Source organism: Macaca mulatta, chromosome 4 (genome assembly GCF_049350105.2).
Source record: "Macaca mulatta isolate MMU2019108-1 chromosome 4, T2T-MMU8v2.0, whole genome shotgun sequence".
Lineage (NCBI taxonomy): Eukaryota > Metazoa > Chordata > Mammalia > Primates > Cercopithecidae > Macaca > Macaca mulatta.
In genome coordinates, this window is record NC_133409.1 from 43,866,583 (window position 1) to 44,154,940 (window position 288,358).

A 288,358-nucleotide genomic window follows, 5' to 3' on the forward strand; every position below is an offset into this window, starting at 1 on the left:
TAAAATTCAGAGTGGTAGCAGTTTGGGTTTTAAATAAACACTTTAAAATAGAGATATAAACGAAGTGTTATGGAAACCTTTCCTTTGCTTCTCTTCCTCCTTCCCTCTCTTTCTTCTCCTTCTTCTTTCTCGCCTTCCTTCCTTCCTCTTCCTCTGCTATATTGTAAGCTATCTCTACACATATTTCTTAGCAGTCTTGTGGTTCTCCATGATAATACTGCTGAATTTGGACTAAAATTCAAGAAAAAGAGATAAAACTGAAGGAAGGGTTGTAACGCACTACAGCCAGTTTGCTGACCCATATCCTTTGCTTTCTGGTTAAGTCTGTAACACAAACCTTCTAAAGCTGGAGTGTTCCTATGACAAGAACCAAGAACCTATCTTGCTGATAACCGTCCCCTAATCCTGTTTACTCTTGGCCTTAAAAAGGAAGTCTGAACTTGAAACTGGATTAAAAGTAAATTTTATAGAATCATAACCTGAAACCATCCCAAATATTAAGGTTTTTTTTTAAAGAACCAATCAGTCAATGATTCCCCTAAGCTTTAGGATGGGTTCCTTCTTCAAACCACTTGGCAGAAAGGCTGGTATAGCTAGAACTGCTCTGCTAAGAAAAAAAGAGCACTTGCCTGGGCAGTAGTGATGCCATCTGATTAGCATTATGACTGGGCCTACTTTGGTTTAAAGAGGGGTTGCTGGAATCATTTTACTTTTAGAAATAAAATTAGGAAGTTTCATTCATTCCTACCTCATTTATTGAGCACCACTTTATGTCACGTTCTTTGCAATGTGCTTAGGATACAAAAATAAAATAAACATATTTGCCCTCAAGGAAGTTATAGCCTAATGATGAAAGCAAGTTTATAAAAAACCATATATATATGTAGGAATCTTGTAAATGTCTGTCCATGTAACTTTTTTTTTTTTTTTTTTTTTTTTTTGGGACGGAGTCTCGCTCTGTCACCAGGCTGGAGTGCAGTGGTGCAATCTTGGCTCACTGCAACCTCCGCCTCCCAAAGCGATCTCCTGCCTCAGCCTCCTGAGTAGCCAGGACTACAGGCACGTGCCACCACGCCCAGCTAATTTTTGTATTTTTAGTAGAGACAAGGTTTCACCATGTTGGCCAGGATGGTCTCAATCTCTTGACCTCGTGATCCGCCTGCCTCGGCCTCCCAAAGTGCTGCAATTACAGGCATGAGCCACTGCACCTGGCCCATATAACTTTTAAGGTCTGTTTTTGCCCCTTGTTTTTCCAAAGCCATTAACAACAACAACAACAACAAAATACTTAAAATGGTAAGAGCCTCGGCCGGGCGCAATGGCTCACACCTGTAATCCCAACACTTTGGGAGGCTAAGGTGGGCAGAACAGCTGAGGTCAGGAGTTCAAGACCAGCCTGGCCAACATGGTGAAACTCCATCTCTACTAAAAATACAAAATTAGCCAGGCATGGTGGCACATGCCTATAATCCCAGCTACTCAGGCGGCTGAGGCAGGAGAATCACTTGAATCCAGGAGGCAGAGGTTGCAGTGAGTCAAGATCGAGCCATTGCACTCCAGCCTGGGCAACAAGAATGAAATTCCATCTCAAAAAAAAAAAAAAAAAAAAAGCCTCTGTGTTCATGTTTGGGCCTCTCACTAATGCTTAAGATGTACAACCTAGAGGCTGGGCATGGTGGTTCATGCCTGAAATCCCAGCACTTTGGGAGGCCGAGGCAGGTGGATCACAAGGTCAGGAGATCAAGACCTTCCTGGCCAACATGGTAAAACCCCATCTCTACTAAAAATACAAAAGTTAGCTGGGTTTGGTGGCGCCTGCCTGTAATCCCACCTACTCAGGAGGCTGAGGCACGAGAATCACTTGAACCCGGGAGGTGGAGGTTGTAGTGAGCCAAGATCCTGCCACTCCACTCCAGCCTGGCAATAGGGTGAGACTCTGTCTCACAACAAAACAAAACAAAACAAAACAAAACAACAAAACAAAACAAAAAAAGTGTACAGCCTAGAGTAGACCAGAAACTGGGTTTCCCACAACTCCTGGTCTGGTGCACTTTCCATGACACCATACCACGCTCCTCCAGAAATGGTGGCTCACAGCTCTTCACTAAGTGGTTCTTCCTTTCACTATTAACAGTTCCCAAAAGGCTCGCTCATCTACAATAGCATAGCTCTCTGAAGGCCGTCAGTGCTGGACAGTTCAGATCCAATCTCTTGGCACCTTTTTTAGAGGGTGCCTCAAAGAAGGAACCTTACCAAGTTTTATAATAGTAGTCATAGTACAGCATGGCTTTTGAAATAACTTATCTTTTCAGGTTTGAGTTGTAAAGCAAGCCTATATAATACCACACTGTGGGCTATTTCTCTTAACTGGCCTTCCTGTTTCCATTCTTCTATAGAATAATCTTTTAAAAATGTAACTTAGACCATGTCATGCCTTAAAACTCTCCAATGCCTATTGCTGTGCTTAGGGAAAAAACCAGAGATTTCTTATATTGGTTTAAAAAACCCTTCCTGACCTGACCTTCTGGCAACCTTGGGGACTTCATTTCATACTACCTCTCCTTGTCCCCCTGCACTCCAGACACTACGCTGGCATTCTTTCAGTTCCGTGAACATGCCAAGCTCGTTTCTGCTTTATGACTTCTTATCTTTTTTTTCTTAGCTGTTTCCTGAGCCAGACATGCAAAGAGGCATTAAGCAGTGACTATCTTGGCCAAGACATTCTGGCATCAGGGGAAATGGAGGTGGAGACACACTTAGAAAATGATGGAATGGCTTCCGGGTAAAAACAAACAAAAACAAGAAACAAACAAAAAACACATCTGTTCCCTTTAAGAACCACAAAGGACAACACAGGAATGATTGTGCTTTAGGCACTGAGGTAGAGTATCCATTTGCTTTGCGATACCTGCCTTCCCCTTTAGAGCAGCGGTCCCCAACCATTTTGGCACCAGGGATGGGCTTTGTGGAAGACAATTTTTTCATGGATTGGGTGGGGGTGGTCTGGGGATGAAACTGAAACTGTTTCACCTGAGATCATCAGGCTTTAGTTAGATTCTCATAAGGAGCGCCGCCCACCTACATGCGCAGTTCACTTTAGGGCTCCGGCTCCTGTGAGAATCTCATGCCACCGCTGATCTGACAGTAGGTGGGAGCTCAGGTTATGGTAATGCTCACTCACTGGCCACTCACCTCCTGCTGTGTGGCCCAGTTCCTAACAGGCCACGGACTAGTCCCAGTCTACAGCTGGAGGTTGGGGACTCCTGCTTTCACAGCACCCTAACTTTCTGAAGGGAAAGGACAATGCATGTTTGTAGCTCAACAAATGAGGCTGTACCAGAGAGGCTTCCAAACCCTTTCATCACCTGAGGACCTTACAGAAAGAGAGGTTCTTGACTCAAGTAAAATGTGAAAAAAGTTATCACACTTCTGATTCGAATGGAAATTTGAATACTTACTGAATATTTAATCACATTAATCATTTGCTGCTGCTTAGGAATCATAAAGGCATTGTGGTGAAGTCTTTAAAAGTTTTAATTTTTAGCAATCTATATTAAAATATTAGGGATTAAATTATATCTGAGATTTACTTCAACATAATACTAGAGACTGAAAAATGTCAGAAGAGGTGCATTTTTTTTTACAGGTTTCATCTGAATACATATTTATCAGATCAATATTACAGGTTATCACATTATCTACTACATACAGCTTTGCAAGACAGAAATCACAGTTTTCTAGCCAAAGTATGAAATGATTGCATTGTATATACAATGTACAAGGACAATGATAGTTTCTGGGTGATTTACTTCTAGCTGCACTTGTGGGTGTGTTTATGTGTGTCCATGTGAATCACCTGAGATGATACCAAAAATTAGTAAGTATAAATTCAGTTATAATTTTCTTTTGAAATCCCTGTTTCTTTTCTTATCTTCATAGCACCCTAAAAAAAAGTAACAAAAATTTCATTCCACAAAGGGTCAGAGTCAACATCACTGATAACAAGTATGATTGATATCACTGACCAGGGGTTAATGGCTGGATGAGGGATTCATTATATTTTTCTGTCTTCCTCAGTATATATGTTTCAAATTTTCCATAACACAAATATTTTTTTAAAATAGAGATTTCTGGGGCCCCAGCAGATTTTTCTCTCAATGGCTCTCCACTGCTAGTACTAGGAAATTCGCCAGCAGTACTCCTCCTTACCTACCTATACTATACAATGTATGAGTACTGGGAGGCAGGGGAAAGGTCTTGTTAATCAAAGCTCCTATCCTCTAAACATAATCCTCAGGAAGAAAGTATCTGATTGGAGTAATTTATTCAAGGTATACATTTAACAGTTAATCCAAAGAAGGGATGTTTACAGTTTAATGGAATTAAAGGAAAATATAGAAAACCTGAAAGATCATTTCTTTCAGGGAGGAACTCTAGATAAAAGAAATCACACTTGAAATTGTACCTCTACAACAACTCTATCTTGCGTCACTCGGTCCCTAGCTCAGTACATGTCACCACACTAACCCTCTGCTTTCTCAAACATGTTAAAGTTCATTTTGCCTAATGGCCTGCATTTTAGCCGTATGTTTTATTCAAGGATGCTCTTCTTCTTCTTTTTTTTTTTTGAGACAGGGTCTCATTTTGTAACCCAGGCTGGAGCACAGTGACATGATCATAGCTCACTGCAGCCTTGACCTCCTGGGTTCAGGTGATCCTCCCACCTCAGCCTCCCAAGTAGCTGGGACTACAGGCCTGTATCACCATGCCCAGCTAATTTTTGTATTTCTTGTAAAGATGGGGTTTTGCTATGTTGCCCAGGCTGGTCTCCAACTCCTGGGTTCAAGCTATTTGTCTGCCTCAGCCTCCCAAAGTGCTGGATTACAGGCAAAAGCCACCGTGCCTGGCACTCAAGGACTCCTTTCCCTCAGATCACTCCACGGCTGGCTCATGCACTTCATTCATATCTCTACCTCAAAGTTGCATTTTTGGGAAGGCCTTCCCTGATACTTCTACTGCAGTACACACTACTTTTGAACTTAAGCTGTTATTTCGGACTGTTATCTGACTAAATGAAACTATTTTATTTGCATACTAATTTGTCAGTCTCTCATATCAGGAATATAACATCTCTGACTATAAAGCTCTTACACCTTTTGTTGATAGATGCATCCTGACCTCCTATCACAGGGTGTGGCTAAAATAGGGACTTCAAATAGGTATTCAAAACCTGAATACCTATTTCTGAATACCTGAAATATGTACATTTAGAAGGGTGCTTTCCTGTGTCCCTACATAATGTTGCAGGTTGTAAACACAAATGCTACAGGGCTCAGATGGGTACTAAAGATAAAGAAAAACTAGATATTACTTGAACTGATGTAAAGGAGGCAGATGCTTTTCAGCTTGAACCATTGTTGCCAGGCTACAACACAGATCTAATGTAGTCAGATCTTCCCATTAATTCATGGGATGCCACAGATCCTTTTTTTTTTTTTTTTTTTTTTTTAAATTCTTTCAATTTTAGCCATTAGCAACCAATTTGAAAAAAAAAGTAGTGCCGGGCGCGGTGGCTCACGCCTGTAATCCCAGCACTTTGGGAGGCCGAGGCGGGCGGATCACAAGGTCAGGAGATCGAGACCATGGTGAAACCCCGTCTCTACTAAAAATACAAAAAATGAGCCGGGCGTGGTGGCGGGCGCCTGTAGTTCCAGCTACTCGGGAGGCTGAGGCAGGAGAATGGCGTGAACCCAGGAGGCAGAGCTTGCAGTGAGCCAGGATCGTGCCACTGCACTCCAGCTTGGGCGACAGAGCGAGACTCCGTCTCAAAAAAAAAGAAAAAGAAAAAAAAAGTAGCATGTGAATCACCAGTTGCAAGCTCTGTTCATACAAATAAGACAATTTGAGATTAATTAAAAGGAGAAACTGGGAAAAGATATTGAGAAGACTGTACAGTAGTGTTTGTAACGGTGAAAAATGGGAATCAACCTAAACATCCATCACTATTGGAATTCCCAAATAATTTGTGGCAAATCTATTTCATAAAGTCTAGCTATATTTATCAATGTGGACAGCTCTCAAAAACATATAATTTGGTGAAATAATCAAGTTGCAGATCAATACACAAAATATAATAGCATTCATATAAAACTTAAAATACCCCAAACCATTCTACATATTGTTTATAATACATAGTAATAGTTTAAGTATAGAAACCTAGATTGGCAAGATACATATCAAATTCATGATCCTGGTTGCCTCCCTGAGGGTGGCAGTAGAGTGGAACTGAGAATAGGGGACATCTGCTTTATCTGTAATGCTCTGTTTCTTTCATTCATAAATCTGTTCGTTCTGGATAGTGGGTGCGTTAAGTGTTTACTCTGTGCTTTTCTTTTAAAAACATTTCAGAATTTTTTTTTTTTTTTAAATGGCGGGTGGTGGAAGAACATCCTATCCTAGAAGCCAGGAGACTGGGGTTGTCTTTGCTCCGCCTTTTCTGGCATGGATACAATCTCTAGATATGGTTTCCCCATTAGCTAATGCGGCGGTGGTATGTGGTGTTCCTCCAGAGTCCCTTCAATCTAAGGACCTGTGAATCTAAAACCTTCCCACCTCCCACTCCCACACCGGAAAGGCTACCCAGACCAGGCAATGAAACGTGCATTTCTTCCCTCATTTAAGATAGATCTCTTTCTCTCAGCCTGCAAGTCGTTCTCCAGAAGCTTTAAGTATAGTGGAAGTAGAACTGTCGTTGGCGACAGAGAGACACCTGCAACAATTAGCCTTTCTGAGCCTCAAATTCCCCATTTGTAAAACGGAGATTATAACTCGTACCCATAAAACTGTAGAGAGGTTTAGATATAACGTTATGTGTAGGGCCCGAACAGAATAGCTATTAATAGTGGTAACAGACTCTCGTTTACGGGCTCAGCATCATGGTCGCTGAACAGAATCACCCTCTTCACACCGCCTTCCAGCCAAAGTTAGTTTAGCCGCGAGAAGTCCGGGCAACCAATCCGAAACAACCAAGGAACAGTTGCACTGCGACACTCTGGTTCCGCCTTCGGGCGTGCTCGAACAGCATTCTGGGAATTGTAGTTCTTAGGGATCTGACACTCACCAAAGCGCTGAGTAGCTTCCGGGAAAGGTACTGCATTGCCCGTTTCTACTTCCACTGCACCTGCTTATTGCGTCTTGCTCCTGGGTCACAGAGCCTAAAGCGACACGCCCAACCGTGGGTCTTCCTTTCCACGCCCGCTGGAGTTACAGCTAAAGGCAGGACACGCGAAACAATGAAATGCCGAGGGCGGAGACAAGAGTGACACTGGGGGAGCAGGAAAAGGCGGGGCTTCCGCTTGGGGCATGGAGGCCGTGCCTCACGTCACTTCCGTAAACAAAGGCAGCTGCCGAGGCGCGGGTCCCGGGATGTGACCGGGGCTGTGTTTGTGGCTGCGGCGGTGGCTTCTGAGGCTGTCGGGTCTTTGCGGGTTGCGGAAGGGGGCCCCAATACCCTTCTTCAGGTATGTAGTGGAAGCAGAGGAACCTCCGCAACCTGCCCCTTTAGGCCTTTCCCACCACTCTGGTCACTGCTGGGTACTGGGCGGTGAAGGGTCATCGCTTCGGCAGATTGGGGAAGGGGAGTGAGGTGATGTCAAGAGGGACCTCCAGGGATACTGCTTGGAGGCAAGACTTGGCAATTAAAACCACTGTGTGAATAACTATGAGCAGTTTACTTATGCGTTCTCTAAAACATTCGTTGCTGTTTGATATACAAGAAGGGTTTCAGTGCTCTTGTGACAGATGTGACTTTCCAAAAACGAGGAAATCGCGAGTGCTGGCTCCCAGAATATTGTGGTTTAGACCACCATTGGTTTATTTGCATTGCTTTACTTCCTAGATTTTTTTTTCTCTTGTACCACCAAATGCGTATTAGCATCGTGAAATTTCAGGCCAGCGTGTTTATGCGTATCATAAATTTTTACAGATTCTTGCCTCTTCAGAGAACTAATATCCCATCGTCTCTATTCAGTCATCTTTCAGACTTTCATTTGTGTTGCATGTTGAAACAACACCAGAATTACTATTGTTACCAAAATTATTCTTAAAAGAAAAATTGTTAGCCAAGGTTTAAGTGGATTGATACCCAATGGTATCTGGGATTAGAGACTGGGCACTGGAGCCTTTCCCAGAAAGCCTCTTCTTTGGAAGTATTGTAGCTCCAGTTGTGATTGTCTAGCGTCAGCCAATTTAAGCTGAGTGGTTTAAATTCCAGTGCCAGTGGCACTAAGTCCAGGCAAAAGAAAAAAAAATTTCATTGAATTTCTCAAATAATTATTTTAAGCGACAGCAATGGGTTCGAATCTTTTCGAATGGTCATGGCATGCTTAAACACAACATGCAAAAAACGGCCTAATGTTTCTAGAAGGCAATTTACAACCTGATGAGGTAGATAGCCATATAAATTCTTTATCTTACGTTACATGAAATAATGACGTTAAGAAAAATTTAACACTATGCGCAAATAAAATATGGAAAGGTTTTCTTGTTTTTTTATTGTTTTGTTTTGAGACGGAGTCTCGCTCTGTCGCAGTGGCGTGATCTCGGCTCACTGCAAGCTCCGCCCGCCGGGTTCACGCCATTCTCCTGCCTTAGCCTCCTGAGTGGCTGGGACTACAGGCCTCAGCCACCACGCCGGGCTAATTTTTTTGTGTTTTTAGTGGAGACGGGGTTTCACCGTGTTAGCCAGGATGGTCTCGATCTCTTGACCTTGTCATTCACCCGCCTTGGCCTCCCAAAGTGTTGGGATTACAGGCAGGAGCCACCGCGCCCGGCCGGAAGGGTATTTTTAAATAGATAGATGTTAGAAAATAGAGCGGATTAATACATAAAGTAAGGGGATTGTGTAGGGATAACTAGGAGGCCTTACACATATTCCCCATGGAAGGGCCCTCTTTAACTTCACATTGTTAACTTTTTTTGATACGGGTAAAACCAAATATATATCATAAAATTCATGTTTGTTTGGAAATGGTTAGAGAAAGTATATTCAAAATAGGCAACAAACAAGTTTGATTTTCTAGAACTTGCCTTGATCACCATGCTAGAATCATTATTAGCCCTAGCTAGAAACTGATTTCTGTTTAGTAGTTTGAAGTAAGGCTTCTATTTGATTTTTTAAATGCTGATTAAAATCCCCCTGACAATTATACATCTGTTTGAATCTAGTTGGTTCTTCTTGAGCATACATTTTGGAAGAGAGACCTAAAGGCCACCTGAAGCTTGAATCAGGCTGGGAATATTATGTGGATCATTTGTTTATTGTTTATATATTGTTCCCCTTGTAAAATGTAGGCTTCTTGAGGGCAAACATCTTGTTTTGTTCAGTGCCGTCTCCCCAGTGCCCACAATAGTGTCTGGCTTGTGGAAGAGAATCAGTAAATATTTGTAGGATGAGGGAATAAAGAAAATGGTAAAAAAACAAAACAACAACAACAAAACTGTCTACCAGACAATTTTGCTAGGGGCTTATGGGTACATAGTAGAGTAGATTAAACTTAAGAGACCCATTTTCTAACTTTCTCTTATGCCCTCTGGAATTCTTGATCCTCCTTTGACCTGTGAAATGGGTCTTTGAATTTCTTTCATGTTTGCATATTATAGCATACATATATAATGGTATTATTTCCTTATTTAGGTCTTAAGAAGCTGGCCGTGGTGCAATAAGGAACTTAAAACAATGGAAGAGCGGAAAGTGAAGAGGAGGAGTCCTAAGTCTTTTAGTGCCCACTGTACTCAGGTTGTCAATGCCAAAAAAAATGCCATTCCAGTGAGTAAAAGCACAGGGTTTTCAAATCCTGCATCACAGTCAACTTCACAGCGACCAAAGTTAAAAAGGTGAATTCTTTTATTTTACATGTTCACAGTAAAATGCCATTGAAGTAAGTCCTGATGCAACTTCTTCTTAAAACACTTTTTTAGTCTTGAGGGGCTGTGACTGCAGGTGTGTGCCACCACACCCAGCTTGCAGTTTTTATTTCTAAAAAATAATGATGTCATTGTTTTTGTATAAATAATTTGTGTTTTTTATAAAAATTCAAACACAGGAAGAATTCAAAGAAGAAATTCAAAATGCGAAAATTCTACCACCTAGAAAGTCATTATTAATATTTGGTGAACATCATTTGCATTCAGGATATTTAAAGGAAACAAGTGACAAGTTTAACTATGTTATATGTTACTATTACATGTATGTGAGTATTTTACAGTATTAGATATTTGGAAGGGAAGATTATAGCTTTAGAGAAAAAAAGTGTTGTGTAATGTCAATCTTCTTTCTAATTATTAAATAAATTTACACTCACATCCAGTCTCACCCTGGCAAGTTAGCTAAGGAAATGCCTGTTGCATTCTGTAGCCACTGGGTTTACACGTAATAAGAGATGAGATTACTGCCTTGATGAAGATCTCTCTTTATGGAAACAAAAGGGACATAGCCAAAGACAAGAGAACATTTGAAAGAAGTATTCCAATGAGTACCAAATGATAAACAGGAGTTTTGAGTTTTGAGGATTTCCTTCAAATAAATTATCAGAATGGGGTTTTTGTCGTGGAGGAGTTTAATTAGGGTCAGATTTTGAATAACTTTACAGTTGGTGGAAAAAGAAAACCAAGAGATTTTAAAAGTAATCAGTCCTTTTGCTATATTTTTAAAAGCAGTTTGTTTGTATCATTGTCATATTTACTGGTAGTTTTATTTCCATACGCTCTTGTAGATGTCGGCTTCTGAGAGCCGGGACTATCTGGATCGTCATTGTGTGCCTGACAGTACTTACAGTGCGCCTTTGCACATAGTATTATTTCACTGTGTGCTTTCTTTATTGTTGAATTATGTTAACATAAAGTGAGAGTGTGAAATAACATTGAAGCAGGAATAAACAGGTTTTTGTTTTATCTTTTGTGTTTGTTTTCTGAGAGGGTTATTAATTGATGATGTGAAACTTTACTTGGAGAAAACTTCTAAATTTGAGAGAAAAAAATACGTTTGTCATGCTGAAACCTTGTGCTCTGTAATAGTTTATCTCAGATTTAAAATGTGAATATGGATCTTTTAGGGATTTTTTTAGAATACAGATTCTGCATCAGTGTGGGCTGGGGGGCTTCAGATGAGCATTTCTAAGAAGGTCACAAGTGAAATTGATTCTGTGGGCCATGGGCAGCACTTTGAGTAACAAAGCTATTACATAATGTATATAATATATAAAACGCAGCTCTTGCTTTGGGAAGAACTGTTATTGACCTACTGTCCACAATGTATCTATTCTAAACTTCTTTCATATGATAGTCTGTTTCTTTTTTCCCCCCTCCCCTACCTTCCCTGGTATACCCTATTTATCTTATCGTTATTGTGGTGAGGACAGCTGTGTTGAAGGTGTCTTCATTCAACATTATGTAAAAATTGAGTACTGAATATACTTCCATATCGGGATTTGTTGTGTGCATTGGGTTATAAAGATAAATTACTCTTTCTCCCATTTTGCCTATTTAGCCGCTACTTGTTCTTTAAGTCTTTGCTCACTTATCACTTTTAGGAAGCCTTCTCTGGTTGGCCCCAGGCTGAACGAACTGCTTCTCTCTCTTCCTGTATCACAGTGTGCATAACATCATCACTCAAGCATTTGAGAGCCTGGTATATGCCAGACATGTATAATAAGGACTGATTTAGTCTAGGGGTTCCAAAAAGGCCCTCCTGAGGAAATAGCATTTAAACTGAGACTTGAAGATGTGTGGGAGGTAGTGTGCCAAAGATGGCAGTAAGTGGAAGGATGCTAATGTAGGCAGAGGATTAGCACGTAAGAAGATAAGAGAATGGATTTCTAGGAAACTAAAGAGATTCAGTGTCTAGAGCATAGACAAGGGAGGATAGGGTTTCTTAGGGATATTAGATTATATTCAGCAGGCAATGCAAAGCTACTAAAGTTTTGTTTTGTTTTTTTTGGACGCGGAGTCTCGCTCTGTCACCTAGGCTGAAGTGCAGGGGTACAATCTCAGCTCACTGCAACCTCCACATCCTGGGTTCAAGGGATTCTCCTGCCTCACCCTCCTGAGTAGCTGGGACTACAGGTGTGCGCCATCACACCAGGCTAATTTTTATATTTTTAGTAGAGACAGGGTTTCGCCATGTTGGCCAGGTTGGTCTTGAACTCCTGACCTCAGGTCATCCTCCTGCCTGGGCTGCCCAAACTGTTGGGATTACAGGCATGAGCCACCGTGCCTGGCCTACTGAAGCATTTTTAATTAAGCAAATTATATGATCTGATTTTACTTTTTAGAAATGGACTTGGCTGCCCAGTGGGGAGAGAAGGGAGATCAGGGATCACACACACAGATAGGGAGACTGGTTGGGAAGCGCTTTGGTTAAGAGATGGGATGGCGGCAGGGGAGAGAGAGAACTGGAGAGATTAGATATTTTGTGGGTATAATTGATAGGACTTCACGACTGCATGTAGGAGCCTTGGGAAGTTGGAGGAGTCAAGGATGATAACAAGTTTTTAGTATTCCATTACATGGTGATTATGAATGTAAATATCTTCCCTTCTCCTTAGACTGGGTGTTTGTGGATAACGTCGGCTACAGAGTAGGGACCCCATAACCACTTGTAGAACTACTGAGAGTTCAAGGAACAAATAAAGTTTAGAAGGGAAAGGTGTAATATGTTTTACTGAGAAATGAAATGTAAAACATAGGATAATAGAGACAAGTTTTCTTTTCTGCAGTCCAAATAATTAGCATATTATATAAATGCTTTAATCAAACTTTTTATATGCCTTTGTAGTTATATTTTATACATTTGTTTGGGGTTTTTCACAACCTGTTTTTTCTTTTGGTTTCTGGCTTGGAGTTTCTGGTTTTATTTAGTATTGACTATTTGATTTCTGGCTTTTAAGGGAAATTCCATTTACTTCACTAAAAAATTCAGCAGAAGCTTAATCTAGAATAGCCTAAAAAGATAGAATTAAAGTTAATTGCATCGTCTTCACAGAGTGATGAAAGAAAAGACCAAACCTCAGGGCGGAGAGGGAAAAGGCGCTCAGTCAACTCCGATTCAGCACTCCTTCCTCACTGATGTCTCAGATGTTCAGGAGATGGAGAGAGGGCTGCTCAGTCTTTTGAATGATTTCCACTCTGGAAAACTTCAAGCATTTGGTAAGCAGTAGATGTTTCTCTACTATTTTTTTCTCTAAGATGTTTGCATCCTATTTTCTTTGTGTATTTTACTCTCCTTTTCAAAGTGCCAGTTTCTTTTAAGAAAAAAACAACCCACAGGCATAAAGGCAATCATACTAGATTTTGTCTTAGAATATAATTTGCCTTCTAAAACTTCTAGGAAAAAGTTTTCTTTTTTTTTTAAAGAGGGAGGGTTAGTTGAAATGTTAAAGTAGGATTGCTATTATGGAATAAGTATCTTGCAGGTTTAACAAATAAGAGGGACAGTCTTGGTCAGTTAAAATATTTTAGACTTAGTGTCTTCATTTTGAAAGTATCAAGATCATTTTCCCTTACCCTCCTAAGCTTAAACTTGTTTCTTTCCCAGGATTCCTGATTTAAAGTTAGGAATTAAAAGAATCCAGTTTTCTTGTTTTTTTTCATGAGGATATAAGAATAGTTAACTGATTGTTCCATTAAAAATTCTGAATAGGGCCGGGCGCGGTGGCTCAAGCCTGTAATCCCAGCACTTTGGGAGGCCGAGGCGGGCGGATCACGAGGTCAGGAGATCGAGACCATCCTGGCTGACACGGTGAAACCCCGTCTCTACTAAAAAATACAAAAAACTAGCCGGGCGAGGTGGCGGGCTCCTGTAGTCCCAGCTACTGGGGAGGCTGAGGCAGGAGAATGGCGTGAACCCGGGAGGCGGAGCTTGCAGTGAGCTGAGATCCGGCCACTGCACTCCAGCCTGGGCGGCAGAGCGAGACTCTGTCTCAAAAAAAAAAAAAAAAAAAAATTCTGAATAGGTATTTTTTGATAGTCACAGAGTTCCCAAAAGATAGATTTTTCATGTGCAGTTTGGAACTTATTTGTAAGCTTTTTCTAATGATAAGATTATTTCCCAATTTTTTTTTTTTGAGACAGAGTCTGGCTCTATCGCCCAAGTTAGAGTGCCATGGCGCGATCTCAGCTCACTGCAACCTCCGCCTCTCAGGTTCAAGTTATTCTACTGCCTCAGCCTCCCAAGTAGCTGAGACTTCAGCCGTGTGCCACCACGGCTGGCTAATTTTTTGTATTTTTACTAGAGATGGGGTTTCACCATGTTAGCCAGGATGATCTCCATCTCCTGACCTCCTGATCTGCCCGCCTCAGCCTCCCAAGGTGCTGGGATTACAGGCATGAACCACCACACCTGGCCTATTTCTCAATATTTTAAAAGGCAATTTCAATAATATGCATAATCTTTAAAAACTTTTTTTAACTTCCCCCCAGTTTTTTAGAAGATGCATAATCTTATACAAATGCATAAATGTCCACATACGTATTGATTTTTTAAAGTATTCTTTCCCTTCCCCATGTTTTTATTACTTGACTTCCCTATTCCCTCCCTTATCCCTTCTGCTACTTCCACTTCCCCTCATCCCAACCATTTGTTAACAATCCAGGTATATATCTTTTCATATTTTTATTTTCATTATTTAATACAAATGGTATCTTATGTAAGATATTCTGTATCTTGCTTTCCTGCACTAAAGAATATCTGATGGAAATCTCTCTAATGCACCTAGGATGGCTCTAGTTCATTCTTTTTTAATGACAACATAATATTCCAAGTTGTGAATATACTCTAGTTTATTCAACCGTGTCCCTATTGAGAGGCATTACTTTGTTTCTTATTTTGAGCCACCAAACACAATGGCGTAGTGAACATCTTTTTACATAGATCTTTAGGCTGGTGCTTCTATTCTTCTGGGATTGATTCTCATGAGTGGGATTGCTGGGTCAAAGTATATATGTAATTTTAACTTTAATAGAAGTATGCAGATTGCTTTGCAAAGAAAAACAATACTGCACTTCTAGGTTCCATAAACAATTTATGAAAGAATGCTTTTTCTTGAATTCCCACCAAGCAGTAGGTATTATTCGTCTTTTAATTTTTGCCTGTCTCTTGGTGTTAAGTTAGATGTCTTTTATTGCAATTGAGTTTGAAGATCCATGTGTGTTTGGTAGATTGTTTGATAGATCCTTTTCAGGACCTTCCGTCAGTTTTCTACTTGGTTATTTATCCTTTTGTTGTCACTTGTAAAGAGCCCTTTATGTTTTAGATACTAACCCTCTGACCTCTATTATGTATTTATTTTTGTTTACCAAATTTGTTGTGTCTGTGCACTTTGTTTATGGTATATTTAACTTTGTGAAAATTTTTACTTTTTGCATTCTCAACATGTCTGTATCTTTTTTTTCATAGTTTCTGGGTTTCCAGTCTTGGTTATGCTAATATTTGAAAAGAAGACATTAAAAGCACATTATTTATTTCACCAAAATACTTTATTGTACCCCTACCTCCTTGCTTCAGCCCATCCCAGTAAGGCGGTATCTTCAGAGTATTTTCACTTCCCCTCTCTTCCATTCTTCCCTCCTACCCTTGAGATGTAATCTCTGGACCACTTCCATGTCTTTGCTTTTTCCCAGTACCTTTCCTCCCCTACTCTATGTTGCCTCTGTGTTTTTGGATTGAAGTCCTTTCTTGTCTTTGTCTGTTATCCTACTGATTACTCTTCATAATAAGTGTTGCAGATGAGAATTCCATTGCCAGTCAGATTCTTTCTTAGCAGGTAATTTATATTTTTCTGTCTCGATGATTAAAAGATGTTTTTCTTTTATCTTTAAAGGTTAGGCATTTTCCAGGATATGCTTAGGACTGTGTCTTTTCTCATCAATCTGCCTGGGAATCAGTGAGCCCTTCATATCTGCTGACTCATCTTTCATCTCACGTAACATATTTTCTATTGTTTATTATTTTTCTTCCATCTCTTTTTAGCCTCTGAAGCTTCTATTGTTCTCATGGTGGGTCACCCTGATCCGTCCTCCGACTCTGATCTTTTCCCGTATGATTTCTACCTCTTTATATTTTTACTGTACATTTACATACATATACACAAACATACATACACACAAACACATGTCTTGAGATATTTCTGTTTCTTCCACTTGACCTTCCAGGTTACTAATGTTGAAAATCGTGACTAAAATAGAGGAAATATGACATATTTTACTGTGAAGAAAGGACGATTTTGAGAGAGCCATAACTAGCTTCAACATTAGTTGTCCTTAACATAATATAGTATAGTCCATTTATGAAGATGTTATAAAGCTGGCTAGAGGAAACTAGTATAATTTACATTAATTCATATTTATTCAGGATTTGTACTTCAACTTTAGCTGAGGTATATTTTACCTGTATAGTACCTTTAGGAAAAATAGAAAGATTTTTTTTGAAAAAATTATACTGTCAAGGGATTGCAGAGTCTGTACTTAAACTGAATGAAAAGATAATATGTTATGTGTATAAATTAGTTGCTCTGGGCAGATAATGTCACTTCAGAGGACTCTTGGTCAATACATAATGTAAGACCTATCCTTTAGCAATTAAGTTGTCTTGACAACTGTATATACAATTAAAAATATTACATAGTGTTGCTCATGCTTCATAACATTTTGCATGCTTCATAAATATTTTTATTAATATTTCTTGAAGAATACATAATTGGTTGGCAAAATGATTCACATTTGAAGTCGTTATTGAACTTTTTTTTTTTTTTTTTGAGATAGAGTCTCTCTCTGTCACCCAGGCTGGAGTGCAGTGGTACGATCACAGCTCACTGCAGCCTCAGCCTCCTTGGGCTCAAGCCATCCTCCCACCTCAGCCTCCCAAGTAGCTGGTGCTACAGGCATACAGCACCACACCCAGCTAATTTTTGTATTTTTTATAGAGATGAGGTTTTGCCATGTTTCATAGACTCGTCTTCAACTGCTGGACTCAAGCAGTTCTCACACCTTGGCCTCTCAAAGTGTATTAAAATTACAGGTGTGAGCCACCGTGCCCAGCCAGAACTCTATTTTTTTTTTCCTTTTTTTTTGAGACAGGGTGTCGCTCTGTTACTCAGGCTGGAGTGTAGTGGTGTGATCATGGTTCACTGCAGCCTCAACCTCCCCAGGCTTATGTGATCCTCCCACCTCGGCCTCCCAAGTAGCTGGGATTACAGGCACATGCCACCACGCCTGGCTAATTGGCTGATTTTTTGTATTTTTAGTAGAGACGAGGTTTCACCATGTTGCCCAGGGTGATGTCGAACTCCTGGGTTCAAGGGATCCGTTAGCCTTGGCCTCCCAAAGTGCTAGGATTACAGGCATGAGCCACTTGGGCCTAGAACTCTTAATTTCACTCAAATTATTATAAAATGTTGGGTCACTCAGTTAAAATGGTAGTTGTCAAATGACATGATTAGATGGTTCTGTTTTGCTTCTACATATTATGTTACTGTTGAAGAAAACATATTTTCTCTACTTAAGGGATGATTTGCTTTCTCTTTTTTTTTTTTTTTTTTTTTTGAGACAGGGTCTTACTCTGTTACCTAGGCTTGAGTACAGTGGCTTGAACATAGCTCACTGCAACCTTCACCTGCTGGGCTCAAGCAGTCCTCCTGCCTCAGTCTCCTGAGTAGCTGGGACCAGAGGCATGCACCACCATGCCTACCTAATGTGTTTTTCTAAAAATATTTTTGTAGGGGTAGGGTCTTGCCATGTTGCCAGGCTGGTCTTGAACTCCTGGGCTCAAGCAGTCCTACTGCCTCAACCTCCCAAAGTGTGGGGATTATAGGCATGAGCCACCATACCCAGCCTGATTTTGCTTTTTAAAAAGAAATGTTTCCTATATGCTTTTCTTTCTTTCTTTCTTTCTTCTTTGAGACCGAGTCTCGCTCTATTGCCAGGGTGGAGTGCAGGGGCGCGATCTCAGCTCACTGCAACCTCTGCCTCCTGGGTTCAAGCGATTCTCCTGTCTCAGCCTCCCGAATAGCTGGGACTACAGGCATGCGCCACCATGCCCAGCTAACTTTTGTGTTTTTAGTAGAGACTAGGTTTCACCATGTTGGCCAGGATGGTGTCGATCTCCTGACCTCATGATCCACCTGCTTCAGCCTCCCAAAGTACTGGGATTACAGGCGTGAGCCTGTAATATTTCACGCCTGGCCTGAAATATTTCCTATATGATTTTCTTTAGTACCCAAGGTCATTTCTTAGGTTGGTCATTGTTTTCCTGGTCAGAAATTTGATTTGTTATTAAACACAGAAAATATTAATAATTATCTAATTTACAGAAGAAAGAAAACCTGTTTCTTTTAGAGCACCTAGAGTTTAAGTGTTTTTACTCAATGCTGTTCGTTTGAACTGTCCTAATCATTATTAATGTTCTGGAATGTTCCCAAGGAAATGAATGTTCCATTGAACAGATGGAACATGTTCGGGGAATGCAGGAGAAATTAGCTCGCTTGAATTTGGAGCTCTATGGGGAGTTAGAGGAACTTCCTGAGGATAAGAGAAAAACAGCCAGTGACTCCAATCTGGATAGGCTTCTCTCAGATGTAAGTGTAATTCTTTTTCTTTGTTCTTTAAAATAAAATTTTATTGCAAAAAAATTTACCTTTTGAACTATTTTAATTTATACAATCACGCGGTTTTTAGCATATTCACAGTGTTGTGCAGATCGCTGTTGAATTGCGGGACATGTTCACCATCCCAAAAAGAAACCCTGTACCTGTCAATTCTCTCTTCTTCTCATCCCCTAGCAACCCCTACTCTACTTTCTGCCTTTATGGATTTGCCTATTGTGGACATTTCATATCACTGGAATTATACAGTATGTGGCCTAAGTGGATTATTTTACTTAATGTTCAAGTTTCATCCATGTTGTAAAAACTTTCCTCTTTCTTTTTTCAAGAAATATATTCCAAGGAAGTTATCATATTTACATCTAAGCATGTATTCTCAGAATACAGATGCTGGCAAATCTGAAAGCAAAATATTTGCTTCTGTACAGAAATAATAAAATCTTAAGATACAGAAGATAGTAGTCAAAAAGACCTTTCCTGATGTGATTAATACATTTTGTGTTATTTACTCAGGTGGTGGTTACTTGTTTTTAAATACAGAGCTACATTTGGTATTTCTGCTAATTTAGTACATTGCCATATGTATTACTTTGCTAGGGCTGCCAAAACAAAGTACCACAGACTGGGTGGCTTTAACAACAGACATTTATTTTCTCACAATTCCGGAGGCTAAAGTTGGAGCCCAGGGTGGCAGGGTTGCGTTTTTTCTGAGGCCTCTCAGTTTGTAGTAGCCGTCATGTTCACATGGCTTCTTCCTCTATGCCAAGTGCCCAACTTTGCTCTTCCTGCCAGTCACATTGGATGAGTGCCTACCCTAATAACCTCATTGTGACTTAATTACCTCTTTAAAACCCCTGTCTTCAAATCTACTCACATTCTGAGATACTGGGGGTGAGGACTGAAACATGAATTTTGGAGGGTACACAGTTTAGCACATAACACGAGGTATGATTATTACACTGAGAAATGTTAATTAAATTTGCTTCTTTAAATCCTTTTTGGAACAAAAATAAATAAAAATTGAATTTAACACGTTAGTTTTAGATTCCCTATTAACCGTTGACAAAAAGGGTTAATTTCTACTGTTTTTCTCTCTTTTGAATAAGTAAATGTGAGGGAACTTGTATGCCAATACTTTCACTATTTCGAGTCTATAATCTTTTTATTTCATGTCTGTCATATTCAGTCTTGCAAGTATTTCCATTTGCAGTTCATGGTTTGTTTGTTTTTTGAGAAAGTGTCTCACTTTGTCACCCAGGCTGGAGTGCAGTGATGCCATCTCAGCTCACTGCAGCCTCAACTTCCTGAACTTGAGGCATCCTCCTGCCTCAGCACCCCCAAGTAGCTGGGACTATAGGCACGCACCACCACGCCTGCTAATTTTTGTGTTTTTAGGAGAGGTGGGGTTTCACCATGTTGTACAGGCTGGTCTTGAACTCCTGGACTCAAGTGATCTGCTCACTCTGGCCTCCCCAAGTGCTGGGATTACAAGTGTGAGCCACGGTGCCCAGCCTTACCAGTTCATGTTTTACATTTTTTTCCTCTTAACAGATAATAAGTATAATTTGCTATACATTTAGCAGAATAACAGTGGTATAGTGAAAAGAACACTGAATTTGAAACCAGAAAGCCTTCGTTTAGTTCAGTGTTTGCATTTGGGTTATAACTGAACAACATTGAGCCATTTAGTTAATGTTTTTATAATTCAGATTTTTCCTTCTGTAAGATAAAAATGCTGTGGTCTGAATGTTTATGTCCTCCCCAGAAAGCATATGTCGAAATCTTAACTTAGAAAGTGATGGTAGGAGGAGTTGGGGCCTTTGGTAGGTGATTCGGGCAAGAATGTGATTAATGTCCTTATAAAAGAGGCCCAAGAGAAACCTGCTGCCTCTTCTACCAAGTGAGGACACGGGGAGAAAGCCCTCCTATTGCATGAGCCAGGAAGTGGTTCATGCCCTCCCGAGACAGCAGATCTGCTGACTTCTTAATTTTGAACTTTCCTACCTGTAGAACTATGAGAGGTAAATTTCTATTGTTTATAAGCCACCAGTTTATGGTGTTTGTTATAGCAACCCAAACAGACTAAGACAAGGGGTGATGAATTCTACCTCATATAGAAAATTGAGTGACATGAAATCTTTTTGTAATCTATGATGGTTTTAAATATTTTGATCATTAAAATCGCAATTTTTTTCTTTTAAAAACTGTTATTAGAGATGATGATTATGATGCCTGGTTTTAGGAATACTTATAAAACTCCAGTTTTTATAATCTGGTTTCATTCTGTGCTCATATTCTTTTTATTTTTCTGTAGAGACAGGGTCTTGTTATGTTGCTCAGGCTGGTCTTAAATTCCTGGGCTCAAGCAGTCCTCTCCCCTCAGCCTTCCATCGTGCTGGGATTACAGGCAAGAGCATGCCTGGCCTCTCTCCTCATATTCTTGTTTCATAAACATGTTAATGCTACTTTATAATTCTTTTTGCAAAAAGGAATTTTTTAGCCTGAAAATTTTTTGAAAGTTTTTTTCTTTAGTACTTTGCCTTTTCATTTACAGAAAACTTTTTTTTTTTTTTTTTTCCGACACAGTATCTCATTCTGTCACCCAGGCTGGAGTGCAGTGGCACTAACAGAGCTCGCTGCAGCCTTAAACTCCTGGGCCCAAACAATCCTCCCACCTCAGCCTCCTAAGTAGCTGGACCTCAGGTGTGCATCACCACACTTATCTAATTTTTTTATTGTTTGTAGAGATGAGGTCTTACCGTGTTGCCCAGGCTAGTCTGGAGCTCCTGGGCTCAAGCAATTCTCCCGTCTTGGCCTCCCAAAGTGCCAGGATTATAAGCATGAGTCACCGTGACCAGCACAAGAAAGCTTAAATGAAAAATAATTTATTTAAAAACAAATAGTTAACAATTATTTATATTGATCTTATAAAAATTAAAAATAATTTTTTTTATTTGTTTTGCAGTTAGAAGAATTGAATTCTTCCATGTATCCTTTGCCTACTATCAACAGTGAAAAGTTTACAACTTACAATTTCTGATGAATAGTCTCAATCAAGTTTTTGAAAGATGTGTTATTTAGATATGGTGAAAAGACACATAGTATTATTCCCTAGGGCCATCACTCTTCCTCTTTGGTCTTCTTTTCTTTTCTTTCTCTTTTTTGTTTCTTTTTCAGAGACAGGGTCTCACTCAGTGGCCCAGGCTGGAGTGCAGTGCCATGATCACGGCTCACCACAGTCTCAACCTCCCAGGCTCAAGCGATCTTCCCACTTGAACCTCCCAAAGTGCTGGGATTACAGTCCTGAGGCACCATTCCCTACCCGCTTTGGGTTCCAAATGGAATTTTCTTGTTGTTTTTTACACTGAAATTTTGCTTCTGGTTTGTTCTACTTTGCTTTGTACTGTTGTTGAATTTTTAAGACAAATTGTTGTTTTTTATCATGAGAACTAAGGATTAGGTTAGTTGCTATGTAAATTATTTTGAAGCTTAGATTCTGAGGCTAACCAGCAGTGAGATGTTCAGACATATATACTATACTTAATTTAATATCATCACATAGGATATTTTAGGTGCATTAAATTGAAAACTAGACATTATTAAAATGCAGGCTTCAAGGGATGCTTACATAGCTTGTGAAATGACATTTCATAATTAAATGTACTTAGTGTTTTATAGGATTAACTTAAAGGAGATCACCAAGACACATGTAGAATATTCAGGTTTTGACATCTAAATTGAGAGCAATTATTTTAAGAACTTTTCAAAATGTACTTTTGAACATAACAGGCACAATGGTAAGGTACAAAAGAACAATGAGAAATGATCCTGCCTATAAAATAATTTGAGAGGTAAGACATTCCCTTTGAACCAGTTATTGACATAGAAAGGATACTGGTTGTAGAGATTTAATTTTTGAAGTTTGGTTCTACATTTTGATCATGTAACCTTGGGCAAATTGTTTAGCATCTCAGAGTGTTCTCTGTAATACAGGGTAATTGCTACATGTGATGATGCATATGTGAAAATTTCCAAAATATATGTATAAAAATTACTATTATTGCTATAAGATTATATTCATACTGTTATTAACTGCTGAATTGTGCAGTAACAACAATTAAGAAATTGGGGCCAGGCATGGTGGCTCATGTCTGTAACCATTATTAACTGCTGAATTGTGCAGTAACAACAATTAAGAAATTGGGGCCAGGCACAGTGGCTCATGCCTGTAATCCCAGCACTGTGGGAAGCTGAGGTGGGTGGATCACTTGAGGTCAGGAGTTCAAGACCAGCCTGGCCAACATCTTGAACCCCTGTCTCTGCTAAAAATACAAAAATTAGCCAGGTGTGGTGGAGGGCGCCTGTAATCCCAGCTACTTGGGAGGCTGAAGCAGAAGAATTGCTTGAACCTGGGAGGCGGAGGTTGCAGTGAGTAGGGATTGTGCCACTGCACTCCAGCCTGGGCAAAAGAAATCGGGAAGTATATAGAAGTCCTGTAATGGCAATGAATAGCTAATCTTCATGAATACTTACTATTTTCCCAGTACTGTATAAAGGGTATGTGCATTATCTTATTTGGCCCTACTTGGAAGTAGGTAGTGTTATGCCCTCCATTTTGCAGATGAAGAAAATAAGGTGCTACATAAACTGTGGGGAGAGATTAATGGAAGATTATTGTCAAGAAAGAGTTAAAGAAGGGGGTAAGATTTGAGTTAATCAAGGAGCTTTTCCTGCAAGAAGTTCTTTTTACTATATTCCTTCAATGCTTTATATTCTTTCTCTGCCATGACACTTAAGTATTTCCTATCCTTTTGTGTGGTTTTTTCATTTGTCTGTTTTGAGACGGGTCTTGCCCAGTTGCCCAGGCTGAAACAGTAGCATAATCTCTGCTCACTGCAACCTCCACCTCCCAGGTTCAAGCAATTCTCCTGCCTCAACCTTTTGAGTAGCTGGGATTACAGGTGCCTGCCACCATGCCCAGCTAATTTTTGTATTTTTAGTACAGATGGGGTTTCACCATGTTGGCCAGGCTGGTCTTGAACTCCCGACTCAGGTGATCTGCCCGCCTCGGCCTCCCAAAGTGTTGGGATTACAGGCGTGAGCCACCACGCCCAGCCCTTTTTTGTGAGTTTTTGTTAAACATTTAGAATTTTTTGTTTTGTTTTGTTTTACCACTTTCTGTGACTCAACCTGTGGTGGAATTTAGCCACCACAAACGTGGCAGCATAATACCCTATATAATACAACAGTGTAGGCTTTGGAATGCTTGGTAGGCAGCCATGTGACCTTGAACAAAATCTGGCAACCATAGTTTCCTCACCTGTAATAGGTGTTCTCTCAGTACTTAAACTTTCCCCTCATAATTTCCCTCTCTGTCATGACTGCCTCTGTTAATTCAGTCTCCAAGAATATTTTAAAATGCCTTCGAGGACCATGGCAGACATTGCTAATCAGACATGGCATTCTCTGCCACTGAGCCTGGATCTGGATATGAAGTCTGTTTGCCATCTCTTTATTACAGTTGTCAGGCATCATCAGTATCATCAGTTCTGCTTTTATTCTTCCTTCACTCTCTACATGATAATCCAGGACCTCATCGTCTGAGTCCATACTTTTTCAATTTTCTGTTCCAGGTCTAGAGTTGCACTGTTCAATATAGTAGCCACTAAGCCATTTCAAAGACTTAATAGCCTTAAAAGAACATAAAATATCTCAATTTTTATAATGATTACATGTTGAAATAGTTCTTAAAATATTATATATATATATTTTTGAGACAGGGCCTTGCTCTGTCACCAGGCTGGAGTGCAGTGACATGATATGGCTCACTGCAGCCTCGACTCCCTGGGCTCAGTTGATCTCCCACCTCAGCCTCCTGAGTAGCTGGGACTACAGGTGTATGTTATGCCCAGCTGTTTTTTTGGTTTTGTTTGTTTGTTTGTTTCTTTTTTAAGAGATGGGTTCTTGCTATGTTGCCCAGATTGGTTTCAAACTCCTGGGCTCAAGTAGTCTTCCCACCTCAGCCTCCCAAAGTGCTGGGATTCCAAGTGTGATTCCAGTATTTCTATTGGACAGTGTTGCTCTAAACTTTAGGCATTGCTACAAAATTAATATTCTTGAAACATCACTTTCTTCCTGCCATTTCTATTTTTTACTAATTTATTTAAACCATGTCAACTATTTTAAAGGTTCTTAATAATTTGGTCACAACCTGTACATGCTGTTGTATTTTTCGTTCTTTTTCATTCCCCTCAGGCTGGTTTTCTGGATGCCCAAGAAACACATCATGTTCATTCTCATCATAATGCCTTTGCTCAGGTTGTACCTCCTACCTAAATTTGCTCTCACCTTCTTGTTCTCCTTATCACATTACATTCAAGCTGACCACTTCCATAAAGGATTTCATTTGTACCTTAACCTAGCATTCTGCCCTATATTATTATCTGTTGATTTTTACATGTGTTAAATCTCAGCCTTCCAACTGGACGAGAATGTCTTTGATGGCAATGCTTATGTCTGTACATTTTTGCAACCTCTGCCATACATGTACTGCAAGCATTTAGTTGCCTTCAGAGTATTCATATCATTGAATTGGGTCTTGAAAAATAAGTAACAGGTGGATAAATACAGGTCAGTGAGAAAAATGAAAGACAGTGATCGTAAGAAAGGATGAGTAATCCATGCAAGATTCCTGTCCTATTTCCAGTCTTCTTGAGGAACAATTAAGAGAATTATAGAAAAGATTTTAGAGCTGTAATGATTTTATTTTTGGACTTTTAAACAAAATTGTTTTCCCAAAGATGATAAAGTGGTGTCTTCTCAAAAGGTTTTTTTAATCTAGTGTCTTGTCATATTTGTCTCTAATCAGCTCCTTACTATGAAAATGATTATTGACACATTAAAAATAATTCTGGGCCAGGTGTGGCTCACACCTGTAATCCCAGCACTTTGGGAGGTCGAGGCAGGAAGGTTGCTTCAGGCCAGGAGTTCAAGACCAGCCTGGGCAACATAGCAAGACTCCTCCCCCATCTCTAACAAAGAATAATTAGCCAGGTGTGTTGGCATGTGCCTTTGGGAGGCTGAGGTGGGAAGGTTGCTTGAGCCCAGGAGTTTGAGGCTGCAGTGAAGTATGATCGTACTACTGCATTCCGGCCAGAGCAACAAAGTGAGTCCTTATCTCTAAAATTAAAAAAAAAAAAAAAAGTCTTCAAATTCTGTCTATAATTTACTACGTTTAAAAGTTGTCTTACCCCATCTGAGTGTCTCAGTAGCAACACAAGAGCTTTTCCTTTGAGCATATCTCTTTTTTAAACACCTCTTTCTCTTTGCTCCTGAATGTAATTTTCAGAAATGTAAAAGAAGTACCCCTTATAGAATGAAAATCTTCTTAACTGATGAATTCAGACAAAAACTCCATTTGGCAGATGCACAAGATGTTCCAAATACTTCTGCTAGCTAAAATGAATGTAGTTTGCTCTCTGTGGTTTGAAGAGAAGCAGCAGTCTTTACTTTTCCAGCCAAATCCAGTAGCAGAATCATCTTCCACAACAAGGAATTAAAGTAATTAAAGTGCAAGTGCAATGATCGTTTTCACATTCTGCTTTTAGTAAATGTGACTCGCCGTAATTCGCCATAACTGGAGGCCTAGGCCTTGTTGAAGGCTTAATCAGGAAATGTGATGCAGAGATTGTGCTGCTATGCTTCATATTGTTGCCTTATGGGATTATACTTGAAATGCATTGTGCTAATGTTCTTGACGGGGTTGAGGGATTTCTCTTTCCCAAGCTCACCAAACTTATTCCAGTGTTGATCGCAAGCTGATGATGCACAGGCGTCTTGTGGCAGCCCAGCTTCAGTTTACGTTAGACAATCCGTATACACGTTGGTGTGTTTTCCAATGGCCAGTGATAAGAAATTAAATAAGTATTTGTGAGATTTGCTATTTTTTAATAAAGTAGTTGTTTTAAATTAATCTCTGTTGTCTGTTTTGAAGAAACCCATGTAGTCTTCAATCTGGGCGATACAAGGGTTCAGTCCTTACAAGTAAACTGTTTATAAAATTTGAGGTTCTAGAACTTCCTTGCAAATTCTGTACCTTGTGTACATTTAAATACTGGTGTGATGAAAGAATGTGAGCTTTAAAGTTACTTAGACCTTAATTTGAATCCCCGTTATGCCCCCGCTTAGCTTTGTGTTCATGCACGTTTACTCAGGTTGGGTTTTTTTTTTTTTTTGTAATCTAGAAAATGAGGTCAGTAACCAAGTTGGTAGTGGTTATATGGGGAGTAAGTGAAAAAGGTGTATAGGATGCTTAGCACAGGCCGGGCACGGTGGCTCACGCCTGTAATACCAACACTTTGGGAGGCTGTGGCAGGTGGATCACTTGAGGTCAGGGGTTCAAGACCCAGCCTGGCCAACATGGTGAAACCCCACCTCTACTAAAAACACCTACACACAAATTAGCTGGACGTGGTGGTAGGCTCCTGTAATCCCAGCTACCAGGGAGCCTGAGACACAAGACTTGCTTGAACCCAGGAGGCAGAGGTTGCAGTGAGTCGAAATTGCGCTACTGCACTCTAGCCTGGGCAACAGAGCAACACTCTGTCTCAAAAAAAAAGAGAGCGAGAGATGTCTATCACAATAGCTGACACCAGCAATGCTCAGTAAACATTCATTTCATCACCTTTTAAAAACAGCTTTATTGAAACAATAATTCATGTCATAAAATATACCCCTTTAAAGTGTACAATTCAGTGATTGTTAGTAGATTCATAGAGTTATATACCTATCACTGTGATCTATCTAATTCTAGAACATTTTCATCACCCTAAAAAGAATCCCATTAACAGTCACTCCTTGTCCCCCAAGCCCCTCAGCGTTTGGCAGCCACTAACCTCCTTTCCAGCTCTCTGGATTTTCTATTCTAAACATTTTATATAAATGGAATCATACAATACGTGGCCTCTTGTGACTGGTTTCATTTACTTAGCATGATGTTTTCAAGGATTTAAGCTTCATCCATGTGATTGCATGTAGTTCATTTCTTTTTTTGGCTGAATCATACTCCATGGTATGGATAGAACACATTTTGCTTATTTATAGCTCGGTTACCTTTGTGTTGCAGAAGATGCTCATGCTTCTGTCTCCTTGTTTCCAGGCCACAGAAATAAGCACCTAATTGGGGGAGGGGAGGAGACAGACTTAATATTTTTCAAATTTTGATTTTAATAATTTTTGGCTTTCTGAATTCAGAGTATTTTGATCAGTTTATTTAATTGGTCTTTTTAATACCCCTTTTAAAAATTACAGCGTCACAGAGGAAACTTCATTTGGGTTGTGAGAATAGGGATTTAAGGGGAAAAAGTAGTACTCTACGGTCTGACAGGGCGAAAGGATACTTTGTCATGTGAAATTTTTCTTGGATTGGTCCTGAGATAGAGTAAAGCAAAAAGCTGGTTCCTGTGGGTTGTGACAGAGCAGTGGATTGACCTTGTTTATTCACTTGGTTCATTTGCCCTTTGTGTCACAGGGCCCCAGATGGGTCCCAGGTAGTGAAATATTAGCTTATCTAATTTGTATCCTTTCACACTCCTTAAACACATATCCAAGGCAACAGGAAAAAATGCGGTGCCTGTATTAGAATAAAATTTAGGGCCTGGTTTGGGGACAGGCACCAGTACTTTCAGCTATTCTGGCGGCTGAGGCAGGAGGATTGCTTGAGCCTAGGAGTTCTAGGCTATAGTGCATGATGATGATTTTACTGGCATACAGATGAAAAAGAAAAATGTATTTGAAATAAAAATAAAAATATAGTGCACAATGATGTTGCTATGCTGCCTAGGCTATAGTGCACTCCAGCCTAGGCAGCATAGCAAGATCCCATCTCTCATAAGAAACTTAACTAGAATGAAATTTTTTTTATTACATAGATGTTGCTTATTCATTGTAGAAAAAATCGAATTACAGATGATTTTTAAAACTACCAGAGCAAACCATTTAACCTATTTGTGTACATACTCCCAGATTTCTTAAACATGTTGCAAAAAAAAAATAGATCGTACCATTCTGGTGGTTTTCTAAGCTGCTTTTTATACGTAATGTATTGTGAGCATCTTTTCATGGCCATAACTATTACATACAAAAGAAAAAAAAAACAGGCTTCACAATAAATACTTAAAAGACATTTTGACCAGAAACTAATGAGGAAGGGTTTTTTGGTTTTGTTTTTGCGATTTTGTTTTTGTACCTCCTGTATAATGCTGAACTTGGTAATTCTGCAGTAAATATTAACATTTTCTGAGAATCTGCTGAAGATGAACATAACAAAAAATAAGAAACTCCACTTTCCTCATCACACAGCCTTAATTAACATCGCTGGCTTTGTTTGAAATCAAGCAAACATTGGCTTCAGTGTCCGAGTCTCTTCTTGGGGTCCCACGGCCTTGGGTCTAGCACCTCTGCTGGACACCTCGTAGGGTTTCCGAGACGTGCCGCGACCCACGGGACCCCACGAAAGCTTTTTCCCACGGCAAGCTCCCTGGGGACGGGGAAAGGAGCCGGGACCCGAACCTAGCTGGCCTTGCGCTGCGACTGCGGAGAGAAGGGCGGGCGGCTCTGCACACTGCAGCTGGGGAGGTCCAGGTCGGCCGCTGGGGCGGGGTGGCGGCTCAGTGTTGTTGGGTCCCTATGGAGATGACCCTGTCCCTGCCCCACCCCTCTCCAGAGCTGCGGGCCGGAGAGGGCGCACTCGATTTTCACTGCACGGTTTCAAGAGGACACAGCCGCCACCATGCCGGGCCTCATGGCCACTTCCCAGAGGTAAAGCCCGTGGCTTCTGAGCCGCTCCTCTTTTTCTTGGGGCCGCCCGGGGCACATCGCCTGGGCCGGCTTAGTTTCCCAGTGCAGCCGCCCAGGAAGACCCTAAGCAGCGCTGAGGGGCGCAGGGCCCTCCCTCCGGGACCCTGGAGTCCCTTAGCAGCTTTGGAATTAACCAAGACTCTCAGGAGGCTCTGGGGAGGAACAGAATCCGCGCGTAGGGTAGGGTTTGCATGGGTCCATCGCAAATAAACTCTTACCTCCTCCAGAGAACTGATTTGGGATCGAAGTAAAGTTCTTGAGCACTTTGGAAAACGCTGATTTTCATAGGCCTTCTTCCTTCTGACAGTTCTTGCCCCCTTTCCTCCTATGGGGTCCAAAAATGTAGGCAGTAGGGTGGGGGCTGGGTTGGGGGAATGAAGGAGAAATACAAAAAATCTACTGTGAATACAGGTCGTGGTTATAAGGATAGCTCTCAGAGTTAATATGCTAAGATTTGACGAACAGGACAAATAAAACAGTGGTACTTTAAAATATTTACCGATTTAAAAATACCGATGCTGTGCTTATTAATAAACTTTGCATATGTATCAGAACAGAATATCCTGACATCATCAGTATTAAAGTTCACTGCAACCCATGCAATTGTATGCAAGCCCGCTACAGTCTGTTCTGCAGGAACTGACATTTGTGCTCCACAGAAACCTCAAAAATCATGCTCTAAAAACAATTATTTCAGTGGGAGGAAGAAGGGTTAAGGACTTGGAAGTTTTATAGCAACAGTTGCATCTTGTTTGTTACAGCGTGCTTTAATTTTATAGCTTTAAACTTATAAATCAGTGAGCACATCTACCATTTCAAAATACCAGCACAAGTATGGTATTTTCTGTCACCACCTGTACTATCAATAGCCCAAGTTTCCTCAAAACACGCCATTATTTTCATTATTCATTGCTTAGTGTGTACTTAATAAAAATTATATACTGGCATGTATCTTTACATGCCCTAAATGTGGAACATTTAACTCAACTGGAATTGTCTTTCATTTCTGCTTTTTCACCAATCACACTTTTCTTCTACTCCCGTTTTTTTTGTGCAATCTTTAGAACCAGATAACCTTTTTGGAGGCATATTTAAGGAAGTAAATTTTTGATAATCAAATAAAGGAATCATTGCACAATTTGTATGTGTGAATTGCAGAAGTACGCGAATGTAGGTACATACCTCTGCCAAGGAGCAATGTTTTAATTTCTAAGCCACTCTGTCTACTGTAGTGGAGAAGGACCAGACTAACTTGCATTTCTCCACCTGTGTAACGGATCACCTGTGGAAACACAGTTAATTGACATCATGTGTGATCCCAGTGAGGATTTAGCTCTCTATATGGGCTGGCAATTGTTCAGCCGTTTCATCTTTTAATTGGGCTTTGATTTTTCTGAGAGGGGAAAAAAAAAACAACAAAATCTCTCTTTTCTCTTTACTCTCACACACTCCATACTGCCCTTCACCTCGTGTCACCAAAATGTGTGGGAATTTCTTCCCACCGACAACTAATTCTCCAGTGGCCACCAACTCTATGTCCTATAATTTAACCCAGCTCTGTCACTGTTTACCTGGAGTTAGTGTCACATCCCACAGGTTAAGGGCTCAGTCCCAAAAGACTGTCCCCCACTTCAAATGCCAATCACAAGTCCCAGGTTGTGACTATATGTTGTTTATGATTAACCAACCAGTTACAAATCTGGGTTCCCACAAGCCCCTCCTCCGGTTTGATTACTTTGCTAGAGTGACTCACGGAATTCAAGGAAACACTTTACTTACTTATGTTTGCCCATTTACTATAGAGGATATTACAAAGGACACAGATGAATAGCCAGATGGAAGAGATGCCCAGAGAAAGGTATGTGGGCAAGGGTGTGGAACTTCCATGCCTTCTCAGCCCCTCCATATGTTCAGCTATCTCAAACATCCCTGAATCTTGATTTTAATGGAGGATTCATTCATAGGCACAATTGATGATATCATTGGCCATTTGGTCATCACTCAACTTGAGCCCTTTTCCCCTCCCCAGAGATCACAGGATGGAGCTGAAAGTTCCAGCTGCATAATCACATGGTTGGTTTCCCTGGTAACCAGCCCTCATCCTAAAGCTATCTAGGGGTTCACCAAGATTCACTTCATCTGAACAAAAGATGTTCCTATCACCCAGGAAATTCCAAGGGATTTTGGAGCTCTGTGTCAGGAACTGGGGTCAAAAACCAAATATTAGAACAAAAGATTATCCTAGCATCCATATCGACAAGAGTTTTAGGAGCTCTATGTCAGGAACCAGGGACGAAGACCAATATATATATTTTTTATTATTCTACCATATCACAGGTTGTCACACAAAAAGCCCCATCCTTCTTTTGACTAAGCATAGAAGTGCCAATGTCAATTTCTGAGTTCCTCATCAATATACCTGTTGTAAAGGATAGTCAGCCACGACATAGAAATGTATTTCCAAATACATCCGTAGCAGTTGTTAAAGCAAACTAAATATGGCCTGAGATGGACTCTGTACTTTTATATTTGAATCCTTGTGGATGAATTGCCACCTAATTTAATAGGTAGACAGGAATGAAAACCTAACTTAGGAGTACGTGCTTGTAACAATCGCTGAGTCTTGGCCAATCCCAGGAGCCATACTTCAACCACTCATACACGGCTGAGTGTTCAAACTGTGTTCAAATAAGGCAACTGCTGAGCTATAACCAATCCGGCTGTTCCTGTACCTCATTTCTGATTTCTGTATATCACTTCACTTTTTTGTCTATAAATTTGTTCTGACCGCAAGGCACCGCTGGAGTCTCTCTGAATCTGCTGTGATTCTGGGAGCTGCCTGGTTTGCGAATCGTTCATTGCTCAATTAAACACCTTTGGGCCGGGCACGGTGGCTCAAGCCTGTAATCCCAGCACTTTGGGAGGCCGAGGCGGGCGGATCACAAGGTCAGGAGATCGAGACCACAGTGAAACCCCGTCTCTACTAAAAATACAAAAAATTAGCCGGGCGCAGTGGCGGGCGCCTGTAGTCCCAGCTACTCAGGAGGCTGAGGCAGGAGAATGGCAGGAACCCAGGAGGTGGAGCTTGCAGTGAGCCGAGATCGCGCCACTGCACTCCAGCCTGGGCAAGAGCATGAGACTCCGTCTCAAAAAAAAAAAAAAAAAAAAAAAAAACACCTTTAAATTTAATTCAGCTGAAGTTTTTCTTTTAATACCATTTTATATTCAAGTTAAACTTACACTTCAGAACAAAAATCTAGTATAATTTTGAAACTTGATAGCCAATTACCACCTGTGTAACCTTGGATGATTTTCTGATTTTCTTTTATTTTTTCTGAGTCAGGGTCTCACTGTATTGCCCAGGCTGGAGTGCAGTGGCACAATCTTGGACCTTGGTTCACTGTAACCTCTGCCTCCTGGGCTCAAGCAGTCCTCCCACTCCAGCCTCCCAACTAGCTAGGACTACAGGCGAATTCCACCACACCTGGTTAATTTTTGTAGAGATGGGGCTTTGCCATATTGGCCAGGCTGATCTGGAACTCCTGAGCTCAAACAATCCACCCACTTTGGCCTCCCAAAATGCCTGGATTACAAGTGTGAGCCACTGCATGCCGACTGGATGATTTTCTCTACCATGTTCTTCTCTTCTATAATCTAACTCCCAGTGTGAATCTGAGGATTCAATGAGCCAGTGTACGGGGGAAGAGATTTTCTAGTGCTGTGCCAGTCAGTGTAGACACTCAAACAAAAATTAAGATGTTAAATACAATATTTACTACACATCCCCCTCCTCATTTTGATCTTGTTACTTAGCACGTTTGTTGGATCCAGTTACAAATGAGGAAAGACACAGATTGGGGTCTTCTGTTGTATTCCCTTCTTGCAACAGACTTTAGAATCATTTAGGCCCTTGCTTTACAGAGTGACGTAACAAAGGGGCCTCCAGTTTTGCATCACCCACACTGGAGTTTCAATTCGAAGTCAAAAGCTGGGCTGTGAGATGGCAGCCACAACATTCACTTTTCCAGTAGAGACATGCCACTTTGTAGAAGAAAAAGATCATTCTTAAATGATCAAGGAGGCTGGGTGCAGTGGCTCACGCTTGTGATCCCTTGGAGGCCGAGGCCAGCAGATCATGAGGTCAGGAGATCGAGACCATCCTGGCTAACACAGTGAAACCCCGTCTCTACTAAAAATACAAAAAATTAGCCAGGCGTGGTGGTGGGTCCCTGTAATCCCATCTACTTGGGAGGCTGAGGCAGGAGAATGGTGTGAACCCGGGAGGCGGAACTTGCAGTGAGCCGAGATCACGCCACTGCACTCCAACCTGGGTGACAGAGCGAGACTCTTGTCTCAAAAAAAAAAAAAAAAAAAAATCAAGAAAGAACTTCATGGCACAGTATTTTCACTTCTGTAGAAAAGACACACAAAAAGGATGAAAAAATGGTTGAGAGTTTGGTTTTATACACTAAGGTTTTGAACCTCCCTTGTATATAGAAGATACTGGTGACTGCTGTATTGTAAACAGAATGCACAATAAGTATTCTTGCCCCAGAATGAATTCTCACCTCAAATGAGTCCCTTAAAATGCTTCCATTTTTTCTAATTTGCTGATGTCATGGAAGAATAATCTGTCAAATCTATATTTAATTCAATTCTGAGCTTATTTTACCATATGACTTGTTAAACATAATGATGGAAATTGCTAGTAAGATCACAGACTTGATAAATTGTCACAGTTGTGACACAGTTGTCAAATCCTAATAGTGAAGGAATTTGTTTTTTTCTTACTAATAACTTGCTTTTTTATCCCCTGAATTTGGAAAATTAGCAGATGCATGTCTCTGTTTCTGCTGCTATAATAAAACCTGAGACTGGGTAATTTATAAGCAATAGGAATGTATTTCTCACAGTTCTGGAGGCTGCTAAATCCAAGGTCAAGGTGCTGTCAGGTCTGGTTGGCTGGTGAGGGCTGCTCTCTGCTTCCAAGAGGATGCCTTGTTGTTGCATTCTCCGCAGGGGAGGAATGTCTGCCCTCACATGGCAGAAGGTGGAAGGGCAAGTGAGGTGAACGCTGTGTGAAGCCTTATAAGGATCTGAATTCCAGCTCACAAGGGAAGGAGCCCTCATGACCTAGCTCGTAAAGGCCCACCCTTTTAATGTCATTACATTGGCCATTAAGGTTCAAAACCTGATATTTGGAGGTGACACATTCAAACCATAGCAGTTATGGTTTGAACTGCAATTATAGAACAATTATCCATTTATTCTTTCAGCAAATACTTGCCAAATACCTATTCTATGGCAGACACTATGGGGAGGAAGCTTCTAAAATGGCTCCCAATGACCTCAGCTTCCTGGTCTTTATGCCTTATGTGAATCCCCTTCCCTTAGATGTGGGCTAGATGCCTATAATGCAGGAGTTGACAAACGTTTTCAGTAAAGGCCCAGGTAATAAATATTTTTTGCTTTCTGAGGCATATGGTCTTTCTCCCGATTACTTAATTTCATTGTAGCCAAAAAGGCAGCCACAGAGGCCAGGTGTGGTGGCTCACATCTGTAATCCCAGCACTTTGGGAAGCTGAAGTGGGCAGACTGCCTGAGGTCAGGAGTTTGAGACCAGTCTGGCCAACATGGTGAAACCCTGTCTCTACTAAAAATACAAAAAACATTAGCCAGGCACGGTGGCAGGCACCTGTAATCCTAGCTACTCGGGAGGCTGAGGCAGGGGAATTGCTTGAACCAGGGAGGTGGAGGTTGCAGTGAGCCAAGATATGCCACTGCACTCCAGCCTGGGTGACAGAGCGAGACTCCGTCTTAAAAAAGAAAAAAAAAGTTATCCAGTAAGTAGATGAAGAAAAATACTGAATAAATATGGAAACAATAAGAAAACAAGAGACTCATAAGTGAAATTTACTAAAGAAAAGCAACCACAGACAATACATAAATAAATGAGATTGTCTGTATCCCAGTTACACTTTATAAAATCTGGTGGTGGGCCAGATGTGGACTGCTGACTGTGGTTGCTAAACCCCTGTTCTGATGAATCAAAAAGTGATGGTGTGTTACTTGTCACTTCTGAGGTTACGCCACGCAAGGGCTCTGGCTTCCATCTTGCCTGCCCGCTCTTACTCTCTTGCTCGCTCACTTGGGTGGAAGTGAGCTGCCATTTTGTGAGCTAAACTATAAAGAGGCCCACATGGGAGGGGAGCCTCTGGCCAACAACCAGCGAATAACTGAGTCTCTCATTCCAACAGTTTAGGAGGAACTGTATCCCACCAACAACCACTTATGTGAGCTTGGAAGTTAATTCTTCCCCAGTCCAGCTGTGGCATCCTCAGCTGACAATTGGATGGTGAGAGACCCTAAGCTGGGGGACCCAGCTAAACTATGTCTACACTCATCACTCATGGAAACCGTGAGATAATAAGTGTTTGTTATTTTAAGCCACCGAGTTTTGGGACAATTTGTTACGCAGCATTAAATAAACAGTATGATAACCCCATTAGATAATCAATACACACTATGATAGTCTCCATATAACAATGAACAAAGGAAAATGCTGGATATTATTTTCCCCTCTTGGAGATTCAGTGTGAACATTAAGCATATTAAAACATCCAAAACATCCTACAAAAAAGAAATAAGTTTAATATCTCAATCATTTAATCACAGATCCTGTTTTCTGGGGAAATAGTTATTAATATCTTATGGCACTACTATTTGGAGCAATGTAAAATGCTAGAATAAGAAAAGAAATTATTCCATTAAAGAAGTAGTAATTGTCAGCCTGCCATTTCTCCCTGGGTTGACTAGCTAGTCAACAAAATTAGTATCTTCACATAATCAAAATAATCTGAGGCAGGCAGTGCACGGTGGCTCACACCTGTAATCCCAGCACTTTGGGAGGCCGAGGTGGGTGGATCACTTGAGGCCAGGAGCTGGAGACCAGCCTGGCCAACATGGTGAAACCCCATCTCTACTGAAAATACAAAAATTAGCCAGGCATGGTGGTGTGCATCTGTAATCCCAGCTACTCAGGAAGCTGAGGCAGGAAAATCGCTTGAACCCAGAAGGCGGACCTTACAGTGAGGCGAGATTGTACCACTGTACTCCAGCCTGGGCAACACAGAGAGACTCTGTCTCAAAATAAATAAATAAATAATAATGATAATAATCCTGAGCCAGGAGCAGTTGTCATGCCTGTAGCCCCAGCTACCCGGGAGGCTGAGGCCAGAGAATCCCTTGAGGCAGAAATTTGAGGCTGCAGTAAGCCATGATTGTGCCAAAGCACTCCAGTCTAAACAATACAGTGAAATCCCAACTGTAAAAAAACTAAAGGAAAGAGAAAAGGAAAATAATCCTGTCCAAAGTTGTACATATATGCATGTACACACACACACACAATATACTATACTATGCTCACATATTTAAGCCCACCAGCAGAGACAGCGACTATTCTTTCTGTAATGTTCAGCTCATTATATAACTCTAATCCCTTAACACAGAGTGTAATAACAATTTTGAGAACTTGCTAAATAAAAATCCCATATGTTGGCTCTTGGAAGGATTTCATGTAACAACAGCTGGGCATCTTATGAAACTAAGAATTTGTTTTCATTTAGTGTTGATTCAGAAGGAGGTATTTAATTTCCCACATTGCCAAGAGGTTTTTATCTGAACAACACATTATAATATAGTTTACCAAGACACATCACTGTCTTGCTTTACACATGAGGAAACTGAGGCCCAAATAGTAAATCACTTGTAAAGCCTTAATTTTGGGGAATCAGAGCAGAGATCCAAATCTAGTGCTCTCTCTGCCATGCTGCTCGTCTGTAACATTTCTAAAATTGTTCCTAATATGATGCCTGCCTAATATATTCATTGAAAAAAATGTGCTTCTTTTCATGAAATGTAATAAGAGCAGAGGCACTGCAAATGTCTTATTCTAGAATTATTTTGACTCTTCAATAAAGTTTCTTCAGCTACACCAAGCCACGTTGTACTCTCTCTTCTTGGAATTTATAGCAACAGAGGGTTGCTTAGAAACTTAGAAGTTTGTGATGCTTGAATCCCAGCTAGAAAATCACTGACAAGTGGTTGTCCACCTTGAGTTTTACCAACTCCAGTAATGGACATAATCTCTGGAGACAGCTAGAGCTGTGGAGTGATTTTCTTCCCACTTAGATTGAGCCAAAATCTTCTTCTCTGACATCATCCACTGTTCCTAATTTTGTCTTCTGTCATCCAGTATCCCAGCCCAGGCTTATTTACATGGCAGCTGGATTCCAAGAATGCAAAAATAGAAGCTGCAAGTCTTCTTAAGGTCCATGCCCAGAAGTCACACATCATCACTTCCACAATATCCATTGGTTAAAAGAAGCCAGTGCTAGTGCAGATTGATTCAAGGAGAGGGAGAAGAATAGACTCCACCTTTTGATAGAGAACTGGTATGTGGGTACAGGGATGGGAGCAATTGTTCCTGGCCATGGGCACAGACAATATACCATGTTCCTCCTTCTGGCCACAATTCTTACTTGCAGCACACAAAATATATTTATTTCACACCAAGACACCACCATAGTGTCTTCCAATTATGGTATGAAGCTTGAAGCCCAGTCTCTTGTGATCTCCATCAGGTCCAGTTGCAAATGAGGCTCCTTGTTCATCACTCCTCTCAATCTGGAGATCTGTGAGCTCAAAAGACACGTTATGTGTTTCCCTAGACACCCAGCTTAAAATGGTGGCTTAAAATGGTGGCTTAGACTTTTTATTTCAAAATTTCCTGATCCTTCTTATTTCAAGCTGGCCATGCTTTCATGAGAGCAAGCCTCTTGACAATTCTGTGGGCTTTGTATATATGTAATTGTAATTTATTCTATTAGACAAAAGCTATATCCACAAGTCTCTTTGAGATAGGTCCTTTTCTGCTTTGGGCTATGGATTGGGGTGCTATGGGACAAAGACTTTAAGATTCTTTAAAACTCTTTTATAGTTGACTCTTGACCAATGTGGGAGTTAGAGGCACATATCCCCTGTGCAGCTGAAAATTCACGCTTTTTTTTTTTTTTTTTTTTTTGAGATGGAGCCACGCTCTGTCCCCCAGGCTAGAGTGCAGTGGTGAAATCTCAATTCACTGCCACCTCCACCTCCTGGGTTCAAGCGATTCTCCTGTCTTGGCCTCTCGAGTAGCTAGGATTACAGGTGCCCACCACCACGCCCAGCTAATTTTTATATTTTTAGTAGAGATGGGGTTTTGCCATGTTGGCCAGGCTGGTCTCAAACTCCTAACCTCAGGTGATCTGCCCACCTCAGCCTCCCAAAGTGCTGGGATTACAGTCGTGAGCCACTGCACCTGGCCATGCGTAACTTTTGACTCCCCCAAAACTTAACTAGTAATAGCCTACTGTTGACTGGAAGCCTTACTGATAACGCAGCCGATTAACGTATAATGTATGTTATGCATATTATATACTGTATTCTCTCAATGAAGTAAACTAGAGAAAAGAAAATGTTATTAAGAAAGTCATAAGGAAGAGAGAATATATTCACTGTTCATTAAGTGGAAGTGGATCATCACAAAGGTCTTCATCCCCATCATCTTCATGTTGAGTAGGCTGAGGAGAAAGAGAGAGAAGAAGGGTTGGTCTTGCTGTCCCAGGGGTAATTTTTGCTTTCTTTTACCCTACTAATGGTTGTATTTATTTTTTTTTAGAGACAGGGTTTTGCCATGTTGCCCAAGCTTGTCTCAAACTCCTGAGCTCAAGCAATTTGCCTGTCTGAGCCTCCCAAAGTGCTAGGATTATAGGCATGAGCCACTGGACCCGGCCTAGATGTTCTTTATCATTAAAATTTGCCCCAAGACTAAACAGATTTTTTAGGTTAATTCATATCTCTCACCTTGGACAGCTAAAGGAGCCAATCAGCACTTTCCACATCCTGCTCAGAATTTCTTTAGCCAGGTCTATAAATTCATTGACACATTTTCTATCCTCCACATTAGTGCAGGTAACAGTGTTACTAAACTTTCCACTGCTACATAATGCCAGTCATCTTCTGACTAGCCTTTCTCTACACTCCACTACACCATCTCCTTCACACCCTTTTAATTTTCACTTGCTTCCCAGTCCCAACGCCAGTATCATATGTTTTAAGTTATATTATAGCAATACTCTACTGCCAGGTACCAATTTTTTTTGTTATTGCTGGATATCAAACCATCCCAAAATTTAGTGGTTTCAAACAATAATCATTTATTATTTCTCATAGTTCTGAGGGTGAGCTGGGTCCAGCTGGGCAGTTGTTCTACCACGTGTGTTACTGACTGGAGCCATCCTATCCCACTGCTCTGCAGTGCCATCCTTGTCATAGGTCAAGTGTCCATATGTATGTGGGTCTGTTTCTGGAATAATTGCTCTGTTCCATTGGTTTATTTGTTTATTCTTGCGCCAATATCTCATGCTGTTATTTACACTAGCTTTATAATAAGTCCTGATATCAAGTAGAGTAAGTCCAACCACTTTGTTCTTTTTAAAGTTGTCTTTGCTAGTCTTGACCCTTTGCATTTTCATACACATTTTATAATCAGTTTGTCACACACACACCCCCCATACTTGCTGGGTTTTCATGAGACTGTATTGAGTAATAGATTAATTTAGAAGAATCAATATCTTCACTGATGTATACTCTTCTTTAGGTCTTGAAAAATTTTGTCTGGATAAAATTTTTAGTATTCTATGTGGAATACTTGTCCCACCTTGATTTATATTGGATTTTGTTTTTGTTTTTGTTTTGGAGACAGGGTCTCATTCAGTTGCCCAGGCTGGAGTGCAGGGATAAGATAACAGCTCAGTAAAACTTCAACCTCCCAGGACTCAAGCGATCCTCCCATCTTAGCCTCCAGAGTAGGTGGGACTACAGGCATGCACCACCATTCCTGGCTAATTTTCTTTAAAAAATTGTGTAGACACATGGTCTTGCTATGTTGCACAGGCTAGTCTCAAACACTCAGACTCAAGCAATCCTCCTGCCTCTGCCTATATTGGATTTTTAAATGCTGTTATAAATGATATGTTGTTGCTTATTAAATGTTGTTAGCATACAGAAAAACAATTGATTTCTGTATGTAAGCCTAGTGTGCAGCAACCTTGCCAAGCTTGTGAATTTATCTGTAGATTCTTTAATATTTTCTACATATAATTATGAATAATTATGTTTGTAATACATAACGACAATTTAATTTTTTCCTTTCTTTTTTTTTTTTTTGAGACAGTGTCTCACCTCATCACACAGGCTGGAGTGCAGTGGTGCAATCTCAATTCACTGCAACCTCTGCCTCCCAGGTTAAAGCAATTCTCCTGCCTCAGCCTCCCGAGTAGCTGGACTACAGGCATGCACCACCACGCCCAGCTACTTTTTGTATTTTTAGTAGAGATGGTGTTTTGCTATGTTGGCCAGGCTGGTCTCAAACTCCTGGCCTCAAGTGATCCACTGCCTTGGCCTCCCAAAGTGCTGGGATTACAGGCGTGAGCCACCGCGCCTGGCCTATTTTTTCCTTTTAAATGATTAAACATTTTATTTTTTTTATTTTATTGGTTTATCACATTGGAAAGACCCTCCAGAATAATGTTAAATAAAGACAGTGGCAGTGAACAGAGAGAAAGTTTTATCATTTTACCATTAGTGTCATGTCTGCTATAGGTTATTGTATTTGCCCTTATTCAGATTAGGAAATTCCCTTCTAGTCCTGGTTTGCTGAGATCTTTTTGTCATGAACGGGTATTGAGGTTTATCAGAAACACTTTTTGGGCCAGCTGGGGGGCTCATACCTGTAATCCCAGCACTTTGGGAGGCCAAGGCATGGTGGTACGTGCCTGTGGTCCCAGCTGAGGCTGAGGTGGGAGGCTTGCATGAGTCTGGGAGGTTAAGGCCACAATGAGCTAAGATCAAGCTACTGCACTCCAGCCTGGGCAACAGAGCAAGACCCTTTCCAAACAAACAAAAAGAAAACTTTTTTTATATACTGAGATTATCATATAATCTTCTCTCTTTTTTTCTTTTGTTCATAATGAGAAGTACATTGATTTTGTAATGTCAAACAAAATTTACATAAATCCAACGTGCTGGTGATATATGATCTTTTTTATATACTACTGAGTTTGGTGTTCTAATTTTTGGTAGGATTTATGCATCTATATTTATGGTAATATGCTTGTAATACTTCTTTCTTGTAAAGTCCTTGGGTTTTGGTGTTAAGATTATATAAAGGTTATACCAACTTCATAAAAGAACTTGGGAATCATTCCCACTTTTTCTGTTCTCCGGAAGATTTTGTGTAACTGTAATTTCTTCCTTGAATGTTTGGTAGATACAAAAATTGGTTCCAGGAGTAGGATGTTGCCGTAACAACAGCAACACATTCTATATTATGTGGCATTCTAGTCTGACAGCATGAAATTGTTGTGGAAGACCTGAAAAGATGGCAATCCATGTGATGCAGTGGGAAAAAGTTGTAAAACTATAGCCTGGAATAGATTAAAGGGCATATTATATACTTAATAAGTTTGTACTGTATGCAAAGAGGTAGAAAATGAATGCTATTAGAATGAGTTTATTACTATAGGCCACATTTGCCAAAGTACTAGAAGAGATAGAGGAGCTCAGAAAATATTTGGCTGGTTTGCAAGCAGGAATATAAAAGAATTCAGAGAGAGTCTCAGAACTCAGGGATTTGCACAGTTGGAAGGAATAACTGATTCACATCTTCAACTAGTAAAGAAAAAACTGAGAAGACCTTTGAGCAATAAATGATGCTGAAAACTATGCCTATTGGTAAGGACCAGTCAAAAGTATGGTTGTCACACCATTGTTAGGATCTCTGAATGGAACAAGGTGGTACCCAGCCAATACTTTGAGTTGGAAAAACATCTCAAGGAAGGAAGACGTAGGGTTTGGCTTTTTCTAAGGAAGCCTGATAGGCTCAAAATATCTACAGTGAGAGAGAAAAAAACATGTCTCTAAATAATTGTGGCACATAGCACTGCTTAGAATCAAATACATAATTTGGGATAATTTTGAGAAGTTGACATTGTCAAGGGAATCACTGGCATGGTCTAAAAGAGAATGTGATTGTTGGAGACAAAATGATCACTGGGCCCCAGTCTTCTGTAGCTGCATTTCAGGATTGCTATGAATCCTTTCATATGTTATCCTTCTTTAAGAATGGGACTATCTATTGCAGTTATCCTTTCCTTGTTCTACCATGATATATATTATTTACAGAGGCAAGGACCAGATAACTTACCTTTTTAGTTCAAAGGTATTTAGATCAAAGGGTGCTATACCTGTATCTATAGAGAGACCCTTGTGAATCATTCTTAGCTCATGAGCTCTGTGCTAAAAATATTGATGAGATGGAACTTTGGGGTTGTTTTCCTTAAAAATGTGTGTTCTGCATATGGGAAAGGAAAGGAACTGACCCAAAGGGTAAACTATGATAGGCTGTATTACTATTCATGCTGTCATCTAATCCTCTCCCCTTGAGTGTGGCCTGGACCTGGTGACTTGCTTTTAACCAATAGTATATAGTGAAAGTGATGGGATATCCCTTCTGAGGTTAGGTTACAAAGAGACTGTGGCTTCCCTCTGGTGTGCCCTCTCTTGCTTTCTCATTTGCTCACTGTGATGGAAGCCTGCTACCATGGGAGATGCCCTATGGAGAGAACCATGTAGCAAGGAAGGCAAGGGAGGCCTCCAGCCAACAGCTGGTGAGCACTGCAGTCGTCAGTCCAACAGAGCATGAGGAATGGAATCCTACCAACAACCACATGAATGAGCTTCAGGGCCTTCAGTGATACTGCAGTCCCTGCAAACACCTCGACTGTAGCCTTATAAGAGCCCTTCACACAGAGGTACTGGTTATGAACTGAAATGTATCCCCTTTCCCCACAAATTCATATGTTGAAGTCTTCACCCCAATCATTATTGTATTTGCAGATAGTGCCTATAAGGAATAAAGGTTAAACAAGGTCATGGGGCTTTAATCTGACAGGACTGATGTCCTTATAAGAAGAGACCAGGTGCAGCTCGCATCTGTAATCCCAGTGTTTAGGGAAGCTGAGGTGGGAAGAACCCTTGAGCCCAAAAGTTTAAAGTTACAGAAAGCTATGATTTTTATTTTTTATTTTTTATTTTTGAGATGGAGTCTCACTGTCACCCAGGGCTGGAGTGCAGCGGTGCGATCATGGCTCACAGCAACCGCTGCCTCCAGGTTCAAGTGATTCTCCTGCCTCAACCTCCCAAGTAGCTGGGATTAGCTGGGATTACAGGTGTGTGCCACTATGCCTGGCTAATTTTTGTATTTTTAGTGGAGACGGGGTTTCATCATGTTGGCCAGGCTGGTCTCATACTCCTGGCCTCGAGTGATCCACCCACCTCAGCCTCCCAAAGAGCTGGGATTACAGGCGTGAACCACCGCGCCCAGCTCAGTGAGCTATGATTGCACCACTGCACTCCAGTCTGAGCAACAGAAGCAAGACACTGTCTCAAAAGAAGGAAAAGGAGAAGCAGAAAGGAGAAGCAGAAGAAGGAGGAAGGAGGAGGAGGGGGAGGGGGAGGGGGAGGGGGAAGAGGAGGAGGAGGAGGAGGAGAAGAAGGAGGAAGAAGGAGGAAGAAGGAGGAAGAAGGAAGAAGGAAGAAAGAAGAAGAGGAAGAGGAAGAGGAAGAGGAAGAAGAAGAAGAAGAAGAAGAAGACGACGACGACGACGACGACGACGACGACGACGGAGATCTCTGTTTCTGCATGTACATGGAAGAAAGGCCACGTGTGGACACGGTGAGAAGACAGCTGCCTACAAGCCAAGAAGAGAAGCCTCCTCAAACCAACTCTACTGGCATCTTAATCTTGGAATTATAGCCCCTAGAACTATGAGAAAATAAATTTCTGTTGTGCAAGTCACCCAGTCTATGGCAGGTTGTTGTGGGATCCCTGTTAGACAGTACCCTGCTAAACTGTGCCTGGATTCTTGAACCACAGAAGCTTTGAAATAAGTGTTTGTTGTTTTAAGCTGAAAATTTTGGGAGTAATTTGCTATGCAGCAATAAATAATACAATAGCCTATTTTGTTTTTCTTTATATTCTCTTTGACCTCTGTCCTGAAAAATGGGCAGGTGGAATATCATCTTCTAGTACTTCAAATTCTTACTTTTGGATAGATGCAGTGGCTCACGCCTGTAATCCCAGCACTTTGAGGGGCCAAGGCGGGCAGATCATTTGAGGTCCGTGAGTTCGAGACCAGCCTGGCCAACATGGTGAAACCTTGTCTCTATTAAAAATACAAAAATTAGCCAGGCATGGTGGTGCGCACCTGTAATCCCAGCTACTCCGGAGGCCGAGCCAGGAGAATGGATTGAACCCGGGAGGCGGAGGTTGTAGTGAGCCAAGATCGCTCCACTGCACTCCAGCCTGGACAACAGAGCGAGACTCTATCTAAAAAAAAAAAAAAAAAAAAAATTAACAAAATAACAAATTCTTATTTTCCAGGTAAAGAAAAAGTCAACCTCCTTGGCTGATGAATCATGTCAGTTTCTAAGTATCATTTCCTGAAACCTTTCCAGTGCTTCCCATTTTCCCAGCAAAGTAAAAAACAACTTTTGTTTAAATTCAGATTTGGGTGAAAGTAGGTAAGAATAGAATAATTGCAATGATTTGAAGTTCATGGGATTTTTGTGTATATTTGTATGGCTTATCGTATACACAGATGAATTGTATATATACACATGTATACACATGAATTGTTATAATTCTGTCTATATGTTATATGTGAATTTCGATAATTATATAGTTCCTATAAGGACACTAACATATTGGATATTTCTAGGTGATCTTAATTGCACACCTATTGAAATAAACCTGTAGTTTCCAGAAGTGGAAGAAAATTTGCTGAGATGTCAGCTGAGGATTCTTCCTGGAGAACTCCGGAAATGGAGAGCTTCCACACAAGATTTAGTGCCTGGACACCTTTTAGCAACAAGTCATTAAATAGACAGGTAAGTTACATACTTTAAAGTAGAACAAGTTTAATTCATAGGGTTAATTTTATGGTGATATATTGGGTCTCATGTTGTCATATTTTTAAAGAAAAACTCTCTAAAGAGTTTAGCTTTTGATTCAGTTTAAACAAAAATAAACTTAGCTTTGTCCCAAAGACAGTCTCTTCTCACGCCAGTCCCCATCTCCTACCTCAAGGGAGGCTCCAGATGGCCTCCCTTTCCACTCAGTACCTCCAGGGACAAAATAGAGACCTCCAGGACACACAGTTGCTGGAGACAGGGGAGGATATGAGAAGGTGCTTTTGGTGGTGGAGGCTGGGAGTGTTCATGCATGTGTTCCTGTGTATTTCTGTAATCCTCTCTCCCCTCCTGTGCCAATTGGATGGTTCCACGTGGCCTGGGGATGCCTCTCCTATTTTAAGGTAATTCAGGAAGTCGTGATTTAATGGCTTATGGTGGCTCTGGCAATAGAGAAGGCGAACTGAGTGCTCAGAGCTCTCACGGGTGCTCTTGTGAGTTCAGCCTCATTCACCGGGAAAGGAGACTAGACCAGGCTGGGGCTAAAGCCTGACCTATGATAAGAACAATGAGTGTGTTATCTCTATCTGAGCAAAGCTGGACCGAAACCCAGGTTTGGGGGATTCTGGTCCTTAATGTATATCTTCCCTAGAGACATGTCTCTGTTGGCTATTAAGTGATACTTACTTTCATCTTGGTGGGTGCTATGAAGATCCAGGGTTGTAGTTAGTGAAGTTATACCTACCTCAAATGGTCCTGTTCTCACAATTAAATGAGTGTAGCCCGTATATGTGTTCAAGATGAAATGTATGGACTCTGTTTCCCTAGGCCACATTAGCCTAGGTAGAAACAAGATCTAGGAATCATTACCTCTTTGTTTTCCAGAGGCCCTTCTTGGGCCCCTCTATAATTACATCCCTGCCAGTCCTTCCCATCAGCCCACCCAACAAGTCTGGGCCTGTCAGTATCCCTGGGTAAAAAGTTTAACCTGAAAGGAGAGACCTTTCTCTCTATATGTGAAAGCGCTGTGTGAACTGTAATGCACTCTGCAAATATTAGCAGTGAGGTTGCTGGTAGATTGTCTAAAGATTGCTTAGCAATTAAAAACATTGAACTGTACAGCAAAATGCCACTTCCTCCCCTCCCCCTTATAGCTCTTTCAGGAAAGAGTGGCTCTTATAAGTCATTGGTTTGACCTCTGGACTAACAAGCAACGTCAAGAATTCTTATTCGCGATTTTTTTAAGATGCACTAAACCACAGTTAAGGTAAGTGTAGCCTAATGATGTAATTAACATTGATTCTTAAAGAAAACCATATATAAATGTTTATATAACCTTTAAGAGATGTTTTGTTCCTAGGGGAAAAAAAAACCAGGCAATTGATATTTTAAGGTTTATAAACAGACTCTTCCAGTGCCTGCTTTCTCCTTTTCTCCTTGAGGCTAAAGTGGAGCCGTGGGGGGATTTAACGCTTTCATACTATGGTGGGACTGTTTCATGTTGGCAAAAACACAATGGCTTCAGTCAGTGAATTTTTAACATTCTCTTAGCATATTAAATTTTCCTTGGAACCATCAGACAGACAATATATTGCAAGTGGATGTCTGGGACATAGGTAGGCAAAATCATTAAATGAATGGATGGATCTAAAAAATATACGACAAGTGACAGTGGTTGAAACATTTAGGAATCTGGGCAAGACTTATACAGCCCTAGTCAAGAATTGCCAAGAGGGTTCTCTTTCTTTTTCTTCCCCTTCCCTCATGTTATGTCTGTAATTTACTTTAAAACACTCAGCACAGACAGTGTGACATCTGTGAGTTGAAGTTATGCCCAGGGTCAGCTCATGTTCTGGTCAGGAATGAATACCCTAGGAGTCATTAGCCAGCTCTAGTTTGGAAGGTCAAAATACCTGAGTTATCAGATACTTTACTAATTAGCATAGCAAACATCAGGCATTATTCTCAAAACAACCTGTGGCTTGTTAACTAGCCAGACGAATGTTAGAAATGGATTCTCTTTTGTGAAGTTAAAGGTATTCAAGATATGTGTGGACTGACCGAAATATTCTAGAGAGCCCTCCAGCTTGCCTGGATGTGGCTGAAGAATCCAGCCAGGCTGGTAGCAGGTGTGTGGCAGGATGCTTTTCCAGCCTTCAATGCCAAATAAATGGCCTTATGTTAGTCTGGAGGATTTCTGGTAGCCCGAGGCCAACAATGAGGGTAAAAATAATAGAATACTGTTTCTGAAACATTGTCCTTTCGAATGAACCTTTTACCCAGAGGAGAGAGAGCTGGGACTTCATCAGGCCTACAGAGGAGACTGTGTGAAGTTGTTTGGGCTTATTTACTAATGTTTGTTTAGAAAAACTCTAAGTATGGCATCATTTGATGTTAGGTACTTTCACTAGAACTTGGTGGTGAGGCTGCAGGAGAGGGTAACCTTCGGATGTCTTAGATAGCCCGCAAAAGTATCTGAGAGTTGTGCATGACCAAATTGGCGTATTTTAGGTGGAGCACTTGCCTCTTGTTCTTTCTTACATGTTTTCCTGCCAGTCTCTTTTGATCAGTCATTTTTTCTCTCCTCCTCACGTGTCGGCTACTCCTGCATCTGTGGGTGCAAAGCAGATTGTTAATGGACTCTCTCAGTGGAGTCACTGGAAGGAGACAGGCATCTTTCTGGCTCTGTTGAAAGAGGCTGCAAAGACAGGGCACGGATAAACGGGCCCTTCGGTCAATGTTGAAATATCAGGGGGAAGAGACATTTTATGATAGTCATTGGCTATGTTTCCTTTTACTCCAACTTTGCAGCTTTCAAGATAAGAAAATAACAGACCAGATGTCACATTTATAACCACTTTGTGCGTCGTGTTCTAGGCTCAGGTATCATAAACCAGGCAATTTTAGTCGTGACCACTGGAGGTCATTAGAGATCTTGTGGTATATTTTGAAGCAGCTTAATTTAGGCCTGGCATTTTGTCACTGGAAATTGCATCCTTTGTCTGGTAACTGAATTCTTTTTTCTGAGACAAAAATATAAAACTAACCTGTTCAGTGAAAGCGTTTTTTTTTTTGTTTGTTTGTTTTTTTGGTTTTTTTTGGATAGCAGTAGCATTTCTTCAGAGAGCAGACTGTATTTCACAGTTCCATGAAATTCCATGATCATAACCACATGTTTAGACCATTTCATCGCCCCACAAAGAACCCCCCTACCCATTAACAGTAACTTCTCATCTCCATCCCTCTAGATCTGGGCAAACAAGAATCTACTTTCTGTCTCTATAAATTTGCCTATTCTGGACTTTTCGTATAAATGGAATTAGACAGTATGTGGTCTTTTGTGACTGGCTTCTTTCACATATTATAGTGTTCTCAAGGTTCATTCATTTTGTAGTACGTATCAGTACTTCTTTCCTTTTTATTGCCAAATATTATCCCATTGTATGGATATGCCATATTTTATTTATCCACTCATCAGTTGATGGACATATGGACTGTTTCCCATCTTTATTTACAATAATTATTATAAATAATGCTGCTATGAACATCTGTGTCCAAGTTTTTGCATAGGGATGTTTTTATTTCTCTTAGCTATACATATAGGAATGGAATTGCTAGGTCCAATGGTAGTACAATCACTTTTTAATTATTAAGCATTTCTTTTGAATCATTTATTCCTGTAGTCTTGCCTACCCAATAACTGTAAATAAGCTTGTTAATAAATGAAATACATTAGCATAATTTGAATGCTTGAAATCTTTATATGTAAGCTAGGCTATATTTGTGCAATACCTTTCTTTCAAGGTAGAGAGACCATTGTTTTAGATGTTTTGTTTTATAATTTCCAAATAATTTTTGTTTTAATTCAGTTATAAACAGGGTATTGCAATATTGGTGGGAACTGTTATCACAACTGTCTTTAAAAAAATTCTTAATCTCTATGAGATATATTCAAATATCTTAGAGTTTTCTTTCCTGTCCTAATAAATATTCCCTATTGTTAAGTTTTAAGATGATTTCCTAAGTGGAATTTTATTATATTTAAGACATTTATTTAAAGGTTCAGCTTCTTAAACCATCCTTCTGGCAAATTCTCCTTGCCACAACTAAAATGTCCCTTCTCCTGGGAAGCCTTCTCTGCTTGTCTTTCATGCCCAGCAACTTTATATCTCAATTGTGGCTTTTCCTCAGTACGGTATGGCCCCGTGTCATCCACATGACTAATGGTTTCCAGTGATGTCTTTCCCCTACCACTTGACTAGGTTGACCTTTCCTGTGACTCCTTAAAGGAAACTGGGTTGCTTGTGTCTGTTACACTTGGAGAAACCTATGAGGAGTCTGAATCAGTCTCCTTGCCACACTGGTTTAACCGGTTTTGAATTGCCTCTGCTTAGTGCCTGGTAATTCCTTAAACAAAAGCCTTTGGTTCCAGAGCCGGAGCTGCTCAAACTTGCAGCTTTCCTCGGTGGGTGGGGCAGCATCCATGCAACTGCATTCCCTAGAGGGGGAATGCATTGATCCAGGTGTGTATGTGCGTGTTTGTGTGTGTGTGTGTGAGATAACAAACAGCCCATGAAGGATTCGCTCTCGTCACTTTTCTCCATCAGAGCAGACTCGAAATGGGGTTGGAGGGCAGAAAAATGTATCTACCAAGGTGTATTAAGAGAGAACAGCCCCGACTCCCACTTCCATTCTTCCTATGCAGCCTGCGAGGGCTCACTTGAGGACGTCTGTCTCAGCCGTGATCTGTGAGGCAATCTGGTGCGCAGTTTTTCAGAGACAACATACTCCTAGGTTAATTTTAAATATAGAACAGCCACATCACTCTCAGTTACTGAATGTCCATTTAAAAGGAGAATATTTCTGTGTGGAGATGGTGAAGATATTAAAGAAAAAAAAGTGGAATGAAACTTGATGAAGACAGTAAAGCAGACGTTATTGAGAACCATGGAGATAGTAGATAGCTATAGGGACTGCCGCATGGGGTCAGGGGAGAGAGATTGGGCTCAATTTCAGATGCAGCATGGACAAGTGGGAACGGATAGCCAAGGAGCAGGCTGGGGCCAGTGGATGGAAAATTACTCAAGGAAACATCAGGGGTAAGTGGGGATCTGAATACACTGACCCAACAGGACTCTTGCTGAAGACAGGCCGGGATGCTCAGAGAACACCTGGGGGAGGGTGGAGGATGAGGAACCTGATAAGATATCCAGGGTGGGGGTTCTTCCTAAACTGACTTAACAGGGCTCTTTACTAAAACAGAATTTTATAAGGAAGTGCACAGGTGGGTCAAAGGGAAGTTTCAGAAGCTTGACTAAAGTTTGGTCAAGCAGAGAATCTTTGTCAGAGAGGAGAGGGGAGTACTCAAAGTGTAAGTGTACACTTGTATCTAAAACGACTGTTTTCTAAATATCCAAGGCAAGTCTGGAAATTCAAGTCATCTTGACTTCCTTCCCCTTCGCCGAGTATTCTGCATATGTTCCTGCCCTTCTACACACGTGGGCTGGTTAAGGACAACCGCATGAAATATTAGCATTTGCAATTGGGATGGTTTTTAGAGGTGAATGATGCTTAAAAAAAAAAAAAGAAAAGAAAAAGAAAATCATTGAGTTTTAAAAGGAAAAAGCAAAAAGCGAAGCTCTTTGATTGGATGGATGGAGGGAAGGTTATTGGCCTATATTAGACAACATCCACTGGCTTGAAGTTCTCACTCCCATTTTGTGAGTGTGTGGAGCTGCTCTCTCTCCCTTTCTCATGTTGAGCTTCTCTGTCTACCGCTTGACACCACCTGACACTATGTGACATGCAGGACTTGTTTCTTTGCTGTCTGCCTACCCCACTAGAATGAGGGCTCCATGACAGCAAAGACTTTGGTGACTCTTTTCCTCTCTAGCACTTAGAGCCATACCAGGCACATAGCAGCCACTCAATAAATGCTTGTTGAATGAATTCAGATATCTAAAGCACTCCTAATTCCAAAAATGACAAAAAGCTAATCAGAAAAAAATTTTCATTTGGTAGCTCTCTAGGAGGAAGGAGTTTTTCAAAATATTCCAAGTTTTAATTAAAAAAAAATTAGCTGGGTGTGGTGGCGGGCACCTCTAATCCCAGCTACTCGGGAGGCTGAGGCAGGAGAATTGCTTGAATCTGGGAGGTGGAGGTTACAGTGAACTGAGATGGCACCATTGCACTCCAGCCTGGGCTACAGAGCAAGACTTCATGAAAAAAAAAAAAAATCCAAGCATTAGAATATAGGACATTACTAATACTTTGCATCATTCAAGTTTTCATTATTTAATTCAAGGTGGCTGGAGAAATCTTTCCCCTTGTCTTTCTTCAATTCCTGTTTACAGGGTTAGACACTGTTGACTACTGGCCCAGCCAAGTCATTCCACATTCCTCTCCTTCTTCCTGACAGAAACTCTGATTTTTCCCCCCAGGCATTCTATGCTTCAGGGGTGGCTGGTAAGTAACCCCACCCTGCCAAGGGTGGGTCAGGGTTGGACTAAATTTATCATGATCACTGCCTCCCCTGGTTGGTGTCTGCTTTAGGAAAGGGTGTGCAGATATTAATTCTGCCCAAGGAGACGTAAGGGTGGACGGTCTTCTTGCTGAAAGAAACTTAAACAAGATTTGAGGATGAACATCTTCTCTTCCATCCTGCTAGCTGTGGTCACTGTTGTGTGAAGACCAATGCTCACCGCAGTTAGTTATTTGAGAACTATTTTTGGGACAAGCCTAAGGACCAAAGAAAACGGTTGAAGATGGCAAAGTGAAAATATAAGAAATCCTTGATGACATCATTGATTCCTTGAATTTGCTAAATCTGAAGCTGCCATTGTTTATAGTGAAAGGAAGAAAAATAGGTTGAGAATGGTCCATAACAGTCCATTTATCTAGTAGTCACTTCTCTGGTCATCTCAACTCTCTAAATTTTATCTGAGAACCATGAAGGGAAAAACAAAAACCTTTTAGCAGTGAAATAGATTCCTTTTACACACAGGAGAAAGGCCTTCAGACTCTCATGCATAGTTTAAGTATTTAATTAATTTGGGACTTCAATAAAGTGATTCAGAAATGAGTTATACATACTTCTAAGACCACGATACATACGTTCAGTGCTTTGAATTTGACGTCGACATTAGCATTAGGATCTGCTATGATGCTTCCTTCTACCAATGGGAAGTTCATAGCTGTTGAGAAGGGATGGTCCCTCAGAATCACTTGGAGTTTGTAAAACAGATAATGAGCCTCACCCCTAGAGATTCTGGCTCAACACAATGGAATGGGGTGGAGGAAGCTGTTTTTACAAAGTTCCTCAGGTGATCTGGTGTAGCCAAGGGTCAGACACAGGGGTGGGTGACCTGAAAGCCCCAAGGCTTCTTCCATCTCTTGATTCTACTCCTCCTTGGAGTCAGGAACACAGATCACATGAACTGTCTCGACCCTTCTAGTCTCAGTGCAATGAAACAAAATGATTTGTTCCAGTTCTGTGGGTGCCTTTTTCATTTTGCACTTGTGATGCTACTTACTGGCTTTAGAATGTGTTTCACTGTAGGCAGCCCAAAACTTGACATCAATAATGAAGGACATATTTTATTCTCACATCATTGAAAACTCCAGATATGGGTCTTCCTGCAGCTGAAGCTTCTTGCAGTGCTTCCATAGTGAAGCCAATGGCTTGTTTCTTCCTGTGCCTGTTCTGCCTCTGTAGCCACGGCTTTCTCCTTCCATTCCCTCAGATGTGTCCAGAAGAAAAAAACCATTGTTTGGGCTTTACTCTGATCAGACTCGTTTAGGCCCATGCCCATTTCTGGCCACTTGCTGTGGCCAGGGGATTGGCCTATACGTTGATCATATGCTTTTCAGAGCTGTGGTGTCAGCTTCTTTAGAATTATGTGCACTGCCGAATAGAAATTGGGGTTATTTCACCAACAGAAGGGTAAGTAAATGAAGCATGACAAAAGCTAGTTTCTTCATTTAGCATTGAACAAATATTGACTGAGTAGCTACCACGGAGCAAGCACAGTTCTGAGTGCATGGGACTCAACAGTGAGCAGAGTGGAAAAGGGCCTGCCCACTGCAGTTTATATTCAGTAGAATAAAACTAAGATAGAAAAAGGGTGAACCCTGGAAGCAGCCAGACATCAAAGCTTCTAGCCCTTTGATGGGGAAGCCGAAAAGGCTCCACTGCTGGTTTTGAAGATGGAGGAAAAGGCCATGAGACAAGGAAGGCAGGCAGCTGCCAGGAGCAGAAAAAGGCACTGGGACTGACTGTAGCCCAGAGAAAGTGACTTGAGACGTCTGACCTCCAGAACCCTAAGATCAGTCTGTTGCTTTAAGCCACTACATTTGTGGTAGCTTTGTTTACAAATTTGTTAGAGCAGCAACAGGAAACTATTATAAGCAGTGATTTTCTTTTTCTATTTTTCAACGTTTATTCTTTTTTCAATTCTTATTTTAATTTATACACATTTATTTAGCCCCAGCCATGCTGCAAGCACTCTGCCAGTTGCCAGGGACAGAGCAGTGAACAAGACAGTAGTGGAGACAGACATTACATGGTGAGGGAGGCCGGGTGCAATGGCTCACATCTGTTATCTTAGCACTTAGGGACGGAGGCCAGTGGATCACTTGAGCTTAGGAGTTCGAGACCAGCCTGGGCAACATGGTAAAAACCTGTCTCTACTAAAAAATACAAAAATTAGCTGGGTGCTATGGTGTGTGCCTGTAGTCCCAGCTACTTAGAAGGCTGATGCAGGGGAATTGCTTGAGCCTGGGAGGTGGAGGTTGCAGTGAACTGAGAATATACCATTACACTCCAGCCTGCGCAACAGAGTCCCTGTCTTAAAAATAAATAAATAAATGGTGGAGTCTGAAAAAGGACTGGGTCAGCAAGAATAAAAACATAAAACAGCGCTTAGATTACACGGTAATGCACATCAAGTGTAAAGAACACAAGTTTCAGCAAAGGTTGTGAGATGGCATTAAGCAGGAGTGCTCAATGAGTGTCAGTCAGCCTCCTAAAGGGACGTGTTTGGGCAGCAGGAATGATTGTTGAGGAGATGGGGAGATCCTGGCTGTACCCCAGACATGTCACTCTAAAACTCCACTATCATCACCTGATCTGGTTGCCTGCGTTGTTGCCAAAATAGTTTTCACCAGCCACAGGACTCTAACCCACTCTACTGGTTTCAGTATTTCTGGCTCCACCCCCCAGAACCACATCACCTCGTTGGCCCTAAATTATTATGAACACATAGGAAGTCAAACTGCAATTACATAACAACAATATGTCTGTGTGCATGCATTATGCGACATTTCCCATGATCCAAGACCAGCCTGGCCAGCCTGACATAACAAAGAAGTAGCTATGACTGTGAGAAGTGACAAAGGAAAAGTAATGGGACCTCACCTAGGCCAGAGGGTCAGGGAAAGCTGCCCTGAGGACGGGATATTTACACTGGAGTCTGAAGGACGAGTAGGAGTCAGACAAGCAAAGACTTAGAGAGTGACTGTTCTATCTAGAGGGGACAGGATGTGTGAGAGCCTTGGTTCTTCTTTGCCTGCTCAACACCAATACCAGGCTTTTGTAGAAGCATTAGAAAATACAGATAGTGCCGGGCACAGTGGCTCACGCCTGTAACCCCAACACTTTGGGAGGCTGAGGCAGGTGGATCACTTGAGGTCAGGAGTTCGAGACCAGCCTGGCCAACATGGTGAAACCCTGTTTCTACTAAAAATACAAAAATATTAGCCAGGTGTGGTGGGGGACACTTGTCATCCTAGCTGCTAGGGAGGCTGAGGCAGGAGAATCGCTTGAACCCATAAGGCAGAGGTCACAGTGAGCTGAGATCATGCCACTGCACTCCAGCCTGGGCGACAGAGCAGGACTCCATCTAAACAAAAAAAAAAAAAAAAAAAAAAAAAAAGAAAAAAGAAAAAAAGAAAAGAAAAGAAAATGTAGATAAGTAAAAAGAGGGAAATAGCCATCACCAATAATCCAATGATCCACCACCATATACAGCCTTCTTTTTACACTCCTGTGCATTCGTATGACTATATATGGATCCGATTAGACCAATTATCCAGAATTTTTTTTCCAAAGAAACTTCAATCACTCTCCTTATTGCTTTAGCCATATCCAGTTTTGCTCTCCCGTCCTCTGAAGACTTCAGCACATGGTTCTTCATTTCGTTTATATCCCAAACCCAGTCATTAGTATGTGTGACACTGGCATTCATGAGGAAAACCCACTTCACACTCTGGACACCCAGTTGGTCTTATCACCCAAAATGAATTTTTCTCCCCCAGCCTTAATCAACGACTCCCACAATAAATGCATTACAGTTAATCCAAAGTCACTGATGGAAGCATTCCCTCTTCTCCCAGTTTGCCTGTTCAGCTATCCCCATCTTGATCGCTGTTCTACTCACTGACCTTCCAGTCCACGGGCTCCTCTGCTCTCTGTCAATCAGCCCTTTCCTTGGTACTTAACTTGCCTGATCACCCCATTTAGGGGCCATGGCCTGCCATGTTAGTAATTCACATTCCAATTCTCTCAGCTCCCTTACTCAAGATTTTTATCACATTCATCTTCCAAAATCCTAGTCTGAAGACCTGAACCTTTAAATTTCTCCCCTACATACATACCAGCCACTAAGAATTACTAGAGAAAACCAACAGCAAGGTAGATTGTTTGCTAGAAATTATTTTTTATTTTGGGAAAATTGAAGTTTAATTAAAACTATAATGATATAGGCCAGGCACGATGGCTCATACCTGAAATCCCAGCGCTTTGGGAGGCCGAGGCAGGAGGATCACTTGAGGTCAAGAGTTGAAGACCAGCCTGGCCAACATGGTGAAACCCTGACTCTACTAAAAATATAAAACACAGCTGGGTGTGGTGGCAGTTGTCTGTAATTTGGGAGGCTGAGGCAGGAGAACCTCTTGAACCTGGGAGGCAGAGGTTGCAGTGAGCTAAGATCACATCATTGCACTCCAGCTCAGGCAACAGACACTCCATCTCAAAAAAAAGAAAACCAAACTATACTGATCGAGTTTGGGTATTAGTTCCCACCCAAATCTCATAATGAATTGTAATCCCCAATACTGAAGGTGAGATCTGGAGGGAGGTGTTTGGGTCATGAGGGCAGATCCCTCATGGTTTGGTGCTGTCTTCATGATAGTGAGCGTCTGAGAGATCTGGTCATTTAAAAGTGTATGGCACCCTCCCCCAACTCCCCCACTGTCTCACTCTCTTGCTCCTGCTTTCTTCATGTGACGTGCCTGCTTTCCCTTCACCTTCCACCATGATTGGAAGCTTCCTGAGGCCTCCTAAGAAACCAAGCAGATGCCAGCACCATGCTTCCTGTAAAGCCTGCAGAACCATGAGCCAATTAAAGCTCTCCTCTTTATAAACTACCCAGTCCCAGCCAGGTGCAGTGGCTCACACCTGTAATCCCAGCACTTTGGGAGGCTGAGGTGGGCGGATCACAAGGTCAGGAGTTCAAGACCAGCCTGGCCACCATGGTTAAACCCCGTCTCTACTAAAGAAACAAAAAATCAGCCAGGTGTGGTGGCGCATGCCTGAAATCCCAGCTACTGTGAAGGCTGAGGCAGGAGAATCCTTGAATCTGGGAGGCGGAGGTTGTAGTGAGCTGAGATCACACCATTGTACTCTAGCCTGGGCAACAGGGTGAGACTGTCTCAAACCAAACAGAAAAAAAAAAAAAATACCCAGTCTGGGGTATTTCTTTATAGCAACACAAGAAGGGCCTAACACATATACAAACAATATAAGGGACCCTGGTATAGTCAGGACCCATTTTTAATAATTATCAGCTCATGGTTCATATTATTTCATCTATTTTCTCGAAGTTGTAACCACCCTATATACCCTGGGTTATTATTATTTGTTTTGTTGTTTTTTAGACGGAGTCTCGCTCTGTCCCCCAGGCTGAAGTGCAGCAGCACAATCTCAGCTCACCGCAACCTCCGCCACCCAGATTCAAGAGGTCCTCCTGCCTCTGAGCCTCCTAAGTAGTTGGGATTACAGGTGTGTGCCACCAGACCCAGCTAATTTTTGTATTTTTAGTAGAGATGGGGTTTCACCATGTTGGCCAGACTGGTTTCAAACTCCTGACTTCAGTGATCCACCCTCATCGGCCTCCCAAAAGTGCTAGGATTACAGGCATAAGCCACCACGCCCAGCCCCCTGGTTTATTTTAAAGCAAACTGTAGACATCATGTCATTTCATACTTTAATATTCCAGTACATAACTTTTTTATAAAGGACTATTTTTTAAAATCTAATCACAATTGCATTATCGGCCTGAAAAAAATAATTTCTTTTTTTTTTTTTTTTTTTTTGAGACGGAGTCTCGCTCTGCCGCCCAGGCTGGAGTGCAGTGGCCGGATCTCGGCTCACTGCAAGCTCCGCCTCCCGGGTTTACGCCATTCTCCTGCCTCAGCCTCCCGAGTAGCTGGGACTGCAGGCGCCCGCCACCTCGCCCGGCTAGTTTTTTGTATTTTTTTAGTAGAGACGGGGTTTCACCGTGTTAGCCAGGATGGTCTCGATCTCCTGACCTCGTGATCCGCCCGTCTCGGCCTCCCAAAGTGCTGGGATTACAGGCTTGAGCCACCGCGCCCGGCCAATAATTTCTTAGTATAATCAAATGTCTAGTCAGTAATCAATTTTCCTCAATGATCTCATAACTTACTTTAAAAATAATTGCTTTAACTCAGGACCCAGTAAGGTTCACAAATTGCAACTGATTAATATGACTTCTAGATCTCTTTTAATGTATAGGTTTTCTCCCCTCTTTTTCTTTTCTTCCTTGTCCTGTAGAATTTCCCACAGTCTATATTTTGCTGATTGTAACCTTCTGCCTCCCCTTTTCCTGAAAACTGGTAGTTTGAGGCCTGATGAAAGTCACATTTGATTTTTTGATAAGAATACTTTAAAGGTGGTGTTTTGTTCTTCCTTCAGAAGCTGGCGAGTTCCAGTGGTTTTTCTGTGTGCTGTTAGATGCCATTGACAATCTTGGCATGGGTCCACTGTTTCATTAGGGGTTGCAAAATGTCGACATACTACCTCGTCATTCCTTTTCTGTTTACTAGTTAGCATACTTCTATAAAGAGAAACTTTCCCTCTTTAATGAGGTGCTTTCCCCTGAGGTAGAGTTCATACAGGAAAGACACATGTTGATTTTATTTACCAATTTTCTAACCAATAGCTTGGTTTTATGTCTTCCTCCAAAATTGATCACTGAGTTCTTCGTAGTATTATAAACTCATGAACTTAAGTATCTTATGTTTTAATCCATTTCGTTATTTTCTTATTGGTATTGAAATTGTGTTGTTCCTGGCCAGGGGAGCCTCCTCAAGATAATGCTTGAGTTCTTTTGACATGTTAATTTCTCTTCTTCTTTTTTTGTTTTGAGACAGGGTCTCACTCTGTCACTCAGGCTAGGGTGCTGGCTAAGTTTAAAAAAATTTTTTTTTGTAGAGATGGGAGTCTCACTATGTTGCCCAGGCTGGTCTTGAACTCTTGCCCTCAAATTATCCTCCCACCTTGGCCTACCAAAGTGCTAGGATTACAGGGCATGAGCCACCACACCTGTTTGTTTCTAGTAGTTTCTTTTCTTTCTGGTGTGATAAAATCTTCTGGGCTCGTCTTGTCCTTTTTCTGCCTCAGACTTGGGATCACCATTTCTCCAAGGAGCCCTGTTTCCTTTTGGTGGGGAATAATATTTGGTATTAGGTATTGCCCTAATAGGGCACTCTTGTAAGTATCTTATAAGGTTGTTCAAGTTTCTAGGAATTTTTAGTACACAGAACTAGAAAATAACTTTAAAAAAAAGTTACAATGCATCAAGAGTTCAGATCCATACTCTCAATTCAAATTCAAGTCAACAGGATTTGTATTGAACCTTTCTGTATTGCATCCATATCTCCTTTCTTTCACATAGGAAATCTTGGTTCCCAATGACATTAACGTAATTACTCATTTTGTTTGTTCCATAATACATGCACAACATTCCCAAAACAACAAAACCATCACTACCACTCCCTATGTCATTACTGAAATCAGTTAAAAATAATTTTTGCAGTTCTTATTGTCCTTAAGGTATGCCACATTTAGGGACATAGAGTCAAATTTCTGTGTTTTAAAATGGAATAATCCCAATCTGTATGGTTATTCAACTAACTCGATACACAATTAGGTTGGTTTCATTTTGCTTTTGAATTTTAGGGATTGCTTTTATCAAATCCAATTTTGTTTGATAATTTAATATTAAAAGACATGTGGTTACAGAAGTCACATCTAGAAAACAAGGTGTATTCAGAAAAGTCTAGCTTCTACCACTGTGTTCTGTTCCTTCCTTCCAAATCACTCTATGACAGGGGTGGACAAGCTTTTTCTAAAGGGCCAGATCGCAACCATCTTAGGCCTCGTGGGCCCTGTGATCCCTGCTCCAACTACTTAGCTTTACCAATGCAGTACGAAGCCCACCATAGGCAGTATGTAAGTAAATGGGTATGGTTGTGTTCCAGTAACATTTTGCAAAAAGGGATGTCAAAAACAAATGGATACAGTCCACGGGCCATACATCTGCTCTAGAGTCATCTGCAGGGACTGTCCCCAGATCCCCAGTTTCAACTCACTACTCACCCCATCCTAAACTGGTTTCTGCCCTTTTAAGTCCATATGGCTGAATCCAGAGGACTCTTGGATTTTTTTCAGTTATCTTGCTTGTCCTCTCTGCAGTTTTCAGTACAATCAAGTACTCACTCCTCGAAATGACAATCTTCCTGTGGATGCCATGATAGAAGATTCACCCGGCTTCCTCCTACCTCTCGGTCCTGTCCTTTCCATGTTGTTTAATGACAAATCCTCTATGTGTTGTTAAATGCGGGCATTCCTCCAGCCTGTGGGAACTCTGCTTCTCTTTTTACTCTGTGCTGTCTGTGTAGAGCACTTAATCCATACCCAGGCTTTTATTGAATATTTCTATAACAGTGATCAGGCAATTTTTATCTTTGGCCCAGACACTGCCTTTGAGTTCCTAATTATATATCCAACTGCTTACTTGATATTTAATTTGGAATGTCTTGAAAACACCCCAAAACAACACGTCCAAGTGTGTACAATCGTCATAGGCAAAATGTGACTATATTCTCTATTTTAATAATGGTACCACCAGCCATCCAGTTCTAAAAGTTAGAAACCCAAGAGTCATCTAATCATCACTTATCAATTTACCCCCAATATCTCTCATGTGTTCAATTTTCTACATCTCTATCAATACCACCTTAGGCCAACCCACCATTATATCTGGCCTGGGCTATGGCTATGGCCGTGGTCTTCTAATTGGTCTCCCCATCATTCTGGACTCTCCCACCCCTCCCTGTGCAGTCAGTGTTGGCTTCTCAAATGGCACTGAGACCATGTCATCATGCCCCTGTTTAACAGTTTTAGTTTAAAAAATTGTAAACATTAACATGGCATCTAAGGCCCTGCAGGGATATGGCTCTGACCCCCGCTTCAGCTTCCCCTCTTCCCTCTTCCTCCATAGTTCCTGGTGCTTCAGCCCAACTCACCTTCTTCCAGCTCTTCAGGGATGCCATGCTGTCTTTGCCCTTGACATTGCCCTCTACCTAGGAGGCTCTTCTACCTCCACTGCCCTCTTCTCCAAGTTGCCTTTAACCGACTTAGCTCCTGCAGGGAAGCCTTTCCACACATGCACTTTTTCTTCAGAAGATTAACTACAGTTGTAATTTCACTGTATTAGATTTTTTAAAAAATTGGTGCTGTCTTCCTAACCACACTGTAGGCTCCATAAAGGCAGGAATTGTGTCATTTTGTTTGTTTGTTTTTTGTCTCATTAAAACCCCAGAATATAAGAAGGGATTCAAAATAATGTTGATTTAATAAGCGAATCAGTGAACTGTACAACCACAGTAAACATGCACATACCAATTTAATGAAACAATTTTAGATCATGTATTCCTTTGAGAAGAGGTATTCAAACTGCACCCAAAAACTATAAATCTTCCCCCCAGAAAACACACATAGGTGCATAGATACAAAATTTGCCAGACATTTCAGGAACTTTGTATGCTGCATGAAACTCTCATATGGATAATAGTGCATGAAACTAAGTGAAATGTCTTCAATTTTTTTTATCATTTTTAATGACTTTATAGTATTCAATGGTCCAGATTTTGCTTAAGATTCTCTAGTTTTCCCTCCTTTGGTTTCAAGTTTATTATCCAACTTATTCAGTTTTCTCTTAATTTCAAAAACTATGTATTTTTTACTTCAAATGTCTGTTGTTTCTTTTCCAAATGAACATTTCAAACATTCACTCCTACTATTACCTTGACTTCTCTTTGAATATTTTCAGCATGTTTATGTTAAAATCTCTTGGATAATTTCATTACCTTTAGTTCTTGAGGTGACAGATCCCTTGTTTGTTTCATTTGCTGGCCTTCCCTCATAGTGTTTTAGTCTGAGGTTATTTTCCACGGGGAGGATAACTGCCCTGGGTTGTGGAGGCACATGGGGTGGTTCACATGTGTATCTTCCTCTCTGGGAACCCCTTGGGTTTCTTATTTTCTCACCAGCATTTATGTTTCTATGGTAGCTCAGGGTCTCTAATGTGCCAGGAGATTTAATATGGACTTAAGCCCATGCAAGGTACAGGCCTGTTCTGATTTCCCCCAGGTCTCCCTTTCCTGTAGCAGCCCAGGAGACAGTGTGCTTCCTTGCTTCTTCCCTACAAGGTGTGGACTCCTGTCAGTAGGAAAGCCTAGCACTACTCATCAAGACTGGGCCCAATTCTTCTGTGAATTTCTCAATTTCCGCTCCCACTTGGTGTCCTTGTGTTTTTTTTTTTTTTTTAATTTTGTAACTTGCTGATTTCTTTTTTCATTACTTTTCCATTTGAAGAGATTATGCTTTATAATCCCAAGCTTTTAGCTGTTTGAAATTAGTTCATAGTATAATAGTCCATTTCACACTGCTATAAAGAACTGCCTGAGACTGGGTAATTTATAAAGATAAAAGAATTAATTGACTCAGAGTTCTGCATGGGTGGGGAGGCCTCAGGAAACTTACATCATGGTGGAAGGGGAAGCAGGCACATCTTACGTGGTGGCAGGTGACAGAGACAGAGACAGAGACAGAGAGACAGAGAGAGAGAGAGAGAGAGAGAGATTGAGAGAGGGAGAGAGAACGAGAGAGAGGAGGAGGAACTGTCAAACACCAGTAAAACATCGGATCTCATGAGAACTCACTATCACAAGAACAGCATGGGGGAAACCACCTCCATGATCTACTCACCCACCACCAGGTCCCTCCCTTGACATATGGGGATTGTGGAGATTAAAATTCGAGATGAGATTTGAGTGGGGACATAAAGCCAAAGCATATCACATAGATTCCTCTTTCAGCTCAGTCTACTGATTTCTAGGAAGATTAGATTTTATAGATATGCCATAACTTATCTCAGACATTTAGCTTGTTTTCCCCAGCTTTTGCTACTATAAACAACACTTAGAGGAACATCCTTTAGCTAAATCCTTAGACATATCTTTAATCACTGTTTTAGGAAAAAACCCTAGAAGATGAATTGCTGGATCCAAAAGCATATTTGTATGGCCGTTGATATTTGTCACTTGTCAACTTGTCTTCCTTTTCATGCAACTCAGGAGTTGCACAAATGCCTATGGTTCCCCTTGCCCTTGTGTCATCTCCTTTTGGCCCCATTAAAATATGCACCAGAGGACCACCTGAGGTCGGGAGTTCGAGACCAGCCTGGCCAACATGGTGAAACCCCGTCTCTACTAAAAATACAAAAATTAGCCAGGCTTGGTGGCACGGACCTATAATTCTAGCTGCTCAGGAGGCTGGGACAGGAGAATCGCTTGAACCCAGGAGGTGGAGGTTGCAGTGAGCAGAGATCATGCCACAGTACTCCAGCCTGGGTGAGATGGCAAGATGCCATCTCAAAAATAAATAAATAAATAATTAAAAAAAAAAACAAAAAAAAAAACCATGCACCAGGGACTGAAACTGGGGTATGAACAGCATCCCAGACCCTGACCAAGCCATAAAACTGTTTGTAAAGAAGCCACCAGACAAGGCTTAGAGGTGCTGCCTAGGCAACCAGAAAACAGGGACCTCTGCCAAATCCACTCTCCCCTCCACAGGCCTCTCTCCAAGCTGTTCTCCTAGTCATTTTCATCACAATTTTGGCAGCTTCTTTCTACTTATCAGAAATTTAAGAGCAGAGAATTAAATTCAAGTCCCGCATTACTAAGCTTTGTTATTTTTGCAAAGTACACGTTGTACATTCAGTGGCACACTGCAAAGCATTATCATGAATTATTTAAATGAAACCATCCTTGTCACAATAAATGAGCAAAACACATTTTTTCACTTTCTTCTTACATGTTGTTATTTCTCTTCACGGATTTCTTACTTTGCAACATTAACTAAAATATGATGAGCCCCGCAATGTCATTACTACAAACTACCCTACCTTAGTTCTGCTGATCATGTATTTTTTTTAATGTGACAGAAGCATTTTTCTTTCTTCTTAAGATTCATTATACTCAAATGTGTCCTTGTAGCAGCATAGAATAGGAACAAATATGAAATATGTATAACCAAGGTTTACTTTTGGAAGTAATTCATATTCAATTCTCATTTGCTTTGCTGGGATGGAACAATAGATGCTGTGAGGTGGGAAGGTAGTAGACATGAAAATCTAAAGATACTGAGACCCTTCTTTGGAAAGGAGGCCAGAAACATTTCTGTTTTGCCTCATATTTTATTAATCTATTTTATAATTCCAAGTAAATGAGAATAAAACTTATCTCAAAGGCTAGCAAAATGATCCTAAAGTCTCAGGCAATGAGGACAGTAATTCATTAGAGATTAGCTGTTCTTGGCATTGCCACAGTCTTGTTCAGCTTGAATGTTAATCTCTAAGGAAATTACAGTTATTACCTGTGCTTTATTGTTGATACTGACAAGATCCTCAAGTGACACTTCTGTCTGTGGATACTACATGCTACCAGTACAGGCCCGACTCCATTCTTTGCCCCTGTTTACACACACACACACACACACACACACACACACACACACACACTCTCCTTACAACGGCATGCAAACAGGTTCATTTTATGCCACTCTGTTTCATCTCAGGATGTGACAAGGCTACCTGGACAGGGATTAAAAAAACAGCAGTGACTTAAGGCCAGGGGAGGAGGAACACAGAAAATAAATCAGCAATCATTAAAACTTGGAACTGAAGCAAACTTTAAAAAAAAATATTTTGGCCACTTAAAAAAAACTTTTCATTTTGCAATAATTTTTAACTCACAGAAAAGTTGCAAGAATAGTACAGATAATGTCTTTATCCCTTTTACCTGGACTTCCTCATTTAGTTAACATTTTAATAGTTAGAGCTGGGCACTGTGGCTCACGCCTATAATCCCAGCACTTTGGGAGGCCAAGGCAGGCGGATCACTTGAGCTGAAGAGTTCGAGACCAGCCTGGGCAACATAATCAAACCACATCTCCACTAAAAATACAAAAAAATTAGCCAGGTGTGTGGTGCATGCCTGGAGCCCCAGCAATTTGGGAGGCTGAGGTGGGAGGACTGCTTGAGGCTGGGAAGCACAGGTTGCAGTGAGCTGAGATCGTGCCAATGCCCTCCAGCCTGGGTGACAGAACCAGGCCCTGTCTCAAAAAAAAAAAAAAAGTTAACAGTTTAATAGCTAACATTTTACCATTTTTGCCTTATTACTTAGAATCACTTGAGAGTAAATTACAAACATGATGCACATTACCTTAAGGTTGTCAATGTGTTTCCTAAAACACAAGGTGTATACACTGCTGAAAAATCAAAGTACATCCAGCATTACCAGGAAATCAGCACTGATACAACACTACATCCACCCCGCAGACTCCATTCCCATACTCCTGATTGCTGCAGCAATGTCCATTATAATCACACTTTTCCTTTTGGTCCAGAATCCAGCCCAGGGTTATCTACTGTATTTAGTTTCCATGTCTCTAGATCCGCCTTCAATGTGGAGCAAATGCTCAGGTTTTCCTTGTCTCTTATGACTTGATACTTTTGAAGAGTACAGGCCTGCTGCTTTGTCAAATAACCCTCGATTTCTGGTTGGGTGATGGTTCCTCAAGATGACGTTCAGTTTATACCTTCTTGGCAGGAACAGCGTGGAAATGATGCTGTGTTCTCTGTGGATTGCATCGGGGGGCATAGCATGTCAATTTGTCCCACAGCTGGTGATTATATCCCTTGGTTAAGATAGTTAATTATTAAGTATTTTGTACTTAATTTATATTTAATAAATAATTTTAAAGTATTTGATTAATTTTAAAGTAATCAAAAACTATTTTAATCTATGTAAATATCCTGTTTCTTATCAAGCTTCACCCACTAGTTTTGGCATTCATTAATCATTCTTTTTTTTTTTTTTTTTTTGAGATGGAGTTTTGCTCTTGTCACCCAGGCTGGAGTGCAGTGGCGCGATCTCTGCAACCTCTGCCTCCCGTGTTCGAGCAAATCTCCTGCCTCAGCCTTCTGAGTAGCTGGGCTTACAAGCATACACCACCATGCCTGGCTAACTTTCATATTTTTAGTAGAGACAGGGTTTCACCACATTGGCCAGGCTGGTCTCAAACTCCTGACCTCAGGTGATCCACCCGCCTCGGTCTCCCAAAGTGCTGGGATTATAGGCATGAGTCACTCATTAATGATTCCTATTTGAAGCAATTAATATGATGGCCTCCAAGAGGTGATTTCCTAATTTCTTAATTCCCTCTGCATGTATTAATTGGTGTTCTGTTATGAGGTAGTTTTCCTTCTCCCCTATTTATTCATTCATTCATGGGTATATTTATATCAGTATGGACTCAGGAATGCCTATTTTATTCAATAGGCTATATTACATTAATTATTTGCTTTGAAACTCAAATTATTCCATATTTTGCCGGTGGGAGTGACTTTATTAATAAATTGGCTTCTGTATTCTTTGGGTTAAGTACTTCCTTATTTTCTGGTGTCAAGATATTCCAGACCTATCTTATACTTTCCTTGTCCCTACCCTGGTATCAGCCATTTCTCCAGTAAATTCTGGTTTATTTTATTAGGAAATGGAATTGAGAAACCAATATCTGAGTTTATGGTGTGTTCATTGCTTTTGGGATGTCATTGCTTTTAGGTGCTCTAAGATGAAATATATGTACACACGTGTACATATACAGCCATCTGTCTCTATTTGTGTATCATTCATTTATATACATATTTTAAAACATGAGATTTTACAGTGATATCTCCAATTTCTCTCCAACTCCATATAGATTAGTCTAGCTTTCCTCCTTTACGTATTTGTAGATCCTTTTTCCAAAAGTGAGAAACCTAGCTCCCATAATCTTCAAATCTTTCCCAACCCCCTGTAAACAACCGATCTTCCAGCCATTCAGAAGCCATCGTCTCCTTCTGCCCTTCTGCACATGGCTATTGCCCCACCGAGTCTCTCCGCACTCTTCCCGTAGCCACGCCAGGCTGAGCAAACCCTCTTACTGACCCGTAATAGCACATTATTCTTTTCTATACCTGCTACCCATTCGGGACAAATGATTGGCATTTCAGAATATGGCCAGCTTTGTGTCAAAAGAAGGATTAAATACATCACATAATATAATGTGTCAGCTCCAGTGGGGAAGAGAATTTGGTCTTATAATAGAGGCAGCCACTCAAAGGGAAAAAGAAATTTCTTCTAGAAGCACTGGTCTAAAAAAGCAAAAAAGTCCACACACAAGAAAATCTCAGTGAATATATCTTTGCTTTGAATTTCAACTCCATTAAAAATCTTGGGTTCAGTTTTAAATTGATAGTGAAAAGGTTTTATAGTCTTTTTCTGTTGAAAATCACACCAAACTAGGTTTACTCGAAGACTGTTTTCTTCCTGTAAATTTTAGATATTCTTGTTATTTGTCTTCCTTTTTAGAATGGATAATTCAAAGCGAATACTTTTTTTTTTTTTTTTTTTGAGACAGAGTCTCACTCTGTTGCCCAGGCTGGAGTGCAGTAGCATGATCTCAGCTCACTGCAAACTCAGCCTCCTGGGTTCAAGTGATTCTCCTGCCTCAGCCTCCCGAGTAGCTGGTATTACAGGCACGTACCACCATACTCAGCTAATTGTTCATATTTTTAGTAGAGACAGAGTTGTGCTGTGTTGGCCATGCTGGTCTTGAACCCCTAACCTCAAGTGATCCGCTCACCTTGGCCTCCCAAAGTGCTGGGATTACAGGCTTGAGCCATCACACCCGGCCTGAATGTTTTTTAAATCTAGATTTATGTTTTGTTAGGATTTTTTTATAGGTAGAACACTGGAGGAAGATCAATGACCAATATTTATGCTTTTTAGTCAATTTTAGACATTAATGTTCTAAACTAAATTTCTCTTTCTTTTTAGGTTTGTCCAAGACTGGTTTTCAGAAAGGATGCAAGTGGCCAAAGTGGATTTCTCTACAGTGTTACCACGCTTCATTTCTCTATATATCTTTTCCTTTCTGAGTCCGAAAGATTTGTGTGCAGCTGCCCAAGTCAGCTGGCCCTGGAAGTTTTTAACTGAACAGGTTTACTATTTGTCACTTCCTAGTAATAGGGCACAAGTACAGCTGTAATCTTAAATGAGGCTACTAGGGTAGCTCCCTTCCCTGAAGACAATAGCTGAGGGTACCTGATCCATCCCTTACCCTTGAGAGAAAAAATAGGGATAAGTGAAATAATGTATTTCTATAAATAAATAAGGCATATAGACTAGTCCAATAATTCCTGTTACTTAAAAAATCTTTAAATACTCCATATAATTATTTAGAAAACATTTTATCTTGGTTAAAGAAGTTCACTTTCTTTTGAGACAGAGTCTCGCTTTGTCACCCAGGCTGGAGTGCAGTGGCGCGATCTCGGCTCACTACAACCTCCACCTCCTGGGTTCTAGCGATTCTCCTGCCTCAGCCTTCTGAGTAAGTGGGATTACAGGCGCCTGCCACCACAGCTGGCTAATTTTTGTATTTTTGGTAGGGACGGGGTTTCACCATGTTGGTCAGGCTGGTCTCAAACTCCTGACCTTGGGTTCCGCTTGCCTCGGCCTCCCAAAGTACTGGGATTACAAGCATGAGCCACCGCGCCCTGCCAAGAAGTTCACTTTTCTTCATGAAAAATGATATATGCTTTAGATTTTGTATATTATCTCCAATAACTCAGCTCTAGAAACTGCTACACAACCACAGCCTCAACTGATCCCTTATTGTCTAACATCTGTTAAAGAACATACATTAAGATCTTAACAGCAGTTGAAAGCAGTTAAAAGCAGCAGCTGTTTAAAATTAACATCTTTTGCCATTAATTCTGCCTCTGGGCTGTCCCTTTTCTTGTAAAATATTTAATAAAATGTAACAATATACATACTTTTTTTTCAGAGACAGGATCTCATTTTATCACCCAGGCTGGAATGCAGTGGTGCCATCTGGCTCACTGCAACTTCTGCCTCCCAGGCTCAAGTGGTCCTCCCATCTCAGCCTCTGGAGTACCTGGGACTATAGACATGCACCACCACGCCCAGCAAATTTTTGTAGTTTTAGTAGAGATGAGGTTTCGCCATGTTGGCCAGGCTGGTCTGGAACTCCTAGGCTCAAGAGATCCACCCACCTCGGCCTCCCAAAGTGCTGGGATTACAGGCGTGAGCCACTGTGCCTGGCTTAGTCTGTTTATATTTCTGTCAACACTTACATATTTGTGTTTAATCTATCATTTTACTATTTTTTGTTTGTCGCATTTAGTTTTTTCCCTCTCCCTGTCTTCCTTTGCGTTAATTAAAATTTTTTTTTCAGGGCGGGCACGGTGGCTCACGCCTGTAATCCCAGCACTTTGGGAGGCCGAGGCGGGCAGATCACGAGGTCAGGAGATCAAGACCATCCTGGCTAACACGGTGAAACCCCGTCTCTACTAAAAATACAAAACAAAAAAAAAATTAGCCAGGTGTGGTGGCGGGCGCCTGTAGTCCCAGCTACTTGGGAGGCTGAGGCAGGAGAATAGCGTGAACCCAGAGGCAGAGCTTGCAGTGAGCAGCGATCGGGCCACTGCACTCCAGCTTGGGCGACAGAGCAAGACTCTGTCTCAAAAAAAAAAAAAATTTGTTTTTTCAATTGTTAGATTCTTTAACAGTTATTTCATGGTTACCATAGAGATTATAACATATAACCTTGTATTATCTTACCATTTCTAAGACAATGCAAGGAGCTTAGAACCCTTTAACTTCATTTACCCTCCTCTCAGTTTCCATGCTTTTTTGTTAAAGATTTTTATTTTATATATACTAATAACTAAGAGCCTACTGTTGACCAGAAGACTTACTGATAACGCTAACAGTCAATTAACACACGTTTTGTATGTGTATTATATACTGTATTCTTCAATATGGCAAGCAAGAGAAAAGAGATTGTTATTTAAACATTCATGAGAAAATATATTTACTATTTGTTAAGTGGAAATGGATCATCATAAAGATCTTCATCCTCATGTTGAGTAGGCTGAGGAAGCTGAGGAAGAGGAGGAAAAGGAGGAGGAAGAGGAAGGGTTGGTTTTGCTGTCTTGGGGGCGGCAGAGGTGGAAGAAAGCGTGTATAAATGCACCCATGCAGTTCAAACCCGTTGTTCAAGGGTTAAGTGTGTAAAATAAACATATATAACACATAAACACTTATCTCACAAATCTTTATTACTATTGTTTTATGTAGTCAATATTTATTCATATATGACCATATTTTTTTCTGTAGCTCATTTTTTTCTGTTCCGCATCTCCTAGTTTCCATTTGGGATCATTTTCCTTTTACGTTCTATTTAATATTACCTCTAGTACAGGCGTGCTGCTGATAAATTCTCTTAGTTTTTGTGTGTCTGAAAATATCTATTTCATCTTCATACTTAGAAGATATTTCAGTAAGAAATCTGAATTCTAGGTTGGCAGCTAATTTTTTTATAGAACTCTGAAATATTTCATTTTTTTTTTTTTTTCTTGAGAAGTCAAGTTTTATTGTTGATCCTTTAAAGGTAACATTTATATCATCTCTAGCTGCTTTTCAGACTTTTTCGTTCATTTTCAGTAACGTTATTGTGATATACCTAGGTGTGAGTGTTTATGTACCTTGTTTTTGTGTTTGGCTGTGATTTTTGAGTCTGAGACTTAATGTCTTTCATCAGTTTTGAAACATGCTCAGAGGTTATTTCTTCATATTGATTCCGCCCCATTCTCTCCCTTTTTCTCCTAGTATTCCAATACTTATAGGTTGGAAAGATTCACCATGTCTCATAACTTTCATATTCTTTTATACATTTTCCATTTCTGTGACCTTCAGTATTTCAGTCTGGATTTTCTTCAGACCCATCTTTCAGTTTACTAATTATTTCTTTAGCTAGATTCTAATCTGATCTTAAACCCGTCCATTGAGTTCTAAATTTCAGTTATTATATATTTTCAGTTCTAGAATACTGACTTCTTTTGCCAAAATTTTCCACCTAGTCATTTATTTTAGATATATTAATTATAGAGTATTTATTTCCCCAAAGTTCATGTCTGATGATTACAGTATTTGGATTGCCTGAGGATCTCTCTATAGTTACTAAAAACCAAAAAGAAGACCGAATTCTTGTCTATTGTATGTTCTAGTTAATTTTGATTGAGTACCGCATACTGAGTATACAAAATTGATGTGATCCTTTGAGTCTCTGGGTGATGTTATCTTCCTCCAGAGAGAATTTACTTTTGCTTCTGGCATATCTAGTGCTAGGAACAAATCATACAAATCCAGTCAAGGAATGAGATATTTCAAAGCTGGCTTCAGTCTTTGTGAGTTTGTCTAATTCAGTATCGTCCTTCCTGAAAAGAATCTTAACTGAAAGCTGGTGTGATTACCAAGGCTCTTCCTCTCAGTGGGCCCTAAATTTCCATTTGTGTCCTCTCTTCCCTGTGAGAATGCTTAAGATTCTTTTCTACATCTAAGTCTTTTAGTCATAACTTTCTGTTCGGATTCTCAGCCTAACAAGCTTTACTTTGGAACTGACAAATGCCTTGAAGTAAAAAGTGATGCCAAATATCAGGCTTACCTCTCTGGGTTTCCCTTCTTTCTGGGGTCTCGGTTGAACAAGTCCTTATTGCATTGATAGCTCTATAATATAGCCTTCAAATAATTGTATAATATTTGGTCTAGATATTTCATTAGATCAAACCACATGAAATTTTCTTTTTCTTATGTCAAAATGGCTGCATATTGGCAATATCATATGCTTCAGTCAAAATTATTCTCAATGAGAGGGTTAATCTGAAAGAAACTATTCCATTATTGCTAGAAGCTGAATTTTCAGAATCTAGGGTTAATGTAACCAAATGCTATTGGAACACTAGATAAGTATCACAAAGAGGTCTAATACATACATTCACATATAATGTATATATTCATCAAATACTATTTTTCCTGTGGAACAAGATATGCTTCTTATTTCCAAGTCAAGTTCAGATAGTAAGTCAATAGTAGCATTTAAAAACCTTATATCTGGCCAGGTGCAGTGGCTCACACCTGTAATCCCAGCACTTTGGGAGGCTGAAGCGGGTGGATCACCTGAAGTCAGGAGTTCCAGACTAGCCTGGCCAACAGGGTGAAACCCCGTCTCTAGCAAAAATACAAAAAAACTAGCTGAGTATGGTGGCATGCACCTGTAATCCCAGCTACTCAGGAGGCTGAGGCAAGAGAATTGCTTGAACCCAGGAGGCAGAGGTTGTAGTGAGCTGAGATCGCACCACTGCACTCCAGCCTGGGTGACAGAGCAGGACTCTGTCTTAAAAAAAAGAAAAAGAAAAAGAAAAGGCCACGCGCAGTGGCTCACACCTGTAATCCCAGCACTTTGGGAGGCCGAGGCGGGCGGATCACAAGGTCAGGAGATCAAGACCATACTGGCTAACACAGTGAAACCTTGTCTCTACTAAAAATACAAAAAAATTAGTCAAGTGTGGTGGCGGGTGCCTGTAGTCCCAGCTACTCGGGAGGCTGAGGCAGGAGAATGGCATGAACCCGGGAGGCGGAGCATGCAGTGAGCTGAGATCACGCCACTACACTCCAGTCTGGGTGACACAGCGAGACTCCGTCTCAAAATATATAAAATAAAATATTTTTAGCTGGGCGCGGTGGCTCACGCCTGTAATCCCAGCACTTTGGGAGGCCGAGACGGGCGGATCACGAGGTCAGGAGATCGAGACCATCCTGGCTAACACGGTGAAACCCCGTCTCTACTAAAAAAGTACAAAAAACTAGCCGGGCGAGATGGCGGGCGCCTGTAGTCCCAGCTACTCGGGAGGCTGAGGCAGGAGAATGGCGTGAACCCGGGAGGCGGAGCTTACAGTGAGCTGAGATCCGGCCACTGCACTCCAGCCTGGGCGACAGAGTCAGACTCTGTCTCAAAACAAAACAAAACAAAACAAAACAAATTTTTTTTAACCTTATATTTTATGTAAACATTGTAGAACAAATGTATTTGCATATAAATTCTCAGATTTTTGTACCAGAAATGTCAGTGTAATGAAAAAGTATCTGTGTACCTGAAAATATTATTGCTAGAAAACTGTCTGAAAACAATTTGTGACTCATCTTCCTCTTGTTTCTGAAGGATTGCTTATGGATGCCCAAATGCGTTAAGTTCGGGTGGTTTCTGCCCTATACTCCAACAGATAATGAGTATGGTGCTTGGAAGCGCCATTACGTTGCCTGTGTGTCCCACTTAGACTGGCTGACACCTAGGGAGGCTGCTGCTATTTATGGGACGCTGAATGAACCCAAAACAGAAGATGAGGAACTACTGGAGAGACAAAGAGAAAAGTGCTTGAGGAAAAGAATTTGGGAGGAAATTGCACTACGTAACAGTAAGTAGCATTTTAAACCTTTATATCTTATGTAAATATTGTAGAAACAAATGGATCACATACAAATTCCCACAGAGGACGGCCCTGTCTTTCGCAGTACTCTGTCTTTATTTTCCAGAAGAGCTTTTTTCTTTATTGTATATTTCAAGTTAATTGATGAGAAAAACAAAGATTTCAGACAAAATATGTAAGGTTAAATATCAGTGTCTCCATTGCTGTTCTGGCTCCTTTCAGGCTTATAAGACCAAAAACAAAAAGCAGAAAGATGTTTGAACACGGATAAGAAGCAAATAAATAGGTTCAAAACAGAGGAACTGGGAGTGATGAAAAAAGGAGGAGAAATGAAAGTGAGAATGGAAGCAGGGAAAATGCCATTTAAAAAAGGAGAAAGAGGACATCTTTTTCCTCTCTTTTTAAAGCCTCTTTCAGTTACGCGCCCTATTTATTTAATTTATTTATATATTTTTGAGACAGGGTCTCACTCTGTCACCCAGGCTGTGCAGTGGTGCGATCTCTGGCTCACTACAGCCTCAACTTCTGAGGCTCAAGTGATCCTCCCACCTCAGCCTCCCAAGTAGCTGGGACCACAGGTGCACACAACCATGCCCTGCTAATTTTTTCTATTTTTGTAGAGACGGGGTTTATCCATGTTGGCCAGCCTGGTCCCGAATTCCTGGGCTCAAGTGACCCACCCACCCTGGCCTCCCAAGGTGCTGGGATTCCAGGCGTGAGCCACGGTGTCCAGCCTCAGCTAGGCCTTATGCTTTACGCAGTGTGTAAAAGAAAACAGCAAAACTGATTTGAGTTCTCCCATGCTTTCTTCCCACTAACTCACCCTCCGGTGAGATTGTGACAAATAAGAAATTGCTTGAAGGCAAGAAGAAGGGCACAAATGAATGTGACACATATCAATTGATTAACTGGTCTCCTCAAGAAAAGGGTTGCTTGTTCTCTGAGCTGTGTTTCTTGACCTGAAATGACTGGTAGCTCACAGCCACAGTGCCGAGAGGATGAGAAATCCAAACAGAGTACATGAAAATGGCTGTAATTATTGTCATTTGGAATCTTGCCCTGGTACAGCTTTATTTTTGATGCCTTTATCTGTGTGGACTTGGCTGGGAGAAGTATGAAGTAATCAGCCCCGCCTGCTGCTTTTTGTTTTTCAGAGGAGTTATTCAAAGTTAGACCCCCTTGGGTTAGTGGAACTTGCTGCTCTAGCGTGCTAAAGCCCAGACGCCAACCACGCCTCTCCCAGACTGTAAGGGAGCGAGTGGGTTCACATGAAGCTTTGGAGAAACAGCTTGTTTTGACATCTTTAGAAATCTTGCCCAAGCGGTAAGCAAAATTCCATCTACTGACGGCTCAACACCATCCCAATACCAAACATTCATTCTAGAATAAATTTAGCTATCATGCAGAAATCTTGTGTAATTCTGTGGCTCATATCCTCTGAAATATCAGTAAAGATAATTAATTTTCTAGAACAGTGGTCAAACATGCCTTCTGAAGAGGTAAACATATAACATCCAAAACTTACATTTTAAATATTCTTTTTTTTTTTTTTTTTTTTTTGAGATGAGGTCTTGCCACATTGCCCAGGCTGGTGTCAAACTTGTGGGCTCAAGCGTTCCTCCCACTCTCCTCCCAAATAGCTGCGATTACAGGCATGTGCCACTGAGCCCAGCTTGACATATTCTCAACTCTGCATTGAAGCTATATTGTGGATGTAGTATATTTTCTGTATAAAGTTATTGAGCAAAAATAACATTTTTTCCACAAGTGTTTTCTATGAAGTAAGAGTATCCAAATATAACTTCCACTTATATTTTTATGTACAAATATAATTCTTTTATTACCCAAAATAGAGAAACATCAGCTGCATTCAGTTACCAAATCATACTATAGACTGAAATTACCAGAAATTAAATTCTATCTGACATTCATAACCATTACCATTGTGCATCTGCTTAGAATTTCTTTTTAAACTTTTTTTTTTTTTTTTGAGATGAAGTCTCATTCTGTCACCTAGGCTAGAGTGCAGTGGCACGATCTCAGCTTATTGCAACCTCTGCCTCCTGGGTTCAAGCGATTCTTCTGCCTCAGGCTCCTGAGTAGCTGGGACTACAGGCGTGCACTACCATGCCCGGCTAATTTTTGTATTTTTAGTACAGACGGGGTTTCACCATGTTGGCCAGGCTGGTCTCGAACTCCTGACCTCAGGTGATCCACCGGTCTCAGCCTCCAAAAGTGCTGGGATTACAAGTGTGAGCCACCATGCCCAGCCAACTTTGGATTCTTGAGATCATATAATCTCACTCACCTGTTTCAAATGAGGAAACTGAGGCCTAGGAAGGTGACGTGATTTACCCACATGTCAAAGTGTCAAACACTAGAACCTAAAACTCTAAGATTCCAACACTTTTTCAACTTCACCCACTGACGCTACATATGGATCTCTGTGTGTCTGAACATTTGTGAATGTGTGCATTCACTTGTTCAAGGCACATAAAGAATTTTAAGAGGCCAGGCATGGTGGCTCACGCCTATAATCCCAGCACTTTGGGAGGCCAAGGTGCGAGGATCACTTGAATTCAGGAGTTGGAGACCAGCCTAGGCAACGTAGCGAGACCCCATCTGCTGGTTGTGATGGCATACACCTGTGGTCCCACTTACTCAGGAGGCTGAGGTGGGAGGATTGCTTGAGCCTGGGAAGTTGAGGCTGCAGTGAACTGTGAGGACACAACTGCACTCCTGCCTGGGTGACAGAGCAAGACCCTGTCACTTAAAAAAAAAAAAATAAAACAAACAAACAAACAAACAAAAATATATATATATATATGGAATTTTAAGAAGCACAGGGAAGCCCCTGCTGCTGGTATTGCTGGAGGTGAGGGTGGCTGTGGAGAGAATGAAGATATTATTCAGGAACAACTGAGGCCTAGAAGGAAATTCACAATCTCTCAGCTACTTCTTTTTAAATATCTTTTTGAACTCCCAAATACGTCATTACATTCATTTACGAGCTAAGTAAGTTCTGAGAGACTGTTCCAGCATCCCACATGTGGCGGAGGAGAGGCTCAGAGAACAGATTTGGCCTCACCCCACCCAGGAGCTCCATTTGCTACTGTCCCCACAAAACACAGGGAGAGGCTAAGGCACGGAGGCCACGTGCCTTGTAGAATAGAGCTGATGCCCAGAGACATATGCTGCTTACTTACCAAAACTCAAGGTAAGAGAACATGAAAACTTCTCATATTTCCTTTTTCTCCATAGAAGCAATATTTCTGGAAGCCATTCCTACCCTTTATTATCAAAGAAATATTGGCATGGAGTTCATAAAAATGATGACAGCTCTTCGTATGCTCTCCGGCCACACTTCATATTAATATCATCCCGGATTCCTGCGTATGAGGTAGAGTATGTTATGAGGCCAGTCCTGTCCTGATAGTTTTTTTTTTTTTTTTCATCTAGACTAGAGGGTGTGTGACAATCTTTTGGCCACCATGTTTATGAAAAATGATTCAACTTCTAAAAGGAAAATCAAGCCAGGTGTGGTGGCACATACCTGTAGTCCCAGCTACTCAGAAGGCTGAGGTGGGAGGATCACTGGAACCCAGGAGGTTGAGGCTGCAGCGAACTGTGATCACAACACTGCACTCCAGCCTGGGCAACAAAGTGAGACTCTGTTTCTATAAAAAAAAATAAAAGGCCAGGTGCAGTGGCTTACACCTGTAATCCCAGCACTTTGGGAGGTCAAGGTAGGTGGATCACCTGAGGTCAGGAGTTCAAGACCAGCCTGGCCAACATGGCAAAACCCCATCTCTACTAAAAGTACAAAAAAAATAGCCGGGTGTGGTGGTGTGCACCTGTAGTCCCAGCTACTCAGGAGGGTGAGGCATGAGAATCGCTTGAACTCAGGAGGTGGAGGTTGTAGTGATCAGGATACTGCACTCCAGCCCGGGTGACAGAGTAAGTCTGTCTCAAAACAAACAAACAAAAAAAAACAGAAGCGATAAAGGTAATCATACATCAAAATTATTTTGAAAAAGCATTAAAGGCCCAAACTTTTAACTGAGGCCTTTTAACTGAGAGGTGACAACTTACTCAAGTGTCAAAGTTTCAAACACTAGAACCTAAATTCTGAATTCTAAATCCTAAAATTCCAGCACTCTTTTAGCTTCACCCATTGATGCTACGTGTAGATCTCTGTGTCTGAACATTTGTGAGAGTGTGTGTGTGTGTGTATTAGTCCATTCTCACTGCTATGAAGAAATACCCAAGACTGGGTAATTCATAAAGGAAAGAGGTTTAACTGACTCACAGTTTGACATGGCGAGGAGGCCTCAGGAAACTTACAGTCATGGCAGAAGGCTAAGGGAAAGCAAGGACCTTCTTCACATGCCAGCAGGAGAGAGAGCAATGAGCAGGGGAAATGCCACTTATGAAACCATCAGATCTCATGAAAACTCAGTGTCACGAGAACAGCATGCAGGAAACCGACGCCATGATCCAGTCACCTCCCACCAGGTCCCTCCCTCGACACACGGGGATTATGGGGATTACAATTCAAGATGAGATTTGGGTGGGGACACAGAGCCAAACCATATCAGTGTGCATGTCCAATAAATTTCTGTTGAATTTAATTTGTTGCACTTAATCCAAAAAAGGAGCATGCTGATTAAGAATTACTTTGAAACTTCTGAAATTCCCAAATAGTATTATGTAACCACCATCTCACAAAAGAACAATGTCAGAAATCCTGTTTGATTTCTCTATAATGAAGTTATATATTTTAATTTTAATCTGAATAATATAAAAATAAAGGAAGCACAAAGACAATCTTTGTATCTATATATGTGAGTATATTTGTATGTATATATGTGTATGTGTGTGAATATGCACACATAGGCACATATACTTAGAAAAGTTTCTATTTGTAACAAAATGGCTCCTTTTAAGATACGAACTCACTTCTTCTGGGCATCTAGGAGTCAGCTCTAATCACTGATAACCAGTGAGCTCAGTGGATCCACATGAAAGCAAGATCAGAGCCTTGATCTCCATGTGGGCCATAGATAGTTTCCACAGTGTTTAACAATGCATCATGCTGGCCGGGCATGGTGGCTCACACCTATAATCCCAACACTTTGAGGCCAAGGCAGGAGGATTGCTGGGACTACAGGCACATGCCACCACACCTGCCTAATTTTTTATTTTTTGTAGAGACAGGGGTTTCACCATGTTGCCCAGGCTGGTCTCGAACTCCTGAGCTCAAGTTATCCAGCAGCCTCAGTCTCCCAGAGTGCTGGGGTTACAAGTGTGAGCCACTGTGCTTGGCCACTATTACTTTTTAAAAGTTATTTATATGTCTTTGTGCATGTTGTGCACAAAGATAAAAAGGCTGGAAGAAAATAATCTAAATTGTTAATAGTATTTATCTCTGAGTGGAGTTACATGTATACTTAATTTTCTCCTCTTATAATTAGAAATAAACTAATTTTAATAGAAACCAATGAAGGAGGAAGCTTATCTTCTTCCATAATCTCTGAAAATTCTTTAGAAATCACGGCATATTTTGTATCCATTCTATTTCTTTCATTAATAAATATTCTAAAATAGTGGGTCTCGGCTCCTGCAACTTTGGTTTCATTCTCCAGATGGTAGTGGAGAGCGTGAAGGCTGGTGTCGTTTCTGTGGTATATGAACACAGCGTAACCCTGGAGAGCCTGCTGTATCTGATAGAAAAAGCTCTGGACGGGAGGAAGGCACAGAGCATGGGAATATTTAGCGATGGAGATAGCAGAGAAATCAATTTACTCCAAGGTAGGCCTGGGGATTGACGATGAACAACCATGCAACTTCGTGCTGTGCGGTTTGTCCACAGTATGACTTTCGGAGGACTATTTCAGTTCCAAGTTGCTAAGATGTATTGATTTTTTGGCTTTATGAAAAAAGTGAAGCTTTTTTTTTTTTTTTTTCCTTGATTCAGGGTCTCTTTCTGTCACCCAAGCTGGAGTGCAGTGGTGTGATCACTGCTCCCTGCAGCCTGGACTTCCCAGGCTCAAGTGATCTACCCACCTCAGCCTACTAAGCAGCTGGGACCACAGGTGTGTGCCGCCACGCCCAGCTAATTTTTGTATTTTTTGTAGAGATGGGCTTTCTCCATGTTGCCCATGCTGGTCCCAAACTCCTGGGCTCAAGTGATTCTCCTGCCTTAGCCTCTTGAAGTGCTGGGATTACAGGGGTGAGCCACCACACCCTGACTTGAAGCAATTTTTTTGATGACCGTTTTTTCAAATTTTGATTCAAGAAACAGGTTACTGTCTTAACCATTTTGAAGTGTGCAGTTCAGTATTGTTGGTTCACACTGTTGTGAAACAGATCTCCAAAAATTTTCCATCTTGCAAAACTGAAACGCTGTGCCCACTGAAAACAAACTTCTCTCTTCTCCTTTCCACAGGCCCGGCAACCACCATTCCACCTTGTTTCTGTGAATTTGACTATTTTAGATACCTCTTATAGGGGAACCACACAGTATCTGTCTTGTCTTCTTGTGAATTGCTTTTTTTTTTTTTGAGACAGAGTCTCGCTCTTGTCGCCCAGGCTGGAGTGCAGCGGCACAATCTCAGCTCACTGCAACCTCTCTCTGCCTCCGGGATTCAAGTGATTCTCCTGCCTCAGCCTCCCAAGTAGCTGTGATTACAGGTGTCCACCACCATGCCTGGCTAATTTTTACATTTTTAGTAGAGATGGGGTTCCAGCATGGTGGCCAGGCTGGTCTTGAACTCCTAACCTCCAGTGATCCACCTGCCTCAGCCTCCCAAAGTGCTGGGATTACAGGCATGAGCCACTTTGCCTGGCCGTGACTGGCTTATGTCACTTAGTATAACGTCCTGAAAGGTCATCCGTGTTGTATGTGTTCCTTTTAAGGGCATATATACAGCACATTTTGTTTACCTGTTCATCCACTGATGGACACTGGGTTGCTTCCACTTCTACCGTGAATAGTGCTGCTATTGTTGAATATGGGTATGCAACCATCTCTTGGAGATCCTGCTTTCAATTCTGGATATGTACCAGAAGTGAGATTGACAGATTATATGATGGTTCTATTTTTACTTTTTAAAGAAATCTCCAGCCTGCTGCAGTGGCTCACACCTATAATCCCAACACTTTGGGAGGCTGAGGTGGGTGGATCACCTAAGGTTGGGAGATTGAGACCAGCCTGACCAACATAGAGAAACCCCGTCTCTACTAAAAATACAAAATTAGCCAGATGTGGTAGTGCATGCCTGAAATCCCAGCTACTCGGGAGGCTGAGGCAGGAGAATTGCTTGAACCCGGGAGGTGGAGGTTGCAGTGAGCCAAGATCGCGCCACTGAACTCCAGCCTGGGCAATAAGAATGAAACTCCATCTCAAAAAAAAAAAAAAAGAAAGAAAGAAAGAAAAAGAAATCTCGATGCTGTTTTCCATAGCGGTTGCATCATTTCCTAATCCCACCAACAGTGCACAAGGGTTATAGTCTCTACACATCCCACATCCTTGCCAACACTTATTTTCTGTGTGTATCTGTGCTTTTTATTTATTTTTTGTTTTGTTTTATTGGTTGTTTTTGGAGACAGAGCCTTGCTCTGTTGCCCAAGGTGAAATGCAGTGGCGTGATCATAGCTCACTGTAGCCTCGAACTCCTAGGCTCAAGTGATCCTTTTTCCTCAGCGTCCTGAGTAGCTGATGCACACCATCATATCCAGCTAATTTCTATTTTTATTTTTTAGAGATGGGGTCCCACTATATTGTCCAGGCTGGTCTGGAACACCTAGCCTCAAGCAATCCTTCCACCTCAGTCCCCAACATGCTGGGATTACAGGTGTGAGACACCATGCCTAGCCTTTTTTTTTTTTTTTAATAGTAGCCATCCTAATGGATGTAATATCTCATTGTGGTTTTGATTTGCATTTCTCTGATTAGTGATGTCAAGCATCTTTTCATAGGCTTGTTGGCCATTTGTTTATCTTCTTTAGAGAAATGTCTATTCATGTCCTTTGCATATTTTTAAAAAGTAGGTTATTTGATTTTTTTCACTGTTGAGTTAGAGTTCATATATTCCAAATATTAATCCCTTGTCAAATATATGATTTGCAAATATTTTCTCCCATTACATAGATTTCATTTTCACTCTGTTGATTGTACACTTTGATGCACAAAAGTTTTAAATTTGATGAAAGTGCAGCAATTTTAATAGCAAATACTAAGATCTATAAATTGGTATACACTAACATTTATTATATTCCTAGTTGGCTTATACTACAAAGGAAAGGAATGGCTGATATCGTCAACTTGTTACAGGGCAGCTATCAAAAATCTCAATGGGGTGGAGCATGGTGGCTCACACTTGTAATCCTGACACTTTGGGAGGCCGAGGTAGGTGGCTCTTTTGAGCCCAGGAGCCCACACTAGCCTGGGCAACATGGCGAAACCCCATCTCTACAAAAAAATACAAAGAAATTAACTGGGTGTGGTGGCACACACCTCTGTAGTCCCAGCTACGCCTTGGGAGGCTGAGGTGGGAGGATCCCTGGAGCCCAGCAGGGCGGAGGTTGAAGTGAGCCATTGAACCACTGCACTCCAGTCTGGGCTACAAAACAAGACCTGGTCTTAAAAAAAACAAAAACAAAAGCAAAAACAAACCAAAAACCCCCAACCCCCTGCCCCTCAAAACAAACCTCAATGGTTACTTTTGTTCAGGAGAAAGAGATGATGAATGTTTTAGAAGTAAATATCTAGTTTCTATTCTTATAACTTACATTCTTCCTTGCTTACACTTAAAGTAAAATTGTTTTAAAACTTACGCAATTGAACTCTTCCATCATTGTGGGATGAGGGGAGAGAAGGAATAAGATGGTCCCAGATATGGCTGGAGTAAACCAGCAAAATGGCAAAGTGAGTCCCTGAGTCACCTGTCAAATTGTCATCTCTGTGGTTGGGACTTCATGTACTTGGAAAGTTTCAGTGAAATTTATCATTGGCAGAAACCAATTGTCTTTTGTTTCACTTTACCTTACTTCTGGTTTTCCCTGTTTAGCTTACCTGTGCCTAGGGCAAGTTGTGTTCCACATCGTTTTTCTATGTCCTCCCAAAGTAAAGCACAGATACTATTTGTTTGGGGTTTAAATGTATAATGACATAGTAACTCTTCTCTAAATGGTGCAGAGATATTGGCAAGTTTATATGATGGGAGTAAGTTTATCTCGTGTAGAATGTCCTATTAGAGTTTCTTGATCTCAGCCTTTTTGTTCTCCAGGTAAGAAAAGTTTTCAAACTCTGCCTTTTCCTTATTCTGGGTGTTTTTTTGCTTTTTTTTTTTTTTGAGACGGAGTCTAGCTCTGTCGCCCAAGCTGGAGTGCAGTGGCCAGATCTCAGCTCACTGCAAGCTCTGCCTCCCGGGTTTACGCCATTCTCCTGCCTCAGCCTCCCGAGTAGCTGGGACTACAGGCGCCCGCCACCTCGCCCGGCCAGTTTTTTTTTTTGTATTTTTTAGTAGAGACGGGTTTTCACCGTGTTAACCAGGATGGTCTCGATCTCCTGACCTTGTGATCCGCCCGTCTCGGCCTCCCAAAGTGCTGGGATTACAGGCTTGAGCCACCGCGCCCGGCCTTTTTGTTTTGTTTTGAGATGGAGTCTCACTCTGTCGCCCAGGATGGAGTACAGTGTCGCAATCTCGGCTCACTGCAACCTCCGCCTCCAGGGTTCAAGCGATTCTTCTGCCTCAGCCTCCTGAGTAGCTGGGATTACAGGCATGCGTCACCATGCCCAGCTAATTTTTGTATTTTTAGTAGAGATGGGGTTTCACCATATTGGCCAGGCTGATCTCGAACTCCTGACCTTGTGATCCACCTGCCTCGGCCTCCCAAAGTGTTGGGATTACAGGCATGAGCCACCGCTCCTGGCCCTTATTTTGTTTTTTTTTAAGCAACAGTAACAATGACAAAATACCTCAAACAACTAGTTTCCTTCTGTATAATTGTGGTGTTTTCCCAAAAGCTTTTGCTTTCAAAACAACATCAAAACAAAGTCGGCTACCCTGTCACATGAAGAAGTCCTTTCTCCCTCCCAGTGGGAGGGAGTGAAACACCAGAATTCTTTGCCTGTTTTCATTTCATCCCCAGAGCCTGGGAATGTGGAGTTTCCAGGACTCCTTTAGAAATGGGTCCAGACCCATGCAGCTTAGCGGAATCATCACACAGAATTGTCGGGAAGTGAGAGAAAAGGAGAGTTTCCGTTGATGGTTACCATCTCTGGGAGCCTCACTTCTGCTCTGCACTATTTATTTTCTGATTGACAATCCTGGGAAACAGTTCTACTTTGGAACTTGGTTGCAAAGTCCCATGACTTGCTGGCCATCCACCCTAAACCCTGCATGTGCCTGATATCTTACCCTGCGGCACAGTAGAGGCAGAAATGCAGTGTCCTCAACCGGAGTGCATACTGTCCAATTCACCCAGGATGTGAAGGAGAACAGGGCCATGGTGATGGCCCCGACACGGTGCAGGAGGAAGCAGAGGTGCCTCAGGTATCTTGGTCTTACAGGCAGATGGCATTTTGGTTTTGTGCTTACATTTTCACAAACTGCTAATAATTTCTGTTCAGGATTATGTTACCAACTAATATGACATTTTGATTTTTTTTTCCTCAGGCTATAAAATTGGTGTTAAAAATTTACTGAGGCCTGAAGTGAGAGATTTCTGGGAGAAATTAGGAAGCTATGTGGCCACTGAAGAAGAAGGGGGTCACGTGGACTTCTTCGTGCCCCTTGGAGCATCAGGTTAGCTCGGAACACCGCGTACAGAGACAGTGGCCTTGCCACTTCATGGGGATATGTTGTGAATTACTGAAATGCCCCTGGGTCAAATGATTCAGTCACATTTCATGCTTCAATTTCTTTTTTCTTTATACTTCACATATCCAGGTATTTCAGGAAAGTAGCAGTGAGGGATAGTGATGAGAGTAACCTGTCTCTGCAGAAATACAGTCCCTAAATGGCAAGACCCAGCAGCATTATTTATATTTATTCTGGAAAACACAATAAAACCAGCATCCAGGATATAAGGGAAGGTGCCTGACCATCATAGGAGCCATAATCATTCAATCCGAGGAAACGCCCCCTGCTGCCTTCTGAACCTGGAGTAGGCATGAACTTTGGTGACCAAGAACCTGAACTTGAGTTCCATCCACACCATCGTTTAGCTTTGTGGCATTAGGCAAACTTGTGGACCTCCATTTCCTCATATGAAATTAGAACAACAGTATCTTAGTGTGTCTTAAGGACTTGTGAATATCAAGATGACATAAATATTTAAATAATAAATATAGTATATATTCTTAGATAATATTAAAAACAGCGAAGTGCTTTATAAAGATGAGTATGGCTAATGACTAAGGTTGCTGATATCATTTTAAGTGGCTGCCTGTCTAGAATCAGCAACTCTGATTCAAAGTTGATTTCTATGCTTGAAGAGAAACTTCAGAAGCATTAAGTGAAATTCACTCTTTGAGATCTGTTCAGTAAAAGCTCTGTATTCATGGACAATGTTTTACCAAGCAGAGCAGGGGAGAGGGAATGTGAAATTAAATTATCTCATGCTGTTTTGTTGTTGTTGTTGTTGTTAGCCATTCCTTGGGGAACTGTGAGTTTTAAAATTCTTTCTACTCCTCAAATTTCACAGGACTGTTGGACATATGCAAAGCAAGCCCCTGGCAGGCTTCAATCAGGGGACAGGAAAAAAAAGAATGGGAAAGAATTTTTTAAAACGTGTAAATAATTTTACAAAGTTATTCCAGTTACATATATATATATTTCTTAAATCTCAATTATGTAGAAAATACGCTGGTCGGGTGTGGTGGCTCATGCCTGTAATCCCAGTACTTTGGGAGGCCAAGGTGGGCAGAGCAACTGAGGTCAGGGTTCGGGACTAGCCTGGCCAATATGGCGAAACCCCATCTCTACTAAAAATAGAAAAAATTAGCTGGGTGTGGTGGTGGGTACCTGTAATCCCAGCTACTCAGGAGGCTGAGGCCGGAGAATCTGCCGGGAGGCAGAGGTTGCTGTGAGCCAAGATCACACCACTACACTCCAACCTGGGCGACAGAGTGAGACTCTGCCTCAGGAAAAAAAAAAAAAAAAAGAAAATACGCATAGAAAAATCTAAAAGGAAATATACCAAAATATTAACAGCACCTATTTCTAGATGCGTTTTGTAATTTTCCTACTTTTCTACTTTTGAACTTAGTTTTAAAAGACTAGGTTACAAAGAGTTCGATGGCGTGATCTCATTGTTTACAACATGCGTGAGTTGGTGTATGTATTTATAGAAAAAGATTTGGAAGGATGTATACCAAGGTCTTGACACTAGTTGGATATAAGTGAGTTTTCCTTTCTTTTTTTCTCCCTTTAATTTATTTTGTCTCAATTTCCTGTAATGAACTAATATTACTTTTATAATAAGAACAAAACAAATATTTTAAGTGAAGAAGAAAGGACTTGGGAAAGTATTGAAAGGCAGAATAAGAATAAAGGGGGGAAAGTGGATTCAGTGACGTAAAATTATCTCAAGTGAAACTTAATGACACTCAAAAACTAGGCTTCTCATCCCCATTCTGGGCCCCAAAATTCTCATCAAATGTAATATTCACCTGGATGCATCAAAGATCATTGACTTCTCAGTCCAAATATCTCTTTTCCACCACTTCAGGCATCCCTCTTAGGCTTGTCAGCCCAGTAGCTGTATCACCCCTAAAATCTTGATTTCAAGTATTTATCTTTGAGAACCATTTTCAAATCATGTACTCAAATACCCCCACCACAGCAATTCTTTTCGTCTTTTTTTTTTTTTTTTCCCCGGATGGAGTATCACTCTGTTGCCCAGGCTGGAGTGCAGTGGCGTGATCTTGGCTCACTGCAACCTCCACCTCCCGGGCTCAAGCGATTCTTCTCAGCCTCCCAAGTAGCTGGGACTACAGGCATGCGCCACCACACCAGCTAATTTTTGTAATTTCAGTAGAGACAGGGTTTCACCATATTGGCCAGGCTGGTCTAGAACTTCTAACCTCATGATCCGCCCACCTCAGCCTCCCAAAGTGCTGGGATTACAGGCATAAGCCACCACACCTGGCCCAGCAATTCTTTATCTAAGACCTCCAGCCTACACGCTCCAACTTTTTCACTATCACCACGTCTTCATTTTTGCTTCCTTTCCTGTTAAACTTGGATTTAATGGCCCAACTTTATCATCACTCCCTTGCTAAGAATCTGAACTTCCTTGTCTTTTTTGGGTAAATCCCAATTCATTTGGCTAAATCCCAATGTTAGTTAAAACACAACTCTCTGCACACGCTATACCTGTGGGTAGTAAAGCAGCTTTAAAGACTGTTGGAGTAAGTGATACAACTGTTCTGATTGGTCTAACTTTACTTTGGTGACATAACTGTCAAATGGGATTGCAACACTGATGAGCAATTTCCTTGGTAAATTCATTTTCACACTCTTTGAGATGACAATTTTATCTCTTCTCTTTAGACAATCTTTCAATAACCCTGTCTCTCAGCTTTGACCTCACCTTTTAGTTCCCTGAGAAAACAGAATCATATGGGAACTCCCTAATTTTCCTCCCACCATCGAATCCACCACTAGCTCCACCTTTTACTTTTTATTCTGTCTCCCTTTCTGCCTTGATGGAAGCAGCACCCATCTCAAACAAGCTCAGATACTGCACTTGGAATCTAGCCCATTGCCTTTCATCTTCTCCAGACTTCCTACATCCAATCCTCTCCTATGCCCTCATGTCTCTCTTTATTGGATTGTTTCTATCAAACAGAAACACCTGTAGTATCTCCTGTCTTTTAAAAAAATAAAAGGACAACAAGCTTTCCCTCGCCACTTTTTCAATTGACAAGACCAGAGGTTCTCAGACTTGAGCGTGCATCCATATCACCTGGAGGGCTGGTTAAACTACACATTGCTGGGTCCCACGCAGAGTTTCAGACTCAGTTAAGTCTGGGGTGGGGCTGGAGAATTTTCCTTTCTATCAAGTTTCCAGGTTATGTTGACGCTGCTGCTTCAAGGCCTTCCTTCCTCACCTCCCACACTCTCCTCAAGCTCCTCCAATGGGTCTCTGTCTGTACTGGCACTGCTTTTGGAGGACTGTAAGTGACTTCCATGTGCTCAAATCCAGTGGTCCCTGCTCCATTCCCATCTCACTTTGACTTCTTGGAAGCATCTGATGCAGAGGAATGCCCCTTCTTGAAATACTCCTTCTCTTGTTGTCCCTAATACCACCCGCTCCCTGTTTCCTCCTACCTCAGTGCCCTCTTGTCTCCTTTGCAGGTTCTTCTTTCTTGCAGGATCCTTAAATATTCTCTACGGCTTGATCCTAGCCTCTCTCCTTTTCCACATACGCACTCTCCTCCCTAGGCAGTCTCACTACTCCTATGTGTATTATTCCTTTCTCACGCTTGGTCCGTTCTCACGCTGCTATGAATAACTGCTGGAGACTGGGTAATTTATAAAGGAAAGAGGTTTAATTGACTCACAGTTCTGCATGGCTGGCGAAGCAAACACGTCCTTCTTCACATGGCAGCAGGAGGGAGGAAGCAAAGGAGGAAGAGCTAAGGAAAGGAGGAAGCCCCTTATAAAACCATCAGATCTCATGAGAACTCACTCGCTCTCACGAGAAGAGGATGGGGAGATTGCCCCCTTAATTCAATTATCTCCACCTGGTCCCACCCTTGACACGTGAGGATTATTACAATTCAAGATGAGATTTTGGGTGGGGACACAGCCAAACTATATCACTGTGACTCTAAATATAATTTATATGCTGAGAACCCCGAAATTTATGTCTCCAGCTCTGAAATCTCTGAGCTGCAGACTCATATCTAATTCCCACTTGGAATCTGCATACTGGATGTTTAATTTTCACATTTAATAGACACCTCAAAGTTAAATCAGACCCTTGATTGCCTCCCCAGCACCAAACCTACCCCTTCCCCAGATTCCTCCGTAAAAATATCATTCAACAGTTACTGCATAAGCCAAAAATCTGAGAATCTGAGACTCATTCTTTTTGGCATTAAAAACATTTTTAAATATAATTAATATACAATAAACAGTACATAACTAAAGTGTGCAATTGACTAAATTTTGACATGTGTATACTTATCCCATGAAACCATAAGAAAAATCAAGAAAATGAACATATTCATTACCCGCAAAACTTTCCTCATGCCATTCCATAATTTCTCTCTCTTGCTTTTCCCGACCCCCAACCTGAGGCAACCACTGGTCTTTCTTTCACGTATATTAGTTTTCATCTTCTGGAATTTTCCTTTTTTTTTTTTTTTTTTTTTGAGACAGGGTCTGCTTTGTTGCCCAGGCTGGAGTGCAGTGGTGAAATCAAGGCTCAGTGCAGCCTCAACTTCCTGGGGCCAAGCGATCCTCCCACCTCAGCCTCCTGAGTAGCTGGGACTACAGGCGCACACCACCACACTTGGCTAATTTTTTTATTTTTAGTAGAGACAGGGTCTCCCTACGCTTCCCAGGCTGGTCTTGAGCTCCTAGGCTCAAGCAATTCTCCTTCCTCAGCCTGCTGGGATCACAGACGTGCGCCATCCCACCTGGCCTAGAATTTTCCTTTTCCTTTTTTCTTTTTTAATATGGAACATTTCAAAAATTTGCAGGTCATCCATGTGCAGAGGCCATACTAATCTTCTCTGTATTGTTCCCATTTTAGTATACGTGCTGCCAAAGTGAGCACTGATCTAGAATCTTCTATAAATGGCATCATATAGTATGTATTATCTGTCTGACTTTCTTCACTCAATCATTATTTTAGATTTATCCATTCGATGCATGTATCAATGTCTCCTTTTTACTACTGGGAATTATTACATTGTACATGTATACTACAATTTGTTTATCCATTAATTTGTTGATAGATAAATTTGAGTTCTTCCTGGTTTCTGCTTTTACAAATAAAGCTGCTATGAACATATGCTTTCATTTCTCTTGGATGAATACCTGGGAGTAGAGTGGCAAGGTTATAGGTAGGTGTATGTTTAACTTTATAAAAACACCAGCTAAACTGATTTCCAAAGTGACTTTAGCATTTTACATTTCCACAAGCGGTATCTGAGAACTCTAGCTGCCCATCATTCTAACACTTGGTATGGCCAGTCTTTTTAATTTTAGCCATTCGGGTGGGTATGTGGTGGTATCTCACTGTGGTTTTAATTTGCATTTTTCTAATGACTAATGATGCTCAAGATCTTTTCATATGCTTATTTGCCATTCTTTTGACCATCTTAAAGACTAGGTTGTTTGTTTCTTATTCAGTTTTAAGAACTCTTTGCACATGCTGGATAAGTAACTTGCAAATATTTTCTCCAGTCTGTGACTTATATTTTCCTTCTTTGAACAGTTTCTTTTCAAGCAGAGTTCTTCTTTTTTTTTTTTTTTTTTGAGACAGAGTTTTGCTCTTGTTACCCAGGCTGGAGTGCAATGGCACAATCTCGACTCACTGCAACCTCCGCCTCCCAGGTTCAAGCGATTCTCCTACCTCAGCCTCCTGAGTAGCTGGGATTACAAGATTACAGATGCCCGCCACCATGCCCAGCTACTTTTTTTATATTTTTAGTAGAGACAGGGTTTCACCATGTTGGCCAGGCTAGTCTTGAACTCCTGACCTCAGGTGATCCGCCCACCTCGGCCTCCCAAAGTGCTGGGATTACAGGCATGAGCCACTGCGCCCAGCCTGAAGTACAGTTCTTAATTTCGATGAAATCAAATATATCAAATATTCTTATATAGATCATGCTTTGGCATCATATCTAAACACGATTTGCCTAACCAAAGGCCACTAAGATTTTCTCCTATGTTTTTTCTAAATGATTTATAGCTTTAAGTTTGACTTTTAGGTCTGTGATCCACTTGACTATTTTTTTAATGTGATATATGAGATATGGATAGAAGTTAATTTTTTTTTTTACATATGGCTAGTTGTTTCATCACCATTCTTTATAACTACTATCCTTTTTCCAATGAATTTAATTTGCACCTTTGTTGAAATCTATTGACTATGTATGTACATTGGACTCTCTATTTGATTTCATCGATGAATTTGTCAATGAAAGTGCTGTAGACATCAGTAGGTGACAGACATCCCAAACTTTCAGCTGCTGTCATCTTGTTTCATGAAGCAATTGAAGCATTTTGGAGTATTTATTCTTGGACCACAAATAGTTAAAATAAATTACCCATTTCATTCCAAGTAATTCAACCTGTATGCTGAATTAAATAATTCAATCTATATGTTGTGCCACTGAAGGGGCAATTTTTAATTAATTAATTATTTATTTATTTTTTACTTTGAGTTCTGGGATATAAGTACAGTGTGTGTACCTTTGTTACATGGGTATACCTGTGCCATGGTGATTTGCTGCACCTATCAACCCGTCATCTAGGTTTTAAGCCCTGCATGCATTAGCTATTTGTCCTAATGCTCTCCCTCCCCTTTCCCCCCAACCGTCCTAGGCCCAGGTGTATGATGTTCCCCTCCCTGTGTCCATGTGTTCTCATTGTTCAACTCCCACTTATGAGTGAGAACATGCGGTGTTTGGTTTTCCGTTCCTGTGTTAGTTTGCTGAGGATGATGGCTTCCAGTTTCATCCATGTCCCTGCAGAGGACATGAACTCATTCTTTTTTATGGCTGCCTAGTATTCCATGGTGTATATGTGCCACATTTTCTTTATCCAGTCTACCATTGAGGGACATTTGGGTTGGTTCCAAGTCTTTGCTATTGTGAACAGTGCTGCAATAAACATACGTGTGCATGTGTCCTTATAGTAGAATGATTTATAATCCTTTGGGTATATACCCAGTTATGGGATTGCTGGGTCAAATGGTATTTATGGTTCTAGATCCTTGAGCAATCACCACACCGTCTTCCACAATGGTAGAACTAATTTACACTGCCCCAACAGTGTAAAAGCATTCCTATTTCTCCACAGCCTTACCAGCACCTGTTGTTTCCTGACTTTCTAATAATCACCATTCTAACTGGCATGAGATGGTACCTCATTGTGGCTTTGATTTGCATTTCTCTAATGACCAGTGATGATGAGCTTTTTTTCATGTGTTTGATGGCCTTATAAATGTCTTCTTTTGAGAAGTGTCTGTTCACATCCTTCGGCCACTTTTTGATGGGGTTGGGTTTTTTTTGTTTTTTTTTCTTTTTTTCTAGTAAATTTGTTTAAGTTCCTTGTAGATTCTGGATATTAGCCCTTTGTCAGATGGATAGATTGCAAAAATTTTCTCCCATTCTGTAGGTTGCCTGTTCACTGTGGTGATAGTTTCTTTTGCTCTGCAGAGGCGCTTCAGTTTAATTAGATCCCATTTGTCAATTCTGGCTTTTGTTGCAATTGCTTTTGGTGTTTTAGTCATGAAGTCTTTGCCCAGGGAAGGGGCTAAATTTTAATCATCATATTCCATCCTGTATTTAACTTTTTAAAATCTGTCCTCTTATAATGAGACTTATCCTTTGAGTCAGACTATTTTAGAAAAAATACATAGATTTTTCTCTTTCTTTGGGCTGGGTATTCCAAATCTGAAAATAAGCCCCAGATCAAACTCCATGCCCTCTTTCCCCATCCTGGAGTTTAGTCCTCAGATTGTTTCGGCTTCAGTATTTAGGGGTGAACTATAAAGTGTTCATGGACTGTTCAATGGAGTGGTTTGAATGGAAGACAAGAACTGCTAGCGGCCTTTCTCGGCCATCTCTTTAGTGCCCGTACATAATATTTAACTGCTCTGGATTAGTCTGTTCTTGCATTGCTATAAAGAAATACCTGAGGGTGGGTAATTTATAAAGAAAAGAGGTTTAATTACTTCGTGGTTCTCCAAGCTGTATAGGAAGCATGCCACTGGCATCTGCTTGGCGTCTGGTGAGGGCCTTGGGGAGCTTATAATCGTGGCAGAGGGTGAAGGGGCAGCTGGCGTGTCACATGGCAAGAGCGGGAACAAGAGAGAGGGAGGAGGTGCCACACACTTTTAAACAACCAGATCTTGTGTGACCTCAGAGTGAGAGCTCACTCATCACTAAGGGGATGGCACTAGCCATTCATGAGGGATCTGCCCCCATGATCCAGATACCTCCTGCCAGGCCCCACCTCCAACTCTGGGGATTAGATTTCAACATGAGATTTGGAGGGAACAAATATCCAAGTTATATCATCTTCCATGGCAAAACATATGAGTAAACTAACAAAAGTATTTTTGACTATGCAGAAGCAGGAACTGAAGTTCTTTCCCAGCTGTCTCAACTAACTGGCACATTCTTTACGGCCCCCACTGGGATTGCAACTGGCTCTTACCAGCACAGTAAGTGTTATGGGAGCTGAGTGCCATGTCCAATAACACAAGCCAACTCCAGGATCATCAAAAGACAAAATCCAGTTAATAGTACTGGTATGGCTGATATCCATTACTCTCTTTCATTCCTCCCCTGAAGGAACGCTATTACTTCCCAAACTAGGTAATCTCACATCATTCAGTCATTTGCTTAGAAGAGAATTATTTATTGTACATATTTGCCCCAAACCATCATTTACAAAAACTCTGTTGAAAACATATCTTTAACAATTAAGCAAAGTTGCTGATCTAGAAAAATAATAAGTACAAAGAATAACTTTTCTTGGTAAAATATAGTCAATATGGTTTTATTTGGAAAAATAAATTATAGCTACGAAGAGATGGCAAAGAGGCTGGCTTAGTTTCCATTACAGTAGCATTATCTGAGAGGAAAAACAATCAGAGAAAATACACCTGAAAGCAAACTTTCATTTAGGTGCTAAAGCTGCAAATTTAGATTAAAATGTAACATGGGCTGACCAACAAGAGAGTCAAATTGCTTTGTTACACTGACGCCAGTCATTTTCCGCTTTAAAACACCCTTGATTCCTATCAAGTAGGGCTGAGAGTGATGCAAACTATATAAAGCATTGCTTCTCTACTCCTAAATGCCAAGGGCCTTTTAGAACTTGGGAAAACTGGCACAATTGTGAAACTGGTAAGGGAAAATATTCTTTATAGATAAAACAAAAGTGCATTGACCTAATATAGTTTTGAAGCAGAGGTCACTTGCTAATTTTAGTTAATATAGCAACGTCACCAAATGATAGCATATTTGGCTCTGTGGAGAGAGAACTGGCCTAGCAGAGCACAGCAGGCTGTGAACACTGTTGCTGGTAATAGGGAACAGGTTTTCTTTCTTTCTTTTTTTCTTTCTTTCTTTCCTTCCTTCCTTCTTTCTTTCTTCTTCTTCTTTTTTTTTTTTTTTGAGACAGAGTCTTGCTGTGTCGCCAGGCTGGAGTGCAGTGGTGCGGTCTTGATCTTGGCTCACTGCAACCTCTGCCTCCTGGGTTCAGGCGGTTCTCCTGCCTGAGCCTCCTGAGTAGCTGGGACTACAGGCGCCCGCCACCATGCCCGGCTAATTTTTGTATTTTTAGTGAAGATGAGGTTTCACCATGTTGGCCTGGATGGTCTCGATCTCTTGACCTTGTGATCCACCCACCTCGGCCTCCCAAAGTGCTGGGATTACAGGAGTGACCCATCACATCTGGCTGGGAACAGGTTTGCTTCTTTTTCTCCTCCTCTGCCTTCCCTTCCTCCTATTCATCCTCCTTTTCCCTCTCTTGTTCTCATTCTCCTTATTTAAAAAAAAAAAAAAAGTATGTTGTGGCTGGGTGCGGTGGCTCACACCTGTAATCCGAGCACTTTGGGAGGCCGAGGCAGGAGCATCACGAGCTCAGGAGTTTGAGACCAGCCTGGCCAACATGGTGAAACCTCGTCTCTACTAAAAATACAAAAATTAGCCAGGCAGTAGTGGCATGCATCTATAATCCCAGCTACTTGGGAGACTGAGGCACAAGAATTGCTTGAACCTGGGAGGCGGAGGTTGCAGTGAGCCGAGGTCGCGCCACTATACTCCAGCCTGGGTAACAAAGGAAGACTCTGTCTCAAACAAAAACAAAAACAAAAACATGTTGTGAAGCTTTCCACATGTTTATCAGTAACAGTAGAGGAAACAAAGCAAGTAAGGCTATGTATCCACTCAGGACAGAAAATCAAATTTAACATACCAGTGCATCATCCAGTAATTGTTTTTTAAGAAGAGAAACTTTCTTTAAGCATCTGCTATAGTCCTGTAGACAGATTTGTAGAGCGAGGTAGCAGTTTGACATAATTTAAGAAAGATAAGGATTTGGCTATGACAGGGTTGACTTTCAGTGGCCTGATGGGGAAGCCGTGTAGTGTGGGATTTCTTGTGTTTTCACTTGTAGGCTGGAAAGATACAGCAATGCATTCTTCCTTAGATGACTTCTCAGCTTCCCAATGCACAATCCAGCAGCTGTTTTGTTTCGTTTTTTAACTTTGAATGGAATATGTCAGCCTCAGCTATCAAAGAGTAGAGATGCATTTGAAATGATTCATTGAATCCTTTTTGAGTTTCTAATTTTAGCTTTGAAAACAGAGGATGGGTGTTTGTCTTAGTCTTCTAATGAGAAACGATAATAAACTCAATACAAATGCAACTAAGTTTTTGTTGTACTTTAAACAAGACGTAGAATTCTTTCATCTGAGCTCAAGCCTGCAATAATAACAGAAGAAAATCTTGTCAGTTCTTAGTGATTGGCTGGGATCCCAATGGGGAAAGGCCCCCTCTTCCATCTACTTCTGCGAAGCAAAGCTACAGACATGGTCCAGCTTCGCAGACTTCCTAGAAGAAACCTTGAAAACAGTAAGGAAGCAGCTGTATCCTCTCTTCAAGGAACTGCAGAAGAGCATCAGTGGCAGGATGATAGGTAAGCAGTCTTGCTACTTCTGTTGCAGGTTAATTATGAAGTTGCTTTCATATCCCGAGTGAATACTAGTTGTGGCACAAGTAAAATTTTAACTTCAGTAAAACTTTATCTCCTAGGTTGCCCACACTTCCTTTCAAATGTAATGAATACCCGCTAAGAACAAATATATTCAGGTTCAAAAATGTTGAAGCTGGTTCTTATTTTAACATTTTACCACCTTATTAATTCTTTGTCACTTATTTACCTGGACACAATTTGCTGTTTGCTAAGCCAGAGAGCTGTGCACTTTTCCCACTAGAGTTTGCTCTGAAAGTTAAGCACCTCTTATACCCCAGCAACTATTATATAAATTGTTCTACAATTTAAATTCTATTTATTTTCTATCTAAAAAATATAATTTAGTGATGGGCTCCATGGGACTTTGCTGAGTCTATTGGACATGGTTGAATGAATTTTTCCATTCACATTCCAGCCCCATGATGGAATGAATGATCACAGCAGAGCCCTTTGAAAACAATTTACTTCCTCCACTTTGCATCTTTTCCTAAATTAGTCCATTCTGTAAAATTAAGTATATTTCACCATCTAGGTAAAGAGTTTTTCTTTTTCTCATCTGCAACTATTCATATCTATTCAATTTTTCCCCTACTACTTTCCGCCTGACTAAAACACCGTATGAATCAAATCACCCTCTATCTATGCCTTTCTTCTTTTCCTCTGCCCAGCTCCATATTTAAGGTCTGTTTACATAGTTACCATCTACACAAGAGCTGTAACACACAAGCGTGCATGCAGATATCTGTCAATATGTGTCCTATGTCTCTTTACAGAAATGCCTCCAAAACAGGGATTTGCCTTCCTGCTTATTTGTACTACCTACTCTATCACATTTAGGAGGTGTTCAACCATTATTTAAAAATGGTTATGAAGTTGTAAACACGGAGAAAGTATTTCTCCTAGTTCTTTCTTTCTTTCTTTTTTTTAGACAGAGTTTCACTTTTGTCCCCCATGCTGCAGTGCAATGGTGTGATCTCGGCTCACTGCAAACTCCGCCTCCCGGGTTCAAGGGATTCTCTTCCCTCAGCCTCCTGAGTAACTGGGATTACAGGTGTGCACCACCACGCCCAGCTAATTTTTGTATTTTTAGTAGAGACAGGGTTTCACCATGTTGACCAGGCTGGTCTCAAACCCCCGACCGCAAGTGATCCGCCCATCTCGGCCTCCCAAAGTGCTGGGATTATAGGCATGAGCCACCGTGCCCAGCCTATTTTTTATATTTTTAGTAGAGACGGGGTTTCGCCATGTTGGCCAGGTTGGTCTCAAACTCCTGACCTCAAGTGATCTGCCCGCCTCAGCCTCCCCAGTAGCTGCCACACCTGGCTAAAGATAAGAGTATTTATGAAATAATATACGTAGGCAATGAGAAGAAAATGGAAAAATAATTTTTTTTTTTTTTTTGAGACGGAGTCTCACTCTGTCACCCAGGCTTGAGTGCAGTGTCACGATCTCGGCTCACTGCAAGCTCCACCTCCTGGGTTCACGCCATTCTCCTGCCTTAGCCTCCCAAGTAGCTGGGACTACAAGCGCCTGCCACCACGCCCAGCTAATTTCTTTTTGTAGTTTTTTAGTACAGATGGGGTTTCACTCTGTTAGCCACGATGGTCTTGATCTCCTGAACAAGGGCGGTCTTGATCCGCCCGCCTCGGCCTCCCAAAGTGCTGGGATTACAGGCTTGAGCCACTGCACCTGGCCCAACAATTTTTTAAATAACTGCATCGTGTTAAAAATATTTTAAAAATTAAAAGATGTCTGTGTATGTATGTTTGCATGTTATTTACTTTGGACTTTAAAATATTTAAATATTTGAAGCCTGGTGCAGTGGCTCAGCCTGTAATCCCAACAGTTTGGGAAGCTGAGGCAGGTGGATTGCTCGAGCTCAGGAATTTGAGACCAGCCTGGGCAACATGGCAAAACACTGTCTCCACAGAAAAATAGAAAAATTAGCTGGGTGTGGTGACGTGTGCCTGTAATCCCAGCTACTCAGGAGGCTGAAGCACGAGAATTGCTTGAGCAGGGGAGGTAGAGGTTGCAGTGAGCTGAGATTGCATCACTGCGCTCCAGCCTGGGCAACAGAGTGAGACCCTATCTCAAAAAAAAAAAAAAAAAAAGAAAAATGTATATTTGAGCATGAAGATAAAGGAGAAGATAGAGGAACTTCTGGTAGGATCGAGAGTCTAACATTTAAACTTATTGAGCTCCTTTTTACATGCTCTCTCCTTATTGTCCAATTTATACATTTCATTCAATATCAGCTTTGCCAGAGTGGGCACTTTTTATATGCTAGACATTTAGATTACTTTGGTTCATTTTATATTTTATCATAGTAGAAATCCTCATTGGGTAATAGAAGTTTTACTGCTATTCTTTGCATTTTTATCCACTAAAAAACAACTGTGGGTCTAGTACGATGCCTCATGTCTGTAGTCCCAATGCTTTGGGAGGCTGAGGTGGGTAGATTGCTTGAGGCTAGGAGTTTGAGACCAGCCTGGGAAACATAGCAAGACTCCATCTCTACAATAAGTTAAAAAATTGGCTGGCCGCAGTGGCTCACGCCTGTAATCCCAGCACTTTGGGAGGCCGAGGCAAGAGGATCACTTGAGGTCAGGAGTTCGAGACTAGCCTGGCCAACATGGTGAAACCTGGTCTCTACCAAAACTACAAAAAAAAAAAGAAAAAAAAAAAAAAAGATGGGCGTGGTGGCAGGTGCCTGTAATGTCAGCTTCTCAGGAGACTGAGAAAGTAGAATTGCTTGAACCCAGGAGGCGGAGGTTGCAGTGAGCCCAGATTGTGCCACTGCACTCCAGCCTAGGTGACGAGAGCGAGATTCCATCTCAAAATAAATAAATAAATAATAGTTTAAAAAGTAAGCAGGCATGGTGGTGCCTGCCTATAGTCCCAGCTACTTGAGAGGCTGAGGCGGAAGGATCACTTGAGCTCAGGGAATCAAGGCTGCAGTTAAGATTTTGCCACAGCACCCTAGCCTGGGCAACAGGGTAAGATCCTGTCTCACAAAAAAAAAAAAAAAAAAAAAAAAAAAAAAAAAAGCAACTGTGAGGACTGAGTTGTTGTTTTTAAATCACATTTCTTGCATAAATCAATTACAGGGCATGTGGCCTTATATTTACAGGGCAGTTTATGTTTGACACGATGGGTATGACCAACATTCTGAACAACCAAGAGACTGCACAAGCTCTGGCAGATAGATTGATGGAGTTGTCAAAAGAAGATTCTGTAAGTGTTTTCTCTGAAGAAAGTAAACTATGAAAACCAACATTTAAATACATTCTGTTTGCAGTTATTACTAATTTTTTTGACCAGTTTATCCCTTTCAGCGCACAATTCCTCAGAGAAATGACATCAGTTTATGAGAACAGCCACTAAGGATTCTGGGCACAAGATGTGTTAAGTACACAAGACAGACAAGTAGGAAAATCTTCTAGGTTATTTAAAGTTTATTACATTGTGCCCTGTTTTCTGTCTTGTGCTTAATTTCAGTCAGAAGTGACTTTTTATATATATATATGTAAAACATGCTAGTGGCTTTATATTTCACATAAACTTTACTCAACAGTGAAACCAATTCCCAGTTTGAGGAGAAACTTGAGGAAGTGTGACCCAGATGTGAAAAGATAAAGGGAAGGGGTGCTAGATGAGAGAGGAAGGGAAAGAGAACACAACAGAACAGAAAGAAGCAAATCAGTAATTCGGTTGGGGACGGGTGTAGGAGAAGCCCAAAGAAACAATTTCATCAGACACAGATCCAAGATTCTCTCTCATTAAGGTCAGTCTACACTTCAGAAAACAGTGAGAAGAAGCCAGTCCACATTTCAGAAAATGGTGAGAGGTCAGCCTCCAGACAGCTCTCACAGCCCCAAAGAGGACAGCATGGCTATAGGAAAATGCAGTGTGGCCAGGCTCACACCTTTAATCCCAGCACTTTGGGAGGCTGAGGCAGGCAGATCATTTGAGGTCAGGAGTTGGAGACCAGCCTGGCCAACATGGTGAAACCTCATCTCTACTAAAAATACAAAAATTAGCTGGGCATGGTGGTGGGCACCTGTAATCCCAGTTACTCAGAGGGCTGAGGCAGGAGAATCGCTTGAACCCGGAGGTGGAGGTTGCAGTGAGCTGGGGTCGTGCCACTACTGCACTCCAGCCTGCGTGACAGAGACTCTGTCTCAAAAAAAGAAAGAAAGAAAGAAAGAAAGAAAATGCAACGTGCAGCTCTCCATCTGAGGGAAGTCAGGAATACGAATAGGATGGAGATAGGGCTGATGTTAACATATTCAATAACCTAAATTCTCCAGTTTCCAAGGAATTCTCAAGGAGAGTCTCAAATCTTTCTTTTCCCCCATCATAATTCTACTTTGTGGGTGAGTTTAACACTGTCTCTGCACACGTTCTCTCTCTCCTTATTATCGAGTATCTGCTCCTGTTTCGGTGTGGCTTCTGGGTCTGCACCAGGCATCTCTGGGCGTAGCTGTTCTGCACTGGGTGGGGGCTGCGAAGCTGCATTAGCTGTAGTTTGTCTTCTGCAAAGTCTCAGCTACGCAGTGAGGCTCAGGCAGCCCAATGACGAAAGGCCTTTGGCGAGTCTTGCTGATAAAATGAGCAGGGATATTAACAGAGATGCCCCCGCACTGTCTCCCAAAACACCGAAGGATTACTCAGCGTGCTTGGTGTCAGTTCAGTGTACTTATTTCCACCTAATTTTTTAAAAATAACCATGTATGATATAATTTGGATGGTGCTCAAACCTATAGCCTGAGAGGGAACCAAATTTGAGAGGCCCAGCATGTTTTTCCTAGCAATTCTGCTACTGCAGCCTCTTTCCCAGGCCTCCTTCTTCCCCGTGAAAGACGACAAGATCCCTGCTGTTCCCTTTCCTCATTTGGCCGAGGGGATGGTGTGGGCCACTTTGGTTCCAAAGATCTTGAGAGACCCTCCCATAAAACTTTGGTGTCTTAACTGGATTGTGACAAATTGTTGAGAACCAAGAGTACGTATGGTAACTGGAATATGAGATTAACTAGAAAGTCTCATGTACTGACTCGAATGGAGTACTAGTCGCTCTGTTTTCTGGACATGTAAATTAATTAGGTAGAAAGCTGAAATCCCTGCTAAAAAGTGTGTTCTCTCTTCTGCTGCACTGTTAACAACTGTATTTCAGATGAATGTTTTAAATGGGAATTTTTCTTGGCGGGGGGGGGTGGGGGGGTGGGGCATTCTTTAGGACAAACCTCTGGAATTTTTGTCATATTTTCTGCTGAAGAAACATGGTAAAGAGAGCAAAGATTTTGAAGGAAATGTTATTCCAACAAAATGTGACCCAAAGACAACATTCAGTTTATTCATGAAGGTAAAGTTGCTGCTGCATTTTTATGCCGTTGCTTTTCTGTAGTTAGACCCACGTGATAAAGAAATTCATAAACCATTATATAAGCTCTATTGGGAAGCTTTAACTTGTCATTTCTCCAAAGAATTTTATTTTCATGAAGTATTATTGAAAAGGGTGTTTTGTAGTTTCATAATATGAGTAATACTTCAGCCACTTAAAAGCATGACCTGCACTATGTTAACTTGAGCAGCACTATTTGGTTGTGGGGGAAAGTTAGAAATTTGCATTTTGCTTTGCCATTTATACAGTTGAGCCTTGAGAGAACTTCAGGGGAATTTTTTTTGAGGGGGGTGAAACTAAGAATAGTTCTGTTTTTTCTTAGCTGAGATTCAAATTCATTGAAGAAAAAAAATGGGTTTAAAGTGAGTTCTGACTGGGCGCGGTGGCTCACGCTTGCAATCCCAGCACTTTGGGAGGCCCGGGCGGGCAGATCATTTGAGGTCGGGAGTTCAAGACCAGCCTGGCCAACGTGGTGAAACCGCATCTCTACTAAAAATACAAAAATTAGCTGGGCATGGTGGCACGCCTGTAATCCTAACTACTCAGGAGACTGAGGCAGAAGAATCACTTGAACCCGGGGAGGTTCAGTGAGCCAAGGTTCACTTGAACCTGGGGAGGTTCAGTGAGCAGAGGTCACACCACTTCACTCCAGCCTGGGCAACAGAGTGACACTCTGTCATAAATAAATAAATAATTAATAAAGCTAGTTCATCAGGCAAAAAAGAATAATTTTGCAAGTGCTATATTCAGAATCCAAGCATTCTTGGTTACATGAAATAACCAGGATTCAAGAAATGCTGAGAATTATGTTTTCATTCACATAGCTGATTTCTATGTAGGGGAAAATACTGTTTTAGAACCATTTTATGTCCATAGAGAAGTCACCTTTGATGTTTGAAGGCGTGGGATGGCAGTCCCTAACACAAACTCACCATGGGGGGCTGTTAGGAGTAAGAGACTTATGAGCACCCCTAGCAGGCAAATCATTTGTTGCCTTATTAACCTGATATTCTGGAAGTATTTGTTAATGCTTCTTTAAAGGACAGTGCAGGGCCGGGCAGGAGCACACACGGAGGACTGCTGGTGGCAGCATCCCCTCTGCCTGCCGCCCCAAATGAACTCAGCAGCACATACCTGCCGTCATTAAGACCCATGCTTGGCTGGGTGCAGTGGCTCAGCCTGTAATCCCAGCCCTTTGAGAGGCCAAGGTGAGTGGATCACTTGAGGCCAGGAGTTTGAGACCAGCCTGGCCAACATGGTAAGACCCCGTCTCTACTAAAAATATTAAAATTAGCCAGGCGTGGTGAGGCACACTTGTGGTTCCAGCTACTTGGGAGGCTGAGGCAGGAGAATTGCTGAACCAGGGAGGTAGAGGTTGCAGTGAGCCAAGATTGTGCCATTGCACTCCAGCCTGGGCAATAGAGCCAGACCCTATCAAAAAAAAAAAAAAAAAAAGACCTACCTTTCTGCTGTTACCATAGCACAACCCTTACTTTAGTCCTCCCCTTCCCCCACAAAGTGCCCAAGTGGCTTATTCTGCCCAATCACCTGATATAAGCATCTCCCTGAGAAAGGAGTCTTTATTTTATTTATTTATTTATTTATTTATTTATTTATTTATTTATTTATTTGAGATGGGGCCTCGCTCTGTCACCCATGCTGGGGTACAGTGGCACAATTATAGCTCACCATAGCCTTGAACTCCTGGGCTCAAGCCATCCTCCTGGTTCAGCCTCCCAATGTGCTGGGATTACAGGCCTGAGCCACCACGCCCAGCCATCCCAAGAGGAGTCTAAATGCCTTCCAGGGATATCTAAGCCCTCTACAGGCTGGAGCTCTGCTTGCTGGCGGCCTTGCCCCTAAATCGACCTTTTCAGGAAACTTCTCAAGCAGAGGGCAATTCCTCATCTTTTTAGTTTCATTCTCTAAATATTTGCAGGCGCTAACCACATGCTAGACCTTCTGCTAAATCCTGGGACTGGGCAGCAAAATAAGACAGTTCCTGCCTTTGTGGAGGATGAGGCCAATACATAAATAGGCGGTGCAGCATGATTAGCGCCTGTGCGGGCTGGGATGGGAATCCAGGGGTGGGAATGCCAGATGGGCATTTAGTCCAGACTCCCCTTTCTGCTTGTCAGAGGCTGCCGCTTTTGTCTCATTATGCCAGCCACCATCTCTTTGAAATTCGTGGAGATAATTCTTCCCAAAAGGGTGAACATAGTCTCCATCCATCCTTTAGCCTATGAAAACCTGAAAAACAGCACCCAGGCCTCTAATACCATTCATTTTCCCTTGGTTCACTAAAGGGAAAGATCAACATATATAACCCCATTACACAGGTTCCAAATTCTTCCGAAGTCCTTTCAACATCTGCTGATTCCTGACTCCCTGGAAACTTTATTGGATTCTTTCACCCACTTTTATTCCTAAGGGTGAAGCTATCGCCTCAAACCCCAGGCATACAGATCCCAGTAAAAGCCCCTCTTTGTAGCAAGAAAGCAATAAGGACAAAACTAAGGTGCTTCCTCCTCTGAAGTGCCACTCTCACATTTGAAAGACCTAACTCTTCGTGAGAACCGTTTCTGGGATCATTGACACCTAAGGGAACGATGACTCGGAGCAGTTCCTCTGAGACTCTTTCTCCTCAAGTTCCTCTGCCAAATAAAATTCAAGCTGAATGACGTCTTTTCAACTGGCTGTTGACCCAAACAGCTAATCATGTTCATAAAATAATGCATGAAATCTGGGCTGAAAGTTCCTTATTGCTGGAAATCAGGCCCTCTATGCTACACTGTCTGCCTGTAATAAAACTGGAAAAATGCAAAACTCCTTAATGCCTGGAAATTTCTTTGATTTTTTAAAAAATTGAATTAGAAAAAATACGTATTCGATTCTCATTTGATTCTCTACTATTTAACACTAAAGAGCTTGGGCACAAAGCCCACAAAAGAAATGCAGAGACCTCTAGGAGGAAGAACCACAGCTAAATGTCAGTGTTGAATTAGGATAAAAATAGAAAAGCTGATTTTCCTTACATTAGGGTTTATTTTTAAACCTGGATATTCACTCAGAAGCCTCAGGAGACAAAGGAGGGGAAAGTGAAAGCTTCTCTGAGATAATTGTTTTAAAGACCCTTCCAGGGGTGCAGTGGCTCACGCCTATAATCCCGGCACTTTGGGAGGCCAAGGGTAGATCACCTGAGGTCAGGAGTTCGAGACCAGTCTGGCCAACATGGTGAAATCTTGTCCCTACGAAAAACACAAAAATTAGCTGGGCATGGTGGCAGGTGCCTGTAATCCCAGCTACTCAGGAGGCTGAGGCGGGAGAATCCCTTGAACCTGGGAGGCAGAGGTTGCAGTGAGCCAAGATTGCAGCACTGCATTCCAGCCTGGGTGACAAGAGCAAGACTCCATCTCATTAAAAAAAAAAAAAAAAAACCCTCCCAGAGAGGCTTGTGTAATAGGGATTATCTGTCAAATCCAGGACTGTGTGTGTGTGTCCATCCATGTATCTATCTATCCATCCACCTACCTACCTACCTACCTACCTACCATCCTGCTGCCCAGTGATTATTTGCTCCTGGTTTTTGTCTGCCTATAATGTTTACACTGATACCATGCAACCATGGTGATGGCTGGCCGCCAGAATTATAATTGTTCCTGAACTCTACCTGTCATTTTCACAACTATTTCTGGCCCCTAATCCAGGCAGCAGAGTGTTTGCTGGCAGAAGCATCAGCAATGACTAGAATGTCTCTGGAAAATAGTGTCTGCCTATGCTCCATCCTAGAGAAAAATTCCTAACATGTTCTCCGAGCTTTTTTTTAATGGTCTTCCTTATATGTCCTGGAGAGCCAAGGCAAAGACCCACTAACCCAAAATGATCGTTGTCTTATAAACGTGCAAAGTTTCTGCCATGTTACTTCGTCTGAATTCATCCATAAAAACTAAGTAAAAGATAGCATCGGAATCTAAAATTAAGCTGTAAAAATTCTGGCAGTTAAACATATAATATAAAATGAGTGACCTTGCCAATTTTAGGTTCGAACAAAATTGCTATGCCAAATAAATGTCCTATCCACAAAGAAAAAATTATATTTAAAAAAGTAAGTTGCTGCTGAGCTGGAATGTGAAACAAAGCCCAATTGTAAGTGAGCAGCTTCTAAAATAGCCAAGGTGGTCTGGGGGTTCCATGATGACACCTGAATTTTAATGCATAAACTTTCATGTGAGCCTGTGTAGTCAGGTGATCTCCCAGAGACAGATGGCTCCCTTATCTGTGAGATCCACAATACAATTGTGTGCTGTTTGCATTATCTTAATCTTGGTCCAACTTGAGAGTTTTTTTTTTTTTTTTTTTTTTTTTTTGAGATGGAGTCTCACTGTGTCACCCAGGCTGGAGTGCAGTGGCGCGATCTCAGCTCACTGCAAGCTCCGCCTCCCGGGTTTACGCCATTCTCCTGCCTCAGCCTCCGAGTAGCTGGGACTACAGGCGCCCGCCACCACGCCTGGCTAGTTTTTTGTATTTTTAGTAGAGACGGGGTTTCACCATGTTAGCCAGGATGGTCTCGATCTCCTGACTTCGTGATCCACCCGCCTCGGCCTCCCAAAGTACTGGGATTACAGGCTTGAGCCACCGCGCCCGGCCTGTTTTTGTTTTTTGAGACAGCCTCACACCATCACCCACGCTGGAGTGCAAGATACTGGCTGGGCACAGTGGCTCACGCCTGTAATCCCATCACTTTGAGATCCCAAAGCAGGAGGAGCACTTGAATCTGAGACCAGCCTGGGCAACATAGTGAGACCTTGTCTCTAAAAAAAAAATGAACAAAATTAGCCAGGCATGGTGGCGTGTGCCTGTAGTCCTAGCCACTTGGGAGGCTGAGGTGGGAGGATCAATTGAGCTTGGGAGGTGGAGGCTGCAGTGAGCCAATATTGCACCACTGCACTCCAGCATGGGTGAAAAAGTGAGACCCTGTCTCAAAACAAAACAAAGTAGATCTCCTCCCTCCGCCCAAACCATAAGTATGGATACATGCGGGGCTGGTATGAGACAGCCACAGAGCAGAGGACAAAAGAAATCATAAGAAGACTCCCTGGAGCAGACAGGAAGCACTTAGGCTCAGGCGGGACCTCCTGCCATCTAGGACTAGAGCTAGCTGGCTGCAGCTTTGCACACCTGGGTTCTTCTGCAGAGGCTCAGGCTGCCAGAGCAATGTGGCATCTCCAAAATAAAAATTTGTTTTTGCCTCAGTAGAGTAAGGTAAAAGGAGTCTTGGTTACAAATTGAAGTTATTCTTCCAGCATCATCCCTGGACATCCAAGGGTTGCTATTGGTAGTTTTGTCGTTGATGAGGAAGGCAGCAATAATGGCCGCTGACCACGATCGTCCCTCAACATAAACACAGGACCATTGCTCTGTTGCTAGGGTGGACCCTGCGGTGCTGCAGGCAGCAGGGGTGGGGGTGGAGGGCTTTTTAAAAAAATGTGCTAAGTTTTAGGGAGGCCACAGTAAGAATAGTTAACAAGGTAGTGAAGAAAGAATAAGCCTTATTTAAATATGCAGGTCTAGAAAGGGTATGCAAACTATTTTTGACACATTTTCACTTGGTGGAAAAAAAAGGAGTGAGTTTTGTGAGCTTTTCCTTCTGGATCTTAAAAATAAAATAACCTATTTGCCCTCAACTGAGAAGGAACAGAGCAGAGCTGAGGCAGAAGCCTCTTACCTAGCCAGGCTTGGTGGCTCACGCCTGTAATCCCAGCACTTTGGGAGGCCGAAGCGGGCGGATCACCTGAGGTCAGGAGTTCCAGACCAGCCTGGCCAACATGGTGAAACCCCATCTCTACTAAAAATACAAAAATTAGTGGGGCGTGGTAGCGGGCCCTGTAAGCCCGCTCCTCAGAAGGCTGAGGCAGGAGAATTGCTTGAACCTGGGAGGCGGAGGTTGCAGTGAGCCGAGATTGTGCCATTGCACTCCAGCCTGGGTGACACAGTGAGACTCCGGCTCAAGAAAAAGAAAAAAAAAAGAAGCCTGTTATCCAGGAATGCGTGTGAGTCTCTAAGCCTGGGAGGAGCCCCAGGCCAGCATGACTCTCCTGGCTCCCAGGGAAGAGGGAGCTTTGCTGGATTTAGTTTTCAAGTATTATGTAGTTCAAAGGAAGCAAAGGCTATTTTTAAAAACCATAAAATTTGGCCGGGCGCGGTGGCTCAAGCCTGTAATCCCAGCACTTTGGGAGGCCGAGGCGGGTGGATCACGAGGTCAGGAGATCGAGACTATCCTGGCTAACATGGTGAAACCCCGTCTCTACTAAAAATACAAAAAACTAGCAGGGCGTGGTGGCGGGCGCCTGTAGTCCCAGCTACTTGGGAGGCTGAGGCGGGAGAATGGCGTGAACCCAGGAGACGGAGCTTGCAGTGAGCCGAGATCAGGCCACTGCACTCTAGCCTGGGAGACACAGCAAGACTCCGTCTCAAAAAAAAAAAAAAAACCATAAAATTTAAGAGTGGCATCCCATTTGCAAGCACTTAACTCATTGTGTGTAGGGAACACTGTGGTTGGGGCTGAAGGCAGAGGCTTCTGAGGGCCTCCTGCAGGCACAGTACTGAGTTTTCAGAGATGCCAAGACCTGCCTCCAATAACCAAGTTTCCATTCAATCTTCAGGAAAGAAGTGTTGTAGAAGACGATTCTTGGGACACAAAGTCCAGGCTCAGCAAAAATGATTTAAATTTTGAAGCACTGATTAATCTGGTAAGCTAATTATTACATAATGTAAATTTACCACTGGTTTTGCTCCTGACAGTGAAATTTCAGCCTTTATTCTGGTTAGTTCTTTGTTTTCCTTGAAAATTTCCCTTTGGGGGATTAAAAGAAAAACCTCAAGTATAATTAGAGGTAATTCAGCTGGCAGACTTATTTTTCAAATAAGCCCTGGACTGAAAAGAAGTTGAGCCAGAAGGACAGCAGTGTAACCATCTTTTTTTTTTTTTTTGAGACGGAGTCTCGCTCTGTCGCCCAAGCTGGAGTGCAGTGGCCGGATCTCAGCTCACTGCAAGCTCCGCCGCCCGAGTTTACACCATTCTCCTGCCTCAGCCTCCGGAGTAGCTGGGACTACAGGCACCTGCAACCTCGCCCGGCTAGTTTTTTGTATTTTTTAGTAGAGACGGGGTTTCACCGTGTTAGCCAGGATGGTCTTGATCTCCTGACCTCGTGATCCGCCCGTCTCGGCCTCCCAAAGTGCTGGGATTACAGGCTTGAGCCACCGCGTCCGGCCCAGTGTAACCATCTTGGAGCAAAACCAATCTGTATGTTACTCCCTGACTTTCCTCTGTGATACTAGGATGTCTTTTAAAGAAATGGCAAGGGGACAAAGCCTCACAGTTTCTAATTAATCTACCAACTTATAGTCTGACTTCAAAAGTTGAGTCTAATGAACGCAATGTCTAGGGCTCCGTCTTTCTATGTCAAAGGTAAAGTGTGGAGGAAGCTGCAGCCTCGGCAGAGGCCAGTCCCATCCTGTGTAGCCCAGGGCATGGCACGTTGTTTTGTTTTCTTCAACACACTTATTATCACCTTTCATTCTCAAAATCCTATAAAAGACACATTCCTAGCCACATTTTATAGACAAAGGACTAGAGTTAAGAAAAGTTACATGGGGGAGAAAAAGTCAAATGACTTCCCTAAGGCCAGACAATTGGGCAAGAAAAATCTTAAGTCCTGCAGCCCTGAGCTCAGACCTGGGGCTCTCTCCCAGCCCCAGACACCCTCGCTGTATCCGTCTGCTGCAGACAGCGCAGGCCGTGGAGCCCCAGGACATGGGTGCCCACTCGCCCCAAACCCATCCCTAGGAACTCCCAGGAGGAACGTGTTGCATAGAGCAGGGGATATGAGGGTGTCTCATCTGACCATTGGTAATAATACCTGACAGTGGTTTCAAGATAACAACCAAAGGTTTGACAATGAAAACCTTAGTTCAAAATGATTATAAATGTTGGATAACTCCAATATTTAAAAATATATACATATAGAAATACACATATAATATTAAAAAATAATATGGGCTGTAAGCCCACTGACAAGTGGGATGCAGATGTATGTTTTACCTCATTAGATATGTCTAAATAGGTAGTCTATACAGACCATGTGTTTGGAAAATAAGAAGAGTTTGGCAGCTCATGCTTGCAATCCCAGCACTTTGGGAGGCCAAGGTGGGTATATCGCTTAAGCAGAGGAGTTTGAGACCAGCCTGGGCAACATGGCAAAACCCTGTCTCTACAAAAAAAAAAAAAAAAATTAGCCTGTTGTGGTGGCTACTCTGGTGGCTGAGGCAGGAGGCTCGCTTGAGCCTGGGAGGTCGAGGCTGCAGTGAGCCATGATTGCACCACTGCACTTCAGCGTGGGTGACAGAGGGAGACCCTGTCTCAAAATAAAAAACTGAAAAAAAGAAAAGTGTGTTTATAGTATTTCAACTACAGTGAGTTCTCTCAGTTTTCTCTTATTTTTACATTATAATTCCAGTTAGTGAAATTATGGTTAACGCATCTTGGTGAAGATCACATAGCATTACACATTTTTTCATTTTAAACAAGACACTTATTTAAACAACAGGGTGCTTGACTTGAAGGAAAAACTATCTGGGAATCATTTTTATCAACTAATTGATCCTCAGTTAAAGACAGATTGTCCTACATATAAGAGGTAGGTACAGAAATGTTATAAAATTTGCCCTTCATGTTACAATGATAAATGAAAAACATTAGAATTCTCCAATTGAACAAGGTATGCAAGGATTTATATATATATATGTATATACACACACACACACACATATATATACACATATATATATGACTATTGGTAATAATACCTGACAGTGGTCTCAAGATAACAACAAAAGGTTTGACAATGAAAACATATATATATATATATATATATATATGTATATATTGCTGTTGTTAAAACAATGAGAGCAAAATAACAGATTGGAATATAAAGATAACTGCTGAATGTGCATCCCATGAAGGGAGAAAAGAGGTGTTTTTTTTTTTTTTTTTTTTTGAGATGGAGTCTTGCTCTGTCGCCCAGGCTGGAGTGCGGTGGCACGATCTCGGCTCACTGCAACCTTGGCCTCCCAGGTTCCAGTGATTCTCCTGCCTCAGCCTCCTGAGTGGCTGGGATTACAGACATGTGCTAACAGGCCTGGCTAATTTTTGTATTTTTAGTAGAGACAGGGTTTTGTCATGTTGGTCAAGCTGGTCTCGAAATCCTGACCTCAGGTGATCCAGCTGCCTCGCCCTCTCAAAGTGCTGGCATTACAGGCGTGAGCCACTGTACCTGGCCAAGGAGGTCTTTTCACAGAAGCATTTTTCACCTTCTCATCTCCATTTGTGTTGATCAACACGTATCATTAGCCACTAATTTTTTAAAAAATCCTTGTGCACATTCATCAGTTAACCTTATGTACAATAAAGGAATGGTGAAGGAAATGAAAGAACAGAGAAAACTATACTGTAATAGTTAGGATGTAGTGGAACCACATTGCAGTTGAGAATGCACCCTTGGTCTGTAAGAATAGCCTCTGGCGTAAAGTAGCGGGTTCTCTTTTTACTGGACTCCTCCTTCTGCTGCTGAAACACATCAATTGCATATTTAACCTCCATTTCCAATTTTGCAGGTGTTTCTGTTTCACTGATTGGCCATCTGACAAATTGGAATCTGATCCACCTCATTGACAAGCCTTGCTTGTCATTAGTTTACTAAGTGTACTAAGTAAGCTAAGTTTACTTAGTTTGCTTAGTGGTTATTACTAAGTGGTGTATGCCTGTTAATCTTAAATTGTACCAAGGAACCATCCTGCTCACCACCTTAAAATGAATGTGAGCAGTTCTGACTTGAGCTTTCTGTTTACCATGGTGAGTGCTGGAGTTACCTCAGGTCTGCACTGAATGAGAACACAAGCAGCACCAGGAGTGGCAGAAGCAGTACTGTCATATTTTATTGGGGGCAGTGTGGGGTATATTTAGGGCTGGAGGGAAAATAATAATCCTAGGCTCAAATTGAAGGACATTATGTTTTTGAAATTTAGATATTATAGATTTTCTGTTATAAAGATGCTCATTTTATAGCTTTTGAAACATGCAGATAAAAGAAAAAAAATATCTAGTACCAGCAATAAAAAGTAATTTCTCTCTCCATATAAACATAGCACACACAACATCAGGCTATGGAATTTCTTTAGGCTAGTGTATGATTTTCACCTCTGCATTAAAAAATAAAACAAGAGGCTGGGCATGGTGACTCACACCTGTAATCCCAGTGCTTTAGGAGGCTGAGGTGGGTGGATCACAAGGTCAAGAGATCGAGAACATTCTGGCCAGCATGGTGAAACTCTGTCTCTACTAAAAATACAAAAATTATCTGGGCATGGTGGCATGCACCTGTAGTCCCAGCTACTTGGGAGGCTGAGGCAGGAGAATCACTTGAACCCGGGAGGCGAAGGTTGCAGTGAGCAAGATCGCACCACTGCACTCCAGCCTGGACTAAAGAATGAGACTCCATCTCAAAAGAAAAAAAGTAAAATAATAAATAAATAAAACAAGAGTTGGAAATATAACATAGCACATCTGGCAACCTGGCTAGCCAGGAGAGATGGGCTCATAGCTCCAAGTCTATCCTTAATACTGAAGTTAGATCCTTAATACTGAAAGAAGAGCATATGCTTCAGATTTTTCATATGTCAGTTGGAGAAGCAAACTAGCTAATAATAAAAAGCTGTCTTCACCTGTTCATGCTGCTGCAATAGAATACATGAGACTGGGTAATTTACAAAGAACAGAAATTCTTTATGAGGCTGGGAAATCTAAGATCAAGGTGCTGGCATCTGTCAAGGGCCTTCTCTTGGAGTACTCACATGGTGGAAGGCAAGAGAGGACCAATTCCCTCTGCCAAGCCCCTTTCTAAGGGCACCTGATCCCATACATGAAGGAGGAGTCCTCATGACCCAGTCATCTTTTCACGGCTCCACTTCTTAATACTGTCACATTGGCTACACCTGAATTTTGGAAGGGACACATCCAAACTAGCAGAGGGCTAGCTCATTTCAGTTTTTCTATTTGCAGGATAATCAATAAAACAGTACTTGAAAAAAGAAATAGGAAAACAAACAAGGGTAGACAAGCCAAAGGCTTCCTCACTAGACTGTAACCTCCATGAAGACAGGACTCTGTCTTGTTCTCATCATTCCATGGCCAGCACCAGCATAAGATACCTAATATTGATTTGGATGGACAGATGGATAAAAGTAAATTTTCAAACTGCCTTCCTTTAGATCCAAGATTAAAATTCCCCTCTCTACTTGGCCATCAGGCTGGCCTGATATGAGGGGCTCTCTGGTGATACTGGGGACAAGTGATGGACAGCGGGGTCCTCCACAGCCCCCTGTGAAGTCCCCTTCAACCTGAACAGCACAAACCAGCAAGGGGTGGTGGGGGGGAGTTCTCCATGTAGCTGCCTGACTGCTCAGCACTTCTACTTCTCCATCACTGACTTGAGTTCTTAACACTTCTCTACAGGAGAGAATACTCCAGAAGGATTCAGCAGAAAAGCGAACTAGAGTTGTCAGGGAACTCTTACAGAGTGAGAGAAAATACGTGCAGATGCTGGAAATTGTGAGAGATGTTTATTTCGCACCACTGAAAGCAGCACTGTCATCAAACAGAGCAATTCTGAGTGCTGCCAATATCCAGATCCTTTTCTCTGATATTCTACAGATTTTAAGTCTTAACAGGTAAATCCAGAATATGTATTTTTTTAAGTATTCATTGTGCACTGAGAAGAGCCCATACTTTAATGTTTCTAAAGCTGCATGGAGGTGCAATGATGCTCTGCCCCTCTTAGGGACCCTGATTATAGCAGAGAGATCATCATCACATAACCTACCGGGCTGCAACCAGTAGTAATTCCCAAGGACACCCCTTCCCTGGTTCCTAGCCATGGCGCAAGGAGTGGCGTTCAGGACCTAGGCTTTTTGTAACCCCGTGGTCCCCAACCTTTTTGGCACCAGGAACCAGTTTCATGGAAGACAATATTTACACAGACCAGGGGTGGGGGGAATGGTTTCGGGATGATTCAAGCACATTACATTTATTATACACTTTATTTCTATTATTATTACATTGTAATATATAATAAAATAACTATACAACTCACCATAATGTAAAGCAGTAGGAGCCCTGAGCTTGTTTTCCTGCAACTAGATGGTCCCGTCTTGGGGTGACGGGAGACAGTGACAGATCATCAGGCATTAGATTCTCATAAGGAGCATGCAACCTACATCCCTTGAATGTGCAGTTCACCACAGTGTTTGCACTCCCATGAGAATCTAATGCTGCTGCTGATCTGGAGCTCAGGCAGTAATGCAAGCAGTAGGGAGCGGTTGTAAATATCAATGAAGCTTCACTCACTCAACCGCCACTCACCTCCTGCTGTGCGGCCGGGTTCCTAACAGGCCATGAACCAGAACCCATCCACGGCCTGGGGGTTGGGAATCCTTGCTGTAACCAATAGACAGTCCATGCAAAAGACAGCAGGAAGGAGGAGAGCCATATACTCATTCTTAATCAGCAATGTTCAGTTAAGCAACGGGAAAAAACCAGAAGGATTTAATGGGATTAAGCCACCAGGACCCTTAGCTTAGAAAGCCCAAGCTGGGGGTCAATTTAATAACAACATATTTTCAAGTGCCTAACATGAGAGAGAAAAGTGATCATTTCTGCCTGTGGTAAAGGGAGGCAACCTGAGTATGTGCTTCCCCGATGGTGACTCTCTAGGTAACTTGGAACAAGTTCCTTCCTCTCAATGGGCCCCAGTTCCTACAGTGAAGAGGTTGAACTAGGCCTCTTCCAGTGTTGAAGGCCTCTGATAGATGACTGAGGGATTTTCTTAGAGCCCTGGGGAAACGGGCCAAGCAGGGACTATGGCACTCCCTGTTGAAGACAGTGGAGCACTCCCCTCTAAAAACTGTAACAACTTTCACCCACCTGCCTATCTGGAGGCAAGAGACTGGGACATCAGGCGGCAGCTGTATCGTGGCCAGTGTGTGGTTCTGAGTCAAGGAACTGAGGTGAAGAGGTGGGATTCTACCCCAGCCAACCTATCCCTGTTCCCTTTCCTGTCAAATCTGCACTTCTCTGTGTTAAGAAGAAATGACTTGACCAAAACCCTACTGTAAAGGACTAGGCTGAAAATGCCCGTGCTGATGACAATGGATATTTGGGTTTGTAAGTTATCTCAAGTGAATATTTCATGCGTATGCTCTTCTCATACCACAGGCAGTTTCTAGATAACCTGAGAGACAGACTACAGGAATGGGGCCCAGCTCACTGTGTGGGAGAAATAGTCACGAAGTTTGGAAGCCAGTTGAACACATATACCAATTTCTTCAACAATTACCCTGTCATTCTGAAAACTATTGAGAAGGTAAATGAATTTCAATCCCATCATTCTATGAGACCTGAGCTAGAAAGGAAGTTATGTGTGGAACCCGAAAGACCAGCGTTAATAAGAAAGGCTTCTCTGCTCTTAGCTCCCAGCTCTCTTCCCATACTGTGACCTCTGAGGACAGGAACCCTGACTTAGGGGCTAGCACAATATTTGACACCTAGCATTGCCAGGAACTGTTCTTGAACTGAACTCATCCTCATACAAACTACCAGGGTTTCACCTGCCCCAGATACCCTCAGCTTACAGGAAAATGCTCCACAATTGAGCTTGGAATCCACTCTGCTACTACAATCCTGTGTGTCCTTGACAAGTTCACTCTCTCATGTAGAAAATTAATCATCCACAGCTTTTTTGGAAGAACAGTCAATTTCTGAAATGTCACTAGGAAGTAAGGAATGCCTTGATCTTACATTTCTTAGAGAGTAAATTATTAACAGTTTTTCCTTTTGCAATTTCTGCCATTATTTACTCTGAGCAGGAATATCCAATTCCCTTCTATACCACCTGCTGCTCTTGTGGGGATCCCTTCTGCTGGGAATAAAATCCCTCTCTCTTCCCTCCTCATTTGGTATCGAAAGCCTAGAAAAGGCTACCTTGTCACATGGCAGCACACTTCTGCCAGAGTCCACTGTCACCACTCATCTTCACTGAGGCCTGCAGGAAAGTCCTGTGAGCTGGGAGGCCTCTGGAGGGCTCCTGCTCTTGACAGCTTCCTTTGTAGTATTCCTTCCCCCTACCCAGGGAGTCTAGTCACTGCTGGATAACTTGATGATTCAACAGTTACATAAATAAGGTAGTTTCATAGGACTGACTTTGGCGACAAGAATTGGAGCAAAGCATCACATGGTATCAGGAACACACTGGTGCCTAAATTTCTTTAGCTATAGATAATGATGCCTATTTCACTAGCACAGTGTGTGCATACAAGTAAGTATTTAGCTTAAATGTTAGCTATTTAGTTGTGGGGTTTGAGACAGGGTTTCCCTCTGTCACCTAGGCTGGAGTGCAGTGCCATGATCACAGCTCACTGCAGCCTCGACGTCCCCAGGCTCAGGTGATCCTCCCACCTCAGCCTCCCAAGTATCTAGAACTACAGGCATGTGCCACCACACCTGGCTAATTTTTTTTGTATTTTTTTGTAGAGACCGGGTTTCACCATGTTGCCCAGGCTGGTCTTAAACTCCTGGGCTCAAGCAATCCGCCCAACTCTGCCTCCCAAAGTGCTGGGATTACAGGTGTGAGCCACCATGCCAGCCAATGTTTGTTAGCTATTAATCTGATTGAAATCCATAAATATTTCACTTGGTCTTAGCCGAAAGTCGGAGAATGAAATCATGAATATTTGATTTCTAGAAGTTAGCACTGCCAACATCTTTTAGGCATGGAAAAGGAGGTAACCTCACAGGTGCTTTAATAGTGATAAATGAATACATTTTAAAACAGATAAGGTAGGTGGGTGGCTCACACCTGTAATCCCAGCACTTTGAGAGGCCTAGGCAGGCGGATCACCTGAGGTCAGGAGTTCGAGACCAGCCTGGCCAACATGGCGAAACCCCGTCTCTACTAGAAATACAAAAATTAGCTGGGCATGGTGGCGGGTGCCTGTAATCCCAGCTACTCGGGAGGCTGAGGCAGGAGAATCGCTTGAACCCGGGAGGCAGAGGTTGCAGTGAGCTGAGATTATGCCACTCTACTCCAGCCTGGGTGACAGAGCGAGACTCTGTCCCAAAAAAAAAACCCCAAAAAACAAAAAAACAGATATGAAGTACAGTGGAACACCTGTATAATAAATATTACTATGGAAAACATAATTAATAGAAGCATTAAAGGTGAATACCATTAATAGTCAAGATCTTACTACACTGAAATAACATTTACTGTGTGACAGCCACTTTATGGATAGGATTGTTTTTTTCCCACACCACAAGCATTAGAGATGGTATCTATGTTACAGATGAGAAAACTGAGGCTCAGAAAAGTTAAGTAATTTGATAAGGTTATATATTTGAGTTATTCTCATTCAAATCCAGGCCCACCTGGTTGCAAAGTACATTCTTATTTGTCTATACTTATTAAGTTCAATGAATAGGGTCAGGTCTATGTATAATTAAAACACATTTTTTTTTTTTTTTGAGACGGAGTCTTGCTCTGTCACCCAGTCTGGAGTGCAGTGGCGCGATCTCGGCTCACTGCAAGCTCTGCCTCTCAGGTTCACGCCATTCTCCTGCCTCAGCCTCCCGAGTTGCGGGGACTACAGGCGCCTGCCACCACGCCCGACTAATTTCTTGTATTGTTAGTAGAGACAGGGTTTCACCATGTTAGCCAGGTTGGTTTCGATCTCCTGACCTCGTGATCCGCCTGCCTCGGCCTCCCAAAGTGCTGGGATTACAGGCTTTACAGCCACAGTGCCCGGCTGACACACATTCTTAACATACTAGGAAGACACCAATGGCACTGCTAATAGTCTAATTGGTTAGACATCGATGTTGCCCTTTTGCTTCAGGCATTCCATAGATCACGCTTGCTCAGTGGAACAGTGGACTTTATAACTATCTCATAAAGTTTTGACAAAATAATCCTCACCTTTTAGTGCAGAGAAATGATACCAGCATTCCGAACTTTCCTGAAGAGGCATGATAAGACCATTGTTACCAAAATGCTGAGGTATGTTCTGAGGGAGAGCACCGCAGGGACCCCCCCAGAGAGGGCATTCCTGGGCCTTCAGAAACCAGAGTTCCTTTCTCTATGCCTCATACAGCCTGCCGGAGCTGCTGTTGTACCCATCCCGAAGATTTGAAGAATATCTTAATCTTCTCTACGCTGTCAGGCTTCATACCCCTGCAGAGCATGTTGACCGTGGGGACTTGACCACTGCAATTGACCAAATCAAAAAATATAAAAGTTATATAGATCAGGTTGGTTGCTGATAAGAATCTGCATCCTTTAAACATGTTACAATGCCTTTGTGATACTCCCACTCAAAGAGTCTGAGACACCTTATCTTCTTGTGGGGTTCTTTGCTTTAAAGTCTTTCATCCTTTTAATGCTAAATCAACAGTGTGTTCAGTGATTTCCAACACTAAGGGCATCTATTCTAAGCCAAGCAACATGAGACAATGTTTTCAGATATTTGTACAAATACAATAAAATTTTTATGAAAGTTTGAAGAATGAAGTATTTGGACTGATTTTTTACACAACTAAAAGGCAAAAAAATAAAAAATAAGTAAAATCCTTTGTTTCTGAAAGTACTTTTTTGTTTGTTTGTTTGAGACGGAGTCTCCCTCTGTCGCCCAGGCTGGAGGGCAGTGGCGCGATCTCAGCTCACTGCAAGCTCTGCCTCGTGGGTTCAGACCATTCTCCTGCCTCAGCCTCCGCAGTAGCTGGGACTACCGGCGCCTGCCACCACGCCTGGCTAATTTTTTGTATTTTTAGTAGAGATGGGGTTTCACCGTGTTAGCCAGGATGGTTTCAGTCTCCTGACCTTGTGATCCACCCGCCTTGGCCTCTCAAAGTGCTGGGATTACAGGCGTGAGCCACCAGGCCCGGCCTCTGAAAGTACTTTCAATGCATTAATTAGCTTTCCTGCCTCAGTGAGTACGATGGTCATAATTACTATCTGAAGAAGTAATTAAGCACCTTGGAGACAGTACTATCATTCTGAAAATATTATTGTATTGTGCATACTGTAAATAGGCATCTGGGCTGAATGTAAACTGCTAACATATTTTTCCATGAAGATACTTTTTTGCATCCAATTTTGTCACTTGCCTTTGTTTTAAAACATTGGGTACAGAGAATTGGTTTTTTTTTTTTTTTTTTGGAGACAGAGTCTGGCTCTGTCACCAAGGCTTGAGTGTAGTGGTGTGATCTCGGCTCACTGCAACCTCTGCCTCCCTGGTTCAAGCAATCCTCCCACCTCAGCCTCTTGAGTAGCTGGGACCACAGGCAGGCGCCACCATGCTTGGCTTTTTTTCTTTTTTTTGGTAGAGATGGGGTTTCACCATGTTGTCCAGGCTGGTCTTGAACTCCTGAGCTCAAGCCATCTGCCCATCTCAGCCTCCCAAAGTGCTGGTATTACAGATGTGAGCCACTGCACCCAGCCCAGAAATTGGAAACTTTCTATTATAACATATGGAAATACCAAGCCCTGTATCAAGTGCCATAAAATATTTTAATCTATTTCTTTTATGAATAAAAATGTCACAATTTTAGTTTGCCTAAAAGTACTTTTTTTCCCCTAGATGAAGCAAAACATCAATATGAAGGATCATCTGTCAGATATACAGAGAATCATCTGGGGATGCCCTGTATGTATTCTTAGGAACTTGCTATATCTCATGCTCATGAATACAACCCCCAATCATTGGCAAAAGGAGACCTACAGACCCCAAGGCAGCTACTATTTGTGGAATGCCTGCTACGTGCCAGGCACTGCCACGCCCTCCCATTTCACATCTTTCTTATCTGCAAGGTTGTTCTATAAGAAGGGGCACAAGTGAGCTTGCCCCTATCCCATAACTTTTCGATAGTCTTTGTTCCTTTATTGGTATTACTGTGATCACGATGCCCTTTGAGGAAAGGGGCCATGTGTTCTACTTACTTTCTTTTTTTCCGAGACGGAGTCTCGCACTGTCGCCCAGGCTGGAGTGCAGTGGTGCAATCTCAGCTCACTGCAAGCTCCACCTCCCAGGTTCACACCATTCTCCTTCCTCAACCTCCCGAGTAGCTGGGACTACAGGAGCCCACCACCACGCCTGGCTAATATTTTGTATTTTTAGTAGAGACGGGATTTCACCATGTTGGCCAGGCTGGTTTCCAACATCTGACCTCAGGTGATCCACCCGCCTCGGCCTTCCAAAGTGCTGGGATTACAGGCGTGAGCCACTGCGCCCAGCCCACTTCTCTTTCTGAATAGTTCCCTTCTTATCCCCCAACCCCCAACTTTGTTTTTGATATTAGGAAAGCACTTACAAATAAAACTATAATTTCAGTAGTTTTAAAACTTTGACAAAAATTACTTTTTTTTTCCCTTAAATATAGTTTTCTTTGTCAATACTGTGGTCTAAGAAAATCTGTTTCATAAACAGTGAAAACATTCACTTTTTCATGTTTGAACTGTGTTTTACTTAACATTTGCATATTCTGGGATATAAAATGGTTTGCAGTAGTAAGTTTTTTTATTTAAAAAAATTTATATGTGCTTCTATTTTGTTTTTGATTTATAGACTCTATCAGAAGTAAACAGATATCTAATTAGGGTACAAGATGTAGCCCAACTTCATTGCTGTGATGAAGAAATAAGTTTCTCTCTAAGGTAAACAATAGTTAACTATCCTAAGGCTGTGGACACCTTCCAAGCAGGTGACTGTCTTACTCATCCTGTAGCTCCAGCATTCAGTACAATGTCTGACACAGTAGGTTTGAAATGAATCTGCGCATTAGACTGAAAAGTTACAGACAACTCCCTCTGAGATAGTGTAGGCTATTTTATCACCATGTTCGCATTCCAGCCAGCTACTGGGTAGAATGGGAGAAGAAAATTGTCCCTGCCAGGACCACAAACTCCACATAAGCAGGCATTCTAAAGGTTGGTCACTTTCCTTTCTTTTTTTTTTTTTTTTTTTTTTTTGAGATGGAGTCTCACTCACTGCTGCCCAGGCTGGAGTGCAGTGGTGCAATCTCCACTCACTGCAACCTCCGCCTCCAAGCTATTCTCCTGCGTCAGCCTCCCTGAGATTACAGGCACCCGCTGCCATGCGCAGCTAATTTTTGTATTTTTAGTAGAGACAGGGTTTCACCATGTTGGCCAGGTTGGTCTCAAACTCCTGATCTCCAGTGGTCCACCTGCCTCGGCCTCCCAAAGTGCTGGGATTACAGGCATGAGCCACTGCACCCGGCCACTTTTCTACTTAGCTAAGCTCCAAGTGTTGCAGGATTTTCACACCAATGATCTGCTCAAATGTAAGAAAGAGAGGACCAATTTATTATCCCCAGATAGTTATTGAGGTCAGTTTTTAACAAGACCTTACGCTATTTAGTTTGCACGATGCTCAGAGTAACCTAAGAAAAAAAGATGGAAGGATGCTACTTTTTATAAATTAGTATCCCCTTTACTCCTTTAGAACAAGGGTGGGCAAAGTTTTCTGTAAACGTTCACATAGTAAATATTTCACGTAGTAAAGATTTTGCTGGCCAAATGATATATGCAGCAACTACCCAACTTTGCTATTGTAAAACAAAATCAGCTCTACCAATGATGCAACACATAACAAGTGATACACTATTGATAAACCGTACAAGATATAAATGAACAAACATGACTATGTTCCAATTAAACTTCATTTACAAAAACAGGTGTGGGCCATAGTGTGGTGATCTCTGCTTTAGAAAACTGTTCATCAAACTATGAATAAAATAATAGAAATAAAATAAATAACAAAATAATTAATAGAATAAAATAAAATTCTATTCTCATTCTTTCTTTCTGTATGTAAGTTTGATTTTCAGTATTAATGAAAAAGAGTGACTCAGCAAACAGCAACCAAAGGGACAGGAATTAACTCCTTTAATTTGTTCAACTCCAATAAGCATAATGAAAATTGATTTGTTATTTCAATGAATATTTCAACAAATGTTCCTCAACGGCACAGGGTAGCAGGGTAGGTGGAAGAAATCAGTCCCCTCACCTCCATCCTTACCTAGACTAGATCGTAAATGAAAATCAAATCACACAATATGTCACTTTTCTCATTGTCATGACATTTTTGTTTTCTTTGATCTGTTTGTTGTTTGTTTTGTTTTGTTTTTTGGCTTGTAGCAATAGAAAAGAGCTACAATGATGGAAAGAAACTACCTACCAAACCAGCAATTCTAAACACACTGCTTTGGTAGAAGACATTCTGTGATGATTCCAGTTTTTGATTATTAGATTATTCTACATTCATGTATTCCTTCTCAAACACTCTTCCTTTCTTTACATAAGTTTGATTTTCTACATCATTTTTCTTCTCTCTGCAGAACTTCTTTTAACATTTCTTAATGTTCTACTAAGGTCAATGAATTCTCTCAGTTTGTGTGTGTGTAAAAAATTTATTGTTTGAAGGAAATTTTGCTGGATACAGATTTTTAGGTTGGTGGCTTTTTTCTTTTAACACTTTGCTTATTTCATTCCACACTCTTCTTACTTACATGGTTTCTGAAGAGAAGTTCAGTGTAATTTTTATCCTTGTTCCTCTATAGGTAATATAAGCCAACAATACAATTCTAAGCCTCCCAGCCGACTGAATGGACTCCTCCTGTCAGCCAAGGGGATTCCAAAGTAAACCTGAAAAACTAGTTCAGGCCACGATAGGAAGTGGGGATATTATATGCCTCATTATACTCTCCTCCCTTAAGTATTCAGGCACAACTGACCCAAATTTAACATTGAAACAGAGATCTTAAGACTGATAAAATGAACTCCTTGTAGAAATAAGATACCAAATTCCAACTCATCTCCAGTATTGTATTACATGGCAGATAGCAGACCCTGAAATAAATCAGAGTATTTTACCTCAAAATATATTTCTTTGACATATTTTGAAATGGCCCTGCAAAGTAATCTCTTTTGGGAAAATCTCCTCTTTCCAGGTCTTTTCCTGATCCAGGAGAGATTCCGCTAAGAGTATGGTATCTTTTAAGGTCTGATAAGAGACATTTACCATCTATTCTCCCTGAAGCCTGCTACCTGGAGGCTTCATCTACATAATAAGAACACTGGTCTCCACAATCTCTTATCTAAAGCCAGACGCTCCTTTCTACTGATTCCAGATCTTCAGATAATAACTCTTTCAACCAATTGCCAATCAAAAAATCTTTTGAATCCCTCCATGACCTGGAAGCCCTTAATTCAAGTTGTCCCATCTTTCTGGATCAAACAAATGTAAAACTTACATGCATTGATTGATGTTTGCCTGTAACTTCTGTCCCCCTAAAATGTATACAATCAAGCTTTAACCCAACCGCCTTGGGTACATTTTCTCAGGACTTCTTGAGACTGTGACCCAGGCCCTGGTCACTCATATTTGGCTCAGAATAAATCTCTTTATTTTACAGAGTTTGACTCTTTGTTGACAGTAAGGTGGGTTTTTGTTTTTGTATTCTCTGAAATGACAAAGATTTTCTCTTTTATTTTCTACATCTGAATGTATTATGCCTAGATGTAGTTTTTTTTTTTTTTTTTTTGGGGGGGGTTATTTATCCTGTTTTATGTTCTCTGAGCTTCCTGGACCTATGGTTTGCTGTCAATTATTTTGTAAAATCTCCAGTCATTATTACTCCAGATATTTCTTCCATCTCTCTTTCTTCATCTGGTATTCCTATTATGCATATGATTTGCCTTTTGTAACTGTCCCTATGACTTGGATATTCTGTTCTTTCCCCTGGTGGTCCCTACCTGCTACCCCTACTTTGTCCTTGGTCTTTTTTCTCTCTGCTTTTCAGCTTGGCAAGCTTCTATTGACATATCTTCAAGCTCACTGATTCTTTCCTCAGCTGTGTCCAGTGTATTAATGACCACACCAAAGGCATTCATTTTTGTTATATTTATTTCCGGTATTACCTTTTCTTTCTTAGAGTTTTGGTCTCTCTTCTTACATTACCCGTCTGTTCTTGCATGTTGTCTACTTTTTTCCATTAAAGTCCTTCACATATTAATCATATTTAACTTTCTGCTCTGATAATTCCAGAATCTCTACTGTATCTGAGCCTGGTTTTGATGCTTGCCCTGTCTCTTCAGTCTGTGTATTTTGCCTCTTAGTATCATGTGTGTGTGTATATATATATATATATATATATATTTTTTTTTTTTTTTTTTTTTGAAACAGAGTGTCACTCTGTCACCTAGGCTGGAGTGTAGTAGTGCAATCTAGGCTCACTGCAGCCTCTTCCTCCTGGGTTCCAGCGATTCTCCTGCCTCAGGCTCCTGGGTAGCTGGGATTACAGGCACGTGCCACCACGCCCAGCTAATTTTTGTATTTTTAGTAGAGACGGGGTTTCACCACATTGGCTAGGCTGGTCTTGAACTCCTGACCTTAGATAATCTGCCCACCTTGGCCTCCCAAAGTGCTAGGATTAAAGGATTGAGCCACCGTGCCCAGCCAGAACCCCTTATAATTTTTTGCTGAATACCAGATATGATGTGTCAGGTAAAAGGAACTAAACAGGCCTTCAGTGTGAAGTTTTATGTTTATCTGGCTGGGAGTTAGGTCATATTTGCTGTTTGTTGTAGCTTGGCGTCAGAGGCTACAGTTTTCTCCCATGTCCTTGTTTTTTTCTCCCTATCATCTTTGGGTTTCCCTAGAGATCCCTTCTTTTTTTTTTTTTTTTTTTGAGACGGAGTCTCGCTGTGTCGCCCAGGCTGGAGTGCAGTGGCCAGATCTCAGCTCACTGCAAGCTCCGCCTCCCGGGTTTTTACGCCATTCTCCTGCCTCAGCCTCCCGAGTAGCCGGGACTACAGGCGCCCGCCACCTCGCCCAGCTAGTTTTTCGTATTTTTTAGTAGAGACGGGGTTTCACCGTGTTAGCCAGGATGGTCTCGAACTCCTGACCTCGTGATCCGCCTGTCTCGGCCTCCCAAAGTGCTGGGATTACAGGCTTGAGCCACCGTGCCCGGCCGTTTTTTTTTTTTTTTTTTTGAGATGGAGTCTCGCTCTGTCACCCAGGCTGGAGTGCAGTGGCCGGATCTCAGCTCACTGCAAGCTCCGCCTCCCGGGTTCACGCCATTCTCCTGCCTCAGCCTCCCGAGTAGCTGGGACTACAGGCGCCTGCCACCTCGCCTGGCTAAGTTTTTGTATTTTTAGTAGAGACGGGGTTTCACTGTGTTAGCCAGGATGGTCTCGATCTCCTGACCTCGTGATCCGCCCAGCCTCCCAAAGTGCTGGGATTACAGGCGTGAGCCACCGCGCCCGGCCAGAGATCCCTTCTTAAATAGGGTCTGAGCCTTGCAGTTATTTTAGCTGTAATCCTATTATCATACCAGAGTCCTACTGCTGTGGTAGTTAAGATGTCAGAGGAGGAAAAATATTCTACAGTTCTGTGATCAATTTTCAGTCTTTTAGTGAGTCTTTTACTTCTGGATTGTGACCTTCACAAGTGCTTCTCAGTTTTTGTTTTTCGTTTTTTTTTCACCTCTAACATGAGACAGTAAGGTTAGAAGTGGCTGGAATTGGGTATTTCCCTTCTCCCAGGTTGATTAGCCTCTGGTAAAATCTCAGTTGGTTAGGTTCTAGTAGAAGTTTCCCTTGAGGTCAGGCCTTTGTTAAGAACAAAATACTGACATTTAAGAAAGATGTTTCGATCCTGAGCAAGATGGCCGAATAGGAACAGCTCCAGTCTCCAACTCCCAGTGCGAGCGACACAGAAGACAGGTGATTTCTGCATTTTCAACTAAGGTACTGGGTTTATCTCACTAGGGAGTGCCTGACATTCAGTGCTGGTCAGCTGCTGCAGCCCGACCAGAGAGAGCTGAAGCAGGGCGAGGCATCGCCTCACCTGGGAAGCACAAGGGGGAAGGGAATCCCTTTTCCTAGCCAGGGGAACTGAGACACACAACACCTGGAAAATCGGGTAACTCCCACCCCAATACTGCGCTCTACCAAGGATCTTAGCAAACGGGCACACCAGGAGACTATATTCCACACCAGGCCGGGAGGGTCCCACACCCACGGAGCCTCCCTCATTGCTAGCACAGCAGTCTGCGATCTTGCGACAAGGCAGCAGCGAGGCTGGGGGAGGGGCGCCCGCCATTGCTGAGGCTTAAGTAGATAAACAAAGTGGCTGGGAAGCTCGAACTGGGTGGAGCTCACAGCAGCTCAAGGAGTCCTGCCTGTCTCTGTAGACTCCATCTCTGGGGACAGGGCACAGCTAAACAACAACAACAACAAAAAGCAGCTGAAACCTCTGCAGATGCAAACGATTCTGTCTGACAGCTTTGAAGTGAGCAGTGGATCTCCCAACACGGAGGTTGAGATCTGAGAACGGACAGACTACCTGCTCAAGTGGGTCCCTGACCTCTGAGTAGCCTAACTGGGAGACATCCCCCACTAGGGGCAGACCGACACCCCACACCTCACATGGTGGAGTACACCCCTGAGAGGAAGCTTCCATAGCAAGAATCAGACAGGTACACTCGCTGTTCAGCAATATTCTATCTTCTGCAGCCTCTGCTGCTGATACCCAGGCAAACAGGGTCTGGAGTGGACCTCAAGCAATCTCCAACAGACCTACAGCTGAGGGTCCTGACTGTTAGAAGGAAAACTAATAAACAGGAAGGACACCCACACCAAAACCCCATCAGTACGTCACCATCATCAAAGACTAGAGGCAGATAAAACCACAAAGATGGGGAAAAAGCAGGGCAGAAAAGCTGGAAATTCAAAAAATTAGAGCGCATCATCCCCTGCAAAGGAACGCAGCTCATCGCCAGCAATGGATCAAAGCTAGATGGAGAATGACTTTGACAAGATGAGAGAAGAAGGCTTCAGTCCATCAAACTTCTCAGAGCTAAAGGAGGAACTACGTACCCAGCGCAAAGAAACTAAAAATCTTGAAAAAAAAGTGGAAGAATTGATAACTAGAATAATTAATGCAGAGAAGGCCATAAACGAATGGACAGAGATGAAAACCATGACACCAGAAATACGTGACAAATGCACAAGCTTCAGTAACTGACTCGATCAACTGGAAGAAGGAGTATCAGCGATTGAGGATCAAATGAATGAAATGAAGCGAGAAGAGAAACCTAAAGAAAAAAGAAGAAAAAGAAATGAACAAAGCCTGCAAGAAGTATGGGATTATGTAAAAAGACCAAATCTACATCTGATTGGGGTGCCTGAAAGTGAGGGGGAAAATGGAACCAAGTTGGAAAACACTCTTCAGGATATCATCCAGGAGAACTTCCCCAACCTAGTAGGGCAGGCCAACATTCAAATCCAGGAAATACAGAGAATGCCACAAAGATACTCCTTGAGAAGAGCAACTCCAAGACACATATTTGCCAGATTCACCAAAGTTGAAATGAAGGGAAAAATCTTAAGGGCAGCCAGAGAGAAAGGTCGGGTTACCCACAAAGGGAAGCCCATCAGACTAACAGCAGATCTCTCGGCAGAAACTCTACAAGCCAGAAGAGAGTGGGGGCCAATATTCAACATTCTTAAAGAAAAGAATTTTAAACCCAGAATTTCATATCCAGCCAAACTAAGTTTCATAAGTGAAGGAGAAATAAAATCCTTTACAGAAAAGCAAATGCTTAGAGATTTTGTCACCACGAGGCCTGCCTTACAAGAGACCCTGAAGGAAGCACTAAACATGGAAAGGAACAACCGGTACCAGCCATTGCAAAAACATGCCAAAATGTAAAGACCATCAAGGCTAGGAAGAAACTGAATCAACTAACGAGCAAAATAACCAGTTAATATCATAATGGCAGGATCAAGTTCACACATAACAATATTAACCTTAAATGTAAATGGACTAAATGCTCCAATTAAAAGACACAGACTGGCAAACTGGATAAAGAGTCAAGACCCATCAGTTTGCTGTATTCAGGAGACCCATCTCACATGCAGAGACATACACAGACTCAAAGGGATGGAGGAAGGTCTACCAAGCAAATGGAGAACAAAAAAAAGCAGGGGTTGCAATACTAGTCTCTGATAAAACAGACTTTAAACCATCAAAGATCAAAAGAGACAAAGAAGGCCATTACATAATGGTAAAGGGATCAATTCAACAGGAAGAGCTAACTATCCTAAATATATATGCACCCAATACAGGAGCACCCAGATTCATAAAGCAAGTCCTTAAAGACTTACAAAGAGACTTAGACTCCCATACAATAATAATGGGAGACTTCGGCCGGGCGCGGTGGCTCACGCCTGTAATCCCAGCACTTTGGGAGGCCGAGGTGGGCGGATCACGAGGTCAGGAGATCGAGACCAGCCTGGCTAACACGGTGAAACACCGTCTCTACTTTAAAAATACAAAAAACTAGCCGGGCGAGGGGGCGGCGCCTGTAGTCCCAGCTACTAGGGAGGCTGAGGCAGGAGAATGGCGTGAACCCGGGAGGTGGAGCTTGCAGTGAGCTGAGATCTGGCCACTGCGCTCCAGCCTGGGCGACAGAGCGAGACTCCGTCTCAAAAAAAAAAAAAATAAATAATGGGAGACTTCAACACCCCACTGTCAACATTAGACAGATCAACGAGACAGAAAGTTAACAAGGATATCCAGGAATTGAACTCATCTCTGCAGCAAGCAGACCTAATACACATCTATAGAACTCTCCACCCCAAATCAACAGAATATACATTCTACTCAGCACCACATCAAACTTATTCCAAAATTGACCACATAATTGGAAGTAAAGCACTCCTCAGCAAATGTACAAGAACAGAAATTATAACAAACTGTCTCTCAGACCACAGTGCAATCAAACTAGAACTCAGGACTAAGAAACTCAATCAAAACCGCTCAACTACATGGAAACTGAATAACCTGCTCCTGAATGACTACTGGGTACATAACGAAATGAAGGCAGAAATAAAGATGTTCTTTGAAACCAATGAGAACAAAGATGCAACATACCAGAATCTCTGGGACACATTTAAAGCAGTGTGTAGAGGGAAATTTATAGCACTAAATGCACACAAGAGAAAGCTGGAAAGATCTAAAATTGACACTCTAACATCACAATTAAAAGAACTAGAGAAGCAAGAACAAACACATTCAAAAGCTAGCAGAAGGCAAGAAATAACTAAGATCAGAGCAGAACTGAAGGAGATAGAGACACAAAAAACCCTCCAAAAAATCAATGAATCCAGGAGTTGGTTTTTTGAAAAGATCAACAAAATTGATAGACTGCTAGCAAGACTAATAAAGAAGAAAAGAGAGAAGAATCAAATAGACGCAATAAAAAATGATAAAGAGGATATCACCACCGACCACACAGAAATACAAACTACCATCATAGAATACTATAAACACCTCTACGCAAATAAACTAGAAAATCTAGAAGAAATGGATAATTTCCTGGACACTTACACTCTCCCAAGACTAAACCAGGAAGAAGCTGAATTCCTGAATAGACCAATAGCAGGCTCTGATATTGAGGCAATAATTAATAGCCTACCAACCATAAAAAGCCCAGGACCAGATGGATTAACAGCCGAATTCTACCAGAGGTACAAAGAAGAACTGGTACCATTCCTTCTGAAACTATTCCAATCAACAGAAAAAGAGGGAATCCTCCCTAACTCATTTTATGAGGCCAACATCATCCTGATACCAAAGCCTGGCAGAGACACAACAAAAAAAGAGAATTTTAGACCAATATCCCTGATGAACATCAATGCAAAAATCCTCAATAAAATACTGGCAAACCGGATCCAGCAGCACATCAAAAAGCTTATCCACCATGATCAAGTGGGCTTCATCCCTGGGATGCAAGGCTGGTTCAACATACGCAAGTCAATAAACATAATCCAGCATATAAACAGAACCAAAGACAAAAACCACATGATTATCTCAATAGATGCAGAAAAGGCCTTTGACAAAATTCAACAGCCCTTCATGCTAAAAACGCTCAATAAATTCCGTATTGATGGAATATATCTCAAAATAATAAGAGCTATTTATGACAAACCCACAGCCAATATCATACTGAATGGGCAAAAACTGGAAAAATTCCCTTTGAAAACTGGCACAAGACAGGGATGCCCTCTCTCACCACTCCTGTTCAACATAGTGTTGGAAGTTCTGGCTAGGGCAATCAGGCAAGAGAAAGAAATAAAGGGTATTCAGTTAGGAAAAGAGGAAGTCAAATTGTCACTGTTTGCAGATGACATGATTGTATATTTAGAAAACCCCATTGTCTCAGCCCAAAATCTCCTTAAACTGATAAGAAACTTCAGCAAAGTCTCAGGATACAAAATTAATGTGCAAAAATCACAAGCATTCTTATACACCAGTAACAGACAAACAGAGAGCCAAATCATGAATGAACTTCCATTCACAATTGCTTCAAAGAGAATGAAATACCTAGGAATCCAACTTACTAGGGATGTAAAGGACTTCTTCAAGGAGAACTACAAACCATTGCTCAGTGAAATCAAAGAGGACACAAACAAATGGAAGAACATACCATGCTCATGGATAGGAAGAATCAATATCGTGAAAACGGGCATACTGCCCAAGGTAATTTATAGATTCAATGCCATCCCCATCAAGCTACCAATGACTTTCTTCACAGAATTGGAAAAAACTGCTTTAAAGTTCATGTGGAACCAAAAAAGAGCCCGCATTGCCAAGACAATCCTAAGTCAAAAGAACAAAGCTGGAGGCATCACCCTACCTGACTTCAAACTATACTACAAGGCTACAGTAACCAAAACAGCATGGTACTGGTACCAAAACAGAGATATAGACCAATGGAACAGAACAGAGTCCTCAGAAATAATACCACACATCTACAGCCATCTGATCTTTGACAAACCTCAGAAAAACAAGAAATGGGGAAAGGATTCCCTATTAAATAAATGGTGCTGGGAAAATTGGCTAGCCATAAGTGGAAAGCTGAAACTGGATCCTTTCCTTACTCCTTATACGAAAATTAATTCAAGATGGATTAGAGACTTAAATGTTAGACCTAATACCATAAAAACCCTAGAAGAAAACCTAGGTAATACCATTCAGGACATAGGCATGGGCAAGGACTTCATGTCTAAAACACCAAAAGCAATGGCAACAAAAGCCAAAATTGACAAATGGGATCTCATTAAACTGAAGAGCTTCTGCAGAGCAAAAGAAACTACCATCAGAGTGAACAGGCAACCTACAGAATGGGAGAAAATTTTTGCAATCTACTCATCTGACAAAGGGTTAATATCCAGAACCTACAAAGAACTCAAACAAATTTACAAGAAAAAAACAAACCACCCCATCGAAAAGTGGGCAAAGGATATGAACAGACAGTTCTCAAAAGAAGATATTCATACAGCCAACAGACACATGAAAACATGCTCATCATCACTGGCCATCAGAGAAATGCAAATCAAAACCACAATGAGATACCATCTCACACCAGTTAGAATGGCAATCATTAAAAAGTCAGGAAACAACAGGTGCTGGAGAGGATGTGGAGAAACAGGAACACTTTTACACTATTGGTGGGACTGTAAACTAGTTCAACCATTATGCAAAATAGTATGGCGACTCCTCAAGGATCTAGAACTAGAAATACCATATGACCCAGCCATCCCATTACTGGGTATATACCCAAAGGATTATAAATCATGCTGCTATAAAGACACATGCTCATTATGTTCATTGCGGCACTATTCACAATAGCAAAGACTTGGAATCAACCCAAATGTCCGTCAGTGACAGACTGGATTAAGAAAATGTGGCACATATACACCATGGAATACTATGCAGCCATAAAAAAGGATGAGTTTGTGTCCTTTGTAGGGACATGGATGCAGCTGGAAACCATCATTCTCAGCAAACTATCGCAAGAACAGAAAACCAAACACCGCATGTTCTCACTCATAGGTGGGAACTGAACAATGAGATCACTTGGACTCGGGAAGGGGAACATCACACACCGGGGCCTATCACGGTGGGGGGGGGAGGGGGGAGGGATTGCATTGGGAGTTATACCTGATGTAAATGATGAGTTGATGGGTGCTGACGAGTTGATGGGTGCAGCACGCCAACATGGCACAGGTATACATATGTAACAAACCTGCACGTTATCCACATGTACCCTAGAACTTAAAGTATAATAAAAAATAAAAAATAAATAAAAAATAAATAAAATAAAAAAAAGAACAAAGTACTCTGGGCATATTTCAAAATGGTACTTTTCTCCTCCCCACCATGCAAGAATATTGTATATTATATGTATTCATAGAAATATATATATTTGGGTTTTTTTTGAGACAGGGTCTCACTCTTTCACCCAGACTGGAATGCAGTGGCCTGAGCTCCAGTTCACCACAACCTCCGCCTCTCAGCCTCAAGGGATTCTCCCGCCTCAGTCTCCTGAGTAACTGGGATTACGGGTGCATGCCACTACTGCTCGGCTCATTTTTGTATTTTTAGTAGAGACGGGGTTTTTACCATGTTGGCCAGGCTGGTCTTGAACTCCTGACCTGTAATGATCCACCTGCCTCAGCCTCCCAAAGTACTGGGATTACAGGCATGAACCACTGCGCCCAGCCGGGAAAAGGACATTTTTTATTAGCTCTTCATTGCAAGAATCTGGAAGGCTCCTACAGGCAAAACTCACACCAGTGTGCAAGCCCAGAGTTATTAAATGCTAAAGCTAGTCTACACTCTAGTAGTTAATCCAATACCCTTCAAGCATCCTTACTCCATACAGGCAACTTCTGTTTCTGATAAGCTTTGATTCTCTGTAGCAGCCTATCATTCCAGCTTTTGGGGTGATAACTTCAATTCTATAATGGATCGGAGAAAAGCTGTTGATTCTGAGTTCTTCAGCTACTTGTTGTTGTTGTTGTGAGGACAGAATTGGCAACTTCCAAGCTCTTTTTTTTTTTTTTTAATTATTATTATTATTTTTTGAGATGAAGTCTAGCTCTGTTGCCAGGCTAGAGTGCAGTGGCACAGTCTCAGCTCACTGCAACCTCTGCCTCCCAGGTTCAAGCAATTCTCCTGTCTCAGCTTCCCACGTAGCTGGGACTACAGGCGCGTGCCACCACACCCAGCTAATTTTTGTATTTTTAGTAGAGATGGGGTTTCACCATGTTGGCCAAGATGGTCTTAATCTCTTGACTTTGTGATCCGCCCGCCTCAGCCTCCCAAAATGCTGGGATTACAGGCGTGAACTACCACACCTGGCCTGCAACTTCCAAGCTCTTTACATGTGGACTGGAAGCTGGAGGTCTAGTTATTACAAAATAGATTTCGGTCTTCAGTACTTGGACAACAAATGAGAATACTTTGAAGATTTAGGATAATCCAAGATCATTTTATGCTCTAATTGTGAGGTATATTTATATTTAAATAGGCACTGCTCTAAGCTATGAGGTATGAGGTATGAAAAATTTACCAGGCCCAGAGAGACATGAGTATGGGACTTCAGTCACACCTCCCCATCCATGCTTGCCTGGGGGCAATTGTTCCTAGGCTGCCTCACCCATTATCTTCACATTACTGGAAATCATAGACAAAGAACAATTATAGTCAATCAATAGTTTGTGCTATTTTAGTGTAAAATCTTGATAAACAACTCTGGAACTGCCTCTTCTTTTTCTTTAAAAATCCACTTGTAAATGCTACTAATTGGGGTGTATATTCCTGGTAACTGAATCTATGCTCCAGGGTTGCAGTCTCCAAGCTTAGCCCAAATAAACTCTACTTATATTGATTTTGCCTCAGCTTCTTCCTTTTAGGTCAATGACACTGTCTCAGTGATGACATTTATATTATTTGCTAATAAATTTAAATGTAATTTCAAATATTTATTTGAATAGTGTGGTGGCTCATTCCTGTAATCCCAGCACTTTGGAAGGCTGAGGTGGGAGGATCACTTGAGGTCAGGAGTTCTAGACCAGCCTAGGCAACATAGTGAGACCCCGTCTCTACGGGGGGAAAAAAAAGTTTTGAAATTAGGTAAATGCAAACAGGCTCATATTCCAAAAGATATCACACAATACTCAGCCTGCAACCTTGTTTTCTGTCATTTTAGAAAATCACATAAAACTCAAGGAATGCCATCCCCATTTCTACCAGGAATTTTTACTTAGAGGAAATATACTCTGCTTGTATTTATACATACAGTACCAACTCATATAAGGCTTTACTCTTTACCATATGTTAACTTCTCTCATTTGATAGATTTAATTACAATTACCTGATGAGGCAGGTAGGACAGGAACCATGTTATGGGTGGGCAATCTGGCTTAAGTTGCCTGAAGTCACAGAGTTAAGTGCTGGTCTTGGAATTCAGAACCAGGTCTCTCGGTGCACAGGCAATGCTGTTTCCAGTGATTAGACCAGGAGGCAGAAAGGTGAACCAAGTCTTCCTTATAATAATCTAACATAGTAACAATTACTGAACAAATACATATTTTTCTTTTTCTGAGACAGAGTCTCCTTCTGTTGCCCAGGCTGGAGTGCAGTGGTGTGATCTCAACTCACTACAACCTCTGCCTCCCGGGTTCAAGCGATTCTCGTGCCTCAGCCTCCCAAAATAGCTTGAAGTACAGGGGCATGCCATCACGCCCAGCTAATTTTTTTGTGTATTTTTAGTAGAGATGGGGTTTCACCATATTGGCCAGGCTCATCTTGAAATCCCGGCCTCAAGTGATCCACCCATCTTGGCCATGTGTGAGCCACTGCACCTGGCCACAAATAACAGACAATAACTATGACACAGAAAGAACGAGTGTTTGCATTCTAAATGAAATTTAAAATAGAAATGAAGTCATACAGTCATTTTAAGAGCTGGGAAATTCAGAGGGCAATTTGTTCCTCTGGGGACATGGACCATTATTTTGGGTATGTTAAACTTTTAGAATATATTTTGTACCTTGGAACTTCTGTATTATTGTTTTTATCATAAACACCGATTTTCATGTCTGTGATTTTAAACTTGCTGATTTTTTTTTTTCCCTTAATGAGATGGGGTCTTGCCACACTGGCCAGGCTGGTCTTGAATTCCTGGGCTCAGATGATCCTCCCAACTTGGCCTCCCAAAGTGCTGGGATTACAGGCAGGAGCCACTGCACGTGGCCAAAGCTTGCTGATTTTTAAGCATGCTTCTTTTCTTCCAACGGAGTCTTACCAAAGGTACAAAAGTGGTGCAGGACTGGTGAACAGAGGCCTGGCCTTGTTCATCAAATAGAGCCATCCACTTCCCAGGCCGATTTTCCTTGGGGAAATATCCTATTATACTGCCAAAAAGACATACTGTAAACTTTCCTCTTAGCTTCCCCCAAAGGGATCTACAGTCATTTAGCAGGTAACTCTGCGTTAGAGAAAACATACTCAGGCTTCTCAAGGGTACTAGACTTTGGTCCAGAATTGACTCATTCTGGGGACCCCCAACGCCACTGTGATCCACCAGGCTGGGTGATAAACAGTTTAGACTCAGGTCAGCTCACAGTGGAGCTGATGACCTGCTGTTGTCCATGTACCGAAACTCTCTTTTTGAGAGAGTTTCACTCTTGTTGCCCAGGCTGGAGTGCAATGGCGTGATCTCGGCTAACTGCAACCTCTGTCTCCTGGGTTAAGCGATTCTCTTGCCTCAGCTTCCCAAGTGGCTGGGATTATCTGTAGGCTCCACACCCATGGGTTCAACTGAGGATGGAAAACATTAAAAAATAAATACAATTAAAACAAACAAATAAAAACCTCATACGGTATAAGTATTCACATAGTGTTTACATTGTATTAGATAAATGATTTAGAGAGATTATATGAAAATACCAAACATCCTCAGATTTTGGTATTTGCAGGAGGTCCTGGAACACATTCCCCATGGATATCAAGGGATGACTGTATTTGCTTTTGCATATTTAGAGGAACTGTTAAATTTTTAGAGTTTTTGGTGTTTGGTCTGTGGATAAACATTGTTGGAGATCTTGAGGGGCTTAATTTAGTAAATGGCTTTTGAAAAGTTTTTCTAGATAAAAATCATATATAAAATAGCCCTCTCAGAATCAGATTGAAATAATAACCTCTTTGTGTGTTTCTTTCCCTCACTCATGTCCTCGGAATACAAAAGGCTCAATTCTAAGCTCAAGTTAGTATGGCTGCTCCATCCCCTCCCTGGGCCAACCATCCACCTGGTCCAAGTGGGCCACAAAACTGGAATTCTCTTTCATTCACCTCTAATATCAGTGTGATCCCTTCCAAAGGAAAAAACTGAACATCAATTTACCAAAGCAAGTACCTCTTTGAATGCTACTTCTTCAAAGCACTCTGTTGGCATCTTTCCTGATATTTGGATACAGCAGTTTTATTACAGATTTGAACAGTTTTCTAAACTTCTATGATAGGAGACATAATTGTTCTTACGGATATGGTAAAAAAAAATATTGCTCCCCCTCTCCCGCAAAAAGTAAGACTATGGTAGAATTCTTTCGCCTATTCAAAATGGCTACTCACCACATACTGCCCATCACACAGACTTAAAATGCACCCCCTGCCTTTCTTGCTTCCACTCTCCCTCATCCTTAGTTCTATTCATTCCTTTATTCTCAGAATAACCTATTGACTTGATCTAGAAATATTTTTTGCAAGATATCAGTAAATGTGAAGCACCCCACTCTTCCCAGCCTAAATCATAACCAAAGACAGAAGAAAATGTTTGAAAGAAAGAGCTAGCTCTAGTGGCTGGGTGACCACCGTTTCCATTGATCCACACACCTAAAACAACTCCTACTTCCTAACACTGTCCAAGTAGCTGAACCTGAAACATGGAACTCTTGGACATTTTTAAACTACCTGATGAAGTCCTTTGCCCAGTTCTTAGGCATAGCTGTAACTAACAAATGACTGAAGTGCCTTACTACTCAAAGTGTGTCCCGCAGATCTGTGGACTCAGCATCACCAGGGAGCGTGCCAGAAATGCAGAATTCTCAGGCCACCCTAGCTCTATTCAATCAAAATTTGCATTTTAACAAAATCACCAAGTAAATCAGAAGCAAATTAAAGCTATTACCATATAGTTTTAAATATGAATTATAGCAGCTTTTATGAAGAACAACCTGGAGGTATTTGATAAAAATATACACAGCAGTCCCCCCTTATCTATGAAAATACCTTTTAAGACCCCCAGTAGATGGCTGAAACCTCACAGTACTGAGCCCTATAATATCACATTTTTTGCTATACATTCATACATATGATAAAGTTTAAAGATTAGGTACCATAAGAGATTACTTAATAAAATAGAACAATTATGATGACATAAAGTAATAAAAGTTATGTAAAGGTTTATCTGTGGAAAGAGAAACCATAAATAAGGGGGGACTCCGTGTAGCCTTTGACCAATCCATCCTACTCTCAGGAATTGTATCTGACAGAACAAATATTAGGACTTTGTTTCTATGTAAGAAATCTGCTCATTGCAACATTCACAGTGGCAATGGAGAAAAAAACAAATGAAGAGAGAGAGGGAGGGAAAAAAAGGAGGGGACCCAAGCCTCTTAACAAAGCAAATGTCCATCAAAGGAGAACACCCATCAATAGGGGAAGAGTTGAATAAATGATGTTGTACCCACACCATGAAGTACTGGTTAGCCATTAAAAGGAAGGAATAAAAGTCCTATCCATTAACTTGAAGTGATTTCCATTGCTGAGTGAGAAAAGCAAGAAAAGAGTAGGGAAAATCTTAGCATTTTTGTAAGATAACCTTTCCTGTACATAGATACGTGTGTGTGTGTGTGTGTGTGTGTGTGTGTGTGTGTTTACCTGGGCAAGTACAAAAGAGTGGAAATGTACTAGGTTGATAACTTGGGTGATCTGAGTGAAGACAGGTGAGGTCGTGCTATGTGGAAAAGTGGAGGGGGAAAGAGGTACGCTAAATAAAAGCCAATAGCAGGGATTGATGTCACTTAAGCATTTTGTAATACTTTATGTTCTAAACTGACAATGTAAAAATCAAACAAAAATGGTGAAGATGAAAAATAAAGAGACCCGAACAAGCATAAATATATGGAGTCTTCATTAGAGTAACTTCCTGAGGGTTCCTTGATGCTTCTGACAGGAAAACAATTATCCTCTATTAAAACATTTAGTTTGCTTCACTTAGCCACCCCTGGTCGGGGGGAATTGGAAGGTGGGGTGGGTTTCCCCAAGCTCCTCCCAGGCTATCACCACTCACCCCCACAGGACAGATAATCCACACTAGAGCAGAGTGAGGCCTGCCAACACAGCAATCTCGCTCCAATGACAGAAAAGTAGAGGGTAACAGATGGGAGGTTGAGGACAACAAATTTTACTCCTTGATAAATATGCCTACAGTTGACCATGGTAGCAACCTCAGCAAAAACAAAGAACTATTTAATTTTTACCTTTCAAACTGATGAACTATATTAGGTTATCTACTACTTTCCAATCAAAAGTAAAAATTTTTGTATTTACTTCTACATAGTGGTTAAATGCTTTTTTCTCCTATTAATACACCTCATGCCAAATTAGTTCTTGTGTTTCTCTCTACCCCAACTTGTTATCCTTTTTTTTTTTTTTTTTTTTTTTAGAGACGGAGTCTTGCTCTGTCGCCCAGGCTGGAGTGCAGTGGTGCAATCTTAGCTCACTCCAATCTCCGACTCCCGGGTTCAAGTGATTCTCGTCTCAGCCTCCCAAGTAGCTAGGACTACAGGTGCGCACCACCATGCTTGGCTAATTTTTGTATTTTTAGTAGAGATGTGGTTTCACTATGTTGGCCAGGCTGGTATTGGAACTCCTGACCTAGTAATCAGCCTGCCTCGGCCTCTCAAAGTGCTAGGATTACAGGTGTGAGCCGCTGCGCCAGGCCTTGTTATCCTTAAAGGTGAAACAAAACAAAGACTTATTTTCTTCAGATTGCCCAAATACATCAAAATACCAACACTGACAAAAATTTACCAACACAGATATAATTCATTTCATAAAGAAGGGAAAGTCAGTGTTTCTTTTCCCACATGGATTACCAAATACTTATCCCATGGACAAACTCAAAGCACTCCACCAGGAACCCTGAGGGCCCACAGTACTGACCTGACCTCAGAGACACAAGAGGGGCGAATCACATCGGGAAGAATATTATACTGAGAACTTCAACCAGCCATTCAAAATGTCAGTAGTGGGGTAAAAACCTTGACTAGTGACTTAACAATTTCAAGATGGTTAACTATGTAATAAAGCACGTATGTTATGTATTAAAACTGCACCTTCTCCATTTTAACACAGGCTCTATGAACACATCCATGATCTCAGCCTTTTCCTCTTCAATGATGCACTGCTCGTTTCTAGTCGGGGCACATCTCATACTCCATTTGAGAGGACTTCAAAAACAACCTACCAGTTCATTGCATCAGTGGCCCTTCATCGGTTACTCATAGAAAATATTCCAGATTCCAAGTGTATGTATTTTTTTTCCTTCCAAGAGACAGATACCTTCAAAAAGCTATATAATGTAAAGCTCTTTAATAGAATAGTAGAAAAAGGACTGGAATTATAATTTACCAGGTTGCAAATAATTCCCCCAATATTAGAATTTCATTAAACAATGTAAACTTTCATCTGCCTCTGAAATAGTTAAAGACAGGACTTCTGGCATTCAGACATGAACCTTAGATGTTAGGAAAACAGCTTTCAAAAATCACAAAGGGAGGCAATGCCCCATATTACCATGAGTTCTTTGAAGCAGTGACATGAGAGCTGGAGTTCTCAACCATTATTCTACACTGTCTGAAGATGCTACAGTCTTAAAAGCATATTTTAAATTTTTATCTATTACTTTCCCATTCTACTAGGACTAAGTGATTATTACATATTTGACATAACCTTTTCTTCCTTAAGTTTGCATCTAAGCTGGGAGTTGTTACATAAAGGAATCCACAGATATGCAAAGGATGCTTGGTAAACTAAACACTTCACTCACAATAATTCCAATAGAAGTATCATTTTGTCACAAAAACGAAGTCCTACTTAAACCCACTGTACCTATTTTTATTAGTTATTATCCTATATTTTACTTCCCAAGCTTAAAAGGATCTTTATCTTATTCCTATATCTGTTAGGCCAGACAGTCTGAATGTAACATCTCTCATTCCAATGTTTTTCACTGCATGTCAAGACAGAACTTAAGGTTAAAGTTGGAACCCAAGACCCTACTACTTACAGAAGTACCAAACTAAACAAAAGGCCTATTTCCCAATGGCTTCAGCCCCATTCTAAATCTGAGCCTGAGAAAAAATGAGTATTTCCACCTAGAATACAAACTCAGGTTAAAAAGGCTTAGTTACCTATCAACACTGGGTATGGTTAGCGTATGAAACATGTCTCCTTCAGTTCCCTTCCCATGACAATCAGCTGTGACCTACGTCAAAACATTGTTAAGTGACCTAATAGTGGGCATTCAGCTAAGTAGCTGGCTTGATTCTGTCACTGGTTCTCATACTGAGGTTGTCCAGGTCTAGCTCTTAGCATCTTTATTTATAATAACTATCAGTAAAGACTGTTACTGATTCCAGTTCCTTCTGCAGTCATTGAGACAAGGAATTAAAAAACATTACATCATCTATCCTTTAATCTTTAAAATAATTGTAATTACAATAACTGTAATATAGACATTATTTTACACTGCATTTGAATTATTTAGTAATTTTAGGAAGTTATATTCTACACTGGATATGTATTTCTTTTTAGGTTTTAAAATTCTCAAAGATGATGACTTTTGAGTATTAACATTTTTTCTCATTTTGATTGCTACCTGCAAGGATTAATTAGTATATCTCAAATGCTTTTACAGATGTCAAGAATGCATTTATTCTTCAAGGTCCAAAACATAAATGGATTTGTGCTACAGAAGTAGAGGATGAGAAGTTCCTATGGCTGTCAGTACTTAGAAATGCAATCAAAAGCAGCATGGAGAAGTGAGACCAAACTTGAAAACTTCAAGGGTGCCAATTCTCCCCAGCAAAGACAGACAACATGTATTTTCTGTTCCAAAATATCCAGTAAGAAACAGAGTAACTGTCATGGATGATGAGATAAACTAAGATGACCCATAGGATCTTTCCAACTTTTAAACTTTATCATTTGTGCTCACTTATGTAGAATGTGTAAGTACATTTTGAGTTCAAAATTTTCAATTACTTCTTTTAGTAGCTATATTTCATGGATAATATTATTTGGAGTAATGTGATGTGATGAAACGTAAGACAGAGCAAGCACATTGTATAAAGCTTTGTTTTATGATCTAATGCAAAAAGCAGAATGAAAGTTTTCTTAAGTGATCAGTCTAGAAAAATATTTTAATTTGTTGGTGATTTACCATTTTTAACATTTTCATGAAACAATTATTGATTTAAAATATGGATAAGAGGGCTGTGCGTGGTGCCTCACGTCTGTAATCCCAGCACTTTGGGAGGCTGAGGCGGCATATCACCTGGGGTCAGGAGTTTGAGACCAGCCTCACCAACATGGAGAAACCCCGTCTCTACTAAAAATACAAAATTAGCCAGGCATGGTGGCACACACCTATAGTCCCAGCTACTTGTGAGGCTGAGGCAGGAGAAGAATCACTTGTACCCAGGAGGTGGAGGTTGCAGTGAGCTGAGATGGCTCCACTGCACTCCAGCCTGGGTGACAAGAGCAAACCTCTGTCTCAAAAAAAAAAAAAAAAAAAGACAAGAAATACAAAGGACAATTTACTCAAAAACTTGTCATAGATATACGGATGTACTCCTCTAGACAGCATTAAAGATATACTGCTTCCAAGTGCTAAAAAAGTTTTCTATAATTTTTAAGTGTTATTTATTGCAAGGCTAAACTCTAAGGAGCTTTAAAAATATTTTTGACATTGTTTAAATTAGAAGGCTATTGTTAAAAAGCAAATTTTAAAGAACAAAAATAAATGGAAACAGCAAAAGTTGCTTGTAATGAAATGCAGCTAAGTAAAACTGTTTCTTTTAAAACAAAGACACTGAAAAATAGGTGTTGAGTAGTTTCCTGGGCCTTTAATGCTTTAATCTGATTATTTAACAACTAAAGCCATACTGATGGCCACTTGGAAACTTTAGCTGATGTATATTTTTACCTAGATATCACTAGGTAAAAATTATATTAATCTTGGAAGCTTGAGGTTGTCAGTTTTCCTTGTTCTTCATATTCTTGTTTATAGTAACAAAATCTATCGGTACAGTTTAGGATGGTGAATCTATAGTATTTAAACAATTTTTCTTTCAGAAATGAATATACAAAACCTTCTATTTCTTAAAACTTTAAATTGTTGTTAAAAAGATGAGCAAAAGTTAAAATATTATGCTGTTTTATTGGTGTAAAACCACACTTCTGATTCTGCCAAGATATATCCATGCAGTTTAACAACTATGATCCTATAGACAGAATAACTCTTAAAGGGAATATCTGCTGTTAGCAATGGATCAAAATGTATATATCATATAATATTAAACAAAATCTAAAACAGCATATTGTCCTGAATAAGGCACACTCCAGAAACTCATTAATAGGAAAAACTTGTTTGTATAGCAAAAGAATGAGTGGCAAGATGGCTAAAGGTAAACTAGAAATCTTAAGGAATTTCCCTTTATTTTGTGAATAACTGATATCCTCAGAAGTTTTAAAACAATACTTAAAAAAATTAACAAAGGCCATTACTCATACCTATTTCATAAGTTTACATGAATGCTGAATTATTCAATCTCACATAAAATAGTTATAAGTCGCTAATGAAGTTGATCACATTTCTACAAGGGAAATATAAAATCTGACGTTTATATTTGTCACAAGTTGACATGTAAAAGAGGCTTGAACGTAACACATGATTTGTGAAGAATGCAGACAGCTGCAGAGAGTAAATTAGCTTATGGTGAAAACCGCCTTATCCAATATAATTCTTTAAAATCAAAAATTAAATGAGAAACTCTTTCTGAAGATTTTTATGGAATAGACGCTTTATGTAAAATATTAAACAAACATAAAAGGACAAACTGACAATTTATTTGAGTCTGTGACTGAGATGTAAACGAGGAGCCCATTCTATAAATTAAATTGGTGTGTGATACTAGCCATAGAAACATTGCATATCCCAGCTGCTATGGAACAGAAAAGGTGAGTGTGCCAATAAACACAACACACCCTCCAGAAAACGTCATCCTGACCTTTTTATTGTTGAAATTAAAAAATAAAAGATACTTAAATACAATGGTGAACATATAGGGCAAAACAGAATCATAAAATTTAATGTTGAGTTAAGCAGTGAGCTGAATGTTTGGGTCTCCAAATTGGCTTTGAACCCAAAACCACTTAAAAACAAGTATGTTCACAGTTAACGGCAATTGGCTTATAGGTGAGAGAATGGTCGAAGTTGTTCCAGTTGAACTTCCAGGGAAATTCTCTCCTCAAGAACATCCTGAAAAAGATGCAAAGCCCAAGTTATGTTTCAAAGTATAGAAAAATGAAGGAATATCTAACAATAGCTCTGCTTCCAGAAAACAATTTAAATTTGTCAAGACGACTAAGGGAGAGCTTATTCATATTTTAAAAGTATACTTCACTTTAGAAACGTAGTTTCTTTATATGTTAATACTAAAGATCCTAGTAATTTCACACATTTTCTTATTACACAAATCAGGGTAACAGAATGTCTAGTTATTAGAAAAGTCAGTGTTTGCAACAAATAGGTATTAACACCTGAAATTTGCAATAAGCCTGCCCCTGAATTAACCGTAGATGAATTTGTTAATATAGCTTCTTTTCCCTAGTGATGACATCTGGCTATATCAACTCCTAGATCTCATTTTGAGCTTTAGTTTCCCAAATAATAACTTTGCATTCAGAATTTTTAATCAATGTTGATTTTAGGGAGTCTTTTCAGTTAGCCACCAAATTCTAACTTATTTACTTTCTTTTTTTCTCTTTCAAATTGACAGTATCATGTTTTAACCAGAACTACCTCTTTCTATTTTGTACCTTACTTCTTATTTTCTGTTCTCAGAAGTAAGGAAGAAAGTATTTTTCAAAATAGCTTCAATATACTTGTTTCAATGGTCTTCCCTGGTTCAGAAAAACATGCATTAACAAAATTTTCATCTTCATGGACATACTACTAAGCTTGTCTTTAAGTTCATTTTTCCTGTACAATGGACTAAATTAATAATCATATAACTACAAATGTCTTCTCCTTTGATCATAGAGTTATACAAGAATATCATTCATTCAATAGATGTTTATCAAATGCCTAACATATGATCTAGGTTTTGGGGATAGAGACAAAGTGGTCATAAGTTTATATCATTCATTCAACAGACCTTAACAAATGCCTAGCATACTAGGTTTTGAGGAGAGGGACAAGATGGTCATAAATTTATCTAGGACAATCCCAGTTTATATCCAGTGTCTTGGCCTAAATAATGATAATGCAACCCTCTTTTTTTCCTCTCAAAAGTGTCTTGATTTGGATGATATATTACATGATCTTCCTAAACAGAAATGATTATGACTTACCCTCAATGAGTTCACTGTAATAGGACAGAGAGACAAATGTGTCATAGACAGTAATTCCAGGACAGTGTAATAAATGCTAAATGAGGAGCATGAACAGAATATTACAAGAATGAACCAACTGCATTCATTTGTCATTTCCACGGACTCTCATCTCATCTTTGTTCTATTCCAAGTGGGATAGATAGTGCTCCAGCATCTCCACTGCCTGGAATTCCCAGGTCCCACCTTAGCTCTACAAAAACCAGAATCTTCATTTTAACATGATCCAAGATTACCTATATATGCATTAAGGTTTGAGAACCACTGGTTTGTAAGACATGAGTACCTAATAATGTTGGGGAACCATAAGTGATTCTGGGAGTAATTTTTTTTTTGACCCAGTAAGGAAGGAGTAAGTAGGAGTAATTTTTATTTCTAGGGAAGCAAAGAAATCATAGTTACTAGAAAACAAACACATTCCTCTCGGGTATTAGATGACAGTAGTACACACTGTGCATAAGCACCATTTCTATTTAAGGCTTGCCTTTTCTCTTTCCACATGCAAGACGACTGAAATTGCTGCCACCTTTCTCTTCCTCTTTTAGGCCTGTTTAAGTCCCTTTAATGGAATTTGAGTTGTCTTTGATAAAAGGACAAACTAGGACCTGGGTGCAGTGGCTCAAGCCAGTAATCCCAGCTACTCAGGAGGCTGAGGTGGGAGGATAGCTTGAGCCCAGGTTGCCAGGGTGACAGAGCGAGATCTTGTCTCTTTAAAAAAAAAAAAAAAGGGTGTGTGTGTGTGGTGGCGGGTGGGGGGTAAACTAACCACAGTCAAAGCATCTAGAAAATTAGAGAAGAGAGCTATGTATGTGATCTTGGAGGTGTCTGAGATCACATTCCTTCTCTTTAGGTTTCTTTACTAAGATAAGGAATATTATAAAGATTCAGAAACTATATTACCTTTAATTGTTGCTGCAATTCGCTATTCAATCTGGCCAAAACTGTGTTGGTTTCCTTATTGCGTCTAATCGATGCCTGAATAGCTTTCTTATCTTTCCCAACAGATCTGAGAAGACAAAGAAGGCAAAAAAACCTGTAACATTCATTTATCTTAAATCCTCTCTATTCCTCCCTGATCTATTTCTAAACATGAGAAGCTAAAGGAGCATCTTTTTCCTTACTAGCATAGCTCAACATCACTTGCTCAGTTGCAGTGATAAACCAAAAGCTTCAGCACTATAGGAGAGGTAAAAAAAAAAAAAAAAAAAAAAGAAATTATTAAAAAATTTCTTCTGTAGAATCACCTGAGTTTAAGTAAAAGAGTCTAAAGTAGGTACTGGCAAACCTTTTCTGTAAAAGACCAGACAGTACATATTTCAGGCTCTGTGGGCCATATAGTTTCTGTCTCATATTCTAGTTTTTTGTTTTCTTTTCTCTTCTGTTCTTTCTTCTCTCTTCTACAAAAAAGAACAAGTCATTCTGCGTTCATAGGCTATATAAAAACAGGCCATAGGCTGAGCTGAATTTGGCCCATTAAGAGTTAATCTGCTGATTCTTGGTCTAGAACACCATAATTAAAATACCAGTTTTACTATAAACTATCAAGTTTAAAGAACGTACTGCTATTGAAACAGGGTGTTAAAATGGAATTGGAATACAACTTAATAATAAAGGGGAAACATGGGAAGAATACCTACTCATACATGACATGGCTCTGCTCAATTAAAGAACTAGTCTGACCATAATTTATTTCAGTCTGATTATTGTTGTTGTTATTATTTTTGTGATGGAGTCGTGCTCTGTTGCCCAGGCTGGAGTGCACTGGTGCCATCTTGGCTCACTACAACCTCCGCCTCCTGGGTTCAAGCAATTCTCCTGCCTCAGCCTCCCGAGTAGCTGGGTGGGACTACAGGTGTGCACCACCACACCTGGCTAATTTTTTTTTGTATTTTTAGCAGAGACAGGGTTTCACCATGTTAGTCAGGCTGGTCCAACTCCTGACCACAAATGATCTGCCCAGCTCGGCCTCCCAAACTGCTATTACAGGTGTGAGCCACCATGCCCGGCCCAGTTTGATTGTTTTTAATTGTTGTGCTTTTTCTTCCTAGTAATTAAATGTGCCTAGGAATAGCTTTGATTACCTGGGAATAGAAGGTTGTGATGCAAGAACAGCAGCTAAGACACCCGTCTTTTGTGTATGTTCATCGACTTCTGGCCTTAATTCATCTTCTGATTTTAATCTTCTTCGAACAGGTTTAGGTGGTGGAGCAAGAGGTGTTGTGCCTTTGCTCTTTAAGACAAGAATTCCATTAATAATAAGCATTTCTGAAGACATTCATAGTTAGCACTCTGCAACACCATTTGCTTTCTTTAAGCCATTTGCTCTTGGAAAATTGAAAGTTACTTGTCCTACTTTAAATCTATGTATTTGTGGTAAGAGCTAACTTAAATTATAGAGGGAAAAGATGTTTCTAGTTGACACCACAATCATGAATGTACCTGCAATATAAATATTTTTAGAATAACATATTGATGCAAAACTGTTAATATTCACAGTTTTAACATAAATATGATACAGAATCAATATATACCTGTTCAACAATAAACAAAGGCAGTCTCCAGAAATATCTAAGCATTATGACTATAGGATTTCTTACTCAAAAATACTAACATGTATCTTAATGAATAAAATAACATTATAAAGTAATGGAAAGCTAAGCAACTCTTTAAAATACCAAAAACATCACTATTAATATGCACAGTAATTAAAACTTTTGAAAATGAGTTGACATTTTGTTGGCGATTATGAATCTGCCCTCGGCAGAATAAAAAACAGCGTTTTGGCATTTACCGTAACTTGATTTACCTGTAAATAAATAAAAACAATAGTCAACTGCTATCTCTTAAGTGATATTTTTAATTTGTTGCTGTGAGTTGACAAAAATAAAGTTCATTACTTAAAAACTCACAGGACTACTAATGTAATAAAACATAGTGATATGGTTTGGCTCTGTGCCCCCAAATCTCACCTCAAATTGTAATCCCCGTGTGTCAAGGGAGGGGCCTGGTAGGAGATGACTGGGTCATGGGGGTGGTCCCCCATACTGTTCTTGTGAGAGTGAGGGTGTTCTCACAAGAGCTAATTATTTTAAAGTGAGGCACTTCCTCGCTCTTTTTCCATCCTGCCACCTGCTTCCCCTTTGCCTTCCGCCATGACTGTAAATTTCCTGAGGCCTCCCCAGCCACGCAGAGCTGTGAGTCAATTAAATCTCTTTTGTTTATAAATCACCCACTCTCAGGTGGTATCTTTACAGCAGTATGAAAACAGACTAATACACACACAGCATCCAGAAAGTAGAATTGAAGCACTTCAGAAACACATGCTGTTTTTATAACTATTGGGAATGTCTAGATGATAACAGAAAAAAAAAGTTACCAAAATTATTCCCTCAAAGGGAAAGTGTGCTGATATTTGCAATCTGAGGTACACTGATATAGTTGAGGTATTTGTCCCCTCCAAATCTCATGTTGAAATGTGACCTCTAATGTTGGAGGTGGGCCTAGTGGGAGGTGTTTGGGTCATGGAGTAGATCCCTCGTGAATGGCTTGGTGCCCTTCTCACGGTAATGAATGAGTTCTAACTCTGAGTTTACATGAGAGCTGGCTGTTTAAAAGGGCCTGGCATCTCTCCTTGCTCCCTCACTCGCCATGTGACACATCTGCTCCCACTTTGCCTTCTGCCATGAATCTAAGTTTCCTGAGGCTTTAGAAGAAGCAGATTCTGGTACCATGCTTCCTGTACAGCCTGCAGAACCATGAGGCAAAATAAACCTCTTTTCTTTTTTTGAGACAGGGTCTCATTCTGTCACCCAGGGTGGAGTGCAGGGCACTATCTCAGTTCACTACAATCTCCACCTCCCAGGCTCAAGCAATCCCCCAACTTCAGCCTCCCGAGTAGCTGGGACTACAGGCGTGCACCACCACACCTGGCTAATTTTTGTGCTTTTTGTAGAGACAGGGTTTCGCTGCGTTGCCCAGGCTGGTCTCGAATTCCTAAGCTCAAGTGATCCATCTGCCTTGGACTCTCAAAGTGCTGGGATTACAGGTGTAAGCCACTATGTCCAACATAACCTCTTTTTTTTTTTGTACAAATTACCCAGTCTCACATATTCCTTTATAGCAATGCAGACGGACTAACACATATATAAAACAGATAAGGACTGACAGATGAACAGAAGGCATGGAGAGATATGTAGTAAAGCAAGTATAGTAAAATAATAATGTTATAAGGTAGTGAATTTACTGATGTACAATGAAAAACTGTTTCAATTTTTCTGTATGCTTAAACGTTTTCATAATAAAATGTTGGGGAAAAATTATTCCTAAAACAGTTAAAGAACAAGTTAAGAGCAAAAGGAATAACAATAACTTTAGAGAGTTGATAATTTTTCTTTATTATATTCAAGACTACAATAAAAGAAACTGAATTTCACCTATAAAGAAGTTCTACCTTATATAGTGGGAAGAATGTAATAACCACTTAAATTCTGAGAACCTGTGACACATATTTAACATAGATTACAGAATATCATCTCCATTAAATAGGCAGACTTTGTTCTGTGACAGACTGACTATACTACAGTTAAAGGTAGAGAAACGGGTTAGATGATTTCTGGTTGACCTTATTTCTAAAAATTATTTCACATAACTTATGATGTACAAAATTATTATTATAAAAGACATTTTGCATACCACATTGGTGGGAGCACTAGCAGCTGTCTTTTCTTCAGTTTTACTATCTGCTTTGGCAACTCGAAGAGAATTTGCAGGATCAGAAGCTTTTTCAGCCTAAAAATGAGTATGTTTATCACTATTAATTATACGTAACATGTAATTATGCATAAATATAGCATACGTAACAAATCAGAGTAAAATGTTAAATATTCAGACAAGAAAACTGAGATGATGTTAAGAAACTTGAAGGAACTTCATTAAATGAGATTTCTCTGCTACTGAAAGGCAGAGGGGAGAGCAGATAATAGATGTGTGAGGGAGAGGACGACGGGGTGAGGATGCAGGTAATAGATGTGTGAGGGAGAGGAGGACGGGGCGAGGATGCAGCTATGTAATAGATGTGTGACGGAGAGGAGGATGGGGTGAGGATGCAGGTAATAGATGTATGAGGGAGAGGAGGACGGGGCAAGGACGCAGCTATGTAATAGGGTGAGGATGCAGGTAATAGATGTGTGAGGGAGAGGAGGACGGGGCGAGGACGCAGTTATGTAATAGGGTGAGGATGCAGCTATGTAATAGAGGTGTGAGGGAGAGGAGGACGGGTTGAGGATGCAGCTATGTAATAGATGTGTGAGGGAGAGGAGGACGGGGCGAGGATGCAGCTATGTAATAGATGTGTGAGGGAGAGGAGGACGGGGCGAGGATGCAGCTATGCAATAGATGTGTGAGGGAGAGGAGGACGGGGTGAGGATGCAGGTAACAGATGTGTGAGGGAGAGGAGGACGGGGCGAGGATGCAGCTGTGTAATAGATGTGTGAGGGAGAGGATGCAGCTATGCAATAGATGTGTGAGGGAGAGGAGGACAGGGTTAGAATGCAGGTAATAGATGTGTGAGGGAGAGGAGGATGGGGCGAGGATGCAGTAATAGATGTGTGAGGGAGAGGAGGACAGGGTTAGAATGCAGGTAATAGATGTGTGAGGGAGAGGAGGACGGGGCGAGGATGCAGTAATAGATGTGTGAGGGAGAGGAGGACAGGGTTAGAATGCAGGTAATAGATGTGTGAGGGAGACGAGGATGGGGCGAGGATGCAGGTAATAGATGTGTGAGGGAGAGGAAGACGGGGTGAGGATGCAGCCACGGCACTGAACCTCTAAGTGCTTAGTCTGGGAAGTCCTTGTGGTTGGGAGAGGGAGGCATCCACCCAGGGGAGTGAGTACGGTACCCTGTGCACACCTCTACATGCCCACTCTGACCCTCCTAGATGCAGCCCAGTCCCCTAATGGGCACAGCAGAAAGTTATAGGTTTGAAAAGGGAGCGAGTAGGAAATTTTCCATGGCCATGATCTATATGAAAGAGACTGCAGAATTCCTCTGGTCTTTCCAACTCCACATTTATGGTCAGCAATTTAGGTCAGAGATTCCTAGAGAAGTTCTTGCCATTGGAACTACAACAGAATGTCCTAGAACACTGAATATTAAATTTTGATATCCTATAGTCTTTGCTTAGCTAAGGCAACTTAGTCTCATACAAATTGTAAATGCTTTAATTAGAAGTCTGGCTGAAATTTGGTTATAGTTAAAGTTGTAGTTAGATCTAAAAGTTACATCTAGTGAAGGTCCCCTTGTGGAAAAGGTGTAATGAGTGGAGCTATGGTAACCATGGCCTTTTATCACATGGAAATCTTCACCAAATCACGCAGTCAGATGCTTAGCATTAAGATGGAAACCCCCAAAGCAGTGTTTTAGCCACAGCCAGGTGGTGGTGTCTTTTCATGTGGTATCAATCCCCCACCCCCACCAGACTCTGATACTCAGTAAGCATTACACTGCAACCAGCAGATATGGGAGGCCAATAAAAAAGTTGAGAAGCACTGACCTAGGGAATATTTTACTCACTGATGTCACCTCTAATATCTGCTCTGTTGACCCAACATGGTACGGGAAGTGACTGCCTGCAGAAAATTAGCCAAGCCCTTGAAAACTGACCGGCAGGACTTCTGGATGTTTCTCGGCTTCATCATCTTGTTCTTCATTTACATTTGATGCAGCAAATACTTCAAATTGGCTGAAATCTGCAAAATTTGGTTGCTCTGGTATCTGCTGAGGTGAGGTACTAGTGTGAGTTATGAGGCCATCGGCATCCACTGGGCGATGCACAGCGGGACCAGGAGCCTGTGCAATGGTTCAAAACAGAGGAACACACATTTTATCAGCCTATCAGTGTCACAGAGTCATCTTCTTCTTCTTTGAAAATTTAGTATATAAAGATGCCCTGTTTTATTATCTGTAAGTTCAGAGAGGTGTATTACAGTAACATTTAGCTCTAAATAAATGATTAAACCATAAGTGAAAAGCTAAGACACTAAAAAAAAATTAAGATAATAAACTTCCAATAAAAAGATATTTTTTTCAAAAACTATATTGCAAAGAAAGTACACTGAAGGAGAGGGTAGGGCTGGCCCTACCCCCATTCTCCATTTGCATGTATTTTTGTCTTAACTGGGCTAATACACAATAGTTTGTTCCTTAAATAAGTTATTTTTTTTGAATGTTTCACTATGTTTCTTAAAAAGGTTGCTCTTTTTAAAGCGTGAAAACCACTGCTCTAACTATTCTCCCAACATGTCAGGAACACTTCCCTTCAATCCATCTTCCACTCCTTTGCCAGACCAATGCTGCTCCATCTTCAGTCTAAAAATATGTTTACTGAGTATCTACTTGTGAACAAAACAAATGAGGCCCGCTTATACCCTAATAAAGTTGCTTCTCTCTGGAGCAGAAGAGAATAAGTAAATAAGAAATTAAAATAGAGTGTGAGATGTTTTATGACAAAGGAAGTAAAGGATACTAAAGAAAGACATCTGAAGTCTCTTCCCTTTAAAAATTCTTCATCTCCTCTAAGAAAAACTCTGTCCTTCTTACTATGATATGGGAGATGCTCTGCCTCCTCCCTATCTCTCTAGCGTCATTTCCCATCACTCCGCACATCTACTCCTGCTGTGCTGAACGAACTTGTTTTCCCCTGAGGAATGTGCCAGGCTTAACACACACTTCCATGGCTTTGTGGATGTCATACCTTCGGTTTGGAATACCTTCTCTCCAATAAATTCCAATTTATCTTTTAAGTCCCTGCTAAGTCTCATTCCAACATTTTATGTATAATGTGATCCTTAACTTCAGCCACTAAGGCTGTCCCAAAGCATTTTATAAATGTCTACTACAGCACTCTAATTTCGATGTGGAAGGGATGCAGAGGTCATTATACTTCCTTAACTCATGTAGTAAACACATCCAGAGAGATGCAGTGAGGTTATTTTGGGGTATCTTGTTTTGTTTTGAGACAGGGTCTCACTCTGTCACCAGGGTGGAGTGCAGTGGTGCAATCACAGCTCACTGCAACCCTGACCTCTCAGGCTCAAGAGATCCTCCCACCTCAGCCTCCCAAGTAGTTGGGACTACAGGTGCACACCACCACACCCAGCTAATTTTTTTTTGTTTTTAGAGATGGGGGTCTCACTATGTTGCCCAGGCTGGTCTGGAACTCCTGGGCTTGAGAAATCCTACCGCCTTAGCCTCCCAAAGTGCTGCAATTACAAGTGTGAACCACTGCACCCAGCCCAGTCAAGTGATTTTGTGAGTCACTGCTACACCCAGGACAGTAATGGATCTCTCCTATCTCCCAATCCATTGTTGTTTCAACTAAACTCTTCTCTGTCAAGACATTATCATTTGTTTCACTTTTAAGGCTCTTTCAAAAAACAACCAGATCATTCTAGAAATGTGTATCTTTCAAAATGAGATTTAGCCTCACTGAATTAAATGCTCATTAAGGATGACCATCAGATCATTCCTGACCTTCCAAATAATTTGAGAACAGAATTAAATACCTAGCAAGAAAAGTGATCATGGGATGTTTAGTAATAAATACCTTGGAGAATTACCTGTGAGGGCTGTGGTCTTGGAGGCACTGCAGGAGGATGGGCAACAACTCCAGCCTGTTGTTGTCCTGCATGAATACAAAAGTCTTCTTTTTAGTAACTGTATAATCACTTTGTTAATAGAAGAAATAGGCTGAATGAATGTGACTACATGATAAAGATTTCTAAGAATGTTTGTTAAGCATTAGAAGGCAGGTACTAACTTGTTACACAGTCTGTATGTAACCTAAAGACCAAATCTGACAGCCTTTCATCAGATGTCGCTTTGCTTCTTAACTCTATTACATGAAGCCCTCCTGGCATACTCCTATTTCCATAATAGTAAACAACCTTGATTTTCTTCTCATATCTCTGACTGCTGTTTAAGTATCACATGAAAACTTCCAAATTTTCCCTTTCACTTAACACTTCACTTTTCCTCACCATTCTAAACTCATAGTGACTAAAACATCACTTCATCATCCTCTGCCCTAACTTTTCTATGTTAACCAAGGTAACAACAATAATGCCAGTTCTTCAAAAATTGAAAACCTGGGTAAATTATGACTTTTCATCTTCATCAGCCAAATTGAGATCTATCAGTCCCCCCTAACTTGATATCACAACATTGTTCTTTTAAAATTTCCTATGACATCTCTCAGGTTCCCATCTTCATCATTTGCACTCAAACACACTTTAAGTAGTTGTTAAGAAAAAAAAATTGCCTCTCATCTGCTATCTTTTTAACCCGAATTTTCCTTCAGATAATTTTTTTTTTTTGAGACAGGGTCTCACTCTGTCACTCAGGCTGCAGTGCAGTGAAATAATCTTGGCTCACTGAAACCTCTGCTTCTCGGGTTCAAGGGATTCTCCCACCTCAGCCTCCCAAGTAGCTGGGACCACAGACATGCACCACCACCTCTGGCTAATTTTTGTGTTTTTAGTAGAGATGGGGTTTCACCATGTTGGTCAGGCTGGTCTCGAACTTGTGACCTCAAGTGATCTGCCTGCCTCTCAGAGTGCTGGGATTACAGGTGTGAACAACCACACCCGGCCAGATAAATATTTTTAAAAGACATGTTAATAGAAACAAAAATAAAATGTGTATGTGTGTTGGATTAACTTTAAAATTAAATGATAATGTATATCATGGTTCTCTAGCCCCTACCTGTGGTGACTGTAAAGGTCCGATTCATATCTAAAGACGATGATCTGGAATGAGAGGGCTGTGGCCTTGGAGGGGGAGGTGGTGGTGCAGTGTTATCAGGCGATGTTCCTGAATGAGATCTGCAAAATTCACCCCATCATAATTGGTCATACTACTGATATCAGAGCTTTTTTCTTTTTAAACATTGAAACTTGACTAAGCAGCAAAGGATCTTATTAGCATGACATTTTCTCAACACTCAAGTATGTAAGTGTTACAATAAATTAAGATAGCACTGTTTTCGATGTATCCTAAACAACTGATTATTTTATGTGGCTAACAATTTTTTTAAATAAAGTTATTAAGCAAAATTTCAATTTTTTTTTTTTTTTTGAGATAGTCTCACTCTGTTGCGCAGGCTGGAGTACAGTGACACCATCTTGGCTCACTGCAATCTCCACTTCCTGGGTTCAAGCGATTCTCCTGCTTCAGCTCCCGAGTAGCTGGAATTACAGGTGCGTGCTACCACGCCCGGCTAATTTTTGTATTTAGTAGAGATGGGGTTTCACCATGTTGGCCAGGCTGGTCTCGAACTCCTGACTTCCGGTGATCTGCCCACCTCAGCCTCCCAAAGCGCTAGGATTACAGATGTGCCCAGCCTCAAAAATTTTGAAAAGAAATTTAGTTGTCAACATGACTTCATAATAGACTGCGCATACTTAGTGTAATGCTTTCCCATTCAATTAAAGGTAATAATAGTCTGAAAAAAAAATTGTAAAAAGGAAAGTCTACTTTCAGATATGGTTAGCTTTCAACCTATTAAGGTCTGGATTTGGTGAGCTGAAGTACCCTTTCATGTGTCCACACAGACCATCTCATTTTAGAGGTGACTATGCTCAAACTCAACTCACCCTAGAGATTCACTTCTTTGCTACCAAAGTCTTTCATATTCTGAAAAGAGTCTCCAAGGACTCTGGTAATCTGATCTTCACATATGAGAATAAACAGCAGAGTAAAATCCAAGATGACTGAGAATGCTAAGAAACACAGGAAGAACTACATGAAGAATCAGAAAGGAAGACAAGCAGCCTTCTGACTCTAAGCTGTTTGGAGATTCTGCATCCTCGCTACACCAGGCATGCAGCAAAATGATACTTACCACGTGCAAAAAGTGAGGAGAGAAAGATGCTTCTGTCCTGCACAATTTTTAGTGGATGGTAAAGCCCTTGCAGACAAATCTCTAGCCATCCTCCACCCTATCCCACACCTTTCTTGTTTGTGCCTGAAAGGTTATATGTAATGCAGAATTTCAGGGTGGGGAGGTGGCCCACCACTGGACTGTGCTTTTGGATGGTGTTTTAAAACACAGAATTCTTTTGGTACTTGCCATAAGGCTATACATATATTACTTAACAGACTCTCACTGGTTAGGTACAAAAAGGACTTACAAAACTTCTATCGCCAAGAAGTTATCACCTCTTTTTAAAGCTTCCACAAAATACCATTTAGAAAGCCAGGGTTCTTTTTGTTTTTCTATTCAAGTGGAAAGGATCAAAATTACTTGTCTTTTACATAAATCAAAAAGTAACCTATCAGCTTTCAGATAACAAAATCATGTGTGCTTGGTTCTAAATAGTTTTAAACATTAAAATGCAGCAAGATAGTTTAACATGCTTTTCATTGACAGAAATACTGACCTTTGACGAGTTACATTGCTCCCGATCTGTTCTGGGTCAGAAGTAAAAGAGTCTGAACTACTGTAACCATCTGCTGATAAATGGGATATGTCCTATTTAATAATAATCATTTCTTTACTTTTTGCTCTATCTACTCCAAACAAATATAAGTGATATGCTGTTTCAAGCCAGAGATAGTCAAAGATTGGCTAATAGGCTAACAGTTCATCCTGGTGTTATTAACTGTAAAAAATTAACTACAAATCAAATAAATCATGGCATATTTACACAGTAGACAAAGCAAGTTATAGTCTAGAAAAAATAATGAATACTTAATGATGCAGAAATATTCAAAATAAGTCACAAAACAGTACATATACAATGTGGCCCTCCAAATCTGTGGTTCTGTATCTGTAGGTTCCACAGGTGAGGATTCAACCAACCGCAAACAGAAAATATTAGAAAATAAAGTAACAATACAACAATAAAAATAACACAAATAAAAAACCATACAGCATGACCACTTTTTTAATATAGTTTGCATGCGTGTGTGCGCGCATATATATATATATATATATTTTTTTTTTTTTTGGTAGAAATAAGGTCTCGCTATATTGTCCAGTCTGGTCTCTAACTCCTGGGTTTAAGCAATCCTCCTACCTTGATTTCCCAAAGCGCTGGGATTACAGGTGTGAGCCACTGTGCCTGGCCCAATAAAACAACTATTTACATTGTATTAAGTATTATAAGTAATCTAGAGATGATTTAAAGTACACAGGAGGATGTGCATAGGTTACATGCAAATACTACACCATTCCACATATCAGAGAGCTGAAAATTCACAGATTTTAGTACCCATGGGGGTCCTAGAACCAATTCCCTAAACATATTGAGGGATGACTGTATTATAATTTCACATTAGATACAAACATAACTTACATATGTGCAGAATGAGAACTAAAGTTGACAATGAATCTGTTAATCATGGACATTGGTGGACTAGTGAGAATATGAATAATTATTTCATTTTTATCTATTACATTTCTACAATAAATATGTTACTTCTGTAATGGACAAAAAGGTCACTTTTAAAGAACAAATTAGAAACTTTTAAATAAAGTAATTTTAAAATTGTTAATTTGACATGGGAATAAAATGTGCTTACAGAAGAGAATCCCAGAAATAGACTAAGAGTTGTGACAGACAAAAGAAATTTTAAGATAGGAACTCTAGAGACAATCTGAAGGAATATTACTATATACGTTCAAGAGTCATAAGCTGAAGGCACTGGTTATTTTAGTTGTATTTCAAAATATATCTCCTTCCTTTTTCTTGTAAATCACAGAATCATCTAGTTGGTACAAGAATGACATTAAAATGAACATATTTCCATCTGGATATTTTAACAGGCACCTCAAGTTTAACACATATGAAACTGAACTTGATTCTTTCCCTACAAACCTACTGCTATCAGTTTTCTTCATTTCCCTGTTGTCCAGGCCAAAAACCCTGGAACCACCCTTGACTCCTTTCTCTCTTACATCCTATACCACACAGGTAAAAGCAACTCTTGAGGTCTTTTCCTCCACAATGTACACAACAGCCAGAGTCCAGCCACTTCTTATCACTTCCACTGCTTGCACCCTAGACACCAAGCTGTCACCATCTTCTCTTGCCTGATTATCCCTGTCTCCCAAATTGTGTTCTGTTTTGTCTCACCTTCTTCTGGCCTATTACCATTAGGACAGCCAGAGTGACCCAGTTAAAAAGGAGGCTCAGATCACATCACTCCTCCATTCAAACCTTCGATTGGCTTTTCATCTCACTAAGTCAAAGAAAATCTGACACTGCCTCCTGTTACTGTCCTACCACTGCTACCTTTCCCTGTCAAATTTGCTAACTAATTCTATTCCAGGTATTTGCTTGCTATTCTAGTAGAAGCAGGTCCTGCCTTAGGGCTCTACATTTGCTGTCTGTTGGGCCTTAATTTTCCTTCTGGGTTTGTACAGCTTAATTCATCTCCTTCAAGTTTTCACTCAAATGACATTTTTTTGGTAAGGTCTTCCTTGACCATCCTATTTAAAATGGCACCTCTCCACCCTCTCCCAGCTTTATTTTTATCCACAGTATTAGTTACTTTCTAATATAAGAGTTACTTTTTATTCCCTCTTTATCTCCCTTACAGAATGTAAACTCTATAGCAGCAAAGACTTTTTTTACTGTTCAATCCCCAGTGCCTAGAACAGATCCTAGTATACTGTATCCAATTAACACTGGCTGAATAAACATATATATGCAATTTCTTGTGTGATAGAAAAGGAAGGAACTACTGGGAAAGAGCCATAAGACCAAACCTGGCTACACAGAGAGGGATGGCAAACAGGAGGCCTGCATTGAAGCAGGAGTCAATGGGCAACCATTTATTCACAGACAGGGCAAAGTGTTATCTAGTGAAGACAGTGTTAAATGGGTACACATCTGAAATAGTCAGACTCTAAATCCAGACTTAGTAAACTTCAAATGGAAGATGTAATACTTCACTTACCTACAGTATTACCAGAAGCAAATTTCACTGATGAATTTATCTTATTTTCTTCTGAAAGGTCAGATGGTTTCACAAGTAATGGGCTAGTGGGATTTGTATGATCTATGAATTAATAGGTAAAAATACAAGATATAGGTATTTGAACTGATAAACTCATAAAGCCCAGAGTGTAAGACTTCATTTAAATATCCAAACAAGTGGCAGGTAAAAACATAAAATGTAAGACAAAATAATATTTTTAATAAAAACAAATGTAAAACTATTTATTTAGAATTTTATTTTCTGTCATAATAGAAGATAGTTTATAATCAAAAAGTTTATTTGCATGTTCACAATTTTATTCCTGTAGAAAACTTAAACAAAACACTACATATATAAGCTGTAAAGTAAGTTAATTTATAATGCTGATTTATACAAAAAAAAAAATCTACCTTTGAGAAACCCTGAAACATTTAGTCCAAAATGAGGCATTCCAAGAGTTCAAGTAAAATATATAATTTCCAAGCCAAAATTTATTTTAACATATATCTCTTCAGTTAAAGTTTTAACATATTTTAAATGTAAATTTACAAGGGTGACCATAAAAACCCACAGGGTATTAGAAATGTCACATTTTCGTATGTCCTTATTTTAAAACTCTACAATTTAAAATAAATTCCTTTTAAAAACTGCAACATAAATAAATATGCACGAACATATACATAATTATAGAAAGTACTAGCTTAAAAAATAAGCAACGATGAAAGAAAATTGAACCTTGACAGAATAATTACTTATGTATTTTAGTTTGATGCAAAACTAAAATACAAACCAGCAACGGCTTCCTTACCACTGCCAGTTCTTTTAAGTTCCATTTCCTGCATATGGATTTTGCTTGGAGTCATACGAATGGGAACTGGATGAACAATAGCAGTATCCTAGAGACAAATGGGAGGAAATACAGAATTTGTATTAAAATGTCAAGCTAATGCCATGCAACAACCAAAACTAATAAAACTGTAAAAACCAGTGGACAGGCTTTCCCATTTACACTAAGGCAGGCATGAAAATAAGCTTTTTAAGTTAAAAGCTCTAGAATTCTATTTAAAAATCAAGCTCACTATATATGCCTAATATCTGCTAATTAAAAAAAAAAAACTTTTTAAGTGGAGTGATTAAAGATTTACGTGAAGGCTGGGCACAGAGGCTCACACCTGTAATGCCAGCACTTTGGGAGGCCAAGGCAAGAGAATCACCTGAGCCCAGAGAACAGCCTAAGCAACATAGTGAAACACTGTCTCTTCAAAAAATATAAAAATTATCTGGGCATGGCCCACGACTTATACTCCCAGCTACTCAGGATGCTTAGGGTAGGAGGTTCCTTTTTTTTTTTTTTTTTTTTTTGAGATGGAGTCTTGCTCTGTCACCCAAGCTGGAGTGCAGTGGCGCAATCTTGGCTCACTGCAAGTTTCCGCCTCCCAGGTCCAAGCGATTCTCCTGCCTCAGCCTCCCAAGTAGCTGGGATTATAGGCACCTGCCACCACGCCCAGCTAATTTTTGTTTTTTGTTTTTTTTGTAGAATCGGGGTTTCACCATGCTGGCCAGGCTGGTCTCGAACTCCTGACCTCGTGATCTGCCTGCCTCGGCCTACAAAAGTGCTGGGATCACAGGCTTGAGCCACTGTGCCCAGCCAGGTGGGAGAATCCTTGAGCCTGGGAAGTGGAACCTGCAGTGAGCTGTGATCATGCCATCTCACTCCACCCTAGGTGAGAGCTAGACCCCATCTCGAAAAGTGTGTGTGTGTGTGTGTGTGTGTAAGATTTACATTTAAAACATGCTCTTATAAAAACACAGTTCAAGACAATATTAAAAAGTGAGGAATGATCTGACAAAATTATGCAAATGTGAGTCTTGAGGTTGAAATAAACTATTTCATGAGAATCCAAGAACTAGATAACAGACTGAAAACTCATTTTCAGTAAACTGCTCAAAAAAATTTGATACTTTTTTAAACCTATGAAACAAAGTTACTAAAATGCCTATGACATTGCAATAGTAGGCACAATACATACTTCCTACAGATTAATTCAAAGTGTTTAAATTTGATTGTCTCAAAATTTAACACAAAACTGCCACAAAGGAATCCTTTTTTTTAAAGAGAAACAAGACTCCCATTCTAACAAGGTAATACTTTTCTTAAACCTTTTTCATTACTGTAATACAGCTGATTATTTCTAAACTAGACTAGAGTCTAGTCCAGTTAGAGGACTAAAGGAATTGATAGTAAAGACTTCTGATTAGAATGAAAGCACAAAAGAAAGGGTGAGAGAATGAAGACAATGGTAGCCTCTCAGAAAAAGAAGGAAAAGAGAGGCGTACCTGGGACACAGGTAGGGCTCATCTTGGGGACTGAGACTCCCAGGGCAGAAACCAGAACCAGATCAAGCACCCAGCTTAACAGCAATAGACCAGCTGAGAAATATCACCAAGGGGGCTCAGCTCCTCCTATGAGGGGTCAGTTCACACTCTGTATGTGCGGCTGCTGAAGACTGAATTTGAGATCCTAAATTTTTAATATCTAGTAATGAATTAAGTTTATAATTTAGTGTGGAGGATAATGGCCTTTCAGTTTAAGTTGGAAACTGTTTTAGTGAGACAGTACTGTGCTAACACCAAGCCCCTGCTAGAGAAGGCAAAGCTCTAGCACACCCTCTCTTATCTGACATATCTCCTTGGCTTATGCTCATCTCTGAATTCCAACAACTGGTAACAAATTCTTTACACATCTATTACACTACCAAATTCATTCAAAGTAATTTCTTGCCCCTACACCAGGGAGAATCTCGACAGGGTTCATGTACTTAACCAATCAACCTAACACTTGCCCTACAACTAAAATATTATAGTTACAAATAATATTAACATTATAGATGGATGAAAGTTTAGATTTGTCACATAATGAGTCATTCTCAGGAAAGTATTTATAAAAACACCTTTAAGATATTAAGTTATATTTTGGTTATAAAAACATGGCTTTAGGAGCAACTCTACTATTTTCTTAATTTACATTTAATACCAGAAATAACTGTTATGAAAATCAGAATATACCTTTATAAGGCATGATTAAAGGAGAAAAAAATGATAGTTCATGAGAAAATAAGTTCTTATTCCAAACAGAAAGCAAATTAGGAATTTAAAAAAAGAAAAACTTCTTAGATGCTTTAATTCATAACATTCATCTAAATCTATATTCAATGTATGTGTATGTGTATATAAAATCAGATTTATAAAGCTTGGAACAGCTGGGAATGTTAACTAGCATTTTCATATATTTGCAGTGCAATCAATCACAGCAAAGACTAATTAATGCATTACACTTCTCATCCACCTACAATTTTCCTAGTGTTTTCATTCATGTATATCCTAGCAGAAGCAGATTCTACCAAAGGCTATTAACTGACAAGCAGTTCAAGAAAAGAGATCAAGTTTCTGGAACCAAGACCATCAGAATCTCAATTTCACCAGAACTATGAAAGCTTAATAACTAACCATCTGGTTTGCAAATGGGGTCACTGCACTGTGTAGTGGTTGTCTCTAAATGCTACAGACCAGTTTGGAACTTTGTACAGACTTTTACTGAGCAAATGGCAAATTATTATAATTTAGTTTCTTTTTAATAGTCCGTTAAATATTTCCAATACTGTAAGAAATGTTAAATTCACATTAGAAGTGTAAGGTTTTTTTCCCCCTAGGTGATTTCCTTCTAATCTGAATGTGCCTTATTTACTTACTTATAATCCTTATTTATAAAAGCCTTGCAAAGGATCATGTGGGATTGTGGCTACAGACTGTAGTGGGTCTGTGGATGGGTAATACTTCAGGTAAGTATTAAATGAAGGTTAACAAACTTAGACACTGTAGGACACAACAGAAGGCAGGCTACTCCTTTAATAGAAAATTTAAAGTAAGAATACTGGTTGGGAAACAAAGATCAGATTTAAGTTTGCCACCATAAAATAAATAAGATATTTCTAGGTATTAGATTATAAATATAAGTATTTAAGAATGACAATTTTTTAAAATCAAATTCAGAGGTCTAAATTCAAGTTTAAAATGCAAATTAATCACTCTATTTTCTGAGAGCCTCCTGACACACTAGAGATAACAAAGGAAAGTACTGAGTCACATAATTTTAGACACTAGAGTTGCAAATTTGAGTATTATTTCCAAGAAGTGTGAAGAACATCACTGCTATTCAACCAACTATTTCTCTACATTTCCTGTCAGTCATAGGTCAATTTATTTTGTTTCTGAGTTCTAGATTTTTATACATAATGTTCTTGCCTGGCCTGACAAAGAATCACAATACTATGTGTGATTACTGTCACTGTTTTTTAAGGGTTAGAGAATATAATAGTTTCTTTATTGCTATATCAAACCTTCCTTCCCATATAGAGTACTTCCATTAAGTACTTTCATATTAGCTTAACTGTACAATAATGAGACAGGAATAATATGGAGAAGCAAAACTTAAAGCTTAAAGGTAAAACTTTAAACTTAAAAAGAAAACATAAAGGTAAAACTTTTAATTTACAGAACTTGTCAATTCCTAAGAGATCTTAATTATAGCTGCCAATAAGCAGCAAAGTTTTCAAGCATTGCCTTGTATTTCTCCTTCATTTTTCAGAGACTAAAACAAAAAATAAATGCCTTAAATGTAGCAAGAAATGAGAAGCAAAAGGCAGAGATAATCTACATATCAGCTGGTCCTTGAATACTTAATAGACTATAAAATAAACATTTAAAAAAATACATTATGTTTGAATTCAATAAATACAACAGCAGCCTCTAGATTTCATATAAATTCTTTAAAATGATAAAACACATCAGGCCAGGCGTGGTGGCTCAAGCCTGTAATCCCAGCACTTTAGGAGGCCGAGGTGGGTGGATCATTGGAGGTCAGGAGTTCAAGATCACCCTGGCCAACATGGTGAAACCCCGCCTTTACTAAAATATATATATACACACACACATACACACACACACAAAATTAGCCGGGTGTGGTGGTGGACACCTGTAGTCCCAGTTACTCGGGAGGCCAAGGTAGGAGAATCAGTTGAACCCAGGAGGCAGAGGTTGCAGTGAGCTGAGATCGCACCACTGCACTCCAGCCTGGGCGACAGAGCGAGACTCCATCTCAAAAAAACAAAAAACAAACCACATCAAAGACCCATTAACTGCTAAAGGTATACTTTATCTTTAAATGCCACTTCTTCAAAATCTCTTTAGATGACAAGACCATTTTTACATTTAATTAATAAATGCTGGCTGTCTTTGATCAGATCATCTAAAAAGAATGTCTTATGTCATTTTCCCCATATCTTTCTACTCAGCTCATTTTTAAAATCTTGCCTTTACACACTTCTTCACTTCCTGCTTACTCCCTCTTTTCTTTTTGGAAAGTGCTTATTAGCACGTCCTTGTCTTTAAATATATATATATATGTGTGTGTGTGTGTGTGTGTGTATATATATATATATATATATATATATATAAAGAGAGAAAAAGAAAAAGCAGAGAAGTGAACAGGGAGAAGAACAATTAACAGCTAAGGTTTTCAAAAAACCCAAGGGATAGGTGAAGCATATATTAAATTAACTCTGTGGGGATAGAACTTATTTTTTAAATCAGGATGTGAACTTTGTAGCATTTTCAAAGCAACACAGTAAGCCACAAGAAGACAAGACAGAGGCTCCTTTGCATAAGGGGAGTATTTGACCAACATCTTGTATTGCTGAACTTGATTCTCTCTAACAGGACTCAACATACTAATTAAATAAAAGCCAAGTCATTTGGCATGTCAAAATAAAAGATGACATTGCATAAATAGTTACATATGTAGTACATATTACATGATGTGTAAGCATACAAATAGTATTTACAGAAAGTGTCACTACACTGAAATAAACAGTATGTATATAAAATATACACTTAATTAGCAAATGATAAGGGTAACCAAATAGATTGTCACAAAAAATGCTTCTCTAGACACATGTACCAGATTTTAAAAACGTAGTTTTCTCTCAACAAAATAACTAGAAAAAAGGAATGGCAAAAAATGTCTTTCCCACCATTAAGCACACAAAAACTGAAAAGCCTGCCACCACTTCCTTCTAAGCACTCCACTGAATCATGCATATCAGCTAAAAACGATAATGAATGGAAATTTGGGTTAATAAAATTAATCTCAAACAAGCAAGCTAAGTGATTGACTTACAGGATCAGCTGGTGCAATGTTAGAATCAAATTGGGTCAGAGTTTGTGAGCTTGAAGAGCGTTCACTAAATGTCTCCCACTGCTGAATAGACAGAGGAGAGACAAGTCAGCATGATGAGAAAGATGGAGTAAAAGATCACTGGAGAAGATTTAGCAAAGTAATTCAGAGGTTGCACTGCAAGTTGTGTTTCATAGGTTTAACAAAATTCAGTAATTTCTATTTTTCCATCAACATTTTATATTTATTCTGGGTCATCTTGTAAGGTAAGGAGCTTCACAATCAAAAGTATAGTAATGATTTATTGCAATCTCTATGGAAGAGATTTAAAGCCTTACAGAATTAAAATAAAACACAATACAGGAACAAAGTCTAAGTGATATAAATGTCCACCAAGTAAAAATACTAAAGAGGCATGTCTTGACTAAAGAAAGAATAACATCAAATCCCTCTTTGAACATTCAAATGTTAATGTACTGATTTTGTGATCCTAAAGAATCAAAGTTTTGTTCAAAACAAAGCAAGTCAGTGCGACTTGCCAGTGCGACCCCTGAAAGATGATTCTATTATGTACGTGCACATATTTTACACAAATGTATAGATATTTAATAAAATATAATTGAGATAAAATGCAAAGAATTCTGGAATTAATATATGTAGAGCTTATGTCAATCTGTAGCAAGTCAACCCCTGCAATCAGCACTACAAACAGGGCCATGCCAGATCACAAGACAGAACTGCCAATCAGGCACCCCCGCTTCCCCACTCCCTACCCCATGCTAGAAAAATCAGAATGCGGCCACAATGAGAGCAAATCAAGCATCTGAGCATGAGTTATATACAGAAGATGTACTTTGATATGAAATGCTACTCTTCTAAAAGAGGTACACAAAAAAATATCATACCTCTTAAAACAGGTGGAGTGATAAGTCAATATTAATTATAGTAAATTCCATTTGTTTTGGAGATCTTAGTAATAAAATGGTATAGAATTTTTACATCAAAATTGTATTAAAATTATCATTTAAATCTGATTCTTAAGAATTATCAGTTATCCTCTAAAGAGGAAAAACATCTACACACACACAATGTATACACACAAATATTTACACAAAAGACAAAACTACCCCATAAACCAAAATCCTCTTTGGGAAAGTATACATTTTTATGCTTCAAAGTTCAACTTACTATTTACAATAGTGACATTTAAGTTGAGAAGATATGTAAAAATTAAGTATCAGCAAATGAGCACACTGGTGAAAATTACCTACAAAAATGGCTAATACAATAATTCCACTTTTCCTACAGATTAGTTTTCATATGAAAATTAAGATATTCTGAGAAATACTGATCCATTCAAAGTATTTCATGAATTAAAAATCCCACAATAATTGCTTTTATCATGCGGCATCATTTCAGGAAAGTTACTTATCAATATCTGTTAATATAATTAGTTTTTTCCTCAATAATTATTGTTACAGGGACAGAGAAGGAAGTTTTAAAATCCTAATTATCTAACTGTGGAGAAAAGTTTACAGAAGATTTTTGCCAAAAAGAAGGTATTTACTTGTGTATCTCATTTGGGTGGCATGAAGTTTAACTTAGTTTCACAAGACTGCATGTAAGCTACCTAGAGGACAAAGGGACACTCTTATCATCTTCATACTTAATTTTTAAGGGCTCACAGCTGTGGAACCAGGCTACTGGAATCCCAGTTACGCTGTGCAAACTTGGGCAAGTTACATAACTTCTCTGTGCTTCAGTTTCTCCATCTGTAACATAATATCTACCTCATAAGATTGTTCAGAGAACTAAAGGAGTTAATATACATAAAGAGTTTGTTTTGTACTGTTTTTAAAACAGAACTGACACATCAAAAGTGCTCCATAAAGGTTACAGATTATTAGTGTCATCTCCTATACTGTCTCATCCATAACCACAGATGCTAAATAAATCTATGTTGAAAGATTACGCCGGGCACGGTGGCTCAAGCCTGTAATCCCAGCACTTTGGGAGGCCGAGACGGGCGGATCACGAGGTCAGGAGATCGAGACCAGCCTGGCTAACACGGTGAAACCCCGTCTCTACTAAAAATACAAAAAACTAGCCGGGCGAGGTGGCGGGCGCCTGTAGTCCCAGCTATTTTGGAGGCTGAGGCAGGAGAATGGCGTAAACCTGGGAGGCAGAGCTTGTAGTGAGCTGAGATCCGGCCACTGCACTCCAGCCTGGGTGACAGAGCGAGACTCTGTCTCAAAAAAAAAAAAAAAAAAAAAAGAAAGATTACTAGTGCTTTGTGGAAGACAATTAAAATGTAATCTAAATTCCATATCCTAACTAGATATTTTTAGAAATATCATTAAATGTCTCAAAATCAATGTTTTATTAACATTTTGATTTTTCACATATAGAAAAAAATTATGACCTCATTACCAAATACTATAAATAAAACTTCATGGGAATATTTCAGTAGGAAAAAATGCAACTTCTACTATCTGAATTTAGAAGGGACTTCTATCTTTAGTCTCTAATGATCACATATGATTTTATTTAGAATGAACATGGGCTTTAGATTTGAGATGCTTTAGAAAGAATTGTTTTTATTTACAAACTGATATCAATGGAATAAAAATATTCTTTTAATATATTGGTTTTTTAAAAATGACACAAAATGAATAGACACAGCAAAAACAGTAGTGTCTTAACAACAATTACCTTACTTTCCATAAACCCTCTCTATTAGCAAATTCTTTCAAGGTTTATTCCCTTCATCTAGAAAAGCACTTGTATTAATGGTTTTGCATCCAATGGTAGGATGGATGGTGTGATGTTATAATGTCTCAGACACAAGTATCTTGGCTGTGATTATGTCATAGAGCAGGAAGTAGTATAAAACCACAGTTACTTCTGTTTTCCAACTGTCCAAAATTATTATTATCTAGCATGCCCTTCAATCCAGCATTTTTCTGGCTGTAAAGGGCATGGAAAGGACAGAAGCTTAGAACTTCTTCCTGAAAGTGAACAATCTCTTATATATTTATATTTTTAGCATTTCCTACATGCTACAAAAAGAAAAAAAAAAATAAGAAAAAAAACGTAACTTGTTCACAAAGAAAACTGCTCTAATAGGGGCCTAAGCAGGTGTTTTAGGGGAGGTAGGGCCTCAGGTCCTCTTCCCTTATTCTTATCAGTGGCCCTTTTGATGTTTTAGATAATGCAGTTTCAAAGAAATTGGGAAACAGTGCATTGGTCCCAAATTCCATTTTGCATACTGTGCTTGGTCATATATAACACATCTTTAACGCATTCAATATGGCTAAACATTCTATATTGAATAAAACTAATTATACAGAGTTCTGGGGTTGTAAAACATACTTTCTTCACATGGAAACTGAATCAGTCACTTCTCTTATCATTTCCAATGCTAAGATCCCAAATGTATTATTACATATCTTGTTTACAGGACTGAGAAGGCAGTGTGACACGGTGGATGTGGCAGTTGACTAGGTATCAAAGGACTTATGTTTAAATCCTAGCTCTTGTCCCTCACTGGGTATGAGATCTTGGCCAAGTCATTTACCTTTTGACAGTTAAACTTTCTAAATCTGCCTCTCTAAACTCACAAGGTATTAATGGGGATAAGTGGTGGAAATCAAATGACAGAATATATACTTTGAAAACCTCGAAAAAGTCACATAATTACAAACATTTATCATAGTATATCTGATATATTCTCTCAATTATGCATGCATGCTGGAAGAGACAGATTGAAATTACCCTCTTTGGAACATCTTACCTTAAAAGAGTTAACTTTTAATGAAAGAAAAGGAAAGCTTTGCTAACCTCACTGCTCTGATTCAGCTCAGGCCATGTCTGGTTTAGTGACGGCATCGATGGTGACTTGCTTGGAGGAGCTTCGGCAGGAGAGCCTGAATAACCTACCTCACCTGGCTGATCCCCAACATCTGCAATTTAAAAATAGAGAAATTCTCTATAAAGACTACACTGTAGTTTATTTTAGGCATATTTACTTATTTAAAAAAAAGCTAACAGATGATTTTCACAAGTAGTAATATATAATGTAAATCTCCTTTCCTCATGTTCTCAGAGTGAGCATTTTAACAGACATTACTTATTCCTGCTACTTATGGTCTACCCAAAACCACAGTTTTTCATGAAAATAAAATCTAGTTAGGAATAAAAAGAAGAAGGTTATACATAGTAATATTGCAATAGGTCACATGCTTTAAAATCATTTTCTGGTAATAGAAATAGATTTATACCAGTTTCCCAAAGTGTATTCTCTTCCATGGAATACTAATCAGTAAGGTGGCTTTGAAAAATTAGGTTTTCTGCTCAAATAAGTTTGGGGAAACAGTAATTCTTTGTTGGAGCATTCTTATGCACATTTGTATATTAAGACTTGTGATGTCTCAAAGTAAATAAGCTTTGTTTAAATCAATTTTTTTTCCAGACACACATCCTTTTCATCAAATAAAATCCTTCAGTATTCCCTTGGAATATACTTTGGGAACTGCTGACTTATACTAACTCACTCACATATCCTCTACAAATCTCCCTTGTTAACAAAATTTTAACAGCATATACTTGCAAGGTACACAGCAAAAGAAGAGAGTCCCCATCCACGGGAAAAAAGCAAAGTCAATAAGCCCCGTATGAAACTTAACTTTTATCTAAGCTCACTGGCACTTACAGACTTAACTGAGGTAGTTACAAATCCATTACACTATTTCAAAACGGTTTTTAAAGTATTTTGATAAAGAATATCTCATATTCTACTTTTAAGCATAGTTAACCTTAATTTAAAATAACTCTAAATTATGTTTAAAAACAGAAGGAATTTCAAAGGTCACTAAACTCTCATTCCAATTCTTCCAAGCTGGCTTTGAATATAACCCCAGTCAACAGGGAGTACCTAATCGGTTTAGAACTCATATCAAAAATATCATTTCCATATCATTGTGTCTGACCATAGGCAAGTTGAATAAAACAGCACCTGAGTTTCTCCATCAGAAAGACAGCTGCCATTAAACGTTAGCACTATACTTCACATTTCTAAATAGACAGCCATATAATACAACCTAGCAATGTATAGCTTTTAACTTTTCAATCTATTCATTAGTAAATCCTTTAAGTTTTAGTGCCTAACATAGGACCTAATACATACGGGCACTCAGGTGTTTACTGAATCAGTTGCCTTGTGTAATCTTTTTTATTTAACTTCATTCTCCTTTACTGTCATTTTCCTAGGACCACAATTAAGTACTGATAGCTGAAAAAGTTCTCCAAATGTCCTTTCTGCTATTGTTACATGCCTCCCTCAAAATATTTCCTTTTTACTTACCCAGATGTTATACCTTTATAATTATACCACATTGCAAGTTCTAATCTGTAGTTCAGAATTGTACTCTGATTAATTTTTGTTTTCTAAGATCAGAAATTCTTTCTTTCTTGAGTCCTATATCTTCTCAATAGAAGTGTCTGGGTAGTATAGAGGTAGGAAGACTTCAGATATTATTCTATGAAGACCTCAACTCAAAGTTCTTAGAGAAGAACTTATGAAAAAATTATTTAGGATAAACAGTAGTAGCAAATTCCTCACTGGATAGTTTTCAGTGGGGAAAAAACCATTATGAACCTTTATCCCCAGTGATAACAAAGGGAAAGGGGAACAGTAGCTATAAATTTGACAATTTACTGAAAGTGAAAGTCTACTAGGAGAATAATAAAGAAGTATCTTTAGGGGATTCCCCAAAGCAGGTGAGTATTGAAGAAAATAAATAGAATTAAAACAGTATTAACTACACGATGACTAATTTTTGAAAGAATTTATTTAAAGCAAGACTCTATTACTTTAGTTTTAAATATCAATCTTAGGGCAATCTGGAAGTCCTGGTTGGGCTTTCAAGACCACAGTTCTCATGATTTCTTCTACTGACAAATTTAGGGCCAGGCTGTACCACATCCCCACCTCAGGGCAGTTATGATTTGGAACAGATTCTGGAAATATTTCTGGTTCACTGGTACAAAGCTGCAGTGGGTCTAGTTGCTTGAGGCTGTGAAGTGAAATGCTAGTCACCCAAACAATTATACTTTACAGTCATTTCAATAGAGTTATTTTCCTAGAGTTGTAGTCCTCAAACTGTGGACCACAGACTCCTTTCTAAGAGTCCCTCCCAAAGACTCTTTTAGAGATTTGAAAGGTGAAAATTATTCTTGTAATAATAATTGACATTTATGTTGACATTTGCACTGAATCAAGGCAGTGGCAACAAAATATAGTCATTGTACTCTTCACTTACAGTTATTGTATTCCTTACCCCCCCCATACATAAGCATTAAATTTAAATAAATGAAAATAAATATGTATGCTGATCTCACTTATGAATGTTCATGAAGCAGTACAAATTAATTTTATTAAATCTCAGCCCTAAAAACACATCTTCCTCTATGTGTCAAAATGGGAAATATATACACACAACACTTCTGCTGCATATGAATAGGTACAATGGTTGTCTCACAGAAAAGTACTTGTATGATTCAGTTGTAAGCTGAACAAGCCACTTTTTTCATGGCACACCATTTTTCTTGAAAGAAGAGCTGATAATCTATAATAATTCAGACTTGGTTATCGAGCAGGCATTTTCTCAAAAATGAACGAAGTGAGCTTGTCATTTCAAGGAAAGCAATGTTTTCAGTATTTGTTTCCAATGGTTACTAATGACAATGCTGAGGGTTTCAAGGGAAAACTCAAATTTTGGAAAATATATGTCCATGTCCATAATCTCAAGAGCTTCCAGCACTTACAGGCTTCTTTGATAGGTTGTGAAATCAGCAAATACACTTTTTAAATATTTTATAATGAAAGATGTTAACATCTGAAAGATGTGTGTAACTCAATGATCTGATATTTTACAAATATCCAATGCATTATGGTATAAAATCAAGTAAAAGTACAAAAAATGCATTAAAGTGGCTTCAGCTTCCACACTGCAAGTAACCTTTAAGAAATTATCATTTGTGCTTTGATGTGGTACCAAAGAATAATTATGTTATCTGAAAAAGCCACGAAATAGTGCTTCCTTTTATTGTGTAAGGCTAGATTTAACTTGGAAACTGTTTTCTCCATAAGGCCAGATAGTAACTATTTTAGGTTTTGTGGCTATAAGGTATCTGTTGCAACAATTCAACTCCACCATTATGGTGCAAAGGCAGTCCTAGACAATTCATAAATGAACGATGAGCACTGCTGTGTTCTAATACAATTTTTATGGACACTGAAATTTGAATTTCATACAATTTTTAATGTGTAATAAAATATTCTTTTGATTTCTTTTCAACAATTAAAAAGAAAAAATTTTCTTGGCTTGTGGGCTAGTAAAAAATGGGCAGTAGGCTGGATCTATCTCACAGGGCTTAGTTTTTAGACCCCTGGTATACCTCAAACAAAACAACATATCCAACAGACAATGCAGAAGCAAATATGACAATTTCGTTGTCTTCTATTAAGACAGATGTAAAAGAAATTCGCAAAAATGTAAAATAATGCCACCCTTTTTATAATTTTTTAATTTTGGAGAATACGGTTATTTTCCTAAAAATATTTATGCCAATAGGTAATGGATTATTGCTTTTTTACATAAAGTAAAAACAAAAATTAATCAGTTTTAATTTCTAATAATGTAAGTATTTGATAGATCTAACCCATGTAAACAAAGACTCTTGGGGTCCACAAATTTTAAGAACGTCTAAAGGGGTCTAAAGATTTAAAAGTTTGTTCCACATTGAAATAAACAACGACGACAACAACAACAAAAACCAACCAAACAAAAAAAGATTTAGAAGTTTGAAAAATTGTTGTCCTAGAAAATCCAAAAATTGTTTCTGGGATAAATTAGCAAAATTACGCATTGCTTCTCTCTTATGTTCTAGAAACCAAGAGTCAGTCTACGGACAACCATTCGGTCTAGAAATAAACTGTACCTCCTTCAACTTTGCTCCATATAAGTACTCCAACAAAGAGCTTCCTGCCCACCCACAAATGTTAGTCTTTAAGACTGTATTTTTCCGGAGGCAGGGGTGTAGTTTTACTCTTACCTGATGCAGTGTTCCAACCTAGCCTCCTGCTGGAACACTGTGTCAACCCTGCCTCCCTCCTGTGGGTTCTGCTCTGCCCCTGACATCATCAGAGCATCAGGGCTGAAAAAGAAGAGCATGAGCCTAAATTATTCGTTAAAGTTAACCCCAAATGGGCTGTTATGCAAAAAGTATTTCCACGTATAAAAGTGTGTCTGAAAGAGACAACCCAGTATGATCACACTGACCTACGGCTTATTCTACATTTATTCTAAGTTTGCAAACACTGGAAGAAGTTTCACCTCTCTATCCTTTCAAAGAATCTGGAAAATTCCCAGATTCAATTCAGTACAGTCTACCTGCTAAACAACCTCTTTCTCAGAGCTTTGGTTTTATTCTAGCTTTGTAACCTACACATCCTAAACTTCTCTTATATTCTTAGTATTATACTTGATATACTAAAAAATTGTCTCAAAAGTGCTGGCTGTTATTAGTCTTACAGAAATATATATACTCCCTTAAAGTCTTACAGTTTAAAACTTACTTTGCCTTCAAGCAGCAAACTAATCTAGGAATTTATTCAGTAACGAATGTTCAATGTTCCAACCTCATTTAATAATTTCATCAAGGCAGAAATAACTTATTTGAAGACTATTATTCTTGTAAGAAAAAAATATGTAAAATGAAAAACAATCAAGTGTTCATGACTTTTAAGTCTTCAAGGAAAACTACAAATGGTAACTTTTATTCATATTTAAAAGACAGTGTAAGAAAAAACTATGTAAAATGAAAAAAATCAAGTGTTCATGACTTTTAAGTCTTCAAGGAAAACTACAAATGGTAACTTTTTCATTCATATTTAAAAGACAGGCATAAGCAATGCATATGTAGAAAGATGAAATTTAAGATATGCTTTGTTTTTCATTGAATGATATTATATGCATCAAAAAACTAGTAAGTTCTATTTCCAAAATGAACTCCACTTTTCCCTAACACTTCACAAAATGGAAACTTAGTAAGCAGACCTTAAGAGGGTTTATGAAACTTATTCAATAAAACTACCTTAAAAGAGGGTCTATGTAGAAGACTAATTGTTTTCAATTAAAACCAAAGGTTTAAAAAAACCAAAGTAAAAACGTGTCTAACAAGGTTTGAAAAGAAACAAAATATTCACCCAAAATTCTTATTAAACTGAACTTGCTGACTTTTTACAGCATTGATCAACATTTGACAGTACTGATCAACATCTGACTCAACTATTATAGTTCAAAGAATATTACCTACAATATATAGGAGGTTCCCATTATCCAAAGAAAGCTAAACATGGGAAAAAATCCATTTAAAGTTAATCCATTCAAAATAAATACTAAAATTTCATAAAGAGGAAAACAGTTAATTGGAGCTTTATCTTAAAAACTTACAGAGAAAATAGTGGAAATAGAGTATAAAGAACAAAGAATGAAAGATAAAGTGGTGGCTCATGCCTGTAATCCCCACACTTTGGGATTGGGGGGCCAAGGTGGGCGCTTCACGAGGTCAGAAGTTCAAGACCAGCCTGGCCAACATGGTGAAACTCCGTCTCTACTAAAAATACAAAAATTAGCATGCCTGTAATCTCAGCTACTCGGGAGGCTGAGGCAGGAGAATTGCTTGAACCCGGGAGGGGGAAGTTGCAGTGAGCCAAGATTGCGCCACAGCACTCCAGCCTGGGCGACAGAGCAAGACTCCATCTCGGTGGGGAGGGTGTGGGCGGGGAGAAACATAATGTTACTTTTTTGGGGGGTATAATTTGGTGGCAAAATTAAAAAGCACTAATTGAGTCAGTGAACATTTACTGAAGGCCTATGGGGTTTCAGGCTCTCGAGACCCAGTACTGAGTAAGACAAGGGTCCCATTCCCATGGAGTTCTCCTTCTAACAGAGGAAGAGAGATATGTTCATCTTTCGTTCACTTTTGACTTTCATAGCACAACTGCAAAGGAAAAAGGTCACTTCTACAAAAAAATAATTGTAAGTATCATTAATTACTCCCAAGGATACTTACTAATCTGCTGAATTTGAAATCATAATCCTTTTTTTTTTTTTAGAGACAGGGTCTCGCTTTGTCACCCAGGCTAAAGTGCAGTGTTGCACAGCTTACTGTAACCTTGAATTCCTGGCCTCAAGTGATCCTCCCACCTTGGTCTAGCAAAATGCTTCTGGAGCCACTGTGCCTGGCCCAAACCATAATCTTTTAAAGCCCCTACTATTGTTATTGCCCTCATAGAGTTTTTGCCCTTCAAGTATCATCTGCCCTTGCTTGTCAATGTCTTTGTCAGGATTTGAGTTCTATTTACTTCGACCGAGTTCATTAAATGGTGTATCTTTACTAATATCTGTAATTCAACTGTACTGATTTATCAGCTACAATACCCAAATATCTGGAAAGAAATGACACACGACAGAGAGACACAGCAGGGTAGGCGGGGAGACAGACAGTGACAGAGTATGTCTGGGGGGCAGGGGTGGTTTGAGAAGTAATTTCTTAATTAGAAAGCTAATGATAAGCATTAGTGCATATTTTCATTATTTTTTCTTCTGCAACTAAGGGTACCTGAATAATGAATTTTCAAAAACAAAGATTCCAGGTTATTTGTATAAAACAAAGATATACATATAAGCATGTTCACTGCAGCAGTGTTTTAAAGATAAAGCCAGAAAACAACCCCAAAATCCATCAATAAGAAACTGGTTAAAGCACATCATATTATGGAATACTTTGAATCATAAATGTGATGGCTCCATATATTATTGTATCGGAACATTTTCACACTGCTGATAAAGACATACGAAGACTGGGCAATTTACAAAAGGAAGAGGTTTAATGGACTTAACAGTTCCACATGGCTGGGGAAGACTTCACAATCATGGTGGAAGGCAAGGAGGAGCAAGTCACATCTTATATGGACGGCAGGAGGCAAAGAGAGAGCTTGTGTAGGGAAACTCCCCTTATAATACCATCAGATCTCGTGAGACTATTTACTATCACAAGAACAGCATGGGAAAGACCTGCCCCCATGATTCAATTACCTCCCACTGGGTCCCTTCCACAAACCTGAGAATTCAAGATGAGATTTGGGTGGGGACACAGCCAAACCACATCAATTGTAAAGTACAAAGATGTCCAACATTGTAAGAAAAAAAAAAAAATCAAGGATGTGTAGTATGATTGCATCTGCATAAACACCAATACCTGTGTGTAGGTTTTTATATATATGTTAAAAATTTCTGGATGAATATGAGAAACTCTTAACAGTGATTTACTTACACAAACGTAGTCTCAAATCTGAATTTATGTGGATTTCTAGTAAACTATTCATGGAAAGTCTCATGTGCCTTCTTTTCTCTGGCTTAAAAAAAAAATTCATGTTGGAAGTACTTCTTAGAGTTTGTAGATCCATGCAACGCACTCTATAAACAACAATGAAACATCTGCCCAAATCTACTGTGTAAAGTAGGGATCATGCGGAAGGAGATGGATACAGGGAAGCACACATCCCTTTCCTTCTTTCAGCATCTCAGAGATTGGCGAGTTGCACATGTGAGCAGTGTGGTGTAGAGGTAGAAAACAGTTAAAACTCATTGGCTCAGTCATTTAATCATTTCAACAATGTGAATGTCTGTCTATTCCTGTACTCAATTTGCACCTTGCTAGGCACTGAGATATAATGAACAAAACTGATCCAGTTCCTACCTTCCTAGAAGGCTCTAGTCTAGTTTGAGAGAAAGATATGTATCAAACAATCACAGAAGTACATTAAAATTGCAACTGTGCTTTGCAAAGGAGACGATTCTTTAGACATTAAAATGTATAGTACCTCAATGTGTTTGTGGCAGGCCACCTTAATCTTTTTTTTTTTTTAAAGAAGACAAACACTCCTAAAAAGCTAAATATTCTTTAATTCAGTTTCAGAAAGCTCTTTCTGCAGATGAATTTTGTATGCTTTCCTTTGTAAGGCAACAAAAATCAAGTTTCCCTTTCTATTTATTTTAGTTGCCAAATTCAGTGCTGATGTTATTAAATATTCTAACTCAGGTCGACAGAAGTACTTCTACCTATAATCCTTAGTAGTTCTATTTTATCTATGATTTAACCCTGCATACCTGTTCAAGTAATTTTGGAAAAAATGCACATTTACCCCACCCAGTCTGCATGCCTATAGAAAGCCTAGCATGTTACTCCAAGGAGCTGTAACTCAAGTGACCACTGCTCACCATCTATTTGCCTCTAACAGTTAAACTTTAAGTACAGAATATTTGTGGAACTAATGTTTTAGTATGTCCCAACATCATAAACCTAGGATAACAAATCGCTATATTTTCAAAGGTAGAAAAATGTCAAGAAAAATACCTTCCTTTGAAAATGGCACACATGTAGAATTCATCCAATATTAGTGCAGTGCCTGGCAAAGTGGTATGTTTTAAGCATACTACAATAAATAGGATACATTTCCCTTATTTCAAGGAATTCAGAGTATAGTGATAGGAAGGCGGAAAAAAAAACAGGATTTAGTGTGGTATGTTTCAGTAATTAGCATGTAGAAAATGCTATAAGAGATCAGAAATGAGATAAACTACCTCTGCCTATAGTCAGAGAGGCTCCACAGAGGAATATTTACAATAAATTCTAATGTCAGCCAAAAGAAACTATCTGAGTATGACCCTCTTAACCGTGACCTTTTAAAAACACAGCTATTTTTTCTTTTTGTTTTTTTTTGGGGATGGAGTCTCGTTCTGTCCCCCAGGCTGGAGTGCAGTGGCGCAATCTCAGCTCACTGCAAGCTCCACCTCCCGGGTTCACGCCATGATCCTGCCTCAGTCTCCCGAGTAGCTGGAACCACAGGCACCCACCACCATGCCCGGCTAATTTTTTTTTGTATTTTTAGTAGACGGGGTTTCACTGTATTAGCCAGGATGGGCTCGATCTCCTGACCTCATGATCCGCCTGCCTTGGCCTCCCAAAGTGCTGGGATTACAGGCGTGAGCCACCGCGCCCAGCCAAAACACAGCTATTTTTATAATTTTTTTTTTTTTTTTAGACAGTCTCACTCTGTCACCCAGGCTGGAATGCAATGGTGCGATCTTGGCTCACTGCAACCTCTACCTCCAGGGTTCAAGCAATTCTCCTGCCTCAGCTTCCCAAGTAGCTGGGACTACAGGTGCACACACACCACCACATCTGGCTAATTTTTTTTTATAATGATTTTTACGGATACTGACTGACCCACAGAGTCACAAAACAATTTCTATACTCAAAGGACCTTTTGTCATGTGAATCTCAGGTTTATGATAGGTGGGAAAAAAATGATAATTTGTATTACATCACCCCAGAATCAACAGAATTCCAAAATTTATCATTTGTAAATATGAAAAGCAGATTTGAATGTAATACCGTGTGATCCAAATGTTTACAATAAATTTGGTGAGAAAACCATATGTTGTGAGGGGAAAAAAAACTATCTGGGTCTGTGATAGTTTCAAAATTATATTTAGGGCAACAGTGCATAGATATACACAGGCAATAAAATCAGTCTGTCTTTTAAACAGATCTAATAGGTGTAAAATTAGACAAAAAGATAAACGCCCAGAAAAAAACTTCCTGAACCATCAACCTTATAGATCAAATTTACAAAGAACTTGATTTTTATTTAAATTAAATAAAGGAAAAAGAAACCCAATAAATGCATGCAAAAGCCAGATTCACTGACAAATATAGCAGACAACAGAATCAGACAAGCCTCTACAAAATCACCTACAAGACATTAAACTTCATTTAAATTAGTTTCTTGTATTATTGTGCTGTCGGTTTTCAAAGGCCTGAAGTCATATAAAAGCTCTAGGTACAAGTCCAATTTCTAAATCAATGATACTGAAAGTATGAAGTTACCACATTTTCTTCTCTCTTTTGGTTGCTATCATAGGTGTTTAACAAAGAAGTTGTTTTTATTTCTTAAGTAGGTAAATCAAAGTACTTTGAATCAAAATTACCTAATAAAGATACTAAGCTTTCAGCTCAAGTTAGAGGCTGATGCTTCACAACTACCTGAAATAATCCCCAAATGCTAGGATTATCATAGAAAAATGTGCTTAAGAAATTAAAATCAATGCCATATTTTTAGAATCAACCTATTGGTTGATAAAAGGTCAGTGTACAATTCAGGTCCTGAAATGTGAATGGCATCAAATCCACATTTCAGGTGGAGAAACAGAAGGGAAAAATACAGTAAATGATTAGAACTTGCCCAAGGTCACAGGCGAAATTAGCAAAACTAGAAGCACATTCAGATTATTGACTCCAAGGAGACTGTTCTCTTTGTGACAGTAATTTCATGCATCTGATTCCTTCTGTGTAATTTAGACAACTAAGTCAGACATGTATATTTTTAGGTTAAAAAGATGCTGCCTGATAGAAAAATGCCCTTTTGAGAGCCAAATTCTATTTGAACTTCCCTTTTAAAAGTATCAAATTCTTTCCATCATCACATCCAAATGAGAATTTAGATAGAAACACTGAAGACAATAATGTATTTTAATTAGACTCATTAAGAATTAAACATTAGATTTCCTTTTATTCACTCAGAATTTAAGAAAAATGTACTAATTTTTAGCCCTTGATATTCTTTTTCTTTTTAAAGAAAGGTCCAGGCCGGGCATGGTGGCTCACGCCTGTAATCCCAGCACTTTGGGAGGCCGAGGCAGGCAGATCATGAGGTCAAGAGATACAGACCATCCTGGCCAACGTGGTGAAACCCCGTCTCTACTAAAAATACAAAAATTTGCTGGGCATGGTGGCGTGTGCCTGTAGTCCCAGCTACTCAGGAGGCTGAGGCAGGAGAATCGCTTGAACCCGGGAGGTGGAAACTGCAGTGAGCCGAGATCATGCCACTGCACTCCAGCCTGGTGACAGAACGAGACTCCATCTCAAAAAAAAAAAGAGAAGGAAGAAAGAAAGAAAGGTCCCAATAAATACGAGCATTTCGCATTCTTGTTAACAACACAGCATTCTCTAAAATCAAACACAAAAACTCCAGATTTCTTTGAGTCTGCAGAAGAGAGCTTGGCATTTTAAAGAAAAATGCTCACAACTGTAAAGGTCTAATGATGAACCAGGTAATTTCCCTTCAACAAATTAAGAAGTATTAAAGAGAAAAATGTTTATAATGAAGATGGGTTACTTTACCCACTTGAGACAATATTTATCACAATTAAAGGATAGCAAAATAACAAGACACTGAAATGCTCTTCAAATCTTGGCAAGCCACAAATATAAAGGTAACATAGTGGTATATATTACTTATCTTTATTTTTAAAAGTAGACTGAATAAGACAAATTCAAGTTTGGCTCATACATCCTATTCTGATGCCAAATCTATGTACACTTGATGAAATACCTTGGCTATTAAGCTCTGGTTAACCTCTATCTTGATTTTTCTTTCAGAATCAAGCACTATGTTTATCAAGGCATGCAAACAGCTCTCTTTAGCTCCCAGTCTTACCTGCTGAATCTTCCAAATCAATCAGTTTGGGCATTAAGCTTTCAGGAAGTTTTTCTGGTAAATCATAGCCATTCTTCCTAGCAACCACCAGATGAAAAGCAGCACAAAACTCATCCAGTGTCAATGCACCATCTTTATCAAAGTCTGAGAGTTCCCTAGAAGATAAGTTTATTGTGTATATAATCACATTCCGCTTTGGATCCTTTCATTTCTCAAAAAGAAGCAAGAGAAATATTTTCCATGAGAAAGTGCAAAAACTCAGTAATTATAAAAATCCCATACACGGAAAGATGTGTAATACAGCAAATGTAGCAAAATGTTACCTGCAGAATCTAGGTGGTAGTATGTGAGGGTTTATGGTACTATTAAGCTTTCCTGTGTGTTTGAAATTCTCTAAAAAGTGGCCCCAATAATTAAGGTCATCAAAAAGAATGACCTGTAACTCACATGCATTTTTAGAAGGCACATGTAATAAATTAGTGACATTTTTTAAAAGTTTGCTTTTTATGTTATCAAAATTCACCATGTATGTACTTTATTTTTTGTTTATATTTTTTTGAGATGGAGTCTTGCTCTGTCGCCCAGGCTGGAGTGCAGTGGCATGAGCTTTAGCTCACTGCAACCTCCACCTCCCGCCTCAGCTTCCTGAGTAGCTGGGATTATGGGCACACGCCACCATGCCCGGCTAATTTTGGCCAGGCTGGTCTCAAACTCCTGACCTCATGTGATCCACCTGCCTCAGGCTCCTAAAGTGCTGGGATTACAAGCGTGAGCCACTGCGCCCGGCCAACATGTACATACTTTAAATGACTGAGTAGAACTGCAAGGCTTAAAACAGAAATACAGCCACTCCACCTTGCTGTCTATGCCCTTTCCTAGATATACAGACAACCACTTTTGTCTTGATTGCCTTAAACTATAAATAGCATGCATATATTACTAGTTTTTGAGTTTTCAGGTTTAGGTGTTATCTACCTACCTTGTACTAAACACTCTATGCTACCAAAAACCTATTAAAAATGATTTAGAATACAGAGAAATACATTGATACACACTGGAATTAACATTTATGTTTATTTGATAATCGTTTTTTACTTATTTTTGAGACAGAGTCTCACTCTGTTGCCCAGGCTACAGTGCTGTGGTATGATCTCAGCTCACTGAAAACTCTGCCTCCTGGACTCAAGCAATCCTCCCATGTAAGCCTCCCAAGTATCCAGGACTACAGGCTTGCACCACCACACCTTGCTAATTTTTTAATTTTTTGTAGAGACGGGGTTTCATCATGTTGCTCAGGTTGGTCTTGAACTTCTGGGCTCAAGCAATCTGCCTGCCTCGGCTTCCCAAAGTGCTGGAATTACAGGCGTGAACCACAACTCCCAGCCTGTGTTTTCTGTTTGTTTTTTTTGTTTTGTTTTGTTTTGTTTTTTGTTGAGACGGAGTCTCGTTCTGTCACCTTGGCTGGAGTGAAGTGGCGCAATCTTGGCTCACTGCAACCTCCACCTCCCGGGTTCAAGCGATTCTCGTGCCTCAGCCTCCCCAGTAGTCGGGATTACAGGCATGTGCTACCATGCCCGGCTAATTTTTTTGTAGAGACAGGGTTTCGCCGTGTTGCCCAGGATGGTCTCAAACTCCTGAGTTCAGGCAGTTCGCCTGCCTCGGCCTCCCAAAGTGCTAAGATAACAGGCATGCGCCACCGTGCTCGGCCCCCGCCTGTTTTTATAAAGTAATTTGTGATTACACTTTGTGTTCTAATGGCCAATTCCAACCATATTCCAACACAGCTATTCTTAAGTCTCTGGTTAAATGGAAGCTAACACCATTCCTAAAGTTATGGCATGGTATAGGACTTAACTAAACTTGATAAAACACCAATGGGATAAATATAACCATGTATGTGCAAACTAACTTTTATCTCATGCAACAAAAAGACAGCTGATACAGCTTAAAGAATTTTAGCTCTTTACAAAGAACTACTGTATCAGTATCACTTATTTCTTTTCTGCAGAATGAGAGAGAAGCTGGCTATTGTAAGGAAATACTGAGTTCTTTGACAGCATTCTTGAAGGGTTAGTTGTTTATTTTTTAAGGCTCTAAAATCTATCTGCTAGAAACTCCTTGGAAACAACCCAGTCACCCAACTAATGATATACCACACTTACCAAATATGAGAAAGTTCAAGAATAGGAAGTTTTGATTTTGTAAAAAACTCTTTAGCTGCAGATCCTGAAATATTAAAACAGTGTTGTTTAATGTTATTCTGAACTTACGGATCCACCAACAGAATGTAAGAGTCTTAGACTTTTTTAACTGGGAAAAGATATTTTTAATATGTGAATATGTCATGTTTTTGGCTCCCAGTGATTATAAATTCTTTTTAGACAAATAATCTGGTAATTATTTTATAATTAAAATCTATGACCAATAAAACAGTATCTTTGAGATTATGAAATTGAGACTGTCCTGTCCCATCTAGAAGAACTTCTGTTTTCAACAACTCACCTGGAATAAATCCGTTTAGATCAGGCTGAATGGTTTTAAACTGATTTACATAATACTGTCTTTGTTCATCTGTTATTTTCCAGGGATCATCATAACTACTGGATTGCCTACGAATTTCAATGGCAGATGTAGCTGATGCTACAGTTCGTACTGTTGTCTGGTCCTGTAATGAAACATTTTTTCCTCAGTACAGTATCTACCTACATGATTATATGGACCAAGATTGCTAGGTTATTTATCTTTGAAAATAAAATTTGCTTTTTGTGGATATTTAAAATGTAAAACCACATATCTGTTACAGTCAGATTATTGGATATGTTTTTGCACAATGATTATAGAAATGAGTAGAATGACAGCAATTATGCAAGCAACAGAAAGTTATGAAAATGTGCTAAAAAAGCCAAGCAAATATATTTCCAGATGCAGAAACCTTTCAAAACTTCACTAGGAAATCAGAAACTGAAATAAAATCAGCTGAAACATTCCAATGATAACAGATTTGAAATGCACAGAGCAGAATTTTGCTTTTAAATAAATGAATGGATTTGCATTTATAAAATCTGCAACAGCAAAATATAAAAATGATGACTGGAGCAATACTCTGAATGAAGCAAATAAAAATGCAATACCAATAAAATGTCACACCTGGACAGAAGCAGGATGCATGGTTAAAAGAGTACTGGTTGGTGGAGTATCTGCAAAACTGACCCAGTTTTCTTGAGGTGGAGGTGGGGAATGCCCTGACCACACTGCATCACCAGCAGAAGAACCTATAAGGAGAATGGGTAAACATGCTGACTCATGTTTGAGGAAAAAACTTAAGTTATCAGGAAGTTTTCTTTCAAACTCTTACTCTGAAGAAATCTAACAATTTCCAAAATGGAATCTTTTCTGTTCAATTAGAAATTATACCTCATTTAAATATCTTCAATTATTTTGTGCTCTCCTTGTCAATAAAATTTATGTAATTTATACATAATATTCTGGGAAATAATTATTCATTTTACCTTTAGAGAATCTGGTATCCATAAATGTGTCTAAGCATCATAGATACACATAAATGCAATTACCACTTTTCAAAGCAATGTATCCACTTATAAATCTCCATAGTTGGCTTTTGCTTTTATTTAACTTAACTTACAATTAAAAACTGTCTTGAAGGCAACTCCTGAAGGAATATTATCAAGTTTCCTTCAATTTACAACCCTAAATAATTGTTATTTTTAAAAAATCTCTAAGCCAGGTTCTGTGGCACAAGCCTATAATCCCCACCTACTCAGGAGGCTGAGGCAGGAGGATCATTTGAACCCAGGATTGCAAGACCAGCCTGGGCAACACAATGACACTCTAATCAATAAATCTCTAAATACCTGATTGTGCTTCACCAAAGGGAGACCAAAATGGCCCAGGTCCCGCAAGAGGCCTCTCACTATTCCCACCACTGGGGTGACGGCTGTGCTTCCTCCATGTGTGTGGAGAAGTTGGTGGGGATTGCTGTGGTGAAACAACTGGGGAGGCAGGTTCCTAGAAAAGAACAGTATTTTAAAATTGTAATTTTAAGGAGACATGTTAATTATTAAGCTACCAATAAATGTTTTAGTGAAGCATTTGCACAGGGCATCAACTGCTAATATTTACATGCATGTGATTACCTGTACATCTGCAGATGTACGAGGCTGAACCGTATCATGGCTTACGGATCCCTTTTTCACTTGCCCCCTGCCAGGTGGTGGGGGAATTACACCAGAATATGACCCTTGATTTTCAGAATCTGAAGAATATGAGGCTGCATGGCGAGATTCCTGTTCATTTTTTGAAGCAACAAATCTTGGCAGAGGAAGGTCCTTTACTGTTAACCACAAAATAATCATTACTTTAAAATAAAAAAGGACATATACATTAAAAACTAAAGACATGAATTAGATATCAGAATTTTTGTAAAAATGGATACAGAAACAAAAGGCACAAAATGTCTATCACCACAAAATATGGACCATAATCTCCCTTACATTATTTAGGGAGACTCTTACCTAGAAAGAAGTAATAAAACCAAATTGTCCTTCTAGTGAGTGATAACAATGGCTATATCAAATGTCTATGTATGTTTAGCCCTACACTTGTCATTGAATATTTATTTCACCTCGTAACCACAGTACGCCTGCAAAGTCCCTATTTACAGAAAAGAAAACTGAAGTTTCATGATGGCAAGGTCATGCTCGTAGTAACTGACAGGATCTAAACCTAGGTCAGTCAGACCCCAAAGCCTAGGCTGCTTCTACTCACACCGGGTCTTTAAAGTAAGCTTTTAGACCTCTAAGTAAAACACAGAATATGTCACTAAGTCTGAGACTAAATTTAGAAATTTTCATGGCAGAAATTCCTAAAAATACCTTACTGTTCACCTACCAAAAACATGGTACACAGTATTCTGTTCTACATTCAATTTTAAATAGAGGAGAAAGAGGAAGGACTGAAAAACTGTTTGCAGGTAAATCATAAGTGATACTTTTAGACCAGAAAAAATACAGCTACAGAATCATTTCAGAGGAAAGTGTACTTACCTCCATTATATGATTACCTCTGTCTCTCTTTAGAACCTCCACCATGAAGGAGGGAAACTATTAAGCTTATTCAATATACATGTAAAAGAATTCAAAATTACCTGAAAAGAATGTAAACTCCCAACACTAGAAGAAAGATGTGTGGGAAACTAGAGGTCTACAATGAAAACCTCCGCTGACCAATAAACTAAACTGGTACTTAAAACTATTTCTACAAATTCTGATATTTACAGAATTTTACAGCAATTTTTCTGTACAGATTATTTTAAAAATCTTAATTTTTCTCTTTCCCCTTTACTCTATAAAAACGAAAGAACCCTCTGCATTTAAGTGCCTATCTTTGTAGACTTTCTATCTTCTTTCACATCAACAAGTCTCTAAATACTTGAAAAACAAATTATCTGATGATGTAACACTTTGATATGGTTTGACTCTGTGTTCCCACCCAAATCTCATCTCGAATTGTAATTCCCACATGGGAGGTGATCAGATCATGGGGGCAATTCCCCCATTGCTGTTCTTGTGATAGTGAGTGAGTTCTCATGAGATCGGATGGTTTAAATGTCTGTGGCAATTCCCCCTTGCGTTCTCTCTCTCTCTCCTGTGGCCATGTAAGACATGCCTTGCTTTCCATTCACCTTCTGCCACGATTGTAGGTTTCCTGTGGCCTCCCAAGTCATGCGGAAGTGAGTCAATTAAACCTCTCTTGTTTATACATTACCCAGTCTCAGGGATTTCTTTATAGCAGTGTAAAAACGGACTAATACAAAATTGTAATGCGGTCAGATGTCTGAAACTAGATTTTAGTCTGCCAATATTTTAATATTGTCTCTATCAATCAAAAAGTTTAGGTTAACTGTTACTTCTTAATTTCAACTGGAGCCTCCATAGCCTTCCCAAACAAACAAACAAAAATACAAAGTATAATGTTGTTTTATTAGAAATGAAGAAAACAGGGATGCTATATATGAAGATGGTCACTATAATTTATCATTTACCTTAATAAAACTATTCGTTTAAAATATTTCTAAACAACTTTTAGTAAATTCTTAAAAATTTGCCATTTGAACAGTACATACAGTCAAATACAGATGAAGTACATATACTATGCTGTAATAATAGACAGACATATTTTTCTAGTATTTTCAAGTGAGAAATGCAAGGTAGTGGGAATAAAGTCACGACACTTCACTCAAGGTCACAAATGCCACTATAAGATCAGAAAGACACAAGGGTTCTATTGACTTGACTTCATTTGTAATAGAAGCCTATTTTCTTTCAGTTACTAGTGTACTCTATATTTACCTGTATTTATACTTTCCACTCTTAAAGGGAAACCAGACTGGGCAACAGCTACAAGTTTCAAAGCAATGTAGAACTGACTTCTTCCAAAATAACCAAGTCTTGTTGCACCACAAAGCTCCATGATCTATAAGATAACATAATGTTAACATTAAGATTCACGACAAAATTCTCCCTTCAAAAATAAGCAGCTACCCAACTTGTTTGTAACGTCTCAAAATATCTATCTAATAGATGGTTTAACACAACTGACAACCAACTTCCTCAAGTTTCAGGTTCATATGTTTACAAACAAAAAGTCACCGCTTTGCAGTAAGGTCACCGTTCGCCTACTTATCAAAATCCATACAATTAGCAATTCTCTTAGAAAAAATTTTTTGTTACGAGTCACATGTTTAAAGAAACAACGTACCACCCGCTCTTCTTCATAAGCACTGCACATACAATACAACCATGTGACTAAGAGACAATTATGCAGCCATTTAAAGTGATAGTCTTTAAATGACGTAACAACATGGAAAAATGCTAAGGATTCATCAAGTGGGGAAGAAAGGCAATATACATAATTTTAACCATAAAAACACAAATTTGGAAACTATTAAAAAAAAGTCTATCACAATTTTTTAGGTGAGATTAAGAGTTGGATTTTTCCCTCTTATTTTCCAAATGTATTTAATATGGCTACACTACTGTTCTTTAAAATGAACAAAATTTGTCTGTCCTTTTATTTAAAGCATGAAAGTGTTCAAGGATCTACATTAATCATTCCAGTCTTTCAACAAGTATTTCCAGACTTGCTAGCGCAAGTAAATATTACATTCGAAAAACAGGATTTCAGATTACAAAATTGTAACTCTAAAAGCTGGAGGTTTCTACTATGCAGATATTATAATCTTATCTTAAACACTAAGTATCCCTGTTGTATCTTTTCAAATAATACAAATTTTTGTATAGAAAGAGCAGTTTTAGTCTGTTTTTCCAAAACGCTCAAAGGAAGATAAAGTATCTGAGACGCTGTGGTATTAAGTCCGAAGAAAAGTATTCACAGGACTTCAAAAAAAAGCACCTATTAATGATTAAGCAATTGTATCACAACAATAATAACCATTTGTTTACATACACAAAAAGAGTCATTTTTGCTGGCTGACCAGCACTCAAAGAAGTTCCTGTTCCTGCCACTAAGGAGCATGTCCTTCTGAAGAAATTTAAAAGGGCTAAGAGAATAAAGAGGCAGGCTACACCATTAAGGGAACTATGAGGAAAAGGAGAGTTAAAAAAGGAAGGCCACTCGGCCTCAATCCTCTACTCTTTTCTGCCCACTTGACGCCTCGCAGAGGATCATTACATATCTCAGATACTTTTGTTTATATAACAATGCATCTAATGTATGCCAGGTATCTGCTAGACAGAGGGAAGACCTAAAAGGAGTTCACAGTATGGTTTGTTGACATTTTGGGAAGACACCAAGGAAATGGTTAGAAATGAGGAGGCAGTGTTCAAGAAGGGAGACAGAATCTCAATGCTGTTTTAATTGGTATTTATTAAAAGTTCTATATTTGTTAGTCATTTGCATAGAAATGCAAAAAAATTTCCTGACTTGCCCAACTTGTTCTCTGGCAATTTTTAATGGATTGTTAATCTTCTTTATTCATTTTAAGAAGTTTTATTATGGCCGGGGACAGTGGTTCATGCCTGTAATCACAGCACTCTGGGAGGCCAAGGCGGCCCAGGCCAATCACTTGGGCCAGGCATGGTGGCTCATGCCTGTAATCCCAGCACTCTGGGAGGCCGAGGCAGGTGGATCACGAGGCCAGGAGATCGAGACCATCCTGGCTAACACGGTGAAACCCCATCTCTACTAAAAATACAAAAAATTAGCCGGGTGTGGTGGTGGGCACCTATAGTCCCAGCTACTCGGGAGGCTGAGGAAGGAGAATGGCGTGAACCCGGGAGGTGGAGCTTGCAGTGAGCTGAGATCATGCCACTGCACTCCAGCCTGGGCGACAGAGCTAGACTCTATCTCAGAAAAAAAAAAAAGAGTTCAAGACCAGTCTGGCCAACACGGTGAAATCCATCTCTACTAAAAATACAAAAGTTAGCCAGGTGTGGTGGTGTACACTGGTAATTCTAACTACTCGGGAGGCTGAGGTGGGAGGATTATTTGAACCCAGGAGGTGGAGGATGCAGTGAGCCGAGATCAAGCCACTGCCCTCCAGACTGGGTGACAGACTGAAACTCCGTCTCATTAAAAAAAGGTTTTATTATATCATACATATTGACCTGCAAACTCTCACAGAATTAATTCATTTATTCAATGACTATTTACTGAGCACCCTCAGGAAGGAAAGACCGGAGTGTAGCTGTAAGTGTGTGTAGTTTAAGTGTGTGTAGGATTGATGGGGAGGAGGGAATGCAGCAGATGGAGCTGATGACTTAGGCAGAAGCCAGATCATACTGTACACGTTGTTTTCTAGTTTATCTGTTTTTTCCAAAAAAGCTGTTTTGGTGATACAGAATTTTCAATTTTTATACAAGCTTATAATTTCCCCCTTTTAGGACTTTTGAGTTTGCTAGACTTAGAAAAAAGGTCTTTATACATGTTTTCTTCTAGAATGTTTATGATTAATATTGAAAATATCCAAATCTGACAAAACTGGAATTTATTTTGGAATGAGAAGCAAACCAGATATCCTTTTGATCCTCCTCAATAGTTAACCATTGAGGCCAGGAGCAGTGGGTCATGCCTGTAATTGCAACACTCTGGGAGGCCAAGGTAGGAGGACTGCTTGAGGCCAGGAGGAGTTCAAGACCAGCCCTGGCAACATGGTGAGATCTCATCTATATGAAAAAAAAATTGAGTTAAAAATTAACTGGATGTGGTGGCACATGCCTGTAGTCCCAACTACTCAGGAGGCTGAGGTGGGAGGATCACTTTTGCCTACAAGTTTGAGGCTGCAGTAAGCTATGATGGTGCTACTTCACTTAAGCCTGGGCAACAGAACAAGACTCTGTCTCCCCCGCAAAAAAAAGAAAAAGTTAACCATTTATTAAAAAACTCTTTTCTCCATTAACTTGAAAAGCAACTCCTATATTTACATGTGTTTATTTCTGGGCTCCTTATGTTACAGTTTTGTATGCTAGTCCTGGAGCTGTAACCCAGTGTTTTAATTACTTTAGCTTTATAATATTTAAACATCTGATAGGATTAGTCCACCCTCGATTTTTTTGCTGTTTAGAAATTTCTGAATTATCCTCATATATTTATTCTTCTAAATAATCCTTAGAATCATTTGTCAGAATAAACTGAGATTTTATTTGGGATAGCAATTGATTTATGGTCTTGTTCCAAACTTTAACAAGATCACTTCTAGTGTTTTATCATTAAGCATGATACCGGCTAACACTCTGCCAACACCTTTGGTTAAAGAAACTCTTAAGGCCGGGAGCGGTGGCTCACGCCTGTAATCACAGCACTTTGGGAGCCGAGGCGGGCGGATCACGAGGTCAGGAGTTCGAGTTCAGCCTGACCAACATGGAGAAACCTTGTCTCTACTAAAAATACAAAATTACCACTGGGTGTGGTGGCACATGCCTCACACACCTCTAATCCCAGCTACTCAGGAGGCTGAGGCAGGGGAATCACTTGAACCCGGGGGGCAGAGGTTGCAGTGAGCCAAGATTGTGCCATTACACTCCAGCCTGGACAACAAGGGGGAAACTCCATCTCAAAACAAAACAAACAAAAAGCTAGTTCTAGTTCTGTTCTTCTAAGAATCTTGTTTTGGGTTTTATATTTTCAAAAACCACTTAAAGATGTTAATTTTATCATATGTGGATTTTGTGCAGAAAACTAAAAGATCATAATTTTCTCTTTGGCCCACTGATATTACTAAGTATATTAAGATGTAAGTAAGTATATTAACAGATTTCCTAACATAGAACCATCCTTTGATTCGTGGAATGAATTTCATTTAGACGTGGTGTATTACTTTCCCAAATAATACTTATAAAATATTTTAACCACAATCTTAGAATAATTAAGTTTCAAAGCATACATAATCTTTGCCATGCTTTGGAGTTGGTGTTATACTGGCTTTTTCAGCAGAACTTGCAAACTACTTTTTTCTCTCTGCTCTGAAATACTTTAAATAGATTAGGAATTAGGTGTTTCATGAAGATTTGAAATAATTCACCAGTGATACAGGTGAGGCAATAGCTCTCATATGTTTTTCAGTTTCTTCCATTCTATCTGAAATAAGCTAGGTTTACTATCTCTAAGATTTGATAATTTCCTAGAGAATCATTTATCATCTCCAAATTTTACAATTTCTTAGTTGAGCATCATTCAAAGCAATCCCATTCTTTTAATTTCCTTTTATGGTAATTTCCTCTTAATCTTAATTATGCATATTTGTATGCAGTTCACTCTTTCTCTAGCACAGTTATCTGACCATGGGGACCACTTGAAATACCTGTTAGGATCGGGAGCGGTGGCTCACGCCTGTAATCCCAGTACTTTGGAAGGCTGAGGCGGGCGGATCACGAGGTCAGGAGATCGAGACCAGCCTGACCAACGTGGTGAAACCCCGCTTCTACTAAAAATACAAAAATTAGCCAGGTGTGGTGGTGCACGCCTGTAATCCCAACTACTCGGGAGGCTGAGGCAGGAGAATCACTTAAACCCAGGAGGTGGAGGTTGCAGTGAGCCAAGATCGTGCCACTGTACTCCAGCCTGGGTGACAGAGCGAGACTCCGTCTCAAAAAAAAAAAGAAATACCTGTTAGGATACAGATTCCCAAACTGTTCCCATTAGATTTCTAACTCACCAAGGAAATCTAAATCACCAAAGGCCAGTTGGTGATTGTTGCTATAATACTGGAAACTATCATGCTTTTTTTTTAATGTTATAAAATATACATGCTCATGGTAAAATAAAATAGTAGTTAAGGATATAGAATTTAAAGTTCCTATATTCCCCATCAGACGTAACAATTCCTCCTAGCCAGGGCAATTAGGCAAGAGAAAGAAAGGGCATCCAAAGGAAGAAGTCAAACTGTCCCTGTTTGCAGATGACATGATCTTATATAAATGGAAAAATCTAAAGACTCTACCAAAAAACCCTCAGATCTGATAAAGTCAGTAAAGTTGCAAGATAACAAAACCAATATACAAAAATCAGTAGTTTTTTTCTTTCCCCGCCCCCCACCCGAGACGGAGTCTTGCTCTGTCACCTAGAGCTGGAGTGCAACGGTGCGATCTTGGCTGACTGCAACCTCCACCTCTTGGGTACAAGCAATTCTCCTGCCTCAGCCTCCTGAGTAGCTGGGATTACAGGTGTCCACCAACACCCCTGGCTAATTTTTGTATTTTTAGTAGAGACGTAGTTTCACCATGTCGGCCCGGCTGGTCTTGATCTCCTGACCTCATGTGATCCTCCTGCCTCAGTTTCCCAAAGTGCTAGAATTACAGGCATAAGCCACCACACTCAGCCTACAGCCAACTGATTTTTGACAAAGGTGCCAAGAACATTCACTGGGGAAAGGACAGTCTCTTCAACAAACAGTGCTGGGAAAACTGGATATCCATATGAAATAGGGAGAGAGAGAGAGAGAGAGAGAGAGAGAGAGAGAGAGAGAGAGAGAGAGGTTTTTTTTTTTTTTTTGAGACGGAGTTTCGCTCTTGTCACCCAGGCTGGAATGCAATGGCGCAATCTCGGCTCAATGCAACCTCCACCTCCTGCGTTGAAGTGATTCTCCTGCTTCAGACTCCCGAGTAGCTGGGATTACAGGCACGCTCCACCATGCCTGGCTAATTTTGTATTTATAGTAGAGATGGGGTTTCTCCATGTTGGTCAGGCTCGTCTCAAACTCCCGACCTCAGGTGATTTGCCCACCTCGGCTTCCCATAGTGCTGGGATTACAGGTGTGAACCACCACACCGGGCCAAATTACATATTTTATGAATGCAATTAGATGCCTACCTCTTACCCTATATAAAAATCAATTCAAAATGCATCTAATACCTAAATACAGCACCCCAAATAATAAAACTACTAGAAGAAAACATATAGGAAATGCTTCAGTACATCAGTATGGGCAAATATTTTATAAATAAGACCTCAAAAGCATAGGCAACAAAAGCAAAAATAAACAAATGGGATTGTATCAAACTAAAAACTTCTGCACAGCAAAGAAAGCAATCAACAGAGTAAAAGACAACTTACAGAATGGAAGAAAATATCTGGACACTAACCATTCAACAGGAGATTAATATCTAAAATATACAAGGAGCTGAAATATCTCAACAGCAAAAAATAAATAAAAAACTGATTTAAAAATGGGCAAATGATCCCAAAAGACATTTCTCAAAGCAAGTCATATGCATGGTCAACAAATATGTGAAAACCTGCTCATCACTACTAATCATCAGGGAAATGCAAATCAAACCACAATGAGGTATCATCTCACCCCAGGTAGGCTGGCTATTATAAAAACAAACAAACAAACAAACAAAAACAAATGCTGGTGAGGATGCAGAAAAAAGGGAACTCATCTACTTCTGGTGGGAATGCAAACTAGTTATAACCACTATGGAGAACAGTATGAAGTCCCTCAAAAAGCTACAAATGGAACTACCAGCAATCCTACTACTGAGAATTTATCCAAAGGAAAGAAATCATCGTATCAGAGAGCCATTGTACCCCCATGTTTACTGTGGTACTATTCACAATAGCCAAGATATGAAATTAATTCAGATGTCCAACAACAGATAAGTGGATAAAGAAAATGTGCTATAATATGCCATGGAATACTATTCAGCCATAAAAAAGAATGAAATCCTGTCATTCATGGCAACATGGATGGAACTGGAGGACATTATGTTAGGTGAAATAAAAGCCAGGGAACAGAAAGTTAAACTCATACGTGGAAGCTATAAAAAAAAAAAAAAACCTGATCTCACAGAAGCAAAACGGCGAACAGAGTATACCACATGCTAGGAAGGGTAGACAAACGGAGGAATAAGGAGAGATTTGTTAAGGGATACAAAATTACAACTAGATAGGAGGAATAAGTTCTACCACTCTAGGATGGCCACAGTTAACAATAATACATAGTTTCACATAGCTAGGAGAAGGATATTGAATGTTCCTAACACAAAGAAATGATAAATGTTTGAGATGATGGATATGCTAATTACCCTGATTTCATCACTATACGTTATATTAGGGGTATCCAATCTTTTGGTTTCCCTGGGCCACACTGGAAGAAGAACTGTTTTGAGCCACATATAAAATACACTAAAACTAACAACAGCTGATGAGCTTAAAAAAAAAAAGAATCACACACACAAAAAATCTCATGATGTTTTAAGAAAGTTTACTAATTTGTGTTGGGCTGCATTCAAAGCTATCCTGGGCCACATGCAGCTTGTGGGCTGCAAGCTGGACAAGCTCGCATTATATATTTGAAACATCGCTATGTATCCCAGGAATATATACAATTATTAATTATTTTAAATAAAATGAAAATAAAAGGTGATTACATAAGACAGGTAACTTTTTAATCCTGAGGTATCCTATTAGCTATGCAATATAAATCTGAAAGCAACTTGTAATAAACCTACCACATTGGTAAACTTAAAGGAACACTTCCTTTCATATATTCTAATTTTTTTCTACATGTATACAAACACACAAGCACACATCTTACACAAGTAGGGTCACTGTACATGATTTTTTTCATGTATTACTCAAAGATCTTTCTCTATCTGCATACATCTCATTTTTTTATAAAGCATTTCATCGTGTGGATGGATGTGCCTATCACAAATTAACCAATCTCCTATTGATGGATATTTAGGTTTTCCCAGTGTTCTATTACAAATAATATCGTAAACAATTCTGTGCATGTCTTTGTGCACTTGTACAACTATAGAACAAATGTCTAGAAATGGAATATGCTTTCCACCACAGTCCACCAGGTACAATGGCTCATGCCGGTAATCCCAATATTTTACTGAGGCAGGAGGATTGCTTGAGGCCAGCATTTCAAGATCAGCCTGGGCAACATGGTGACACCTTGTTTCTACAAGAAATAAATATATATATATGTAAAAGCTGGGTGTGATGGCACACCTGTAGTGCTAGCTACTAGGGAAGCTGAGGTGGGAAGATCACTTGAGCCCAGGAGCTCCAGACTACAGTGACCTAGGAACCATGCTACTATACTCCAGCTTGGGCAACAGAATGAAACCCCATCTCTTGAAATTAAAAAAAAAAAAAAAAAAAAGGCCAGGCGCGGTGACTCACGTCTGTAATCCCAGCACTTTGGGAGGCTGAGACGGTTGGATCATGAGGTCAGGAGATCGAGACCATCCTGGCTAACACAGTGAAACCCCGTCTCTACTCAAAATACAAAAAAAAATTAGCCGGGCGTGGTGGTGGGTGCCTGTAGTCCCAGATACTCGGGAGGAGGCCAAGGCAGGAGAATGGCATGAAGCTGGGAGGCGGGGCTTGCAGTGAGATGAGATCACGCCACTGCACTCCAGCATGGGCAACAGAGCAAGACTCCGTCCCCCCCCCAAAAAAACAAAAACAAAACAAAGTTGTGTGTGTGTAAGCAACAGTCAAGTACTAAAAACTGTAAGTGAGTATTACATCTAACTGACCAGCACAAAATCCTGGCTCTGTGGTCTGAGACAAGAGAGGAAAGTTAATGTTTTCCTTAACTTTACTGGCTTTACCAAGGAGTATCAGCCTAGAGAAGTCAGTACTTCTTTTCTCAATGTTTCATTCCATAATATTTACCAAAAAGCCACTAACTTCTAGGAAAAAAGATAAACTAGACTGTAGTTCACTTGACTCCTGTACAGATCAACACGGCTAGGAAATCATGTTTTATGTTGTTCATACAGTACTTCAGCAAGAACCCAACTTTACTATGCCTCAGTTCCCTCATATATTAACTGAGGAAAATAATACACTACCTCATGCAGTTGCTGTGAGCATTCAATGAGACTGTATTCAATAAAGCATTTCAACAAGTATCTGGCCCAGAAATATCATTATTACTTTCCATTTAATACCCTGATCATAGTGGACTTTATATAGTTAGAGACTTCAAAGACTAAGTCATTTTTGAAAACCACATTTTCTTGAGAGCCAAGAGTTAATGCCTTTACGCACTAATATGAGTGTTATAATTTCTGATGGAAAGCCTTCTAAAATAGATGCTCTCATGTCTTCCTAAGCATTTGCAACTTCTGAGCCCAGGATTTTACCTGCTCTCCCTTCAGGACTCTCATTAAAAACGACAGTAAGGGAATAAACCCACAATAATAAAGGGGAAGTTAGCTGACAGAAAATTTCAATAATTTTTTGCAATTAGAAAACAGAATAGTGACTAATGAAGTAAGGTGGAAGAAATGAGTGCCAAGAATACCCATGGAGAAGAACCAATTTGCCCAACAAAATTCAGAGACTCACCCAGAAATCCTAGGTATGACTAGGGATGGGACTAGGACAGAGAATAAAGATCCCCATTTCTACTGCTGCTCACAGATACTAGCAACCATACCCTACCCTCTAAACAAAAGCAAACAGACAAACAAGCACCGGATGGTGGTATATCTAAAAGAATGAAATGTTAGAGAAAAACTAGGACAGCTGGTATAGACTTTGTTGTTGCCCCTGTTAAGTCTTTCCAGAACTTACTAATCCCAATTAAGGATCAGCACCTGACCCACCCCACCTAAAGTAAGACAGCCTTTTAAGAAGCTATTCCCCAGCCCTTCAAAAAAAGATAAGCGACACCCAAGTACACAGAACTCAGTCGGTTTTTCTATTGTCTCATCCGTAAATATGAACAGCTTACCAAAGCTCAAAAAGCATCTGGGAAAGCCTATAAAGTTGAAGAGGGCTGTCAAATTTACGAACAGAAAAAAAAACCACACAGAGGGAAAGAACCTTAAAAATACTCTAGTGGGTATTCTCTGATAGATTTTAGAAAATACTCCACTCGTAAAACAAGAACAAGATACTATGTTAAAAGAACAATCAGAGAGCAAGGTATCTTGAAATATACAAAGTTCAATAGAAACACTGGAAGATAAAATAGAGAAAAATGTCTCCAGAAGTAGGAAGATTAAAGGTAAATTAGAAAAATACAAAAAAACAAATAAAGAATTCATCTAGAAGGACCAAATTTTTATTTAAAAAAGGTCTTACAAAGAATACAGAGAAAATAGAAGAGTAAATAATTAAAGAGATTTTGCCCAAAGCTAAAGGACACAAGTTTTCAGACTGTGAAGATCCACTGAGTGTTCAAAATGAACCAAAAAATTCCTAAACACATTATTGTGAACTTCAGAACAGCAAGGAGAAAACAAAGATCCTAAAACATTTAGAGATGGGGGAGAACATTAGAGATGGCAGAGAAGTGTTAATCATGTAAGAAATATCGAGTAAACTGGAATCAGACTTAGCAGTAACACTGAATATCAGAAAACAATAAAGTAATATCCAGAGAGTTCTAAGAAAAAAAAATTTTCAACCTAGAATTCTATCCAAACTATCATCAAGATTATGGAAAGAATGGACACTTTCAACCAGTCAGAAATCTTTAAATGTTTATCTCCTATGAACCCATTCTTGGAAAAATATTGAAGAATGTTATTCAGTAAAGTGTGAAGACACAGCTTCCAGGAAAAGTAGATACATGCCAAGAAAGCAAAGAAAAAAAGTTGCAGGATGTCAGCTACGCAACCAGCCTACAGAGCCACCACTGCAGATCAAAGGACAATGACAGAAGTCTCCAGGAGGAAGCTTAAGGAAAAATAAAGAGGAAGAAGAACTCAACGGCTATGAAGGCAAACAGTGTGAGAAAAAAGGAAAGACAGTTAAGAAACCCAGCAGAAAAGCTGTAAGCATAGTACACTATTGAATACCCAGCTCTGCCATGAAAATATTTATATAGTCATCGCATGAATATTTTTGGTTCATTTTCAACTTTTATATTCAACCTAAAGTCAAAACATATTAAACAATTAATTATGGTTACAGAACAATATAAATGTTAATATTACATATGTGAAAGTACTGCTAAGAAACCGAGCAGAAGTATAAGAAAGGTGAAAGGAAAAGGCATTGGCTCACATTCTCAACTTAAAATACGCATCAACAGGACAAGAAGAAAGAAAAGTTTCAAAGGTAACAGAGGACCTGACATGAAATTTGAGGGAATACAGAGAAGTAACTTGAATGAAATCTTCATTTACTTCCTATATTTGGATAATGTCTATAACTGATGAATCTAGATAAAGTGGGGTTTTAAGAGATATGGAAGTAATCACTGAAGAAAGAGTTTAATAAAGTTTGAAGTGGTTTTGCAGGAAACAACACTAAGTAGTACAGGAAAGGGGAATGTAGAGGAAATGGTTGCTTTTATTGTAAGTTCTTGTGAACTATCTGACTTTTTAAAACCATGAGCAGCAATTATTTTTATGGAAACCAGTTTTACTTTAAGTTTCAGGATACATGGCAGAACGTGCAGGTTTGTCACATAGGTATACGTGTGCCATGGTGGTTTGCTGCATCTATTGACCTGTCCTCTAAGTTCCCTCCCCTCGCCCCCCACCCTCCAACAGGCTGTGGTGTGTGTTGTTCCCCTCTCTGTGTCCAGGTGTTATCACGGTTCAACTCCCACTTATGAGTGAGAACAAAAGCATATAGATTTTTGACAATGCAAATTTTGAAAACATAGTACATTGTAGGATACTGCAATTATGTACTCCAGGCCTTAAAAAAAAAGTGGAATGTGGCCGGGCGCGGTGGTTCATGCCTGTAATTCCAGCACTTTGGGAGGCCCAGGCAGGCGGATCACAAGGTCAGGGGATCGAGACCACCCTGGCTAACACGGTGAAACCCCGTCTCTACTAAAAATACAAAAAAAATTAGCCAGACGAGGTGGTGGGCGCCTGTAGCCCCAGCTACTCAGGAGGATGAGGCAGGAGAATGGCATGAGCCAAGATCGCTCCACTGCACTCCAGCCTGGCGGACAGAGCAAGACTCTGTCTCAAAAAAAAAAAAAAAAAAAAAAAAGTGGAATTTTTTTTTTCACATAATAAAATAACACTATTAACAGAGTTTTTGTATTGTTCTTTGTAATAATCTGTGACTTTTTTGTTATTGCCAAACTATCGTTTTTTGCTCTATCAGCAGTCTCTAGGTGTTGTCCTTTTGCCTTGCATGCCACAGACTTAAAAACAGAAATGAGCCCGCCTGTAATCCCAGCACTTCCGGAGGCCGAGATGGGCGGATCACGAGATCAGGAGATCGAGACCATCCTGGCTAACACCGTGAAACCCCGTCTCTACTAAAAATACAAAAAATTTAGCCGGGCGTGGTGGCGGGCGCCTGTAACCCCAGCTACTTGTCAGGCTGAGGCAGGAGAATGGCGTAAACCCGGGAGGCGGAGCTTGCAGTGAACAGAGATTGCGCCACTGCACTCCAGCCTGGGCGACAGAGCAAGACTCCGTCTCAAAAAAAAAAAAAAAAAAAGAGTTTTTAAAACTATAAAACAAGAATAGTTCTTTAATAAGGACCCAAAGAAATCTCCAAGGAGCAAACTACATGAGCAATCTATTTTTATTTCCAGAAATACAAAAATGGGGGGGAGGTGAACATTCATCGAGCACACACACTGCTAGACACAGTGCTGAACACTCAAGGTGTTCCCATCTAATTCTTAAAAATAATGGAGTGGAATTGGTACTATCATTTTACTGAGGAAAAAAGAGAAAAGCAACTTGCCTAAGGCCAGAGGGCCCAATAAAGGGCAGAGTTATAATAAAAATGTATGCCTTTCTTCTTCCACCATGACATGCTGTACCTAGTCTTTTTGCCAGGATAATGTCAGCTTCCTCAGGACAAGTACCCTCAAGAAGTCCTGAAGCATGTTTTGATTTTTCAGTGTCTTGCACATAGTGACAGCAAGACTGGTTAAATGCATAGTGAGGCTCTCTGTTCCTGTGCTCAGAATGAGACTGCAGGGAATGCTAAGAACAATAAAGGTACACAGAAGTGACTTCTTATTCCAGGTGAGAAAAGACCAAAGACAAAAAAAAAAAAGAGAAAAGACCAAAGTCAAGTAGATGTCCAATTACGTTTAAGCGCCTGAATCCATGACCTGAATCACAAAACAAAAAAACTCAAAAGACACGATGACAAATGTACTGGAACTATACACCACACTGAGATAAGCTGCCAACATCCTTTCCAAAATGAAATTTTATGAATGAGTTTAATATAACAAAATGGAATCAAAATTAGGATCTTCCCTTTTCAGTCATTAACAGCTTAAAAATGAGAAGTTTATTCTACTGCTTTCATTTACATAAAAATTATTCAGTTCAAATGGAACTGGGTCAGTGAGCATGCTATGTTTTTTGGTGGCTTAAAAGCCTAGTCTGATCGACTTATAAATGTACAACACTGGCTAGTCAATCACTATATAACTTCTATTGTTCTACTAACTTGTTAGACTAGGTCACACAATTCTGACTCACTAGCTTAAGTAACATGGGAATCCTTGTAATGAAGATTCACATCTACAATAAAGGAGGGAACAATTATAGCAAATACCTATTATTAGGAGTGTTTACTTGTTACTCTACTTAATGCTCCGAACAATCCGATAATGTTGGCTAGCATTTTCCCCAGTTCATAGTAAAGAAAACTGAGGCTAGTAAGTGGCAGAGTTAGGATTCAATGCCAGGGCAGTATGAAGACTCCCTGTTCCCATATGCCTCCAAGACATAAATAGACAAAACTTCAACGGTGCTTGCTTATGGAGCAGTAGTTTCAAAATGTATTCCAAACAACATCAGTCCAGTTAAAGTTGTAGTCGAGTAAGCTGAGGTATATAACAGCCTCTTTGGAGATTTCAGAATGCATTTTTAGCCCACAAGACGTAATTTTAAAAAATCCTACCATCTAGAAACGAACCCCCTTTTGGTTTAATACCTACAAAAATGCTTTAGAATCAATGGTCCATGTATCAGATGCTTTATATAAAACACTTTGGGATTCAATGTTGTAGACTCTAGAGCAGTGATTCTTAGTAATTTTGGTCTTAGGATCCCTTACACATACTTTAAAAAACTATTGAGGACTCCATTCCCTAAGTTCTTGTTTTTATGGGTTATATTTATTGATATTACCATATGAGAATTTAAAACGGGAAGTCAAAAAGTATCAATAAATTCACGTAAAACAATAATCCTCTTACATATAACACAGTTTTATACAAATAACTATTCTCCAAAACTGGAAAAAAAAAAAAAAAACCATGTGAGAAGAGTGTATTATTTTACAAATGTGAAAATTTCCTTAATGTCTAGCTTAGGAAAAGGTTCTCTTATCTGCCTTTTTATTCAATTTATTGTGATACACTGCTTCGTTTAAAGTGTAGAGAAAATGCACACTTCGCACAGATACATGCTGGAAAAGGAGTATTTAGATAGCTTTTTAGGTAATTTTGATTATTATTTTTTGATACTACATCAAAATTCAACAAGTGGTACTTAAAGGTTAATTTCAATATAAATCCGAAACCATATCAACAAACTTTTCTAAATGTGACATATTTTTGTTAATATCACCACTGATCTCACCAGAAAAGTCATTAAGTGTTGGGAAGTATCTGTACATGGTAGCAGATAAAAGTTCTTTAAAATTATAATTTTCAATGGAAAGCTTGAATTTTATCATTAGCAACAAAGAACATCACCTGTTTTCCTTAAATGGCAGGCTCACTTCCTTCATTTTCAAGAACCTGTCTGCCCAATACTTAAGTCAGCTATTCTTTCAAGAAAAATGATGTTCATGAAAAAAGTAGTTACTTTAGCTCTCGACACACACAATAATGTAAGTACTTCTCAAGACAGGCATTATGGAACTGAAGTGTTTTATTCACATTTAGCATTTTATCACATAAAATATTAAAAAGATGTATGCTTAGGGTCAAATTTTAATAAAATTAGTAATTTTTATTGCTACTCAAATGGCATTATTTTTTTGTCACCCAGGCTGGAGTGCAGTGGTGCGATCTCAGCTCACTGCAAGCTCTGCCTCCCAGGTTCACGCCATTCTCCCACCTCAGCTTCCCAAGTAGCTGGGATTACAGGCACACGCCACCACGCCCGGCTAATTTTTTGTACTTTTTAGTAGAGAAAGGGTTTCATCGTGTTAGCCAGGATGGTCTCGATCTCCTGACCTCTCATGATCCACCCGCCTCCGCCTCCCAAAGTGCTGGGCGTGAGCCACCACACCCGGCTCAAAGCGCTTTCTTAAGTAAAACTGCTTGGCAGTCCAGCATACAATATTAGCACAGTCTGGTGCTACGCCTTGATTTGTGCCAAGAAACCAAAAGTTTTATCTGCCATGACTTTTATACCATCAATGCAAGTGTCAGCGCAGTAAAAAAGGTAATTAATAATACTATTGTTATGAAAATAACTTGGACCTCACAGACCAGGGTCTGGAGACCATACTTTGAGAAATGCTATCACAGAGTGAAAACAGAGGACAGTGATAAAAGGAATTCTTGGTTTTGATCCCACCACTGTGTACTACACCTCCCTTAAAGTAGCCACTGAAAACCATGTCTTATGGGAGCAAGCAATTAATATGAATTAGTGAAACTGGCAAGGTGAGGAAAGTAGGGAACTATGGAGTGCAGGTGTAAAGGAAGCAGCTGCTGTTCAACTCTAGCTGACTGCTGCTATTGAAGAATACTTGCCTAAAGACGCCATGAAGAGATTTTTGTAGAGTTGGATACACAGAATTTTCTATAATATATTCCCACTTTCAAATGCTAGTGTGGACTCAAAATCATCTTTTAAAAGTATGCAGACCAAACATAACACTTGGACCACCTATTTGCATGTTCTGTCCCAAAGGTATTCGTAATACTGGAAAAATGGCAATAAAATAAATGGCAAGACTGCAATAATGTCCCTTTGTGTTCTTTAGCAAGTAGGTTAAGGGCAGGGTGGGAAAGAAGGGTAAGACCAAGTTTCATGAAAGATCTTACATACAGGCATTATTATATATTAACCTGCCTTCCCAAATATATAATGGTCCTAGAGAGTTCCAGCTGCCTAAGACACTGGGTGCCCAGAAAAAAAATTATTCTAAGGCCATCGAGGAATTATTATATAGTGTGTGTGTGTATATATATGTGTGTGTGTGTATATATATATAAAATAGCTTTATAAAAGATCTTGTTATCTGGCAAAATGACTCAAGGTATTAAGACAACTGAGTAGTCACCAAGGGAAATTAATTACTAAAAAATACATTATTTCATCCTTCACCAGTATGTCAGTAAAGCCCTTAAATATGCACTTGCTGTATCTTCAGTATGTTTTCCCCTCAGACCTCTTCTGTCATTCAGGCTTCACCTTAAATGTCATGCTTTCAGAGGCCTTCCTTGAGCACTCTACTGTTATTTATTGTGTTTCTCCCAAAAGAATGATAGTCCAGAGAATAAGGAAGGCCTCTTATATTCCCAGCACCTAGAGCAACTCCTAAAGCACAGTGTCAATATATATTTGTTGGTTCGATGAATGAAATGTTATTTACGATAAATTCTTCTGCGGTCCTCCTCGACTCCTACACAGATTAGCAGTCCTAAAGTACAGTTCCCTATAGTTTTATTATATTTTAAAGAACAAACTTCTAAGTCCAGCATTCAAGATTCTCCATAATATATAACCCCAAACTTCCCCCCCAAAACTTACTTTGGCCAACCTAGACTGGGCTTTCCTACCTCTATCCTTTTGCTTTTCTCTCTCTCACAAGATCATGTTGTAATCTATGTTTGCCTATTAAAATTACACCCTTCCAGCCGGGCGCAGTGGCTCGCACCTGTAATCCCAGCACTTTGGGAGGCTGAGGTGGGCCGATCACGTGGTCAGGAGTTCCAGACTGGCCTGGCCAACACGGTGAAACCCCATCTCAATACAAAAATTAGCCGGGCATGGTGGCGGGCACCTGTAATGCCAGATATTTGGGAGGCTGAGGCAGGAGAATTGCTTGAACCTGGGAGGGGGAGGTTGCTGTGAGCCACTGTACTCCAACCTGGATGACAGAGAAAGACTATCTCAAAATAAATAAATAAATAAATAAATAAATAAATAAATAAATAAAATTACACCCTTCCTTCTTTCATGACCCATCTGAAGACCTACCTCCTTCCTGTAACATTTTCTATCCATCCCACTCCACAACCAAATTATCTTTTCTTTCTCTGTGCTGGTACCCCAACGCCATTTGAGTTACCAGTATTATCCATTTATTATGTTAACCACACCACACATTCCATACCCACATTCCCCTCCACTAAGCTCCTTGAGGGCAGGACTATGGCTTGGGTACACTGAAATCCACTGCAACGTCTGGCAATGTTCTTTGTACTTGGTAGGCACTTAATACCTATTGAAGGGAATTGCTCCCTGTCATGCCCACACCCTCCTGATTTACCGAATTCATTGTTAGTCTTCTTTTGAATCAACCCCTTCTTACTTGGAAAGATCATGTTCACCATTTCTTTAAAAATTAAACATTTTCTAATAATAAACAATGTTTGCTTTGTCCAAGTGGTTTTGATTACACACAATCCATGCACACCTTTACATCATCTTCAGAGCCCAGTCATTCCAAAATGGCTGTTTCCTTTCTGCTATCAAAACAGAATACGTTTAGCTTTGGGTACATACTAATCTCTAATATTTTATTTCCTTACAAAAACAAGTTCATTTCAATACTTAGCACAATCCAACAAAGAAGAGGGTAATTCATATCCATCACTGTATTCATAAGCCATGTATGTATTCCTAAGTGACTCTTGCTATCCCTTAGTGACCAACCCCTGCCAATTCCCTCCTAAACTCCTTTGTAAAGTGAAATGCAATCATTTCAACCCTTTTGAGATACTAGATACTTACCGGTTATATTAAAGCAAATAGCTCATCTCACTTTCACTACCTTTCTCATCTAAAACTTTTAACTGTTCATTGCTTTGCTTACACAACTCAAATGCTCTTTGATTTCAAGCCTGCACACCAAGACCACATTGCTTCTTTCCTTTCTCTTGCCATGATTTTATCTTAACACTTACATAAATAGACATTCTCTTGTTTTTTTTTTTTTCTACCTTTCACCCAAACTCCATTTTACTTATCTGTAACTTCCAATTTACATTTCAACCACTTTCCTACCTCAGTGAGGGAAAATTCTCCAGGTCTTTTCCCCAACACTATGTCCTCAGGTAAAATGAACTGTCTATATGTTATGATGTTGACGTAATGATGTCCATTATTTTATAAACACAAAAAATAAGAAATGTACAAAATTCATCATAGAGGAATTACTACAGCTAAATAGTAACATTAGACTTTTCTTGAGCCCTTACTGCATATTAGGTACTTAAACACAAATATTAGAACCACATGCACATGCAAAGCAAGTATGTTAATTAACTCAATTTAGCCATTCAACAATGTATACGTATTTCAAAGTATGTTGTATATAATAAATATATAATTTTTATTTGTCAGTTAAGGAAAAATTTTTAAAATAGACAAAGAAAAAGTACGTAAGTACGAGATAAGAATTTCCTTTCTATACAAGTATTAGTATATAAATATAAGAAAGGTATATTTCTCAATTAAAAAAAAAAAAACCCTAGAAATGTCTTCTGTAACTTTTCAGCACAGAAAGTTCAAATATATATACATATTCTTTCTCCTCTACTAGTATTTTCATAGAAATTCATCAAGAGAACTCACCATCACAATATAGATTACTGCTATAGGACCTAGAAGCTTCTTAATATTTGCACGGTAGATTTCACTCAACCTGCTATGGAAGGGAATCATAAAGAATGGGTTGAGTCAAACAACCAACGTAAGAGGACTGAGGCAACTTAAGAAGTTTATAGTTCTTGACTTTAATTTCTGCATAGTATATGTAGTTAAAGAGATTTTCCTTAGCAATATGTGATTCCTGGTTCTTTAGCTATAAATTCTTCCTTTAGGAAACATAAACTCCCACTGTCAGTCTACTCTGATAAAAGTAGTACATACAGGCCAATAAATATTGTACTGCTTAATCAATCTCACTGTCATTGTTATCTAAACAAATAAAACACTTCTGATAGCCTCAAATATAAGAACTCCAATATGACTACTTCTAAAGTTTGACGGTTTGATCCAGGTCTCAAATTCCCAATTAAAATAATCATTTGTATTATCTACATTAACAATGACAACAACAAAAAGACTTTTAAAAAAACACAAATAAGATCAAAGGTAAAAAAGGAGAAAAACCACAATATGCAAAAGTAGTTTGAAAAATACTACAACCATCTAAAACTGAAGCTTGAAATAGTACTAGTTGACTTTAGAAAATACGACAGGGTATGGAGATAGTCCAATAAAATTAATTTGATCACTATCTAATACTTAGAGTGATCATAAAATTTACATCCAAACTGAGACATGTGTAGAGTGAAAGAGGCACTGTTTATAATTATGCCTAAACAAGAGGCATAAACCAGGGCTGTCTTAAGCAAACTCAGACTTACAATTGCTTCTAAAACTCATTGAAGATAAATAATCCCATTCAACCAATAAAGTGTGTAAGGTGACATGGAAAGACAACACCTGCAACCTCTTCCCTTACAACATGCCATATAAAATATTGATGTTTTGATTAAGGAGTAGTATTTTTCAAGAACCAGTTACTAATAATCAAACCTCTCTTTTCTTACATGGAAACCTGATTATTCCAGAACCACAATGACTCCTATTTAATCAGAAATTTTAAAAAATAATAAAAGTTTACAATAAAACATTTAAACACAGTGGCCCAGGCATCATTTTAAGCACTTTATAGCTCATTTAATCATCTTAGCCCAGAAGGACAGAGATTTCTATCCTATTTTACAGGTGAGAAAACTGAAGTACAGAGAGGCTCAGTAATTCACCCCTGGTCACAGTAAGTGATGAAGTTGAAGATTCCAGAGTGTGCTCTTACCAACTGTACTATGTTGCCACTATTGCTCCTCTAGTGGGAGAAGCAGGAGCCCACAATTTTTTCCTAAGTGCACAGAATACAGTGGAGCTCTCAAGTATCTCAAGTGAGTAGAATCGTGGTTACACAGAGTTAAGCACCAATGATATAATTTCCGGTATACATTTGTTACCAGTGGTCAAGCAGGAGCAAATGGGACAGGGAAATGTCTTTACTTATAATATGATAAAGAGAAACCCATTCCACTGTTAGGATAATGTACTACACCAGCACTATGGGTTATCACAGGGTGAGAATGACAAAAAAGATGATTATAATAATGACAAGCATTAACTGTGCACACACAATGTGTCAGGTACTGTCCCAAGCTCGTATCATGTTAACTAACCTAATCATACTAAAAACCCTATGAGGTAGGTACTGTTTCACAGTTGAGAGAACTGACCATGTTACTTGCTCAAGGACACACAGCAAGTAACAGAACTTAGATTGATACCCATGTTCTTTATCACTTCACTATTTTATAAGGGATCATATATACCCAGTAGTACATTCATCTAGTAAGCTGCATTATAACAGAGTTTTAGTATGTTACATCATCAAACAAGAGTTGTTAAGTTTTTGGTTGGAAGGCCGCAGGAACCAAGTTTTGATAGGTGTCATATTTCTCAAGCTTCTGCCTAAAAAAATGAAAACGTTGAATTCTATCTCTAAGATCCCTTCTAATACAAATATCATTTCTCTGAATGCTAATTTCCTGACATTTCATATAACAACAATACAAACTACCTGCTGAAAACATCTGCTATGGTTTGAAGTTCATGCTTTGGAAATCTAATCTCCCATACAACAACAGTGTTGACAGGCAGGACCTTTAAGAGGTGATTAGGTCACAAGGGCCCTGCCTTCGTGAATAGACTAATGCAATTATCACAGAAGTTGACTCATTATAAAAGGGAATTGGGCCCGCTCTTGGGCATGCAACTGTGCTCTCTTGCCCTTCTGCTTTCCATCACGGGATAATACAACAAGAAGGCCCTAGCCAGATATGAGCTCCTCGACCCTGGACTTCCCAGCCCCCAGAACTGTAAGAAATAAACTTTTTTTTCATTACCAATTACCCAGTCTATGGTATTCTGTTTAAAATAGCAACATAAAATGGACAAGACAACATCTAATCTTTAAAAATCTATTTCTGCCAAAGTGCCAGACATAGATTAGATATGTGACTCCTTTGAAAAATAACACAGGTGTGTATTTAAATATGATTATGAGATCAAATATACAAGAAGTTATATTCACATTTTACTCAATTAAAAAGTACAGTATCACACACAAAACTTGAGGTTGACTCAACCTTAGGCCTCTTGATCTGCTGGGATTTATTAGTGTCTTCCTTTTGAGTTTCTATAGCTATATGCAGCAATAATTTTAGGGTAAAGGTAGTTCAGGGTAGTTTTGCTGAAGACTTGTTCTCCCTTGACTATTTATCATAATCCCAGTACAGCAACGTTTTATACTCAGTAGGTACTTAATGAACATATACAAACATCACTAAACACACTCCATCCCCAACACATGATAAGAACAAAGAAAGAAAGTTCTTTGTTCTTATCATGTGTTGGGGATGGAGTGTGTTTAGTGACGTATGCACATGTACCCTAGAACTTAAAGTATAATAATGATAATAATAACAACAACATAAAAATAAAAAAAAAGAAAGAAAACTTCATAGAACTCCTTCTACCTATCAGAAGGAGTTGACAGATAGAAGGCACTTAGTGTGTAAGACTATGTTTTAATAATGGATATACAGAAAATACCTTATTACAATAAATCTTTTAAAATAAAATATATCTTTAAAAAAAAAAAAAAAAAGAACAAAGAAAAAGAGCCTCAGGATCTCCAACAAGCTTCTTCCTAGGAGAATAGCAACAATAGTAGCTAACAGCTATATAAAGCACTATTCCAAGTACCAGGCATTGTTCCAGGTACTTTACGAATGAATTCATTTAGTCCTTAAAACAATCCTAAGAGGCAAGGGTTACCTTTATTCCCCAAACACAGGAAGAAAAAAACTAACTAATGCCCAGAGAAACTAAGGCTCAGAGCAGTTAAGTACAGATGCTCCTTAACTTATGATGGGGTCACATTCTGATAAACCCAACCTAAGCTGAAAATATCCCAAGTCAAAAGTATGTTTTCGACTTACAATATTTTCAACTTATGATGGGTTTACTGGGACATGATTCCATCAGAAGTTGAGGAGTGTACTGAATGTGTATCACTTTAACACCACTGTAAATGTGAAAAATCCTAAATCAAATCATTGTAAGTCAGGGACCATCTGTACTTGCTTGATGGTGGTAACTCCTAAGAACTCAACTTCAACTTAAAAATTCCATCAAGGATTTTAAGCTGACTAAATGAAAATAAACAATAAACAAAATAAAAGTGACAATGATGAAAAAGCTATCATTTATTGAGTGGTGTATCAGTACTTCTTTAATACAATCCTCAAAAATGACCCTAAAAATTACGCATTGTTATTTTCATTTTACAAATCAAAGTAATAGGCAAAGAGAAAGTTCTTGGCCAAGGATATTGACTAGAAATTAGTAGAGCCAAGATATGAACCCAGCTTCATAGACCTCCAAAGCCTGGCTTTTTTCACTATGCCAGTATCTCCCAAATTTTAGACACTTGCATACCACCTTCACAAATTCTGCCATGTTCATGGACCACTTGCACTATTATGTACTTAGTATTTTTTCTTCAAATGAGACACTTTTTTAAAAGTTAAACTTATTTTAAAAGAAACTTTGTATCATGTATAAATGGAAAATTCTACTTCACTTGAAACAGAGATTAAAAAAAATAATATATTCAATGAAAACAAAACTGTAATTTCAGCCAAATACCACTGTCTGCTAAATGTGCTTGCAACCACATCAAGGCCTACCTGTCCTTTTTTAAAAGAGAGCAAATAATATGGGAACGGTGTTAAAAAAAAAATTTTACTAGCTCCAATCTGAAACTTTCTCCGTGAATAATCAGATGTGAAAAACAATAAAAAAGAGAACAGCTTCTTCACTATGTGCAAGAATTGGGTACACATCTCACGCTTTGGGGAACAAAATATAAGGCTGCTCTACTGCCTCTCCTTGATTCAAGTACACACCCATATCTGCAGTCTTTCATGTTTTCTCAATATTGTAGAGAATGTGCTAACACTGAGTAGCAGACTGGTTATTATACCTAGTAGCATTATAGAAACATCTCATGAAAATCTTCTCCTCTTAAGTACTCACATACAATGTTGAAAATATATACTTGGCCCTGGGAGGAAAACAAAATTTTTACACAGAACCCTTTTTCTCAAAAACTTTCTGCCCTAGTTGCAAACAACACACAACCTATGATATAAGGCTGTTTTTTTGTTTTTTTTTTTTTTGAGATAGTTCTCACTGTGTCTCCAAGGTCTGTCTTTCAGGCTGGAGTGCAGTGGCGTGATCTCGGCTCACTGCATCCTCAACCTCCCTGGTTCAAACCCCTCTCGCCTTAGCCCCCTTAGTAGCTAACAGGCATGCACCACTGCAGCTGGCCTTTTTTTTTTTTTTTTTTTTGGTAGAAATGGGGTCTCACTATGTTGCTGAGGCTGGTCTCAAACTCCTGGGCTCAAGTAATCATCTGCCTCAGCCTCCCAAAGTGCTGGTATTACAGCCGTGAGCCACCATACCCAGCAAGGTTGTAATTTTAAGCATCAAAATGGTTGGCAACCTGAGCACAAGCTTTGCCATCACACGAAACTGAATTTGAATCCCAGTGCATGTTGCACATGTAGCCACTCTATAGCTCAAGGTTGCTCAGTTGAAAAACTGAAATAATACCTATCTCTAAATGTAAAGTTAAATATATGTCAAATAGCTTGATGCCTGGCCCATTATAGGTGCTATATAATTAGTACTCGACCCCTGTAAGAATTAAATAAAAAGAGTGGTTACTGTGAGTTGGGATTTTTTTTTTTAAATAAGTACCCAATCTCTAGCCCTTAAAGAATTGGTAGATTTTTGGTCAGTCAAAACAAGAGAGGCAATCCAATTCAGGGTGACAATAAGTCAATTCAGGGACTGTAGTGGTGGCTAGGTGGTACAATGAAGTTAGATGATGGAGGCTCTAAATGCCACGCTAATTTTCACCGAACATTTCTTAAGAGTATCATATAATTTATAATTCACTAATCTATTCTTTAGCAATTACGGAAAAGCTTAACATTTAGGTGGCCACTATAGTAGTTTATCAATGAGGCGTTCAGAGCTTGGATTAGAGTAATGCTAAGAACAGAAAACAATGATTGGCTAAGTCCTTTCAAAGAGAATCTGAAGGACTTTGAAAGTTGGATAAATGGAAAAGATGAGTCAAAGCTGACTCCAAAGAAGACAGTAGGAAGACAATCAGGATGTTAAAGACAGAATATTTCAGCTCCATGATGAACAAGAAGAGACAATATCCAACATGAAGTGATTCACTGCCAATTGCAAGGAAAGTGGTTCAACAGAATAAGACCTAAGAAAAGGTCACTGAATTTGGTGATTACGATAACAACGAACTTTAAGAATACTTTAAAAAAACAAAAAACAAAAAGGAGGCGGAATATAAAAGTTAAATTACACCAAGCACAGTGGCTCATGCCTAAAATCCCAGCACTTTGGGAGGCCAAGGCAGGCAGATTGCTTTTAAGCTGAGGAGTTCGAGACCAGTGTGGCCAACATGGCAAAACCCCATCTCTAATAAAAACACCAAAAAAAAAGGCCGGGCATGGTAGTGCACACCTGTAGTCCCAGCTACTCGGGAGGCTAGGTGGGAGGATCGCTTAAGCCCAGGTAACCAGAGGTGTAGTGAGCCAAGATCGTGCTATTGCACTCCAACTTGGGTGACAGAGCAAGACTCTGTCTCAAAAGATGAATCAGCAAATAAAAATAAAAGTTAGATTACTAGTGCTTAAGAATAGGCCAGGGTACAGGCAGTAGAGAAGAAATCAGGTCATTTGTTATTTGGCAGTAAAAGGAAGAAGAAAAATAGGAAGGCAGCTAGATTGGTGTGCAGGGTCAAATGAAAAACACCAGAAGCAAAAAGGAACATTATGTAGAAAATAACCATGAAACAATACAATTAATAACTATGACAATTCCCTTTTTGCCATTTGTTAGGTGCTAGCAAGAAACACTAAGTTTGGATTCACTCCAGAATCAAATCTTAGAGGGAAATGTACTTAGGGAAGTAAAAGATTTCTGTCTCTCAGGGTTCACAACAGTGGGTGGTAAACAGAAAATCTAACCATAAGCTCCCTTCCACCAGCCATTAATTCTTCAGTGTTCTGAATGAAGGCAGAGAATACAGTGGGTCATTAGCTTTCAAAGGTTTAAGATCTGTAGTTTCTATTATTCCTAATGACAAGTAGTACAATCCGTAATTCTGACGTGGCACATGTCTCAGTGGCCTGTGCTAGGGAATGTATGAAATCCTGTGAGTGTACCATCACTCAACCCAGCACCCTCATCTCTAAATTGACTTGTGGGCCGCCACTTGCAGCCAGGCACACTGGAACTCTGTAGAAGTTGTGCCTCATTATACTTTATGAAAAAAAAAGTATATGCTATAGTGCCAAGGTATCCAGATTCTACCATAATTTATTGTTTTAGTTGCCAATAAATTCACAGTTTTAAAAAAATTTCTTAGAATTACTCTGCTATATATAAAAAAAAGTGGGGGTAGGTAAGGGAAAAAGATTCTGAAAGGGAGGGAGGGGAAAGCAGCAATGTCTTGTCAGCAAAGCAGCGAAGTCAGAGCTCAGAGAATTCTGTGCTATTGTTCCTGTTCTTACTGCCTCCTTCTCTTCTCATGCTCAGAATGTTGATTGGGGTGGGGAGAGAGTACCCATAGTGCTAGGCAGTGGAACATCCAAGGCTTCAAGCTTCACCACCCCCACTTTTCACTTCCCTGGGTGAGGAGCCCAGAATTGCCTTAAGTCATCATCCCAATCACGTCTATGAATGCACAGCAAAGCAGGGCTAAGCAAATGGCTTGCCCCAAAAAGTTGCCTATGTTTTCTAAACATCTATTATGTGTTTCTGCTGTTCTGCACATCATGAAAGAAAAGAAATCTGAGTTTTAGCCGCAACTTGCTCACAATATTGCTGGGATATAGAGATACTGGAGAAGCAGCCAAGCAACGGCATAAACACACCAAGAAACAGCATAAATGAACAAAAATCAATACAGTGCAAAACATATATAAAAGGATAGGCAGCAGGGAAATTGGTCTCAGTGAGAGTGAGGTTGTTCAAATTAATTTCCAAAACCTATAAAAGTCAATTAAGCCATGTTTTGAAAAGGGGGGGAGGAATAAGCACAGAAGTGAGGACAGAGTCTTGTAGATGAAGGAAGTTACATGATAAAAAAGAATAGATAAAGAACAAGTAAAAGCTGTGTGAGATACAGAAAAACAGATTTGCTAGGAGGGAACACAAAGTCCCTATTAGGAGAATAATCAGAAACAAGCCTGTGAGATGTAGCAGTGGGTTGGCAGAAGCTTTTAAGGCTGATTACGCATGACTACTCAGATTTGAAATGCTCTCTGTATCACCCTTCATTTTATGGGAATGCTATACTTTCTCTCTAAAAGAGTTAACTAAATTAAATGAGAAACTCCACTGACCTGTTTTCTTATTTAGATTACATGCTTGTCTACCAGTGCTTGCTCACTGTCAAGTTCAACAACTGAAAATTATGCCTCTGCAGGGCAGAGAAATGCATGTGAGTTTACTACTAAAGTAAGCCATGATACCACTTAAAAAAAAAAAAAAATTAAGAGAACAGCCTTGATGTAACAACTCCTTAAAGTTATTAGCATGCACGCTCAGTGTGTTTGACTAGCATCACCTGACCAATTTTAAAAGTATTAACGAGAATATTCACAGTCTAATTGAAAGCACTATGCAGTCTGTTCTCAGAGTTCCATACTGTTGAAAAAAACTCATTAATTATAATTTGGAAGTTTTTAAGTGGTAAGATAAAATGAAGAGGCTAGGCTGGGACCCATCAATGTACTGATGAGGAATGAAATTCTAAAGCACCAGCTAAGCAGTCTAATAGGCTTTGAGTGAGTACCTAACAGGAACAAAGTGATAATAAGGGAAACAAGGCTAAAACTTACCCTCAAATTGTTTGCCACCGATCACGGGAAAAAGATACACAGAAAGAATAACCTAAAGTACAAATTGTATACAAGTGCAAACATACAGAACAGAGCTGGGAGACTACAGAAGGAGGGGTTATCTGGTTGGGATGATCAGGAAAAAGTTCAAGTAGGAGGTCAAACTAAAAAACAAAAAACGCATGGTATTTTAAGTGAAAGTTCAAAAATTATTTCAAAGACCTTTCTAATTCCATGAAAGATGATACAACATTCCAGAGATATAATGTGATGGTTCAGATTTAGGTAAGTAAGCCTGTGATAAAAATTATGAAGGAAACCAAAGGACTATAAAATGAGTTAGTCTGTAAATATCTCAATGTAGAAAATAATTCATCATAGGAAGAATCTGCTCTGGATCCCAGGAAAAAATACAGTAAGTTTAATAAAATCTCAGCAATAATATAGAGACTGTAAAAAATTCTACTGGGAATCAGTCAGAGTCTGAATAAGAAAACATTTTTGAAGGAGTAATACACAAGCTTGTCAGAAAGTAATCTGACTTTCACTCTTAAGCTTCCATGAAACACACATAAAACGTAGTAGGTTAAAGCAGGACTACTTAAATCCCAGCTCTACTACTTACTAGCTGTATAATCGTAGAGAAGTTACTTATCCTGTGTCATTTTAAAAATAGGGATAATAAACTGTGTCCACTTCACATCACTGAAACGAAAATGAATTATCATAAAGGGCCACAAACAAGGCTGATATAGTAGGCACTACATCAGCATTAATTATTAGTATCGTTTGAATTTGCTGGCAATGTACATTAAGGTTAGAGATAAGCAAACGTATTTTTTGGGAAAAAAGATAAATCATGTTCACTCATTCAACAAATATTCACTACTGACAATGTGCTAGGAATACAGTCATGAAGCAGACAGGCACAGTGACTCCTTGGAGATCAGAAGATTCGGTTTTCCAGGAGGACAGGAACCGTGTCTCTTTCACTCACCTCTGCATACTGAATGCCCTAGGTACAGATCCTGGAGCACAGCAGGTGTTTAATGGTGTTTGTTTAATTAATGAAAAGCGTAATTATAGGACATGAAATTGAAAAAAAAAATTCTGAATATATGGAGAATAGGAATTCAATAGAACCATCCTCTGAACAAATGGTACAGCAATGCCACAGGATAACTAAACCTCAAGAAATTTGTCTACAAACCTTCAAGAATCTATTGATTCTTGAATATCATAAGAGCATACATTTTCCTATTAATAAAAATTAATGAAATGGCACGCTTATTACAAGGATTAAATGAGATCCTGTGTTAAATGAGAATCACAAAGCTGCAATAAGATGCTGACGTGAAGAGGTAGGCTAGATTCTTCAGCTCCGAGGCTCACTCCTCAGCTAAATACAATTACTATGTGTCCAGGTGTTTAGTGGTTGCTTATACAAATAGCTAAAACCTCTTGTATTAAATGTCTAAATGTGTTACGGGTTTAAAATGTAAGGTGCCTTTGGGTTTAATATCCAAGATTTAAGTCTCTGGAGGCTGACCTAATTTCAGATGAAGAGATATACTTCCATACCCACATGGCCTTCCTAACAGTTTCAAGAAAGTTTCAGAAAATTCCTGAGGTCTTAAGTGAAAACAGAAACCTAAATCTCTGGGACAATATCAGAGTTAATTAACTCTGAAAGGACATTTCAAATATAAAGACTTTAAGGCGGGACATGATGGTTCATGCCTGTAATCCTTGCTTGAGTCCAGGAGTTTAAAAGCCAAAAAATACAAAAATTAGCTGGGCATGATAGCATGTGCCTGTAGTCCTAGCTACTTGGGAAGCTGAGGTGGGAAGATCCCTTGAGCCTGGGAGGTTGAGGCTGTAGTGAGCCATGATCATGCCATGCCACTGCACTCCAGCCTGGGTGACAGAGTGAGACCCTGTCTCAAAAAAAAAAAAAAAAAATTAGGCTTGCATTCCTCATTTTTAGTGAATGGCCTCATTCAGGAACCACCACCAAGTCTGCACACGCTTCTAACGCCACCCAGCTGCTGCTACTCTCAAGCTTTCAAATGTCCACCTAACTCTGCTGCCCAGAAGGAAGGAACATGGCATCACACTCAGCACATCCAAAATTCACCACATTATCTTCTCCCCAAACCCCTTACCTTGCCCTCTGCTTCTTTATTTCCATGTTAATGGCATCACCCTTCTGTAGGCTCCAAACCTCAGAATCATTCTTTGAGTCCTCTAGTGGTAAACTTCACTTCAAGAGAGCAAACCTTCAAATTAATTATCCAGTGAAAGGGCAAAACAAAAGGCTTACTGACAGAATCGAAAGGTTGGGAAAGCATTATGAAGTTCACCCAACAAAATCAATGAAAGGTATAAAGCTAGATTTGAAGAACAGACAATTTTCTCTAGTATTAAAGCCAAGATTCTACAAATTCCGTGTTTTCTCATATACAGCAGAGCTTAAGTGAGTGAAACTTACTTGATTACCTTCTAAGAACCAGGCACTATCAGTTTGGTAGTATTAAAACTTCAGAAATGGTCAAGGCGGAGGATCACCTGAGGTTAGGAGTTCGAGACCAGCCTGGTCAACAAGACGAAACCCCATCTCTACTAAAAAATACAAAAATTAGCTGGGCGTGGTGGCGCAGGCCTGTAATCCCAGCTACTCAGGAGGCTGAGGCAGGAGAATAGCTTGAACCCGGGAAGCGGAGGGTTCAGTAAGTAGAGACTGTGCCACTACCCTCCAGCCTGGGAGACAGAGCCAGACTCCGTCTCAAAACAAAACAAAACAAAACAAACAAATAAAAAAAACCTCCAGAAATGGTATTGGCTTCAGTTTACAGATGAGGAAATGAAATCTCAAGAGAGGTTAAGCACTTACAAAGGATGAGAAGTTAATAAGCACCAACTGGAGATTCAAAATCTAGAACTGTCTTTTCCAAAGTCTATGCTATTATTGACTACACTTAATACTTGCTGACACAGAAAATTACGAGGGTGTTGTAATTACTTTTCTACGGAATATAATGAAGTGCTTCAGAAAAGATATGCGTTCTTCTAAATCAGCTATTAACATACAGTTTCATTAAACACTTTGAAGTCAAACCTCTGATCCTTCTAGTCACAAATGAGACACCAAGAAAAACTAGTATACTCTTAGTTTCCAAACAATGAATTCTTGTTTTATAGATACTTCTATTTCCACGTACAACATTTTGCATAACTCATGGGCAAAAAGAAGCAATAATCACTTTATGCAACTATTTTTTTCTCCAAAGGAACACACTTATAATTGTATTAGGCCCAAGATCTAGCTACTTATGCAAACTCAGATTGAAAACAGCTATTTCAAAATACAAAACACCAAATCAGTCCCTTTAAGTAACATTAGAATAGCCCCCAAAAAGATTCATGATAGTGATTATGCCAGTGGACAAACCAACCCAAAATAGTCCTGTAGATTGAAACCACTATTTCATTAAAATTAGTACTTGTCAGTCATGACTACTTCAAATTCGCATTATTCTTTGAAGTATTATATTTCTGTAATTTCCCATAATATTAAGATATCTGAGTTAAGTGTACAAAAATTCATCATACCACTAAAGGTCAATAGATGGAAACTGGTCTTCATTCTAAATCATATGATTTTTAGCCCCTTCTAAGGTCAATAAATAATGTACTTGTAAAACAACACATACAAAAGCAGGCAGAGCAGTCCCTGTCACACAGAACAGTGCATAAATGTTAGCTTGATGCTAATGTAATGTAATGTAAATATACTGAGTTCTAACGAATCTTGGAAGATGAGATATGGCAATCTCCGCTACATGTAAAAATCTATCAGTATATCATCTTTCAAAATTTAAATCCTTTATCGAATGCCAGATTACATTATGCTGAAGTTTTGTAATTAAACTATGTAAGCAGTACACAGTCCTTCATTCTCCACCACACTCAACTTTTACATTCTCCTAGATGACTATTTTGTAATTTTAATTCATAGCTTTGAGGTATAATTTATAAACCATAAAATTCAACCATCGTACATGTACAATTAATTGAGTTTTAAGAAAATTATAGAGTGTATACAGCACTATCACTACAATCTAATTTTAGAATTTTTCTGTCACCCAAGTATTTTCCTCCAGACCATTTCTCTTGCTCTGGCCTCAGGCAACCACTAATCTGCTATATCTCTATAGATTTGCTTTTTGTAGACAGTCCATATAAATGTAACCACACAATATGTACTCTTTTGTATTTGGTTTGACAGTTAGCATGTTGTTATTAAAGATGAGGTCTCGCTATGTCACCCAGGCTGGAGTGTAGTGGCGTTAACACAGCTCACTGCAGCCTCAAACACCTGGGCTTAAGCTATCCTCTTTCCTCAGCCTTCCAAGAATAGCCAATGATATGCAGGTGCCATCACACTCAGCTAATTTTATTTATTACTTTTTTTGCGACAGGGTCTTGCTATGTTGCCCAGAGCCATGTTTTTGACATTCATGTTTGTTATAACATATATCACTAATTTGTTTCTTTTTTATTGCAGAATAGTTTTCCGCATTTTATGTATTCAAACACCATTTGATGGATATTTGAATTGTTTTCTAGTTTTTGACTACAGTGAATAATGCTAACAGACATGTACATGCCATTATTTCTACATGTATTTTCATTTCTCTTGGGCAGATTCCTAACAGCGGAACTGCTAGTTCCTATGGCAAATTTAGGCTTAACTTCTTAAGAAAAAGCCAAACTGTTTCCCAAAGTGGTTGTGCCATTTACAGTCCCAAGAGAAGTGCCTAGGGGTTCCAGTTTCTTAACAATATAAATACTAGGTATTGTCAGTCTTTTTAATTATAGCCACTCTGGTCAGTGTGTGATAGTATATCACTGTGATTTAATTTGCATTTCCCTAATGACTAATGATGTTAGCATCTTTTCATACGCTTATTGGCCATTCTTATCGTTGTCTTTGGTGAAATACCTATTTAATGGGCTTAAGCCTAAGAATGGGCTTTCTCCCAGTTTTTTTTTTCCTTTATAAGTGAGTTGTAAGATTTTTCAAATATATTCTAGATTAAAGACCTTTACCATGTTTATAATATGCAAATATTTCTCCCCAATCTACGGCTTATCTTTTTATACTTTCTTAAGTATCCTCTGAAGTGTAAAAGTTTTAAAAATATTTAATAAAGCCCAATTATTTCTTGTTTCTTTTCCTTTTCTTTTTTTTTTCTTTTTCTTTTTTTTTTTTTTTTGAGACAGGGTCTGGCTCTGTTGCCCAGGTTGGAGTCCATTGGCACAATCTTGGGTCTCTCTGACCTCTGCCTCCCAGGCTTAAACCATCCTCCTGCCTCAGCCTCCCAAGTAGCTGGGACCACAGGTGCACACCACCACACCCAGCTAATTTATTTTATCTTTTTTTTAGAGGCAGGGGTCTCCCTGTGTTGCCCAGACTGGTCTCAAACTCCTGTGCTCAAGTGATCTGCCCACCTCAACCTCACAAAGTGCTAGGATTACAGGCGTGAGTCACTGTGCCCAGCCCCGTTTTGTAGTTTTTAATACAAAAATCTTGGTGACTCTTTCCTTAAGTTTATTCCTAAGTATGTTAGGCCTCTTTGAAACTAATGTAAGTTTTTTTTTTCCCCTTACTTTCATATTAAGATTTTATGTCACTACTATACTGTTAATCCTGCCTCAGTTTGTAGAAAACAAATAAAAGCCATTAGGCCAGAACATCTTCCCACTAAATCTATATTCCACCCACTAAATCCATATTCCTACTTGCCTCTGTAACCATGTTGTTCTTTCTTCACCACTGTTAAAACTGAGGAAGTGGCCGGGCGTGGTGGCTCATGCCTGAAATCCCAGCACTTTGGGAGGCCAAGGTGGGCGGATCACGACGTCGAGAGTTCGAGACCAGCCTGGCCAACATGGTGAAACCCCTTCTCTACTAAAAAGACAAAAATCAGGCAGGCATGGTGGTGGGTGCCTGTAATCCCAGCTACTCTGAAGGCTGAGGCAGGAGAATCGCTTGAACCCGGGAGGCGGAGGTTGCAGTGAGCCAAGACCACACCATTGCACTCCAGCCTGGGAGACAGAGTGAGAATCCATCTCAAAACAAAACAAACAAAAAAAAACACTGAGGAAGTATCCCCTTCTTATCAAAGGACTCTGTGCAGTCAGGATCCTGACCATTCCTGCTTTCTCAAGGACTTCTCATCTCCCTTATCTTAGCAATCCTAACAACTAAAATCATTCTGCAGAATTTCTCACACTCAAAAAGAAACAAACAAAAAGATTTCCTTTATATCCTCATACACCTCTAGCTTCTACCCTGTATCTATTCCCTTTCACAGGCAAACTTCTTTCAAAGCTATCTATACACCCTATCTCTAGTTCCTCAGCCATCATTTATCCCTCAAATCACTCAAATCTGGCATCCATCTACACTAGTCCATGAAACTGGCTCACTGAAGTTACTAATAACTTCCAGGTTGCCAAATCCAATGGCCACATTCCTGCCCACATCTTCTCAGCCTCTCAGTGAAACTCAATACAGCTGACTACCCACCCCCCTCGAAATACCTGCATTATTTGGCATCCATGACATGATAATACTGTACATTACACACTCCCAATTTGTACCACTCTGGTTGTGTGCTTTCTAGCCTCCTTCCAAGAGGCCTTCCGGTTTACTCAACTTAGAAACGTTCAGCATTCCTCAGGATTCCAATTCTAGTCAATCTTTCTTTCTTCTTTATCTTTTCTTCAATTATTTCATTCATTTTCATTACCTTAAATGTCACTAACATAGTGACAATCTTCAAATGACATATCTAAGCCAAGTATCTCTGAATTCCTCAAGATTTATAGATCTCTCTAACAGGCCTACTTGACAATCTACAAGCTTCTGAGAACTAGACAAAAGGGGAACTCCTGAATTCACCCCTACCCCTCCCACCGAAACAACTCCCGCCAAAATCCATTCCTCTTCCAACCATACAATAGTGGCAACTTCCAGCAACATCCTCAAGTTCTTTCTCCTCCCTTATGTTCCATATCCAACGCATTACTATGCCTTCCTATTTCTACCACCTAAAAAATTCTCGGATATGTCCACTGTTCTCTATCCTACTGCCACCTCGCTAATTTAAGCCATTGCTGTCTGCTGCCTGGACTGTTGCATATCCACTAGCTTGTCCGCTTCCACTTGCCCCCAGTATTCTTTTTGCTCATACATCAGTCAGCATGATCTTTTAAAATATAATTCAGCTTTGGGAGGCCGAGACGGGGGGATCACGAGGTCGGGAGATCGAGACCATCCTGGCTAACACGATGAAACCCTGTCTCTACTAAAAAAATACAAAAAACTAGCCAGGCGAGGTGGCGGCTGCCTGTAGTCCCAGCTACTCGGGAGGCTGAGGCAGGAGAATGGCGTAAAGCCGGGAGGCAGAGCTCGCAGTGAGCTGAGATCCGGCCACTGCACTCCAGCCTGGGTGATTGAGCAAGATTCTGTCTCAAAACAAAACAAACAAAAAATATATATACATATTTTATATATATATATATACATATTATATATATACACATATTATATATATACATATTTTTATATATATATATATATATAAAAATTCAGGTGATGCTACACCCCCAAATAAAAACTTTTCGTATATTTCCACTAAAATCCAAATTCCTTTTCACTGAGTACAAGGGCCTGCCTTATGCAGTCCCTGCCATTCTCCCCTCTTGTCCATAGTTTCACACACTGCCCTCTTGACAGCCTCAGGCCCTTCCCAGTTCTCTCTATATGAAACACCTTATTCTCCCTCCCTTGACCCCTCATCCAGGCGTCCTCTAAGGGGCCTTCCCTTACACCTAAGTAGGTCCCCACTACCTCCTCATCCAATGAATCTCTATTATTGTATACCGTTCTTTTTTTCTTTTCTTTTATTTGGGGGGGGCGCAGTGGGGGGTGGAATGGAGACTTGCTCTGTCACCCAGGCTGGAGTGTAGTGACACTACTATGTCTACTATGTCTCACTGCAGCCTCGACTTCCCAGGCTCAAGTGATCCTCCTGCCTCTGCCTCTCGAGTAGCTGAGACTACAGGTGAGGGCCACCATGCCTGGCCATTTTTTTTTCTTTTTGACATTGGCACAAGTCAGAGAACATGTCTTTATCCTTCACCACTGCATGTATACAAAGAACAGCCACAAGGAAGTCTTAGTTCAAATATTTAAAACTGATTTAAGACAGAGAAATGTTTAGCATTTCTCAGGTCAGCGTGCTCTTCCTTAAAACTGAATTAATGTAGAAGGCCATAAGATAAGCTTGACTCAATTAGGGGAAGGCTGGAAATCACAAATTAAGTGCAAAATTCTGTGGAACTATGTTTTCTAAGCAGATGTCCAGTGTGTATACCAGAATCTCAAAGGAATCAACAACCCAAAAGAGACAGACTAATAAATTCTGGCTTCATTATTTAATGATAGACCCCAAATTCAACACACGGCTAATTCTTGAAACAAAATGGAGAAGAGATGTAGTATTCTTAATTTTTAAAAGCCCAAGTCTTAGAATTCATCAAATCTCAATGAAATGTGGTATATGGTTTAACTTCCATTACACAGAGGGAAAAGATGAGTGCAGATGCATCTACAATAGGAAAGGCTACAGAAAATAAAACATATATAAGAGAAAACATCAGAAATGACAAGTCTTATCACCCATTTCAAATTCTCATGGCCTTGAAGAACTAAGCACCCACGGATTTAAGACCCTTTCATCAGTTTCCTCTTCTATATATCCTCTTTATAGTCCTCAAAGAATGTCAAATAATCCAGTTCCAGTGTCAAGATAGTGGAGCAATTAACCACAAGACTTTGTGCTACTCTTAAAGGGGTGTGTCTGCAATAGATTAGCTGCTCCTACACAAAGATAGTCTCATTTGAGTCAGAAATCATGAAAACCCAATTCCATAGCTAAACGAGACATTCTGTGATTTGTTCAGGGTCACAAAGTTAGCTGATGCCAGGACTGGAACTTGCCTGCCACAGTTAGTGCTCTTCATACCACCTTCTCATGCTCTTGTGTCGTTCCATCAAATGTTTGGCATGAATTCCCAATATACTAAAACTCTAACTCTGGGCTATTGATTAAAAACAAACAAACAAACAAACAAAATGACTAAAACTAACATAAGAAACTCAAGAAGACAGAAATTTTAAAAGTAAATAAATAGGACACTACAGAAAGACATTAACTGTGACTTCTTTCACAAACAGTATCTTTTTCAACTGTGTATAGGTAAGTGATTAAGGCAAGATTATTTCTGTAGTTTATTACAATTTTTTAGTAATTCAGAACTAAAAACCACTACTCCAGAATAACAAACCCGAGACTTATTAAGTTTATATCTTTCAACACATAAATGAGCTCTGCTTTCTATTTTTAAACTTATCACTAATGCCAGATTTTGTAATTGATTTAAACAAGTTTCAAGAGAAAAACAAAATGGTTTGTTTCACTGTTATTGCTTTTCCCCATTACATTTATGTGTGTTATTCAAATATTCTACCAAGATATTGATCAACACAAATGATCTAAAGATTTTCAGCTTCATTAACAGGGTACATTGCTCACAAACCTCAATGAAAGAACAGTTAGTACTAGAACCTTTTATCAACCTATTATGCATTCAAAGTCTGTATGAAGTTTTAAGACATTTCCCAAACAGAAGCTTTTGGTGAAAGCAAAGAAAACATTCTGATTAGTGTGGTAAATAGTACATCTTTCCTAATCTTTAAAAAATAAACTACTCGGAAAAAGCTGACTTTTAAGCCACAACAATGAATATTGTCTTGCTCAGCAGACAGCAAAATTCCTCATGATTAAATCCTATGAGCCAGATTTTTCTCCCCCTCATCTTGTTATTATGTGGCATGGAGCATAATTTTACAAAGCATCCACTCCTTCAGTTTATCTATTGACATTCTGTCTTCAAAAACAAACTCTTAAACTCAGAATAGATTTTCCTCTGCTATTCCAAAGCAAGTATAATGAGCACACCTTAAAACATCTGACAGTTGTAATAAAGAAAAATTGTATCTGTGTGTGCCCCAGATACCAACTACAAGAATCTCCCTCTTTCTTTGAAGTGGCTGTGTTTCAAGACATCATCATACATTAAACTACTTACTATGCAAAGGAGGAAGTTGATACGTAACTCAAAATCAAATATTCCAAAATCCCTACTGTTCATAAGAACTGTGGGCAAGTCAAAATCAGACCAACTGAATTTCATTCCTTACCCTGCCCCCAAACCACATGACCAGAGAAGGTAAGAGCTGGTGAATAATAGTAAGGGAGAGATACGAACTATTCACAAATAAATTATTTAAATTCCCTGCTATCAAGTTCTTAGTAAACAAGAATAAACCTGTAATCCCAGCACTCTGGGAGGCTGAGGTGGGCGGATCACAAGGTCAGGAGTTCAAGACCAGCCTGGCCAATATGGTGAAACCCCGTCTCTACTAAAAATACAAAAATTAGCCGAGCGTGGTGGTGGCGCATGCCTGTAGTCCCAGCTACCCAGGAGGCTGAGGCAGGACAATCACTTGAACCTGGGAGGTGGAGGTTGCAGTGAGCCAAGATCGCACCACTGCACTCCAGCCTGGGCGACAGAGCGAGACTGTCTCAAAAAATAAAAATAAAAACAAAAAATAAAAAATAAAATAAACAAGAATAACACCCACTTCACAAGATGTTGCAAGGATCAAATGAGTTCTTCCATGAAAATGATTTGCCTGGTCAAAGAACGTAATAGGCACTCAATAAATGCCAGCTCCTTCCTCGTTTGGTTCTGGGCTCGGTGTTCTTTGTTCTCTACACTCAGGTCCCCAGATGACTCAGTCCCCTCCTAACTTTTACTAACAAACACTGTAAACTACTGTACCAATCAAGGTCCTGATATGTATGTGCATACCCAGTCTATGTGACACTGTCTCCCATCCCTAAACACCTAGGTGAGCAAAATAGAGGAAAAGACCCCAAACACCTGAACCTGAACTGCTGTAAGAACCAGCAGGACAAATCTCCACCCACTTCCAACTGTCCCCAAGAGATCTGAATTGCCATCTAAAAATGTCTGAAACCAAACTCATCATTGTCTCTTTTAAAAAGTAAGCCCTCTTCCTGCCCCTTTTCTAACTGTGAGTGGTGTGACGAAGAACGATCCTTGCCCCACTGTACTCTCACCAAAACACTGCCAAATAACCCAGGCCTCTCGAGTTTACCTTCATTATCTCTACCACCTCTCTCTCTCTCTCTTTTTTTGAGACAGCATCTTGCTCTGTCACCTAGGCTGGAGTGCAGTGGCTCAATCTCGGCTTACTGCAACCTCCTCCTTCTCCCAGGTTCTAAGTGATTCTCCTGCCTTGGCCTCCAGAGTAGCTGGGATTACAGGCATGCGCCACCACACGCGGCTAATGTTGTGTTTTTAGTAGAGAAAGGGTTTCACCATGTTGGCCAGGTTGGTCTCGAACTCCTAACCTCAGGTGATCCACCTGCCTCAGCCTCCGAAAGTGCTGGGATTACAGGCGTGAGCCACTGTGCCTGGCCCATATCTCATGTTTGTCCCACTCCCACCACTATATTCCAGGTTAGGGTTTCTCAGTCTCAGCACTACTGACATTTTGGGTACATAATTCTTGTGGAGGCTGTCCTGTGCACTGCAGGATGTTTAGCAGCATTTCTGGCCTCTACCCACTAGATGCCAGTAGAACTGCTCTCTCCCCTCCAGTTATGACAATCAAAAATGTCTCTAGACACTGCCAAATGCCCCTTCCCCATTGTCACCCTCATTCCCAAGTTTGAGTACCACTGGCCCAGTTTCTTACTTCGTATCTGCCATACAAAATCAGCCCCCAAGTTAAGTCTACAGTTTTATTCCTCTAATTCCTATGGCCCTGACAAACGACTCCTAAAGCACTGCTTTATGAGTCATTTCTTTAAATCTACCACTCCCTGTTACCTTCACAATTAGTTCAAAGCTCTCCATCCAACCTTGATAATCTGGCTTCAATTAAACATTATTCCACAAAGCACCTCATATAGTGGCTACCCAGCAGTCCTTCAATAACACATCCAGTCTCTTTCTTTCTATTCTACTGCTGTCACCCTGGTTGGAAGTCCATGACCTAGCACCCAATCCAGATCACTAAAAGAGTCTCATTCCCTAGCCTCTCTGCCACTCGAAGTCAGAAACTTTTCAGTGGTTCTCCATTGCCTGCTGAAATATCGTATCTGCTGCCCTTCTTCAGAGTCTTTCCTAATATGGCCTCTTTCTAATTTTATGTTCCGTTATCCTGAAAGCACTAGTCCTTGAAAAGGCTCCTACACTTTCCACTTTTGATCACATTTTTTTCTCTGCCTGGAAGCCCTCATAATTCCACTCCCCTCACTCCACCCTAATTTAAAGTCCATCTGAATTAAGTCAAAAAGCCTTTCTTGGTCATACCTCCTTTGTATTTACATAACACTTGGCACCTCTCCTATGGCATACGTTCTACCTTATGTTATACATGAGTACTCCTGTAATTGACAAGATCCTTAAGAGCTTCTTACTCCTCTTCTGATGCCTGCAATGCCTAGCCCAGTGTTAAGCAGACAACTCGGCACTAGATACCAGCTTCCCCAAATGTTTCCCACTTAGAAAGCAATGGAGGACTGTTTTCAGACAATCCCAAACTCCCTTAAGGGAAGTAAGCACATATTCTCCTTTTGTCTCATATGTCTATGTCTTAGACCAATTTTTAAGTAAACTGCCTTCAAGATATCTGGATTGCTATTTAGTATACATTACTGTAGAGTTCTGCTTCAGGGAGTTCCAACTTGTAACTGAACCCTGAATACTTAAGCTCTCTCTTTATGCCAAAAGACAATGAAATTTATTTTTTGAATGTTAATAAAATTGAGCAAAACATAAAAATAACTTGCATTGGATTAAACGTGTTTCAAGTAAAGATTCATTAGTGCTGATGTGTCTGTCCTAAAAATTACATTTCAAGTTCTAAAGTCTTTGCGTATCATTAAAAAGATTGAAAGTTTTATTTCAATTCCTTCTCACCTCAAAGACAAACCAAAATAGAACACAGAAGGCTTTTCCTTAATTTTATTTAGATCCTAACTTGAAGGTATATTCTGTTATTTCTTCAAAAGGAGCAAAAAGAGGATCATTAATGAGCATGTTCTGACCAGATCTTTAAGTCCTACTCGAAAGTTTTAAGAGGAGAGTACCGTAGACCACACTACCAGCACCCTCTGTTAGCAGACCACAGAATCAGTTTTGTATGTCCCTGAGCTAAGAATGGTTTTACATATTTGTGTTTTGTAAACACAAAAACAAAGAATATGCAACAGAGAGCATATATGGCCAGCAAAGCCCAAAATATTTACTATTTGTCCCTTTTCAACAGGATGAAATTGGACTCCTCGTTGCCCTTCACTGGCACGTAAGACACCCCACATTTTTCCTCCCAAGGTTTTAAAAAAGCAATATAAAACCCAAGAACATGTAAAAAGATCTAACTCGTTCAACTTAGTCATAGTTAATGTGGACCTAACTTCTAAAACAGAGACCTGTGTGTGGACATTTTTATACTTCACAGAATTTTTGTTAGAAGAAACTTGCCTTCATTCTGTGGATGAGCATACTTATGCTTGAAAAGGGAAAGTGCCTGACCCAAAGTCATATTGCTGGTTAACAGCAGAGTAGGGTCAAGGACCCAGCCCTCAAAACCCTGGTCCAATGCTCTGCAGTCCACTACATACGCCTACACATGTGGCTTTAAGTTTTGGAGATGTGGATGATGTGGATAACTAGCTTGGATCAATATAAAAGATGAATGCTTAAAACCTGTTCCTAATATGCTGTTTAGACAGACTCCTACTAGCAGCTATGAATCATTAAACAGAGTAGCACTAATGCTCACCACATACATTAGATAAGAATTTCTAGGAAGTCTTCTGTTTTAAAAGCATACATGATAAAGAAGGCTTGAAACCTATAGGGCTTGCTCCTCCAGGGCTTCAGATTAGGGAAAATACGCACTTCTGTCTACCAGCTGTTCAATACTCATCTCCCAACCCAAATCCGCAAGTTCCACAAATGCTTTCGAACGCCTGTTGAAAAAAACTGTTCAGTTTCATACACACGTTCTACAGATAATTACAACTTCTTGTATGCCTACTTGTAAAACTACTCACTAGTTCACATTTTTAAAAATTGCCCTAAGAATTTTGCTTCCTTTAACAAAACAGTTTCTTCGATGCCTAAACCTGTAAAACTCACTTTATCGCGTCTTCTCGGTTAATTCAAGAATTAAAAAAACCATTTTGCCCATACTGATAACTTCACTACTCCGCAGGATCCGAAAAGCTCTGTATGCCAGGTTCCAGGATTCACACACATTTAACAACCTAAGATCCTTCACGTGAGGTAGCTCTTGTAGTGCAGAGCACAGATTCTCAGGGTAGTGGGGGATACCGGCTGAGGCTCTTCAGACCCCCACCACAGGAGTTCCGTCTTCTAAGAGCCATCCCCTCCCCCTCGGCCGCCGCGCGAGTCCAGGCCTCCCGGGCACCTGCGGCCCCTACCCGTTGCGGGGACCCCGACCCAGACCCCCGCCGGTCCCCAAGGAATCGGTGCCCACTCCCACTCCCGGAGGCTGGCGACTGCAGGCCTGAGGCGCCCGCCGACCCCAGGACGCGACGTTACCTGTAGGACCACGTCGTTGGGCAGCTGCGCGGCCCGGAACAGCTCCAGCACCCGCCCGTTGACCACCACCTTCTTGGTGCTCTCAATGTCGCAGTAGGAGAAGAGATCTGAATAGTATTTCTGCTCCGCATCGCTCAGCGTTAAGCCTTCCATCTTCGCCTCCGGCTCACGGCCGCCCCGCCCCGCATGCACTACTCGGGGCCCGGCCCCAGGACCCTGGGCCGGCAGGGGCTGCGCGTGGCCCGGCCTCCTGCTAGCTTCCCGAAGTCGCCGGCCCCGGCCTCACAGGCGCCAGGTGCGCCCAAGCAACAGGGCCCAGAGGTCGCGAGGAGGGAGCCCGGCTGCGCTCGGCGCGCCACCGCCTGCGAGGCCCGGCGCAGTCCCGGGATCCGCGCAGCGCGCGCCTGCGGCTGCGGCTCCGGCCCTGGCCGCGGCCGCCGGGAGGGTGCAGAAAAAGAGGCGGGGGCCGCGGAGACGCGAGGCACTGGTGGACTCCGCCCCCGCCGCGGGTTCGAGTCTCCCCGGCTCTCCGCCGATTCCCCCAGACTTCCCGCCTTGGCTTCCCCTTCCGTCCACGCCTCCGGAGCGGCGGCGCTTCCCGGAAAGTTGTGGGGCTTCGAACCTAAAGTTTCGGAGGATCTGGGCTGAGCGTGGCCGCCGCTCCGCCTCCCTCCGCCGCCATTTACAGCGCCCGGCCCGGCCCCGACGCGCCCGCACCAACAGTGACAGCGGCAGCCGCGCTCCAGACCCGGATGTGAGGCCGGGAGGAGAGAGCGCGAGAGGGAGAGAGAAACACCCACCGGGCTGGCTTGGCCGCTCCCGGGAGAGGGAGGAGGCCGCAGCGCCCCCTGGTGGCCGGCGCCCGGCGGCGGGATGACCGAGCCGCCCTCTGCGCGGAGACCTCAGCAAGACCCCCGGAAAGGGGGGTGCAGCGGAAAACAGCCAGCAGCTCATTAAGGCCGAGATAACTAAGATACGGGTTGCAGTTTTTATGTTTCGCAGCTTCTGGTCCTAAGCGTCTAAATAATTGGATTGAAAGGGGAGCTTTGTTCAGGTTATTATCATTCTATCTGTACCTTTTTGGTACAAATGAAGATAAATGCAGTAGTTCCATCTGTTCTGAAGGGCTATGAACATACAGGCTATCCGGGAAGCCTCCACGTAGACACCAACATTGAGGCTTCGTCTCCTTCGTGCTTTAAGCCATGTTTACCTGAGAAACGAAATATGCTGAATAGAGGGGGAAAACTGGCAAAGTTGTCCTCTTTGTTCACAAGGTCATTCCGGTCACTGGGAACTTAATACTCTACATTTATACCGTCAACTCTATCAACTCATGTAGGCCCAGGTCTGCCCACAGGGGCTGCCTTCCTTATTTTCTCCTTTATGAAAATCATGGAGTGGCGCTCTTTTAATCTGCACCTGTCCCAGAGAGGGGATTCTTCAGCTATTTCAAGTAGAATATCTTAAGAATTTATACTTGGCAAATATAAAATACTTCAAAGACGGTAGCTAAGGCAGAATTACACAGAGTTTTGGTTTTTATTTTGTCTTCTACAAGTTGTTTCCCAGAGTGCGGATCCTATAAATGACACATAGGAGGAAACTATTACAGGTTCCCAGTCATTTATCTGTAATTGCAAAATTCAAAGAGCACTGAAAACCCAAAGACTTTTTTGTAACCCTTTGGAAGTAAAACCTGCCCTGCAAAATCTAAACTAAGCTTGCATGAAGCTATTTCTAGCCTTTATGGATGCCACTTAGTGTCCATTTTTATTCATTTCACTCCAGGCCTTTCTGGAATGTTAATATGTACACAGTTACAGGCATTCTATTATCTTTCTATTTTTTAAGAAAGGTAAGAGATTGTAGACCTGTCAATATCTTCTGACTTGACTAGTAGTATTTGATAAAAGTAAGTATATACTATCCATTAAGCTTATTTCCCATCTCTAAGACTTTCAGTTTGCTACAGCAGCCCCTCATGTGGCCTTTCAGGGCACCTGCAGGAAGTGATCAGAACCCCCCAGACAGCTGCCTTCCAAAGGTGTAAACAGGAAGAGCACAAAGGGGTAGAGATTGGCTCACAATTGTCTTTGCATCTTTTTCTTGGCCACCTTTCCTAGGCCTTGCAGCCCTTGTCTGCCCCAGGGCCTTTGTTCCTGCCATCTAAAATAGTCCTTCCACAAACCATGGCATGGCATATTCTCTCACATGGTTTCCGGTCCCTGCTTACATGTCACCTCCTCAGAGCGGCCTTCCTGCAGCAGCTGCTCTAAAATAGTCCCACCATGCACTATCTGCTTATCTGAATTCTTTTTTTTTTTTTTCCTTTTGAGACAGGGTCTCCCACTGTCACCCAGGCTGGAGTGCAGGGGCATAATCTTGGCTCATTGTAGCCTCGACCTCCTGAGCTCAGGTGATTCTCCCACCTCAGCCTCCCAGGTGGCTGGGATCACAGGCCCAGGCCACCATGCCCAGCTAAATTTTGTGTGTGTGGTTTTTGTAGAGACGGAGTTTTGCCATGTTGCCCAGACTGGTCTCAAACTCTTGGGCTCACCCTCCTCAGCTTCCCAAAGTGCTGGGATTAGAGGCATGAGCCACACTGCACCCAACCTGAATTCTTTTTATTTATAACACTTGTCACTATCTGACGTTACATATATATCTGTTACATTTTTAATAGCTAATTATTGAATAATTAGCTATTAAGTTTCAGGCATTGTTCTAAAGCTTTACACTAATTATCGCATTAATCACAACAACCCTATTAAGTAGGTACTACAAGGGTTTTTTTTTTGACAGATTAGGAAGCTGAGGCAAAATGGGTTAAGTATTGTGTAAGTCATGTTGCTATTAAATACCTGGAACTGGGATTCAAACTCCAGGCTGTCTCAACTCGAAAATCATTACCTTGTATTGCCTATCTAATTTCTTTATTATTAAGAAAATATTTCTTGGCCAGGTGTGGTGGCTCATGCCTGTAATCCCAGCACTTCGGGAAGCTGAGGTGGGTGGGTTGCTTGAGCTGAGGAGTTCAAGACCAGGCTGGGTAACACGGTGAAACACCATCTCCACCAAAAATGCAAAAATAACCAGGCATGATGGTGTGCACCTGTGGTCCCAACTACTTGGGAGGCTGAGGTGGGAGGATCACTGGAGCCCAGGAGATAGAGGCTGCAGTGAGCAGTGATTGTGCCACTGCACTCCAACCTGGGTGACAGAATGAGATTCTGTATCAAAAAGAAGAAGAAGAAAAAAGGGAAGGGGAGGGGAGGGGAGGGGAGGGGAGGGGAGAGGGAACGGAAAGGAAAGGAAAGGAAGAAAGGAAGGGAAGGGAAGAGAGGAGGGAGGGAAGGGAAGGGAAGGGAAGAGAAGGGAGGGGAGGGGAGGGGAGGGGAGGGGAGGGGAGAGAAATATTTCTTCATTGCCAAAACCCAGTATGTGACACATAATGCGTATCAATAATAATTTGTTGAATGAATGAAAGCATCAGTTTCGACATTGATGTGATAAGCCATTCAATACAGTAAGTCCTCAATTAATGTTACTGTGGATAGGTCCTTGGAAACTAATTTTAAGCAAAACAAAGTATTGTAACCGAGTAGTTTAGCTTCAAAACAAAACATTTTTTCTTTTCTCCTTTCTTATCAGTCTCAAGATGTAACCTTGAAACAAACCGTAGAAACCTTTTCTCTTTAGTCTTAAAATATAGCCTTGAAACATACTTTGAAACTCCACTCCCCTCCATTTCCCACAAGGTACTCCCTTACCCAATGCACATTTATGTAACTGTATGCTTCTTAAAAATTCCAGGGGCTAATTTAAAATGAGCTAGGCACAAAGGCCCAGCTGCAGAATTGTCCCCCACTTAAAGATTGCCTCAAGGTAGATACTCTGCAGCCTGGCCACAGGCGAGATGACGCCAGCCTGCATTTTAGATGGACCATAACTCAAGATAGGCATTGAAGCAAGACACCACAACCCCTGCTCCTGGCACAACTCCTGCATGTCTCCCATATCGAGCTTCCCTTTTTGAAACCTCTGCCTTCAACCCAGGCTTTTGAAGCAGTTTCCAGAGGTGTGTAAGCTGGCTGTTTCCCCACTGCTAGCTTTGAAAAAGCCGCCGGGCGCGGTGGCTCAAGCCTGTAATCCCAGCACTTTGGGAGGCCGAGGCGGGCGGATCACAAGGTCAGGAGATCGAGACCACAGTGAAACCCCGTCTCTACTAAAAATACAAAAAATTAGCCGGGCGCGGTGGCAGGCGCCTGTAGTCCTAGCTACTCAGGAGGCTGAGGCAGGAGAATGGCGTGAACCGAGGAGGCGGAGCTTGCAGTGAGCCGAGATCGCGCCACTGCACTCCAGCCTGGGCAACAGCGTGAGACTCCGTCTCAAAAAAAAAAAAAAAGAAAAAGAAAGCCACTTTCCTTTCACTGCACTTCATCCTTGTTATTGGGTTGGCAAGGGGCATGCAGCCAAGCCTGCACTTGGTTATGGTATCATGAAACCAATTTTATCACAGGCTAATTGATAATTTGCTACAAACAAGAGTTAAGTTCCTATGGCATATTTCTGGTCAGAAAATCACCAAATTTCTAAATCGAGACCAAAACACTTCTAATATTAAACATTTAATTAAGTAAATGTAAGCTACACATGCAACCAAAATGATTAATAAAAAAAAATAACTCCTTACCCTATTTTTGCTGTACTAGTGAGTTACGACGGTTGTCCTTGTGGTGGGTTAAATCAAGGAATAAATGTCTGCAAAGTGAAGTTCAAAATCATCACAAACATGGTGGCTTGCTGAGCTCTCTAGCACCACTTTGTTTACTGTTTTGCATATGTATGATCATCATATGCTTTACACATTTTTATTTTTCAGTCACTTATATTCATTCATTTTCCTACCTATGTATTCCAGTTCGGGGTTGTGGGTAGCAGGAGCCTATCCCAGTGGCTCATGGGACAGGTAGGCGCCAGCTCCTGTCTAGGATGTGATTGCATCACCGGGTGCGTGCGCGCACACACACACACACACACACACACACACACATACATATATCCATGCTCACTCAGACTGGGACCATTTAGACACCCTGACTTACCTAATGTGCACATCTTTGGGATGTGGAAGGACACCTGAGGATTCAGAGAAAACCCACGCAGACATAGGGAGAGCATGCAGACTTCACACAGGCACTGGTCCCTACCAGGCAGTGGTCCCAACAGGGAGTGGATTTATTTTTTCTCGTCAACGTTATAATGAAACAATGTTGCTATCGAAGGACCTGTTGTCTTCTAATCTCCTCCTAGTTTTGCACCCTTAACCTTAGCAACCTCCAGCACCACTTCTCTTTTTTTTTTTTCTTTTTTTTTGAGACGGAGTCTCGCTCTGTCACCCAGGCTGGAGTGCAGTGGCGCGATCTCGGCTCACTGCAAGCTCCGCCTCCCCAGTTCATGCCATTCTTCTGCCTCAGCCTCCCGAGTAGCTGGGACTACAGGCGCCCGTCACCACGCCCGGCTAATTTTTTGTATTTTTAGTAGAGACAGGGTTTTACCGTGTTAGCCAGGATGGTCTCAATTTCCTGACCTCGCAGCACCACTCCTCTTTAGCAACCCAAAGTAATTATAGGATCACTTCACTTCCAAGTTCTAGAACTCTGAACCTTCTTTCTCAGTCCATAACAGGCTGTCCTTTCACTCTCACGTTCCAGTCCTGAAATAAGCATGCACCCTACCCTGGGCACAATGGTTCACACCTATAGTCTCAACATTTTGGGAGGCTGAGGCCGTGGGTCACCTGAGGTCAAAAGTTCGAGGCCAGCCTGGCCAACATGGCGAAAACTTGTCTCTACTAAAATTACAAAAAAATTTAACTGGGCATGGTGGTGTGCACCTGTAATCCCACCTATTAGGGAGGCTAAGTCAGGAGAATTGCTTGAACCCGGGAGGCAGAGGTTGCAGCGAGCTAAGATCACACCGCTGTGCTCCAGCCTGGGTGACAAGGCAAGACTCCGTCTCGAAAAAAAAACAAAAAACTTGATCCTTTGTATTTGGCTGGGTCCCCACCCAAATCTCATCTTGAATTGTAGTTTCCATAATTCCCATGTGTCATTGGAGGAACCCATTGGGAGGTAACAGAATCATGGGGGCGGTTGCCCCCATGCTGTCCTCATGTTAGTGAATGAGTTCTCAGGAGATCTGATGGTTTTATAAGGGGCTTTTCCCCTTCTGCTCAGCACTTCTTGCTGCCACCATGTGAAGAAGGATGTGTTTGCTTCCCTTTCTACCATGATTGTAAGTTTTCTGAGGCCTCCCCAGTCATGCTGAACTGAGTCAATTAAACCTCTTTCCTTTATAAACTACCCAGTCTTGGGTATGTCTTTATTAGCAGCATGAGAACAGACTAATACGATAAATTGGTACTGCAAAGAGTGGGGTGCTGCTGTGAAGATACCTGAAAATGTGGAAGTGACTTTGGAAGTGGGTAACAGGCAGAGGTTGGAAAAGTTTGGAGGGTTCAGAAGAAAACAGAAAAATGTGGGAAAGTTTAGAACCTCCTAGAAATTTGGAGGGCTCAGAAGACAGGAAGATGTGGGAAAGTTTCGAACTTCCTAGAGACTTGTTGAATGGCTTTGACCAAAATGCTGATAATAATCTGGACAATAAATTCCAGGCTGAGGTGGTATCAGATGGAGATGTATAAATTTTTGGGAACTGGAGTAAAGGTCACTCTTCCTATGCAAAGAGACTGGTGGCATTTTGCCCCTGCCCTGGAGATCTGTGGAACTTTGAACTTGAGAGAGATGATTTAGGGCAACTGGCAGAAGAAATTTATAAGTGGCAAAGTGTTCAAGAGGAAGCAGAGCACAAAAGTTTGGAAAATTTGCAGCAATGGAAAAGAAAACCCCATTTTCTGGGGAGAAATTCAAGACCACTGCATAAATTTGCGTATATTACAAGGATCTTAATGTTAATCACCAAGACAATAGGGAAAGTGTTTCCAGGGTATGTCAGAGACCTTTGTGGCAGCCCCTCCCATCACAGGCCCAGAAACCTAGGAGGGAAAAATGGTTACATGGGCTGAGCCAACGGCCGCCCTGCTGTGTGCAGCGTAAGGAGTTGGTGCCTTGCATCCCAGCCACTCCAGCTGTGGCTAAAAGGGGCCAAGGTACAGCTCAGGCCGTGGCTTCAGAGGGCATAAGAACTAAGCCTTTGCATCTTCCACATAGTGTTGAGCCTGTGGGTACACAGTAGTCAAGAACTGAGGTTTGGAAACCTCCCCCTAGATTTCAGAGGATGTATGGAAATGCCTAGATGCCCAGACAAAATTTTGCTGCAGGGGTGATGCCCTGATGGAGAACCTCTGCTAGAGCAGTGCAGAAGGGAAATGTGGGGTGGGAGCCCCCACACAGAGACCCCACTGGGGCACTGCCTACTGGAGCTGTGAGAACAGGGGCACCATCCTCCAGACCCCAGAATGGTAGATCCACTGACAGCTTGCACCATGTGCCTGGAAAAGTCACAGACACTCAATGCCAACACGTGAAAGCAGCCAGGAGAGGAGTTGTACCCTGCAAAGCCACAGGGGTGGAGCTGCCCAAGACCATGAGAATGCACCTGTTGCATCAGTGTGACCTGGATGTGAGACCTGGAGTCAAAGGAGATCATTTTGGAGCTTTAAGATTTGACTGTTCTGCTGAATTTCGGACTTGCATGGGGCTTGTAGCCCCTTCATTTTGGCCAATTTCTCCCATTTGGAACTGGCGTGTTTACCTAATAACTGTACCCTCATTGTATCTAGGAAGTAACTAACTTGCTTTTGATTTTACAGGCTCATAGGCAGAAGGGACTTCCCTTGTCTCAGGTGACACTTTGGACTATGGACTTTTGGTTTAATGTTGGAATGAGTTAAGACTGGGAGACTGTTGGAAAGGCATAGATTGTGTTTTTAAATGTGAAGACTTGAGATTTGGAAGGGATCAGCAGCAGAATGATATGATTTGGCTGTGTCCCCACCCAAATCCCATCTAGAATTGTAGTTTCCATAATCCCCACATGTTGCTGGAGGGCCCAGTGGGAGGCAGTTGAATCATGGGGGCAGTTACCTCCATGCTGTTCTTGTGATAGTGAGTGAGTGCTCATGAGCTCTAATGATTTTATAAGAGGTTTTTCCCCTTTTGCTTGGCACTTCTCCTTGTCACCATGTGAAGAACAATATGTTTGCTTCCCCTTCTGCCATGATTGTAAGTTTCCTGAGGTCTCCTTGGCCATGCTAAACTGTGAGTCAATTAAACCTCTTTCCTTTACAAATTACCCAGTCCTGGGCATGTCTTTATTAGCAGCATGAGAACGGACTAATATGCTCCTTATAACTTTCAGGTTCTCCTTAATACCAGCACATAATTAATGTATTCAAAAATATACTTTAAGCATCTTGTGCCATTGTAAAACAAACTCCATGGTCTTGTTCTCAGTGATCATATAGTTCAGGGACCTTGTTGTCATTATGTCCAGGGTACTCTGCTGGCACCCTTGATTCCTTCATGCACTCCTTCCCCCTACCCCTGGCCAAATAACTGAATTGGCCACAACATATGCGTTATTAGATTTTGAGAGGGAATCTTCCAATGATTCTATTGCTCTATGAGGCTTTCCTAATGTAACAGGACATGGAGTAGTTTTCTCATTGACAACCAAGGCCAAGGGGAAGACCAAAAGTCACAAGTACCACACATTCTAAAGAAAAATAATAAAGTCAGACCCCTTTCCTTATGGGCTTACTAGGAGGCAGCTGAATGGACCTTACTGCCAGCAACTACTGCCTCAACCTGCAGACACAATTCCCCGGATGGAGCCAGAGTCCTAGATGTCATCAGTCTATGAGAAGCAGTGCGCTTGTGTGAGAGCCCCTCCAAATACATACTCCCCATGGAAGCAGGAACTCAAAAAGACAGGGAAGCCTGCAAGAGGAGGAGCCTGCCTCCTCAGTTCCCAGATGGATACTGGGTGGACTGAGTGGTAGAGGGCTAACAGTTTTACAATGTATTATATTATTCTCTAGATCTGTCACTCAAATTCGTATTTCCAATTACAAAGGTAAAGAAATACGATGTAACACATTGGCCCTTTGAGTTCAAGTCTAATCTTTCCTATACATTTTTAGTAATATCAGTTTTAAAAGTGACATCATGAGAAAGCTATTTTAATACAGGTGGTCTATATTATATAGCTATAGATTTTAAAATGCTGGTTTTCAGATAAAACTACTAGTTGGTTACTGCCAGCAAATGCATCAGCTGTTTTTTAACTGAAAATCTCTAATATCATTTTTAAAATAAATAAATTACATACAGTAAAATTTTACAAATGCAAACAGTCATGCAGCCACCACCAAACTCAAGATATAGATTCCACAATCCAAAAAAATTCCTTTGTGCTGCCCTTTTGTACTAAGCTCCAGTCTCCACCCTCAGCGCCCCCGCAACCACTGATTTGTTTGCTGTTCCTATTCTTCTGCCAAAAATGTCATATACATGGAATCATGTAGTATGTACCCTCTTAAGTCTGGATGTTTTTTCACATGGATTAATGCATTTGAGATTGTCCCATGTTCTTGCTTGCATCAGTGGTTTAAGCACTGAATAGCCTTCTGTTGTATGGATGATTACAGTTTGCTTATCCATTCACTAATTGAAGGACATTGGGGTTACTCCCAATTTGGGGTGATTATTAATAAAATATCTAGGAGTGGGATTGTTTGGTGAATGCTTAACATGTGTTTAACTTTATTTTTTAAATGTCATTTTTTCAGAATGGCTGTACCATTTTGCATTCCCATCAGAAATGCATCCGCATTTTAGTTTTGTTGAACACAACCTCATAAACCATTCTAATGTCATTCCAATAGGTGTGTAGTGGCATCTCACTGTGATTTAAATTTGCATTTCTCTAAGACAAACGATCACCATTTCATGTACTTACTTGCCATCTGAATATCTTCTTTGGTGAACTGTCTATTCAAAATTTTTCCCATTTTATATTGTGGGTTTTCTTGGTTTTGTTTTTGTTTGTTTGTTTTGAGACAGAGTTTCACTCTGTTGCCCAGGCCAGAGTGCAGTGGTACAATCTCAGCTCACTGCAACCTCCGCCTCCTGGGTTCAAGCGATTCTCTTACCTCAACCTCCCAAGTAGCTGGGATTACAGGCCTGTACTATCAAATCTGGCTAAATTTTTTTATTTTTAGTAGAGACGGGTTTCACCATATTGGCCTGGCTGGTCTTGAACTCCTGACCTCAAGTGATCCACTGGCCTCAGCCTCCCAAAGTGCTGGGATTACAGGCATGAGCCACTGTGCCTGGCCTGTATTGAGTTCTTTGTTTTCTTATTTTTGAGTTTTGAATATCCTTTATACATTGTTTATACAAGTTCCTTTTGGTTAGACGTGATTTGCAAGTATTTTCTAAAGTCTGTGGCTTGCCTCTTTATTCTCTTAGGAGTGTCTTCTACAGAACAGAAGAGTTAAAAATTGGGTTAGCCCAACTTGTGTGGGGGGCCTAAAGAACATTAGTGAGGGGAAATTTACTGGGGAGGGTTTCAGTTAAGGCACTTAGTCATTCACTTTGTGTATGAGAAGTGGCCCAAGATAAGAATATACATTAAACCCAGGGACAGTAACAAAGGGTTTGGCTGGTTGGTCAGGGGCTTGGAAGGAGACAGTTTGGAAGATCAGAGTGGAGGATGTCTGGGGGGAAAGCATGTGGTTGAGCCTATGGAAAGGACATGAAATGGGAATATCTTTGTACTACATATTCACACCCAAGGCAACCAAGTAGAGAGAAGGCACAAGACAACCAAGTAGACAAAATGACCTGTCCAGTTGCTGTCAGGCAGCCCCTGCAATCAGCCACCCCCATGTTGGCACACTGGCTTCAGGAACTGAATGGCTTTTGCAGCAGCAATGGAAGCTATGCATGGGCCCCACACCGTAGATTCCCACTTACCAAGGCCGTATGTCCAACCCGCCAGCAACGAGACCCAAGTTCAGTTCTGAACACAGGATCATTCCTCAAGGAAACCAATCGGATACTTGGTGACTAGTTGATTTATCTTTACTATAATCAAATATATTCTGGGCATATGTTTGCTTTTCTGCCCACAGGGCCTCAGCCGGCACCACTATCGGAGGGTGTTTTAGCAGAATGTTTATATCATCAACCTGGAGTCTGTGTAATATTGCTTTAGAACAAGAGACCCCATTCACATCAATGAGAGGTGGCCCAAGATGAGAATATACTTTAAACCCAGGGACAGTAACAAAGAGTTTGGCTGGTTGGTCAGGTTCTTGGAAGGAGACAGTTTGGAAGATCATGGCAAGGCCACAACTGATCCTCATTGTCTCCTTTCTACTCCTCATTCTAGATCCCCTCGCCCTCAGCCAACACCTCTGCTGCTGTAGGTGGCTTACATGTACATCAGTGGACATATGACCATGGGACCTCTCACATACCCCCATGGAAGGTGCTGGCCAGGAGAGTGATAGAATGGTCTTTTGAAGGTGTAGCTGTGTGTCAGCTTGGAGATGATACTCTGCCAAGAGAGGACCCTAAATTAATGACTGTATATGCTACAGTGTCCCCGATCAGTGGGCTCTCTATGAGACAGGGAACCAAGTGGTGAACGTTAGATTGGCCCCATTTGCCTTTGTTAGGAGTGACCCACTTGGAGACCCCTTCCTGTCCCCTCAGTCCTGGGCTTTGGGCCTCTGGAGGTCCTAGTTGTCAAAGAAGAGTGCTTCCACTATGAGGCTTATTACTAGTCCCATTAAACTTTCAGCCACAAATGCAGTCCCGTTACTAAGGGCTCCTTAATAGGGAACAAAATAATTAACACACCTGAAGGTAATTGAATTTACTCATCAGAAGGAAATAACACTTACTTTACACAATTGAGGCAGAAAAGAGTAAGTTAAAAACCTAAGAGATCTATTGGGATTGGTATCTCTTGTTGCCCCTGATAAAAATTTTTGGCTTGGCCAAACTTTAGTCAGGCTCCTAAAACTTCTCCTAGGCCCATCTGTGCACTTCCTTGTAAAATCCAGTTTCAGCAAAGAACCTGCTAAGTCAGTTTAGCAAGAACCCCCAACCCTCAATATCTGATCAACCTCGATCTGACCAACCTGGAAAGCTGATTCTGATCAATCTGATCAATCTGATCAACCTGGAAAGCTGATCCTGTTCCTCATCTTCCACTTTCTCCCCAGGTGATGTCTGATCATCCTGCTCTGACTTTAGCAAGAATCCTGTTCAGTCGATTTAGCCAGAGAATCCCGCTTACCCTTGATGTTTCCTCTAAGTAATTTCCATCCACTGAGCCCCACCCTACTCCTTGGCTATAAATTCCCACTTGCCCAAGCTGCATTTGGAGTTGAGCCCAATCTCTTTGCCTTACTGAAAAATCTGATTGCAGTGGTTCCTATGCTTCTCTCAATGGTTCTGGATAAGTCTGCTTTACCATGCTTTAACAAATGTCATTGAATAACTTTTTCTTTAACACTGCCCTGTTCAGTGTTGTTGGTAAATGGATAAGTGTAACTGCCATAGTCTGAGAAGGGTGTGGTGACAAGGGACTCAGACCACCAGGGAGATGAGAGTCTGGGTCACCCTGCAAGAACAGCCACCTAGGGCAGCAGAGGTGTTGGCTAAGGGTGAGGGGGATGTAGAATGAGAAGCAGAAAGGAGACAGTGAGGATCAGAGGTGGCCTTGCCATGAGCTGCAGGGGTGGCAAATGTAGTTCATTCCACTAACCTTCCTCTTGTAACAGTTTCCAGGAAATGAGACCAATCAGAATGCTAGGAGAGTTATTCCCATATGGAGTAAATATAGAAAGCATGTGTGGTGCAAGCACGGGCTGTGGTGGCTGCTGACTGTGGTATGAAATCCAGATTACCACACGCGCCAGGACTGAGGCACTCATATTTTTAGCCACTGAAAGTATTGAGATGTCAAAGCCCCACAGCTGAATCCCTCTCCAGGAATTGCCCTCGGGAGAAGGAAGTTGTCTTACTCAAGTTATACCCCTGCCACAGGGGCAGCCCACATCCAATGACTGGTCAGTGGATTTAGGAGACTAAAGGTCCTTGTCTCCTAGGACAAGGGACAATTTTGTTTTGGGACAACTTTGAAGAGTCATTTCAGCTTCAGAGATCTTCCAGGGATTGGTGTGGGCCTCCATTGCTACCACATTACAGTTTTCCCTCTGCCCAATTTTGGACTTTCTTCCCTTCCTTATGAGTGTTGTTCCTGACAATTACCAGTGAACCTCTTATCTCCAAATCTCCATCAGGTTTCCTGGGAAACCCGATCTAAGCCAGCCACCTACACACTTCTGCTCCCATTAGTTGAGCTGGCTGGTGCTTACCATCCTCTTATACTTATTATTGTAATTATTATAATTGGATTAAATGTTACATAAACACGTTAAGTATGCAAACAGAAAGATGATTTTTGTTTGTATAAAAATCAAGAATGATGCTTTGGGCAGACACCATGATGGTAAATTGCTAAGAATAGTTGCTGTTGAATTATCTGCGTCGTGTTCTCATAAAGACAGACTTGGAGTTGGGGCCAGGTGCGGTGGCTCACACCTGTAATCCCAACACTTTGGGATGTCAAGGTGAGTGGATCACTTGAGGTCAGGAGTTTGATACCAGCCTGGACAACACGGTGAGACCCAGTCTCTATTAAAAATACAAAAATTATCCAGGCGTGGTGGCACATGCCTGTAATCCCAACTACTTGAAGCTGAGGCATGGGAATCGCTTGAACCCAGGAGGCAGTGAGCTGAGATTGCACCACTGCACTCCAGCCTGGGTGACAGAGCAAGACTCTGTCTCAGAACAACATGGTATCCAGGTGTTTAATGTATGCTTCTTGTTTGATGTAGAATTTAGGATGGAGTGTAATTTATTACCTGTAATTATAATTTCTGTCTTTTATTTTTGAGAAATCTATCATTTTTGTAAAAATAAACAGGTTTATTGTAAAAACTCAAAATAACTTAGAAAATAAAAAATAAAAATTACCTGTAATCCCACCATCCACAGGCAACCTCTATTAACATTTCAGTGAATATCCTTCTTAACATCATTTGTTTAAAATACACACAAAAGCATGTACAATGTCAAATAAATGGATGTGTTATACATATAAATAGATACACATTACATCCTATATATGTGTATGTATGACTATATGTCATATAATCAAATATATCAAATAAATGCATTGTATAATTACTATATATGTATTACATGTTATATACATATATTTACATATAAAATGCATCCATTTATTTGACATTGTATATTTATTTCTTTGTTATATCTTTTGTAGCAAGTTTTGTGTCCTCAACTATGAATCTTATATATTTTCCTCTTCTGAAGTCATTAATATAAATGATACAATAAGATTAACTTAAGAAAAACAACTGTATTCTCTAGAAACCACATGAGGCAATATTACTCATGGGATATATTTCCATTACCTAACTAGGAGAGAATCATAAACTTATTATTTTTTGGATGTTGCAGTTGCAAATCAGTGGTTTAATCATGAAATAGAGAATGCCAGATAAATTTAAGATCTCGTATTAGCATTAGATTCAACAGGAGCAAAGGCATGGAAACCTTTATGAAACTGTTGGTAGAGGAAAAATAAATCAACTTTTTGTCTAAATAAAATTATCAGGAGAGATTAACCAAAAATTGAAAAAGCATTTTCCTTTGATTTCCAATAGAAATCAAACCAACAAAGTTATGACTTATCTACCGTATGCAAGGCAATTTTCCTCCAAGTTTCCTTTGTAAATATTCTCAATTGCATGTGCTTTCAGGACTTTGAATTTTTAACCTGAAAAAAGTCAAAGTGGTTTCTTCTTTGTCTTTATAATAGTGGGACTGAAACATGCAGATGTAGTTGTAGGAAAAGCTAAATGCATGTTGCTTACCATTAGTAGTGTTTCAAAAGCAAAAACTTTGCACTTGGATAGGATCATCTCCAAACACTTGATCTTTTCAAACTATTAACAACAACAACAACAAGTAACCTGACCTTTGTGCTACTTCTATAACCTTCACTATTTTCTTTAACTTCCCATGGTCCTGCCGTGAAAATATTTTACATTGTTATATGTTTCATAACCCTTTGTGGTGCTTAGAGCTATAGGTTATTTGCTTTGTAAAGTCTAATTCCCTTTTTTTTTTTTTTTTTTTTTTTGAGACAGAGTTTTGCTCTTGTTACCCAGGCTGAAATGCAATGGTGTGATCTCAGCTTACTGCACGCAACCTCTGCCTCCCAGGTTCAAGCAATTCTCCTGCCTCAGCCTCCCGAGTAGCTGGGATTACAGGCATGTGCCACCACACCAGGCTAATTTTGTATTTTTAGTAGAGACAGGGTTTCTCCATGTTGGTCAGGCTGGTCTCGAACTACTGACCTCAGGCGATCCACCTACCTCGGCCTCCCAAAGTGCTGGGATTACAGGTGTGAGCCACTGTGCCTATTTCCAGTTTAAACTATGGCATGCTTTGTTGTCCATATTTCAATTTCCAAGAACTCTTGGTGGTTGTCTCTGCTGACAATCTTAACTAACACTGTGGAAAGTAAAAACGAATATAAATTTTGATTGGCTGTAACAATAAGAAGGCAACAAGTTGAAAGAGAAACAGAATGGTCCTAGTTTGAGGTAAAATACACCTGGGTTTGAAGCCTGATTCTGGAAATTATTAGCTGAATAATCCAGGGCAAGTTTAATCTCTCTTAGCTTCATTTTCTTCTTCTGTAAAAAGGGATGCCTTATTTGGTCAGAGTAACCATAAGAGATAACATATGTCAAAATTGTTATCTAAGTGGTATTTAACAACTGGCAACTATTATCAAAGACAAACATAATCAATTAAAATCTGGATTATTTATGTTTGTTCTTGCTTATTGTGCAGATAATTTAAACAACCAGGAGGAGATCCTTTATTAAGGTATAAACAATTATTTACAACATGTCATTATCATCTATAGTATCCATTTCCTTCTAGTCTTCAAGTTGTTACTGTTCTGTAAATCCACTGCACAAAGAAAGCCTGACCATGTCTAATAATTTGGGTACTATCAACAAGTGTTACAGCCTATAAGCATTTAGTGCCTAAAATCTACTTGTCTTTTTTTAATAATTATTTTGATGCAGGTACATAAGTGTGGTGGGACCAAACATTTTAAACCCTATATGTAGCTTTAAAAATCTTCTTCTCTAGGGAATATAGTGTTCCTCAGTAGCAGCAACCGGGTTGAACTTAATTTTGTCACTAACTGTATCTCAGGATCCTTCTGTTAAATTGTTATCATTTAAGTAATACAGTATCTTTCACTTACAGCTCAGCCTCCAGTACTTCCTCTTTTCCTTGCTTTTCTCCCAGATGTCATGGGGGTCAATGGAGGTTAGGGGTTGAGATCAGCTTGCATGATTTCTTGGCTGGGAGAGAGAAGGGGACATTATAATAAAGACATTCAAGGTGTCAATCCGATAAGAAGTCAATAAGAATACTTAGTCTCAGTGGCCCCAGGATTCACAATACCCATGTTTCCTCGAACAATACTTTGATTTAAAGACAGAAAGTTATTTATTTTACCAAAGTAGTTTTTTTTTTGGGAAAATCTCCTCTTCTAATTCAATAAACTAATTTATTTAAAGTGAATCATTTCCTTCCTTCCTTCCTTCCTTCCTTCCTTCCTTCCTTCCTTCCTTCCTTCCTTCCTCCCTCCCTCCCTCCCTCCCTCTCTCTTTTCTTTTCTTTTCTTTTCTTTTCTTTTCTTTTCTTTTCTATTCTTTTCTTTTCTTTTCTTTTCTTTTCTTTTCTTTTCTTTTCTTTTCGTTTGAGATAGAGTCTCACTCTGTCACCCAGGCTGGAGTGCAATGTTGCGATCTCTGCTCGCTGCAACCTCCGCCTCCTGGGCTCAAGTGAATCTCCTGCCTCAGCCTCCTGGGTAGCTGGGACTACAGGCGAGTGCCGCCACATCCAGCTTATTGTATTTTTAGTAGAGACAGGGTTTTGCCATGTTGACAAGGCTGGTCTCAAACTCCTGATCTCAGGTGATCCACCCGCCTCAGCCTCCCAAAGTACTGGGATTACAGGTGTGAGCCACCGAGCCCAGCCTAAAGTGGATCATTTTCAAAGGATTATTTGTGAGGAAGGCAGTCATTAAGATAATCATTATTTGTACAAAGAGAAATAAGAGAACTAGAGAAATGCAGCTACAAAGTCAAAAACAAAACTTCCCTTAAGTTGCCTGAAAACAAAATGAAGTTTGTTATTTGGTTAGTTCAGCTTAGTGTTTGTTGTTGATGGTTGTATTTGTAGAATCAAGGACCCTTAAAAAAACAAAAATAAATAATTGCTTAAATTTCCTACCTTACTCTGCAGGCTGCAACATATCATGATCTTATGATGTTAGTCTCTCTGACCTAACTCAACATATGCTCCCTAATTAGCCAGGTCACTTCAAGTGGCCAGGTTGAGAAGCAGTTACAGTGATTTTGTTGTAAGAGTGACTATTAATAATTGGTTTCCACAAATCATCTAGTATTGAATTTTACTCTCTTTTTTGGATAGAATTTCCCAACTAATTAACTGTTTTCCTCCTCCTTTGTTCCTTCCTTTTTTCCTTTGCTCCCTCCTTCTCTCTTCCCTCCATCCCTTTTACTTATTTATTAAATACTTACTGTATGTCAGACACTGTGCTAAATTTGAAGATTTAAAGAAAACATTTCTTGCCTTTAAATAGCAAAGAAGCAAACGATGGTGACATTCACTATAAGTAAACAAGTAATTACGATACGGCATGGTGCATGGTCTAATAGAAAGAGTGCATTTAGAATAAACAGCAAAGTTGTCCTGCACGGGCCTGGAGTGGCCAGAAGTAGGTCAGTTTCATCTTTTGACCCCTCCTTCCAGAAGGAACTGCAGGATGACTATCTATACTTCGACAGATTGAACAGGACATGTGAGAGTTAACGAGATTAACGTGATGACATTTCATATTAGGTCATTGAAGATGGGGAAGTGGAGAATAGAACTAGAGGTGGCCTCGGAAGCTAAGGGAAATAGAAGAGCGTGAGAAAAATGGACAGAAGGATGAAATAAAGAGAAAAACAAAACAATATTCCCACAACACAAATCCTTATGCTGACCAGACTGAGCCTTAGCAAAGTGATTGATTCTCCACACCAGTCAGACCCCAGAACCTATGTGACATTTTCCTTTTTGTAGTTCCTGGCCCATTGCCTGCATCATTTTGATAAAAAATGCTTTTTGGAGATAAACATTATTTATTCTATATTTCTAGCTGTGCTCTAGTTAGATCAAGTAGAGTTGTATTAAAAGGCAACAACCTTTGGAATAAAAGAGTCACCACTTACTTTATTTTTCTACACCAAGGTACTTTTCTGCCTATTTTGCTTTGTCTTTCTCCTAGTTCTCAGGACCTTCACTGATAAACGTTCATTTAATGTTTCAATATATTTTGAATCCCCAAAAGATTGGGGAATCTCAATTAATGTTTCAAGATGCATTGAAACATTAAATGAATGTATGTTAGGTGGCTCATGGCTGTAATCCCAGCACTTTGGGAGGCCGAGGCAGGTGGATCACTTGAGGTCAGGAGTTCAAGACCAGACTGGCCAATATGGTGAAACCCTGTCTCTACTAAAAATACAAAAATTAGCCAGGCATTGTGGCTAGCGCCTGTAATCCCAGCTACTCGGGAGGCTGAGGCATCAGAATCGCCTGAACCCAGAAGGCAGAGGTTGCAGTAAGATGAGATCGCACCACTGCACTCCAGGCTGGGTGACAGAGTGAAACTCTGTCTCCAAAAAAAAAAAAAAAAAAAAAAGTATATCAATGAACTCTTGAATCCCCAAAAGTTATCTGAGATAATAGGAATTTTAAGGCAGCCTGGGGATTTGAACATATGTATAAATTCCTACCATCAAAACAGTTTGGTCAATTTAATTCATTTCACAAATACTTATTGAGCATTTATTATGTTTTGTTTGTTTGTCTGATTGTTTTTGCCTAATACCAAGGCTCACAATACTATGTGTTAATAACTACTAGATGCTGAGAACAGAAAGTCAGATATGATCCCTGCCATTGAGGAATTTATAATACAGTGGAGAAGACAAATATATGCTGTTTAACTTTTCTCCTCTCTGTGTTGCACTTCCTATCTGTGTAGCTCCCCACCCCTGCTTCTAGCTCTAAGTCCAAACTTGGTTTTGTTCCTGGTTTGAGGATGTCTGGTTCTCCTCTAAAGGCCTTTGATCCCTTTCATGTGAACATTTTGTGGTAGCTTATGAACTTTCTGACTGCTCCCTATGGAAACCTGTCTTCCCTTGCTTGTCTGCAGTGGAAAGGTGGAATGCGAATGTTCCACCTCACTGCCAGGGAGGATGTGGAGTTAAGCTCTCCCTTCCCTCAAGGAATGTGAAGTTTTCAGTTTTAATTAGTAAACTAATTTCTAAATTCTCAAGATCTGTTGAAAGTGTCACAGGAAAAAAAAGGAATGTGAAGGAAGACAAGCAATGCCTCAGAGAGGAAAAAGAAGTAGGGGAGGAGGGCTTGTCCCATCAGAAGGGTTTCCCATGGGAGGGGCTTACCAGAGGACCCTTTGGGAATCTGGAGTTAATCCTGGAGAAGAGGCCTAAGAAGGCTTTGCATCATTGCTCAAGAGGAGCAGGGTGGGCAGATCTCAGACAGGACCACCAAGGCGGGCATCGTCTCTTACCCTAGTAATCTCAGTACTTTGGCAGGCCAAAGTGGGTGATTGATTAAGTCCAGGAGCTGGAGACTAGCCTGGGAAATATAGTGAGACCTTATCTCTTCAAAAATAAACAAAATTTGCAGAGTATGGTGGTGCACGCCTATAGTCCCACCTACTTGGGAGGCTGAAATGGGAGGATTGCTTGAGCCCAGGGAGGTCAAGGCTGCAGTAAGCTGAGACTGTGCCACTGCACTCCAGCCTGTGTGATAGAGTGAGACCCTGTCTCAAAAAGAAAGAGAGAGAGAGAGAGAGAGAGAGAGAGAGAGAGAAAGAAAGAAAACAAACAAAAAAACATAAAAAGAGGGGAACTGTTTAAGGGCCCGTGAATAAGAGGCTAAATCTCAGAGACACAGACTTACTAGAGAACCCCTTTGTCTATACACAGAGACCAAACCAGTCATACTTCCTGTCCACACCAATGCAGACTGGACTCCACCCATGGTCTGCTCAGCAGAGTGAAGTTCCTTCAGGCTTACTCCCCATATGATTACCATGGTGGACTCCTCACCAAAATTGCCATGACCAGAACATCCACACAAGGACTTTGCTTTTGGTGGGAAAGGGAAAGAGGTGGGAAGTTCCCCATACTGGGTTAAAAGCTGAACCACAGAAGTTTAAAACCAGCCTTGGCTGAGATAATAACTGACCTCCCTCTTACCTGCCTGCTTTATCCCAGACCCTTTAATCTGTGCTCACCCACATGCAGCATTTGCCACCAACACCTCTTCAGTTCCTGTAACAAGTCATTAAATTATATTCTAGAAAATGTTTCAGAAACTCCATTCCTTTCTCTCCCTTTTTGCACCCCTCTACCACATTTCATTCTGCCTTGCTTATAGTCTTCCTTTTCTTATATTAGCTGCCTTTTTTCTGAACTTGACCTTGACACTAAACCCCTAGATTTGGTGCTCTTTACACTTCTGGCCCTTTGGATCTTGGCCATTGTATTAGCCTGTTTTCATGCTGCTGATAAAGACATATATGAAACTGGGAACAAAAAGAGGTTTAATTGAACTTACAGTTCCACACAGCTGGGGAGGCCTCAGAATCAAGGTGGGAGGTGAAAGGCATTTCTTACATGGTGGCGGCAAGAGAAAAATGAGGAGGAGGCAAAAGCAGAAACCCCTGATAAACCCATCAGATCTTGTAAGACTTATTCACTATCGTGAGAATACCACAGGAAAGACTGGCCCCCAGGATTCAATTACCTCCCACTGGGTTCCTCCCACAATACCTGGGAATTCTAGGAGATACAATTGAAGTTGAGATTTAGATGGGGACATACCCATACCATATCAGCCATCCTGCATAATTTTGACTTTTTCTGCTCCTATTATAACTTCTGTGTTTCCTGCCCAGTGAAGCCCCAGCTTACCTTGTGCTCCTTGGCCAATGTCCTAATCAGGCTAAGTTCTCCCCTCCTCTCCCCAAAGGCAAGGGAGAGATTCAGGCTCTATCTGTGAGCTTTGGGACAAAGTCAAGGTTATCTGTACCACTACCCTGCTTCCAGTTAAGCCACCTGTAGGGTCCACCTGTTAAGCCCCTTTGAGTTACTATGCTCATTAGTTTCCTAAACCATACTAGCTTTCTAGCAATTTCTGAGGGACAGCTTCCTGTATTCTGATGTACAGATAGAAAACCAGGCTGTGAGTAAGCTGCTCTGGCACACAACAATGAGAGCTCAAACTCGTGGGCTTGAGACACACTCTTACTTATCCCTTTGAACACCTGATATTATTTGAAAGGGCTTCTTCGCAAGTCCTGGAATGTCTCATCCAGTTGATGAGAAGAAGGCCGAGGGGGTTCCTACATGCTCCATATTAACCCCTCTATAGCTACATAGAAAATTGGGTTACCATGTCTGTGCAAGATCAGAAGTTCCTGCTGTGACAGCAGGGTAAGTTCCTTCAGTTTCCTGGATCCCTAGAACACGCAAGTCAGTACAAGGAGCATGGCACCAACTTTCTTGTGTTGGACCTAGGCTGCAACACAAAAATCCCACCCACCAATTCCATAACACTCTGCCTGGACTCACCCTAGACCAGGTGTCTTCCAAGGCCTGGGCAGCCAAGGTTCATCTTTTTAATTTTTATTTTTGAGAGAGGGTCTTGTCCTCTTATCTAGGCTGGAGTGTAGTGGTACGATCATGACTCACTGCAGCCTCAACCTCCCAGGCTCAAGCAATCCTCCTACCTCAGCCTCCCAAGTAGATGGGACTTCAGTCACATGCCACTACACCTGGCCAATTTTACATTTTTTTTGTGGGGACAGGGGTCTCGCTTGCTATGTTGCCCAGGTTGATCTCAAACTCTTAGTCTTAAGCAATCGACCCACCTTGGCCTCCCAAAGTGCTGGGGTTACAGATGTGAGATTAGGTTCATCATTTAATCACGAAGTACACAATAATAATGGCTACCATTCACTGAATAATTGCTTTGAAGGTCTAAGTACACTTAGGCCTCATGAGTACTCTATACGGAAGGTGTTATTATTTCCCATTTTACATATGAGAGACATGAGAAGTTGAGCCCAAGGACACACATTAAGTGGTAGAGCTGGAATTTTATTAATGGCCTGTTGGGCACCAAAGTGTGTGCTTTAACATTTCACAAGTGTTGGATGAAGGCACCAGCTTCTCTGGACCTACTTTTTCTTGTTGGGAAAAAATAAAAACAACAAAAAACTTTTTGATAATAAAAACCTAAAGAGAATAAAAAAGCCGCAGTAAACTTCTAGCTTGAAACATTTAGCTTACTTACAGGAATAAGGGCCTCTACACATTTTATATATCTTAAAACAATATATATAAATGGCAAAATAGCACAGTAAGTTATTATACTTCATTTAAGTATAAGTGAGTAAGGATGTAAGTATGATGAAAGTTAATTCAATAGTATAGACCCATTGGGAGCATATAATGAATTAAATGGCACCATACAGCAAATTTGAGGTGTTTTTCAATATATGTCATTTGGCAGTGGCTTATTGGAAAATTATGGGCCACAAATAAAACTGATGCAAATATACAATGATATACAGTCAATTAATAATGATGTACTTAAAGTCATTTATAATTCATTATAAGCATACTTACATAGACATTTTGATCATTAAAAAGTAGAATAACAGTAACCAAAAACAATAATTATCCCAAGGTAATGCTGATAACCTCATTGATAACAAAATGACCTCCTTGGAATGGTCAGAATTCCAACTCTATGCCTATGGAAATGCACGTAGGTGCATGGCAGCCAGTGTTCTTTTTATTTATTTATTTTTTTCGAGATGAAGTCTGGCTCTGTTGTCCAGACTAGAGTGCAGTGGTACAATTAAGGCTCACTGAAACCTTGACCTCCTGGGCTCAAGGGCTCTTCCAAATCTCAGTTTCCTAAGTAGCTAGGACTTCAGGTGCACTCCAACACTCCAGGCTAATTTTTTTTCTTTTCTTTTTTTTTTCCTTGAGATGGAGTCTCATTCTGTCGCCCAGGCTGGAGTGCAGTGGCCCAATCTTGGCTCACTGCAACCTCTGCCTCCCAGATTCAAGTGATTCTCCCGCCTCAGCCTCCTGAGTAGCTGGGACTACAGGCACACACCACCATGCCCGGCTAATTTTTTGTATTTTTAGTAGAGAGGCGGTTTCATCGTGTTAGCCGGGATAGTCTCGATTTCCTGACCTCGTGATCTGCCTGCCTCGGCCTCCCAAAGTGCTGGGATTACAGGTGTGAGCCACCACGCCCGGCCTTTTTCTTAATTTTTTGTAGAGATGAAATGTTGTTATGATGTCCAGGCTGATCTCAAACTCCCGGGCTCGAGCGATCCTCCTGCCTTGGCTTCCCAGAGGGCTGGGATTGCAGGCATCAGCCACTGCAGCCAGCAATTGCTATTCTCAGTAGAAGGTCTTTCTTACCTCAAATCTTTCCACACAAATGACTGCCTCATCCCATGTATATTCAAGGCATCTTTAGCCTTAATTTGTTTGCAAATCAACTTGGATATCAGAGGTTCTCTACTCTTGAGGGGGACAGAACAATAGTTTAACAGCCTGACAAAAGCTTCTAAAGATCATTGTAAAGTATTGAGGAGAGAGAGTTTAATAAGGGACTTAGAGAATTTTAGGTCAAGCATTATCTAATAGATACCAGAGAGTGAATGGTCCTAGATATCAGACCAAAAACCCCTTACTAGGGAGAAAAAGTGACTTATTAAGTTCATAGCAGGTACTGAATAAATATCTATTTAATAAATGTTTGTTTAATGGTTATAATTACCATTAACAAATATAACTGAACTGCCAAAATACTAGTATTAAATTTTTGCATTACTATAACTTACTAATCGTCTTTCTTTTCTCTCATAAGCTTTAAATTTTATTAATATGTTGGGAATTAGATTAACTACTAGGAAATCCAAGTTATTCTGTTTTTAATTCCATAAATATTAAAACCACTTTTGTGAAAACAATCTGATTTTGCATGTACAGCAATACTGTTTGTAGATCATAGATGACCCTAGGTGGATAACATAATTTTTCATACAGTTGAAGTTCTTACTGTATACTAATATTGATGTTTCAAAGACAATCTTTTGGCTGGGCACAGTGGCTCACACCTGGAATCCCAGTACTTTGGGAGGCCAAGGTAGGTGAATCACTTGAGCCCGGGAGTTTGAGATCAGCCTGGTCAACATGGCAAAACCCTGTCTCTACCAAAACAAAACAAGACAAAACAAAAATTAGCTGGGTGTGGTGGCATGCCCCTGTAGTCCCAGCTACTCAGGAGGCTGAAGTGGGAGGATCACTTGAGCCTAGGAGGTGGAGGTTGCAGTGAGCTGAAATCGCACCACTGCACTCCAGCCTGGGCAACAGAGCGAGACCTTGTCTCAAAAAATAAATAAACAAACAAGCAAATAAATAAATAAAATCTTCTATACACTTGGTTAACATTAATTGGTCTTCTTGATATGTGTCATACGTGGAGGAGCACCCCAAAGCCACCTAAATACTTAGAAAAGAAACCCATCTAGAAACATCTAGATGTTTCAATTTTTAAATTGAAATCTAAATATTTGAGTGATAACCTGTCAAAATCAACTGGACTTCATAAGACCAAGGAAGGCAATTAGCTATTTTAAGGAAGTTTGTGGCAATGAAAACCATGTTGTGAGTGTTTAAGAAATCAGTGAAGAGATTGGAATTCATTCTAGAAAAAAAAATCTCTATCAAAGAATTCCAGGGGCTTATGTTTAGAACACCCTAAACAGCTTTAATCAACACTGCTAAGACCAAGAAGAAAAGAATGTGGTCTATGTTCCTCCCCCACATGTTTTTGCTGTTTCATCCCTCAATTAAATATATAGAAAAGACTGCCAAAAGACTTAAGAAATTTACTCATGTAGATCTTTTAAATTTATGTTCTCAAAATATCAACCCATAATTCTGTTGTCTCTGTAATTTCTCTCAGGAAGAGTTAATAAATGTGTATTATGACCACTTACTAATAACTGATAGCTAAAAGGCAGCTGTTATGAAGGATTTTACATGCAATTAATGATATTTGAAATTCACATCGTATTGGAAATTAGAATATCAATGAAAGTTTTATTGGGGTGATTACTTGCCACCTAAGCCCATTAAAAATGTATGCAACTAGTTTTTACAAATTTTATTGGCTTCTTTCAATTGAATATGACCCACAGACAGCAAGGGCAGAGATACTAGACATTGATTTCACTAAAAAGACAGTGGAAATGGAATATAAATGCAAATAATTGTATGTATTTAATACATAGTAAATTTTAAAACATTACCTCTTCCCTAGAAATTTGTTTAAATTTTGGTGAAAATTTAAAAGGATATTTGGTCTATAATGGCTAAGATAATTGATTCATACATCTAATCTTTCATTTCAAATAGCCCTGAGGAGGGTCAAGAGGTTAGATAGTCCACCCTCAAGTCCATTCAACTAAACAGTTATTGAGCACCCACTCCCTGCCAGGCATGGGGCCAAGCATTGCAAAGACACAAAATGAATAAGACACTGTCCACCCTCAGTAACTGTAGTCTGCTAAGGGGAAACGACGATGGTATAAGTTCCAATATAAGCTTAAATAAATATGTTATTTAAAACAACACATTTAGCACCTTTGTCTTCTAAGAGCGTTGCCATAATTCATATCACTGAGAAAATAAGTTGCTATAAAGCTTACTTTCACTGATAGAGATTTAGTGCTGGAGATGCACGAGAAAAAAGAAGAAAGAAAAATGAAATAAAGGGAAAAAAGACAACTTGTAAAGCCTCTGCTAGGTCTTCCAAGCTGCCCAAGGGACAGAAGCGAAGGTGTTTTGTTTTTGTTTGTTTTTGTGTTCCCAGCAGAGCACATTAATGAGGCTTTGGATTTTGGACTAGAAAACTAAACTGCTCTGCGTAACAAAGGAGAGAACTGGAAGTTCTGGTGCCTGAGGAGTAGGAACTTGGAAACAGACAGGGAGAGGTGAGGACAGGGCTTGGCAGCAGGTAGGAGGCTGGAGCTGGGAGGAGCGGGGGCCCTGGGCAAGTCCTCAGGTGGAGTGGGGCACCTGAAGGGATTTTGAAATAGGACATCTCTTTCTTCTTTTCTTTTTCCTTTCCTTTCTTTCCTTCCCTTCCTTCCCTTCATTCCCTTCCTCCTTCCCCTCCCTCCCTCCTTTCCCTCCCTCCCTCCCTTCCTTCCCTTCCCCCTTCCCCTCCCTCCCTTCCTTCCCTTCCCCCTTTCCCTCCCTCCCTCCCTCCCACCTTCCTTCCTTCCTTCCTTCCTTTCCTTCTTTCTTTTTCATTCTTTCTTTCCTTCTTTCCCCTCCCTCCCTCCCTCCCTGCCTCCCTCCCTGCCTCCCTCCCTGCCTCCCTCCCTCCCTCCCTCCCTCCCTCCCTCCCTCCCTCCCTTCCTTCCTTCCTTCCTTCCTTCCTTCCTTCCTTCCTTCCTTCCTTCCTTCCTTCCTTCCTTCCTCCCTTCCTTCCTTCCTTCCTGACAGGCTCCAGGCTACAGTGCAGTGCTGCGATCTCAGCTCACAGCAACCTCCGCCTCCTGGGTTCAAGAGATTCTCCCACATCAGCAGCTGGGATTACAGGAGCACGCCACCACGCCTGGCTAATTTTAGTATTTTTAGTAGAGATGGGCTTTCACCAGGTTCGAACTCCTGACCTCAGGTGACCCGCCCACCTCAGCCTCCCAAAGTGCTGGGATTACAGGGTTGAACCACTGCGCCCGGCCCCAAATGCTAGTTTTTTTCTTGGGTGGGCAGGGGAGAGGTTGATATGGGGAATAAATTAAGAAATGGAGCTCTTCCATGCCTGTTTTTTGGGGGAAATGGTTGAACATCCATGAAATGTGAGAAGTAACTGGAATTAGAGAACTCAGAACCAGCAGAAAGCATAAGAACATACATCCCAAGAATTTCCAAAAAAAAAAAAAAGGAAGAATATTGAACTTCCTAGAGGATGTGGAATCATGAACTTGAGTACGGTCAAGGTGAGGGTGATATTTGCATTACATAAAAGTGGTATGAGATGGGCAGCTGAGGCAGGAGAATCACTTGAACCCAGGAGGCGGAGGTTGCAGTGATCCAAGATTGTGAACTGCACTCCAGCTTGGGTAAGAGAGAGAGACTCCATCTCAAAAGAAGAAAAAAAAAGTGACATGAGATAACTGTCCCAAAAGAAGTTCAAAGTGCTGTAAGACTCCCAAGAGGGGGTTATGACACCAAGCAGAATGGACAGGAGGAAGAGGGGCAGGGCTGGGTATGCTTTCTATATTAGTTCATTTCTCCTCAAATCCTTTTGCAATGAGGAAGGATGCTTTAAATAAGAAACACAATTTTGGCCGGGCCCAGTGGCTCACGCCTGTAATCCCAGCACTTTGGGAGGCCGAGGCAGGAGGATCACGAGGTCAGGAGTTCAAGACCAGCCTGGTCAACATAGCGAAACCCCATCTCTACTAAAAATACAAAAATTAGCTGGACATGGTGGCACGCACCTGTAGTTCCAGCTACTTGGGAGGCTGAGGCAGGAGAATTGCTTGAACCTGGGAGGTGGAGGTTGCAGTGAGCCGAGATCTCACCACTGCACTGCAGCTTGGGCAACAGAGTGAGACTTTGTGTCAGAAGAAACAAACAAACAAAACCCACACACATGCACAATTTTACTTCTCCATTACAACAACTCTGCAAGCGGATTTCATTATCATTAATTTTTAGAATAGAAAACTGAGGCGCATAGAGGTTTGCAATTTTTCCAAGAACACACGCAAACAGAACTACAGCCAGCCCGCGTGACTGGGCCGCCTCTGCTGTGTACATGCACACGGAGTTTCAGTGGCAGAGCTGGCACCGAAGTTTGGTCTTTGATTTCAGTAGGCGAAGGTAGGGTGGGAGGGGAGGACTCAACAGGCAGAGGGAACAATCAGAGCAAAGACAGGAAGGCAAGAACATACTAAATAAACATTTACAGAACAGAACTGATCTCCAACCCGTGCCCTCACTATAGTCTGGACCAGATGCAGGAATAGGATGTAGTGCAGTTTGATAGGTCTATGGTTTATCACAGATGGCACTGGAGGGTCAGGACTCTGGAAGGTAAGAGTGGTCAAGTTGTGGAAGGTTTTAAAAAGTGGTGAAAAGCTTATATTTGATTTAATAGACCATTTGCAAACTCTGAAGCTGTACTTCCAGAAAATTAACCCGACATTAGACTGAAGGGGGGACCAGAACGGAGCATCCTAAACTTCATGTAATGCAGACTTCTGTATTTCTAAGTCTAACAATTCTTCATTTCTAAAAGCTCTCTAGAGATTCTGACACAAGGAAGCTGATCTCCAGCAGCCCAGATTCCAAGCCAGCAGTATGCCTGAACCACTTAGCCTCCTTGTTGGGGGATGACTGTGACTGATGGGACTGGTGACAATGTCTGGTGCTATTGAGAACTGCAGAATATTGGGAAATGGGAACAGGCTGTTGTGTTTGCCAGCTGGGAGTCATTAGTGACCTTAGGCTAGAGAGAACAGCTTTAGTAAGAAGGTGAAGGTAGGCCAGGTGCGGTGGCTCACACCTGTAATCCCAGCACTTTGGGAGGCTGAGGTGGGCGGATCACCTGAGGTCAGGAGTTCGAAATCAGTCTGGCCAACATGGGAAACCTCATCTCTACTAAAAATAAAAATAAAAAAATTAGCTGGGTGTGGTGGCACGTGCCTGTAGTCCCAGCTACTCCGGAAGCTGAGGCAGGATAATCGCTTGAAATGGTGAGGGAGGTGGAGGTTGCAGTGAACCGGGATCACGCCATTGCACTCCAGCCTGGGTAACAAGAGTGAGACTCCGTCTCAAAAAAAAAAAAAAAAAAAAAAAAAAGAAGGAAGAAAGAAGGTGAAGGTAGAAGCCAGATTACAAGTAGTGAAATAAATGGTAGGTGGTGAGGGATAGAAGCAGCAAACTTCAAGTACTTTCTGAAAAATATTGTTGAGAAAAAGAGAAAACGGAATCTAGAGCCCTCAGCAGGATTGAGAGACGAATTCGTGAATAAACTGAAGGAAATATTTGCTTTGTAGAAAAAGAAAAATTTCCCAACAGAGAGACAAGAGAAAGGAAATATTCTGTTGCTACTCCCAAAGACATTTCTATTTTTGAAGGGACTTTTTCCAGCCTGCAGTAAGATTTCACTGGGCCTGGACAGTGTTTTTAAAACATTTTAATGAGTTGCCGTATTTGTTTCTAACGGGAAAGTTTTGGTTTTTCAGAAAATCCAGATTTCTATCTTTTCTTGAAAAACGATACAGTCTAGCAGCACTGGGTACACACTCCCACATGCAGCTGAATAGGAGCTCCCTCTTCCAAAGAGGAAGTCAGCCAGGCTTATTTCAACCACTGTTATGTGCCTGTCTCTACAGACACTTGATTTTGCAAACTCTATGCTTATTTTACATGTTTGCGTGTGTGTCTATACATATACAGACGGCCATCCGTGTGTATAAATACTGGAATTCCAGGTGAAAATCATGGTGTGGAGATATTTTATGGGGAAAGAGACACTCCTGAGCACCCCTTACATTTTGCAACGTGGCTGGGCCTCTGTGTTGCCGAGGTGTAAGTCTGTCCTCCGTTCATACTGAGAGAGTGCCCCTCCTAGGGACACCATGAATGATGGAGCCCAGGAAGAGAGCAGCAGAGACACTTTACATTCTATGGGATACATTAGACAGACATCAGTGAGCCCCTGTGGCTGAAAAGCAGCAGAAGCTTTTTTGAATTCCTTGGAGCAGCTGCTGCTGTGAGCTTTCACTGGCTGCTGGCTTCACAAGGTTGTCTAGACCAAGTAGTTCTCAATCTCAACTGCACATTAGAATTTCTTGGGAACCTTAAAACATGAGCGTCCCAGAGATTCTGAATTAATTGGTTTGAGTAAGGCCTAGGTACTTCTTTTTAAGCTTGGCAGGTGATCTTAATGTGTAGTCAGATTAATTGCCACTGCAATGCTTTGTGGCATTAACCCCTTCCACTCTAGGCTTTGTAGACTTCCGAGACAGCACCTTAGATATTTGGTTAGAAATTGTGCTTCTTGGTGCCCTCCTTGACCCCTGACTCCACTGTGATCACCACAGTTGCCTGTCTGGCTGCTCTTTGCACCTAGTACTTAAGCCCTCATGACTGAATTTAATGATCTGGAAATTTTATTCTCAGTTGGCAGCACTGACCATTTGGCCTAGGCTCAATAAAGGATAATGTAGCCTCTCTCTTACTGGAGCTACAACAAAGACTCAGAAAAAAGGAAGTAGAAGGACTGTATACTGAATGAAAGAAATTTACAAAAAAGAAGGGTGAACCATGGGTGGGCTGACTAGTTGTCCCAAACTGACTAGGACTGTCCTAGATTTTGACTTTTTGGTTGATTATTTTGGGATAATAGTTTAGATTTCTTATCACAAGATTAGGAGGCCTAGAAAAAAAGGTTATTTGTAAATTCGTTGGTTGGTGGGTTGAAAGTGGGGGATGAATTGGAAAAATAAATAGTGGTTATCATCTTAGAGTTCTTAACAATGTTCTTGTTTTTTTGTTGTTGTTGTCGTTGTTGTTGTTGTTACCATCTGTAACAACTCTTTCCAGTAGAACTTTCTGAAACAGTAGAAAATTTCTGTGCTATCCAATACAGTTGTCATTAATCCCCTGTGGCAATTGAGCACTTGAAATGTGGCTACTATGACTGAGGATCTGAATTTTTAATCGTATTTCATTTTAACTAATTTAAGTGTAAATGAAAATTAGAGCCAGGTGCCATGTATCTCATGTGTAGTCCCAGCTACTCAGGAGGCTAAGTTGGGAGGCTCGCTTAAGGCTAGAGTTTGAGACCAACCTGGGCAACATAACAAGACTCTGTCCCTAAAAAATGTTTTAAAAAAAGAATGAAAAAGAAAATATCCATGTGGGTCTAGTAACTACTTATTGAATAATAAGAGTTGCTGTTATCTGTGTCAGACATATGTAGGGGTGACTCCTCTCCTACAGGTCCTTCACAGAGAAACGATCTCATGCATCTCTTTTGGAAGGAGCAGCCCTAGTAGTGGGCATAGCAGATTTGACAGGGCATGGGGGAGTGTGACTAATAATCCATCCAAACTAGCTCAGTTAGGTTCTCTGTTTAAAGAATCTGGAGGCCAAGCATAGAGGCTCATGCTGTAATCTCAGCATTTTGGGAGGCCATGGTGACAGCATCGCTTGAGCCCAGGAGTTCAAGACCAGCCTGGGAAACATAGTAAGTACTCATTTCTACAAAAAATAAAAAATTAGCTGGGCATTATGGTGCGCCTGTAGACTTAGCTACTCAGGAGGCTGAGGTAGGAGGACTGCTTGAGCCCAGGGGTTCGAGGCTGCCGTGAACTATGCCATTGCACTCCAGCCTGGGTGACAGTGAGACCCGGTCTCAAAAAAAAAAAAAAAAATCTGGAATTAAGATACTAAAAGACTGTATTCATTTGGTAATGGTGAGCTGAACCACTACCAGTAGACTTGTCAGTAGAGACTGTGCCATAGGAGACCAAGGCCATTTGCAACATCAGTTATGGGGGACAGAAGGGAGGGAGGGAGGGAGGGAGAGTTGTCTCATGGGAGACAATAATGCTTTGGTCCTAACGTTTCCATTCTAAGGCCAAGGTCACTGGCACGTTTTTGTTTCTTATTCTTGGATGTCCATGAGAACCTCTGTTGTAACCTTTCAATAACTCAATACTGGAGCTAGTTTAGTATGTTTCCATGTCTTACGATTAAAGAGCTTTGTTGAAGACATTGTTTCCAATTTGGGAGTTACAGAAGAGAGAAAAATAATAAAGCAAGATATGGAAGAAGGATAAAAGAAAAATAAGGAAAAGTCCATGAAAACTCTAGAAATAATGGTGATATGTATTGTATAATAAGCCAGTTTAGAAGAGTCCTTGTCTTCATTTGACAAAGAATGACCCTCTTTTATACAAGAAGGTCGTTTTTGACCAAACCAAGCTTTGGGAGGGAGACACATGAGACTTGCCACATAATGGTTTTCAATAAATATTTGATGAATGAGTAAATAGATGAATGAATGAATAAAGCAGCAGTGGGGACAGGCAACACCTTCCTAGAACAGTCTAATCGATCCTTTTTTCCAAGATTTTTTTCAGGCTGGACAGTGTGGCTCACGCCTGTAATCCCAGCACTTTGGGAGGCCAAGGTGGGTGGATCACGAGGTCAGGAGATCAAGACCATCATGGCTAACATGGTGAAAACCCTACTCTACTAAAAATACAAAAATTCAACCAGGTGGCAGGTGCCTCTAGTCCCAGCTACTTGGGAGGCTGAGGCAGGAGAATGGCATGAACCTGGGAGGCAGAGCTTGCATTGAGCCGAGATAGCGCCATTGCACTCCAGCCTGGGTGACAGAGCGAGAATCCATCTCAAAAAAGAAAATTCAGCCAGTCTTGTCTTCCCATTGTTTCTTTTTTTAAAAAAAGATCAAATTGAGACATAATTCATGAATCATGAAATTCACCATTTTAAACCATGCAATTCAGCAGTTTTTAGTGTATTCACAAGATTGTGCAACCTTCACCACTAATTCCAGAACATTTTAAATTCCCCCCGCCCCTGCTCCCACCCCAGCAAACACACACACCAACTCTGCACCCAGTAACTGCTTACCTCCTGTTAGCCTCTGGAAACCACAAATCCACCTGCTTTTTCTGTGGATTTGCTTGATCTGAATTTATCTGCTATCATATAAATACAAGTTTATTTTATTTATCATATAAATACAATTTTATTTATATGATAGCAGATAAATACACACAATATGTGGCCTTTTTGTTCTGGCTTTTTTCATTTAGAATGATGTTTTCAGGATTTATTTGTGTGATAGCATGTATTAGCATTTATTCCTTTTTATGGCTAGATAATAGACTATTGCGTAGATGTACCACGTTTTATTTCTTCACAAGCTGAGTTGTTTCTACCTTTTGACCATTATGAATAATGCTGTTATGAACATTTATGTACAAGTTTTTGTGTGTGCATATGCTTTCATTCTATTTATTTATTTATTTAGAGACAGGTTCTCACTCTGTTGCCTTGGTTGGAGCACGGCAGTATGATCACGGCTTAGTGTAGCCTCAGCCTCCCCAGGCTCAGGTGATCCTCCCACCTCAGCCTCCCGAGTAGCTGAGACTAGAGATGCGTGCCACCACGCCTGGCTAATTTTTGTATTTTTTGTAGAAACAGGGTTTCACCATGTTGCCCAGGCTTGTCTCAGATGCCCGGGCTCAAGTCATCCACCGGCCATGGCCTCCCAAAGTGCTGGGATTACAGGCATGAGCCACTACGTGCAGTCCATATGCTTTTGGTACTCTTGGGTATACAACCAAAAATGGAAATGCTGGATCAAAGAACGTAAAATCTAGGCTGGGCACAGTGGCTCATGTGTGTAATCTCAGGGCTTTGGGAAGCCAAGGTGAGAGGGTTGCTTGAGGCCAGGGGTTCGAGACCAGCGTGGACAAGAAAATGAGACCCTGTTTCTACAAAAAACTGTAAACAATTAGCTGAGTGTGGTGGAGTGTGCCTGCAGTCCTAGTTACCTGGGGGTGGGAGGGTGGCGCTAGGCAGGAGGATCGCTTGAGTCCAAGCGTTGGAGGCTGCAGTGAGCTATGATCATAGCACTGCACTCCAGCCTGGGCCACAGAGTGAGATCCTGTCTCCAATATATATACATGTTATATATCCTATATATAATATATATAATAACACTTAAAAAAGAATGTAAAATATATATTTAACTTGTTGAGGAACTGCCAAACTGTTTTCCACAGAAGCTGTACCATTTTAATGCTCGCCAGTAATGTATGAAGGTTTAACTTTTTCCCATCCTTATCAAGACTCATTATTGTTCATTTTTTTGATTATACCCATTCTAGTGGGTGTGAAGTAGTATCTTATTGTGGTTTTGATTTGTCTTTCTCTGATCACTAATGAGGTCAAGCATCTTTTCATGTGCTTATTGGCCATTTGTATATCTCCTTTGGAGAAATGTCTATTTAAATTCTTTGCCTATTTTACAATTGGATTTTTAAAAAATTGTTGAGTTTTAAGAGTTCTTCACACATTCTGGATATGTGATCTTTATTAGTTATATGATTTGAAAATATTTTCTTTCGTTCTGTGAGTTGTCTTTTCACTTTATTGTCCTTTGAGGCACAGATGTTTTAATTTTGATGAAATCTAATTTATCTGTTTTTTCTTTGGTTGCTTGTGCTTTTGGTGTCATATCTGAGAAAATATTGCCTGAACCACAGTCATGAAGCTTACACCTGTGTCTCTTAACAGTTTTATCATTTTTGCTCTTACATTTAGGTTTTAATCCATTTTGAGTTTTAATATAATGGTATGAGATAGGAGTCCAATTTATTCTTTTCCATGTGAATATCCAGTGACCCAGCACCATTTGTTGAAAATACCATCTTGGCCAGGCGTGGTGGCTCATGCCTGTAATTCTAGCACTTTGGGAGGTCGAGGTGGGTAGATCACAAGGTCAGGAGTTCGAGACCAGCCTGGCCAATATGGTGAAACCCCGTCTCTGCTAAAATACAAAAAAATTAGCTGGGTGTGGTGGCACATGCCTGTAGTCCCAGTTACTCGGGAGGCTGAGGTAGGAGAATTGCTTGAATCTGGGAGGCAGAGGTTGCAGTGAGCGAAGATCACACCACTGCATTCCAGCCTGGGTGACAGAGTGAGACTCTGTCTCAAAAAAAAAAAAAAAAAAAAAAAAAAAGGAAAATACCATCTTTCCCCATTTAATGGTCTTGGCACCCTTACAAAAAATCAGTTCACCATCAATGAATGGGTTTATTACTGGACTCTCAATTCTATCCTATGATCTACGTGTTTATCCTTATGCCAGTATCATTGATTATAGCTTTGCAGCAAACTGAAATCAGGGAGTGTGAGTCCTTCAACTTTGTTTTTTTTTGGGTCCCTTTCATCTCTATATAAATTTTAGGATCAGCTTGTCAATTTCTGCGAAAAGAAAGTTAGAATTTTGATAGGGATACCATCAAACCCGTAGATCATTTAAGGGAGTGTTGTCATCACCACAATATTAAGTGTTTCAATCTATGAACATGGGATGTCATTCTATTTAATTAGATTTTCTAAACAAAGTTTTCTTTCAACAATATTTTCTAATCTTCAGTGTACAAATTCTGCATTCCTTTAATTAAACTTATTACTAAACATTTTATTCTTTTTTCTGAGTATTAAAATTGTTATTAAGGTATAATTGACAAAAATTATATTTAGGTGAACAATGTGATGTTTTGATTGTGTATACATTGTCAAATGATTATATCAAGCTCATTAACATATCATCACCTTACATACTTATCATTTCTTTGTTGTAAGAAACTTTAAGATCTAATCTTTTAGGCCAGGTGTGGTGGCTCACACCTGTAATCCCAGCACTTTGGGAGCCTGAGGTGGGTGGATCACCTGAGGTCGGGAGTTCAAGACCAGCCTGACCAACATGGAGAAACCCCGTCTCTACTAAAAATAGAAAAATTAGCCAGGCGTGGTGGCGCATGCCTATAATCCCAGCTACTCGGGAGGCTGAGGCAGGAGAATCACTTGAACCTAGGAGGCAGAAGTTGCAGTGAGCCAAGATTGTGCCATTGCACTCCAGCCTGGGCAACAAGAGCCTAACTCTGTCTCAAAAAAAAAAAAAAGTTCTAATCTTTTAGCAATTTTCAAATATACAATACATTGTTAATCTTCAGAATTTATTCATTCTGTCTAACTAAAACTTTGTATCCTTTAACTGACATCTTTCCATCCCTTGCCCTGCTCCCAGCCGCTGGTAACCACTATTCTACTCTTTGCTTCCATGAGTTCAACTTTTTTTTTTTTTTTTGAAACGGAGTCTTGCTCTGTCACCCAGGCTGGAGTGCAGTGGCACGATCTCGGCTCACTGCAACCTCTGCCTCCCGGGTTCAAGCTGATTCTCCTGCCTCAGCCTCCCAAGTAGCTGGGATTATAGGTGCGTGCCACCACACCTGGCTGATTTTGTATTTTTAGTAGAGATGGGGTTTCTCTACTAATGTTGGCCAGGTTGGACTTGAACTCCTGCCCTCAGGTGATCCACCCACCTCAGCCTCCCAAGGGTTTAACTTTTTTAGATTCTGAATATAATGAGATCACGCAGTATTTGTCTTTGCTGGCCTTACTTCACTTAACATAATGTCCTCCAGATTCATCCATGCTGTTGCAAATGACAAGATCTTCTTTTTTAAGCCTGAATAGTATTTCACTGGGGATGTGTGTGTGTTGTATTAGTCCGTTTTCACACTGCTATAAAGACATACCCAAGATTGGGAAATTTATGAAGAAAAGAGGTTTAATTGACTCATAGTTCCAAATGGCTGGAAAGGCCTCAGGAAACTTACAATCATAGTGGAAGGGGGAGCAGGCACATCTTACATGGCAGCAGGTGAGTGAAAGTGAAGGAGGAACTCCTAAAAAACCACCAGATCTCATGAGAATTCATTCACTATCCTGAGGACAGCATGGGGGAAATTGCCCCCATGATTCAATCACTTCCCATCAGGTCTCTCCTTTGACATGTGGGGATTATGGAGATTACAATTTGCGATGAGATTTGGGTGGAGACACAGAACCAAACTGTACAATGTGTATACTATATTTTCTTTATCCATTCATCTCTTGATTAACGCTTGTATTGATTCCATATCTTAGCTATTGTGAATAGTGCTGTAATGAATATGGGACTGTAGATATTTCTTTTTTTCTTTTCTTTTTTTTTTTTGAGAAGTCTCACTCGGTTGCCCAAGCTGGAGTGCAGTGGCGTGATCTTGGCTCACTGCAACCTTCACCTCGCGGGTTCAAGCTATTCCCCTGCCTCAGCCTTCCGAGAGTAGCTGGGACTACTACAGACACATGCCACCACGCCCAGCTAATTTTGTATTTTTAGTAGAGACGGGGTTTCACTATTTTGGCCAGGCTGGTCTTGAACTCCTGACCTCATGATCCACCCACTTTGGCCTTCCAAAGTGCTAGGATTACAGGCGTGAGCCATTGTGCCTGGCTTGATATTTCTTCAAGATACTGATTTCCTTTGGACATATACCCAGAAGTGACATTGCTGGATCACATGATAGCTGTATTTTTAATTTTTTCAGGAACCTCCACACTGTTTCATAATGCCTGTACCAATTTACATTCCCACCAACACCAAAAGGGAATGAGGGTTCCCTTTTCTCTACATCCTGGGAACACTTTGTTATCTTTTGCCTTTCTGGAAATTACCATTCTAACGGGTGTGAGGTGATATCTCATTGTGATTTTAATTTGCTTTTCCCTGATGATGAGTGATGTTGAGCATTTTTTTCATATGCCTGTTGGTCATTTGTATGGCTTCTTTTGAGAAATGTCTACTCAGGTTCTTTGCCTTTTTTTTTTTTTTTTTTTTTTTTTTTTTTTTTTTTTTTGAGACTTTGAGACAGGTTCTCCCTTTGTTACCCAGGCTGGATTGCACAGTGTTGCCCAGGCTGCTCTTGAATTCCTGGACTCAAGCTATCAGCTCGCCTCGGCCTCCCAAAGTGCTGGGATTACAGACACACGATTAAAGGTGCGCCCAGTGCCTTTGACCACTTTAAAATCAGGTTGTTTTCTCGCTATTGAGTTGTTTGAATTCCTTACATATTTTGGATATTAACCCCTGATCAGATGTATGGTCTGCAAATATTTTATCCCATTCTACTGGTTGTCTCTTCACTCTGTAGGTTGTTTCCTTTGCTGTGCATAAGCTTTTTAGTCTGATGTCATTTCTTTTGTCTATTTTTGCTTTTGCTGCCTGTGCAAAAATTCTTTTTGATGTTATTGGAATAGAATTTTTTAAAAAATTTCATTTCAGATTTTTCATTGCTAGTATATAGAAATACATCTGATTTATGTATATTGATATTATATCCTGTAATCTTTTTGAATTAGTTTATTTGTTCTGTTAGCTTTTTAGTGGATTGTTTTGCAGACATCCGTGTCTTGTTCTTCATCTTAGGGGAAAAGCTTTCAGTCTTTTACCATTAAGTATGATGTTACTGTGTTTTTCTGTAGCAGCCCTTCATTAGGTTGAGGAAATTCCTTTCCATTTCTAGTTCCTTTGTATTTCCAGTTAATCATGAAAGGATAATGAATTTTGTCAAATGTTCTTTCTGCATCTAATAAAATGATTATGTGGATTTTTCTATTTAATTTATATATATTAATATAATTAATTATTTAACATTAATTTTTGTAAGTTGAAGCAACTGTGCATTCCTGGTAGAAATCCCACTTGCTTATGGTGTATAATTTTTTTTACATTATTTCTTAAGGTCACAGAGCTTACTTTTACTTCTCCATATCATCCAAGGCACTCAAGCCATACTACAATTGGATCAAGAACTAGTGCCCAATACATGTAACCATCATTATTATTGCTATCCTCATAAATGAGAGCACAAGGTGATGACATTCTGAACTAGAATGACAAGTCCAAATGAGAAACCTCATTTTAAGGAGTAAGATAAAAGTTGGAGATAAGGCCATATGGGATTATTACTTTTCTCGATGTTGTTGAATAATCCCCACATTCCTGGAATATGCCTTGCTTGATTGTGATACTCCACTCTTCATTTTTATTTTTTATGTTTCTTAAGCATAGCCTGACAACTACACTTTTTTAAAAAAAATGTTTTATTTTTTAAAACAGGAAAAAATATACATATATATACACACATACATATATATACACACATACATATATATACACACATACATATACATATATATTTATCTAAAGTATTTGGCTTAATGAATTCTTAAAAATAAAACACTAGTGTAACTAGTACACAGGTCAAGAAGCAGAACATTATCAGCCCCCCATAAGGCCACTATCATGCCCCCTCTCAGTCATTACCCTTCACTATCCAACAGGAATAACCACTATCCTAACTCCCAACACTGCTGGTTAGTTTAACCCGCTTTTAAAACTTTGTGTAAAGGAATAATCAGGCTCATTTCACACAACACTGTATTTGTGAGAATCATCATGTTGCACGCAGCTGTTGGTTGGTTGTTCTCGCTGGTGGATAATAGCCCATTATATGAATGTACTGCATTTATCAATTTATTCTGATGTTATTAGGGGATTGAGTGACTGTATTTTAGAAATATTTTGTATTTTAGAAATACAGCCTGGCACTGTGGCTCATGCTTGTAATCCCAGCACTTTGGGAGGCTGAGGTGGGCAGATCACCTGAGGTCAGGAGTTCGAGACCAGCCTACCAACATGGCAAAACCCGTCTCTATTAAAAATACAAAGATTAGCTGGATGTGGTGGTGCATATCTGTAATCCCAGCTACTCAGGAGGCTGAGGCAGGAGAATCGCTTGAACCTGGGAGGCCGAGGTTGCAGTGAGTCAAGATTGCGCCACTGCACTCCAGCCTGGGTGACAAGAGTGAAACTTCATCTCAAAAAAAAAAAAAAAAAAAAGAAGAAAAAAGAAATATTATGCATAGTCAGTGCTCCTGTGAATATTTTGTACATGTCTCTTGGTGAATATATCTCCCTTTTCTGTTGGGTGTGTGCCCAGGATGGAATTGCCATCCTAGAGATCCTTTAAGATAGAGGAAGAAATAGAAATTTTTTTCTATTCATTACAGTAGAGACAACTGCATTTTTAAAATAATGACTTCGATTTTCCATGAGCTTTTAAATATCATAGTGTTATTTTTCTCATTCCAGGAACATGTAATAAGTTTTTAAGTAAAGTATTAGCATATAATACAATGCTTTATTCTGGAATTGTCTATAGCTACACTGTCTAATACAGTAGCCACTAGCCATAGAAGGCTATTGAACACCTGAAATGTTGGGTAAATGTAAAATACAAAATAGACTTACAATATTTAGTATGAAATAAAGAATGTACAATATCTTATTAATAATTTCAAAGTATCCATTACAGGTTGAAATGATAATATTTTGGATATACTGGGTGAAATAAAATATATTAAAATAAATCTCATCTTTTTTTTTAAAAAATGTGGCTACTAGAAATTTTAAATTGCATGTGTTTTTCACAATTTTATTTCCTTTGGACAGTGCTGGTCCATACTATGCAATTAAATACATGGATAAGGATTGTCTTAATATTTCAAATGTACATTACTTTCAGTTCTGTTTGACAAAGAACAGGTCATGGACTACTTTGGACCATTTAGTATTGGCACTTTGTGGCTGGCACTTTTGTGGCTGGCACTTTGTGGCTGGCACTTTTATTTAAAATATATTAAATACTCTTAATTTGATAAATTTTATTTTCTTTGTAGGTTAAACTTCCACATTGTTTACATTGTACATGATGATATTCCTGAGGGAATAAGGAAAGATAACAAAAGTCCATTTGGAAAGTGAAGGAGTAGGATTGGATATGAAAAATATTAGCTAAAATGTTTAACTATTTCTTTTATCAAAATGGCTTTCTTTTTTCGTTTTTTTTTTTTCTTTTCTTTTCTTTTCTTTTTTTTTTTTGAGATGCAGTCTCACTCTGTTGCCCAAGCTGGAGTGCAGTCGCACGATTTTGGGTCACTGCAACCTTCGCCTCCCGGGTTCTAGTGATTCTCCTCCCTCAGCCTCCAGAGTAGTTGGGATTACAAGCACATGCCACCATACTCAGCTAATTTTTGTATTTTTAGTAGAGATGGGGTTTCACCATGTTGGGCAGGCTGGTCTCGAACTCCTGACCTCAGGTGATCCGCCCACCTTGGCCTCCCAAAGTGTTGGGATTACAGGCATGAGCCACCGCGCCCAGCCGACAAAACAACTTTCTTACATTGTAATTCCTTATAGATTAACGTAAAGTTTGTGTTATACTTAGTTTAGCATATGTGTAAACCAAGTATTTTTTTGGGTGAGTTTATTTTTATACTAACAAGGATGTTTACTTCTTTAGGGAAAGTAATCTATTTCTTTTTCTTTGGTTGGCAATTAGCACAATCCTAATTGCTTAATCATAACATAAGTGGTACACTCCAGACTCATTATTCCTTTCATTGGATATTATCTGACTGATGAATTGTGATCCCTGTCACAGGCCAAAGTAGCAAGGTCCTGTTTGGATAATTGCTAAATATATTTTTCTTGAATTATAATTTTTTGCCTTATGTCAACTGTGAAAGATATAAACTATAACTTCTTGGCTTTCTTTTGGTGAGAAAAAAATAGGCCTCAATCCTTTTGGTAACAATATAAAACAAGTAAAAGAAAAAATAGGTCTTAAAAGATCTAGGAGTCACCTTAAACTTTATCTGCCATGAGACACTTAGAAGACTCAGACCTTTGTTGAAGATTACAGAACAGAGACTCATTCAGTCACACCCAAGAGACAGGTGTTCACTGTAAAGACTAGAATGAAGCATGGGAAGTGGATGGATCCAGTGCAGCCCCAGGGAACTGGACACTCACATGCCCCTGGGAAGCAGGTCTTCGTTGCTCTTCTTCCATCACTTGGTCTCAGCTTGTCTTTGACTGGTTTCTACCACTTGTGCCTCCACCCAACCTGCTGCTACATTCTCCTGGTTTCTGCTTACTCAAATGTTTTGCATCCCGAAGCCCATTTTGGCCCCTTCTGCCTTACCCTCTCTTAGTTCCAACCTTTCTATTACATCAGATAGCTCCGTCTCTGCATTCTCCACTTTCCATTTCCAAGGGAGAGTCTGATCTGCTTACTAATTATCAGAGTCCGTGTTTGATGAGAACTGTTTGTTCCAGGCCACCTCACAGGATGATGAATACCTCATGGATTGTGCGCTCCTGGGTCACGTGATCCCTCTTGATTTCAACTAGCTGGGCTGGGCGTGGGGAGGAGTAAGGAACGTTTTTTGTAGTTATTTGTGCAAACCCTGCTCTAGAAATAGTTTGGGTAACTGTTTCCTTTCCAAAGGGACTCTGGGTAGGGTAAGCATCTCTCTCTCACACACGCATATATTAAAATAACAGTGACTAAAACAAAGGGAGTCTGAATAAATTGAATTATGAAGTTAAATGTAGGAAATAATGAATGAACAAGGGAAGAAACCGATACTGATCCAGGGTCAACAACTACCTATGTCCAAGTCAAATTTCTTTGCAGTCTAACAAATTGGCTTTCAAGATTGCATTTTGTTTTGCGAATTAAGCCATTTTCAAGTCACGAGTCGCCCCCGGCGTCCGGAACCCATGAATGCCACATTCTTTCTAGCTGCCTTCAGCAATTCGGGGGCGCTTTGTTTCTTACGTTGGGAGAGAAATTCTGCAGGAAATCGACGCCCAGGATCAGCTGCAGATCCTGGGATCCTTGGCTCTGAGTAGCACGGTGGAAAAGTGGGGTAATCGAGGCTCCGGACCCGTTTTCCTAGGAGCCCAGGGCGCTCCACCTGTCTGGAGTCAGCTCCTTTCTTGGACGTCTCCTCCCCTGAGTTTCCTCCTCATAGGCTTGTCCCTGGGAGTGTGGGCGGCCCCTTTCTTGAGCGCAGAAACACTTACTTTTCCCCCTACCCTGCTCCTCCTCCTCCACAGCCGTCTTTCTCTTTGCCTCAGCCACTTCCTTTCTTGGCCTCACCCTCCCCAGTGCACTGAAGAAGGTAACCGGGTCCGGACCCACGCGGCGCCAGTTCTCCCGCGGGAAGGAAAACCGGGCAGAGAGGTACGTGAGCGCCCGGGCAGATGTGGCTTAGGTAGCAGGGATGGACCGGGTGTCCGGGGTGCGCCGCCGGGCACTGCGGGCTGCGGTGAGAGTCGGGTCGGGAGGGGGTCGGGAGGGGGCCAGGAAGGGGCCCAGGGCGCGCGGAGGCTGCGACCGGCTGGGCTGAGACCTCGAGGGCTGAGGTCCCGGGGGGCGCGCGCCGCTCACGCCCCCACCTCTAGGGCCGACTTCCGCACTCGGCTCACGTGACGTTTCGCCGGCCGGGGGCGGACTGGGAAGCCGGCAGAAATGGAACGATTTTTACCGCGGTGCGACGTGTCGGCTTTGCACTTGGTGGTGGTTCATGAGCCAGTTCTGCAGAGCTGGGTGGGGAAGGGCTGGGGGCAAGGGGAGAGACTGCCCCAAGGAACGTGGTGGCCTCAGGGCAGTGGACTCTGCAGCGCCGGAGGTGGGTGCGGCTCTGTGCGCTCCAGGTCAGGGGGTGCAGAGTCGTGAGGGGACACCAGGGGCTCTTGGAGCCCGGGGCAGGGTCCGTTTTCCTCTCCCGGTTTGGGCGCTCGCTCTTTCGGCGCTTCGGGATGCCGGGGCCACTGGGGAGACGGACCCGGGGCGCCGCGCCGGGAGCTGCGGAGACAAAGGCTTCCGGGACGCGGCCCTTCCCTGGCGCCAGCGGTGCCGCCCCGCAACTGGGGGCCCAGGCCGGCGCTCCCCAGCCCTGCACCGGTGCCGGCGCTGACCGTGTGATGATGGGCTGCAGGGCACGGGGTTAAGGGACCTCTACCAGGCAGAACCCCAAACTGGGAGCAGGATGGCCAAATATGGAGTGAGCGCGCCCCAGACCGGAGGGAGGAAGGAGCCCAGTCATCCTTTGACCCGCACCAGCTGCTTGTCCGCGATTACGAAGGAGGGCTGAGAAAACGTGCCCAGCCCGAGTGTGTAAAGTTGGTTCCTGGTTCCAGACATACCTATTCCAGTAGGTTATATTTCCTTGGATATTAGAAAATCTCCATGCATTGCCTCCAAACTTTTGAAAAATAACAATGCCCTGAGGGTCTTGAAATATATTCTAAAGTGTGTATTGATGGTGGGTTTCGGGTTCTGCCCAGTCCACCGACTTTACGCTTCCTTTGTGTTTCCCACGCACAAAGCCTAAATCGATTCTGCGACGACAATTAGAGTGCCTGGCCGGCATCTGCCTCGCCTTCCCTGGAGCATTTTCCTGTCTTCTGGTCCAGCCGCTCACCATTAAGCTCTTCCCCTTAGACTTGCTCTGCTTCTCACCTCTCCTTATTGTTCTTTTTTTTTTTTTTCCCTTAGAGATAGTTTCACGGTACTCGTGAGAATGTGTTACGTTCATATAACCAAATCAGGGTAATTGGGATATCCATCACCTTAAATGTTTATCTCTTTATGCTAGGAACATTCAACTTATTTGCTTTTAGCCATTTGGAAGTGTACAATCCATTAATGTGAACTATGGTCACCCCACTGATCAATGCAACATCGGGTCTTATTTCTTCTGTGTATTTATATCCATCAACCTCTCTTCATCCCTCCACCCCCTTCATTGTTCTGCATCTTGCTCACTGCAGTCCTGGGATTCTGTCCTTATTATAAAAGGCCATGGGTCTTTCAAGGATTGTGTCACAATAGGTATTTTTCCCCCCTTTGTCCCTCTCCTTCCTAAATAATAAATAAATAAAACATGTCAAGTTAAGTATGCTAGCAATTGTTTCTAAACCTGTTATTTTCCTATTTATAGTGGTCTGGGCAGGGAGCCTTTCTTGCTTTGTAAGTATTCTGCCTTGGTAAGAGCTCAGCATGTCACATTTCGTGTAAATCCCACTCACTCTTATATTTAGTGTATTTGCATAATGGCAAAAGAGGAAGAGGAAGGGGGAAAGAAGAGCCACCACCGTGTGGTAGAAACAGCATTTAGTTGTGGGGCATTAACCCCTGTTTCGTTATCCTTCAAATGGGGATAAATAAATGCCTTGTAAGGTTCTTAGAACTACATGAATTAACGCAGATAAGGAGCCTGATGTGTAATTAAGTATAAAGAAACGCTGGTTACCTTCCATGCTTAAAACTGGATGAACGTACATTTGCTTAATATAATGCAGGTATGCATGCTATATATAATAGATGGATTTCCCCTTTGATTCTCATTATTCAATGAGAGCTAAGTCTGAAGTGTGTTGCTGGTGTTGGGAGGAAGGAGTGAAGAAGGGTGTTAAAGAGATAACATCTTTCTAGGGGGTCGAGAATCAGAGAATTGGGGAGTTCCTTAATTTCTTTGGACATTTTTATTCTCCCTCTGTCCAGTACAGGCTAATTTCCTCATCATCCCTCACAGATCCTTACTATGTCTGCATTAATGTTTCTAGGAACAGGGTGCAAACTTTATTCATTGTTGGGCAATTTTAATTGCTAGAGAACTTTTTTATATGGCTCTCAAATCTGCCTTTCTATTACACTTATCCATCCTACCCAGTAGAGGAACACAAAGTCTATTCATAAAGTACATAAAAAAAGAGCTTTAGTTTTTTTTGTTTTGTTTTTAAAGCAGCAGTTCTTCTCTAAGCTAACTTTATGGGTCAAGATTCTTTAGAGTGCAAGTAATAGAAACTCAGTCAAACCAACACAAGCAAAAAGAGGAAAGATACTGGTTCACGTAGTTGGAAAGTCCAGGGTCTTATATAGGCTCAGTCATTGTTGTATGACTGGACATTTCTTTGTGTTAGCTTTATTCCTGGCCAGCGGTTCTCACATGGTGGCCATTGACATCAGGGACTATAAACTAATATCTTAGAACCAAGTGGAAGGAGAGTGTCGTTTTACTAATAGTTCTAGCAAAATCACAGGGCTGAACCTAATTGTTCTGGATGGGCTCAGCTACCTCATGCCTCAAACCAATTATTCTGGCTCTGACCTGCTTCTGGAGCCCAGGGTAAGGCTCTACCCAGGATACATGGGTTTAGCATAAGGAGGGAAAGGCTTTATCCAAACAAAACTTAGACTGCTGGTGCCAGAATGGGAAATGGGTGCTGGGTAGACAAAACAACAGTTGCCCACCACACTGCTACTAATAGTTTTTTCTTACTTTTATTCTCATGGCATGGTGTTCAGGCTTAGTGGCTGTGTACTCTGTGTATATTTTAGCTTTTTAGTATCGCTCTTAAACTATGTCTTGAATTGCATATAATGTTATAGATATGACTTCACCAACACAAAGTCCCCAATATTTGAACACTATAAGTTTTCATATTAAGTTTTATGAAGATGCATTTAATTGAATATTTCACGTTTTATTACAATCTAAGCTTCTTAAATTATAATATTCACACAAGCAACAGAGCAGATGGTAGTGGCACTTTTAATAATTAGCAGATAGAAAATCTAGTGTCCCAATCAACATCATGTAAGCAGGTAGTATATAGTCATAGGTGTCACTCTTGTTTTTAACAGCTAGCAAGAATTAGTTACACTCCATGTGGATAAAGTTGTTTCTTGCAAATTATCACCCCGAAGGAAACCATACACACAACTCCACTGTTTTGGTCCCTTATTTGATTTGAAAAAATTATGATTTGAAAACAGACTGAACTGATGCATCTTCTACCCAGTTGCTCATACTTCCTGACATCCTGCAGGTGTACTTCCAATCCCTCTCATGCCTTTGCGTGTTCTTTTCAGTTCATGAGGTCAATATTTCTTTACCCTCTACTCTTAGTGCCAGACATGATACAGCAGTGAGCATTATAGTCAGATCCCTGCAGAGGGGAGCTTACCCTGTGCTAGTGAAAGTCCAGAAATGTAATTCCAATTGGGTGAAATGAGGGGCACGGTGCTATGGGAACACAGTGAGGGAGTACTGCTTCTCCAGGGTTTCAGGGAAGGCTTTTATTTAAGCTGGAGCAGGATGTGTGTGAATTAGCCCCTGGAAAGAGGAATAGCTATAGTCTGAATTGAAGCCATAGTATGTGTGAAGGCTGGAGGTGAGAGAGCAAGGGGCATTTGAGAGATTAAAAAGTCCCGTGTGGCTACAGCCTAGAGTTCAAGGGGGTGGAAGAGGCTAGAACAGTGTGCAGAACCCAGCTGTTGGAGGACTTAGTGAGCCAAGGAAAGGCTCAGCTTCTGTTTTATTCTGAACTCCTTATCTGCAGATGAATGATCTTCACCACAAGCTATCTACTGCAATCGGATTTACTGGGCATTGCCCAGAGAAAGCCATGATGTCCCTGTATGTCACTGGATTGACAGGATGGTATTAAAATTGCTGTTGTATTGATCTGCCTCCCCCACTAGACTGGCTGCTGAAGGGCAGGGAGTGTGTGTCAGTTTATTGTGGGGTGTCCAGCCCCTAGCTTAGGACTGCCTCAAGTGTGCTATGCGTTTTCTCCTTTGTTGCCTTGCTTTACGTATGCATTTCCTCCTGTATAGAGTGCCCTACCCTACCTGTCCGGCTGGACCACTCCTCCCCAGTGACCTCCAGAAAGCCTCCTGCCGTTTACTCCTTTGTGCTTCCAGATGCCTTGGACCCACCACTCAAAGAGTATTTGTCACATTGCTCTTCATTGCAGGCCCTCATTTGCCTTTAGAATGTGAGATCCCTGAGGGCAGATCCTGTGCTACACACCTTTTGTATTTTCGGTGCCTAGCAGGGTACCCTGAAGAAGACCTACTCAGAGTGAATCATGGGTGCAAGGAGAATGACTGTATTCTCCCCCACGGATGTGGAGAATAGGAGTGCAGGCAGCTAAGGGGGCGGTTACAAAGGTAGAGGGAAAATGGGGACACTTCAGTGCCACATGCATCACACAAATATTTTTAGGAAAAGGGACATGGTAAATTAATAGTGACAAATGCGACATGAAAAAGACAAAGGGCCCTTGGATTTGGATGTGCTTAATGGAATGTAATGGTGATAATTTAGACTTCCTTTTTCCCTCCCAGGCAGCAATGAATGTGGATCATGAGGTTAACCTCTTAGTGGAGGAAATTCATCGTTTGGGTTCAAAAAGTAAGTATATAACAGAGATAGAGTATTTTTCGTGGCTTTACGTTGAACAGGCGAGACTGGCATGCTGGAGAAGCCTAGAAGGGGTCACCCAGGGGTTCAGGACAGAGGTATGGCAGCTCTGCCCACAGCCCCAGGTGGTAACTGCCCTTAGCCAGAAAGTGACATCTGGAGACACAGGGCTTTTGGGGTATTGTGATTCTGATGCAGAGAATGGTTGAGCTATTTCATTATTTTTTCAATAGAAAGCAAATTACCAAGCTTCTTTCATCTGACTACATTAAAATTTGGTAATTGAATCATGTTCAAATTTTTACTTATCATACTATTAAAATTCATGTTTTCTGCTTTGTTCTGCTATCATTTTACAAACTTCTTTTTTTAAATCATCTTATCTAAAATGTCATCATTTTACAAACTTGTAAATGACTAGGGACTTACATTGAAATTATACTAAATTATACTAAATTGTCTTTATTTTCTCCAAATCTCAAATCTTGAGTTTTGTATAATCAGGTATTAAGTAAGATAACTAAAATAAATCACCCTTTAGGTAGTGTTTAAGAAAAATTATCTTTTTCTTCAGCAATAACTAGGCAGCTTCCTTGAAGATAGTGACATGCAAAATGGGTAGTATTCGCGTCTTCTTCCTAAGTCGTAATGAAAATTACTATTATACTTGTGGCTTTAGGTATTTGGTACATCTCAGATGAGACATGCAAGAATTTGGGGAGCATTTTGAAAATAATGAGAATAATAGACGTATTCAGCAACAACTAGGATAATAGGACTGAAAGTTTTAAAATTACATCATGTAAGTGAAAACCCGTCCTAGAAAGTCCCTCAGAAGCTCTCAAGGTTTGTGTCATTATAGTTTGATTCTTCTTAAAGCACTGTCTGTTCATGAATCACAAATCCTTTGAAATAACAGGACAGACTTGGAAAATTCCATTAAGCCATTAATATCAAATGCCCCCTGCAATGGTTTTCTGTTCCTGCTATAACAGATTGCCACAAATTTAGTGATGTAAACTTCTGTAGGTCAGGAGTTTGACAAGGGTCTTGCTAGAGTAAGATTAAGGTGTTGGCAGGGGACTCCTTTCTATAGGTTCCAGGAGGGAATCAGTTTCCTTGCCTTTTCCAGCTTCTAGAGGTGGCCTTGGCTCATGGTCCCCTTTCTCTGTCCTAAAGCGAGCAAGAGCTGATTGAGTCCACGCATTGCATTACATCGACCTCCTCCACTTTTTTTTTTAAGTTTGTTTATTTGTTTGAGACAGAATCTTACTCTGTTGCTTAGGCTGGAGTGCAGTGGTGCAATCTCGGTTCACTGTAACCTCCGGCCTCCCGGGTTCAAGTGATTCTCCTGCCTCAGCCTCCCGAGTAGCTGGAATTATAGGCACCTGCCATCATGCTCAGCTAATTTTTGTAGTTTTAGTAGAGATGGGGTTTCACCATGTTGGCCAGGCTGGTCTTGAACTCCTGACCTCAGGTGATCCATCCACCTCGGCCTCCCAGAATGCTTGATTACAGGTGTGAGCCACCACACCCGGCCTAGTTTCTTGTATTTTTATTAGAGATGGGGTTTCACTGGCCGGCCGCAGTGGCTCACGCTTGTTATCCCAGCACTTTGGGAAGCCGAGGCAGTTGGATCACGAGGTCAAGAGTTCGAGGCCAGCCTGGCCAACATGGTGAAACCCTGTCTCTACTAAAGATTAAAAAAAAAAAAAAAAAATTAGCCGGGCGTGGTGGCATGTGCCTATAATCCCAGCTACTAGGGAGGTTGAGGCAGGAGAATCTCTTGAACCCGGGAGGCGGAGGTTGTGCCAAGATTGCGCCACTGCACTCCAGTCTGGGCAGTGGGGCAAGACTCCATCTCACAAAACAAACAAACAAACAAACAAGCAAACATAAAAGAGATGGGGTTTCACCATGTTGGCCAGGCTGGTCTTGAACTCCTGGCCTTAAGTGATCCACCTGCCTCGGCCTCCCAAAGTGCTGGGATTACAGGTGTGAGCCACCATGCACGGCCTGCCTCCCTCTTCTGTTTTAAGGACTTTTTGGATTACACTGGGCTCACCCAGGTAATCCAGGATTCCTCCTTGTCGTGGGGTCCTTAATTGAATTGCATCTGAAAAGTCCCTTTTGCCATGTGAGGTAACATACAGATTCTAGGGATTGGACATGCATATCTTCTGGGGCCTTTATTCTTCCTATTACTCCCTCTTTTTTTGTCTTAGTCACTCTATTTCTATATCAAACCCAAGTCATCATTACTGAAATGTACCAAGAAAAGATAAATGAGGCATATTAAAGTTGGTGTGGACTCTTATGTCCTAAGGTAGTCAACAACTAAGTGAGTTGAATCATATGATCAGTTAATACTTATTGAGTATCTATATGTGCTAATAACTGTGTAGTACAAGTGGTATAAAGTGTGTTCCTTTTCCTCAGGGATTTTACTACTTAGTTGATGAAAACAAATAAAATCTCATAGTCCAGCTGCCATGGCTCAGGCCTGTAATCCTAGCACATCAGGAGGCCAACGTGGGAGGATCATGTAAGCCCAGGAATTCAAGACCAGCCTGGGCAACAAAGTAGGATCCCATCTCTACAAAAAAATTGAAAAATTTAAATTAGCCAGGCATGGTGGCATACAACTGTGGTCTCAGCTGTACTGGAGGCTGAGGCAGGAGGATTGCATGAGCTCAGGACGTTGAGGCTGCAGTAAGCTGTGTTGAAGCCATTGCACTCCATCCTATGGGACAGAGTGAGACCCTATCTCAAAACAAAAAGAAAAACAATAAAAAACTCATGAGGCAATTGTCAGAAAAAAAAATGGTATGCTGAACTATGAAGTGCTGACATGCAATATGGTCCCTTCAAAATAGATTATTGGAAGTTGTAGTAGTTGGGGGCACTCAGTGAAGTCTTGCATCTCAGGTAGGACTTTGAAGTATAGGGCAGGTCAGTTTAGGGGGAAATCCATGAGTTGGTTTTGGAATGGGAATGAATGTATTGTTTGAAGAGAACACTGAGAAGACATTGGAAAATGTAATTTATTTAGTTTCTTTTTTGAGACGGAGTCTCGCTCTGTCGCCTGGGCTGGAGTGCAGTGGCACCATCTTGGCTCACTGCAACCTCTTGTCTCCTAGGTTCAGGCGATTCTTGTGCCTCAGCCTCCCTGGTAGCTGGTATTACAGGTGTCCATCACCACGCCTGGTTAAGTTTTGTATTTTCAGTAGATATGGGGTTTTGCCATGTTGGCCGGGCTGGTCTCAAACTTCTGCCCTCAAGTGGTCCGTCTGCCTCAGCCTCCCAAGGTATTGGGATTACAGGCATGAGCCACTTGGTCTGGCCATGATGTATTTAGTTTCCTAATCAAAGAAATCAACAATCTTCCCTAACTCAATTTTTCTCCCACCCATTTCACCACACCCACTTGATGGAGGCCTGATGAGTCTTATTTTCCACAGTGATGCCCCTCCTGTTCTTCCTCCCACACTCCTGTTTTTTTCCTGAGCTCAGTGAGGTCATCTTACTCTTGGCAGCATTATTATTGTTTTTTTCTTTTTTTTTTTTTTTTTTTTTTTGAGACGGAGTCTCACGCTGTTGCCCAGGCTGGAGTGCAGTGGCGCGATCTTGGCTCACTGCAAGCTCCGCCTCCTGGGTTCACGCCATTCTCCTGCCTCAGCCTCCTGAGTAGCTAGGACTACAGGCGCCCACCACCGCGCCCAGCTAATTTTTTTTTTTTTTTGTATTTTTAGTAGAGACGGGGTTTCACTGTGGTCTCGATCTCCTGACCTTGTGATCCGCCCGCCTCAGCCTCCCAAAGTGCTGGGATTACAGGCTTGAGCCACCGCGCCCGTCCTCTTTTCTTTTTTTTTTTTCTGAGACAGAGTCTTGCTTTGTCACCCAGACTGGAGTGCAATGGTGTGATCTTGGCTCACTGCAACCTCTGCCTCCTGGGTTCAAACAATTCTCCTGCCTCAGCCTCCTGAGTAGCTGGGATTACAGGCATCTGCCACCACTCCTGGCTAATTTTTGTATTTTTACTAGAGACAGTATTTCGCCATGTCGGCCAGACTGGTCTCGAACTCCTGGCCTCGTGTGATCCACCCGCCTCAGCCTTTCAAAGTGCTGGGATTGTAGACGTGAGCCACTGGGCCCAGCCATGCATTACTGTTGTTTGGATAGTTATAGGTGTTAAAGGCATATTTCTAAAGATTTGTAGGATTTTCTTTTCTGTATCCATGTCAGCCTAGTGTTTATTGGTCATATTCAATTAGTTTTTTCTTTCTTTCTTTTTTTTTTTTCGAGACGGAGTCTGGAGTGCAGTGGCCGGATCTCAGCTCACTGCAAGCTCCGCCTCCCGGGTTCACACCATTCTCCTGCCTCAGTCCCCCGAGTAGCTGGGACTATAGGCGCCCGCCACCTCGCCTGGCTAGTTTTTTGTATTTTTTTTTAGTAGAGACGGGGTTTCACCATGTTAGCCAGGATGGTCTCAGTCTCCTGACCTCGTGATCCGCCCATCTCGGCCTCCCAAAGTGCTGGAATTACAGGCTTGAGCCACCGCGCCCGGCCCATATTCAATTAGTTTTTAAATTCTAACCTTTACAGTACTAGTCATTATTCTGGTAAGGCAAACTGAAATTCCACTTCAAAATTAGCAGCTTTCACGTTAGAAGACTTAAGATAATTATCATAACTTCTGTAAGCATGGAAATACTTTTAATTTTGCAGCTTCATCAGGATACCTTGACTTTCTCATCCCTGGCAAAAGATGACTTATTGAGTTTGAAAGCATATGTAGATATGTGTAATCTTTGAATGTGTTATGGTTAATTATTTAAGTTGTATCTGGAATGATTTTGCTTTAGTCTACATATTATGAGCTCAAGATGAAAACTGATGAATTTAGTTTTATCTTTTCACTCAAAGTCAAATTCTTTAAAGTCTCATTTTTCATATAGTGAAAAAGATTAAATGGGGAGAGAGCACTTGGATATTTAAATTCTTCCATTCAACAAATATTTTTTTTAGTGTCCCCTTTGTGCTCAAGTGCTGGCGATGTAAAAATAAACAAAATTCCATCTCCATCTTTGAGGTTCTCTTTAGGTAGCTGAAAGACAGGCAAACTAGAAGTACCTAGAGGGAAGTAATTAATATGCGCTGTAAGTTGGACTCTGTGGAAATGAATCCCAGCTCCTCTACATACTTGCTCTGTGACCTTGGCTACTTTACTAAACTTTTCTGTGCCTTGTTTTCCTTGTTTGTAAAACAGTAATACTCTACTTCAAGGACACATTTCTTCACATTAAAAGAATCTCTAAAATAGGCCGGGTGCGGTGGCTCACGCCTATAATCCCAGCGCTTTGGGAGGCCAAGGCAGGCAGATTGCCTGAGGTCAGGAGCTCGAGACCAGCTTGGCTAACATGGTGAAACCCTGTCTCTACTAAAAATATGAAAATCAGCTGGGCGTGGTGGCGGGTGCTTGTAATCCCAGCTACTTGGGAGGCTGAGTCAGGAGAATCCCTTGAACCTGGGAGGCAGAGGTTGCAGTGAGCCAAGACCACACCATTGCACTCCAGTCTGGGCAACAAGAAGGAAACTCAAAAGAAAAAAAAAAAATCTCTCAAATAAAAATGCATCTTATAGTACATGGCATGCTATGGTTAAATTGGCAGTTTAATTGTAATATAAAATAATGATGCTTCTTGCAATCAATTGTGTCTTATCTTCCATAAAATACAGATTAAGTGAATTTTAATGACTGTAAAATGCATCGAACAGTTCCGGATCATAGCAAGTAGTCAATACATGTTAGCTATTAATACTATAAATGATGGTGAACACTTTGATAGATATATACTCAGTTTTATAAGAAGAGCTATTCACTCAACTGAAGGGATCATGAAGGACTTCTAGAAAAGGTAGCATTTGAATTCATTCCTGAAGAAAAATAATTTAGCTAGGAAAAAGTTTCTGGGTTTCTGGGCAGATGACTGAACATGGGCACTGTTACAAAGGCAGGATCTGTCATATCGTCTTAGGCACAGCAAGCAGGTCATTGTGACTGAATCAGAAGGTACATGCAGTGATATGGCAGAAGGCCAGGCAAGCGATAGATGCAAGGCCAGAGGATGAAGTGCCTCTTCTGCGAGGCCATGGACTTCTCTTTATTTAGAAGGTCATAGGGAGCCATTGAAATATTAAAGTAGGCTTGATGAGGTGGCTCACACCTGTAATCCCAGCACTTTGGGAGGCCAAGGCAGGAGGAATGCTTGAGCCCAGGAGTTCGAGACCTCGTCTCTATTAAAAATAAAAATAAATTAGGTGTGGTGGCGCATGCCTACAGTCCCAGCTACGTGGGAGGCTTGGAAGGCTCAAGAGGATCTCTTGAGTCCAGGAGTTCGAGGTTGCAGTGAGCTATGATCACAGAACTGCCCTCCAGCCTGGGCAACAGATCAACACCCTGTCTCAAAAAAAGAAAAAAGAAAGAAAGAGGGATTAAAGTAGAAGAGTAACAATGAGCTTTGCATCTCATAAAATTTCTTCCACATTGTTTCTTCTGCACCCATGTGGAGGATGTATTGAGGAGCAAAAATGCAGAAAAGGAGGCTGGTATGGAGTTCTCAGCAGCTTGCAGTGACGCAAGTGAGAAACACTTAGGATCTGAACCAAGGAATTAACTGTCATTGGAGAGGAGAGGCAGTAGTCACAGAAGACACAAAGAAGGTGGAATCACCCAAACATTTGTCAGATTGAGGGATGAGGGGGGCATGAGAACTCCAAGATTACACCAAGGTTTCTGTCTTTGGTGCCTTTAAAAATTTTAACCAAAGTTGAGAATTTACTGTATGCTGGGCACTCTAGAAAAGACTTTTTCTTTATTATGTCTGTTAATCCTTGCAACAGCCCTGTGAGAGGTATTTTTACCCTCATTTGATGGATACCTGAAGTTCAGAGAGCTTGGAGGACTTGCCTGAGGTTACCAGCAGCTCCATTTCTATCTGTAGTCAGTGACAGGTTCCTGTTGCACACAGAGTGTCATGCAGGTAGAAGTTGAAAAATCAAAGAGGTGCATCTTTGCTTTCCAGGCCAACCATGGTCAGATTCCCTGTTTTCCCTTTAGAACATCTTTCATCCTCCTTCTCATCTTAGGTGATCTACTTCAGGTGAGTAAACTACTCAACGCTGGTCACTGTTCCCCCAGCCACCTTACTCGTTTTTAGCCTTGCCTGTGGCTTGGCACACTATCCCTATTTGTGTCAGTCACAGCAGAGCCCCTGGTCGCTGATGGTCTGCTCAGTGTGTGCCAGGCAGTGTGCCGAGTGCTTTCGAACTGTGTCTCCTGGCAGCACCGAGAAAAGATGTTCAGGCCCCCATTTTACACAGGAGGAAGCCAAGGCTTAGGGAGCTTTAAACAAGTTGCCCAAGGCCAAACGACTAGTAGGTGGCAGAGATTTCCACTGAGGACTGTTAGGTTTTTGAAAAGCTCAGAGCATATCATCACAATGAAGCTGAAGAAAAAAAAGCTCCAGGTGATTGTCTCCTTTCAAGTCCGGAAGAGGTACTGCCTCCTCCCTGAAGTCTTCCTTACCATTCTTGCCCAAAGACATCTTGCCCTCCTCTAAACTGTAAAATATATTTTCTTTTTTTCTTCTTTTTTTATTGAGACAGAGTCTCACTCTGTTGCCCAGGCTGGAGTGCACTAGCACGGTCATGGCTCACTGCAGCCTCGAACTCCTGGGCTCAAACAGCCGTCTGCTTCAGCCTCCTGAGTAGCTGGGATCACAGGTGCACTCCACCACACCCAGCTATTTTTAGTTTATTTTTTTAGGAGAGAGATGGTCTCAGTATGTTGCTCAGGTTGGTGTCAAACTTCTGTGCTCCAGGTATTCTCCTACCTTGGCTTCCTAAAGTGCTGGGATTACAGGCATGAGCCACTGCGCTCAGCCGGGATGTATTTTCTTGGCTTCTCATTTGGCATCCAATCACGTACTGCTTTGTATTGTTGCTTTAACTTGTTATGTGTATATTTCTTATTTCTTCATGGGACTCAGAGTCATTGCTTTGAAAGTTCGAAAGCAATTCTCTCCTTCCTTATATCTGTCTCTAGCGTGTAACACAGTGCTGTGCTTACGGTAGGAGTTTGCCAAGCAGCCAGTCAGCAGTTCTCGCCAGGGAGCGTGGGCACTCAAGAACCTTGGGTCGAGAAATGGTCCTCTCCTCACTGTGAGGGCCATCCTCTTGACCGTGGGGGTAGCTTTGGAAGGGAAGAACCTGCAGTAGAGGGCTAGGAAGAGGTCAGGGATTCAGTCAGGTGATCAAAGGAATCACCCAAGGATAGGGAGGCGTCTCCCAGATTACTCTCGTCTCCAGGTTTTCAGGTTATTGATTTTTAACAGCAGATCCACTTTTGGTCTATCTTAACTTTCGATGTCTATGTTCAAAACTGGCCTCCAAATAAGATAATCTAGGGCTCATATGAAATACAGATTTCTGAGTCTACTACCAGGAATTCAGATTCAGTGGTCCTGATAAATGGCTGATGATAATGCATTTTTAAGGAGCCCCCACTCCCACCCTGGGGATTCCGAGTGTTCAGAACACACTTAGAGAAACACTGCTCTTGATCCTGGTTTTCTATTTTATTTGTAGTCTTTATTGATTCAAAAACTCACATAACAATTAACAAATAAAAAGCGGAAAATTTATCTGCAATATTAGCACTGTAGCACATTCAACTTTTGTGAATGTTTCTTGGTTCTCAGTCTTTGGATAATCCTAAGGCTAAGAGGCGTATAACATGTATTTATTCCATTACTTTTTGGATCTGGGAAGAGAATATGTTGAATTTATGACTGTTAAATGTTAAATTGTAATCTTGGATAGCCCATAGTTAGAAATGTATTAAAGATTTTGTAAATCTGCCATACTTGACGGTAAGACACAGACTTTACATTTGCTAACAATGTATTTTCTCAAATTAGATGCTGATGGAAAGTTAAGCGTGAAATTTGGGGTCCTCTTCCGAGACGATAAATGTGCCAACCTCTTTGAAGCATTGGTAGGAACTCTTAAAGCTGCAAAACGAAGGAAGATTGTAACGTATTCAGGAGAGCTGCTTCTGCAAGGTGTTCATGATGATGTTGACATTGTATTACTGCAAGATTAATGTGGTTCACATATCTTTTATGTACCACCATTTTTTGTTTCTGGTAAACTGGAATATAAAGTGAAAGAACAAACATTTGAACATACTTAATGTATTTTTATAGAACTTTGTAAACAAAAGGAGATTAATGTTTTAGAAGTCTGTCCTTTTTTATATCTTGAAAGAAAATTTATGTATGATGCTATAAAATAAACAAATCCTATTATTTTTCTCAGGAATCTGGTTGGGAATTGTAGGCAATGAGGTTTTTTGGGAGGCGGGGACAGGGGAATGTTTGTTTCATAAATAATTAGACATTTTCTATAGATATTTGACATTCTGCGAAAGCAACAAGCAAATTGAAGACCAACTCCTATGAGAAATATTATAATGTTTATGTAATAAAGACATGTAGCTGTCTCAAAATTGCCTTATTTTGTCATTTAAGTATTTGTGTGCTTCTCAGAATTGAGTTTTTGTATCAATATTAGATAACTGCAGTAAAAGTTATGTTAATCTGAAACAAATGCTCAGAACTACCAAATTTCAGTAATAGGAATGGCTGGGCACAGGTGCTCACACCTGTAATCCCAGCACTTTGGGAGGCTGAGGTGGGCAGATCACCTGAGGTCGGGAGTTTGAGACAGCTTGGCCAACATGGTGAAGCCCCGTCTCTACTAAAAATACAAAAATTAGCTGGGTGTGATGGCACATGTCTGTAATACCCACTACTCTGGAGGCTGAGGTATGAGGGTCACCTGAACCCAGGAGGTGGAGGTTGCACTGAGCCGAGATTGCCCCACGGCACTCCAACCTGGGTGACAGAGCGAGACTCAGTCTCACAAAAAAAAAAAAAAAAAAAAAAGGAAAAGAAAAAAGAAATAAGAATGGTTAGTGTTATGGTTGGACCCTATACAAAATACTTATTTTGAGGCTGATTGTGTGCTTATTGCTGAGTTAGGGGACATACCAAAAAATCTGACCTAAAAACTTCACATAAACTTCAAATTCTAGTTGGGTGACACCCATCTGAAACAATATGGGATAATCTCTGATTGCATGTTACAGAATTTAAAATGACTTGGAATACCAAGAAGAGTAAAAGCAGTGAAAGCCACAGTGGCCAGGGGAGAGATCCTGGAGGGGGCAGAGCTTGCATTGAGGAATGATTGCAGCTGATTATCTCGAGGGAAAAAAAGACGGGATGATGAGGGTGATGACTGAAGGAAAGGCAGAAGGACACAAATCAGCAAGGCATGATCTCGTGAAAGGCAAGATATCAGGCCGACCAGAATTCTGGGGAGAGAGGTGGTTCATTGGACCATGAAAGTGGGACCCGGGAAACCAAGAAGAGGAATCTGAACAGAAACTGGAGCAAGGACATTCCATGATGACAGTGATATTTAGTGCAGATGGCCCTGACACTAGTGATTCAGGTGGATTGTAGAGAGTGAAGAAGTGGTCAGACAAGCCAGCTGAAATGTTGCTCAGGATCATCATGGGGATGATGATAACGCAAAGGCAGGGGAAGAATGAACTCTCAGCATGTTTTTAAAATCAAAGCCCTCTCATCTGTGCTCTTTCTGCTGTGACAGGACCCCACCTCAAAGTAGATCAAACAATATTAGAATTCACTGGCACTTGATGGTTATTGCTAACTTTTATTGAGCATTTACAATGCTAATTCTCATACAACCCTGTGAGGTAGGTACTAGTAGTACCTTCCATTTTATAGATGAGGTAAGTGAGGCACAGAAAAGTCGTCACTTGTCCAAGTTCACCTAGGTAGAAAGTTGTAGAGTCTGAATTTTGAAATTGGACTCATCTAACTGGCAATTCCAGGGATGGCGCAGACTTTGAGCATGGCTGGCTCCAGTGACTCAACAAAGTCAAAACTCTCTGTTTTTCCACATTGGCTCTCATGCCTTCTCTGGTTTGAGCTCTTTCTACTCTAAATAGACTCCCTGCGTATAGCTGGGAAGATGCTTCTGGTAGTTGCAAATTCACTTATTCCTAGATTAGTAATTCTAGTAGAGAGAGCATTTATTATAATATCTAATTATGAATTCCAAGAAGGGAATTCTGATTGGTCTCACTGCAGTATAAACCTACCCCTTCGACCAATGACATTTACCAGGGGGATGAAACACCGTGAACTGACAGGCCACAGGTCACATGCTGGTTTCTCAGTGGGGATGGGGTGAGTTACTGTGCTTGACAACCTCATTTCAAATAAGAAAGGGGTAGTTTTCCAAAAGCAATGATGCTGGCTACATGGGAATGATGTAGGTTCGCTGTAGAAATAAGAGACCTTTGGAAGAATGAATCCTTACCATTATGTGGCAGAAAATGAAAAGGTAAATGAGAAGCCATGGTCAAAAGCTACCATCATATATGCCCTCAGTGACTGAGAGAATAATGAACTAATTAACAGAGGTGGGAAAATTGGATGGAGAAGGAGGGCTAGTTTCAGGGAGTTTGAGCTGAGCATGGCGAACTTGAGGTAGTTAAAGTAGAAATGTGTAGTACGTAGGTGAGGATTTTCTTCTAGAACCCAGGCTAAGTAAAGGCTTAGGAGTGTAGACAGAGACTTGGGAATTGTGGTTCATGGTTGATTTTCACTTTAATTTTGATTTGTATAGATAATTCTACTTCTGCCTGTCTTAGTAACGTTAAATTGAAATTTTATTTATCAGGCACTTAGAAAATACAAAAGACAAACAATCTACAGGCTTTGCAAAAGTCTAGGCTGAGAAACTGAAGCAACCCTTAGGCGGAAGCAATGTAGGAAGCCCAAAGAAGTCTAAGAATTTTATGAGGTGGCTGACCTTATGTAATCAAAAAGACTCTTAAAAAATCTATAGAAGTTGAAATTGTTACTCAGTCTGTCATGATTTGTTTAATGTCTTCTTGGTGAGCATCAAATGAAGTTTAGTTTCAAGCCCTTGATGATTTAACGTTTAATGA

General features: G+C 40.5%; 4 protein-coding genes, 1 long non-coding RNA gene and 1 other non-coding gene across 16 annotated transcripts; 3 read left to right on the forward strand and 3 right to left on the reverse strand.

The window, feature by feature from the left end:
- The first annotated feature begins 7,297 nt into the window (after positions 1 to 7,297).
- CCDC28A (coiled-coil domain containing 28A) lies at positions 7,298 to 26,625 on the forward strand. The gene is given in 7 exon segments (XM_002808399.4): positions 7,298 to 7,377; positions 7,379 to 7,520; positions 9,695 to 9,894; positions 13,040 to 13,203; positions 18,472 to 18,626; positions 21,619 to 21,641; positions 26,058 to 26,625. Coding segments are annotated over 7 exon segments (819 nt in total). The 3' UTR covers positions 26,113 to 26,625.
- A 712-nt stretch (positions 26,626 to 27,337) lies between these two features.
- Positions 27,338 to 29,871, reverse strand: LOC144340289 (uncharacterized). The gene is made up of 2 exons (XR_013416226.1): positions 29,729 to 29,871; positions 27,338 to 27,827 (listed from the first exon to the last, which is right to left on the reverse strand). It is a non-coding gene; the product is annotated as an uncharacterized LOC144340289 (long non-coding RNA).
- On the forward strand, positions 29,248 to 140,242 carry ECT2L (epithelial cell transforming 2 like). Of its 4 annotated transcripts, XM_015137347.3 has the most exons (21): positions 29,248 to 29,471; positions 45,392 to 45,560; positions 46,736 to 46,848; positions 68,109 to 68,271; positions 73,354 to 73,606; positions 74,773 to 74,941; positions 76,880 to 77,018; positions 79,264 to 79,429; positions 84,301 to 84,429; positions 92,945 to 93,037; positions 95,338 to 95,520; positions 98,708 to 98,811; positions 107,641 to 107,727; positions 112,548 to 112,762; positions 114,306 to 114,453; positions 117,068 to 117,141; positions 117,236 to 117,392; positions 118,721 to 118,786; positions 119,705 to 119,793; positions 138,434 to 138,606; positions 139,998 to 140,242. In XM_015137347.3, exons 2-21 carry the CDS (start codon positions 45,459 to 45,461, stop codon positions 140,123 to 140,125), a joined length of 2,751 nt encoding a protein of 916 aa, XP_014992833.3. In that variant the 5' UTR covers positions 29,248 to 29,471; positions 45,392 to 45,458; the 3' UTR covers positions 140,126 to 140,242. The 4 variants fall into 4 exon arrangements, with proteins under 4 accessions (XP_014992833.3, XP_077855596.1, XP_077855598.1 ...); XM_077999472.1 differs by lacking the exons at positions 138,434 to 138,606; positions 139,998 to 140,242 and adding an exon at positions 45,055 to 45,194 and having other exon boundaries at positions 29,344 to 29,471; positions 119,705 to 119,940; XM_077999469.1 differs by lacking the exons at positions 29,248 to 29,471; positions 119,705 to 119,793; positions 138,434 to 138,606; positions 139,998 to 140,242 and adding an exon at positions 45,059 to 45,194 and having other exon boundaries at positions 118,721 to 119,481.
- On the reverse strand, positions 89,310 to 89,416 carry LOC114677791 (U6 spliceosomal RNA). The gene has a single exon (XR_003729238.2). It is a non-coding gene; the product is annotated as a U6 spliceosomal RNA (small nuclear RNA).
- Positions 140,243 to 142,350: 2,108 nt separating the features above from the next.
- On the reverse strand, positions 142,351 to 228,801 carry REPS1 (RALBP1 associated Eps domain containing 1). 8 transcript variants are annotated; one of them, XM_077999474.1, is made up of 21 exons: positions 228,075 to 228,801; positions 215,438 to 215,535; positions 185,965 to 186,088; positions 183,751 to 183,947; positions 183,469 to 183,622; positions 182,744 to 182,868; positions 182,099 to 182,261; positions 181,759 to 181,822; positions 179,597 to 179,751; positions 167,809 to 167,930; positions 163,972 to 164,052; positions 158,545 to 158,632; positions 157,716 to 157,817; positions 155,192 to 155,261; positions 153,516 to 153,634; positions 152,372 to 152,436; positions 150,417 to 150,602; positions 148,448 to 148,543; positions 145,837 to 145,985; positions 144,656 to 144,761; positions 142,351 to 142,622 (listed from the first exon to the last, which is right to left on the reverse strand). In XM_077999474.1, exons 3-21 carry the CDS (start codon positions 186,083 to 186,085, stop codon positions 142,554 to 142,556), a joined length of 2,232 nt encoding a protein of 743 aa, XP_077855600.1. In that variant the 5' UTR covers positions 186,086 to 186,088; positions 215,438 to 215,535; positions 228,075 to 228,801; the 3' UTR covers positions 142,351 to 142,553. The 8 variants fall into 8 exon arrangements, with proteins under 8 accessions (XP_077855600.1, XP_077855599.1, XP_014992837.1 ...); XM_077999473.1 differs by having other exon boundaries at positions 155,192 to 155,264; XM_015137351.3 differs by lacking the exon at positions 215,438 to 215,535.
- A 42,404-nt stretch (positions 228,802 to 271,205) lies between these two features.
- ABRACL (ABRA C-terminal like) lies at positions 271,206 to 285,543 on the forward strand. Its single transcript, NM_001193359.1, is given in 3 exon segments — positions 271,206 to 271,214; positions 276,171 to 276,237; positions 285,228 to 285,543. Coding segments are annotated over 2 exon segments (246 nt in total). The 5' UTR covers positions 271,206 to 271,214; positions 276,171 to 276,176; the 3' UTR covers positions 285,413 to 285,543.
- Positions 285,544 to 288,358: the final 2,815 nt, after the last annotated feature.

What these genes read in the sequence shown, in the direction of transcription:
- ECT2L (XM_015137347.3), top strand. Translation starts at nt 45,459, where the DNA reads ATGTCAGCTGAGGATTCTTCCTGGAGAACTCCGGAAATGGAGAGCTTC. An exon ending in ACAAGTCATTAAATAGACAG is followed by an intron (nt 45,561 to 46,735) that starts GTAAGTTACATA and finishes TCCCCCTTATAG; the next exon opens with CTCTTTCAGGAAAGAGTGGC. An exon ending in GAAATAAGTTTCTCTCTAAG is followed by an intron (nt 119,794 to 138,433) that starts GTAAACAATAGT and finishes ATTTTAACACAG; the next exon opens with GCTCTATGAACACATCCATG.
- REPS1 (XM_015137349.3), bottom strand. Translation starts at nt 228,227, where the DNA reads ATGGAAGGCTTAACGCTGAGCGATGCGGAGCAGAAATACTATTCAGAT. An exon ending in CTTTGGTGAAGCACAATCAG is followed by an intron (nt 182,869 to 183,468) that starts GTATTTAGAGAT and finishes TTCTCCTTATAG; the next exon opens with GTTCTTCTGCTGGTGATGCA. An exon ending in AGCTGAATCAGAGCAGTGAG is followed by an intron (nt 164,053 to 167,808) that starts GTTAGCAAAGCT and finishes CTGTCTATTCAG; the next exon opens with CAGTGGGAGACATTTAGTGA.